Consider the following 288,358-nt stretch of genomic DNA (forward strand, 5'->3'; position numbering starts at 1 on the left):
GCCCCGCAGTGTCTTTTCATTAATTCACACTGCGGGCCTGGGATTCATGGCCTTGCGCAGTAAATATGTTCGCCTCTCACTCATGTCCTTACACCTGCTTCAGACTGTGCGGCGTCAGCTGATCCCTTATCGCATGCCACGGCCATGAAGCCGCACAGTCTGAAGAAGGCGGAAGGAGATGAGTTAGTGGCGAAGATATGCACTGCTCATGCCCATGAATCCCAGCCCCGTAGTGTCTTTTCATTTATTCACACTGCGGGCCTGGGATTCATGGCCTTGCACAGTAAATATGTTCGCCTCTCACTCATGTCCTTACACCTGCTTCAGACTGTGCGGCGTCAGCTGATCCCTTATCGCATGCCACGGCCATGAAGCCGCACAGTCTGAAGAAGGCGGAAGGAGATGAGTGAGAGGCGAAGATATGCACTGCTCATGCCCATCAATCACACCCTCGCTGTCAAAATAAGTAAGACACTGAGGGGCGTTGTGTCGGGCAGGGCGGCCGCACAGGCGCAGCCAGCCTGCCAACCAATGATGTTAGAATACGGGCAGCGCTACCTGCGCATGGCCAAGGTTGAACATAGCAGCGCAGGGTCCGTGGCAGATTCAAACAACGATGATGAGGCGGCACATGGCGCCAAGGGGGTTGCTGCGTGTCATTACAAAGGAAAGTCACACCTCAGGAACGGTTTAATGGTATCAGGGGACACATTTTATACGTGTTGAGTTCGATTTGTGCAAGGAGAATAACTTAATGAGCCACCTTGTTCAAATGCAGCATTACTGCTGTACAAGGTGGCTGTTATACATACAAATGCCTGGGGGGGGGGCAGGTACCCTTTAATTTCAGTTGTGGTGTCTGCGTGGTGTTTGCAGGACACGATGGCGGCTACACAGCAGGGGAACAGCTGGCGTTACTGAACCCCACTGACACAGTGGCTAGTGCTTTTCTCTGTGCAGCCAGCACTTCCGAGCACCAACTGGCGGTGTTAGAGCCCAGGGACAGCAGGAGGAGCAGAGTGTAGGCCGAAGCCTGCACTGGAGGCAGTTTTAGGTCTGTTGTGTCTGGGTGGCGTTTGCAGGACACGTTGCCGGCTACACAGCAGGGGAACAGCTGGCATTACTGAACCCCACTGACACAGTGGCTAGTGTTTTTCTCTGTGCAGCCAGCACTTCCGAGCACCAACTGGCGGTGTTAGAGCCCAGGGACAGCGGGAGGAGCAGAGTATAGGCCGAAGCCTGCACTGGAGGCAGTTTTAGGTCTGTTGTGTCTGCATGGCGTTTGCAGGACATGATGCCGGCTACACAGCAGGAGAACAGCTGGTGTTACTGAACCCCACTGACACAGTGGCTAGTGTTTTTCTCTGTGCAGCCAGCACTTCCGAGCACCAACTGGCAGTGTTAGAGCCCAGGGACAGCAGGAGGAGCCGAGTGTAGACTGAGGCCTACTTGTAGCAAGTTGAAAGGGAACCTTTAACCCCCCCCCCCAGGCGTTTGTAGCTGAAAGAGCCAACTTGTGCATCTCAAATGCTGCAAAAGGAAAAGGTGGCTCTTGTAATTATGCTTCTTGCAAACGCAGAACTAAACACTTATAAAATTTGTCCCCTGATACCGTGAAATCGTCCCGGAGGTGGGACTTTCCTTCGTGGTGGGACGCAGCACTGCCGTTATGCCTACCCCCTTTGCGGCGTGCGCCGCATCCTCAGCGTTGTTGGAATCTGTCACCGAGCCTGCGCTGTTATGTTCAACCTTGGTCATGCGCAGTTAGCGCTGCCCGTCTTCTGACATCACTTGGTGTCAGGCAGGCTGTGCCTGTGCGGTCGCGCTGCCCAGGATCCCACCTCGCTGTGTCGTCTAATGTAATCATACCACGGGCCTGGGATCCATGGGCATGCGCAGTGCATATCTTTGCCTCTCACTCACCTCCTTTCGGCTTCTTCAGACTGTGCGGCGTCACGGCCGTGGCATGCTATTAGGCATCAGCTGACGGCGCACAATCTGAAGAACGCGGAGGGAAATGAGTAAGAGCCTGAGGTGAAGATATGCACTGCGCATGCCCATGGGTCCCAGGCCCACAGTATGATGAAATCAGAAGACACTGCGAGGCGGGATCTCGGGCAGCGCGGCCGCACAGGCCCAGTCCATCTGACACCAAATGATGTCAGAAGACGGGCAGCGCAAACAGCGCATGGCCAAGGTTGAACATAGCAGCGCAGGCTACGGGACAGATGAAAACAACGCTAAGGAGGCGGCGCAAGGCGCCAAGGGGGTAGGAATGATGGCTGTGCTGCGTTCCATTACGAAGGAAAGTCCCACCTCCGGGATGGTTTTACGGTATCAGTGGACACTTTTATAAGTGTTAAGTTCTGCGTGTGCAAGGAGCACAACTAAAAGAACTACCTTTTCCTTGTGCAGCATAACTGATGCACAAGGTGGCTCTTCAGTTACAAACACCTGGGGGGGGGGGGACAGGTTCCCTTAAATTTCAGTTGTTGTGTCAGCGTGGCGTTTGCAGGACACGTTGCCGGCTACACAGCTGGGGAGCAGCTGGCGTTACTGAACCCCAATAACAGAGGAGCGACTGTTGACTGTGCAGACAGCACTTCCGGGCAGCAACTGGCGGTGTTGAAGCCCAGGGATAGCAGGAGGAGCAGGCTGGAGGTATTGCCGCAACACAGCAGGGGAGCAGCTGGCGTTACTGAACCCCAATAACAGAGGAGCGACTGTTGACTGTGCAGACAGCACTTTCGAGCAGCAACTGGCGGTGTTGAAGCCCAGGGACAGCAGGAGGAGCAGGCGGGAGATATTGCCGGCTACACAGCAGGGGAGCAGCTGGCGTTACTTAACCCCAATAACAGAGGAGCGACTGTTGACTGTGCAGACAGCACTTCCAGGCAGCAACTGGCGGTGTTGAAGCCCAGGGACAGCAGGAGGAGCAGAGGAACAGAGTGTAGGCCAAAGCCTGATTGGAGCAAGTTGAAAGGGAACCTTTAACCCACCCCCCCAAGGCGTTTGTAGCTGAAAGAGCCATCTTGTGCAGCACTAAGGATGCAAAAGGAAAAGGTGGCTCTTTTAATTATGCTCCTTGCAAACGCAGAACTAAACACTTATAAAATGTGTCCCCTGATACCGTGAGACCGTCCCGGAGGTGGGACTTTCCTTCGTAATGGGACGCAGCACGGCCGTCATTTCTACCCCCTTGGTGCCGTGCTCCGCCTCCTCAGAATTGTTTGATTCTGTCCCGTTGCCTGCGCTGTTATGTTATCCCTTGGCCATGCGCACTTAGCGCTGCCCGTCCTCTGACATCATTTAGGTGTCAGGCTGGATGCGCCTGTGCGGCTGCGCTGCCCGAGAACCCGCCTCGCAGTGTCGTCTAATGTAATCCCACTGCGGGCCTGGGATCCATAGGCATGCGCAGTGTATATCCTCACCTCTCACTCCCCTCCTTCCGGCTTTTTCAGACTGTGCGGCGTCACGGCCGTGGCATGCTATTAGGGATCAGCTGACGGTGCACAGTCTGAAGAAGGCGGAGGGAGATGAGTGAGAGGCTGAGGTGAAGATATGCACTGCGCATGCCCATGGATCCCAGGCCCGCAGTGTGTTTAAATCAGAAAAGACACTGCAAGGCGGGATCTCGGGCAGCGCGGCCGCACAGGCGCAGCCAGCCTGACACCAAATGATGTCAGAAGACGGGCAGCGCTAAGTGCGCATGGCAAAGGGTAACATAACAGCGCTGGATCCAGGACAGATTCAAACAACGCTGAGGAGGCGGCGCACGTCACCAAGGGGTTAGGAATGACGGCTGTGCTGCGTCCCATTACGAAGGAAAGTCCCACCTCCGGGACGGTCTCACGGTATCAGCGGAAACATTTTATAAGTGTTAAGTTCCGCGTGTGCAAGGAGCTAAACTAAAAGAGCTACCTTTTCCTTGTGCAGCATTACTGCTGCACAAGATGGCTCTTTTAGCCTGGGGGGGGACAGGTTCCCTTAAATTTCAGTTGTTGTGTCAGCGTGGCGGTCACAGGACACATTGCCGGCTACACAGCTGGGGATCAGCTGACGTTACTGAAACCCAATAACACTGGGTCATGTGTTTTGACTGTGCAGCCTGCACTTCTGAGCCTCAACTGGCGGTGTTGGAGCCCAGGGATTACAGTTCAGGTGGTAGAAACATGAATGCACGAGGAGACCTGGATAATGTAGCCAACCAATTATTTAATCTGGAAGAGGAGTGGCAAATTCCTGCAAGATCCAGGCCTTGTTCCTTTTCAGAAAAGTAAGCCGGTCAATGTTATCGGAGGATAGTCGCATGCGACGGTCTGTAACTACACCACCTGCGGCACTAAAGACGCGTTCCGATAATACTCTAGCAGTAGGGCAAGCCAGCACCTCCAATGCATACTGGCTTAGCTCTGGCCATGTATCTAGCTTAGAGACCCAAAACTTGAAAGGAGAAGAGCCGTCTGGGAGTACAGTAAGAGGGCAAGACATGTAGTCTGTCACCATCTGACGGAACCGTTGCCTCCTGCTGACTGGAGCCGCCTGTGATGGTGTAGACATTTGTGGCGGGCACACAAAACTGTGCCACAGTTGGGCCATACTGGTCTTGCCTTGGGCAGAGGCACTGCTTCTGCTCCCTATTTGTGCAGAGCCTCCTCCACTGCCTCGACACACTGAGCTGCTTTGTAAAGCACTAGCAGCACTGCTCTCAGTTGGACTGGAGAAGATGATGGACTGCACCAGTGTGTCTTGGTACTCCCGCCTTTTACGCTCCCGGTTCAACGGTGTAATGAGGCTTTGAAAGTTGTCCCGGTAGCGAGGATCTAGGAGGGTGTACACCCAATAATCAGCCGTGTTGAGAATGTGGGCGATGCGGCGGTAGTTTCTCAGGCACTGCAGCATGAAATCAACCATGTGCTGCAGACTGCCAACGCTGTCGCCTGCTTGAGGCATGAGCTCTGCCTGCTCTGCATCACCCCACCCTTGCTCTACACACTGACTACTGGAGAATTGTGTAACTCTCTCCTCTGGACAGATGTCTTCCTCCTCCACTGACTCCTCCTCATCCTCCTCACAAAGTGTCCCCTGCCTACGCCTTTGTGAGGAACCACGTTGCACTCACTGTCCAGAAGCAGATGGAATTGGTGACTCCTCATCCTCCACCTCTTCCACAACATCATCCCTCAGCGCTTGCAGTGTTCTTTCAAGCAGGCAGATAAGGGGGACAGTCATGCTGACTAGTGCATCATCTGCACTCGCCATCCACGTGGAATCATCGAAGTCACGCAAAACCTGGCAGACGTCCTTCATAGTGGCCCACTCAGTGGTTGTGAAGTCTGAACGGCGCACAGTGCGAATTCTTTGCGCCTGATGCAGCTGGTACTCCATTACTGCTGGCTGCTGCTCACACAACATATGTAACGTGGAATTCCACCTGGTGGGTAGGTCACATATGATGCGATGTTCCGGAAGGCGGAATCGGCGCTGCAGAGCTGAAATGCGCGATCTTGCCATGCTGGAACGCCGCAAGTGAGCACACTCTAGGCGGACCTTGTGCAGCAGTGCATCAAGATCTGGATACTCCCTCAAAAAACTCTGAATGACCAAGTTGAGCACATGTGCCAGACATGGGATGTGAGTGAGTTTGCCTAGGGCCAGAGATGCCACCAGATTTCGGCCATTGTCATACACTACCATGCCTGGCTGGAGATTCGCTGGCACAAACCACACGTCGCTCTCCTGCTTGATGGCATTCCAGAGCTCCTGCGCTCTGTGGCTTCGATTCCCCAAAGAAATTAATTTCAAAACTGCCTGTTGTAGTTTGGCCACGGCTGTGCTCATATCGGTCGTAAGAGGTAAACGTTCACAGGTCCATGTGGAGGTGGACTGTGATGGCTCCTGCAGCGCTGATTCTGAGGAACTGGAGTATGAGGAGGAGTCAATGTGTACAGACTGGATTCCTGCAATCCTTGGAGTTGGCAGAACACGTCCTGTGCCACTCGCATGATCTGTACCCGGCTCCACAACATTTACCCAATGGGCAGTGAGGGAAAGGTATCACCCCTGTCCATGGTGACTGATCCAGGCATCGGTGGTGAGGTGAACCTTGCTACTGATGGCGTTCAGTAGCGCGTGTTCTATGTTTCCCTCCACATGCTTTTGCAGGGCAGACACGACTTGCCTGCTGAAATAAAAGCGGCTGGGCACATTGTATTGTGGGACTGCCAATGCCATCAAGTTACGGAAGGTGTCAGTCTCCACCAACCTGAATGACAGCATTTCAAGGTACAGTAGTTTTGCAATGCCAGCATTCAGAGCCTGTGCTCGGGGGTGGTTTGCAGAGAATGGCCGCCTTTTCTCCCATGCCTGTTCTACCGATGGCTGTAGACTGGGCTGGGAGTGTGAGGATGACTAGGAACGTGATGCTGTGGGTGGAATTACACTGGGTCTCTGGACAACAGTGCCAGAGGTTCTTCCATGGCGATCCTGTGAGGAAGCCGAACCAGCTGTGTGTGAGCTGGAGGAAGAGGCAACAACATGAGCTGAAGAGGTGGTAGGTGCCACTGTAGGTTGGCCTAGGTCTTTAGTGTGTTTGTAACTCCACCGTGTGCTTGGTCCGCACATGTTTCCACATATTTGTGGTATTGAGGTTGCTGACACTTTTCCCTCTTTTGACTTTCTGATGACACACCTTGCATTTGACTAAGCAAATGTCATCTGCAACTGTGTCAAAAAAGGACCAGGCACTGCAAGTCTTGGGAGTTCCCGTTTTGGCTTTTGGAAGAGGCATGCTCCTAACGGGTGCTGAAGTGGAGGCTACAGGCACCACAGTCTTCCCCCTCCCTCTCCCTCTCTGGGCCGTTCGGGGAATCTCTTCCTCAGAGCTGCTCCCACCACCTTCCTGTCCCTCACACCATGATGAGTCAAGGACCTCATCATCTACACTACCCTCTTCCACCAACTGCTTCTCCTGGGTAGTCTCGGCAGCACAGTACGCACCTGAAAGTGGCACCTGAGTCTCATCATCAGATGCGTATTGAGGTGTGCTGACCGGAGGCACTGGCCCACCCATCTCTTCAGAGTCAGAGAGACAAAGCTGTTGGGCATCACTGCATACTGCCTCTTCTTCCATTTCTCCAATGCTGCTTGGCTGGCCCTCTCTTTCCAAGCCAAGAGATTCAGAGAACAGAAGTAGAGATGGCTCCTGTCCTGGGCTCTCTGACTGGGAAATTTGGCAGGTGGTGAAGAGACAGATGGGTGCTCTTCAGTGCTCTGTGCCTGAGAGGATGTGGCACTAATTGAAGTTGATGCATTAGCTGCCATCCATCCAACAACAGCTTCAATTTGTTCGTCCCGCAACAGCGGGGCACGGCGAGCTCCTACAAAGCTGCGCATGAAGGACTGTTCCCTGCTAAAACTGGGGGATGATGAGTCACCGGTGCCCGCAGCAGGCACAGAATCCCCACGTCCTCTCCCTGCTCCACCTCCACGGCCACGTGCCTTACTTCCTGCCTTCTTCATCTTGGTAGACTGATAAAGATAGGCAGAAAAGTATTAAGGGCTTAGTGTGCTTATTCCTGAACAGCTGCTAACAGGTGTAAGGAACACTAATTTTATCAAGTGTGGACTAGACTTTAATATGAGCTAATGTGGCCTACACAACTGTAAAGTGGAGTGTTTGGTGAACTTTAGAAACTTTTTGTTTTTTCGGAAGAACAGACTACAGAGTGAGCTGCACTCACACAGAGACGGCGCAGACAGCTATAAATGGCGCTGCAAGGCCAAAAAAAGCTCCTCTACGTAATCTTATATAGTGTTTTTCCACAATCTAGCAGGATACGGATGGAAATCCACTAATAGGATAAATTTGAAAAAATGTGCAGCAGGCTGCACTAATTAAGAAACTGACAATGGAACGGTATGAGGCAGTGACGCACCCTGAGCTGACTACAACCGGCTGTGGCAGCAGAACAGACTACAGAGTGAGCTGCACTGACACAGAGATCATGCAGACACCGTAAACGGCGCTGCAAGGCCAAAAAAAGCTCCTCTACGTAATCCTATATAGGATAAATTTGAAAAAATGTGCAGCAGGCTGCACTAATTGCAAAAAAGGACAATGGATTGATCAGTATGAGGCAGTGACTCACCCTGAGCTGACTACAACCGGCTGTGGCTGCAGACAGACTACAGACTGAGCTGCACTCACACACACAGAGAACTTGCAGACAGCTGTGAACAGCGCTGCAAGGCAAAAACAAGGTTCTCACACAGCGGTTGCTAAATTAGCCTGGGTAAAGCACAATGAAGCAAATCGCTATCTTTAAACTGGCCCTCAGTTAGAACACAGCGTCCTGTCCCTAACTGAATTCACAGCAGAGTGAGCCCGAAATGGCGGCAGCGATTTTTATAGTGCATCATGACATCATTTCAGCAGCCAATCACAGCTTTGCCAGTAGTTACATGCCCACCATGCAGAAAAGGATGTGCACACACTTGTAATCATTCCTCATTGGCTGAATTAGGCAGTTTGAATTATGGGAACTTCCGATTCCGGTATCCGATATGCGGAAAATATCGATACTCAGTATCGGAATTCTGTGTGTCGAGACAAGCCATGTTTCAGATATCCCTTGGAGATGTTGTGTCTATGTGAGATCATCCTTAAATGTAGAGGCTGTGCGGTGCATCCCATATATTGTTTCCCACAGCAATAATCAATTAGATAAATAACTAAACTGAATTGGCATGTTAATTTAAAATTGATGTCATGTACTCTCTCACTACCATTATTTGAGTGAAAACTATTCACATTATCACTGATCCAAAGGCAACACCAGCATGTGATAGGTCTGGAAACTTTTGAACTGTTTGTCACTGGTGACAATAGGATCCCGGAAATTCAAAAGGATTTCATCATGAGAGGCATGTCCTTCATTTTGAATAACAATTACTTCACGTTCAAGGGGAAAGTTTAATGGGAAATGGGGCATGGCCATGGGCTCGAGGGTGGCACCTATGTATGCAAATTTATTCATGGCCACCTTCGAGTCCTTGCATGTTTTGAATAATACCTTCAGGGATGATATTATCCTCTATAAGCAGCTGATAGACGATATTTTTATAATTTATAATAACCATAGGAACACAGTGTTTGAGATCATCATGTAAAACCTGTAACAACTCTGCTGGCATCACTACATGGCCTCCCATCCCTCACACACCATCTTACTCACTGCTCCATGTCATGTTGTGTTCTGTCTGTTGGTCTGTTGCCAGCTCCATATTCTGTGCCTCTGCTCTCTGCATGCTTCATGGCTGTGTGCATAGGGGGGGCAGTGTCAGAACTCTCTGGTTCTTATAGAATCAGGGTGCACCTGTCTAATGTGTTCCTGAACAATTACCAAGATGCCTCCAGTTTAGGGCAGCTCCACCCTGTGTACTGGGCCTGTGCAATGTGTTAACTCAGTTAGTGTTTTGCTTCTGAGCTGCCAGGCCTTGCTCTGTGTCTTGCCTTCTCTGTAGGCTGTTCTCTTTGCTTTGCCTTGTACCTTTCTCTCTGCCCTCCAGGAGGCTTTATATCCTGGTCCCTGTGTCTTTGTTCCAGTACCTTGTCTCATTCCATTACCTTGTCTGAACTCTGTCCTACACTGTCTCCTTGTCTGTACTTCTTTCCCTATTGTGTCCTTACTTGTGTTCACTCTGAACCACTTTTCTACCTCTGCTTTGCACTTCTACGATTCTGCTCTTGCTGCTGCAGAATTTCTTGCTGCAGCTGCTCTCCGCATACCTTGTGGTTTCGCTCTGCTCTTGCTGCTGCAGAATCTCTTGCTGCAGCTCCTCTCCGCATACCTTGGGGTTTCACTCTGCTCTTGCTGCTGCAGAATCTCTTGCTGCAGCTCCTCTCCGCATACCTTGTGGTTCACCTCCTGTGTGAACAGGTCCCAACCTGTTCCTTCATACTCCATTCCTTCCTGCTAGTTTCCTTACCTGCATCTCCTGTGTGAACAGGTCCCTACCTGTTCCTTCATACACCACACCAACCTGCCCTGTGTCTCTGCCATTCCTGCCAGCCCTGTGTCTCTGTCGTACCTGCCAGCCCTGTGTCTCTGCCATACCTGCCAGCCCTGTGTCTCTGCCGTACCTGCCAGCCCTGTGTCTATGCGGTACCAGCCAGCCCTGTGTCTATGCGGTACCAGCCAGCCCTGTGTCTCTGCCATACCTGCCAGCCCTGTGTCTCTGCCGTACCTGCCAGCCCTGTGTCTCTGCCATCTCTGCCAGCCCTGTACCTCAGCCGTGCCAGCCTACTCATCTGAGTTTCAGCCGTGCTCTTCTGCCAGTCCTGCCTGACGCCCGCACCTGTCCTAGTTTTCCTGTTCTCCAACTGGGATCAGCAGCCACAGCCAGACACCACTCTGGCGTAGCACTTGGCAGCTGCCTGCCACACAAGTCTGACCTCACCATCAGTGGCTCCAGTGAAAACCAAGGCAGCTGTTCTAGTCACGCCCCTTCCAGGGTAGTCTGGTTCATGGCACAGTGGGGCCACAACCCCCCCCGAAATCAGGTCCACCAGGCAGGGCGTGAGCGTGACAGTTTGCACAGGCCATGGCCTCCGCTCTATCCCATGTCCTACCGCTCGCAGAGCATGATAACTTTTTTCCTGCTCTTGTGAGCAACGTGAAAAATTTGTTCCACCAAGGGTGGTTCAGATTGAGGAGACTTTTGACTAGTGTTGAGCGATATCTTCCGATATGCAAAGGTATCGGTATCGGATTGGATCGGCCGATACCCCAAAAATATCGGATATAGCCGACACCGATACTCGATACCAATGCATATCAATGGGACACAAAATATCGGAATGGTTCCCAGGGTCTGAAGGAGAGGAAACTCTCCTTTAGGCCCTGGGACCCATATTCATGTATAAAATAAAGAATAAAAAAAAAAAATATTGATATACTCACCCCTCTGACGGCCCCGGCTCTCACCGGTCCAAGCGTCTGCCTCCGTTCCCTAAGAATGCAGAGTGAAGGACCTTCAATGACGTTGCGGCTTGTGATTGGTCGCGTGACCGCTCATGTGACCGCTCACGCGACCAATCACAAGCCGCGACGTCATCGAAGGTCATTCACTCTCTGCATTCTTAGGAACTGAGGCACCGCTAAGAGCCAGGGTCGCCGGAGGGGTGAGTATATCAATATTTTTAATTTTTATTATTTATTTTTTACATGAGTAAGGATCCCAGGGCCTGAAGGAGAGTCTCCTCTCCTCCAGACCATGGGAACCATACGCACCGCACACTTCCGATTCCGATTTCCGATATCGCAAAAATATCAGAACTCGGTATCGGAATTCCGATGCAGCAAATATCGGCCGATACCCAATACTTGCAGTATCGGAATGCTCAACACTACTTCTGACCCAATCATAGTCTCTAACGCTCTCTACAAGCAACTTCTGGCCTATGAGTAGGAGCACAACCCAGCAGACCCGCCTAGGTTCTATGGGAATCCAGAAGAATGCCAAAGCATCCTGGAACAGTGCTTGCAACACATCCTGCAGAATGCAGCTTGTTTCCCCTCTGACTGGTATAAGGTGGGTTACATTATGTCCTACCCAGCAGGAGATGCTTTATTATGGATTTGTCCTGCAGCGCCCCAGGGTCCTTGTCATTGCAGTAATGTCATTCTTCCACCAGGGGGAGTGATATTACGTCTGAAGGCAATAAAGGAGATCTCTTTACCAGGTATCACAAACCACACAACACACTTCACACTCCAGGCCGCCAGGGGGAGCTATGCTCCTATCTATTATGGCACTCCTCACAATTAGGTATAACTGGTAGTCTGGACAGGAAGTGAGGCAGAAGTGAGCTGGGCTTCACCCAGTAAGCTGCTATCTGAGCTCCTCTCAGGTAGTGGTTCCCTGACAGGGGTGGGATCCTGTCAGAGACCTAGAAAGAAGGCCACGGAGCTGCGCCTGCCCCACGTGCGGCAGCATCCTAAGGAAGAGACATTAGAAGGGATTTGCGTTGCAGAGAGTGAGAAACGAAGTCATAGCACAAGGAGAGGAAACCAGAAGGAGTTCTGCCCTGCAAAAGGCTGCCTCCTTCTGAGGCGCAGGAATCCAGTAGCCAGAACACCGTGGGAGTAAGGATCTCTACACTTTACTTCAGAGACTGGCAGGACAGTTAATTCCACACTAGCTGCCCGACCTTATACCCAGGAGGCACGGTGGCAACTGTGGGGGCCGGGGCGTGATAGAGTCCCTGTAAAATGCCTCAGGCCATCAGTCATATGGGTTTGTCCTATCCTATCCATCAGGGGGACAGAGAGAAAGAGACATAACATCTAGAACACCGACATCAGTTGTGAGGACCTAACCGAGAAGCTCAGCAGGAAGGGACTACAACACTCAGGCGCTAGGGGAAGGCTATTGAATTCCACCTGTATAAGGGGCACTCTGGTCTTGCCTTCAGACCGGCCGGACTCTGTCTACCCTGTGGTCTGTACCCTGGACTGCAGACGTTGAAGCCTTCAGTAAAGGTAAAGAGACTGCAACCTTGTGTCCTCGTTATTCACTGCGCCTTACATCATCCACCATCTACACTCTGGGAAGCCCTGGGAATACACCTCACCGGTGGGAAGGTATAACATCTAGCTGCCATCACATCATCCCCAGCGGACCCCTAAGCAGCGTTGGTCACCCTGACCGAATACCACAGGTGGCATCACGAACACTTTCCCTTTAAAGACCTTTCCCCCATTTATCAATGGATGCCCCTAGGGCCACGGACCAGGTCAGCCACTGTGACATCCCCGCTGAGAACCGAAGGGCCCAGCTCCGAGTACCGCATTGCCCTACTTGGGGGCGCTCCAGTCCCCTCTGGGAAGCAGGGGATCCTATTGTCTTGAGTCTTGAGGCCTTCCTGGTGGCCTTCCGTAGAGTCTTTGACATATCTCGTCCTGCTGCTCCTGTAAAGTCTTCCCCACCTAGATCCGAGAGGCGCTCCAGACGGGCGGAACTCGAGAAGGAACCTCCACGTCAAGCCATGACCATCTGTGACCCTCCAGTTCCTCTACATGTTAAAGCAGCTACTAAGTGAAGCCTAAACAGGTTGAGAGTGGGCTGGCAAAGCAGCAGCCTGAAATCAGCCATAAGAAGGGCATACAATGTCGCTGCTGTTGTGAGGAACACCTGGATGGCCTCTGTCTAGGGGATCTAAAGCTCCAAAACCTCGGGCCAGTAGGAGAGACTGCCCTTGGTGAGAATAACTCCCTTCCGCTAAAGTCTGTGTCTGTTCCGGTGCCTTGTGGGAGCTTCGGTCCTGCAGTTGTGTTCAAGCTGCAAACCAGACAGAGTCTATGTGTGGTTCCTGTTTCACAGCTCCAGAATCCTGTGAAGGTGTTTGGTGAATGCTGAGTCCTACTTATGAACAGTCCAGTGTCAAAGAGACTACTACAGCTCCAAATCGGAGCATTATATTCAAAGAAATTTGTTTTTCACTTGCTGACCAGTTTGCCCATCGGTCGTTCTGAACTGGGTACTCTACTGCCCAGTCTGGTCCAAAGACCCAGCATGGTGCTGCATTTTGAACTACCTAGTCTCCAGAGGTCTCTAGTTCCTATAATGCAAGGTCAATCTACAGTGTTGTCAACTTCTCTACCTGATCTGCTGGTTAAGTCATGGTGTGCTGATGCCACTGAAGAAAAGGAAGCAGTGGCGCCCTCTACACACACCTCCAGCGACAATACCAGTGAGCAGTTCCCAGGAACATTCCTGTCACTTGAAAATTTTTCTCTGAACTATGGGCAGAGGATGCTTCCTATAAATATGCATTCAGATTCCATATGGCAGGTGGATGAAGAAGTTGAAGCAGAAGCTATTGTATCTCTGTTTTTCACCAATCCGGAAGAAGAGGTGGTCCAGTACTGTCAGAGTAACAGGCTGATGGGGCTTCCTAAATGTATGCCTTCTGCTTCCAAGTGGCTACTTGGTGATAATACCAAGACAGAGACTTACTCATCCTCTAATCCAGAAGAGGAGGTCCAGTTTTCTCAGGGTACCAGGCTGAAGATGCTTCCTGTATGTATGCCTCCAGCTTCCATCTGGCTATTGGGTGAAGATCCCAAGACAGAAGTGTGGTCATTTCTGCTTTCCACCATTCTAAAGGAGACTGATTTTGCTGGATTCAAAGAGACTTGGCAACCTGAGATCCCTAATGTCACACCTACCTCATCCTACCCGAGGAATGTTGTGATGGCTCTGACTGTGTGTGCTCCTATCCTTCTTCTACAAGTTATTCTGGCGGGCTTGAAGAGGGGCTGTAAAGGGGGCGTACTGTAACAACTCTGCTGTCATCACTACATGGCCTCCCATCCCTCACACACCATCTTACTCACTGCTCTGTGTCATGTTGTGTTCTGTCTGTTGCCAGCTCCATATTCTGTGCCTCTGCTCTCTGCACGCTTCCTGGCTGTGTGCATAGGGGGGCAGCACCAGAACTCTCTGGTTCTTATAGAATCAGGGTGCACCTGTCTAAAGTGTTCCTGACCAATTACAAAGAGGCCTCCAGTATTTAGGGCAGCTCCACCCTGTGTACTGGGCCTGTGCAATGTGTTAACTCAGTTAGTGTTTTGCTTCTGAGCTGCCAGGCCTTGCTCTGTGTCTTGCCTTCTCTGTAGGCTGTTCTCTTTGCTTTGCCTTGCACCTGTCTATCTGCCCTCCAGGAGGCTGTATATCCTGGTCCCTGTGTGTTTGTTCCAGTACCTTGTCTCATTCCATTACTTTGTCTGAACTCTGTCCTACCACTGTCTCCTTGTCTGTACTTCTTTCCCTACTGTGTCCTTACTTGTGTTCACTCTGAACCACTTTTTTACCTCTGCTTTGCACTTCTACGATTCTGCTCTTGCTGCTGCAGAATCTCTTGCTGCAGCTCCTCTCCGCATACCTTGTGGTTTCGCTCTGCTGTTGCTGCTGCAGAATCTCTTGCTGCAGCTCCTCTCCCCATACCTTGTGGTTTCGCTCTGCTCTTGCTGCTGCAGAATCTCTTGCTGCAGCTCCTCTCCGCATACCTTGTGGTTTCGCTCTGCTCTTGCTGCTGCAGAATTTCTTGCAGCAGCTCCTCTCTGCATACCTTGTGGTTTAGCTCTGCTCTTGCTGCTGCAGAATCTCTTGCTGCAGCTCCTCTCCGCATACCTTGTGGTTTTGCTCTGCTCTTGCTGCTGCAGAATCTCTTCCTGCAGCTCCTCTCCACATACCTTGTGGTTTCGCTCTGCTCTTGCTGCTGCAGAATCTCTTGCTGCAGCTCCTCTCTGCATACCTTGTGGTTTCTCTCTGCTCTTTCTGCTGCAGAATCTCTTGCTGCAGCTCCTCTTCGCATACCTTGTGGTTTCGCTCTGCTCTTGCGGCTGCAGAATCTCTTGCTGCTGCAGAATATCTTGCTGCAGCTCCTCTCTGCATACCTTGCAGTTTCGCTCTTCCCTGCTCTTGCTGCTGCAGAATCTCTTGCTGCAGCTGCTCTCCACATACCTTGCGGTTCACCTCCTGTGTGAACAGGTCCCAACCTGTTCCTTCATGCTCCATTCCTTCCTGCTAGTTTTCTTACCTGCATTCCCTGTGTGAACAGGTCCCTACCTGTTTCTTCATACACCACACCAACCTGCCCTGTGTCTCTGCCGTTCCTGCCAGCTTTGTGTCTCTGCCGTACCTGCCAGCCCTGTGCCTCTGCTGTACCTGTCAGCTTTGTGTCTCTGCCATACCTACCAGCTTTGTGTCTCTGCCATACCTGCCAGCCCTGTGTCTCTGTGGTACCTGCCAGCCCTGTGTCTCTGCTGTACCTGGCAGCCCTGTGTCTCTGCCATTTCTGCTAGCCCTGTGTCTCTGCCATCTCTGCCAGCCCTGTGTCTCTGCTGGACCTGCCAGCCCTGTGTCTCTGCCGTACCTGCCAGCCCTGTGTCTCTGCCGTACCTGCCAGCCCTGTGTCTCTGCCGTACCTGCCAGCCCTGTGTCTCTGCCATCTCTGCCAGCCCTGAGTCTCTGCCGTCTCTGCCAGCCCTGTGTCTCAGCCGTGCCAGCCTACTCGTCTGAGTTTCATCTGCTCATCTGCTAGTCCTGCCTGATGCCCTCACCTGTCCTAGTGTTCCTGTTCTCTAAGTGGGATCAGCAGCCACAGCCATACACCACCCTGGAGTAGCACCTGGCAGCTGCCTGCCGCACAAGTTTGACCTCACCATCAGAGGCTCCAGTGAAAACCAAGGCAGCTGTCCTAGTCACGCCCCTTCCAGGGTAGTCTGGTTCATGGCACAGTGGGTCCACAAACCCCCCGAGCTCACACCCACCAGTAAGGGCGTGAGCGTGACACAACAATTGGGGAATTGAACTAAAACACCTGAGATTAGCAAGATGGAGATCAACTTTTTGGATCTAAAGATAAAACATGATGTTAAAGGTAAAATAATAACAAGGAATTTTTCAAAAAAGTTGACGCCAATAGCTATGTACACTACAAAAGTAACCATTACAACAAATGACTCACAAATGTACCAAAAAATCAGTATCAACAAATAAGGAAAAGTTGTACCTTATTAAAAGATTATAAGGAACAAAGCAAAAGTCTAAGAGAGAAATTTTTAGAGCGTGAATACCCCAAAACACTAATAAAAAAAGCATATTCAGATGCAAAGGGAATTTCACAAAGTAGTTTAATACATGGGACAGAAAATAAAAAGTCTACAGAGGAATTTTATACCACCAATTTCATCACCACCTTCTCTTCCCAAAATAACACCATCAGGAACATAATACAGAAGCATTGGAAGACTCTACTAAATGACCCAGTCTGTCAGAAAGTATTACCAACTAGACCAGTGGCTACCTTTAGGAGGGCGCCATCCTTGAAAAACATTTTAGCCCCCAGCAGAATTAGGAATGGGGTAGTAAAAAAAAGCCCCTTATGCAGGAATCAGCACCTCACAGATGCCTCTAAGAGGTTCCCTCAAATGTAAAAATAAAAAATGGTTGTGTTGCCTTGGGATCATTGATAATGTGAATACTTTTCACTCAAATAATGATAGTGAGAGAGTATTTGACATTAATTTTAAATTAACATGCCAATCCAGTTTTGTTATTTATCTAATTGATTGTTGCTGTGGGAAACAATATGTGGGAAGCACCACACAGCCTCTACATTTAAGGATGAACTCACATAGACACAACATCTCCAAGAGATGTAGGTTTTGCAAGTTGTAGAGCACTGTTTGAGCTGGGGGGGAACACTCTCTCGTGGGCGGCGGTACTGGCCCAGGGCCCCTCATATTACGACGGTGTGTCTGACGTTGGGTGTGCACCACCACCGCCAGAGACACTTCATTGTACTATGAGGGACCCTGTGCCAGTGCCGTCGGCCAAAAGTGGGCAAACCCACCTGTCCAGGCAAACGGCACTCGCACGGGTGCTTGCGCCAAGTGGTGACCACGGCCCCGTGGGGGGAGTCAGCCCATTTAGGGAGGTGTAAAAATGGCCTATGGTGGACATTCAGCAGCTGCAAATGGAGGAATTGGAGCAGTCAGTAAGAGGAGTCCAAAAGCAAGACCTTTTTACAGGAAAGCTACGTGTCAGCAGGGGAAGGTGGGGCAAAATAATTAGAAATCCATGATTAGTTCATTTTAATGAAGGTTAGATCATCAAAATTTTGGGTAGCCAGAAGAGTCCTTTTTTCGGTCAGTATTGAACCAGCAGCACTGAAGACTTTCTGATAGCACACTAGCAGCTGGGCAAGCGAGCTCCTGTAATGCATATTCTGCCAATTCAGGCCAGGTGTCTATTTTAGATGCCCAGTAATCAATGGGGAATGACGTGTGAGGGAGAACATCGATAAGGGAGGAAAAATAGCTCGTATCCATACTGGATAAATGTTGTCTCCTGTCACTTTGAATTGATGCAGCAGTACCTGTCGTGTCTGCGGTCATTGCGAAATCACTCCACAACCTGGTCATAAAACCCCTCTGTCCAACGCCACTTCTGATTTGTGCACCTCTAACACCTCTGCCATGTTGCCCCCTGCAGCTCGTGTGAGAATCATCACCGCCGCTGTGTGCTGGGAATGCCTAAACCAAACGGTCTACAAGAGTTGCTTGTTTGGTAGCCAATATTTGTTCAAGGTTCTCATGTGGCATGATATTTTGCAATTTCCCTTTATAGCGAGGCTCCAGGAGGCAGGCCAACCAGTAATCGTCATCGGTCATCATTTTGATAATGCGTCAAATCACTGCTTGTGCTGGGTTGAGGAGCACTTTCTGGCAAATCAACATCACTTGTCTCCTGCAAAAACCCTGTACCTGACCTTGCAACGCCACCAGTTTCTATTGCCCCCTGAGAAGCTTCCTCCTCCCATAAATATTCATCCCCATCATTCTCCTCCTCTTCGTCTGCCACCTCGTCCAGGAGAGTTCCCTGAGCAGACAATGGCTGACTGTCATCAAGGCTTCCCTCATCCTCGGCTGCAGATACCTGCTCCGTAATGTGCGTCAAACTTTGCATCAGCATTAGTGGGATGCTCATGCTTATGATGGCGTCGTCTGCACTTACCAGCCGTGTGCATTCCTCAAAACACTGAAGGACTTGACAGAGGTCTTGTAGCTTCGACCACTGCACACCTGACAACTCCATGTCTGCCATCCAACTGCCTGCCCGTGTATGTGTATCCTCCCACAAATACATTACAGCACGCCTCTGTTCGCACAGCCTCTGAAGCATGTGCAGTGTGGAGTTCCACCTTGTTGCAACATCGATTATTAGTCGGTGTTGGGGAAGCTTCAGCGATCGCTGATGGTTCTGCATACAGCTGGAGTGTACGGGCGACCGGCGGCTGTGCGAGCAAAGTCTTCGCACCTTCAGGAGCAGGGCTGGTAACCCCGGATAACTTTTCAGGAAGCATTGCACCACCAGGTTCAAGGTGTGAGCCAGGCAAGGTATGTGTTTCAGTTCTGAAAGGGCTATGGCAGCCATAAAATTCCTTCCGTTATCACTGACTACCTTGCCTGCCTCAAGATGTACACTGCCCAGCCAGGACTGAGTTTCTTGCTGCAAGAACTCGGTCAGAACTTCCGTGGTGTGTCTGTTGTCACCCAAATACTTCATTTCCAACACAGCCTGCTGACGCTTACCACTAGCTGTTCCATAATGGGACACCTCGTGTGCAACACCGGCAGCTGCGGATGGAGTGGTTGTGTGACTGCGCTCTGTGTTGTGAATTAGACTTTTTGGCTCCCTCTTGTGGTTACTAGTGATATGACTCTGGGATTGTCTTTCCTCAGTTTGGCACCCACCTGGGTCGTTAGTCCAGGGGTGTTGCTATATAAACTTCCTGGATCCTTAGTCCAGTGCCTGGCATCGTTGTAATCAGATCCTTTCTGTTTGCTCCTGTCTGCTGGTCCTGGTTCGTGCAAAATTAAGCTAAGTCCTGCTTCTTTGTTTTTTGGTTATTTGCTTGCTCTTATTTTTGTCCAGCTTGTACTAAATGTGATTCCTGACCTTGCTGGAAGCTCTAGGGGGCTGGTGTTCTCCCCCCGGGCCGTTAGACGGTTCGGGGGTTCTTGAATATCCAGCGTGGATATTTTGATAGGGTTTTTGCTGACCATATAAGTCATCTTACTATATTCTACTATTAGCTAGTGGGCCTCTCTTTGCTAAATACCTAGCTCATTCTTACGTTTGTCTTTTCCTCTTACCTCACCGCTATTATTTGTTGGGGGCTTGTATCCTACTTTTGGGGTCTTTTCTCTGGAGGCAAGAAAGGTCTTTCTTTTCCCTTCTAGGGTTAGTTAGTTCTCCGGCTGGCGCGAGACGTCTAGAACCAACGTAGGCACGTTCCCCGGCTGCTGCTATTTGTGGTGCTAGGATTAGATATATGGTCAGCTCAGTTACCACTGCCCTATGAGCTGTTTTTTTTGTGTTTGCAGACTTAGTAATTATTTCTGAGACCCTCTGCCATTGGGGTCATAACAGTATGCCAGGCCAACATTGAATGTTTAATGCATTGCAGAAGTGGGATAATAAGAAAGGAAATTCTGAGTTGTTTTTTTTTTTCCTCTCTTCCTCCCCTTTACCTCTGAGTGGCTTGTGCTTGCTGCAGACATGAATGTCCAGACCTTGATTACAAGTGTAGACCAGCTTGCTGCTCGTGTGCAGGGCATACAAGATTTTGTTACCAGTAGTCCAATGTCTGAACCTAAAATACCTATTCCTGAACTGTTTTCTGGAGACCGATTTAAGTTTAGGAATTTCAGGAATAATTGCAAATTGTTTCTATCTCTGAGACCCCGTTCATCTGGAGATTCAGCTCAGCAAGTTAAAATTGTTATCTCTTTTTTACGGGGTGACCCTCAGGATTGGGCTTTCTCGCTAGCGCCAGGAGATCCGGCATTGGCAAATATTGATGCGTTTTTTCTGGCGCTCGGATTGCTTTACGAGGAACCCAATCTTGAAGTTCAGGCAGAAAAAGCCTTGCTGGCTATTTCTCAGGGCCAGGATGAAGCTGAAGTGTATTGCCAAAAATTTCGGAATTGGTCCGTGCTTACTCAGTGGAATGAGTGTGCTCTGGCCGCAAATTTCAGAAATGGCCTTTCTGAAGCCATTAAGAATGTGATGGTGGGTTTCCCCATTCCTACAAGTCTGAACGATTCCATGGCGCTGGCTATTCAAATTGACCGGCGTGTGCGGGAGCGCAAAACCGCTAATCCTCTGGTGGTGTTGTCTGAACAAACACCTGATTTAATGCAATGTGATAGAATTCAGACTAGAAATGAGCGGAAAAATCATAGACGTCAGAATGGGTTGTGTTTTTACTGTGGTGATTCTACACATGTTATATCAGCATGCTCTAATCGCCTAACAAGGGTTGTTAGTCCTGTCACCATTGGTAATTTGCAACCTAAATTTATTTTGTCTGTGACTTTAATTTGCTCATTGTCTTCTTACCCTGTTATGGCGTTTGTGGATTCAGGCGCTGCCCTGAGTCTTATGGATCTGTCATTTGCCAAGCGCTGTGGTTTTGTTCTTGAACCGTTGGTAAATCCTATTCCTCTTAGAGGTATTGATGCTACGCCATTGGCGGAAAATAAACCGCAGTTTTGGACGCAGGTAACCATGTGCATGACTCCTGAACATCGGGAGGTGATTCGTTTTCTTGTTCTGCATAAAATGCATGATTTGGTCGTTTTGGGTCTGCCATGGTTACAGACCCACAATCCAGTCTTGGATTGGAAGGCAATGTCTGTGTCAAGTTGGGGCTGTCAGGGAATTCATGCTGATTCTCCGCCGGTGTCTATTGCTTCCTCTACTCCTTCGGAAGTTCCTGAGTATTTGTCTGATTATCAGGATGTATTCAGCGAGTCCAGGTCCAGTGCTCTGCCTCCTCATAGGGACTGTGACTGCGCCATAGATTTGATTCCAGGTAGTAAATTTCCTAAGGGAAGACTATTTAATCTGTCTGTACCTGAGCATGCCGCAATGCGTTCGTATATCAAGGAGTGTCTGGAGAAGGGGCATATCCGTCCATCCTCTTCCCCTCTTGGTGCGGGATTCTTTTTTGTGGCCAAGAAGGACGGATCTTTGAGACCTTGTATTGACTATCGGCTTCTGAATAAAATCACTGTTAAATTTCAGTATCCTTTGCCTCTGTTGTCGGACTTGTTTGCCCGGATTAAAGGTGCCAAGTGGTTCACCAAGATAGATCTTCGTGGTGCGTACAACCTTGTGCGCATTAAGCAAGGATATGAATGGAAGACTGCATTTAATACGCCCGAAGGTCATTTTGAGTACTTGGTGATGCCTTTTGGGCTCTCTAATGCTCCCTCAGTGTTTCAGTCCTTTATGCATGATTCTTTCCGGAAGTATCTGGATAAATTTATGATTGTTTATCTGGATGATATTCTGGTTTTCTCTGAAGATTGGGACTCACATGTGGAGCAGGTCAGGATGGTGTTTCAGATTTTGCGTGAGAATGCTTTGTTTGTTAAGGGCTCAAAGTGTCTCTTTGGAGTACAGAAGGTTCCCTTTTTGGGGTTTATTTTTTCCCCTTCTGCTGTGGAGATGGACCCAGTCAAGGTCCGAGCTATTCATGATTGGACTCAACCCACGTCAGTTAAGAGTCTTCAGAAGTTCTTGGGTTTTGCTAACTTCTACCGTCGTTTTATCGCTAATTTTTCTAGCGTTGTTAAACCTTTGACGGATATGACCAAGAAAGGTTCTGATGTTGCTAACTGGGCTCCTGCAGCCGTGGAGGCGTTCCAAGAGTTGAAGCGCCGGTTTACTTCGGCGCCTGTTTTGTGCCAGCCTGATGTCTCACTTCCCTTTCAGGTCGAAGTGGATGCTTCTGAGATTGGGGCAGGGGCCGTTTTGTCGCAGAGAGGCCCTGGTTGCTCGGTAATGAGACCATGTGCTTTCTTCTCTAGGAAGTTTTCGCCTGCTGAGCGGAATTATGATGTTGGCAAGCGGGAGTTGCTGGCCATGAAGTGGGCATTTGAGGAGTGGCGTCATTGGCTCGAGGGTGCTAAGCATCGTGTGGTGGTCTTGACTGATCACAAAAATTTGATGTATCTCGAGTCTGCTAAACGCCTGAATCCTAGACAGGCCCGCTGGTCATTGTTTTTCTCCCGTTTTGACTTTGTGGTCTCGTATTTACCAGGTTCAAAGAATGTGAAGGCTGATGCTCTTTCAAGGAGCTTTGTGCCTGACTCTCCTGGAGTCGCAGAACCAGTTGGTATTCTTAAAGAGGGAGTTATCTTGTCAGCCATTTCTCTTGATTTGCGACGTGTGTTGCAGAGATTTCAGGCTGGTAGACCTGACTCTTGTCCACCTGACAGACTGTTTGTTCCTGATAAGTGGACCAGCAGAGTCATTTCCGAGGTTCATTCCTCGGTGTTGGCAGGGCATCCGGGAATTTTTGGCACCAGAGATCTGGTGGCTAGGTCCTTTTGGTGGCCTTCCTTGTCATGGGATGTGCGGTCATTTGTGCAGTCCTATGGGACTTGTGCTCGAGCTAAGCCTTGCTGTTCTCGTGCCAGCGGGTTGCTCTTGCCCTTGCCTGTCCCGAAGAGGCCTTGGACACACATTTCCATGGATTTCATTTCAGATCTCCCGGTGTCTCAGGGCATGTCTGTCATCTGGGTGGTATGTGATCGCTTTTCTAAAATGGTCCATTTGGTGCCTTTGCCTAAGCTGCCTTCCTCTTCCGATCTGGTTCCTGTGTTGTTTCAGAATGTGGTTCGTTTACACGGCTGTTATGACCCCAGTGGACAGGGTCTCAGAGGTACGTGTAAGTCTGCGAGATACAAAAATCCAGCTCATAGGGCAGTGGTAACTGGGTTGACCAAATATCTACTCCTAACGCCAACACTAGAAGTAGCCGGGGATCATGCCTACGGTGATCGCTAGATGACTCGCGCCAGCCGGAGAATCTAACTACCCCTAGGAGAAGAAAACAAAGACCTCTCTTGCCTCCAGAGAAAGGGACCCCAAAGCAAGATACAAGCCCCCCACAAATAATAACGGTGAGGTAAGAGGAAATGACAAACACAGAAATGAACCAGATTCAGCAAAGAGAGGCCAGCTTACTAATAGCAGAATAAAGCAAGATAACTTATTTGGTCAACAAAAACCCTATAAAAATCCATGCTGGAGATTCAAGAACCCCCGAACCGTCTAACGGTCCGGGGGGAGAACACCAGCCCCCTAGAGCTTCCAGCAAAGGTCAGGATACAGATTGGAACAAGCTGGACAAAAATACAAAACAAAACAAAAGCAAAAAGCAAGGAAGAGACTTAGCTTTAACAAGCAGGAACCAGGATCAGTACACAAGAGCACAACAGATTAGCTCTGATTTCAACGATGCCAGGCATTGAACTGAAGGTCCAGAGAGCTTATATAGCAACGCCCCTGAACTAACGGCCCAGGTGAGCATATAGGAGAAGAGAGAAGCTCCAGTGTATAATCACTAATGACCACTAGAGGGAGCAAAACGCAAATTCACAACAGTACCCCCCCCTTAGTGAGGGGTCACCGAACCCTCACCACGACCACCAGGGCGATCAGGATGAGCGGCGTGAAAGGCACGAACTAAATCGGCCGCATGAACATCAGAGGCGACCACCCAGGAATTATCTTCCTGACCATAGCCCTTCCACTTGACCAGGTACTGAAGCCTCCGCCTGGAGAGACGAGAATCCAAGATCTTCTCCACCACGTACTCCAACTCGCCCTCAACCAACACAGGAGCAGGAGGCTCAGCAGAAGGAACTACAGGCACAACGTACCGCCGCAACAAGGACCTATGAAACACGTTGTGGATAGCAAACGACACAGGAAGATCCAGACGAAAGGATACAGGATTAAGGATTTCCAATATCTTGTAAGGACCAATAAAACGAGGTTTAAATTTGGGAGAGGAAACCTTCATAGGAACAAAGCGGGAAGAAAGCCACACCAAATCCCCAACACGTAGTCGGGGACCCACACCGCGGCGGCGGTTGGCAAAGCGCTGAGCCCTCTCCTGTGACAACTTCAAGTTGTCCACCACAAGATTCCAGATCCGCTGCAACCTATCCACCACAGAATCCACCCCAGGACAGTCAGAAGGTTCCACATGACCCGAAGAAAAACGAGGGTGGAAACCAGAGTTGCAGAAAAACGGCGAAACCAAAGTGGCGGAACTAGCCCGATTATTAAGGGCAAACTCAGCCAACGGCAAGAAGGTCACCCAATCGTCCTGATCAGCAGAGACAAAACACCTCAAATAAGCCTCCAAAGTCTGATTAGTTCGCTCCGTCTGTCCATTAGTCTGAGGATGGAAAGCAGACGAAAACGACAAATCAATGCCCATCCTACTACAAAAGGATCGCCAGAATCTGGAAACGAACTGGGATCCTCTGTCTGACACAATATTCTCAGGGATGCCGTGCAAACGAACCACGTTCTGGAAAAACACAGGAACCAGATCAGAAGAGGAAGGCAGCTTAGGCAAAGGAACCAAATGGACCATCTTGGAGAAGCGATCACATATCACCCAGATAACAGACATGCCTTGAGACACCGGAAGATCAGAAATGAAATCCATGGAGATATGTGTCCAAGGTCTCTTAGGGACAGGCAAGGGCAAGAGCAACCCGCTGGCACGAGAACAGCAAGGCTTAGCTCGAGCACAAGTCCCACAGGACTGTACAAATGACCGCACATCCCTTGACAAGGAAGGCCACCAAAAGGATCTGGCCACCAGATCTCTGGTGCCAAAAATTCCTGGGTGACCTGCCAACACCGAGGAATGAACCTCGGAAATTACTCTGCTGGTCCACTTATCAGGCACAAACAGTCGGTCAGGTGGACAAGAATCAGGCCTATCAGCCTGAAATCTCTGCAACACACGTCGCAGATCTGGAGAAATAGCTGACAAGATAACTCCATCCTTAAGAATACCAACAGGTTCAGCGACTCCAGGAGCATCAGGCACAAAGCTCCTGGAAAGAGCATCGGCCTTCACATTCTTTGAACCTGGTAAATACGAGACAACGAAGTCAAAACGGGAGAAAAACAATGACCAGCGGGCCTGTCTAGGATTCAGGCGTTTAGCAGACTCGAGATACATCAGATTTTTGTGATCAGTCAAGACCACCACACGATGCTTAGCACCCTCGAGCCAATGACGCCACTCCTCAAATGCCCATTTCATGGCCAACAACTCCCGATTGCCCACATCATAATTTCGCTCAGCAGGCGAAAACTTCCTAGAGAAAAAGGCGCAACGTCTCATAACAGAGCAACCAGGGCCTCTCTGCGACAAAACGGCCCCTGCTCCAATCTCTGAAGCATCCACCTCAACCTGAAAGGGAAGCAAGACATCAGGCTGGCACAAAACAGGCGCCGAAGTAAACCGACGTTTCAACTCCTGGAAAGCCTCCACGGCAGCAGGAGCCCAATTAGCCACATCGGAGCCCTTCTTGGTCATATCCGTCAAAGGTTTCACAATGCTAGAAAAATTAGCGATAAAACGACGGTAGAAGTTAGCGAAACCTAAGAACTTCTGAAGACTCTTAACTGACGAGGGCTGAGTCCAATCAAGAATAGCTCGGACCTTGACTGGGTCCATCTCCACAGCAGAAGGGGAAAAAATGAACCCCAAAAAGGGAACCTTCTGTACACCAAAAAGACACTTTGAGCCCTTGACAAACAAAGAATTTTCACGCAAAATTTTAAAGACCATCCTGACCTGCTCCACATGCGAGTCCCAATTATCAGAAAAAAACAGAATATCATCCAGATAAATGATCAAAAATTTATCCAGATAGTTCCGAAAAATGTCATGCATAAAGGACTGAAAAACTGAAGGGGCATTAGAGAGCCCAAAAGGCATCACCAAGTACTCAAAATGACCTTCGGGCGTATTGAATGCGGTTTTCCATTCATCACCTTGCTTAATGCGCACAAGGTTGTACGCACCACGAAGGTCTATCTTGGTGAACCACTTGGCACCTTTAATCCGGGCAAACAAGTCAGACAACAGCGGCAAAGGATACTGAAATTTGAAAGTGATCTTATTTAAAAGCCGATAGTCAATACAAGGCCTCAAAGATCCGTCCTTTTTAGCCACAAAAAAGAATCCCGCACCAAGAGGGGAAGAAGACGGACGGATGTGTCCTTTCTCCAGAGACTCCTTGATATATGAACGCATAGCGGTATGTTCAGGTACCGACAGATTAAACAGTCTTCCCTTAGGAAATTTACTGCCTGGAATCAAATCTATTGCACAGTCACATTCCCTATGAGGAGGCAATGTACTGGACCTGGACTCGCTAAAGACATCCTGATAATCAGACAAATACGCCGGAACTTCCAAAGGCGTAGAAGAAGCAATAGACACAGGCAGGGAATCCTCATGAATACCACGACAGCCCCAACTAGACACTGACATAGCCTTCCAGTCCAGGACTGGATTATGGGTCTGTAACCATGGCAGCCCCAAAACAACCAAATCATGCATTTTATGTAGAACGAGAAAACGTATCACCTCGCGGTGTTCAGGAGTCATGCACATGGTTACCTGCGTCCAAAACTGCGGTTTATTTTCTGCTAATGGCGTAGCATCAATACCCCTAAGAGGGATAGGATTTTCTAATGGTTCAAGAATAAAACCACAGCGCTTAGCAAATGAGAGATCCATAAGACTCAGGGCAGCACCTGAATCTACAAACGCCATAACAGGATAAGATGACAGTGAGCAAATCAAAGTTACAGACAGAATAAATTTAGGATGCAAATTACCAACGGTGACAGGACTAACAACCTTAGTTATATGTTTAGAGCATGCTGAGATAACATGTGTAGAATCACCACAGTAGTAGCACAAGCCATTCCGGCGTCTATGAATTTTCCTCTCATTTCTAGTCAGGATTCTATCACATTGCATCAAATCAGGTGTCCGTTCAGACAACACCATGAGGGAATTTGCGGTTTTTCTATCACATTGCATCAAATCAGGTGTCCGTTCAGACAACACCATGAGGGAATTTGCGGTTTTGCGCTCCCGCAACCGCCGGTCAATTTGAATAGCCAGGGTCATGGTATCATTCAGACCTGTGGGAATAGGAAAACCCACCATAACATTCTTAATGGCTTCAGAAAGGCCATTTCTAAAATTAGCGGCCAGTGCACACTCGTTCCAATGTGTCAGCACGGACCATTTCCGAAATTTTTGGCAATACACTTCAGCCTCGTCCTGGCCCTGAGACATAGCCAGCAGGGCTTTTTCTGCCTGAATCTCAAGATTGGGTTCCTCATAAAGTAAACCGAACGCCAGAAAAAACGCATCAATATCAGCCAATGCCGGATCTCCTGGCGCCAACGAAAAAGCCCAATCTTGAGGGTCACCCCGTAAGAATGAAATAACAATTTTTACTTGTTGAGCAGAGTCTCCAGACGAACAGGGTCTCAGGGACAAAAACAATTTACAATTATCCCTGAAATTCCTAAACTTAAATCAGTCTCCTGAAAACGGTTCAGGAATCGGTATCTTGGGTTCAGACCTAGGATTTCTGATAACATAATCTTGTAAACCCTGCACACGAGCAGCAAGCTGGTCCACACTTGTAATCAAGGTCTGGACATTCATGTCTGCAGCAAGCTTAAGCCACTCTGAGGTAAAGGGGAAAAGAAAAAAAAAAATGAGAGAGGAAAAAAAAAAACTTAAAATTTTCTTTCCTATAATCCCACTTCTGCAATGCATCAAACATTCAATACGGTCCTGGCATACTGTTATGACCCCAGTGGACAGGGTCTCAGAGGTACGTGTAAGTCTGCGAGATACAAAAATCCAGCTCATAGGGCAGTGGTAACTGGGTTGACCAAATATCTACTCCTAACGCCAACACTAGAAGTAGCCGGGGATCATGCCTACGGTGATCGCTAGATGACTCGCGCCAGCCGGAGAATCTAACTACCCCTAGGAGAAGAAAACAAAAACCTCTCTTGCCTCCAGAGAAAGGGACCCCAAAGCAAGATACAAGCCCCCCACAAATAATAACGGTGAGGTAAGAGGAAATGACAAACACAGAAATGAACCAGATTCAGCAAAGAGAGGCCAGCTTACTAATAGCAGAATAAAGCAAGATAACTTATTTGGTCAACAAAAACCCTATAAAAATCCATGCTGGAGATTCAAGAACCCCCGAACCGTCTAACGGTCCGGGGGGAGAACACCAGCCCCCTAGAGCTTCCAGCAAAGGTCAGGATACAGATTGGAACAAGCTGGACAAAAATACAAAACAAAACAAAAGCAAAAAGCAAGGAAGAGACTTAGCTTTAACAAGCAGGAACCAGGATCAGTACACAAGAGCACAACAGATTAGCTCTGATTTCAACGATGCCAGGCATTGAACTGAAGGTCCAGAGAGCTTATATAGCAACGCCCCTGAACTAACGGCCCAGGTGAGCATATAGGAGAAGAGAGAAGCTCCAGTGTATAATCACTAATGACCACTAGAGGGAGCAAAACGCAAATTCACAACACACGGCATTCCTGAGAATATTGTGACTGACAGAGGATCCCAGTTTGTTTCCAGGTTCTGGCGATCCTTTTGTGCTAGGATGGGCCTTGATTTGTCGTTTTTGTCTGCCTTTCATCCTCAGACTAATGGACAAACGGAGCGAACTAATCAGACTCTGGAGGCTTATTTGAGGTGTTTTGTTTCGGCAGATCAGGATGATTGGGTGACCTTCTTGCCGTTGGCTGAGTTTGCCCTTAATAATCGGGCTAGTTCCGCTACTTTGGTTTCGCCATTTTTCTGCAACTCTGGTTTCCACCCTCGTTTTTCCTCGGGACATGTGGAGCCTTCTGACTGTCCTGGGGTAGATTATGTGGTTTATAGGTTGCAGCAGATCTGGAATCATGTGGTGGACAACTTAAAGTTGTCACAGGAGAAGGCTCAGCGTTTTGCCAACCGCCGCCGCGGTGTGGGTCCCCGACTTCGTGTTGGGGATTTGGTATGGCTGTCTTCTCGATTTGTTCCTATGAAGGTCTCCTCTCCTAAATTTAAGCCTCGCTTCATCGGTCCTTACAAGATATTGGAAATCCTTAATCCTGTGTCCTTTCGCTTGGATCTTCCGGTGTCGTTTGCCATTCACAACGTGTTCCATAGGTCTTTGTTGCGGCGGTACGTTGTACCTGTGGTTCCTTCTGTTGAGCCTTCTGCTCCGGTGTTGGTTGAGGGCGAGTTGGAGTACGTGGTGGAGAAGATCTTGGATTCTCGTCTCTCCAGACGGAGGCTTCAGTATCTGGTCAAGTGGAAGGGCTATGGTCAGGAGGATAATTCCTGGGTGGTTGCCTCTGATGTGCATGCGGCCGATTTAGTTCGTGCCTTTCACACTGCTCATCCTGATCGCCCTGGTGGTCTTGGTGAGGGTTCGGTGACCCCTCCTTAAGGGGGGGTACTGTTGTGAATTAGACTTTTTGGCTCCCTCTTGTGGTTACTAGTGATATGACTCTGGGATTGTCTTTCCTCAGTTTGGCACCCACCTGGGTCGTTAGTCCAGGGGTGTTGCTATATAAACTTCCTGGATCCTTAGTCCAGTGCCTGGCATCGTTGTAATCAGATCCTTTCTGTTTGCTCCTGTCTGCTGGTCCTGGTTCGTGCAAAATTAAGCTAAGTCCTGCTTCTTTGTTTTTTGGTTATTTGCTTGCTCTTATTTTTGTCCAGCTTGTACTAAATGTGATTCCTGACCTTGCTGGAAGCTCTAGGGGGCTGGTGTTCTCCCCCCGGGCCGTTAGACGGTTCGGGGGTTCTTGAATATCCAGCGTGGATATTTTGATAGGGTTTTTGCTGACCATATAAGTCATCTTACTATATTCTGCTATTAGCTAGTGGGCCTCTCTTTGCTATATACCTAGCTCATTCTTACGTTTGTCTTTTCCTCTTACCTCACCGTTATTATTTGTTGGGGGCTTGTATCCTACTTTTGGGGTCTTTTCTCTGGAGGCAAGAAAGGTCTTTCTTTTCCCTTCTAGGGTTAGTTAGTTCTCCGGCTGGCGCGAGACGTCTAGAACCAACGTAGGCACGTTCCCCGGCTGCTGCTATTTGTGGTGCTAGGATTAGATATATGGTTAGCTCAGTTACCACTGCCCTATGAGCTGGTTTTTTGTGTTTGCAGACTTAGTAATTATTTCTGAGACCCTCTGCCATTGGGGTCATAACAGCACTGTGGACGAGCTTTCGCTTCTGCTGGAGGAGGAGGAGGGGTGGCTAATGCCTACAGCCAACTGTTTCCTAGACCGTGGGCTAGGCAGAACTGTCCCACTATGGCTGTCCCCTGTGGACCCTGCATCCACCACATTAACCCAGTGTGCCGTGATGGACACGTAACGTCCCTGGCCATGCCTACTGGTCCATGCATCTGTTGTGAGGTGCACCTTTCTACTGACTGATTGCCTCAGTGCTTGGAGAATGCGGTCTTTGACATGCTGGTGAAGAGCTGGGATGGCTTTTCTCGCAAAGAAGTGTCGACTGGGTAGGTCATAGCGTGGTACTGCGTAGGCCATCAGGGCTTTGAAAGCTTTGCTTTCAACCAACCGGTAGGGCATCATCTCTAACGAGATTAGTCTAGCAATGTGGGCGTTCAAACCCTGTGTACGCGGATGAGAGGATGAGTACTTCCTTTTCCTAACGAGTGTCTCTTGTAGGGTGAGCTGGACTGGAGAGCTGCATATGGTGGAACTAGCGGGGGTGGTGGTGGACATGGCAGATTGAGAGAGGGTTGGTGAGGGTATTCTTGCTGTTGGCCTACATACAGTGTTTCCTACCAACAACCTGGTGATTCCCTGACTGCTTTGGACTTGCGATGATACCTCCACATTTGCTGCAGGTGGTGTCCTAAACGGTGGGCTTACAGTGAGGGAAGCATTGTAGCTTTGCTGACTACCTTCATTCTGAGCGGGTGCACCTACGTTACGGGACGTTTGGTAGTTAGTCCAGGCTTGCAAGTGCATGCTGGTTAAGTGTCTACGCATGCACGTCGTATTTACATTTTTAACATTCTGCCCTCTTCTAAAGGTCCTTGAGCATTTCTTACAGATAACTTTGCACTGATCATTCGGATCTTGGTTAAAAAATTGCCAGACTGCACTCTTCCTACTATCGAATACCTTTTCAGGCATTGCACGATGTGCTACTTTCACCGGATGACCACGCTGTCCTAAAACTGTTTTTGATTTTGACACATGGTTTGGGCCAGATACGGGCCTGCCAGATGAAAGCTGTTGCAATGTTGATGCCTGCTGCGGCTCATACTCCTCCACTTCAGAGCTACTGCCAGCGGCACCCTGTTCCCCCAATGGCTGCCAATCGGGGTCAACAACTGGGTCATCTATAACCTCCTCTTCAATGTCCTGTGCACCTTCCTCTGTGTCACCGTGTAAGGTGCTATAGCGTTCAGGACGGGGCACCATAGTCTCATCAGGGTCAGATTCTGGCTCAGTACACTGCGAGGGCAATGTTGTGATCTGAGTCAATGGAACAGCATAATAATCTAGCTGTGGCTGTGCATCTGTGCACTCCATGTCCGATTCAGCTTGTAATAGCATGTTAACAATTTCCCTCTCTAACCCAGGCACGGTATGTGTAAAGAGCTCCATGGAGTAACCTGTTGTGTCGCCTGATGCATCCTTCACTGTTGTTCTGGGTGAAGGACACAAGGAAACGACTTGTTCCTGACTGGGAGCATCCACTGACGACTTGCTTTTTTTAAATTCTGAACTTTCCGAAGAGGAGGCGAAAGAGCTAGAGGCTGAGTCAGCAAGGAAAGCCAAAACTTTTTCCTGCTGCTCCGGCTTTAAAAGCGGTTTTCCTACTCCCAGAAAAGGGAGCGTTCGAGGCCTTGTGTAGCCAGACAATGACGCTGGCTCAACAACTCGAGCCTTAGGTGCTATTTTGCTTTTCCCACTACCACCAGATGTTCCACCACCACCACCACCATCATTACCAGCTGGCAATGACCGCCCACGGCCACGACCTCTTCCACCAAACTTCTTCATTCTTGGGAAAATGTAACCAAACTAACAACCATTATATGGTACTGTAAAACAAGGTAGAAGGTGTATGTAAACTTGTTGTGAATTTAAATCTCCCTTTCTATATGTGTGGGAGACTGCTGCAAAAAATCAGGCCCACTGTATTACACTACACAGTGTATGTGGCAGAAAGTGGCTGGCAGATATACGCCAAACAGAACTGACGCAGATGCACTTAGTGGCAATATAAATATCCCTTTTTATGTATGGGACACTGCTTCAAAACTCAGGCCCACTGTATTACACTACACGGTATAAGTGGCAGAAAGTGGCTGGCAGATATATGCCAAACAGAACTGACGCATATGCACTTAGTGACAATATTAATCTCCCTTTTAATGTGTGGGACACTGCAGCAAAAAACAAAACAGGCCCACTGTATTACACTACACGGTATAAGTGGCAGAAAGTGGCTGGCAGATATACGCCAAACTTAACTGACGCAGATGCACTTAGTGGCAATATTAATCTCCCTTTTTATGTGTGGGACACTGCAGCAAAAAACAAAACAGGCCCACTGTATTACACTACACGGTATAAGTGGCAGAAAGTGGCTGGCAGATATACGCCAAACAGAACTGACGCAGATGCACTTAGTGGCAATATTAATCTCCCTTTTTATGTGTGGGACACTGCAGCAAAAGACAAAACAGGCCCACTGTATTACACTACACGGTATAAGTGGCAGAAAGTGGCTGGCAGATTTACGCCAAACAGAACTGACGCAGATGCACTTAGTGGCAATATTAATCTCCCTTTTTATGTGTGGGACACTGCAGCAAAAAACAAAACAGGCCCAATGTATTACACTACACGGTATAAGTGGCAGAAAGTGGCTGGCAGATTTACGCCAAACAGAACTGACGCAGATGCACTTAGTGGCAATATTAATCTCCCTTTTTATGTAAGGACACGCCTGCAAAAAATTCAGGCCCACTGTTTTACACTACACGGTATAAGTGGCAGAAAGTGGCTGGCAGATATATGCCAAATAGAACTGACACAGATGCACTTAGTGGCAATATTAATCTCCCTTTTTACGTGTGGGACACTGCAGCAAAAAACAAAGCAGGCCCACTGTATTACACTACATGGTATAAGTGGCAGAAAGTGGCTGGCAGATATACGCCAAACAGAACTGATGCAGATGCACTTAGTGGCAATATTAATCTCCCTTTTTATGTGTGGGACACTGCTGCAAAATTCAGGCCCACTGTATTACACTACACGGTATAAGTGGCAGAAAGTGGCTGGCAGATATACGCCAAACAGAACTGACGCAGATGCACTTAGTGGCAATATTAATCTCCCTTTTTATGTGTGGGACACTGCAGCAAAAAACAAAACAGGCCCACTGTATTACACTACACGGTTGTTATGACCCCAATGGCGAGGGTCTCAGAGGAACGTGGAAGTCTGCAGAATACAAAAATCCAGCTCATAGGGCAGTGGTAACTGGGTTGACCATATATCTACTCCTAACGCCAACCCTAGAAGTAGCCGGGGATCATTCCTACGATGATTCTAGATGACACGCTCCAGCCGGAGAATCTAACTACCCCTAGTAGAGGAAAACAAAGACCTTTCTTGCCTCCAGAGAAGGGGACCCCAAAGCTGGATAGAAGCCCCCCACAAATAATAACGGTGAGGTAAGAGGAAATGACAAACACAGAAATGAACCAGGTTTAGCACAGAGAGACCCGCTTACTGATAGCAGAATAAAGAAAGGTAACTTATATGGTCAACAAAAACCCTATCAAAATCCACACTGGAAATTCAAGAACCCCCGAACCGTCTAACGGTCCGGGGGGAGAACACCAGCCCCCTAGAGCTTCCAGCAAAGGTCAGGATATAGATTTGGAACAAGCTGGACAAAAATACAAAACCAAAACAAATAGCAAAAAGCAAAAAGCAAACTTAGCTGATATAACCGGAACCAGGATCAGTAGACAAGAGCACAGCAGACTAGCTCTGATAACTACGTTGCCAGGCATTGAACTGAAGGTCCAGGGAGCTTATATAGCAACACCCCTAACTAACGACCCAGGTGCGGATAAAAGGAATGACAGAAAAACCAGAGTCAAAAAACTAGTAACCACTAGGGTTGAGCGACTTTCATTTTTTTAAGATCGAGTAGGGTTTTGGGAAACCCGATTTTGTCCAGAGTCGAGTCGAGTGCAGTCGGCCGATTATCGCTAAAAGTCGGGGATCGACCGAAACACGAAACCCAATGCAAGTCAATGGGGAAGCATAGTCGGCAGTGAGTGGAGGCCAGGAAAACACCTACAGTGCCCATTTTAATGCCAAAAACATCCATTCTTGTTTCTGAAGCTTGCCAATCTTAATTAACTGTATAATAATAGTTGGGCATAGGGAATTGGGGGAAAGTTGTGGGGGGAGTAGGGCTGGCTCAAGTTTTTCGTGGGCCCAGGAAATGCGGACTACGTCACGGCGGTGTTGCAGGGAAAGGTAAGTATTTAAAAGTTGCAAGTGCTGTGATCCTGAGCAAGCAGGGGGGGCCCACTCGTTCGCATTGCCACTGGCACAGGGCCCCTCAAAGTACGGCGGTGTGTTTGCATGGCGGGGGCGCCTCCCACCAGCAGCGACACTTTTGCGTACTCTGAGGGGCCCTGTGCCAGTGACGTCGCCAACGAGTATGCCCCCCCACCTGATGAAGGAACCTGCACTTTCATCTGCACCTTCCTCTTTGTCCCTGTGTAAGGTGGTATAACATGCGGGAAGGGGAACCTTACTTTCAGCAGGGACAGATTCTGGCTGTGTAGAGTACAAGGGGAATGTAGTGGTCTAGGTCAATGTACCAGCAGACTCATTTAGCAGTGGCTGGGCAATGGGCAGGATGAGGAGGAAACAGATATAGGGCCAAAGAATAAAGTAGGCTACATGCAGTTCAAAATTGGTAACAGGACTAAACAGGCGGCATTGCTTTGTTCAGTGGAGTAGCAAACCCAAGAGCAGCAGACACTGTTTCAAGGGCCTAACCACACTAGTAGGCCAAATGCAGTTTAATATCTGATAGTATAGGGCGAAAGCCAGAATGTGGAAGCTCAGCTTTGTTCAGTTGAGGACAACACCAGGGAGGGGCAGACACCTTTAGTAGGCCGGAAAAGCCTATTGCATTTTTTAAAATGGTAATTTGGAGCAGAAGGTTGAAGCTCAGCTTTATTTAGTTGAGGGCAACACCAGGGAGGGGCAGAAGCCGTTAGTAGGCCCTAACCACCATTTTTTTTTTTTTTAAAACCACTTAATGAGAGCCGGAAGGTTGAAGCTCAGCTTTATTTAGTTGAGGACAACACCAGGGAGGGGCAGAAGCCGTTAGTAGGCCCTAACCACCATTTTTTTTTTAAAACCACTTAATGAGAGCCGGAAGGTTGAAGCTCAGCTTTATTTAGTTGAGGACAACACCAGGGAGGGGCAGAAGCCGTTAGTAGGCCCTAACCACCATTTTTTTTTTAAAACCACATAATGAGAGCCGGAAGGTTGAAGCTCAGCTTTATTTAGTTGAGGACAACACCAGGGAGGGGCAGAAGCCGTTAGTAGGCCCTAACCACCATTTTTTTTTTAAAACCACTTAATGAGAGCCGGAAGGTTGAAGCTCAGCTTTATTTAGTTGAGGACAACACCAGGGAGGGGCAGAAGCCGTTAGTAGGCCCTAACCACCATTTTTTTTTTTTTTAAAACCACATAATGAGAGCCGGAAGGTTGAAGCTCAGCTTTATTTAGTTGAGGACAACACCAGGGAGGGGCAGAAGCCGTTAGTAGGCCCTAACCACCATTTTTTTTTTTTAAACCACATAATGAGAGCCGGAAGGTTGAAGCTCAGCTTTATTTAGTTGAGGACAACACCAGGGAGGGGCAGAAGCCGTTAGTAGGCCCTAACCACCAATTTTTTTTTTTTTAAAACCACTTAATGAGAGCCGGAAGGTTGAAGCTCAGCTTTATTTAGTTGAGGACAACACCAGGGAGGGGCAGAAGCCGTTAGTAGGCCCTAACCACCATTTTTTTTTTAAAACCACTTAATGAGAGCCGGAAGGTTGAAGCTCAGCTTTATTTAGTTGAGGACAACACCAGGGAGGGGCAGAAGCCGTTAGTAGGCCCTAACCACCATTTTTTTTTTTTAAACCACATAATGAGAGCCGGAAGGTTGAAGCTCAGCTTTATTTAGTTGAGGGCAACACCAGGGAGGGGCAGAAGCCGTTAGTAGGCCCTAACCAAAGTTGAAGGCCAAATGCAGTTTAATTTCTGATACTATAGGCCGAAAGCCAGAAGGTGGAAGTTCCGATTTAGACAGTGGAGGACAATTTGAATTAGGGACTGCAGACAGACTTAGTAGGCTGTCCCCTGTGGACCATGCATCCACCACATTAACCCATTGCGCCGTAATGGACACGTAATCTTCCGTGGCCATGCCTACAGGTCCATGCGTCTGTTGTCAGGTGCACCTTTGTACTCACAGATTGCCAGAGTGCATGGACAATGCGGTCTTCTACATGCTGGTGGAGGGTTGGGATGGCTTTTCTCGCAAAAGAAGTGTCGACTGGTTAGCTTGTAGCGTGGTACAGCGTAGTCCATCATGGCCTTATTAATAGTAAATAAAATATATAACTAGGCTCTATGAACTTTTAAATAGGTTCCAGGGGTACACGGGCAGCATTGGTGTGGTCAGTGGAGGAGTATTGCAAGTAGGGGCTGCAGACAGGCTATCAAAGGCCTAAAATAACAAACAGTAGGCAGTCATGGCAGTTTTACATCGGTTACATGGATACACAGGCAGGCACTCCAGGCAGCATTGTGCTCAGTGGAGGAGTATTGCAAGTAGGGGCCGCAGACAGGCTATCAAAGGCCTAAAATAACAAACAGTAGGCAGTCATGGCAGTTTTACATCGGTTACATGGATACACAGGCAGGCACTCCAGGCAGCATTGTGGTCAGTGGAGGAGTATTGCAAGTAGGGGCCGCAGACAGGCTATCAAAGGCCTAAAATAACAAACAGTAGGCAGTCATGGCAGTTTTACATCGGTTACATGGATACACAGGCAGCTAGGTGGTGAGTGGAGGAGTATTTAAAGTAAGGACCGCAGACAGGCTATCAAAGGCCTAACATAACAAACAATAGGCTCATGGCAGTTTTACAGCGGTTACATGGATACACGGGCAGGCAGCTTGGTGGTGAGTGGAGGAGTATTTAAAGTATGGACCGCAGACAGGCTTCGAAGGCCTAACACAATAAAATGGGCTGGCTGTAGGCACTTTAAAATTGGTTCCAGGGGTACACGGGCAGCAGTGGTCTGGTCAGTGGAGGACTAGTGGAAGGAGGGAGCGCAGAAAGGCTTCAAAGGCCTAAAATAACAAACAATAGGCTCATGGCAGTTTTACAGCGGTTACATGGATACACGGGCAGGCAGCTTGGTGGTCAGTGGAGGAGTAGGGACCGCAGACAGGCTATCAAAGGCCTAAAATAACAAACAATAGGCTCATGGCAGTTTTACAGCGGTTACATGGATACACGGGCAGGCAGCTTGGTGCTGAGTGGAGGAGTATTTAAAGTATGGACCGCAGACAGGCTTCGAAGGCCTAACACAATAAAATGGGCTGGCTGTAGGCACTTTAAAATTGGTTCCAGGGGTACACGGGCAGCAGTGGTCTGGTCAGTGGAGGCCTAGTGGAAGGAGGGACCGCAGACAGGCTTCGAAGGCCTAACACAATAAAATGGGCTGGCTGTAGGCACTTTAAAATTGGTTCCAGGGGTACACGGGCAGCAGTGGTCTGGTCAGTGGAGGACTAGTGGAAGTATGGACCGCAGACAGGCTTCGAAGGCCTAACACAATAAAATGGGCTGGCTGTAGGCACTTTAAAATTGGTTCCAGGGGTACACGGGCAGCAGTGGTCTGGTCAGTGGAGGCCTAGTGGAAGTATGGACCGCAGACAGGCTTCGAAGGCCTAACACAATAAAATGGGCTGGCTGTAGGCACTTTAAAATTGGTTCCAGGGGTACACGGGCAGCAGTGGTCTGGTCAGTGGAGGCCTAGTGGAAGTATGGACCGCAGACAGGCTTCGAAGGCCTAACACAATAAAATGGGCTGGCTGTAGGCACTTTAAAATTGGTTCCAGGGGTACACGGGCAGCAGTGGTCTGGTCAGTGGAGGCCTAGTGGAAGGAGGGACCGCAGACAGGCTTCGAAGGCCTAACACAATAAAATGGGCTGGCTGTAGGCACTTTAAAATTGGTTCCAGGGGTACACGGGCAGCAGTGGTCTGGTCAGTGGAGGACTAGTGGAAGTATGGACCGCAGACAGGCTTCGAAGGCCTAACACAATAAAATGGGCTGGCTGTAGGCACTTTAAAATTGGTTCCAGGGGTACACGGGCAGCAGTGGTCTGGTCAGTGGAGGCCTAGTGGAAGGAGGGACCGCAGACAGGCTTCGAAGGCCTAACACAATAAAATGGGCTGGCTGTAGGCACTTTAAAATTGGTTCCAGGGGTACACGGGCAGCAGTGGTCTGGTCAGTGGAGGACTAGTGGAAGTATGGACCGCAGACAGGCTTCGAAGGCCTAACACAATAAAATGGGCTGGCTGTAGGCACTTTAAAATTGGTTCCAGGGGTACACGGGCAGCAGTGGTCTGGTCAGTGGAGGCCTAGTGGAAGTATGGACCGCAGACAGGCTTCGAAGGCCTAACACAATAAAATGGGCTGGCTGTAGGCACTTTAAAATTGGTTCCAGGGGTACACGGGCAGCAGTGGTCTGGTCAGTGGAGGCCTAGTGGAAGTATGGACCGCAGACAGGCTTCGAAGGCCTAACACAATAAAATGGGCTGACTGTAGGCACTTTAAAATTGGTTCCAGGGGTACACGGGCAGCAGTGGTCTGGTCAGTGGAGGACTAGTGGAAGTATGGACCGCAGACAGGCTTCGAAGGCCTAACACAATAAAATGGGCTGGCTGTAGGCACTTTAAAATTGGTTCCAGGGGTACACGGGCAGCAGTGGTCTGGTCAGTGGAGGCCTAGTGGAAGTATGGACCGCAGACAGGCTTCGAAGGCCTAACACAATAAAATGGGCTGGCTGTAGGCACTTTAAAATTGGTTCCAGGGGTACACGGGCAGCAGTGGTCTGGTCAGTGGAGGCCTAGTGGAAGTATGGACCGCAGACAGGCTTCGAAGGCCTAACACAATAAAATGGGCTGGCTGTAGGCACTTTAAAATTGGTTCCAGGGGTACACGGGCAGCAGTGGTCTGGTCAGTGGAGGACTAGTGGAAGTATGGACCGCAGACAGGCTTCGAAGGCCTAACACAATAAAATGGGCTGGCTGTAGGCACTTTAAAATTGGTTCCAGGGGTACACGGGCAGCAGTGGTCTGGTCAGTGGAGGCCTAGTGGAAGGAGGGACCGCAGACAGGCTTCGAAGGCCTAACACAATAAAATGGGCTGGCTGTAGGCACTTTAAAATTGGTTCCAGGGGTACACGGGCAGCAGTGGTCTGGTCAGTGGAGGACTAGTGGAAGGAGGGAGCGCAGAAAGGCTTCAAAGGCCTAAAATAACAAACAATAGGCTCATGGCAGTTTTACAGCGGTTACATGGATACACGGGCAGGCAGCTTGGTGGTCAGTGGAGGAGTAGGGACCGCAGACAGGCTATCAAAGGCCTAAAATAACAAACAATAGGCTCATGGCAGTTTTACAGCGGTTACATGGATACACGGGCAGGCAGCTTGGTGCTGAGTGGAGGAGTAGTGCAAGGAGTGTCTGTCCCAGTACTCCCAAAATATAAATAGATGTTAATGTCTCGCAAAACAACCAAAACAAAAAAAAAGATGGCATACTTAGGTACAGGGGTGGGCTCATCTGCTGTGTTTCTGACATAGTAATTTGGCAGTAACTATTTAATGGTGCCAATATAGGACACAGACACAGACTACTTTAAGTTGCATCATAGATGTCTACAAATTTGTATTGTCAGTGCCAGACATTGAATGATGTCAGCGAATAGACTAAAGATTGGTGGAGCTGTGCGACATAATTTTGCACGTAGTAGAGCCCAGTTTGAGCTGGGGTAGGGGGGAACTCTCTTGAGGCCGGCGGGACCGCCCCAGGGCCACTCATGTTACAACGGTGTGTCTGACGTTGGGTGCGCACCACCACCGCCAGAGACACTACATTGTACTATGAGGGACCCAGTAGCAATGCCGTCAACCAAAAGCGAGCACACCCACCTCTTCAGACAAACAGCAGTCTCACGGGTGCTTGCGCCAAGTCGCGATACCACGGCCCCGTGTGGGGAGTTTGGCCATTTAGGGAGGTGTAAACATGTCGTATGCTGTACAATCTGCAGCAGCAAATTAGACATTAGAAAAGTAATTCACAGGCAAGAGCTTTTCATAGGAAAGCTAGGTGTCGGCCGGGCAAGGTGGGGCAAAAGATTTTGAAATCCAGTTGTGGTTCATTTTAATGAATGTTAGATCGTCAACATTTTGGGTAGCCAGACGAGTCCTTTTTTCGGTTAATATTGACCCTGCAGCACTGAATACTCTTTCTGATAGGACACTTGCTGCCGGGCAAGCAAGCTCCTGCAATGCATATTCTGCCAATTCTGGCCAGGTGTCTAATTTGGAGGCCCAGTAATCAAATGGGAATGACGGTTGAGGGAGAACATCGATAAGGGATGAAAAATAGTTAGTAACCATACTGGACAAATGTTGTCTCCTGTCACTTTCAATTGATGCAGCAGTACCTGTCCTGTCTGCGGTCATAGCAAAATCACTCCACAACCTGGTCAGAAAACCCCTCTGTCCAACGCCACTTCTGATGTGTGCACCCCTAACACTCCTAGTCTGCTGCCCCCTGGAGCTCGTGTGAGAACGATCACGTGCGCTGTGTGCTGGGAATGCCTGAAGCAAACGGTCAACAAGAGTTGATTGTTTGGTTGCTAATATTAGTTCCAAGTTCTCATGTGGCATAATATTTTGCAATTTGCCTTTATAGCGTGGATCAAGGAGGCAGGCCAACCAGTAATCGTCATCGTTCATCATTTTCGTAATGCGTGTGTCCCTTTGTAGGATACGTAAGGCATAATCCGCCATGTGGGCCAAAGTTCCACTTGTCAAATCTCCGGTTGTGATTGGTTGAGGGGCAGTTGCAGGCAAATCTACGTCACTTGTGTCCCTCAAAAAACCAGAACCCGGCCGTGACACGCAACCAATTTCCTGTGCCCCCGTGAAAGTTTCCGCATTAAAAATATACTCATCCCCATCATCCTCCTCGTCCTCCACCTCCTCTTCGCCCGCTACCTCGTCCTGTACACTGCCCTGACCAGACAATGGCTGACTGTCATCAAGGCTTCCCTCTTCCTCTGGTGCAGACGCCTGCTCCTTTATGTGCGTCAAACTTTGCATCAGCAGACGCATTAGGGGGATGCTCATGCTTATTACGGCGTTGTCTGCACTAACCAGCCGTGTGCATTCCTCAAAACACTGAAGGACTTGACACATGTCTTGTATCTTCGACCACTGCACACCTGACAACTCCATGTCTGCCATCCTACTGCCTGCCCGTGTATCCTCCCACAAATAAATAACAGCACGCCTCTGTTCGCACAGTCTCTGAAGCATGTGCAGTGTTGAGTTCCACCTTGTTGCAACGTCTATGATTAGGCGATGCTGGGGAAGGTTCAAAGACCGCTGATAGGTCTGCATACGGCTGGCGTGTACAGGCGAACGTCGGATATGTGAGCAAAGTGCACGCACTTTGAGGAGCAGGTCGGAGAACCCAGGATAAGTTTTCAATAAGCACTGCACCACCAGGTTTAAGGTGTGAGCCAGGCAAGGAATGTGTTTCAGTTGGGAAAGGGAGATGGCAGCCATGAAATTCCTTCCGTTATCACTCACTACCTTGCCTGCCTCAAGATCTACTGTGCCCAGCCACGACTGCGTTTCTTGTTGCAAGAACTCGGACAGAACTTCCGCGGTGTGTCTGTTGTCGCCCAAACACTTCATAGCCAATACAGCCTGCTGACGCTTGGCAGTAGCTGGCCCATAATGGGACAACTGGTGTGCAACAGTGTCATCTGCCGATGGAGTGGTTGGCCGACTGCGTTCTGTGGAAGAGCTGTAGCTTCTGCAGGAGGACGAGGAGGAGGAGGAGGGGGTGCGAACGCCTACAGCCAACTGTTTCCTAGACCGTGGGCTAGGCACAACTGTCCCTAAATTGATGTCGCCTGTGGACCCTGCATCCACCACATTCACCCAGTGTGCCGTGATGGACACATAACGTCCCTGGCCATGCCTACTGGTCCATGCATCTGTAGTCAGGTGCACCTTTGTACTCACAGATTGCCTGAGTGCATGGACGATGCGCTGTTTAACATGCTGGTGCAGGGCTGGGATGGCTTTTCTGGAAAAAAAGTGTCGACTGGGTAGCTCGTATCGTGGTTCAGCGTACTCCATCAGGGCTTTGAAAGCTTCGCTTTCAACTAACCGGTAGGGCATCATCTCTAACGAGATTAGTCTAGCTATGTGGGCGTTAAAACCCTGTGTACGCGGATGCGAGGATAAGTACTTCCTTTTTCTAACCAGAGTCTCATGTAGGGTGAGCTGGACTGGAGAGCTGTAGATCGTGGAACTTTCGGGTGTGCCGGTGGACATGGCAGACTGAGAGACGGTTGGAGACGGTATTGTTTCCGCCGGTGCCCTACATGCAATATTTCCTCCTACAAAACTGGTGATTCCCTGACCCTGACTGCTTTTGGCTGGCAAAGAAACCTGCACAGATACTGCCGGTGGTGCGGAAAATGGTGGCCTTACAGTGACGGAAGGGATGTTGCGTTGCTGACTAGCTTCATTGGCCGAGGGTGCTACAACCTTGAGGGACGTTTGGTAGTTAGTCCAGGCTTGAGAATGCATGGTGGTTAAGTGTCTATGCATGCAACTAGTATTTAGACTTTTCAGATTCTGACCTCTGCTTAAGCTAGTTGAACATTTTTGACAGATGACTTTGCGCTGATCAGTTGGATGTTGTTTAAAAAAATGCCAGACTGCACTCTTCCTAGACTCTGATCCCTTTTCAGGGATTGCAGACTGAGCTTTAACCGGATGGCAACGCTGTGCTCCAACAGGTTTTGGCTTTGACACGCGTTTTGGTCCAGATACGGGCCCGGCAGATGGAACCTGTTGCGATGTTGATGCCTGCTGCGGCCCCTCCTCCACCTCCGCTTCTGAACTACTGCCGCCTGCACCCTGTTCCCCCAATGGCTGCCAATCGGGGTCAATAACTGGGTCATCTATTACCTCCTCTTCGAGCTCGTGTGCAACTTCGTCTGTGTCACTGTGTCGGTCGGTGGTATAGCGTTCGTGGCGGGGCAACATAGTCTCATCAGGGTCTGATTGTGGATCTGTACCCTGAGAGGGCAATGTGGTGGTCTGAGTCAAAGGAGCAGCATAGTACTCTGGCTGTGGCTGTGCATCAGTGCACTCCATGTCAGAATATACTTGTAATGGGCATGGCCTGTTAAATGTTTCACTTTCTAAGCCAGGGACGGTATGTGTAAAGAGCTCCATGGAGTGACCCGTTGTGTCGCCTGCTGCATCCTTCTCTCTTGTTGTAGTTTTTGCTGAGGAGGACAAGGAAGCGACTTGTCCCTGACCGTGAACATCCACAAGCGACGCGCTGCTTTTACATTTACCAGTTTCGGAAGAGGAGGCAAAAGAGCTAGAGGCTGAGTCTGCAATGTAAGCCAAAACTTGCTGTTGCTGCTCCGCCTTTAAAAGCGGTTTTCCTACTCCCAGAAAAGAGAGCGTTCGAGGCCTTGTGTAGCCTGACGACGAAACTGGCTCCACAGCTCCAGACTTAGGTGGAATATTTTTATCCCCACGACCACCTGATGCTCCACTACCACTACCATCATTACCAGCTGACAATGAACGCCCACGACGACCTCTTGCACCAGACTTCCTCATTGTTTTAAAATCTTAACCAAAGTAACTTTATTTGTTGCTATCAAACAACTTACACGGTGAGCTATAACTTCAGTATGATTTCAATATCCCTTAACAGGTTGGTGAGACCACAAGGAAAATCAGGCACAATGTTACACACTCTGTTTTCTGTGGCACAAAATCACAGAGATGACACACACGCAGGACTGTCACTCAAGCACTAATGTCAATATTAATCTCCCACCTAATTTATTTATTTTTTTTTCTCAGGGAGACTTTAGAAACCAAATAATATTAAAAAAAAAAAAAAAAAAGGCTTTCTATGGCCCACAATTAGAGAGAGAGAGGTGGCACAACCAGGAGTCAAGACTGGCGCACAAGCTGAAAGGGCAATATTACTCTCCCACTGTTTTTTATGTTTTTTTTGTTTTTTTCAGGGAGACTTTAGAAACCAAATAATATTAAAAAAACCAAAAAAAAAAAAGGCTTTCTATGGCCCACTGAATGAGAGGGAGAGAGGTGGCACACCCAGGAGTCAAGACTGGCACACAAGCTGAAAGGGCAATATTACTCTCCCACTGTTTTTTTATGTATTTTTTGTTTTTTCAGGGAGACTTTAGAAACCCAATAATATTTAAAAAAAAAAATAAATAGGCTTTCTATGGCCCACTGAATGAGAGGGAGAGAGGTGGCACACCCAGGAGTCAAGACTGGCACACAAGCTGAAAGGGCAATATTACTCTCCCACTGTTTTTTTAGGTTTTTTTTTTTTTTTCAGGGAGAATTAGAAACCAAATAATATTAAAAAAAAAAAAAATAGGCTTTCTATGGCCCACTGAATGAAAGGGAGAGAGGTGGCACACCCAGGAGTCAAGACTGGCACACAAGCTGAAAGGGCAATATTACTCTCCCACTGTTTTTTTATGTATTTTTTGTTTTTTCAGGGAGACTTTAGAAACCCAATAATATTTAAAAAAAAAAATAAATAGGCTTTCTATGGCCCACTGAATGAGAGGGAGAGAGGTGGCACACCCAGGAGTCAAGACTGGCACACAAGCTGAAAGGGCAATATTACTCTCCCACTGTTTTTTTAGGTTTTTTTTTTTTTTTCAGGGAGAATTAGAAACCAAATAATATTAAAAAAAAAAAAAAAAGGCTTTCTATGGCCCACTGAATGAAAGGGAGAGAGGTGGCACACCCAGGAGTCAAGACTGGCACACAAGCTGAAAGGGCAATATTACTCTCCCACTGTTTTTTTATGTATTTTTTGTTTTTTCAGGGAGACTTTAGAAACCCAGTAATATTTAAAAAAAAAAATAAATAGGCTTTCTATGGCCCACTGAATGAGAGGGAGAGAGGTGGCACACCCAGGAGTCAAGACTGGCACACAAGCTGAAAGGGCAATATTACTCTCCCACTGTTTTTTTAGGTTTTTTTTTTTTTTTCAGGGAGAATTAGAAACCAAATAATATTAAAAAAAAAAAAAAAAGGCTTTCTATGGCCCACTGAATGAAAGGGAGAGAGGTGGCACACCCAGGAGTCAAGACTGGCACACAAGCTGAAAGGGCAATATTACTCTCCCACTGTTTTTTTATGTATTTTTTGTTTTTTCAGGGAGACTTTAGAAACCCAATAATATTTAAAAAAAAAAATAAATAGGCTTTCTATGGCCCACTGAATGAGAGGGAGAGAGGTGGCACACCCAGGAGTCAAGACTGGCACACAAGCTGAAAGGGCAATATTACTCTCCCACTGTTTTTTTAGGTTTTTTTTTTTTTTCAGGGAGACTTTAGAAACCAAATAATATTAAAAAAAAAAAAAAAAAAAAAAAAATAGGCTTGCTATAGCCCACTGAATGAGAGATAGCACACACAGCAGTGGCACACAAGCCCTTACTGAGGCCAATATTTTTCTCCCACTGATTGATGTAGTGTTTTTGTGTTGAGGTAGAATTTAGAACACAAATCACGGAAAAAATAAATAGGCTTTCTATGGCCCACTGAATGAAAGGGAGAGAGGTGGCACACCCAGGAGTCAAGACTGGCACACAAGCTGAAAGGGCAATATTACTCTCCCACTGTTTTTTTATGTATTTTTTGTTTTTTCAGGGAGACTTTAGAAACCCAATAATATTTAAAAAAAAAAATAAATAGGCTTTCTATGGCCCACTGAATGAGAGGGAGAGAGGTGGCACACCCAGGAGTCAAGACTGGCACACAAGCTGAAAGGGCAATATTACTCTCCCACTGTTTTTTTAGGTTTTTTTTTTTTTTTCAGGGAGAATTAGAAACCAAATAATATTAAAAAAAAAAAAATAGGCTTTCTATGGCCCACTGAATGAAAGGGAGAGAGGTGGCACACCCAGGAGTCAAGACTGGCACACAAGCTGAAAGGGCAATATTACTCTCCCACTGTTTTTTTATGTATTTTTTGTTTTTTCAGGGAGACTTTAGAAACCCAATAATATTTAAAAAAAAAAATAAATAGGCTTTCTATGGCCCACTGAATGAGAGGGAGAGAGGTGGCACACCCAGGAGTCAAGACTGGCACACAAGCTGAAAGGGCAATATTACTCTCCCACTGTTTTTTTAGGTTTTTTTTTTTTTTCAGGGAGACTTTAGAAACCAAATAATATTAAAAAAAAAAAAAAAAAAAAAAAAATAGGCTTGCTATAGCCCACTGAATGAGAGATAGCACACACAGCAGTGGCACACAAGCCCTTACTGAGGCCAATATTTTTCTCCCACTGATTGATGTAGTGTTTTTGTGTTGAGGTAGAATTTAGAACACAAATCACGGAAAAAATAAATAGGCTTTCTATGGCCCACTGAATGAAAGGGAGAGAGGTGGCACACCCAGGAGTCAAGACTGGCACACAAGCTGAAAGGGCAATATTACTCTCCCACTGTTTTTTTATGTATTTTTTGTTTTTTCAGGGAGACTTTAGAAACCCAATAATATTTAAAAAAAAAAATAAATAGGCTTTCTATGGCCCACTGAATGAGAGGGAGAGAGGTGGCACACCCAGGAGTCAAGACTGGCACACAAGCTGAAAGGGCAATATTACTCTCCCACTGTTTTTTTAGGTTTTTTTTTTTTTTTCAGGGAGAATTAGAAACCAAATAATATTAAAAAAAAAAAAATAGGCTTTCTATGGCCCACTGAATGAAAGGGAGAGAGGTGGCACACCCAGGAGTCAAGACTGGCACACAAGCTGAAAGGGCAATATTACTCTCCCACTGTTTTTTTATGTATTTTTTGTTTTTTTCAGGGAGACTTTAGAAACCCAATAATATTTTAAAAAAAAAATAAATAGGCTTTCTATGGCCCACTGAATGAGAGGGAGAGAGGTGGCACACCCAGGAGTCAAGACTGGCACACAAGCTGAAAGGGCAATATTACTCTCCCACTGTTTTTTTAGGTTTTTTTTTTTTTTTCAGGGAGAATTAGAAACCAAATAATATTAAAAAAAAAAAAAAAAGGCTTTCTATGGCCCACTGAATGAAAGGGAGAGAGGTGGCACACCCAGGAGTCAAGACTGGCACACAAGCTGAAAGGGCAATATTACTCTCCCACTGTTTTTTTATGTATTTTTTGTTTTTTCAGGGAGACTTTAGAAACCCAATAATATTTAAAAAAAAAAATAAATAGGCTTTCTATGGCCCACTGAATGAGAGGGAGAGAGGTGGCACACCCAGGAGTCAAGACTGGCACACAAGCTGAAAGGGCAATATTACTCTCCCACTGTTTTTTTAGGTTTTTTTTTTTTTTCAGGGAGACTTTAGAAACCAAATAATATTAAAAAAAAAAAAAAAAAAAAAAAAATAGGCTTGCTATAGCCCACTGAATGAGAGATAGCACACACAGCAGTGGCACACAAGCCCTTACTGAGGCCAATATTTTTCTCCCACTGATTGATGTAGTGTTTTTGTGTTGAGGTAGAATTTAGAACACAAATCACGGAAAAAATAAATAGGCTTTCTATGGCCCACTGAATGAAAGGGAGAGAGGTGGCACACCCAGGAGTCAAGACTGGCACACAAGCTGAAAGGGCAATATTACTCTCCCACTGTTTTTTTATGTATTTTTTGTTTTTTCAGGGAGACTTTAGAAACCCAATAATATTTAAAAAAAAAAATAAATAGGCTTTCTATGGCCCACTGAATGAGAGGGAGAGAGGTGGCACACCCAGGAGTCAAGACTGGCACACAAGCTGAAAGGGCAATATTACTCTCCCACTGTTTTTTTAGGTTTTTTTTTTTTTTTCAGGGAGAATTAGAAACCAAATAATATTAAAAAAAAAAAAATAGGCTTTCTATGGCCCACTGAATGAAAGGGAGAGAGGTGGCACACCCAGGAGTCAAGACTGGCACACAAGCTGAAAGGGCAATATTACTCTCCCACTGTTTTTTTATGTATTTTTTGTTTTTTTCAGGGAGACTTTAGAAACCCAATAATATTTTAAAAAAAAAATAAATAGGCTTTCTATGGCCCACTGAATGAGAGGGAGAGAGGTGGCACACCCAGGAGTCAAGACTGGCACACAAGCTGAAAGGGCAATATTACTCTCCCACTGTTTTTTTAGGTTTTTTTTTTTTTTTCAGGGAGAATTAGAAACCAAATAATATTAAAAAAAAAAAAAAAAGGCTTTCTATGGCCCACTGAATGAAAGGGAGAGAGGTGGCACACCCAGGAGTCAAGACTGGCACACAAGCTGAAAGGGCAATATTACTCTCCCACTGTTTTTTTATGTATTTTTTGTTTTTTCAGGGAGACTTTAGAAACCCAATAATATTTAAAAAAAAAAATAAATAGGCTTTCTATGGCCCACTGAATGAGAGGGAGAGAGGTGGCACACCCAGGAGTCAAGACTGGCACACAAGCTGAAAGGGCAATATTACTCTCCCACTGTTTTTTTAGTTTTTTTTTTTTTTTTCAGGGAGAATTAGAAACCAAATAATATTAAAAAAAAAAAAAAAAGGCTTTCTATGGCCCACTGAATGAAAGGGAGAGAGGTGGCACACCCAGGAGTCAAGACTGGCACACAAGCTGAAAGGGCAATATTACTCTCCCACTGTTTTTTTATGTATTTTTTGTTTTTTCAGGGAGACTTTTGAAACCAAATAATATTAAAAAAAAAAAAAAAAAAAAAATATAGGCTTGCTATAGCCCACTGAATGAGAGATAGCGCACACACAGCAGTGGCACACAAGCCCTGACTGAGGCCAATATTTTTCTCCCACTGATTGATGTAGTGTTTCTGTGTTGAGGTAGATTTTAGAACACAAATCACGGAAAAAATAAATAGGCTTTCTATGGCCCACTCAGTGAGAGATGGCACACACAGGGATGGCACTGTAGCAGAAATGCCAATCTTAATCTCCCACAAAAAAAAAACAAAAAAAAAAAAAAAACTGTCCTACAATTACTATCTCCCTGCAGTAATGTAAGCCAGGTATGGCAGGCAGCAATAGGAGTGGACTGATGCACAAATTAAATAAAAAGTGTGGACAAACAAAAAAGATAGCTGTGCAGAAAGGAAGGAACAAGAGGATATGTGCTTTGAAAAAAGCAGTTGGTTTCCACAGTGGCGTACACACAGCAATACAGCTATCACGGAGCCTTCTAGGGCAGCCCAATGAGCTACAGCGCTGAGGGGAAAAAAAAAAAAAAATAGCTTCCACTGTTCCTGCACACCGAAGGTGGTGTTGGACAGTGGAAATCGCTGCAGCACAAGCGGTTTGGTGGTTAGTGGACCCTGCCTAACGCTCTCCCTGCTTCTGATGAAGCGGCAGCAACCTGTCCCTAAGCTCAGATCAGCAGCAGTAAGATGGCGGTCGGCGGGAACGCCCCTTTATAGCCCCTGTGACGCCGCAGACAGCAAGCCAATCACTGCAATGCCCTTCTCTAAGATGGTGGGGACCAGGATCTATGTCATCACGCTGCCCACACTCTGCGTTCACCTTCATTGGCTGAGAAATGGCGCTTTTCGCGTCATTGAAACGCGACTTTGGCGCGAAAGTCGCGTACCGCATGGCCGACAAGCACAGGGGTCGGATCGGGTTTCATGAGACGCCGACTTAGCCAAAAGTCGGCGACTTTTGAAAATGATCGACCCGTTTCGCTCAACCCTAGTAACCACTAGAGGGAGCAAAAAGCAAATTCACAACAGTACCCCCCCCTTAGTGAGGGGTCACCGAACCCTCACCACGACCACCAGGGCGATCAGGATGAGCGGCATGAAAGGCACGAACTAAATCGGCCGCATGAACATCAGATGCGACCACCCAGGAATTATCCTCCTGACCATAGCCCTTCCACTTGACCAGGTACTGAAGCCTCCGCCTGGAGAGGCGAGAATCCAAGATCTTCTCCACCACGTACTCCAACTCGCCCTCAACCAACACCGGAGCAGGAGGCTCAGCAGAAGGAACTACAGGCACAATGTACCGCCGCAACAAGGACCTATGAAATACATTGTGAATAGCAAACGCCACAGGAAGATCCAGACGAAAAGATACAGGATTAAGGATTTCCAATATCTTGTAAGGCCCAATAAAACGAGGTTTAAATTTGGGAGAGGAGACCTTCATAGGAACAAAGCGGGAAGAAAGCCATACCAAATCCCCAACGCGTAGTCGGGGACCCACACCGCGGCGGCGGTTGGCAAAGCGCTGAGCCCTCTCTTGTGACAACTTCAAGTTGTCCACCACATGACTCCAGATCCGCTGCAACCTATCCACCACAGAATCCACCCCAGGACAGTCAGAAGGCTCCACATGACCCGAAGAAAAGCGAGGATGGAAACCAGAGTTGCAGAAAAAAGGCGAAAACCAAGGTGGCGGAACTAGCCCGATTATTAAGGGCAAACTCAGCCAACGGCAAGAATGTCACCCAATCGTCCTGATCAGCAGAGACAAAACACCTCAAATAAGCCTCCAAAGTCTGATTGGTTCGCTCCGTCTGTCCATTAGTCTGAGGATGGAAAGCAGACGAAAACGACAAATCAATGCCCATCCTACTACAAAAGGATCGCCAGAACCTGGAAACGAACTGGGATCCTCTGTCTGACACAATATTCTCAGGGATGCCGTGCAAACGAACCACGTTCTGGAAAAACACAGGAACCAGATCGGAAGAGGAAGGCAGCTTAGGCAAAGGAACCAAATGGACCATCTTGGAGAAGCGATCACATATCACCCAGATAACGGACATGCCCTGAGATAGCGGAAGATCAGAAATGAAATCCATGGAGATATGTGTCCAAGGTCTCTTCGGGACAGGCAAGGGCAAGAGCAAACCGCTGGCACGAGAACAGCAAGGCTTAGCTCGAGCACAAGTCCCACAGGACTGCACAAATGACCGCACATCCCTTGACAAGGAAGGCCACCAAAAGGACCTGGCCACCAGATCTCTGGTGCCAAAAATTCCCGGGTGACCTGCCAACACCGAGGAATGAACCTCGGAAATGACTCTGCTGGTCCACTTATCCGGGACAAACAGTCTGTCAGGTGGACAAGACTCAGGCCTATCAGCCTGAAATCTCTGCAACACACGTCGCAGATCCGGAGAAATAGCTGACAAGATAACTCCATCTTTAAGAATACCAACAGGATCAGCGACTCCAGGAGCATCAGGCACAAAGCTCCTAGAAAGAGCAACAAAATCAAAGCGGGAGAAAAACAATGACCAGCGGGCCTGTCTCGGATTAAGGCGTTTAGCAGACTCGAGATACATCAGATTTTTGTGATCAGTCAAGACCACCACACGATGCTTAGCACCCTCGAGCCAATGACGCCACTCCTCAAATGCCCATTTCATGGCCAACAACTCCCGATTGCCCACATCATAATTTCGCTCGGCAGGCGAAAACTTCCTAGAGAAAAAGGCACAAGGTTTCATAACAGAGCAACCAGGGCCTCTCTGCGACAAAACGGCCCCTGCTCCAATCTCTGAAGCATCCACCTCAACCTGAAAGGGAAGTGAGACATCGGGCTGGCACAAAACAGGCGCCGAAGTAAACCGGCGTTTCAACTCCTGGAAAGCCTCCACGGCAGCAGGAGCCCAGTTAGCTACATCGGAGCCCTTCTTGGTCATATCCGTCAAAGGTTTCACAATGCTAGAAAAATTAGCGATAAAACGACGGTAGAAGTTAGCGAAACCCAAGAACTTCTGAAGACTCTTAACTGACGAGGGCTGAGTCCAATCAAGAATAGCTCGGACCTTGACTGGGTCCATCTCCACAGCAGAAGGGGAAAAAATGAACCCCAAAAAGGGAACCTTCTGTACACCAAAGAGACACTTTGAGCCCTTGACAAACAAAGAATTTTCACGCAAAATTTTAAAGACCAACCTGACCTGCTCCACATGCGAATCCCAATCATCAGAAAAAACCAAAATATCATCCAGATAAACAATCAAAAATTTATCCAGATACTTCCGGAAAATGTCATGCATAAAGGACTGAAAAACTGAAGGCGCATTGGAGAGCCCAAAAGGCATCACCAAGTACTCAAAATGACCTTCGGGCGTATTGAATGCGGTTTTCCATTCATCACCTTGCTTAATGCGCACAAGGTTGTACGCACCACGAAGGTCTATCTTGGTGAACCACTTGGCACCTTTAATCCGGGCAAACAAGTCAGACAACAGCGGTAAAGGATACTGAAATTTGACAGTGATCTTATTTAAAAGCCGATAATCAATACAAGGTCTCAAAGATCCGTCCTTTTTTGCCACAAAAAAGAATCCCGCACCAAGAGGGGAAGAAGACGGACGAATATGTCCTTTCTCCAGAGACTCCTTGATATATGAACGCATAGCGGTATGTTCAGGTACCGACAGATTAAACAGTCTACCCTTAGGAAATTTACTGCCTGGGATCAAATCTATAGCACAGTCACAGTCCCTATGAGGAGGCAGTGCACTGGACTCAGACTCACTGAAGACATCCTGATAATCAGACAAATACTCCGGAACTTCCGAAGGCGTAGAAGAAGCAATAGACACAGGCAGGGAATCCCCATGAATACCACGACAGCCCCAACTTGACACTGACATAGCCTTCCAGTCCAGGACTGGATTATGGGTCTGTAACCATGGCAGCCCTAAAACAACCAAATCATGCATTTTATGTAAAACCAGGAAACGTATCACCTCGCGGTGTTCAGGAGTCATGCACATGGTAACCTGTGTCCAATACTGCGGTTTATTTGCTGCCAATGGCGTAGCATCAATACCCCTAAGAGGAATAGGATTTTCTAATGGTTCAAGAGTAAAACCACAGTGCTTAGCAAATGACAGATCCATAAGACTCAGGGCAGCACCTGAATCTACAAACGCCATGACAGGATAAGACGACAGTGAGCAAATCAAAGTTACAGACAGAATAAATTTAGGTTGCAAATTACCAACGGTGACAGGACTAACAACCTTAGCTACACGTTTAGAGCATGCTGAGATAACATGTGTAGAATCACCACAGTAGTAGCACAAGCCATTCCGGCGTCTATGAATTTTCCGCTCATTTCTAGTCAGGATTCTATCACATTGCATTAAATCAGGTGTCTGTTCAGACAACACCATGAGGGATTTTGCGGTTTTTCTATCACATTGCACCGAATTAGGTGTCTGTTCAGACAACACCATGAGGGAATTTGCGGTTTTGCGCTCCCGCAACCGCCGGTCAATTTGAATAGCCAGTGCCATAGTATCATTCAGACCTGTGGGAATGGGAAAACCCACCATAACATTCTTAATGGCTTCAGAAAGGCCATTTCTAAAATTAGCGGCCAGTGCACACTCGTTCCAATGTGTCAGCACGGACCATTTCCGAAATTTTTGGCAATACACTTCAGCCTCGTCCTGCCCCTGAGACATAGCCAGCAAGGCCTTTTCTGCCTGAATCTCAAGATTGGGTTCCTCATAAAGTAAACCGAGCGCCAGAAAAAACGCATCAATATCAGCCAATGCCGGATCTCCTGGCGCCAGCGAAAAAGCCCAATCCTGAGGTTCGCCCCGTAAGAACGAAATAACAATTTTACTTGCTGAGCAGAGTCTCCAGATGAACAGGGTCTCAGGGACAAAAACAATTTACAATTATTCAAGAAATTCCTAAACTTAAACCTGTCTCCGGAAAACAGTTCAGGAATCGGTATTTTAGGTTCTGACCTAGGATTTCTGATAACATAGTCTTGTATGCCCTGCACACGAGTAGCCAGCTGGTCCACACTTGTAATCAAGGTCTGGACATTCATGTCTGCAGCAAGCATAGCCACTCTGAGGTAAAGGGGAAGAAGAAAAAAAAACAAAAAAAAACTCAGAATCTTCTTTCTTATAATCCCTCTTCTGCAATGCATTAAACATTTAATACTGGCCTGGCAAACTGTTATGACCCCAATGGCGAGGGTCTCAGAGGAACGTGGAAGTCTGCAGAATACAAAAATCCAGCTCATAGGGCAGTGGTAACTGGGTTGACCATATATCTACTCCTAACGCCAACCCTAGAAGTAGCCGGGGATCATTCCTACGATGATTCTAGATGACACGCTCCAGCCGGAGAATCTAACTACCCCTAGTAGAGGAAAACAAAGACCTTTCTTGCCTCCAGAGAAGGGGACCCCAAAGCTGGATAGAAGCCCCCCACAAATAATAACGGTGAGGTAAGAGGAAATGACAAACACAGAAATGAACCAGGTTTAGCACAGAGAGACCCGCTTACTGATAGCAGAATAAAGAAAGGTAACTTATATGGTCAACAAAAACCCTATCAAAATCCACACTGGAAATTCAAGAACCCCCGAACCGTCTAACGGTCCGGGGGGGAGAACACCAGCCCCCTAGAGCTTCCAGCAAAGGTCAGGATATAGATTTGGAACAAGCTGGACAAAAATACAAAACCAAAACAAATAGCAAAAAGCAAAAAGGCAGACTTAGCTGATATAACTGGAACCAGGATCAGTAGACAAGAGCACAGCAGACTAGCTCTGATAACTACGTTGCCAGACATTGAACTGAAGGTCCAGGGAGCTTATATAGCAACACCCCTAACTAACGACCCAGGTGCGGATAAAAGGAATGACAGAAAAACCAGAGTCAAAAAACTAGTAACCACTAGAGGGAGCAAAAAGCAAATTCACAACACACGGTATAAGTGGCAGAAAGTGGCTGGCAGATTTACGCCAAACAGAACTGACGCAGATGCACTTAGTGGCAATATTAACCTCCCTTTTTATGTAAGGACACGCCTGCAAAATTCAGGCCCACTGTTTTACACTACACGGTATAAGTGGCAGAAAGTGGCTGGCAGATATATGCCAAACAGAACTGACACAGATGTACTTAGTGGCAATATTAATCTCCCTTTTTACGTGTGGGACACTGCAGCAAAAAACAAAGCAGGCCCACTGTATTACACTACATGGTATAAGTGGCAGAAAGTGGCTGGCAGATATACGCCAAACAGAACTGATGCAGATGCACTTAGTGGCAATATTAATCTCCCTTTTTATGTGTGGGACACTGCTGCAAAATTCAGGCCCACTGTATTACACTACACGGTATAAGTGGCAGAAAGTGTCTGGCAGATATACGCCAAACAAAACTGACGCAGATGCACTTAGTCGCAATATTAATCTCCCTTTTTATGTGTGGGACACTGCAGCAAAAAACAAAACAGGCATGAAAATAGGAGAACCCGGAGCATAAAGTAAGAATATAAACAACTTCTCTTTTGATACAAATATTTAAAAGCCACATATCAGCAATACATTTGGTGCATATTTTCCAATGAATAACAAAGATAAGGGGGAAACCCACCCCTCTATGATCCCCATACTAAGTAGTAACCATATAAAAGAGATGGAGCAAGAGGCACTTCCATGTAATATATCTAAGTAGTGTGGCAAGCCGGTCAACAGTAAATATCAGTCCTTGCAGCCAAAGCAAAATGTCAAGAACCAGCTTACCAGCACACAGGGGAGACAGAGGAGGAGGGTCCCGCCGGAAAAAAGACCCCGACGTGCGTTTCGCGGCTTTGCCACACCGCTTCTTTAAGGGAGTACAAGAAAGGGGCAACCAGGACCTGCTGATAACCTTCCTGACCCCAGTCACATGTCCGTAGCCGGCCAATAGAGGTGGCGCCAGCGGCGCATGCGCACGGCGACGGGAAGGTCCTCCATGGAGGCAGGGCGTCAGGCCCAGTGCGCATGCCCCGGGACATCTCCCGGAGCAATCGCACAGAGCGCATAGACGCCCGCCCACATGAAGGAGCCGCCCATCCGCCGGACGATGCGCACGGCCACCAGAAGGGGTAAGTCAAAAAATGATGGACGGCAACAGGACCTCAATAACTCTGCCTGTCATAAGGGAAGTTGAAACCAACGTGGTGAGACGAAATTACACTGGACCTAGACACGGGACTGCCACTAATATATATTATATAAATACACACCCCAGGTACGGCAACTAGATAACAACAACCTTAATAAAGAAAAAGATAACAATATATAGTTACAAACATTATGCAAAGAGAGAAAGTATCTAAAGTTTATATAATATTACACATCAGTGCATGCATGTATAAATACTATCTTACAAATATATGCCGCGACGCAAGACAGGTGGAAAATATATATAATTTTAATTTAGACAGGTCTGTTAATGATATGCAGATAGCAAATAACCGGTTCCTGTCCACAAAGGCTTCCGTGTCTCAAGAAATGGCAGAGGTGATGAGATGTTGAGTCCAAATGACCAGGGGAAGAGGAAAACAGCGATCAATGGAGGGCCCACAGATGAGAATGATTACTGATAATAAAGGAGCAAAAGAACAATAATTAAAAACAAAAAAATTTAAATTAAAAGCAGAAAAATTAATCCGGAAGGTGGATGATGGGTACCACTATGAGCAGAAAACCAAGATGATAAATCACTAGAGATAAGGAGCAAAGCTCAAGGATTCATTAAGACCTCAGGGGGTCATACAATCCAACATGACAATCCATTTTGTTTCAATCTGTGTTAGCCGTTTTTTATTATCTCCACCCCTCATGCCCAGATGAAGTGCATCGATCCCCCGAACAGAAAGCAGTTTTGAGTTACAGTTATGATGTAACCTAAAATGTCGGGGGACCGTTTTTAAGTCAGTCACTGTGGGCACCGTCCTGGCCACGCCAATTTCCCGCACATGCTCTCGTACACGGACTCTAAGTTCACATGTAGTAAGACCCACGTAGATCCTCGGGCACGGGCAGGTAGCATAATATATGACGTTTGTGGTCCCGCAGGAAATACGCTGTCTAATTTGGAAGGTTCTAGAACCATCACTTGATTTAAAATCGGAGCAGCGCAGGACATTGGCGCAGGCAAGACAGTGTCCACATGGAGTGCAGCCCGGGCGAGGGCCAATCGTGCCAAAAGGATTCATTGGAGCAGGGACATAATGGCTCCTGACCAACATATCGCCAAGATTCATGCCCCTTCTCGGGGTCATGAGAGGTAGGTCGCCGAGGGCAGCACGCAGGGAGGGCTCAGTCTTGAAGACAGGCCAGTGTTTTTTGAGAATTGAACGCATACTCTCCCACTCATGATTGAAGGTAGAGATGAATCTGATATGACCATCTCCATCCTCAGCACGACGTCGAGTGTTAGAGTGCAATAGGTCACTTCGTGGTGTTCTGCGAGCATGATCATAGCCGGCTTTGATAGACCTGCGGCTATAGCCGCGGGCCGCAAATCTCTGTTTTAAGTCACTCGCCTGTGATTCAAAGTTCGCCTCAGGGGAGCAAATTCGCCGCATCCTGAGGAACTGTCCGACTGGGACGGCCCTCACAGTGGCTGGATAGTGAGCAGAAGCAGCATGCAGCAGGGAATTAACGGAAGTAGGCTTTCTGAAAACATCCGTCTGGATGCGCCAGTCAACGTCGTCCTCCAGACGGACATCCAGAAAGTCCACCATAACCTCACTAGAGGTATATGTGAGCCGTATATTCTGCATGTTGTTGTTCAAAGTCTTCATAAAATCCTCGAGCTGGTGAGCAGAGCCCCCCCACAAAAACAGAATGTCATCGATATAACGGTACCAGCACAGCACATGGGCTGCGGCAGGTGGGCCCTCGTCCCCAAAAATATCCCTCTCGCAGGTGCCAAGGAAGAGGTTGGCATACGAGGGCGCACAAGCCGCACCCATGGCTGTGCCACATTTCTGTAAATAGAAAATGTCCTTGAAGACAAAGAAATTGTGGGTGAGGATATACTCCACCAGCTCGAGGATAAGCTCACATAAAGGGCCGTCCAGGTCGGAGGCCCCCAGGAAGCGGCGAACAGCGTCCAACCCATGGGAGTGATCTATGCACGTATATAAACCCTCGACGTCGGCTGTGACTAGAATTGTATCCTGATCCACAAGGATGCCATCAACCCTCGACAGGACGTCCGTAGTGTCTTTAATATACGATGGTAAGGTCTCAACAAGTGGTTTGAGGTAAAAGTCAATGAATTGACATATGGGGTCACAAATACCGTCAATACCAGACACAATTGGACGTCCCGGGGTGTCAAGGGCATCCTTGTGGATCTTGGGCAGCAAATAGAATGTTGGGACCCTGGGTGACTTGACAGTCAATCCGTCGAGTACCTGTTTGGTAATAATATCTGCCTCAAAGGCCCCAATCAATATATCTTGTAGTTCCCGTGAGAAGGAGACCATGGGATTGGAGGATAGCTTGAGGTAGGTATTAGAGTCTTTGAGCTGTCAGAAAACTTCCCGCTCATATTTCACACACGGCCAAACCACCACGTTCCCCCCCTTTGTCCGCCGGTTTAAATACCACATCATTCATTTCTTTCAATTGTTTTATAGCATGACGCTGTTGTGACATTAGGTTATCATACGTCCGCCGTGAGGACAGTCTTTTAAAGTTCTCACCCACCAATTTGGTGAAAATTTCTATCGCCGGTGACAAGGACAAGGGGGGGAACCTGGCGGATCTCGGACGAGTGGAAGGTGGAAACTTACTTGAACTGGATACTTGTTGTTCCTCAAGCAAATCCTCCAAGTCACAGAGAGTCTCCCTCTCAATATCACTCATTTCCTCAATGGTGTGTCTGCTAGTATGGAGCTTCTTGAGAATCAACTTGCGTGAAAATAAATGAAGATCCTTTAATGCTGCAAAATAATTAATAGAATTGGTGGGAGAGAATGTCGAACCCCTACTGAGAACATCCACCTGATCTACCGAGAGAATATGTGTGGACAAATTAACCACCTGCAATTGCCCCTGCGTATTTACCTGGGCGGCCCTCCCTCCAGTTGTCTTAGTTTTGGCAAGTTGTCTTGTAGCCATTCTTTTATTATCAGTAGGTCCCACAGAGGTTGGGCCACTGGGTTGGGAGGTGGTAGTTATGTCGTCATCATAGATGGATCTGTTAGAACGTGTAGAGGTGGATCTAGATCTGGATTGATAGTTATTCCTAGATCTAGAACGAGAGCGTCCAAAAGGGTTCTGACATCTATAGACTCGGGAGAGTTGTTTGTCTTGGGCATCTCGCTGGAATTTATTAGTTTTAGTTGACTGGATATGTAGCGCCCCCCACTGTCGCAGGGCCGAGGGGTACCCGATACCGGGCCTCTCTGTCTCGGTTCTGGGATTGTCACGGTGGCTAGGCCCGGTCCGTGACCCTGCTAAGGGGCGTCCAGTAAAAGTTGAGAGTGATGATGTGTGGTGCAGGGTGCGATGAATAACGAGTACACAGGGTTGCAGTCTCTTTACCTCTTTACTGAAGGCTTCAGGATCCTCAGTCCAGAGTATGGTTAACAGGGCTGTCTGAGACCGGCCGGTCCGATGGCACCTCCAGAGTTCCCTTTGCAGGTGGAAATCTGTGCCTTCCTTCTAGCGCTTGTGTGTTGTAGTCCTTCCCTGCTGAGCACCACGGGATAGTCCTCACAACTAGTGTTGAGCATTCCGATACCGCAAGTATTGGGTATCGGCCGATATTTGAGGTATCGGTATTCCGATACCGAGATCCGATACTTTTGTTGTATCGGGAATCGGTATCGGGATCAATATAATGTGTAAAATAAAGAATTAAAATAAAAAATATTGATATACTCACCTCTCCGACGCAGCCTGCACCTTACCGAGGGAACCGGCAGCCTTCTTTGCTTAAAATGCGCGCGTTTAGTGCCTTTCGTGACGTCACGGCTTCTGATTGGTCGCGTTCCGCCCATGTGACCGCGACGCGACCAATCACAAGCCGTGACATAATTCTCAGGTCCTAAATGCCTAGAATTAGACGTCACGGAAGGCACTAAACGCGCGCTGTTGTGAATTCGCTTTTTGCTCCCTCTAGTGGTTACTAGTTTTTTGACTCTGGTTTTTCTGTCATTCCTTTTATCCGCACCTGGGTCGTTAGTTAGGGGTGTTGCTATATAAGCTCCCTGGACCTTCAGTTCAATGCCTGGAAACGTAGTTATCAGAGCTAGTCTGCTGTGCTCTTGTCTACTGATCCTGGTTCCAGTTATATCAGCTAAGTCTGCCTTTTTGCTTTTTGCTATTTGTTTTGGTTTTGTATTTTTGTCCAGCTTGTTCCAAATCTATATCCTGATCTTTGCTGGAAGCTCAAGGGGGCTGGTGTTCTCCCCCCGGACCGTTAGACGGTTCGGGGGTTCTTGAATTTCCAGTGTGGATTTTGATAGGGTTTTTGTTGACCATATAAGTTACCTTTCTTTATTCTGCTATCAGTAAGCGGGCCTCTCTGTGCTAAACCTGGTTCATTTCTGTGTTTGTCATTTCCTCTTACCTCACCGTTATTATTTGTGGGGGGCTTCTATCCAGCTTTGGGGTCCCCTTCTCTGGAGGCAAGAAAGGTCTTTGTTTTTCCTCTACTAGGGGTAGTTAGATTCTCCGGCTGGAGCGTGTCATCTAGAATCATCGTAGGAATGATCCCCGGCTACTTCTAGTGTTGGCGTTAGGAGTAGATATATGGTCAACCCAGTTACCACTGCCCTATGAGCTGGTTTTTTGTATTCTGCAGACTTCCACGTTCCTCTGAGACCCTCGCCATTGGGGTCATAACAGTTTGCCAGGCCTGTATTAAATGTTTAATGCATTGCAGAAGAGGGATTATAAGAAAGAAGATTCTGAGTTTTTTTTTTTTTTTTCTTCTTCCCCTTTACCTCAGAGTGGCTATGCTTGCTGCAGACATGAATGTCCAGACCTTGATTACAAGTGTGGATCAGCTGGCTACTCGTGTGCAGGGCATACAAGACTATGTTATCAGAAATCCTAGGTCAGAACCTAAAATACCGATTCCTGAACTGTTTTCCGGAGACAGGTTTAAGTTTAGGAATTTCGTGAATAATTGTAAATTGTTTTTGTCCCTGAGACCCTGTTCATCTGGAGACTTTGCTCAGCAAGTAAAAATTATTATTTCGTTCTTACGGGGCGACCCTCAGGATTGGGCTTTTTCGCTGGCGCCAGGAGATCCGGCATTGGCTGATATTGATGCGTTTTTTCTGGCGCTCGGTTTACTCTATGAGGAACCCAATCTTGAGATTCAGGCAGAAAAGGCCTTGCTGGCTATGTCTCAGGGACAGGACGAGGCTGAAGTGTATTGCCAAAAATTTCGGAAATGGTCCGTGCTGACACATTGGAACGAGTGTGCTCTGGCCGCTAATTTTAGAAATGGCCTTTCTGAAGCCATTAAGAATGTTATGGTGGGTTTTCCCATTCCCACAGGTCTGAATGATACTATGGCACTGGCTATTCAAATTGACCGGCGGTTGCGGGAGCGCAAAACCGCAAATTCCCTCATGGTGTTGTCTGAACAGACACCTGATTTAATGCAATGTGATAGAATCCTGACTAGAAATGAGCGGAAAATTCATAGACGCCAGAATGGCTTGTGCTACTACTGTGGTGATTCTACACATGTTATCTCAGTATGCTCTAAACGTATAGCTAAGGTTGTTAGTCCTGTCACCGTTGGTAATTTGCAACCTAAATTTATTCTGTCTGTAACTTTGATTTGCTCACTGTCGTCTTATCCTGTCATGGCGTTTGTAGATTCAGGTGCTGCCCTGAGTCTTATGGATCTGTCATTTGCTAAGCGCTGTGGTTTTACTCTTGAACCATTGGAAAATCCTATTCCTCTTAGGGGTATTGATGCTACGCCATTGGCAGCAAATAAACCGCAGTATTGGACACAAGTTACCATGTGCATGACTCCTGAACACCGCGAGGTGATACGTTTCCTGGTTTTACATAAAATGCATGATTTGGTTGTTTTAGGGCTGCCATGGTTACAGACCCATAATCCAGTCCTGGACTGGAAGGCTATGTCAGTCTCAAGTTGGGGCTGTCGTGGTATTCATGGGGATTCCCTGCCTGTGTCTATTGCTTCTTCTACGCCTTCGGAAGTTCCTGAGTATTTGTCTGATTATCAGGATGTCTTCAGTGAGTCTGAGTCCAGTGCACTGCCTCCTCATAGGGACTGTGACTGTGCTATAGATTTTATCCCTGGCAGTAAATTTCCTAAGGGAAGACTGTTTAATCTGTCGGTACCCGAACATACCGCTATGCGTTCATATATCAAGGAGTCTCTGGAGAAAGGACATATTCGTCCGTCTTCTTCCCCTCTTGGTGCGGGATTCTTTTTTGTGGCAAAAAAGGACGGATCTTTGAGGCCTTGTATTGATTATCGGCTTTTAAATAAGATCACTGTCAAATTTCAGTATCCTTTACCGCTGTTGTCTGACTTGTTTGCCCGGATTAAGGGTGCCAAGTGGTTCACCAAGATAGACCTTCGTGGTGCGTACAACCTTGTGCGCATTAAGCAAGGTGATGAATGGAAAACCGCATTCAATACGCCCGAAGGTCATTTTGAGTACTTGGTGATGCCTTTTGGGCTCTCCAATGCGCCTTCAGTTTTTCAGTCCTTTATGCATGACATCTTCCGGAAGTATCTGGATAAATTTTTGATTGTTTATCTGGATGATATTTTGGTTTTTTCTGATAATTGGGATTCACATGTGGAGCAGGTCAGGTTGGTCTTTAAAATTTTGCGTGAAAATTCTTTGTTTGTCAAGGGCTCAAAGTGTCTCTTTGGTGTACAGAAGGTTCCCTTTTTGGGGTTCATTTTTTCCCCTTCTGCTGTGGAGATGGACCCAGTCAAGGTCCGAGCTATTCTTGATTGGACTCAGCCCTCGTCAGTTAAGGGTCTTCAGAAATTCTTGGGTTTCGCTAACTTCTACCGTCGTTTTATCGCTAATTTTTCTAGCATTGTGAAACCTTTGACGGATATGACCAAGAAGGGCTCCGATGTGGCCAACTGGGCTCCTGCTGCCATGGAGGCTTTCCAGGAGTTGAAACGCCGGTTTACTTCGGCGCCTGTTTTGTGCCAGCCCGATGTCTCACTTCCCTTTCAGGTTGAGGTGGATGCTTCAGAGATTGGAGCGAGGGCCGTTTTGTCGCAGAGAGGCCCTGGTTGCTCTGTTATGAAACCTTGTGCCTTTTTCTCTAGGAAGTTTTCGCCTGCCGAGCGAAATTATGATGTGGGCAATCGGGAGTTGTTGGCCATGAAATGGGCATTTGAGGAGTGGCGTCATTGGCTCGAGGGTGCTAAGCATCGTGTGGTGGTCTTGACTGATCACAAAAATCTGATGTATCTCGAGTCTGCTAAACGCCTTAATCCGAGACAGGCCCGCTGGTCATTGTTTTTCTCCCGCTTTGATTTTGTTGTCTCGTATTTGCCAGGTTCAAAGAATGTGAAGGCCGATGCTCTTTCTAGGAGCTTTGTGCCTGATGCTCCTGAAGTCGCTGATCCTGTTGGTATTCTTAAAGATGGAGTTATCTTGTCAGCTATTTCTCCGGATCTGCGACGTGTGTTGCAGAGATTTCAGGCGGATAGGCCTGAGTCTTGTCCACCTGACAGACTGTTTGTCCTGGATAAGTGGACCAGCAGAGTCATTTCCGAGGTTCATTCCTCGGTGTTGGCAGGTCTCCCGGGAATTTTTGGCACCAGAGATCTGGTGGCCAGGTCCTTTTGGTGGCCTTCTTTGTCAAGGGATGTGCGGTCATTTGTGCAGTCCTGTGGGACTTGTGCTCGAGCTAAGCCTTGCTGTTCTCGTGCCAGCGGTTTGCTCTTGCCCTTGCCTGTCCCGAAGAGACCTTGGACACATATCTCCATGGATTTCATTTCTGATCTTCCGCTATCTCAGGGCATGTCCGTTATCTGGGTGATATGTGATCGCTTCTCCAAGATGGTCCATTTGGTTCCTTTGCCTAAGCTGCCTTCCTCTTCCGATCTGGTTCCTGTGTTTTTCCAGAACGTGGTTCGTTTGCACGGCATCCCTGAGAATATTGTGTCAGACAGAGGATCCCAGTTCGTTTCCAGGTTCTGGCGATCCTTTTGTAGTAGGATGGGCATTGATTTGTCGTTTTCGTCTGCTTTCCATCCTCAGACTAATGGACAGACGGAGCGAACCAATCAGACTTTGGAGGCTTATTTGAGGTGTTTTGTCTCTGCTGATCAGGACGATTGGGTGACATTCTTGCCGTTGGCTGAGTTTGCCCTTAATAATCGGGCTAGTTCCGCCACCTTGGTTTCGCCTTTTTTCTGCAACTCTGGTTTCCATCCTCGCTTTTCTTCAGGTCATGTGGAGCCTTCTGACTGTCCTGGGGTGGATTCTGTGGTGGATAGGTTGCAGCGGATCTGGAATCATGTGGTGGACAACTTGAAGTTGTCACAGGAGAGGGCTCAGCGCTTTGCCAACCGCCGCCGCGGTGTGGGTCCCTGACTACGCGTTGGGGATTTGGTATGGCTTTCTTCCCGCTTTGTTCCTATGAAAGTCTCCTCTCCCAAATTTAAACCTCGTTTTATTGGGCCTTACAAGATATTGGAAATCCTTAATCCTGTATCTTTTCGTCTGGATCTTCCTGTGTCGTTTGCTATTCACAATGTATTTCATAGGTCCTTGTTGCGGCGGTACATTGTGCCTGTAGTTCCTTCTGCTGAGCCTCCTGCTCCGGTGTTGGTTGAGGGCGAGTTGGAGTACGTGGTGGAGAAGATCTTGGATTCTCGCCTCTCCAGGCGGAGGCTTCAGTACCTGGTCAAGTGGAAGGGCTATGGTCAGGAGGATAATTCCTGGGTGGTCGCCTCTGATGTTCATGCGGCCGATTTAGTTCGTGCCTTTCATGCCGCTCATCCTGATCGCCCTGGTGGTCGTGGTGAGGGTTCGGTGACCCCTCACTAAGGGGGGGGTACTGTTGTGAATTCGCTTTTTGCTCCCTCTAGTGGTTACTAGTTTTTTGACTCTGGTTTTTCTGTCATTCCTTTTATCCGCACCTGGGTCGTTAGTTAGGGGTGTTGCTATATAAGCTCCCTGGACCTTCAGTTCAATGCCTGGCAACGTAGTTATCAGAGCTAGTCTGCTGTGCTCTTGTCTACTGATCCTGGTTCCAGTTATATCAGCTAAGTCTGCCTTTTTGCTTTTTGCTATTTGTTTTGGTTTTGTATTTTTGTCCAGCTTGTTCCAAATCTATATCCTGATCTTTGCTGGAAGCTCAAGGGGGCTGGTGTTCTCCCCCCGGACCGTTAGACGGTTCGGGGGTTCTTGAATTTCCAGTGTGGATTTTGATAGGGTTTTTGTTGACCATATAAGTTACCTTTCTTTATTCTGCTATCAGTAAGCGGGCCTCTCTGTGCTAAACCTGGTTCATTTCTGTGTTTGTCATTTCCTCTTACCTCACCGTTATTATTTGTGGGGGGCTTCTATCCAGCTTTGGGGTCCCCTTCTCTGGAGGCAAGAAAGGTCTTTGTTTTTCCTCTACTAGGGGTAGTTAGATTCTCCGGCTGGAGCGTGTCATCTAGAATCATCGTAGGAATGATCCCCGGCTACTTCTAGTGTTGGCGTTAGGAGTAGATATATGGTCAACCCAGTTACCACTGCCCTATGAGCTGGTTTTTTGTATTCTGCAGACTTCCACGTTCCTCTGAGACCCTCGCCATTGGGGTCATAACAGCGCGCATTTTAAGCAAAGAAGGCTGCCGGTTCCCTCGGTAAGGTGCAGGCTGCGTCGGAGAGGTGAGTATATCAATATTTTTTATTTTAATTCTTTATTTTACACATTAATATGGATCCCAGGGCCTGAAGGAGAGTTTCCTCTCCTTCAGACCCTGGGAACCATACAGGATACCTTCCAATACTTGAGTCCCATTGACTTGTATTGGTATCGGGTATCGGTATCGGATCAGATCCGATACTTTGCCGGTATCGGCCGATACTTTCCGATACCGATACTTTCAAGTATCGGATGGTATCGCTCAACACTACTCACAACTGTTGTGTCTGTTTCTGATGTTCCCTCACAACTGATTCTGATGTTCTTCTCCATCCCCCAGATGATATGGCTAGGACGCACCCGTATGACGGGTAGGCCTGGAGTTCTTCCGGGACCCTAGAGTCGCCCCTCTCCCACTGTTGCCCCCTATGTCTGCTTAGGTGATTTAGGTGAGACAGCCCGCCTATAACTGACTGTCCTGCCGTTGGTTTGAAGTAAGGCTTGGAGCCAGTACTTCTTCGGCGTTTCCGGCCACCGGCTACGCGCCTCAGTAGGATGTTGCCTCGATCTTACAGCACGACTCCTACTGGTGTTTTCTCCTTGCTGCGTTGATCTCGTTTCTCACTCTTCACAATAAACCTCGCTTCTTGTCCTTTCTTGGGGTACCGCCGCAATGAAGTGCAGGCGCGGTCCCGTAACGTTCTTTCTGTTCGCTAGGCCTCTGTTAGGATCCCACTCCTGACAGGGACCCCCCTGAATCTTCCCCTGCAACACCCTCTGCCACCGGATGTTGCCTGGTTCCAACCCAGTCAGCTTCTGTCTAACTTCCTATCTAACCCCCAGTTTTACCAGACTGTGAGGAGTGGCCTAATACATAGCACCCTTAGCTCCCCCTGGAGGCCAGACTGTGAAGTGTATTGGTGTCTGTGATACCTGGTCAGGTGAACTCCTTCAGTGCCATCAGACGTACCATAGCCCCCCTTAGCGGCGGAGCAACAGTACTGCAACGACCAGGACTCTGGGGCGCTGCAGATATCATTGGCCCATTTCTGGAGCTCAACATCGACCTCATCATTCAATTTTTTGAGGGAATCTCCTGTCAAGTCTTTATGTAAAATGGCCTGTAGACCATCAATCTCAGCCTCCATAAGTTCCAATGATTTCTGGTTCATCTGTTTAAGAAGGATCATAAAGCCCTTTGAGCAATTAAGCAATTATTGGTTAAATCTTCCCATTTCCCCTTGAATTCCTCATTCCGACCATTGCACGCTTTAAGGATCTTTTGCGCAAAAGAACGCGCATTTGGTGGAACCATGAATTTCTCGATAAATACATTCAAAAAGACCTCATCCCAAGGGGACTCCGTATACAGGTTTTCCCCTCATTCCCCATAGAGGATGAGGAATTCAAGTCGAAATGGGAAGATTTAACCAATAATTGCTCAAAGGGCTTTATTCTTGAACAGATGAACCAGAAATCATTGGAACTTATGGAGGCTGAGATTGATGGTCTACAGGCCATTTTACATAAAGATTTGACAGGAGATTCCCTCAAAAAATTGAATGATGAGGTCGATGTTGAGCTCCAGAAATGGGCCAATGATATCCAGTCAACTAAAGCTAAAAAATTCCAGTGAGATGCCCAAGACAAACAACTCTCCCGAGTCTATAGATGGCAGAACTCTTTTGGACGGTCTCCTGCTAGATCTAGGAATAACTATCAATCCAGATCTAGATCCACCTCTACACGTTCTAACAGATCCATCTATGATGACGACATAACTACCACCTCCCAACCCAGTGGCCCAACCACTGTGGGACCTACTGATAATAAAAGAATGGCTACAAGACAACTTGCCAAAACTAAGACAACTGGAGGGAGGGCCGCCCAGGTAAATACGCAGGGGCAATTGCAGGTGGTTAATTTGTCCACACATATTCTCTCGGTAGATCAGGTGGATGTTCTCAGTAGGGGTTTGACATTCTCTCCCACCAATTCTTTTAATTATTTTGCAGCATTAAAGGACCTTCATTTATTTTCACGCAAGTTGATTCTCAAGAAGCTCCATACTAGCAGACACACCATTGAGGAAATGAGTGATATTGAGAGGGAGACTCTCCGTGACTTGGAGGATTTGCTTGAGGAACAACAAGTATCCAGTTCAAGTAAGTTTCCACCTTCCACTCGTCCGAGATCCGCCAGGTTCCCCCCCTTGTCCTTGTCACCGGCGATAGAAATTTTCACCAAATTGGTGGGTGAGGACTTTTAAAAACTGTCCTCACGGCGGACGTATGATAACCTAACGTCACAACAGCGTCATGATATAAAACAATTGAAAGAAATGAACGATGTGGTATTTAAACCGGCGGACAAGGGGGGGAACGTGGTGGTCTGGCCGTGTGTGAAATATGAGCGGGAAGTTTTCCAACAGCTCAAAGACTCTAATACCTACCTCAAGCTATCCTCCAATCCCATGGTCTCCTTCTCACGGGAACTACAAAATATATTGATTGGGGCCTTTGAGGCAGATATTATTACCAAACAGGTACTCGACGGATTGACTGTCAAGTCACCCAGGGTCCCAACATTCTATTTGCTGCCCAAGATCCACAAGGATGCCCTTGACCCCCCGGGACGTCCAATTGTGTCTGGTATTGATGGTATTTGTGACCCCGTATGTCAATTCATTGACTTTTACCTCAAACCACTTGTTGAGACCTTACCATCGTATATTAAAGACACTACGGACGTCCTGTCGAGGGTTGATGGCATCCTTGTGGATCAGGATACAATTCTAGTCACAGCCGACATCGAGGGTTTATATACGTGCATAGATCACTCCCATGGGTTGGACGCTGTTCGCCGCTTCATGGGGGCCTCCGACCTGGACGGCCCTTTATGTGAGCTTATCCTCGAGCTGGTGGAGTATATCCTCACCCACAATTTCTTTGTCTTCAAGGACATTTTCTATTTACAGAAACGCGGCACAGCCATGGGCGCGGCTTGTGTGCCCTCGTATGCCAACCTCTTCCTTGGCGCCTGGGAGAGGGATATTTTTGGGGATGAGGGCCCACCTGCCGCAGCCCATGTGCTGTGCTGGTACCGTTATATCGATGACATTCAGTTTTTGTGGGGGGATCTGCTCACCAGCTCGAGGATTTTATGAAGACTTTGAACAACAACATGCAGAATATACGGCTCACATATACCTCTAGTGAGGTTATGGTGGACTTTCTGGATGTCAGTCTGCAGGTCGACGTTGACCGGCGCATCCAGACGGATGTTTTCAGAAAGCCTACTTCCGTTAATTCCCTGCTGCATGCTGCTTCTGCTCACTATCCAGCCACTGTGAGGGCCGTCCCAGTCGGACAGTTCCTCAGGATGCGGCGAATTTGCTCCTCTGAGGCGAACTTTGAATCACAGGCGAGTGACTTAAAACAGAGATTTGCGGCCCGCGGCTATAGCCGCAGGTCTATCAAAGCCGGCTATGATCGTGCTCGCAGAACCCCACGGAGTGACCTATTGCACTCTACCACTCGACGTCATGCTGAGGGTGGAGATGGTCATATCAGATTCATCTCTGTTGTGAATTCTGCTCTTGGGCTCCCTCCGGTGGTTGTTAGTGGTAGTGCAGTGGTCTCTGGATTGTAAGCCTGGGCAGGTGTTTCTGCTTATTGCAGCTCTATTAGGTATTTAGGGTTGTAGGATCCATCAATCCCTGCCAGTTGTCCATTGTATCTTGGAGGGATTGCATCTCTGTCTGGCTCCACTTGCCCTGCTGTCATTTCAGCTAAGATAAGTTTCTGTTTTTTGTTCTCTGTAGCACGCATGCAGTGTGCTTTTATGTGCAGTGCAATCTATTGTGTTTTTGTCCAGCTTAGACTTTGTTTGGATTTTTCTGTCGTGCTGGATTCTTTGGAGATGCAGATATACATCCTATGTCTTTAGTTAGATGTAATAGATAGTATATTCTGCTGTGGATTTTTCTAGAGTTTTAATACTGACCACTTAGTACTCTGTCCTATCCTTTTCTATTTTAGCTAGAAGTGCCTCTTTTGCTAAACTCTGTCTTTTCTGCCTGTGTACGTTTTTTCCTCTTAAACTCACAGTCAATATTTGTGGGGGGCTGCCTATCCTTTGGGGCTCTGCTCTGAGGCAAGATAGGATTTCCCATTTCCATCTTTAGGGGTATTTAGCCCTCCGGCTGTGTCAAGGTGTCTAGGCCATGTTAGGTACATCCCACGGCTACTTCTAGTTGCGGTGTCAGTATTAGGATTGCGGTCAGTATAGGTACCACCTACTCCAGAGATAGTCACATGCGGCTCCAGGGTCACCGGATCATAACAGTACAACTGGCCCACAATGAGTTAAATGCATCTCAGAAGAAGGGAAGAAAAGTGCTGAGCCATTTTTTTTTCTGTAGTCTGTTTTGTTTTTCCTTCCCTCTTTTCCTCTGGGTGACTGAAGAGCTGTGTGCTAGCATGGATGTTCAGGGATTAGCTTCTCGTGTAGACCAACTGGCTGCTAGGGTACAGGGTATTTCCGATTATATTGTTCAGACTCCAGTTTTAGAGCCTAGGATTCCTACTCCTGATTTATTTTTTGGGGACAGGTCTAACTTTTTGAGTTTTAAAAATAACTGTAAACTGTTTTTTGCTCTGAAACCTCGTTCTTCTGGTGATCCCATTCAGCAGGTTAAAATTGTCACCTCCCTGCTGCGTGGTGATCCTTAGGATTGGGCATTTTCCCTGGAATCTGGGAATCCTGCCTTGCTTAATGTAGAAGCCTTTTTTCAGGCTCTAGGGTTATTGTATCATGAACCAAATTCTGTGGATCATGCTGAGAAGACCTTGTTGACCCTGTTTCAGGGTCAAGAAGCGGCAGAATTGTATTGTCAGAAATTTAGAAAATGGGTTGTGCTGACTAAGTGGAATGAGGATTCTTTGGCGGCAATTTTCAGAAAGGGTCTTTCTGAATCTGTTAAAGATGTTATGGTGGGGTTTCCCACGCCTATTGGTCTGAGCGATTCTATGTCTCTGGCCATTCAGATTGATCGGCACCTGCGTGAGCGCAGAGCTGTGCGCGCTGTGGCGTTGTCCTCAGAGCAGATACCTGAGCCTATGCAGGTCTGTAGGATTCTGTCTGGAGCGGAACAACGGGGATTCAGACGTCAGAATGGGTTATGTTTTTACTGTGGTGATGCTTCTCATGTCATTTCGGTCTGCCCTAAGCGTACTATGAGGATCGCTAGTTCAGTTACCATTGATACTGTACAACCTAAATTTATGTTATCTGTGACATTGATCTGCTCAATGTCGTCATTTTCTGTCATGGCGTTTGTAGATTCTGGCGCCGCTTTGAACTTAATGGACTTTGAATTTGCTAGGCGTTGTGGTTTCCCCTTGCAGTCTTTGGAGAACCCTATTCCTTTAAGGGGCATTGATGCTACACCTTTGGCTAAAAATAAACCCCAGTTTTGGACACAGGTGACCATGTGCATGGCGCCAGCCCATCGGGAGGATTGTTGCTTTCTGGTGTTGCATAATTTGCATGATGCTATTGTGCTGGGTTTTCCATGGTTGCAGGTACATAATCCGGTGTTGGATTGGAAATCTATGTCTGTGACTAGTTGGGGTTGTCAGGGAGTTCATGGTGACGTTCCTTTGATGTCAATCTCCTCTTCCCCCTCTTCTGAAATTCCAGAGTTATTGTCCGATTTTCAGGATGTGTTCGATGAGCCCAAGTCCAGTTCCCTTCCACCGCATAGGGACTGTGATTGTGCTATTGACTTGATTCCAGGTTGTAAGTTTCCTAAGGGCCGACTTTTCAACCTGTCTGTGCCTGAACATACCGCCATGCGGAGTTATATTAAGGAGTCTTTGGAGAAAGGGCATATTCGGCCATCTTCTTCACCATTGGGAGCGGGATTTTTTTTTGTTGCCAAGAAGGATGGCTCCTTGAGACCCTGTATTGATTATCGCCTCTTGAATAAGATCACGGTCAAATTTCAATACCCTTTGCCTTTGCTTTCCGATTTGTTTGCTAGGATTAAGGGGGCTAGGTTTACTAAGATTGACCTTCGAGGGGTATATAATCTTGTTCATATTAAGCAGGGTGACGAATGGAAAACTGCGTTTAATATGCCCGAGGGCCATTTTGAATACCTTGTGATGCCTTTCGGGCTCTCTAATGCTCCATCTGTTTTTCAGTCCTTCATGCATGATATCTTCCGGAATTATCTTGATAAATTCATGATTGTATATTTGGATGACATTTTGATTTTTTCCGATGATTGGGAGTCTCATGTGAAACAGGTCAGGATGGTATTTCAGATCCTTAGTGATAATGCTTTATTTGTGAAAGGGTCTAAGTGTCTCTTTGGAGTGCAGAAGGTTTCTTTTTTGGGCTTTATTTTTTCTCCCTCATCTATAGAGATGGATCCGGTTAAGGTTCAGGCCATTCATGATTGGATTCAGCCCACGTCCGTGAAGAGTCTTCAGAAATTTTTGGGCTTTGCTAATTTTTATCGCCGTTTCATTGCTAACTTCTCCAGTGTGATTAAACCCCTGAATGATTTGACGAAAAAGGGCGCTGATGTGACGAATTGGTCCTCTGCGGCTGTCTCTGCCTTTCAGGAGCTTAAACGCCGATTTACTTCTGCCCCGGTGTTGCGTCAGCCAGATGTTTCTCTTCCATTTCAGGTTGAGGTTGACGCTTCTGAGATTGGGGCAGGGACCGTTTTGTCTCAGAGGAATTCTGATGGTTCCTTGATGAGGCCATGTGCCTTCTTTTCCTAAAAGTTTTTGCCTGCTGAACGTAATTATGATGTCGGCAATCGGGAATTGTTGGCTATGAAGTGGGCGTTCGAGGAATGGCGACATTGGCTTGAGGGAGCCAAGCACCGTATTGTGGTCTTGACCGATCATAAAAATCTGATTTACCTCGAGTCTGCCAAGCGGCTGAATCCTAGACAGGCTCGATGGTCCTTGTTTTTCTCCCGTTTTGATTTCGTGGTCTCGTATCTTCCGGGTTCTAAGAATATTAAGGCTGATGCCCTCTCTAGGAGCTTTTTGCCTGATTCGCCGGAGGTCCTTGAACCAGTCGGCATTCTAAGGGAAGGGGTGGTCCTTTCTGCCATCTTCCCTGATTTGCGACGGGTTCTTCAGGAATTTCAGGCTGACAAACCTGACCGCTGTCCAGTGGGGAAACTGTTTGTTCCTGATAAATGGACTAGTAGAGTGATTTCGGAGGTTCATTGTTCTGTGTTGGCTGGTCAGCCTGGTATTTTTGGTACCAGAGATTTGGTTGGTAGGTCTTTTTGGTGGCCTTCTTTGTCGCGGGATGTGCGTTCTTTTGTGCAGTCCTGTGGGACTTGTGCGCGGGCTAAGCCTTGTTGTTCCCGCGCTAGTGGGTTGCTTTTGCCTTTGCCGGTCCCTGAGAGGCCTTGGATGCATATTTCTATGGATTTTATTTCAGACCTTCCGGTTTCCCAGATGATGTCGGTTATCTGGGTGGTTTGTGACCGGTTTTCTAAGATGGTTCATTTGGTGCCTTTGCCTAAGTTGCCTTCCTCTTCTGATTTGGTTCCATTGTTTTTTCAGCATGTGGTTCGTTTGCATGGTATTCCGGAGAATATTGTTTCCGACAGAGGTTCCCAGTTTGTTTCTAGGTTTTGGCGAGCCTTTTGTGCTAGGCTGGGCATTGATTTGTCTTTTTCTTCCGCATTTCATCCTCAGACAAATGGCCAAACCGAGCGAACTAATCAGACTTTGGAAACTTATTTGAGATGCTTCGTGATCAGGATGATTGGGTGGCTTTCTTGCCATTGGCCGAGTTTGCCCTTAATAATCGGGCTAGTTCGGTTACCTTGGTTTCGCCCTTCTTTTGTAATTTTGGTTTTCATCCTCGTTTTTCTTCAGGGCAGGTTGAGCCTTCTGATTGTCCTGGTGTGGATTCTGTGGTTGACAGGTTGCAGCAAATTTGGGCTCTTGTGGTGGACAATTTGATGTTGTCTCAGGAGGAGGTGCAACGTTTTGCTAATCGTCATCGGTGTGTTGGTTCCCGGCTTCGGGTTGGGGACTTGGTCTGGTTGTCTTCCCGTCATGTTCCTATGAAGGTTTCTTCCCCTAAGTTTAAGCCTCGGTTTATTGGTCCTTATAGGATTTCTGAGATTATCAATCCGGTGTCTTTTCGTTTGGCCCTTCCGGCATCTTTTGCCATCCATAATGTTTTCCATAGATCTTTATTGCGGAAATATGTGACGCCCATTCTTCCCTCTGTTGATCCTCCGGCTCCTGTGTTGGTTGATGGGGAGTTGGAGTATGTGGCTGAGAAGATTTTGGATTCTCGTTTTTCGAGACGGAAGCTTCAGTACCTTGTCAAATGGAAGGGTTACGGCCAGGAGGATAATTCTTGGGTTTTTGCCTCTGATGTCCATGCTGCTGATTTGGTTCGTGCCTTTCATCTGGCTCGTCCTGATCGGCCTGGGGGCTCTGGTGAGGGTTCGGTGACTCCTCTTCAAGGGGGGTGTACTGTTGTGAATTCTGCTCTTGGGCTCCCTCCAGTGGTTGTTCGTGGTAGTGCAGTGGTCTCTGGATTGTAAGCCTGGGCAGGTGTTTCTGCTTATTGCAGCTCTATTAGGTATTTAGGGTTGTAGGATCCATCAATCCCTGCCAGTTGTCCATTGTATCTTGGAGGGATTGCATCTCTGTCTGGCTCCACTTGCCCTGCTGTCATTTCAGCTAAGATAAGTTTCTGTTTTTTGTTCTCTGTAGCACGCATGCAGTGTGCTTTTATGTGCAGTGCAATCTATTGTGTTTTTGTCCAGCTTAGACTTTGTTTGGATTTTTCTGTCATGCTGGATTCTTTGGAGATGCAGATATACATCCTATGTCTTTAGTTAGATGTAGTAGATAGTATATTCTGCTGTGGATTTTTCTAGAGTTTTAATACTGACCGCTTAGTACTCTGTCCTATCCTTTTCTATTTTAGCTAGAAGTGCCTCTTTTGCTAAACTCTGTCTTTTCTGCCTGTGTACGTATTTCCTCTTAAACTCACAGTCAATATTTGTGGGGGCTGCCTATCCTTTGGGGCTCTGCTCTGAGGCAAGATAGGATTTCCCATTTCCATCTTTAGGGGTATGTAGTCCTCCGGCTGTGTCGAGGTGTCTAGGCCATGTTAGGTACATCCCACGGCTACTTCTAGTTGCGGTGTCAGAATTAGGATTGCGGTCAGTACAGGTACCACCTACTCCAGAGATAGTCACATGCGGCTCCAGGGTCACCGGATCATAACACATCTCCACCTTCAATCATGAGTGGAAGAGTATGCGTTCAATTCTCAAAAAACACTGGCCTGTCCTCAAGACTGAGCCCTCCCTGCGTGCTGCCCTGGGTGACCTACCTCTCATGACCCCGAGAAGGGGCATGAATCCTGGCGATATGTTGGTCAGGAGCCATTATGTTCCTGCTCCAATGAATCCTTTTGGCACGATTGGCCCTCGCCCAGGCTGCACTCCATGTGGACACTGTCTTGTCTGCGCCAATGTCTTGCGCTGCTCCGATTTTAAATCAAGTGATGGTTCTAGAACCTTCCAAATTAGACAGCGTATTTCCTGCGGGACCACAAACGTCATATATTATGCTACCTGCCCGTGCCCGAGGATCTACGTGGGTCTTACTACACGTGAACTTAGGGTCCATGTACGGGAGCATGTGCGGGACATTGGCGCGGCCAGGATGGTGCCCACAGTGACTGACTTAAAAACGGTCCCCCGACATTTTAGGTTACATCATAACTGTAACTCAAAACTGCTTTCTGTTCGGGGGATCGATGCACTTCATCTGGGCGTGAGAGGTGGCGATAATAGAAAACGGCTAACACAGATTGAAACAAAATGGATTGTCATGTTGGATTGTATGACCCCCTGAGGTCTTAACGAATCCTTGAGCTTTGCTCCTTATCTCTAGTGATTTATCATCTTGGTTTTCTGCTCATACTGGTACCCATCATCCACCTTCCGGATTAATTATTCTGCTTTTAATTTACATTTTTTTGTTTTTAATTATTGTTCTTTTGCTCCTTTATTATCAGTAATCGTTCTCATCTGTGGGCCCTCCATTGATCGCTGTTTTCCTCTTCCCCTGGTCATTTGGACTCAACATCTCATCACCTCTGCCATTTCTTGAGACACGGATGCCTTTGTGGACAGGAACCGGTTATTTGCTATCTGCATATCATTAACGGACCTGTCTAAATTAAAATTATATATATTTTCCACCTGTCTTGTGTCGCGGCATATATTTGTAAGATAGTATTTATACATGCATGCACTGATGTGTAATATTATATGAACTTTAGATACTTTCTCTCTTTGCATAATGTTTGTAACTATATATTGTTATCTTTTTCTTTATTAGGGTTGTTGTTGTCTAGTTGCCGTACCTGGGGTGTGTATTTATATAATATATATTAGTGGCAGTCCCGTGTCTAGGGTCCAGTGTAATTTCGTCTCACCACGTTGGTTTCAACTTCCCTTATGACAGGCAGAGTTATTGAGGTCCTGTTGCCGTCCATCATTTTTTGACTTACCCCTTCTGGTGGCCGTGCGCATCGTCCGGCGGATGGGCGGCTCCTTCATGTGGGCGGGCGTCTATGCGCTCTGTGCGATTGCTCCAGGAGATGTCCCGGGGCATGCGCACTGGGCCTGACGCCCTGCCTCCATGGAGGACCTTCCAGTCGCCGTGCGCATGCGCCGCTGGCGCCACCTCTATTGGCCGGCTACGGACATGTGACTGGGGTCAGGAAGGTTATCAGCAGGTCCTGGTTGCCCTTTCTTGTACTCCCTTGAAGAAGCGGCGTGGCAAAGCCGCGAAACGCACGTCGGGGTCTTTTTTCCAGCGGGACCCTCCTCCTCTGTCTACCCTGTGTGCTGGTAAGCTGGTTTGTGACATTTTGCTTTGGCTGCAAGGACTGATATTTACTATTGACCGGCTTGCCACACTACTTAGATATATTACATGGAAGTGCCTCTTGCTCCATCTCTTTTATATGGTTACTACTTAGTATGGGGATCATAGAGGGGTGGGTTTCCCCCTTATCTTTGTTATTCATTGGAAAATATGCACCAAATGTATTGCTGATATGTGGCTTTTAAATATTTGTATCAATAAAGAAGTTGTTTATATTCTTACTTTATGCTCCGGGTTCTCCTATTTTCATGCATAGTCTATGGAGCGGATTTGACTTGTCTGGTTACATATAACACACATGTGTTTTCTCCCAGACTATTAATATGATTTGGGGATCTGTAATATTATAAAAAAAAAAACAGGCCCACTGTATTACACTACACGGTATAATTGGCAGAAAGTGTCTGGCAGATATACGCCAAACAGAACTGACGCAGATGCACTTAGTGGCAATATTAATCTCCGTTTTTATGTGTGGGACACTGCCGCAAAAAACAAAACAGGCCCACTGTATTACACTACACAGTATAAGTGGCAGAAAGTGGCTGGCAGATATACGCCAAATAGAACTGACGCAGATGCACTTAGTGGCAATATAAATCTCCCTTTTTATGTGTGGGACACTGCCGCAAAAAACAAAACAGGCCCACTGTATTACACTACACGGTATAAGTGGCAGAAAGTGGCTGGCAGATATACGCCAAACAGAACTGACGCAAATGCACTTAGTGGCAATATTAATCTCCCTTTTTATGTGTGGGACACTGCAGCAAAAAACAAAACAGGCCCACTGTATTACACTACACGGTATAAGTGGCAGAAAGTGGCTGGCGGATACACACCAAACAGAACTGACGCAGATACACTTAGTGGCAATATTAATCTCCCTTTTTATGTGTGGGACACTGCAGCAAAATTCAGGCCCACTGTATTACACTACACAGTATAAGTGGCATAATGTGGCTGGAAATATATATAAAAAAGGGACTGTACTACAATAACAATCTCCCTACAATGATCTCAGGACAAGTATGGCAGCCAGCAATAAAAATGACTGCTGCACACAAAAGTGGGGAAAAATAAACAATAGAACTGTGCAGAAAGGAGCAACAGGACTTTTGATTTTAAAAGAGCAGTTGGTTTGCACAGCGGCGTGCAAACAGCAATGCAGCTATCAGGGAGCCTTATAAGCTACAGAGCTGATGCACAGAAATCTAGCCTCCACTGTCCCTGCAAAGAAAAGGTGGTGTTGGACAGTGGAAATCGCTACAGCACAAGCGGTTTGGGGGTTAATATTTCCTCCCTAACAATATCCCTGTTTCTGACGAAGCTGCAGCAACCTCTCCCTATGCTCAGTTCGGCAGAAGTAAGATGGCGGTCGGCGTGCACGCCCCTTTATAGCCCCTGTGACGCTGCAGAAAGCAAGCCAATCACTGTCCTGCCCTTCTCTAAGATGGTGGGGACCGAGACCTGTGTCATCACGCTGCCCACACTCTGCGTCCACCTTCATTGGCTGAGAAATGGCGCTGAAAGCGTCATACGAAACGCGACTTTGGCGCGAAGATCGCGATTTTTGAAAATGTCCGATCCATTTCGCTCAACCCTACTCGCCACTACTCGGTACTTGCCCGAGTTTCACGGTACTCGGTGTACTCGGTGAGCACCGAGCATTTCTGGGATTATTCGACGGGAGCTCGGGTCTCCGCCTTTAAATGTTGGCGCTTTTTACAGCGCCAATGAGCATGCAGGGATTGTCTGCCAAGCACTGTAATATCACAGCCATCTTTATTGTGGTTTTACAGTGATTGGCTGGACACACAGCGTCATCAGGTATCTAAGAGACCTGACACCGCCCTGCTCGGCACATTCTGCTCCAGACTCAGCTAGTGTAGTAAGAGCTGCTGCTGAGATAGGGTCAAATTCGTTCTTTTATTAGTTAGTGTGGGTCTATTAGGGTTCAATCCACAAATCCTGATAAACCAACAGTTCTTTTTAGGGCTAATTCGGGGGTACATAGATTGCAGTGCTAGGTAGGCAGGGGAGTCTATTTGCGCATATTCACATCAATGCAAGGCATGCAGGCACTCTATGTGAGTACATAGATCTCACTGCATACATCAAAAGGCTCCATTACTGTCTGCTGCTGTGTATTTTATACATACGTAGCTGCAGGTAACCGTGGCTAGGATTTTTTTTTTGCACCTTATACCTGCTAATTTTATTTCAAAGCAATCCATAGCCCCCTTTTTTCTACATTTATTTGCTTGGTCACACTGCAGACTACAGCCAGGTCATTTCAATACTAGAGCGTGAAAATCTAACAATTTAAGACTTTTTTTTGTCACAGGCATCAGATGTGAGTGCGCAGAAAAGTCTGGCCTTTTTTTTGGTACTATAGTATTTTTTGGAGTGTCTTACAACATTTTTGAACACCAACTTGCTGACCAAAAAATCTTTAGCTGGCCCAAAAATATTTAGCTACAGTTCTTATATTTATCACTGTGATTTATATGCCATATGCATAGCATACAATTGCGCTAAATATTTTACAATTTTAGTACTCCAATTTTTTTTTTAGTGTCATAGCCTACTTATTGACACAATTATGGTGGGCCACAAAATATCAAGGCCACATTTTGATCAGTCTGTTATCTCCGTCAGACGCCCGGTCTATCTGTGGTCTCAAAATACTTGCATTTCAGGCATACATTCCCCTTTTTTGTCTGCTACCCTAGGTCTATACAGTATTTTGGGGTTAAATTTGTTAAAAAAAACTCCAGGCCACATATTGAAACAGTCTTTTGTCACCTGGTCTATCTGTCTTGTACAAATACAAGCTTTTCAGGCATACATTCCACGTTTTTGTCTGTCTGCTACAATTGGTCTAAACAGTATTTTTGGGTAAAGTTTTTCAAAAAAACTCCAGGCCACATATTGAAACAGCCTGTTATCTCAGTCAGATGCCTGGTCTATCTGTGGTCTCCAAACACTTGCTTTTCAAGCATACATTCCACTTTTTTGTCTGCTACCCTAGTTCTATACAGTATATTGTGGTTAAAAAATTTTAAAAAACTCCAGGCCACTTATTGAAACAGTCTGTTATCTTTGTCCGATGCCTGGTCTATCTGTGCTGTACAAATACTTGCTTTTCAGGCATACATTCCACTTTTTTGTCTGTCTGCTACCCTTGGTCTATACAGTATTTTTGGGTAAAAAAAATAAAAAAAACCTCAAGGCCACATATTGAAACAGTCTGTTATTTCAGTCAGATGCCCGGTCTATCTGTGGCAGGGGCGGATTATAAGAGGGTCAATCTGGGTGGTAGCCCAGGGCCCAGTGGTGTGGGGGGCCCTGGGCTACCGCACAGATTGCCCGCCACCATCAGGGCATTACTGCCCGAGCCCTGACTGGTGCATCATTTATGGGCCCGGACCCGGTGGGCAGAGAGAGGGGGCCCGCATCAGGCCCTGTCTCATCTGCTCACCGGGCCCATACCGGCACTGCAGCGGTTTCCTATTGATGTGCGGGCGCACGCCCGCATGTCAATAGTTAACAACAGCCGCCAGCCAATTGGAGGCTGGCAGCTGAAGTCAGCCGCAGGCGCAGCTCACACGTCGCCGGAGTCTGACGTCATTGTCAGTCGCCGGCGAGTGTGCGCTGCTGGAGGGAGCTCGCCGCTGGAGTGCCCAGGTCAGGTGAGGAGAACTCTTTTTTTTTTTGTTTTTTTTTGCGAACGGCAATCCGGGGGGCCCGGGGCAATATGCTGGACACACTGGGGCAGATTGCTGGACACACTGGGGCAATGCTGGAGACACTGGGGCAGATTGATGGACACACTGGGGCAATGCTGGAGACACTGGGGCAGATTGATGGACACACTGGGGCAATGTTGGAGACACTGGGGCAGATTGATGGACACACTGGGGCAATGCTGGAGACACGGGCAGATTGCTGGAGACACTGGGGGCAATGCTGGAGACACTGGGGGCAATGCTGGAGACACTGGGGGCAATGCTGGAGGACTGTTGTGAATTCCGTTCTCGAACTCCCTCCTGTGGTCATGAATAGTACTTCGGTGAGTTCTGTCCTTGGACTCCCTCTGGTGGCTGTGAGTGGAGCTGCTGGTTCTGAGAGTCCTTCCCCAGCTGCCCTCGTTTAGGGCTAGGCTAGGATTCTCTATTTAACTCCACTCAGATCGTTACTCCATGCCAGCTGTCAATATTCTAGTACTGGTTCAGATCTCTCCTGGATCTTTCTGAGGACCTGTCTACTCTAGCAAAAGCTAAGTTCCGGCTTGTTCATTTGTTACTTATGGTTTTTCTTGCTAAGTTCTTGTCCAGCTTGCTATCATGAAACTGCCTGGCTAGCTGGAAGCTCTGGGGGTGCAAAGTGGCACCACCGCACCGTGAGTTGGTGCGGGGGTATTTTTTGCACACTCTGCGTGGTTTTTGTAGTTTGTTGTGTTGACCGCAAAGATCCCTTTTCTATCCTCAATCTGTTTAGTTAGACTGGCCTCTTTTTGCTAACGCCTATTTCATCCTGTGTTTGTGATTTCCTCTTAACTCACAGTCAATACTTGTGGGGGGCTGCTTTTACCTTTGGGGAAATTTCTCTGAGGCAAGTGAGGCATTGTTTCCTTTCTTTAGGGGTAGTTAGCCCTTAGGCTGTGAAGAGGCGTCTAGGCAGAGTCAGGCACGCTCCACGCTTCAAGGTCTGTCCTCTAGTGTAGATCAGCTCGCTGCAAGGGTACAAAACATTCAAGATTATGTAGTTCAGAATCCTATGTTGGAGCCTATAATTCCAATTCCTGATTTGTTTTCTGGGGATAGATCTAAATTTCTGAATTTCAAAAACAATTGTAAACTGTTTCTTGCTCTGAAACCCCGCTCTTCTGGTGACCCTATTCAGCAAGTGAGAATCATTATTTCCTTGTTGCGTGGCGACCCTCAAGACTGGGCATTCGCCCTGGCGCCAGGAGATCCTGCATTGCATAATGTAGATGCGTTTTTTCTGGCGCTGGGATTGCTTTATGATGAACCGAATTCTGTGGATCAGGCAGAGAAAATTTTGCTGGCTTTGTGTCAGGGTCAGGATGAAGCGGAGGTATATTGCCAGAAGTTCAGAAAGTGGTCTGTGCTTACTCAGTGGAATGAGTGTGCCCTGGCAGCAATTTTCAGAAAGGGTCTTTCTGAAGCCCTTAAGGATGTTATGGTGGGGTTCCCCACGCCTGCTGTTCTGAATGAATCAATGTCCTTGGCCATACAGATCGATCGGCGCTTACGTGAGCGCAAAACTGTGCACCATTTGGCGGTATCCTCTGAGCAGAGGCCTGAGCCTAAGCAATGTGATAGGACTTTGACCAGAGCTGAACGGCAAGAACATAGACATCAGAATGGGCTGTGTTTTTACTGTGGTGACTCCACTCATGCTATCTCTGATTGTCCTAAGCGCACTAAGCGGTTCGCTAGGTCTGTCACCATTGGTACTGTACAGCCTAAATTTCTTTTGTCCGTTACTCTGATTTGCTCTTTGTCATCCTATTCTGTTATGGCTTTTGTGGATTCAGGCGTTGCCCTGAATTTGATGGACTTAGAGTTTGCCAGGCGCTGTGGTTTTTTCTTGGAGCCCTTGCAGCATCCCATTCCTTTGAGGGGAATTGATGCTACGCCTTTGGCCAAGAATAAGCCTCAGTACTGGACCCAGTTGACCATGTGCATGGCTCCTGCGCATCAGGAGGATATTAGCTTTTTGGTGTTGCATAATCTGCATGATCTAGTCGTGTTGCGTTTGCCATGGCTGCAGGTCCATAATCCAGTATTGGATTGGAAATCAATGTCGGTGTCCAGTTGGGGTTGTCAAGGGGTACATGGGAATGTTTCATTGTTGTCAATTTCTTCCTCCACTCCTTCTGAAGTCCCTGAGTTTTTGTCGGATTACCGGGATGTATTTGATGAGCCCAAGTCTAGTACCCTACCTCTTCATAGGGATTGTGATTGTGCTATTAATTTGATTCCTGGTAGCAAGTTCCCTAAGGGACAACTTTTCAATTTGTCTGTGCCAGAACACGCCGCTATGCGGAGTTATATAAAGGAGTCCTTGGAGAAAGGGCATATCCGCCCGTCGTCGTCACCATTGGGAGCTGGGTTCTTTTTTGTGGCCAAGAAGGATGGTTCTCTGAGACCTTGTATAGATTACCGCCTTCTTAATAAAATCACGGTCAAATTTCAGTACCCTTTGCCTCTACTGTCTGATTTATTTGCTCGGATTAAGGGGGCTAGTTGGTTCACCAAGATAGACCTTCGAGGGGCGTATAATCTCGTGCGTATTAAACAGGGCGATGAATGGAAAACAGCATTTAATACGCCCGAGGGCAATTTTGAGTACCTGGTGATGCCATTCGGCCTTTCTAATGCTCCCTCTGTGTTTCAGTCCTTTATGCATGACATCTTCCGAAAGTATCTGGATAGATTCATGATCGTATATTTGGATGATATTTTGGTCTTTTCGGATGATTGGGAGTCCCATGTGAAGCAGGTCAGAATGGTGTTCCAGGTCCTTCGTGCTAATTCCTTGTTTGTGAAGGGATCTAAGTGTCTCTTTGGAGTTCAGAAGGTTTCCTTTTTGGGCTTCATTTTTTCCCCTTCTACTATCGAGATGGATTCTGTTAAAGTCCAAGCTATTTATGATTGGACTCGGCCTACATCTGTGAAGAGCCTTCAGAAATTTCTGGGCTTTGCCAATTTTTACCGTCGCTTCATCGCTAATTTTTCTAGTGTTGTTAAACCGTTGACTGATTTGACCAAGAAGGGTGCTGATGTGGTGAATTGGTCCTCTGCGGCCGTTGAGGCTTTTCAGGAGTTGAAACGTCATTTCTCTTCGGCTCCTGTGTTGTGTCAGCCAGATGTTTCGCTCCCTTTTCAGGTGGAGGTTGATGCTTCTGAAATTGGAGCAGGGGCTGTTTTGTCTCAGAGAAGTTCTGATTGCTCTGTAATGAAGCCATGCGCTTTCTTTTCGAGAAAGTTTTCGCCTGCTGAGCGTAATTATGATGTTGGCAATCGGGAGTTGTTGGCTATGAAGTGGGCATTCGAGGAGTGGCGACATTGGCTTGAAGGAGCCAAGCATCGCATGGTGGTCTTGACAGATCACAAGAATCTGACTTATCTCGAGTCTGCGAAGCGGTTGAATCCTAGACAAGCTCGTTGGTCGCTGTTTTTCTCCCGTTTCAATTTTGTGGTTTCGTACCTTCCGGGTTCTAAGAATGTGAAGGCTGATGCCCTTTCAAGGAGTTTTGTGCCTGATTCTCCTGGGGTTTCTGGGCCGGCTGGTATTCTCAGAGAGGGGGTAGTTCTGTCTGCCATCTCCCCTGATTTGCGGCGGGTGCTGCAGGAGTTCCAGGCTGATAGACCTGACCGTTGTCCAGCGGAGAAACTGTTTGTCCCTGATAGATGGACTAATAGAGTTATCTCTGAGGTTCATTGTTCGGTATTGGCTGGTCATCCTGGGATTTTTGGTACCAGAGATTTGGTGGCTAGGTCCTTTTGGTGGCCTTCCTTGTCGCGGGATGTGCGTTCTTTTGTGCAGTCTTGTGGGACTTGTGCTCGGGCTAAGCCCTGCTGTTCTCGTGCCAGTGGGTTACTTTTGCCCTTGCCGGTCCCGAAAAGGCCCTGGACGCATGTTTCCATGGATTTTATTTCAGATCTTCCTGTTTCTCAAAGGATGTCGGTCATCTGGGTGGTTTGTGATCGCTTCTCTAAAGTGGTCCATTTGGTACCCTTGCCTAAATTGCCTTCTTCCTCTGATTTGGTTCCATTATTTTTCCAACATGTGGTTCGTTTGCATGGCATTCCGGAGAACATTGTGTCTGACAGAGGTTCCCAGTTTGTTTCAAGGTTTTGGCGGTCCTTTTGTGCTAAGATGGGCATTGATTTGTCTTTTTCTTCGGCTTTCCATCCTCAGACAAATGGCCAAACCGAACGAACCAATCAGACTTTGGAAACTTATCTGAGATGCTTTGTTTCTGTGGATCAGGATGATTGGGTGACCTTCTTGCCATTGGCTGAGTTCGCCCTTAATAATCGGGCCAGTTCGGCTACTTTGGTTTCGCCTTTTTTTTGTAATTCTGGTTTTCATCCTCGTTTTTCTTCAGGGCAGGTTGAGCCTTCGGACTGTCCTGGTGTGGATTCTGTGGTGGACAGGTTGCAACAAATTTGGACTCATGTGGTGGACAATTTGACCTTGTCCCAAGAGAAGGCTCAACGTTTCGCTAACCGCCGTCGCCGTGTTGGTCCCCGACTTCGTGTTGGGGATTTGGTTTGGTTATCATCTCGTTATGTTCCTATGAAGGTTTCTTCTCCTAAGTTTAAGCCTCGTTTCATTGGTCCTTATAAGATTTCTGAAATTCTTAATCCTGTATCATTTCGTTTGGCCCTTCCTGCTTCTTTTGCCATCCATAATGTGTTCCATAGGTCGTTGCTGCAGAGATATGTGGCGCCTATGGTTCCCTCCGTTGATCCTCCTGCTCCGGTGTTGGTTGAGGGGGAGTTGGAGTATGTGGTGAAGAAGATTTTGGATTCTCGTATTTCGAGACGAAAACTTCAGTACTTGGTCAAATGGAAGGGCTATGGTCAGGAGGATAATTCCTGGGTTGTTGCCTCTGATGTCCATGCTGCCGATTTAGTTCGTGCCTTTCATTTGGCTCGTCCTGATCGGCCTGGGGGCTCTGGTGAGGTTTCGGTGACCCCTCCTCAAGTGGGGGGGGTACAGTTGTGAATTCCGTTCTCAAACTCCCTCCTGTGGTCATGAATGGTACTTCGGTGAGTTCTGTCCTTGGACTCCCTCTGGTGGCTGTGAGTGGAGCTGCTGGTTCTGAGAGTCCTTCCCCAGCTGCCCTCGTTTAGGGCTAGGCTAGGATTCTCTATTTAACTCCACTCAGATCGTTACTCCATGCCAGCTGTCAATGTTCTAGTACTGGTTCAGATCTCTCCTGGATCTTTCTGAGGACCTGTCTACTCCAGCAAAAGCTAAGTTCCGGCTTGTTCATTTGTTACTTATGGTTTTTCTTGCTAAGTTCTTGTCCAGCTTGCTATCATGAAACTGCCTGGCTAGCTGGAAGCTCTGGGGGTGCAGAGTGGCACCACCGCACCGTGAGTCGGTGCGGGGGTATTTTTTGCACACTCTGCGTGGTTTTTGTAGTTTGTTGTGTTGACCGCAAAGATCCCTTTTCTATCCTCAATCTGTTTAGTTAGACTGGCCTCTTTTTGCTAAAGCCTATTTCATCCTGTGTTTGTGATTTCCTCTTAACTCACAGTCAATACTTGTGGGGGGCTGCTTTTACCTTTGGGGAAATTTCTCTGAGGCAAGTGAGGCTTTGTTTCCTTTCTTTAGGGGTAGTGTTGTGAATTCCGTTCTCGGGCTCCCTCCTGTGGTCATGAGTGGTATTGTGTGAGTTCTGTTCTTGGGCTCCCTCTGGTGGCCTTTAGTGCTTACTGCGGGTCTGTAGCTGGAATCCAGCTGCCTCGTTTCTGGCCTCTATTTAAAGGGAACCTGTCACCACGTTTTTGGAAGATGGGATAAAAATAGCGTTAAATAGGGGCAGAGGTGGGCGTTACATTAGTGTGTGTGTTATGCGTTTATTACCCACCTAAGTTGCCGAAATAACTTTGCAAAGTCTCCGTTTTCGCCTGTCAATCAGGCTGGTCAGGTCGCATGGGCGTTGTCTTCCCCCAGATTTGGCGTAGTTTTCCGTTGGTGGCGTAGTGGTGTGCGCATGCCCAAAGTCCGGAATCCTCTTCCAGGGGATTTAAAATAGCGCGGTGTTCGTTATTGCATTGGTGATCGGTGGGCGCGGCCATCTTCCTTTGGCCGCGCGTGCGCAGAAGCGGCGCTCTGCTGGCCGCGGCTTCAGGAAAATGGCCGCCGCGATATCCATCTGCGCACGCGCGGCATCCCGCGGCCATTTTCCTGAAGCCGCGGCCAGCAGAGCGCCGCTTCTGCGCACGCGCGGCCAAAGGAAGATGGCCGCGCCCACCGATCACCAATGCAATAACGAACACCGCGCTATTTTAAATCCCCTGGAAGAGGATTCCGGACTTTGGGCATGCGCACACCACTACGCCACCAACGGAAAACTACGCCAAATCTGGGGGAAGACACCACGCCCATGTGACCTGACCAGCCTGATTGACAGGCGAAAACGGAGACTTTGCAAAGTTATTTCGGCAACTTAGGTGGGTAATAAACGCATAACACACACACTAATGTAACGCCCACCTCTGCCCCTATTTAACGCTATTTTTATCCCATCTTCCAAAAACGTGGTGACAGGTTCCCTTTAACTCCACCTGGACCTTCTCTTTTTGCCTGCTGTTGTTGTATTCAGTACTGGTTCTGATCTCTCTGGACTTTCCTTGTGACCTGTCTCCTCCTGAGAAACTAAGTCTTGCTAGTTCATGTTTGTTCATTATTTCCTTGAAAATGTTTCTCTGTATATGATGAGTTCTGTCCAGCTTGCTTATATGTAATATTTTCGCTTGCTGGAAGTTCTGGGGTGCAGAGTTGCGCCCCTCACATCGTGAGTCGGTGTGGGGGTTCTTGTAATCTCTGCGTGGATTATTTTTGATAGCATTTTATACTGACCGCACAGATCCCTTGCTGTCTTCTGACTATTTAGTGTTAGCGGGCCTCATTTGCTAAAAACCTGTTTTCATTTCTATGTTTGTGCTTTCCCCTTAACTCACCGTTATTATTTGTGGGGGGCTGTCTAAAACTTTGGGGTGATTTCTCTGAGGCTAGTGAGGCTTGCTTTCTCTCTAGGGGTAGCTAGTTTCTCAGGCTGTGACGAGGCGTCTAGGATTTTAGATAACGCTCCACGGCTGCCTATAGTGTGTATTGATAGAATCAGGGTTGCGGTCAGTATAGCTCCCACATCCCCAGAGCTTGTCCTAAGGATTTCTGTTACTTAGCAGGTCAGTTTGCGATCCTTGCCACCAGGATCATAACAGGGTAGTTAGCCCTTAGGCTGTGAAGAGGCGTCTAGGCAGAGTCAGGCACGCTCCACTGCTATTTCTAGTTGTGTAGATAGGAGTAGGGTTGCGGTCAGCAGAGTTCCCATTTCCCCAGAGCTCGTCCCGATTCCGTGTTTAACTATCAGGTCATTCCTGGTGAACCTAACCACCAGGTCCATAACAGAGGACACACTGGGGCAGATGATTGCTGGAGACACTGGGGCAATGCTGGAGACACTGGGGCAATGCTGGAGACACTGGTACAGATTGCTGGAGACACTGGGGGCAATACTGGAGGACACTGGGGCAGATGATTGCTGGAGACACTGGGGCAATGCTGGAGACACTGGGGCAATGCTGGAGACACTGGGGTAATGCTGGAGGAACTGGGGCAATGCTGGAGACACTGGGGCAGATTGCTGGAGACACTGGGGGCAATGCTGGAGACACTGGGGCAGATTGCTGGAGACACTGGGGCAGATTGCTGGAGACACTGGGGACAATGCTGGAGGACACTGGGGCAATGCTGGAGGACACTGGGGCAATGCTGGAGACACTGGGGCAATGCTGGAGACACTGGGGGCAATGCTGGAGGACACACTGGGGCAGATGATTGCTGGAGACACTGGGGCAATGTTGGAGACACTGGGGCAATGCTGGAGATACTGGGGGTAATATGCTGGACACACTGGGGGTAATATGCTGGACACACTGGGGGTAATATGCTGGACACACTGGGGATAATATGCTGGACACACTGGGGGTAATATGCTGGACACACTGGGGGTAATATGCTGGACACACTGAGGGTAATATGCTGGACACACTGTCTGGGGGTAATATGCTGGACACACTGTATGGGGGCAATATGCTGGACACTCTGGGGCAATATGCTGGACACACTGGGGCAGATTGCTGGACACACTGTCTGGGGGCAATGCTGGACACTCTGGGGCAATATGCTGGACATACTGGGGCAGATTGTTGAACACACTGTCTGTGGGCAATGCTGGACAATATCCCTTAATTAGCCCCTATGCCGCTGGACTACCTCTTGAATCTCATCAAGAGAATGCCAAGAGTGTGCAAAGCAGTCAGAAAAGCAAAAGGTGGCTACTTTGAAGAACCTAGAATATAAGACCTATTTTCAGTTGTTTCACACTTTTTTGTTAAGTATATAATTCCACATGTGTTAATTCATAGTTTTGATGCCTTCAGTGTGAATGTACAATTTTCATAGTCATAAAAATACAGAAAAATCTTTAAATGAGAAGGTGTGTCCAAACTTTTGGTCTGTACTGTATATATATATATATATATATATATATATATATATATATATATATATATATACTCTCACCTTCCCCTTACTGTTGGGGTTCCTCAAGGATTAGTCCTAGGCCCCCTCCTCTTCTCTTTGTATACTGCCCTTATTGGACAAACAATCAGTAGATTTGGTTTCCAGTACCATCTCTATGCTGACGACACCCAATTATACACCTCTTCTCCTGTTATCATGCCAACCTTTTTAGAAAACACCAGTGATTGTCTTACCGCTGTCTCTAACATCATGTCCTCCCTCTATCTGAAACTGAACCTGTCAAAAACTGGAATCCTCGTGTTCTCTCCCTCTACTAACCTGCCTTTGCCTGACATTGCCATCTCTGTGTGCGGTTCCACCATTACTCCAAAGCAACATGCCCGCTCCCTTGGGGTCATCCTTGATTCCGAGCTTTCATTCACCCCCCACATCAGATCACTGGCTCGCTCTTCCTATCTGCATCTCAAAAACATTTCTAGAATTCGCCCTTTTCTTACTTTCAACTCTGCAAAAACTCTTACTGTTTCACTTATTCATTCCCGTCTGGACTATTGTAACTCTCTACTAATCGGCCTCCCTCTTACCAAACCCTCCCCGCTCCAATCTGTCCTGAATGCTGCAGCCAGGATCATATTCCTCACCATCCGTTACACCGATGCCTCTACCCTGTGCCAGTCATTACATTGGCTACCCATCCACTCCAGAATCCAGTACAAAACTACTACCCTCATCCACAAAGCACTCCATGGCTCAGCACCACCCTACATCTCCTCTCTGGTCTCAGTCTACCACCCTACCCATGCCCTCCGCTCCACTAATGACCTCAGGGTAGCATCCTCAATAATCAGAACCTCCCACTCCAATACTTTACACGTGCTGCGCCGATTCTTTGGAATGCACTACCTAGGTTAATACGATTAATCCCCAATCCCCACAGTTTTAAGCGTGCCCTAAAAACTCATTTGTTCAGATTGGCCTACCGCCTCAATGTATTATCCTAACGATCCCTGTGTGGCCTATCATAAAAAAAAAAAAAACAAAGCAAAAAAAATCCATAATCAGGTTCCTCGTATCATGTTCTCATACACTTTATGCAGTTAATAGCCCTCTGTGTCTGTACTGTTACATACTTAGGCAGTTAACTGGTTTATGGAGCTTTACATGAACACCCGAGCCTTACACTATGGCTGGTCCAAATAACTAAAGCAATTGTTACCATCCACCTCTCGTGTCTCCCCTTTTCCTCATAGTTTGTAAGCTTGCGAGCAGGGCCCTCATTCCTCCTGGTATCTATTTTGAACTGTGATTTCTGTTATGCTGTAATGTCTATTGTCTGAACAAGTCCCCTCTATAATTTGTAAAGCGCTGCGGAATATGTTGGCGCTATATAAATAAAATTAATATATATATATATATATATATATATATATATATATATATATATATATATATATATACAAAAATAATAATACTAAGTATATTTTTTTAAAAGTACATTGAACAGCAAGGTGGATTGCTGCTGAGGGGAAAGAGAAAAAAAAATCTCTTTAAATCTACAGCTTAGTGAGTGTGAACGAGCTGAGTGTGACCTGAGCGTAAGTGCAAACGGCGGTAAGTGTGTGAATTGTGATTCAGTGACTTTGGATTCAGGGAGTTTCCAAGGGAGGAATTACTGAATTGCTGTCTGTGTTTTATTGCTACTTTGCATTTATTTTTTATTTAACTTTTCTGTCTGGTGCAATCCCCATTAGGAAATGTGCTCCACTATTTTTAATGCCATCCAGTGCACATCTTGCCACATGTATGCGGTCCTTGATCAGCCGGTCGAGGGTGCATACTGCTGTGCGAGATGTGAGCACATTGAGCATTTGGAAGCCCAGATTCTGAATCTAAATGTGCAGCAGGCAACACTGAGATCCATTGACAATATGGAAAGGAGTCTTCTGCTCACTGAGCAGACGCTCAATGGGATAGGTGAGGGGGGGATGGTAGGATGGAGCTGCAGGACAATGAAGCAGCAAGCTGGGTGATAGTTAGGAAGCGGGGTAGAGGGAAGGGTGCCAGGGAGGCTAGTCCTGATCTGGCACACCCCAATAAGTTTGCTAAATTGGCAGATGAGGGGGGTGCCAGTATAGGGGTAGCACTGCTGCAGCCAGGCATGTCCTCTGAAAGCCGGAGGAGTGACTGCTACAGTAAGGAGGAAAATAGGAGAGCAGTGCAGGCCAGACAGGTGCTGGTAGTGGGCGACTCAATTATTAGGGGAACAGATTGTCACAAAGACAGGGATAGTCGAACGGTGTGCTGCCTACCTGGCGCTCGAGTCCGACACATCGCTGATCGGGTGGACAGATTACTGGAAGGGGCTGGTGAGGACCCAGCAGTCATGGTGCACATTGGTACAAATGACAAAGTTAGAGGCAGGTGGAAGGTCCTTAAAGATGACTTCAGGGAATTAGGCTTCAAGCTGAAAGCAAGGACCTCCAACGTGGTATTTTCTGAAATACTGCCTGTACTACATGCCACGCCAGAGAGGCAATGGGAGATTAGGGAGGTTAATAAGTGGCTCAAGAATTGGTGTAGGAAGGAGGGGTTTGGGTTCCTGCAGAACTGGGCCGACTTCTCAATTGGCTAAAGGTTCTACGCTAGGGACGGGCTGCACCTCAATGGGGAAGGTGCAGCTGTGCTGGGGGAGAAAATGGCTGGAAGATTGGAGGAGTGATTAAACTAGGGATTGGGGGGAGGGTGAAATCTCTGCATTCCCAGTCTCAGATAGGAAAACTGACCTGCCGATCAAAACACTGAAAGCTCAGCACGCCCAAGCACAGGATAGCATGACAGAAGTGTCAATCACTGAGTCCAAGACACTCTGAGCAGAGGAATCGTGACATATACAGTGATGATCAAAAGAGTAAGTAAGTTATAAACTTTTGACTTTCAGGCTCCATATCTCATTATCCACTACTGCTTCAAACGTGAGACTACCATCATTTTATAGACAATTATCTTGGATATCTCATACTTAAATTTGACTTTCAAATATTTAGCGTATGATTAGTTATGCAGATTTTTGTCATTTCACTGCATTGTTACCGTTTTGCTCGTGTTGGTGGAAAACTATTTTTCCTCTTGAATACTACAAAATACAACCTGTTCTGATGCCAGCAACTGATTTCAGTTTGTAAACAGCGCATGACGTCACTGCCATGCACCCTCACACACCATGGCTATCTGCTGGAATATTCACTGCTCCCCACGCCTGGGACTATGGGCATAGACAGCAGCGAATCTGTCACCTCAAAATTGGCCTATAAACTAAGGCCACCAGCATCAGGGGCTTATTTACAGCATTCTGTAAGAAAGATAAGAAAATCAGGTTATATTATACTCACCCAGGGGCGGTCCCGGTGCTATCCAGTCTGATGGGCGTCACGGTCCGGGTCCAGCGCCTCCCATCTTCGTACGATGTCGTCCTCTTCTTTTCTTCCTGCCGCAGCTCCTGCGCAGGAGTACTTTGTCTGCTCTGTTGAGGGCAGAGCAAAATACTGCAGTGCGCAAGCGCTGAGAAAGGTTAGAGAGGCCCAGCGCCTGTGTACTGCAGTGCTTTGATCTGCCCTCAACAGGGTTGACAAAGAACATCTGCGCAGGAGCCACGGCAGAAGAATAGAAGAGGATGTCATCGTATGAAGATGGGAGGCGCTGGACCCGGACTGCGACACCCATCGGACCGCATCGGGACCGCCCCTGGGTGAGTATAATCTAACCTGTTTTTCTTATATTTCAGGATACATCGGGGGCTTATCTACATCATTACAGAATGCTGTAGATAAGCCCCTGATGCCGGTGGCCTTAGTTTATAGGGTAATTTTGGGGTGACAGATTCCCTTTAATAGTGGACACACTGTTAGCTGCAGCCGCCAGCTTCCTGTTCCCCTAGTAACACCTTTCCGACCTTGGATGTATCCACACGTCCCTGTGACCTGAGAAAATTGTCTTTTTTAAGATTGCAAATTAGATTTTTAATTATGCACATCAACATCTCACATTAGTAGGAGTATTTTATGGTATGGTTACTAAAGGAAAGGTTCACTCTGAGCAATGCACATAAATACATAATTATTGTTTTCAAAAGATTTTTGTTGGTGTTTCTGTTCTTTCTCAATTTTTTTTTTTAATTTATTTTTTGAGTTTTCCACTTATTCCCACTATGGGACTTCAACTTTAATAGAAAGATCTCTGGCACAAAACACTGCAAAACTTATGTATTGCAGTGAGTTAGATCTGAAAGTTTTAGGGCTCGCTCACTCAGACATTTAACTTGGATGACTGGTGTGTGATGTTTTATTGGATGGCACTCAGGCCAATGTTATTCTAAGGTGCGATGCAGAGCTGTGTTTTTTATACAGACAGAATCGGTCTGTGGAAAAAATCGCAGCATGCTGCGAGTGGCCTGCAAATCGGCTCACACGCATCCATTCAAGTCTGTGGGTGGGTGTGAAATATCAGACTGCATTTGCATGTCATCTGAATGCGGTCTTAAGCAGACTCTGTCAGTAGGATGAAGAATCAGATCTCACTAAACAGACACTCTGATCAAACTCAGATACCGATTCTCTTGCATGAGAGAATTACCGCTCATGTGACCGTAGTCTTACACTGACTCATGATCTAATAGACCGTGCTTAGGACAGTGTCTTCAAAGCCACCGAAGCTGGCAGATCAGGAGGGCAATGCCTTGTCTCTAGTCTGCACCAGTCTATCCATCTGGAACAAAATTATTTAGCTTAAATTAGTAATAAGTGGTAAAAAGCACCTATGTGTAATGAAAGAAGCAGCCATTCTGCTATTTTTGGGGGGCTTCTTTTTAGGACATTCAATGTATGATAGCAGTGACGTTAATTTTACTCTATGGATTTGATATATAATGAAAGACTGCACTCACCATTGTATAAGGGTCTAATTATTGTTTCAGAATTTCATTTGGCATACAGATGATTTATTGACGTAAAAAGGTTTTAATATAATCTGTGCTGCCTGGAAAGTTTTTGAATAAACATGTTGCATTATATACATAGTGCGTAGACAGTATATCTTAAGGCTGAAGATGTCCTTCCTGCTCCTCATGAAAATTTCTGGAATGTTGTCATCTACTTAACATGTAAACTGTATTCTATGGTGATTATGATTGCTGCAATACCAATTTTAATATAAAAAGTTTTATCTGCTGTTAATTTTACATTAGAAAATTAACTTTAGCACTATCTAATTTAAAAATGATCAAACATTTAAGTCTAGGTGGACTTACAAATAAATCTATTACATGTTATGCTCTATAAAGTGCTGTAGTTTCCAGGCGCATTGTCATGTAATAGTTACCAAGTATAAAGTTGCACTCTTACAAAATATAATATGGAGGTCCAAAAGAAACCACTAGATGTCAGCCTAGTATTATGCATTGCTATAAAGCTAGTGGGCATTAAAGCAAAGGCTAAAATAATATTGGAATACTAGACAGCTGAAGCAGAAGACTTAACAGACACAATGTCCTAAATAATGAACAATAGTAACAATAAATGTAACGCTGTGTTCATAATTGTTAGGATATTCCATTTGTCTGACAAACATAATTCATTTCTAAAAGTGACCTTTTGTCTGATAGAAAAATATTTAGAATTGAGAGTCCTCAGTGGTTGATACCTTTTAATGGCTAACTGAAAAGATGCTGTAACAAATTGCAAGCTTTCGAGACTACTCAGGTCCATTCATCAGGCAAAGACTAATACAAATTCTGAAGAATCACATATTTATGCACAACACAGCAAAGAAATAATGACATAGATAAGACAGGTGACGTGAAGCAAAACTACCATTATGGGAGAGTGATAAACGGTTATGTCCATAAATATTGGAACAGTTCATAGCTAAGGAGTGTGAATGTTTTATTGTCCTCTGATTGAGGTCTGGTTCTGTGTTGTGATGCCCCCACAAGGTCTGAGGAGCAAAGATATATATCTTTCTTTTGTCTGATACAAACTAAACCAGAGGATCCTCAATGATTATAATCGGGTCCTTCTGGGTTCAGTTATGTGCTCCTTTTTTAGATGAAAAAATAAAATGTTTTGCAGCTTTGTTTCCATTCTAAAAATGGACAAATGGAACTGGGAATGGCCACTGTAGTGCAGTGACTAGAGATGAGCCACCTCCCTAGTGTTCGGGTTCGGTTCGGTTCGTCGAACAGGGACATGTTCGACGAACTGTTCGTCGAACGTTCGACGAACACCGTGGAACCCCATTGAAACCAATGGCAGGCAAACACAAACACATACAAACACATGGAAAACACATAGAAAATACCTTAAAAGGTGTCCAAAAGCTGACAAACTGCTCAGAAGACACAACAAACACATGGAAAAGGCACAACTACATATAGTCATGTGAAAAGAAAAGAGGTGGAGGAGTAAAAGGAGGAGGAAACACAAATATAGGCATGTCATGCCCTTCTAAAATCAAGAAAGGCTGGAGTAAAAATCTAAACTCACTCTACCAACATCCAGACGTCTTGCCAAAAAAAATAAGAAAAGAAATATCTTTAGGTAGAATGGCGGCGGGTCCATTCAGAACACTTTCCTTAGAAGACGTAGTGGTACCCCCGTTGGGAGTTGTGCCAAAAAATGAACCCAATACATTCAGACTAATCCACCATTTGTCATATCCAAGGGGCAGGTCAGTAAACGACAACATTGAAGCGGAACCAAGTACAGTACTATGTACTGTACCTCCTTTGACGAGGCAATCAGGCGGGTCAAGAGGTTGGTAAGGGGCACCCTAATGGCCAAAACAGACATTTAGGGGCCGTTCCGGTTACTACCTGTGCCTCTGAATAGTGTCCTCCCATTGGGCTGCTTCTGTGAAGGAGCATACTACATAGATCGCTGTTTGCCCATGGGGTGCTCCATATCCTGCTCACTATTTGAGGAGTTTAGTTGCTTTCTCGAATGTGTCATCATGGACGTTTGTAAGGCGGAACATATTATCCATTACCTCGATGACTTCTTATGCCTGGGCCCAAAAGATTCGCAACAGTGTGAAAACACGCAGTAGTCCACCTGTGAGAAGGAGAGAGCTGGAGGGAGAGTGGACACCCCAGAGCCGAGGTGTTAGATTGAGAAAGAAAGAAGGTGGTGTAGCTTGCTTCATGGGTGGGGTACGCTGCTGAGTAGCACCAAATTCTACCTAGGCCCAAAAGGATTTCCTGGGCTAGATGCCGTTAAAAAATATTACTTAGGTAAACAGGCGGTGTAGCTTGCTTCATGGGTGGGGTACGCTGCTGAGTAGCACCAAATTCTATTAGGCCCAAAAGGATTTCCTGAGCTAGATGCCGTAAAAAAATAGTAGTTAGGTAAACAGGCGGTGTAGCTTGCTTCATGGGTGGGGTACGCTGCTGAGTAGCACCAAATTCTACTAGGCCCAAAAGGATTTCCTGGGCCAGATGCCGTTAAAAATAGTACTTAGGTAAACAGGCGGTGGGTGGCTGGGCTACTCTGCTGACTAGCAGACACTGAAGCTTTGGAGCAGACCTCTGAATCCCAGGCCATAGTATGAGTAAACAACTCTGCAGACGACCCCACCCACCTGGAATTGATGATGGCAATGTCATGTAAAACTCAGCAAGGGGACTAAATAAAAGAGTCTCAATTTTTTCAAAAAATTCGGCCACAGACACCACTTAAGTGGCATCAATTTCGCCAGAGTTTTTTTTTAAACGGTTGGTGAGGTGATTTTCAAAAATCATCAAGCTTTTAGTCTCCCCAAGATGACACAGGAGTAGAAAAGTCCTTGCGGATCCAGGATTTGTTCATCTTGATGAACGTTAGTCTGTCTACATTGTCACTGGACCTGTCAGCATACCACCAGCAGCGCTGAACACACGTTCAGAGAGAACGCTGGCTGCGGGGCACGACAAGATCTCCAAGGCGTGAGTGGCGAGCTCAGGACATTTTTCAAGATTGGAAGCCCAAAATGAGCAAGGGTCCAGTTATACAGTCATGGCATCGATGTTAACTTGGAGATACTCTTGTACCATCCTCTCTAGGCGTTGGCTGTGCGTCAGACTTCTTGTCTCCTGTGGCCTTGCAAAGGATGGTCTAAAAAAATCTTGAAACGATTGAAAAAAATTGCTGTTACCACCAGATATAATGTTACTGTTACGGTTAGAGTGATGACTCGATAGTCCCACGGTTGGCAAGTTAAAACTCAGAGATTGACTACGTGCACCACTGGTGTTTTGCGGAAAAGCAGATGTTAGATTCTGTAACAGTCTCTGCTGATACTCCTGCATGCGTGAATCCCTTTCTATGGCAGGAATTATTTCACCAAATTTGCTTTTGTACTGGGGATCTAAGAATGTGGTAACCCAGTAGTCGGCATTACTTCGGATTCTAACAATCCGACTGTCATATTACAGGTAGTGCAGCAAGAAGGCACTCATGTGTCTTGCGCATCCAGGGGGACCAAGTCCTTGTTGTCTTGGTGGTGGCGAGATGAGAATCATGCTTCCTTCGTCTGCCCTCTCCCTCCAACCTCGCACAACAGAAATTTGATCAAGGTCTCCCTCATCTGATGAGTCTTCCATGCCCAGCGCCAGTTCACCCTCCACTTCTTCCTCCCCTCCTGCACCTTCCTCAACAGTTTGACTGCTACCATGCGCCCTCGGTAATCCCTCTCCCCCAACATCCAATGCCAGCCACCTTGGTGCTGCTAACCTTCTTGACCTTGGAGATATGATCCCTTCTGCATACGACTCCTCCTGTTCCTCCTCCTCCTCCTCTTGTTCCACCACCTGACTCCGGACACTGTCTAAGGTGTGCTCCAGCATATAAATCACCGGAATGGTCATGCTGATAATGGCATCGTCAGCACTAAACATCTTCGTTGCTATTTCAAAACTGTGCAGAACGGTGCATAGGTCCCTGATCTCAGACCACTCCTGTAGCGTGATTTGCTCCACCTCTTGATCTCGTTGGCCCAGGCTATACGTCATAACGTATTGCTCCAGGTGCCACAGTCACTGCAACATGTGCAGAGTTGAATTCCACCATGTGGGCACATCACATTTCAGCCGGTGAACTGGCAGGCCCAACGACTTCTGTAGAGATGCAAGTCGTCGAGCTGTGGGATGCGAACGGCGGAAGTGAGCACACAGCAACCGTGCCCTCTGCAGAAGCCCATCTAATCTGGGATAGTGGGATAAAAATTGCTGGACAACCAGGTTCAAAACGTGAGCCATACAAGGCATGTGTGTGACATTGCCCTGGTGAAGGTTTGCAGCATTGTCGCACACAGCCTTCCCTGGCTGCAGGTTGAGTGGAGACAACCATTGATGGAACTCGGTCTGCAGAGCTGACCATAACTCCTCAGCTGTGTGACTTACATTTCCCAGACATTTCAATGTAAACATTGCCTGATGCCATTGAGCCCTGGTGACAGCATAGTGAGGAGGTGTGCAGGATTCCTTCTGCGCAGTTACAACGTGGATGGCATTACCAGACAGGCTTTCGGTGCAGGTGAAGGACCGAGAGGAGGTTGAGGAGGCAGAAGCAGTGGAGGAACTTCTAGATGCAGAGGATCGACGAGCCACTCATGGGGATGGCAAGACTTGGACAGCAGCCCTTTCTCCTGATGTCGCTGTAGTTACCCAGTGCCCAGTCACCGACATGTAATCCCCCTGTCCAAGCCTACTCGTCCAAGTGTCTGTGGCGAAATGCACCCTGTCACACACAGAGTTTCTCAAGGAAGCGGTGATGTTGTGTGCGACATGCTGGTGTAGCGCAGGCACAGCTTTCTTTGAGAAGTAGTGGCAACTGGGCATCTAGTACTGGGGCACTGCGAAGGACATAAGGTCTCGAAAATCCTCTTTGTCCACCAGGCGGAAAGGCAGCATTTCTGTAGACAACAGCTTGCAGATGGAGAAATTCAACCTCTTAGCTTTGTCATGGCTAGGAGGAAATGGTCTTTTACTTGTCCACATCTGAGGGACTGAGGGCTAGCTGCCGTGCTTAGATGGAGTTGAGTAGGGTGTCCCCGGCAAACTGCTGGTCTGTGAGGAAGGTGCAGGCGGAGATGTTATGTTGCCTTGATCAAAATGTGGTGTCGATGTCGGAGAGCGCTCAACACCAGCAGGTGTTTCCACTTGCAAATGTCCTGACGACCAGCCAATCACACTGGCAGTTGCGGGTAAAGAGGTGGAAGGTCTGCATCCAAAACCAAGTGCGACTGCTGTCCCCACAGTCACAGAGGATGAAGAGGACACGGATGCACTTGATGGGGCAGACGGTGGTTGACCCGGCCCACTAGGCCGCATTGTAGCACAGTGAGCTTCCCACTGCACCTTATGCCTCATATCCATGTGACGGTTCATGCATGAAGTACTCAAGCTAGTGATTTTTTGGCCTCTACTGAGATTTTGTTGACAAATCTTACAGACAACATGAGTTGGGTTATCCTTTGCGATGTCAAAAAATGCCCAGGCTATGCAAGACTTAGATCCCGTGCGAACTGAAGAGCCACCACAACTTCTGGTCTGAGGCACAGTTGGGGTTGAGGATGCAGTTGATGACATGCTTCCAGTACTCCGTCTCTGTCCAGGAAGGCGTACCCTTACCTCGTCGTCAGACTCGTCACTAGCATCCTCCTCCACCTCCTCTGCTGACCTCATGGACTGGCGGACTGGGGGTTTACAGTAAGTGGGGTCTACGACCTCGTCATCATCATCCTGTGTGTTCTCACACCCGTCGTCCTCAGAGCCAACCTCTTCCTGCCCCGACCGAAAAGTCAAGTTTTCGTTCCAATCAGGTATCTCAGTCTCATCATCATCTTCCTCATTGTGTCCACCAACAGGAGTTACAGTTTGGGAACGAGGGTCTACATTATGCTCAGAACCTTTTTCATCTGGGCCTGGATCCGACACAAAGATTATGGGCATCAGTGCAGATCATTTCCTCATCTGGATTCACAGAAGCTCTGGAGCAGACCTCTGATTCTCAGGCTATAGTATGCGTAAACAGCTCTACAGACTCAACCATGTGTGTTACCTCAGGCTCAGACGGGCAGCTGGAGACTTGGGAGCTGTGAGGAAGCAAGTGCGATTGGGGTGACAACTCTGAGGACTGGAGTAGTTGTGATGTTGAAGTTGACATGGAGGAGAGCCCACTTGAACGAGCACTTGATATCCATTCAGGGCACCTGCTGTTTTTGTGCCTCATCTGGAATTTTTGGCGATGCTTGTAGCGATGGTCGTAAGAAAGGGATCATATCAGATTGTCCACAAAAAGAAGTAGACATCTTACTTTGGCTGGAAGATGGTCTTTCTTCTGCAGATGTTACTGTTGCTTTACCACCTACCCCACGGACACAACCTTTTTTTTCCCTTTCCAACACGCCTATTCCCCATTCCACCACGCCTATTCCCCATTCCACCAGCAGCAGGCCTTTTGCCACTCATTTTAGTGCTTAACTAATTGGCAACTCTGTATCTGTAGTTGTTGGCACAACAACAGATGGATGAAAACCGAGCAGAACTGAGTGGCCAAACTGTGGTACTAGGCCCAAAACTATTAACTGGATTAGATGCAGTGAAAATTGAGATACACAGGCGGTATAGTTTGTTTCACAGGCGGGCTACTCTGCTGACGTGCAGACACTGCTCCCAGGCCCAAAACTATTAAATGGATTAGATGCAGTGAAAATAGAGATACACAGGCGGTGTAGTTAGTTTCACAGGTGGGCTACTCTGCTGACGTGCAGACACTGCTCCTAGGCCCAAAACTATTAACTGGATTAGATGCAGTAAAAATTGAGATACACAGGCGGTATAGTTTGTTTCACAGGCGGGCTACTCTGCAGACGTGCAGACAATGCTCCTAGGCCCAAAACTATTAACTGGATTAGATGCAGTAAAAATAGAGATACACAGGCGGTATAGTTAGTTTCACAGGCAGGCTACTCTGCTGACGTGCAGACACTGCTCCTAGGCCCAAAACTATTAACTGGGTTAGATGCAGTAAAAATTGAGATACACAGGCGGTATAGTTTGTTTCACAGGCGGGCTACTCTGCTGACGTGCAGACACTGCTCCTAGGCCCAAAACTATTAACTGGATTAGATGCAGTAAAAATTGAGATACACAGGTGGTGTAGTTTGTTTCACAGGCGGGCTACTCTGCTAACGTGCAGACACTGCTCCTAGGCCCTAAACTATTAACTGGATTAGATGCAGTGAAAATAGAGATACACAGGCAGTATAGTTTGTTTTACAGGCTGGCTACTCTGCTGACGTGCAGACACTGCTCCCAGGCCCAAAACTATTAACTGGGTTAGATGCAGTAAAAATTGAGATACACAGGCGGTATAGTTTGTTTCACAGGCAGGCTACTCTGCTGACGTGCAGACACTGCTCCTAGGCCCAAAACTATTAACTGGGTTAGATGCAGTAAAAATTGAGATACACAGGCGGTATAGTTTGTTTCACAGGCGGGCTACTCTGCTGACGTGCAGACACTGCTCCTAGGCCCAAAACTATTAACTGGATTAGATGCAGTAAAAATTGAGATACACAGGTGGTGTAGTTTGTTTCACAGGCGGGCTACTCTGCTAACGTGCAGACACTGCTCCTAAGCCCAGAACTATTAACTGGATTAGATGCAGTAAAAATTGAGATACACAGGCGGTATAGTTTGTTTCACAGGCTGGCTACTCTGCTGACGTGCAGACACTGCTCCTAGGCCTAAAACTGTTAACTGGGTTAGATGCAGTAAAAATTGAGATACACAGGCGGTGTAGCTAGCTTCACAGGCGGGCTACTCTGCTGACGTGCAGTCACTGCTACTAAGCCCAAAACCCCAAAACGATTTACTGGGTTAGATGCAGTAAAAATTGAGAAACACAGGTGGCGTAGCTAGCTTCACAGGCGGGCTACTCAGATGACTATCAGACAATGCTACTAGCCCAAAAGGATTGGCTGAGCTAGATTACACCAAATGCTGTGACAAACACTTGCACAGCACTGGCTCAGACCTGCCTGGCAAACAGTGCTATGAACTGCTGTAACCTACCCTGAAAAGAGCTGATATTACAACTAGTCCCGACTCCTCCTGACTCCCTGAACCTATCTCTCTGAGAATTCGCTGCAAAAAAACACTCTTAGTCTGTATAACGCCCACAGCAGCAGCGGTGCCGTCTAACACTAAGCTGCAGCAGTGAGGAAAAGGTAGCGACGGGGCAAATGGCTGGTTCTTATAGGGCAAGGACACGTGACATACACAGCCAATGACACATGTCCTTGCTTGTGTGCATCACATGCACATTGCTGTGTGTGTGTGCACTGCTGATAGGCTGAGAGACTGCACCGCCCCTCTGTAAATGCGGGAAAGAAAAAAAAATGGAGATCGGCGTTATTTCAGCACAGATCTATCCCCGCTCCCCCCCCCCTGCTCACTATACACTGAAACAGTCCATTAACAATGATAAACAGTTTTGTTTTTTTTTGTTTTTAATTCTTTATTTAAGTTTTCAAGTAACATAAACAAAATATCAAAACATATATGCCCACAAATACATCTTTATTATATGTAGATACAAGAGAGACATGGAACACTGAAAGCAACAGGAGTTCAATGCAGATATAGCTTGAAGTAGACAAGTGAGCATAAAAAACATAAATCAAAACTTGTTCAGGCCTGAAAAAAATTGCCTAAAATTGAATTATTAAACATATAGAGTAAATAAAGGCCACAGGGTGTGACGGTAGGAAGTTTTCGCAAGCATCTTATTCATTTCTGGAAGTGAGAAAGGACATGAGGCTCGTATAGAAGGTAAGTCAGTCAAAATGGCAGGACAGCCAAGGTGGTGGGCACGGCCACGGCGTTGCATCATAGAACCCCGGGGGGGGAGAGAGGGAGGGGGGGGAAGAATTCATTCATAGCAATGAATGTCTATTCAAGTAAAGATGGGTTCATGGGGGGGTCATGGGGAGGGGCGGCCAAGTCCGCCCGAATGGGATGAAAATTCAATCCAGGGAAGCCAAGAGTTATGAAACTTCTCGTGTGAACGAGTTTCCCAGCTAGAAAGTTCCTCCAAGCGAAATAAGTCTTGGACCTTTGAAGTCCATTCTTTCAACGTTGGGGAAGCTGATTGCCTCCAATGTGTAGAGATCAAATGTTTGGCAGCTGCAACTAGTATGGGAAGCAGCTCGTGTTTCCCTGGATTAAAAATGTGGAAGGGAGGGAAAGCAATACTTCCTGGGGAGTCAGGTCTCGCGACAGTAGACCCATGTTGTGTAGAGATTTATTGATGTCAGTCCAGAATTGTGATAATCCCGGGCAGAACCAAAAGATATGCAGAAGAGTCCCTGTAGATTGGGAGCATCTCCAGCATAATAGGGAGTCCCTTAGCCCAAAGTGGAAAAGCCGCTCTGGGGTTCTGTACCACCTAGAAAGAATTTTAAACGCGTTCTCTTGTAGTAAAATACATCTAGAAAACCCGTGGGAGTTGGCAAGTACCTGTTTAGTTTCTCGGGGGATAGTGTAATTTTCAATTCTGTCTCCCAGGAAGAGAGATAAAGTGGCTTAAATTGGTTTGGGGATTTTAAGAGATTAGCGTATAACTTAGAGACTAACCTAGCAATTAGCGATTTCAGCCTGATCAGAAATTCTAGCCACAACCAGTCCGGGGGTTGTTTCTCGATTGATTTGAGTTTCGACATGATATGTCGAATATGGTTTTTCTGAAGAAGGTTGGAGGGTTGTTTAGTCGCATTAGATGGCCAATTTTTCGGTGCAATGAATCTGTTTGGACAGAAATTGAGAGATTGTGACATTAGGCAGGGAATCCCAAAGTCCAAAGGCATCTACGTAGTTAGGATCTGTTAGCCAGGGAGCAACTTTGAGCGGAATATTGTCGAGAAAATGGCACAATGGAGGACGGTTTGGGATAAGGGTACGTCTAATAGATAAGGTGTTAAATAGTATGTCGTCAAATTTTTGTTGCGGGGGGATGGTAGATGTCCAGATATACCGATCAGCCCCTTTACCCAAAAGGGCCAATTCGAGTTGCGTGTTTAGGTTATCCGGGTTAGATTTAACTAAGTTTATCCATCTAGCGAGGTGGATTGCTTTGTGGTAGGTGCAAAAATCAGGCAAGCCGAGACCACCCTCGCCTTTGGGTAAAGAGAGGATTTTTAGAGGAAGTCTAGCTTTTTTATATTTCCACACAAACTGAGAGACCAATTGGTTAACTGAAAGAAAGAAAGAATTAGGAAGAGTTATAGGGACCATATTCATGATGTAGAAAATTTTAGGAAAGATGTAGGATTTTATAACATTTATCCTACCTATCCAAGATAGATATGGAAGGTCATACTTTTTTAAGTCTAGTTGTAAGTTGGCTAAGAGGGGAATGTAGTTATACTTATAAAGGGAGGAAGGGTCAGCCGTTAAGTAGATTCCAAGGTATTTATTTTGTCTACAGGCCAGTTAAAGGGGTGTCCTTTTTTAATATTGAGACATCTGTGGTGTTTGCTGAGATATTTAAAGCTTCTGACTTATTCCTATTTATTTTAAAGTTAGAAATCTCACTAAATTCTGCAAATAGTGACATAAGTCTGGGGAAAGATGAACTTGGGTTAGTGGTTAGGAGTAGGAGATCATCAGCAAAAGCAGCCACTTTGACCTCTGTCTCGCCCACCTTAAGGCCTTTAATATCGGTGTCTTGCCTTATCCTTTCCATCAGGGTTTCCATTAGCACTATAAAAAGGGTAGGGGAAAGAGGACAGCCCTGTCTGGTGCCATTACATATTTTAAAGGGCTCCGAGAAGATCCCATTCACTCCGACTCTAGCAGATGGGTCCACATAAAGGGACATAATGGCGTCTATGAAAGGGGGCGGGAAGGCAAATTTTTGTAATGCGCAGACCATATATTGCCAACTGATCCTGTCAAACGCTTTTTCAGCGTCAGTTAACAGGATGGCTAGCGGCGTCCTGGTCATCCTAGCGTAAGAAATAGCATGTAAAACTTTTACAGAATTGTCTTTGCCTTCATGGCCTCTCACGAACCCCACTTGGTCAGGGCGAATAATCCCGCCTAATATTTTATTGATTCTTGAGGCCAATATCTTGGCCCACAGTTTGAGGTCCGTGTTTAGCAACGATATGGGACGGTAATTACTGCAGAGGCTGTCGTCCTTCCCCTCTTTTGGTATGATGGCAATGTAAGCTTCCAGTGCTTGGCGGGGTGGGGTCATCCCTCCTAAAAAGGAGTTAAAAAGATTTACTAGATGGGGTAGGAGGATGTCAGAGAATTTTTTATAGTATCCTACCGGGAACCCGTCAGGGCCGGGGGATTTACCGTTGGGGGTGTCTTTTAAAGTGTCCTCTACCTCTTTTAGGCTGGTTTCACACTTGCGTTTTGATCTGCAGCGTTTTTAAAAAAAACGCATGTGGTGAAAAAACGCATGAAAAAAAAAAAATGCGGCAAAACGCGGCGTTTTGCCGCGTTTACATGCGTTTTTTCCCGCGTTTGCGTTTTTGAAACGCATGCTGAGAAGTGTGTGACAGCTGCCGATCATCAAAATCAACTAGAAAACCCACTATTAATAGAATTAGCTAGGGTTAGGGTTAGGGTTAGGATCCCTAGGGTTAGGGTTAGGGGTAGCTTTTTATTAGAATGTCCTGGTCACCAGGTCACTGATAAGCCACCCCCCACCATCAAGGTGATAAAGGGATCCAAACCCTAACCCTACCCCTAACCCTAACCCTACCCCTAACCCTACCCCTAACCCTAACCCTAACCTTACTCCTAACCCTAACCCTAACCATAACCCTTGGGATCCTAACCCTATCCCTAACCCTACCCCTAACCCTACCCCTAACCCTAATCATAACCCTAGGGATCCTAACCCTAACCCTAAGGGTTAGGATCCTAACCCTAACCCTAAGGGTTAGGATCCCTAGGGCTACGGTTAGGGTTAGGATTCCTAGGGTTACTAGGGATCCTAACCCTAACCATTACCCTAGGGATCCTAACCCTAACCCTAACCCTAAGGGTTAGGATCCTAACCCTAACCCTAAGGGTTAGGGATAGGGTTAGGATCCCTAGGGTTACTAGGGATCCTAACCTTAGGGTTAGGGTTAGGATCCCTAGTAACCCAAGGGTTAGGGTTAGGGTTTTCTTGGTTTTTTTTGTGTTTTCTTGTGTTTTTCTATAGAAACGCATGCGTTTTTAACGCAAGCAAATTCATGTGCTTAAAAACGCATGCGTTTACATAGACAGCAATGCATTTTTTTGCCGTGAATAAACGCATGCGTTTTTTTGCAGCAAAAAAAGCCGCTAGAAATTACTACAGGTTGCATTTCTGCAAATGAATGCACGCGTCAAAAAACGCATGCTTTGCCGAAAACGCATCAAAACGCATCAAAATGCATGCGAAAAAACGCATGCGTTTTTTCATGTTAAGTATAGAAAAAAAACGCATGCGTTTTTTAGCGCTAAAACGCAGCGTCCAAAAACGCAAGTGTGAAACCAGCCTTAGTGTGACTTCAGCAAGAAGTGTATCGCAGTCCCTAGGGGAGATTGTCGGTAGAGAGACAGGGGCCAGGAAGTTTTGAATTTTGGATATGGCCGTTGAGCAGTCTTTCATGTCGTCAGAGGGGGGCAGATTGTAGAGAGATTCATAATATTGGCGGAATGTCTCAGCAATTTCCTTAGAGTCCACAACTCTCTTGTTTGTCTTAGTGAGGATATATTTAATGAATTTCTTTTCTTTTTGCTGTTTAAGCAGCTTTGTAGTGAGTTTGCTACTTCTGTTTCCATGCATGTAGAAGCGATGTCTGCAGTACATGAACAGTTTTGCTGATTTCACGTTTAACAAATCTTTGAGTTTGTTGCGGAGGGAAATAAGTTCTTGAAGAGACTCACTCGATCTAGCAGTTTTATGGGTGCGTTCTGATAAGTTAATTTGATGTAAAAGAGATTGAATCTCTTTATCTCTCTGCTTTTTGATGTATGAACTTAAAGAGATCAGTTCCCCTCTGAGGACGGCCTTATGTGTTTCCCAGATGATGGGAGAAATTTTCCCAGTGTTAATATTTTCATCAAAGAATCGAGAAATGGAGATTTTTAAGCTGCTCACATGTTTTGGATTGTCAAGCAGTGATTCGTTTAGTCGCCAGGTCATGGTAGCTCTAGGTAAGGTGGAGATTAGTATCTCCAGAAAAATAGGTGCGTGGTCCGAAATTGTAATTTCTCCAATACGGGAAGATTTGATTAAATGTAGAGTGCGAGATTGCACAAGTAAATAATCTATACGGTGGTATGAATTATGTGGAGGCGAAAAAAAGGTGTAATCTTTTGTGGTGGGAAAAAAGTAACGCCAAGGATCAACTAACTGAAGAGATCTTAGTTTATTTAGGATTTTTTGTCTCGATTTCTGAGACATGGGGGAGGAACCGCTGGAGGCATCTATACTTGGTTGTAGCGTTAAGGTTAGGTCGCCCCCCACGATCAGAAACCCTTCCTGAAAAAGATTTAGAGTATCTAGAGTTTTAATGAGCCATTGACTTTGGTTGGTGTTGGGTGCGTATAGATTGGCTAGGGTAATTTTCGTGTTGGCCAATAGACCTTTTACAAAAATATATCTGCCCTCTGAATCTGCCAAACTGTCCCCGAATGTAAAGGGAAGTCCCATTTTAAGCGCTATGCTCACACCTTTAGAAGCAGAGGAGGAGCAGCTATTGTACCAAGTGGGGAAAGAAGGGAATGACATATTCGGGGCTCTACCTATTTTAAAGGGTGTTTCTTGTATAAACACTATTTGTGCAGATTGTTTCTTCAGCAATGAAAGGGTTTGATTGTGCTTCGCGGGGGAGTTAAGGCCTTTCACGTTAAAGGATGCCACTGTGACCGAGCCCACATCAGACCCACCTTCAGCCATCAGTCCTGTCCTCAAGGTCCTCCGTCACACCGTAGAGCCTGAAAAAACAATATAACAAGGTAAATAACCAACTTTGTACAGTGTAGTACTCGCCCATCGCAGGGGGGGTATAAAGACCCAAACATGAGCGAGAATTGTTCAAGTGGTGATCTTTAGAAAAAAGATTACTGAAAGATCTAAACAGATAAAGGGGAATTGTTCCCGAAAAACCTGTGAATCAAAAATAAAGAAGAATATAAAACCAAGATAATCAACAGGGGGAGACCTCTCGACTCTATATAAGTCAGTCTCCATTACAAGCGAAAAATGACCTAGTGAAAAATAGTATTAACGGCAATGAGTTGCGCCTATTCAAGGCAGTCTATCAAATATAATCCAACATATTCGCTTTAAAGAGTTCAGGTGGGATGATTTTTTGAGATGGTCTTTTTTGATTTTGGGGAGGCATGCTTCTTCTTGACAATTCACTCCTGTGGTTTTGACAGCTGGGGGAGGCTCCATCCCGTGTCAACTGGCATCCAGGAAGGAATGTCTATTGGAGCAATATCGAGAGCTTTCCAGGCATCCTCCAGGTCTGCCGTGGAACGGATTGTGATCTGACGATTCCCTAATGTAATAGCAAGGCCAAACGGGTAAAGCCACTTATATAACAAGCCTTTCGCTCTCAGTTCCGTCAGGAGGGGTTTGAGAATTCGTCTCTTTGCAAGGGTGGATGGGGCCAAATCTTAAAAGATTTGGAGTTGGGAGCCTTCGTATGAGAGACTGTCTTTCTCTTTAGCATTAGCTAGAATGGCTGCAGTGTCCACAAAACTCAGGAGGCCGCATATGACATCTCTTTGGGGATCATTTTGTTTAGGCCTGGGCTTGAGAGCACGGTGAACTCTTTCAATGACAATTGTGTCAGCCCTCTCTTTACCAAGAAGGTTAGAAAAAATTTCTCTGGAAACCTTGTCCAGGGATTCGCGGGCAAAAGATTCGGGAATACCTCTCATTCTGATATTCTTTCTCCTGCTGCGGTTTTCCTGGTCTTCCGCTGTCAGAAGGGCTGTATTTAGTTGGTGTTGTTGTTGAAGGAGTTGGTCTTGTAGGCAGATTATTGCTTCTGTCGCTTCCACATTAGCCGCTTCCAAGGTCTCCACTCTCTGGCCCATTTGTTGTATGTCTGCTCGCAGGCCCGCTATTTCCTCCAAGAGTGGTTGCATGCTTTGAGCCATCAGTTTCTTCATAAAGGCTCTGGAGATCGGAACAGAATCATCCACTATAGAATCACAATCTGAGCCCTCCCCACTAGAGTCTGTGTCGTCCAAATTGCCTGGGGAAATAGGCCTCTTGGGTGGTTTTTTTGAAGGAGTCTGAGTTGCTTCAGGTCTCTTTTTGAGGTATTTATCAAGGTCGCCATGTGTATTGCGTTTTTGGCTTTCTGTTGAAGCTTTAACTGAACTTTTTTCACGCTCTTTATTTGATTTACCCATTTTTTAAAGCTTCTGATAGCGTGATATGCAATGATCACCACTTGAACATTCAGAGAAGGATCAGTTATTCATTTATTTGTGTGGGGGGGATTCTTTTGAGAGGGATGCCACCCCAATGTTGAGCTTTTTCGGAAGTCTATAAAAACTGAATAGAAATATAGAAAAAAAAATAGAAAGAAAAGGAATAAAAATAAACTGAAAAGATATCTGTTATATTACCACTAGGTGGCAGTGAAGTACCATGTGATGGCTACTATCATTTCAGACCCAGTCCACAGAGGGATTTATATCTTCAAGAAAGGAGTATTCCGCTATATCGCCACTAGATGGCAGCTTGGTACCTATCATTAGCTTTGGGTGTTATAGATCTGTTCAATAGGAGGATTTCATCCTCAATAGTGTGTGAAGCAAAATAATAGTAGTATGAGAAATTGCGTGTCACTTTGTTAATTGTTATAGAGCAATCAAGTGGAACAGCAAAAGCTCTTAGCGCTGTTATTAGTGGTATATTGAAAATATAATTTTGGTGCAACAGGTAAAACCAAAATACTCCAAAGGGAGGTGAAATGTCTGTTCTTGCTGGGTATGGGGCAGCAGGGGGTATAGATCAAATCATAGACAACTTGCTTGTTGTTATTGTGATGGGTATGGGGCAGCAGGAGATTACAAACCTCTCTCACTGGTGAAGCAGGGTCCGACTGTGATATTCTAAGATGGCGGCGTATGGCGGGAAGAGAGGGAGTAGAGAGGAGGAAGGCACTCCCAGGCATCCACTAGGCCGCCACCAGCCAAGGTCCAGCGCCGGGTCCGGGAAAGCGGGACGTACCGCAGCGGCAAGCCGTCATCCAGCACCGGATGCGATCGTGGGTCAGCAGGACCTCCGGGGCCGCGGATGCAGGGACACCGAGCCGGGAAGCAGGAGAGACCGCAGAAGTCGGCGGTGGACGTACCTGCAGGGACCGGGCACCGAAGCGCTCGTCGTGTCTTCAAAGCGCTGTTTATCCAGGCTGGGATGGACGCAGCGGAGGCAGCACTCTGAGGTAAGTTTCCGTGCGGCGACTCCGCTTACCACACGGCAACGTCCAAGATGGTGTCCCTCCGTCTCATCACCCTCCCCACCAGACCAGGTGGCAGCCTCCCGGACGCCGCGGCACACTTAAGGAGGCCCTCGGGGACCAGCGATGCGGGGGGGAAATATCTCCACAACGGGCCGCCCCGACGATGTCTCAGTATAAGCCCCGGGCAGCCAGGCAGTAGATAAAAGCGATCCCTCTGGTAGAGCTGGAGAGCGCAGAGCCGCGCTATGACCCGATCACAGATCTGTGCCGCAAATATGAATAAAGCACTCTCTGGGTGAAGGGCTGTCCGTCAATGTCCTTCCAGATAGTGGATGGGTTGTTAAAATCGATAAATTATTAGGATTGTGGTGGTCAGCAGAGGAGCACAAAGAAACCACATCTTGCTCCTTCAGCTGCTGGCCACACCCCCCCAATGATAAACAGTTTTAATGTGCAAATCAAGCTAGGCTTTTGGTGAATGAACAGTTATCGAACAGAAACTCGAACAGCCAAATTTTAAGTAAATTGTTCGGGTTCGTCGAACGACTTGAACACCGCCCAAAGCAGCTCGAATTTGAAATTGGCGAACAGTTCGACTCGAAAACCGCTCATCTCTAGCAGTGACAGAGCTGGTGTTTTTCGCACTGTCATCCAGATGACAGTGTGGGAAATGCCGAATGTTTGGGCTCCCAGTTCATTTGAATATGGTCTGCGTTCAGGTTCGAGTTCGGATATGGTTCTGGTTGCAGAACCAAACTTTTTTTTGAAAGTCCGACTAAACCCAACAGACTCGAACGTCCATGGGTCCACCCATCCCTACACTGTATATAAACAAAAAGTTTTGGAAAAAAAGCGAAACTAGTACTCACCTCCCCACTTACGGGTCACCTCTCAAGACAACCCTGATCCTCCACTGTACGGTCCTCTTTTTTTCTGATGCAGCACGTTTGAACACCCGGATCTCCTCATTCTAGGACTTCTAGCCCCACAATCTTACCACACACATACCGGATTTTTCAGATTATAAGATGCACTTTTTTCCCCAAAATTTTGGGGTAAAATGGGGGTTCGTCTTAAAATACGGATATACCTTACTGACCATGGTGGAGCAGGGTCTCATGGTCGCTGCTGGAGGAGGCAAGAGTGGAGCATTGCTGCAAGCCGCAGGCTGGGATGAGGGGGTGTTCGTATGTGCGGCGCGCTGCTGTGGGTGTTCGGTGCTGCTGGGGCTCTGCCGACATTTTGTGAAAGCCCAGAGCCCCTGCTCCGCCCTCGACAGCCATTTTCCCAGAGTCCACCGCATAGGAAACCATGTAACTGTGGGGGCTCTGGGCTTTCACAAAATGTTGGCAGAGCCCCCGCAGCACCAAAGTCCCACAGCCGCATGCTGCACATCCGAACACCCCCTCATCCCAGCCTGCAGCTTGGAGCAACGCTCTACTCTTGCCTCTTCCAGCAGCGACCCGGGACCCGTCTTCACCACAGCCACCACCCCCGGTAAGCAATAAGATGCATGGATTATAAGAAGCACCACCATTTTATTAAAAAAAAAAAGTTTTTTTTTCCTATTTTTCTCCTCAAAATATGGGGTGCGTTTTATAATCCGGTGCATCTTATAATCTGCAAAATACGATACTTATAGATTTGGCAGACCTTGACATGAACAGAAGTCCTGTCCTAGAGTGAAGATCACAAGTTCACATGACCTTAAAACATGCAGAGGAATTTTGGGTCTGATCGCAGAAGCCTAGTGTGAAGAAATCTGTCATTTCAGTAAGTGGCAATAGTAATAAGAGACGCTGAGGATTATATGGGGGGACAGCAAGCAGTGAGGTAAGATGGAAAAAATGCATGATCTGTACTTTATTTGATTTTTGGAAAGCTGGGCACAATTTTTCTGCTGATTTAGACTAAAATGGGCATGCTGACTAGTGATGAGCGAATATGTTCGAAAAAAGATTGCCAAACATAAAATTGGCATGAATATGACACATTCGGATTTGTGATCGGAAACACGAGCAAAATTTTATAAAATCGGAAAAAATTGGTAACATCTGGTAGAGTGCAGTAAATTATTTGCGTTGCCAAGTAAAGTATTTTGAGCACTTTGGCTATGATAATTCCAATGTATGATGAGTTTGGGGCATGTGTTTTATGAGGTTAGGGGGCTGGCAGAGCTCAGAGGAGTGGCGTGCTTGTAAACTTTTTTTTCTTCTAATCTTGTGTGCACATTGCGGCTAGCCAATCTGGGCGCAGGAAACCTCCACAGTGTCCTTACACAATGGCTTGTGTCATTGGCTGCTCAAATCATATGTCCATATGTCCCTCTCCATATAAAGAACAGAATCTTGTTTTAGCACTATCTTTACAATGTAATAGCGCAGAGAGGCTGCTCCTCTCTGCACTGTTTGCTGATAGATTTTTAGCTAGTTAGCTAGGCAGTTGTTTTGAAGTCTGATAGTTTAGATAGCTAGTGTCCTGTGTGGCTGTGAAATTGGCCTTCCAGAATTATTTTTGTTCCATTACTGAGGTCCACAGACAAAGCCAGCAGGAGGGCACATGTCGTAGAAATGTGTTTTGCACTGTTTTGGGGGCAGTTGCTACCGTGATTCAGCAAGCCATATTTCACCTTGTCATTTATTGGCGGTGCAATTCAACTGTTTGCATAACGCATTCAGATTAAAAAAAAAATTCTGTTGCTAAATGTGATACAGCCCACCATATCCCACCTTGTAACTTTGTGGCAGTGAAATTGTTCTGTGTGTAGAGCTGTCTCACAGTAAAAAGAAAGAAAATTTCTTGGCTATTGTAAACATGATTCAGCACGCTATATCCTATGTTGTAATTTGGTGGCAGTGAAATTAAGCTGTCTGCAGAGCTCATGCATATTAAAAATATTATGCTTGTAAACATGATACAAGCTACCATATCCCACCTTGTTACTTTGTGGTGATGAAATTGCTCTGTGTGCAAAACCATTGCACAGTAAAAAAAAAATGTATTTTTTTTTGCAAACATGATACAGCAGTCTAGATCCGAATTTGAAATTGTTTAGAGCATATCTTGTAAGTTATACAGGCCTTATCCACACATAAAACAAATTTGTTCTGTTACTAAAGTGATACAGCAGGGGAGATCTCAGTTTGAAATTTTTTGGAGGATCTAGTCTATGTTACACTGGTGTCATCCACACACAAAAAAAGTATTAACGTTCTATAGTAGGAGAAATCTCAGTTTGAAATTGTTTGGAGCTTATCTTCTTTGTCATACAGGCCTCATCCACACTCACACAATTCCTTCTTCTGTTACTAACCTCATACAGTAGGGGAGTTCTCATTTTCAAATAGTTTGGAGCATATCTTCTTTGTCATACAGGCCTCATCCACACTCAAAGAATTCTTTTTTCTGTTACTTACGTCATACAGTAGGGAAGATCTCAGTTTGAAATTGTTTACAGTATCTAGTCAATGTTATATAGGCATCATCCACCCCCCAAAAATTCTTGTGTTACTAACGTTCTACAGTAGTCGAGATCTCAGTTTGAAATTGTTGATACATATCTTCTTTGTCATACAGGCCACATCCACTCTCAAACAATTCTTTATTCTGTGATTAATGCAACTCAGCACGCCATATTTCACCTTGTCATTTAGTGGCACTAAAATTCAGCTGTGTGCAGAGCTGGTTCAGAATCAATAATCTTATTGTTTGCTGATAATAATAAATAATAATCTTTATATAGCGCTAACATATTACGCAGCGCTTTACAGTTTGTACACATTATCATCACTGTCCCCGATGGGGCTCACAATCTACAGTAAATTCCCTATCAGTATGTCTTTGGAATGTGGGCGGAAACCAGAGTGCCTGGAGGAAACCCATGCAAACACAGAGAGAACATACAAACTCTTTGCAGATGTTGTCCAAGGTGGGATTAGAACCCAGGACTCCAGCGCTGCAAGGCTGCTGTGCTAACCACTGCGCCACCGTTGCTGATAATACTGTGCTCTTACCACACTATCTGAGCAACATGACTGGAGAAAAGCAAGGTCTTAATGGAATGGTGATTAGACGTGTTGTTCAAGGGGTACGTTGGGAAGGTGGTAATGTTGGTGAAAGCGCTAGTGAACCAACAATGTTGCAGCTATTACACTACCTTTCATTGGCAGATGCATATCAGTATACCTTATTGATGAGGTCCAGAAAGAGCAGGTGCTCAAGTGAATGGAAAGCACAGCTTCAAGTGGCCTCTCCAATGCCTCCACCTCAACACCAGTCCACAGAGGTGGAACCCCAATTACCGTTGCTTCCCCCTATGTCCCAATTCTCCAAATGCCCAACTAACTGTAGGGAACCACAGATGGGTGAGTCGGCAGAGCTGTTCACACATTCTATGCCATGGGAATCAGAAGTGTACTCAAAAGCTTCACAGAGTCAAGAGGAGGAATTCATCTACACCAATGCCCTAAACAATTTTTAGCTTGGATCTGGGGCAGGACGAAGTAGGGTTCGAGCAGCATCCTGACCCTCGTCAACAGACGTTATCCACTGGCAGGGAGGTGATCTTTATGAGATTCAGATATCTGATGCTCGCGCGGACTGTACTGTGCTATCAGGGCAGGAGATAACATAGAGGATGATGATGAGGTATTAGGCTAGGTTCACATTGCGTTAGTGGGTGATCGCTAACGGACAGCGTTGCACGGCGAAAATGTCGCAATTAACGCCGTGCAACGGGTCCGTTAGCGCACCCATTGACAGCAATGTAAATTTCGCCTGTAGCGCATCACTAGCGCGTGCCTTTTTCGGCTCGCGCTAGCGATGTGCCGTTCTTTTGTAGCGCGCCTCGGACGCTGCTTGCAGCGTCCGCGGCGCGCCCGAGGTCCGTTCCCCGCTCTCGCAGATCGGGGATCTGCGAGAGCGGGGACGTTAGCGCGACCCCTAAATGCGGCCCCTACAAAAACATTGCGTTAGCGCAATCCGCAAGCGCTAGCGCTAAACGGATTGCCCTAACGCAATGTGAACCTAGCCTTAGATCCTAGTTTGTGTGAACACAGAGGCTAGCAGCAGAGAAGGTCATCTGAAGATGTGGAGGAGGAGGAGGAAGATGAGGTTACCGACTTACAGCGAAGACATGTATAGATGCAGCCACGACGAGCAATGCATCCTCAGCCACAACTGTTGCTGTGGCCAACAGCATTTGCGGGTCTGCAGCTAGCAGGGGCGACAAGGGTTGCCTAAGCCTGGGCCTTTTTTTGATACCGCAAAGGATGAGCCAACTCACTTAATCTGCCAACTTTGCAAAAAACAAACCTGAGTAGAGGAAAAAAGTGCAATAATTTGACTACTACATGCATGAACCCTCACATGCGCAATCAACATGCGTTACTCTGGGAATCCCACTGTGCTAAAATGCAGACCAGCGGACCTAAACAACTTCCTTCTACTCTATTACTGTGCCAAGTAATGTGACGCAGATTTCCGACCACAAAACCTCGGGTCCTTTACCCACTCCAGTCAGGCTGTTTTTCACCAATATGAGAGAAGAACCACAACTTTATCAATCCACCATAACATCTCTGCCTGCACCTCAGTCACGGTCAAGCAGTTTGTCCGGATCACCATGCTCCGCTCTCTCTCAGCAATGCAGACAGCTCACGGCCTTGCAGTTGTGGTCACATGAAAGATTGTTTCCTCCTACACATGACAAAGCTAAGAAGTTGAACTCCAATCTGTTGGTAATGGTAATGCTGCCTTTCCACCTGCTAGATACAGATGGTTTCTGAAAAGCTGATGGCCATTGCAGATCCCCCAGTACAAGTTGCCATTGCTTCTCTAAGGCTAGTTTCACACCAGCGTTTTGAGGAGCTGCGGAGGACTGCGGACTTCCTCCGTGAAGCCCCGCCCTTGGCTGCACCTCCGCCGCTAGCTCCGCCTACTTCTGCATGTGGCCGGCATGCGGCCGGTGTACCTATCTTTAACATTAGGTACGCAGGTCATGTCGCTGTATGCGGATGCTTCCGCATGCGTTGTTTTGACGATGCGGTGACCAGCGTAGAACGCAGCTTGTAGCAATTTTTTTTTCTCTGCATCGTCAAAACGATGCATGCGGAAGCATCTGCATACAGCGGCACGACCTGCGTACCTAATGTTAAAGATAAGTACGCAGGCCGCATGCACGCCACATGCAGAAGTAGGTGGAGCTAGCGGCCGAGGGCGGGGCTTCACTGATGAAGTTTGCAGCCCTCCGCAGCTCCTCAAAACGCTAGTGTGAAACTAGCCTAAGAAATCTGTGCCTGCGCTACATCAGCATGTTGCAGACAACATCATTCATTCCTTGACTAAATTTATGTCTGCCAAGGTGCATTTTACTACAGATGCTCAGATGAGTAAGCATAGCCAAAGGTGTTATATCTCGCTAACTGGGCACTGTGTGACTCTGGTGGCTGTGGGGGCAGGTGGAGAAGAGGCTGCTCCACAAGTCTTGTAATCCCCAAGACTTGCAGGATAAACCTCTGTATTTCACACTTCCTCCACTGCTTTTTCCTCCTCCTCTACCTCATCTAGGGCCTCCACCTGCGCCCTCAACCTCTGCCTTAGTGAGACACACATTTCAACAGTGCAGAGCGAATCCCCACCACCTTCATACTGTGCAGCCGGGGCTCACTGTAGTCAGGCAGTGTTACAATTGATATGCCTTGGAGATCACTGTCTTACTGCTGAAAATTTGTGGACAGCTGTCCAGGCCTCTTTTAAGCAATGGCTGTCTCTGCTGAACCTGGATAAAGGAAAACCGTGTCCGATAATGGTGCGATCCTGGTGGCAGCACTACACCGAGACAATTTCACACATGTGCCTTGCATAGCTCACATCCTCAACCTGGTGTACAGCATTTTGTCCACCTCTATGCTGGCCTGGGTGAGCTGCTCCAGAAAGTATAGAAGCGACGTGCTCACTTCTGCCATTCTCACACCTCAGGTTATCGACTTGCATCGATACAGAGGTCTGAACTGAGTCTTTCAATGACTTCTTGACAGTGGCAGCCCCACGGTACTTGATTCCCAGCTGCCACTATTTTTCCCGGTGTGCCATCCCCGCATTACATAAGCCTGTGTTACATAATATCAGCTGGGTTTTGTCCAATGCAGTCACAGGGAAGGTACACCTAACCACAGACAGGTGGACAAGTTCTTGTGGACAGAGACGCTTTATTTCCCTGATGACACACTGGATGAGCCTGGTGGAGTCTGGGAGAGAGTCAGAGGCTGGGACATCACACATCCCACCCACACCAAGAATAGTGAGCCAAACTTCCATCAGAGTTTCCATCAGAAGCTCTGCAGCACTGCCCTGGTGAAGCAGCAGCATGCTCTGCTGAAGCTCATCTGTTTAGGTGATAAAGCTTTCAAAACTGCAGAACTGTTGAAAGGGATAAAAGACTACATCGATCAGTAACTCTCCTCCTTAAACCTCCAACCAGGTCTGATTGTGTGCAATACTGGGCGTAACTTAGTGGCGGCTTTAAAGCTCAGCAACCTGGTACACGTTTCATGCATGGCCTACGTGCTGAACTTGGTTGTACAGCAGTTTTTAAAAAACATACCCTGAATTGCCTGACCTACTTGCCATGGTACATCGTATCAGTGCACATTTCTGAAAGTAATTTCAGGCTTTTGCTGGTCTGGCTTTGCTGCAGCAGCCCTTTTAATTTCCCTCGTCATCGACTGGTGACCTGCCCACATGGTGGAGTTTGATCTTTAATATGTTGGCAATGCTCAGTGAGCAGCAGAGGCTAGTGTCTGAATTCCAGATTCTCAATGTCCATCAGGGTAACATTCAGCCCCCACACATAACAATTGTCGAGTGGGTGTGGATTGCTGACATATGTGAGGTTCTTCATAACTTTGAATACTGCACCAAGATGGTGAGCGCAGATGACGCTATTATCAGTGTAACCATCCAGCTCATCTGTGTATTAAAATGTTTGCTGCAGAATCTCAAAGAGGAATCTTTCAGTGCCGAACAGGTGACTATGGAGCAAGATTTTACAGTGGCTAATACCACACAGCCCAGCCTCACACAATATCCTAGGACCACATTGGGTGATGACAAAGAACAGGAGGAGGAGAAGAAAGAATATGAACAGGAGTTTTTGGTCTGCGCTACAAATGGGACTCCCAATCCCAGCTTCATGCCTGTCTAGCATGGATGGCCCGAAGAGGAGGAAATGACGGTGAGTGTTTGGCCTGGTCGGGATACTGAATGTTTGAATCTTTGTAGTCTGCCACACATGGCACAGTTCATGTCCAGATACCTTTCCCAAGACCCTTGCATGAAAGACATTTTGTCCACCGTGAAATACTAGCTGCGCACCTTTCTTGACCCATGGTACAAGGAGAAATTTCCTTCTCTCATGTTAGAGACAGACGTGCCATGTTCAGTGCATGCATACCAGAGAGCCGTAGTGGAAGACTTGCTGATAAGATTACCCTCAAACAACACTGCTGGCAGAGGTACCGGCTCTTTTCACCCTCAAGGTTTACAGGGAAGGGCCATGCTCACCAGGTGCAACTCGGGAAGGGTGGGAATGTCCACCAACTGGGCAATTTTCATGAAACCGTCACATCAGCAAGGGCTATCTGTGGAAGTAACTATGACGAAGAGGGAGAAGTTGACCAAGATGGTTAAGAAGTACTTAAGTGACCATACCAGTGCCCTTCCTGATTCTTCATTGCCCTATTGGTTGTCCAAGCTGCACACTTGGCCTCACCTCTCCTTGTACACCTTGGAGGTGCTGCCATACCCTGCCACAAGCGTGGTGTCTGAGTGGGTTTTTATTTCGGCTGGTGCAATCATAAAGACAAGCTGACTCATCTAAAATTGAACAAGGACTGGATTTCCTCCAACTTTTGTAAGCCCTAAGGATGACAACCACTCAACGTAAATGCAGTCTAAATGTTCTTTTTTGGAAGTTGTCTTAATGTCCATGCCTTACCATCCAAACCCATTTTGTTCACGAAATCACGTCCTTGGTTAGATTTTGGAAAACTTTGTTCATTGTGCAATGCATTGTGAAATTTGTACTCCCTATCTCTAGCTATTCTAATAACTGCAAAATTTATTGTGAGGTCCCCATCACAGCCTCTTTCCAAGTATATGATGCAGACCCCTTGGGTAATTTTTGGAAAACTTTGTACATTGTGCAATGGTCAAATTTCTACTCTCAATCTCTATACATTTTATAATTATATTTTTTTTATTGTGTTGCCCTTCTCACGGTCACTTTAAGCGTGTCTTTGTGAGCCTGATATTGATTTTTGGGTCTGTACTTGGACATTGTGGAACATCAATGCATTAATATTCTCCACACACTTATTTAGTTTTCAGCCTTACACAGAATAATATGAGTAATGAAACATGCTCTATATATATTCTGCTAGTTTAAAAATTTTACCCACACATCCCTCCATAAAGGGAAATTCGACATAACACCTTTGTTAGCATACGCCATATACGGCTGAGATACGCAGCACCCCAGTAGGTGGGCAGAACAACTGGGTAGAAAATCTATGCCTCAGGGTGGAACCACTGGCCCTTCCCCTGTGTAACCTCCTTCCCAATCTTTTGTCCAGGAAGCAGGCGCTGATGCCTCTTGCCCACAACCTACAGTTGCACATACAGTAAGAATATTCAGCAGCCACGTCCACTTTTTGGTCCCAGTGCAGTGTTCAGTTTTTCCTTGTCAGCATATATGTCTCTTCTCAAATTGTTAGTTAGATATGGCATACATATTCGTTAGCACTTTACATTGTCTGGTACTGGACAAAGACCATTCCTGGTTTTTCCAGGCTCCTAAATGAGACTTGTCTGTTTAATAATCGGTCACTTCCCTTAAATTTTCTAAATTTTGGTAAAAAAAAATGGTGGTGGGGTATTGGCCACAAATTTCAAGCACATCTAAGGCTGGTTTCACATTTGCGGTTGTGTCCGCAGCGTTTTGGATGCATACATCCGCATGCGTCTTGATTTCCTATCTTTTACATTATAGACGCAGGTGCATGTACTGGCATGCGTTTGCTTACACATGCATATTTTCACGGTATGCGGATGGGCGCGGCTAATGCACCATGTTAGATTTTTTGTGGCGGCAAATTTCCGCCGCCATACGCATGGGGACGCTTGCGGAAGGAGTGCGTCAAATAAATACATTACAGTCTATGGGAACGCATACGTATGCAAGGACTTGCATTCGCTTGCATTTGCGTACGCATGTGTTCTTATGAGGAAACATGTCTAGGGACTTGTTTTAAGCCACCCCCCCAAAACAAAGCTTATAAAGGAAGGTGTGGGCAGTGGAAGTCCATTACTCTCAAGACTCTGGAAGCAATACAATCATTGCAGCATATTTTTTGGAAGACTCAGACTATCAAAATGTAAGTATACAAGCTATATGTCTGCCTGTCTGTTTTTCTCCCTGCAGTCTGTAATCATTTCGGTCTCTCTTGCAGCATTCCTCATCATGTCCTCCACTGATGATCAGAGCTCACAGAGTGGACAGGAGATTGAAGTGAGTGCATTTGCTACTGATTGGCAAGTATTCACTGTCACTATTATACACATGTGGCAAAATATTTATTTTTCTTTTTACAGAACCCTTCCAGTACAGATGAGCAGGAGCAGCAGACTCAGGCCCAAGCCCTGGTGGCAAGATGGCGTGTAAGTATTCTTGACTGTTTTTATTTATTCTTGACTGTTGTTGGTACTCTTGACTGTTTTTATTTATTCTTGACTGTTTTTGGGACTCTTGACTGTTTTTTTTCTTTTTGTTTTAAGTGTTTTATCTTGCCATCATTAATGTATTTTTTTCATTTCTAGGTCCCACAACGGGAGGAGGATTTTATAGACAATGACCTCCTCATCACCTTGGTGCAGGAGCGAGTTGCGTTGTGGGACACCCGGGAGCAGCAGCACTTGGATGCTGTGGTGATTCAGCGGCTGAAGAATGAGGTAGCCCAAGCGCTGATGGATGACTGGGACAATGCCACATCACGAGTCAGAAAGGCTTTTTGTAAGTATTGCAGTGTGGTCTGATGCGGCAGTGAACCTGAAAGCCAGGATCACACAACCGTGAGTGATGTGAGAAACTACTGCGAGTTTCTCGCATCACACACGGTTGTGTGATCCTGGCTTAAAGTGCATTGTTAAACAATTTTTTATTTCCCTATTCACAGTGATCAAAGTCAAAACCCGTTGGCGTTCGATGAAGGATCGCTTCAACAAGGACCTGAGACAGAAGATCCAAGTTCGCTGTGGTGGTGCAGCAAGGATAGGGAAATACAAGTACCACTGACTTTCCTGAGGCCTGTCCTTGCTCAGAGAACGTAAGTATTTTTGTGTTATATTCCATTGTGCTGTATTCACTAATCTGAATTTTTCTATTCCACAGGAGTTGGTGGTTTTACAATTGTTATTTTTGTGTAGTAATGATTTACTTTTCTTTTCTTTTCACTGAACCTGTAGTAGCACCCTCGAACCTGGATCGTCCTCTGGAGCGGTCCCTCATCGAACTGCCACGGACCCGTCCCAGCCATCCACCAGCGAAGCAGCAAGTGGGCCGGCGTCACAGGCTGGAGAACAGGAAGTTGGTCCTTCAGGTGTTCCCCTGTCCCAGTCCTCTGCCTCTTTTTTTAGGGGCTCTTCCCGCCAGTGGCAGAAGGCCTCGGATAGGTCACTCATGCCCGAGTTTATTCACTTGAGCTCAGTCTTCCAGAATGGCTTGAAAGCACTGGGAGATAGACTGGAAAGTGGTCTGACCCATATTAACACACTTTTCCAGGATGTCAACTAATGCCTTAACCGTCTGGAGGAGATCAGCACATCATTTTTTTAATAAGATAGAGCAGGGCATGTCGGAACACCTTACGCCTGAACTCCAGCTCAACGTGATGCAGGCCTGCAATGCTGCTTATGTTCAGGTTATGCAGCAGACTCGGTACTTCCACCAGGCACAGGTGGTATTTCCACCTGTGCCACCAATTACACACTTAACATCAATACTGAGTTCTGCTGCATACCACTGTACGGCCACCACCATGCCCAGTGCTGCCGCACACCACTACACCGCCACCACCATGCCAGTTGCTGCTGAAATCCACTCCACCACCACCACCATGCCAAGTCCTGCTCCTGCACGGCTGACCACCGCCACCATCAGTAGGCCGCCTAAAGATCCTGCACGGCTGATCACCGCCACCACCACTAGGCCGCCTGAAGAACCTGCACGACTGACAACCACCACCACCACTAGGCCACCTGAAGAACCTGCACGGCTATCCACCACCACTAGGTTGCCTTAAGAACATGCACGGCTGTCCACTGCCACCACCAGGCCGGGTCCAGTTCATACACGCCCTGCTGACCCCACCACTCCCAACCTCCCAAGGAGACACAAAAAAGTAGGATGTCGCATAAAACTGGCCAGAAAGGCAAAAGGGATAAAGGCAGCAGAAGTGTCGTACTACCTCCACCCTCACCTCCCAATGTGTCTATGTTGTCCAGTTTTTCTCTCCCTTCCAATGTGTCTCTCCAGTCCCATGCTTTCACTCCTAATGTGTTTACTTCCATCCTTGACCTCCCAGACCCCACAAGTTTAGTTACCCCTTCCCCTTTAACCCCTGCACTGTCAACACACGTCACCGTGTACACACACTGTGGTTTTGCCACCTCATAGCTACATGACACACAATTTCCTGCCCCTCTTCTTTATTTGCTTTACACTGCAGCTTTGCTTCTTGTGTGTAATGGAGCTATGAGTTTGCAAAAACACAAAGAGGACTACTGAAAATCCTCAAAAATATATATAAATACAGCAAAAAATGTCAGAGGTCAACAATGCTCACCTGCCCAGGTGTGAGAACTAGTGCACTCAGGATGCAGTTTTTGTTGCATCCTGAGTGCACTAGTTCTGACACACGGGCAGGTGACCAAAGATATGAGGTGGCTTAGCTCCATCATCTCTTCAGTCTGCATTAATATTTATAGAAATATAGATATGCAGACTGAAGACACGATTGAGCTAATCCAATGTCACCTACCATAGCACTGACCTCAGAGAGTACAGGTGTAGTATAAAGCAGAGGTCCCCAACCGCCGGTCCGCGGACCAGTACCGGGCCGTTGGGGTTTTTCAGCCGGTCCGCGGCGCCGCTGACAGGTACTTTAGCGGCTAAACACGCCGGTTGTGCGGCCTCCATTTTGTCACACTCCAGCGCCGCAGCGTTCGTCATTCCCCCTTTGGTGGGCGGCCGTGGAGTTTGGGCGGAAGTCTCCTCCCCCTCATCCGCCACTCCCTCCTCCCATCTCCCGCTGTACGAGCAGGGCGGGCGGCTTCCACAGCCCGCCATGTATTTCCGGAGTCACCATGGGTGAGTCATATCCGGCCTGTGCGGGAACAGCGGGCTGGCCCCTCTGAATGAAGGTATTACCGGCGGTAATTTTGTTGATAGGATTTCATGAAGTGGCCATGAAACTTAATAAATAACAAACTCAGCTCTGCTACATCAGTAAAAAAACAATTGATTAATCATTAATCAATTGGTTTTTTACTGATGTAGCAGAGCTGAGTTTGTTATTTACTGTTTGTTACTCATGTGCTCTCAAGAGAGGTTATCGGTCCACACTGCACTGATAAAAGTACCACAAAGCTTTAGCATGAGGCCAGATGTAGCAGAGAGGAATGTGTCACTTGTAGATTTCATACACAGAGTGATTCATTTGTCGGGTTTATGAAACACTGAACACAGATGTAGCAGAGCTGATGGTGTCACAGCAGAGTACATTCATTAATGATTAATGAATGTACTCTGCTGTGACACCATCAGATCTGCTACATCTGTGTTCAGTGTTTCATAAACCCGACAAATGAATCACTCTGTGTATGAAATCTACAAGTGACACATTCCTCCGTGCCGGAGGAAATGTTATGGAATGATCAGGAAACTGTCAAGGAGCGAAAGAAAAAGAACAAATCCAGCCCTGCTACATCTGAGTTACAATATTATTAGTGAACCATCACACAGCAGAGGGTTCGTCATAATGTATCAGTGCAGGATAGTGGTCTCTGACCTATCGCTTGTGGGACTATAACAACCAGTATGCCTAAATAGAAAGTCAAAAACATTGATTACTGGTAGTATGTGTCGCACAGCGCCACTCTCTGGCGGAGGCTGGTACAGCAGGTGATGATGTCTTCTCTCCTTTTTAGTGTATAAGTATGCACTAAGCTCCATCCCTCCATAACCCCACCCCCATATGACCAAAGCCCCGCCCCTGCCCCACCCCCACCGGGCCATGGAAAACTGGTCTTGCTTAAAGCCGGTCCCTGGTGCAAAAAAGGTTGGGGACCTCTGGTATAAAGCATGGGTTACTGTTGTGAATTTACCTTTTGGCTCCCTCTAGTGGCTACTAGTGATTTTACTCTGGGTATGTCTATCATCCCTTGTATGCTCACCTGGGTCGTTAGGTCAGGGGTGTTGCTATATAAGCTCCCTGGACCTTCAGTTCAATGCCTGGCAACGTTGATATCAGAGCTAATCTGTAGTGCTCTGGTCTACTGATCCTGGTTCCTGCTTGATTAAGCTAAGTCCGCTTTCTTGCTTTTTGCTATTTGTTTTTGTTTGCATTTTTGTCCAGCTTGTTCATAATCTGTATCCTTTCCTTGCTGGAAGCTCTAGGGAGGCTGGAGTTCTCCCCCCGGGCCGTTAGACGGTTCGGGGGTTCTTGAATCTCCAGTGTGGATTTTTGTTAGGGTTTTTGTTGACCGTGTAGGTTATCTTACTACATTCTGCTATTAGTAAGCGGGCCTCTCTTTGCTAAACCTAGTTCATCTCTGTGTTTGTCATTTCCTCTTACCTCACCGTTATTATTTGTGGGGGGCTTGTATCCTACTTTTGGGGTCTATTCTCTGGAGGCAAGAGAGGTCTTTGTTTTCCTCTTCTAGGGGTAGTTAGTCCTCCGGCTGGCGCGAGACATCTAGCGACCAACGTAGGCATGTTCCCCGGCTACTTCTAGTGTTGGCGTTAGGAGTAGATATATGGTCAACCCAGTTACCACTGCCCTATGAGCTGGATTTTTGTACTTCGCAGACTTGCTGATATCTCTGAGACCCTCGCCATTGGGGTCATAACAGTTTGCCAGGCCAGTATTAAATGTTAAATGCATTGCAGAAGCGGGATTATAAGAAAGAAAGTTCTGAGGTTTTTTTTTTTCTTTCTCTCATTTTTTTTTTTTCTTTTCCCCTTTACCTCTGAGTGGCTTGTGTTTGCTGCAGACATGAATGTCCAGACCTTGATTACAAGTGTGGACCAGCTTGCTGCTCGTGTGCAGGGCATACAAGATTATGTTATCAGAAATCCTATGTCAGAACCAGTGGCGTAACTACAAAGTTATGGGCCCCGGTGCGAACTTCCAAATGGGGCCCCCCCCCTACCCCCCCCCACCTTCCCCCGCCCCCACAACCCCCCCACCTTCCCCTGCCCCGCTTCCCCTAGATACGCCTCGGACTGTTGCAGGAATCTCCTGCACTGCAACATGGTGTTGGGTGCCAGCACAGCCCGCACAGTGGTATATCCAGCACAGCCCGCACAGTGGTATATCCAGCACAGCCCGCACAGTGGTATATCCAGCACAGCCCGCACAGTGGTATATCCAGCACAGACCGCACAGTGGTATATCCAGCACAGACCGCACAGTGGTATATCCAGCACAGCCCTCACAGTGGTATATCCAGCACAGCCCGCACAGGGGTATATACAGCACAGCCCGCACAGGGGTATATACAGCACAGCCCGCACAGGGGTATATACAGCACAGCCCGCACAGGGGTATATACAGCACAGCCCGCACAGGGGTATATACAGCACAGCCCGCACAGGGGTATATACAGCACAGCCCGCACAGGGGTATATACAGCACAGCCAGCACAGGGGGTATATACAGCACAGCCCTCACAGTGGTATATACAGCAGAGCCCGCACAGTGGTATATACAGCAGAGCCCGCACAGTGGTATATACAGCACAGCCCGCACAGTGGTATATACAGCACAGCCCGCACAGTGGTATATACAGCACAGCCCGCACAGTGGTATATCCAGCACAGCCCGCACAGTGGTATATACAGCAGAGCCCGCACAGGGATATATAGAGCACAGCCCGCACAGTGGTATATCCAGCAGAGCCCGCACAGTGGTATATACAGCACAGCCCGCACAGTGGTATATACAGCACAGCCCGCACAGTGGTATATACAGCAGAGCCCGCACAGTGGTATATACAGCACAGCCCGCACAGTGGTATATACAGCACAGCCCGCAGTGGTATATAGAGCACAGCCCGCACAGTGGTATATAGAGCACAGCCCGCACAGTGGTATATAGAGCACAGCCCGCACAGTGTTATATACAGCAGAGCCCGCACAGTGGTATATAGAGCACAGCCCGCACAGTGGTATATACAGCACAGCCCGCACAGTGTTATATACAGCAGAGCCCGCACAGTGGTATATAGAGCACAGCCCGCACAGTGGTATATACAGCACAGCCCGCACAGTGTTATATACAGCAGAGCCCGCACAGTGGTATATCCAGCACAGCCCGCACAGTGTTATATACAGCAGAGCCCGCACAGTGGTATATACAGCAGAGCCCGCACAGTGGTATATACAGCAGAGCCCGCACAGGGATATATAGAGCACAGCCCGCACAGTGGTATATCCAGCAGAGCCCGCACAGTGGTATATACAGCACAGCCCGCACAGTGGTATATACAGCACAGCCCGCACAGTGTTATATACAGCAGAGCCCGCACAGTGGTATATACAGCAGAGCCCGCACAGTGGTATATACAGCAGAGCCCGCACAGGGATATATACAGCACAGCCCGCACAGGGATATATAGAGCACAGCCCACATCTCATCCCCCCCCCGATAATGGCCCCACAGTCCGGTTAAAAAGAAAAAAAAAAAAAAACTCTCCTCACCTTTCCTTTTGCCCGCGCTGCTCCTGGCGGCTGCAGTCTGCCCAGGACACTGCAGGTGCGCGATGATATGACGTCATCGCGCACCCGCAGTGTAATGTCAGAGGCAGAGCGGGGAATGATGGGAGAGGAAGCGTCAGGTGACGCTCTCTCCTCCCATCATTGCATTGAACTATACCGGTGTCATAGACGCCGGTATAGTTAAATGCGGCGGCGGCGGCGGCACTGGGGGGGGTTCCGGGGGAGGAACAGTGCAGCGGCCCACTACTGGCATCGGCTCTTCTGGCATTTGCCAGAAGTGCCCGATGGCCAGCCTGGCCCTGCTCAGACCTGCCGGCCCGGGGCCCCTGACCTGCGGGGCCCGGTCGCAATGGCGACCGCTGCGACCGCGGTAGTTACGCCCCTGGACAGAACCTAAGATACCGATTCCTGAACCGTTTTCCGGAGACCGATTTAAATTTAGAAATTTCAGGAATAATTGTAAATTGTTTTTGTCCCTGAGACCCTGTTCATCTGGAGACTCCGCTCAGCAAGTAAAAATTGTTATTTCTTTTTTACGGGGCGACCCTCAGGATTGGGCCTTCTCGCTGGCGCCAGGAGATCCGGCATTGGCTGACATTGATGCGTTTTTTCTGGCGCTCGGTTTGCTTTATGAGGAACCCAATCTTGAGATTCAGGCAGAAAAAGCCTTGCTGGCGATGTCTCAGGGCCAGGACGAGGCTGAAGTGTATTGCCAAAAATTTCGGAAATGGTCCGTGCTGACCCAGTGGAACGAGTGTGCATTGGCTGCAAATTTTAGAAATGGTCTTTCTGAAGCCATTAAGAATGTGATGGTGGGTTTTCCCATTCCCACAGGTCTGAATGATTCTATGGCGCTGGCTATTCAAATCGACCGGCGGTTGCGGGAGCGCAAAACCGCAAATTCTCTCATGGTGTTGTCTGAACAGGCACCTGATTTAATGCAATGTGATAGAATCCTGACTAGAAATGAGCGGAAAATTCATAGACGCCAGAATGGCTTGTGTTACTACTGTGGTGATTCTACACATGTTATCTCAGCATGCTCTAAACGTCTTACTAAGGTTGTTAGTCCGGTCGCCATTGGTAATTTGCAACCTAAATTTATTCTATCTGTAACTTTGATTTGCTCACTGTCATCGTATCCTGTCATGGCGTTTGTGGACTCAGGTGCTGCCCTGAGCCTTATGGATCTGTCATTTGCCAAGCGCTGCGGATTTGTGCTTGAGCCATTGGAAAATCCTATCCCTCTTAGGGGTATTGACTCTACGCCATTGGCAAAAAATAAACCGCAGTTTTGGACACAGGTTACCATGTGCATGACTCCCGAACATCGGGAGGTAATACGTTTTCTTGTTCTGCATAAAATGCATGATTTGGTTGTTTTGGGTTTGCCATGGTTACAGACCCATAATCCAGTCTTGGACTGGAAGGCTATGTCAGTGTCAAGCTGGGGCTGCCATGGAATTCACGGAGATTCCCTGCCCTTGTCTATTGCATCTTCTACGCCTTCGGAAGTTCCGGCGTATTTGTCTGATTATCAGGATGTCTTCAGCGAGTCTAAGTCCAGTGCACTGCCTCCTCATAGGGAATGTGACTGTGCAATAGATTTGATTCCTGGCAGTAAGTTTCCTAAGGGGAGACTGTTTAATCTGTCGGTACCTGAACATACCGCGATGCGTTCATATATCAAGGAGTCTCTTGAGAAGGGGCATATCCGTCCTTCTTCTTCCCCTCTTGGTGCGGGATTCTTTTTTGTGGCCAAAAAGGACGGATCTTTGAGGCCTTGTATTGACTATCGGCTTTTAAATAAGATCACTGTCAAATTTCAGTATCCTTTGCCGCTGTTGTCAGATTTGTTTGCCCGGATTAAAGGTGCCAAGTGGTTCACCAAGATAGACCTTCGTGGTGCGTACAACCTTGTGCGCATTAGGCAGGGCGATGAATGGAAAACCGCATTCAATACGCCCGAAGGTCATTTTGAGTACTTGGTGATGCCATTTAGGCTCTCTAATGCACCTTCAGTTTTTCAGTCCTTCATGCATGACATTTTCCGGAAGTATCTGGATAAATTTTTGATTGTTTATCTGGATGATATTCTGGTTTTTTCTGATGATTGGGACTCGCATGTGGAGCAGGTCAGGATGGTTTTTGAGATTCTGCGTGAAAATTCTTTGTTTGTAAAAGGCTCAAAGTGTCTCTTTGGTGTACAGAAGGTTCCCTTTTTGGGGTTCATTTTTTCCCCTTCTGCTGTGGAGATGGATACAGTCAAGGTCCGAGCTATTCATGATTGGACTCAACCCTCGTCAGTTAAGAGTCTTCAGAAGTTCTTGGGTTTTGCTAACTTCTACCGTCGTTTTATCGCAAATTTTTCTAGCGTTGTTAAACCGCTGACGGATATGACCAAGAAAGGCTCTGATGTAGCTAACTGGGCTCCTGCTGCCGTGGAGGCTTTCCAGGAGTTGAAATGCCGGTTTACTTCGGCGCCTGTTTTGTGCCAGCCTGACGTCTCACTTCCCTTTCAGGTTGAGGTGGATGCTTCGGAGATTGGGGCAGGGGCCGTTTTGTCGCAGAGAGGCCCTGGTTGCTCTACTATGAGACCTTGTGCCTTTTTCTCTAGGAAGTTTTCGCCGGCAGAGCGAAATTATGATGTGGGCAATCGGGAGTTGTTGGCCATGAAGGGGGCATTTGAGGAGTGGCGTCATTGGCTCGAGAGTGCTAAGCATCGTGTGGTGGTCTTGACTGATCACAAAAATTTGATGTATCTCGAGTCTGCTAAACGCCTGAATCCTAGACAGGCCCGCTGGTCATTGTTTTTCTCCCGTTTTGACTTTGTGGTCTCGTATTTACCAGGTTCTAAGAATGTGAAGGCCGATGCTCTGTCTAGGAGCTTTGTGCCTGATGCTCCTGGAGTCACTGAACCTGAGGGTATTCTTAAGGAAGGAGTTATCTTGTCAGCTATTTCTCCAGATCTGCGACGTGTGTTGCAGAGATTTCAGGCTGGTAGGCCTGACTCTTGTCCACCTGACAGATTGTTTGTGCCTGCTAAATGGACCAGCAGAGTCATTTCCGAGGTTCATTCCTCAGTGTTGGCAGGGCACCCGGGAATTTTTGGCACCAGAGATCTGGTGGCCAGGTCCTTTTGGTGGCCTTCCTTGTCAAGGGATGTGCGGTCATTTGTTCAGTCCTGTGGTACTTGTGCTCGAGCTAAGCCTTGCTGTTCTCGTGCCAGCGGGTTGCTCTTGCCCTTGCCTGTCCCGAAGAGACCTTGGACACACATCTCTATGGATTTCATTTCGGATCTTCCGGTGTCTAAGGGCATGTCTGTCATCTGGGTGATATGTGATCGTTTCTCCAAGATGGTCCATCTGGTTCCTTTGCCTAAGCTGCCTTCCTCTTCTGATCTGGTTCCTGTGTTCTTCCAGAACGTGGTTCGTTTGCACGGCATTCCTGAGAATATTGTGTCGGACAGAGGATCCCAGTTTGTTTCCAGGTTCTGGCGATCCTTTTGTGGTAGGATGGGCATTGATTTGTCGTTTTCCTCCGCTTTTCATCCACAGACTAACGGACAAACGGAACGAACTAATCAGACTCTGGAGGCGTATTTGAGGTGTTTTGTCTCTTCTGATCAGGATGATTGGGTGACCTTCTTGCCGTTGGCTGAATTTGCCCTTAATAATCGGGCTAGTTCTGCCACCTTGGTTTCGCCATTTTTCTGCAACTCCGGTTTCCATCCTCGTTTTTCCTCGGGACATGTGGAGCCTTCTGACTGTCCTGGAGTGGATTCTGTGGTGGATAGGTTGCAGCGGATCTGGAATCATGTGGTGGACAACTTAAAGTTGTCACAGGAGAAGGCTCAGCGTTTTGCCAACCGCCGCCGCGGTGTGGGTCCCCGACTTCGTGTTGGGGATTTGGTATGGCTGTCTTCTCGATTTGTTCCTATGAAGGTCTCCTCTCCCAAATTTAAGCCTCGATTCATTGGTCCTTACAGGATATTGGAGATCCTTAATCCTGTGTCCTTTCGCCTGGATCTTCCAGTGTCGTTTGCCATTCACAACGTATTTCATAGGTCCTTGTTGCGGCGGTACGTTGTGCCTGTGGTTCCTTCTGTTGAGCCTCCTGCTCCGGTGTTGGTTGAGGGCGAGTTGGAGTACGTGGTGGAGAAGATCTTAGATTCTCGTCTCTCCAGGCGGAGGCTTCAGTACCTGGTCAAGTGGAAGGGCTATGGTCAGGAGGATAATTCCTGGGTGGTCGCCTCTGATGTGCATGCGGCCGATTTAGTTCGTGCCTTTCACGCCGCTCATCCTGATCGCCCTGGTGGTCTTGGTGAGGGTTCGGTGACCCCTCACTAAGGGGGGGGTACTGTTGTGAATTTACCTTTTGGCTCCCTCTAGTGGCTACTAGTGATTTTACTCTGGGTATGTCTATCATCCCTTGTATGCTCACCTGGGTCGTTAGGTCAGGGGTGTTGCTATATAAGCTCCCTGGACCTTCAGTTCAATGCCTGGCAACGTTGATATCAGAGCTAATCTGTAGTGCTCTGGTCTACTGATCCTGGTTCCTGCTTGATTAAGCTAAGTCCGCTTTCTTGCTTTTTGCTATTTGTTTTTGTTTGCATTTTTGTCCAGCTTGTTCATAATCTGTATCCTTTCCTTGCTGGAAGCTCTAGGGAGGCTGGAGTTCTCCCCCCGGGCCGTTAGACGGTTCGGGGGTTCTTGAATCTCCAGTGTGGATTTTTGTTAGGGTTTTTGTTGACCATATAAGTTATCTTACTACATTCTGCTATTAGTAAGCGGGCCTCTCTTTGCTAAACCTAGTTCATCTCTGTGTTTGTCATTTCCTCTTACCTCACCGTTATTATTTGTGGGGGGCTTGTATCCTACTTTTGGGGTCTATTCTCTGGAGGCAAGAGAGGTCTTTGTTTTCCTCTTCTAGGGGTAGTTAGACCTCCGGCTGGCGCGAGACATCTAGCGACCAACGTAGGCATGTTCCCCGGCTACTTCTAGTGTTGGCGTTAGGAGTAGATATATGGTCAACCCAGTTACCACTGCCCTATGAGCTGGATTTTTGTACTTCGCAGACTTGCTGATATCTCTGAGACCCTCGCCATTGGGGTCATAACAGGTTACATAACTCAATTTGGTAATAATCCAATCCCTGTTTGATGCAATCTGCATGATACAGCAAGTGGATTATATAAAAAATGTAGTTGTGAACCGATGATCACCTTATTAAACGTAAAAAATTTTTTTGTGTAATATAGAAGGCACTTGGAACAGGGGTTTAAATAGAGGTGTTTTATTGTCAGCAAGCATTAAAGTAAATTTTAATAATTACAGGTACATAACATTACATAAAATTACAAGAACACTAAACCATGTCATCTTGCCAGGACAGACGTCCACTCTCAGAAACAAAGTAGGACGCAAATGTATCCCTCATTTGGGCAATTTCAACTGTAGTCCTGAGAGGGTGATGGTAATCTGGCAATGGGTTACAAACAGGTTCATCAAGTTCAATGTTGGGTTGCTCTTTAGCCATTATATAGTTGTGCAGAACCACACACGCCTTGACCACCTCATCGACTGTCTCAATTTTCAGATTAATGGCTGTCCCTAAAATGCGCCATTTTGAGACAAGGATACCAAAAGCACATTCAACATTTCTTCGTGCCCTGGTCAGTCTGTAATTAAAAAGCGGTTGCGTACGAGACGCTGCAGACTCAACCGCAAATGCGAACCTAACCTAAGAGAATAGGTTAATATGCTCCACAAGCATATTAAGGCCGCAGCCTTACACATATTGGAACATGGTCATTCCCACCCTAAGACCTTTACCTGAGCTCTGTAGCACTGCCTGTCACCTGAGTAATACACTCCACAAACCTCGTCACTCTCTTGGACATATCCTGTAGTTACTTCGTTGTTGCTCAAAATCATGCAAAAGATAGATTCTGCCAGGTTGGGTAGTTTCCAGAAGTGTGTTGGCTTGTGCAGATTGGTCAATTTCATTCTTTCCCTTGAGGAGGCTGCTTCCACATAAAATGAGGATTGCACATGTTCCTGACATGGGTTTCAGGCCTGACAGACTGACCACAATACAGGCCCTCACTTGCGTACACTGTATTTAGAATTTAGTTCAAAAGGTTTTGGTGTCTCCAGTATTACATTCACCTTACAGCGGCTACACCTAATATGGCAGTGGCTCCATTGGGATTCGGGGGTCCAAAATAAAATATGGAGCTTGCAAAACACGGGTTTCATGGCATCTGCTGGCCCTCTGAAAATGTCAAGCGAGGGCCGCATAATTATATGAAGCCCTAAATTCAAATGTGCATGTTTTAGCTGGCACTGTAAAGTGATATGGAAAATGTATTCCATTCTCTAGCTAACAATTTTGAGTGAGGGAGGGACCTCTCAAATGTATGAGTGAGACCTCTCCCAAATGTATGATGAAGGGGGACCTGAGCGCCCTTCTCAAACTCAGGTTTCACTGCACCTGCTGGCCCTCTGAAAATGTGTAGCGAGGGCCTCATAATTACATGGCGGTGGACTTGGTGCTGGTGGTGGGCGAAGCCCAAATTTCTAATGGGCATGTTTTAGATGATATTCTAAAGTGCTGGGGAATATGTTTTCCACTATCTAGCAATTTTGAATGTCAGAGTAACCTCCCAAATATAGGAGTGAGATCCCTCATAAAAGTAAAAGGAAAAATTAAAACCAAAATGCTCCATGTGAACATATGCTAAAGGGGAGATATATATTTTTTATACATATAAATGTAATGTAATATACATGTAATTATGAAGGAAAAAAATGTTTGTTAGCATTTTTCCCTGAAAATTAAAGGTTTGGTTTGGTAGGTCTTCTTAAAAAATCAGTAAAACCGGCGCAATAGTCTGACAACATTATTCCCAGATACCATATGCGAGTCTGAAAGGCAATGTTAGGGCTAGCGTAACGCACCAAATAATTAGAGAGATGGTATAAGATGCGTTCGAAGCCCGGGGTCCACCATGCAGAGATGGAACCTGCTGCTGAGTAATGACAGACTATATAGCGGTACAATGAAGATACACACACGGGTTAGCTTCACCCTGTATGAAAGAAGCGAACCCTGTTGCGCTACAGGGCCATGGTACCGCACAAAGAGCGCAAGCAAGGAGTCACAGAACTCAATCCCAAGACTCGGGATTAGTGTTCGTCTAGAACACTTGTGCTCGATACCGCTACTGTCAGAGTATAACTGAAATAGTAATTTTATGCGCAGGAGTGCAAGCAGAGCCGCTCTGGCGGACGCCACTAACCACCCAGACTTGGGTAAGGGAAGCGCTCTAATAGCGCACGGTGCCGCACTGGCAGTCACAGCAATAGATGCTGTATCGTGTGTTTAGTACTGATGCCTCTGTCGGGTGCTAAATAGCAAACATCCACCTCACGCGAGCAGTCATACACAAGGGAGGGGATGATTAATGAGCGACTTTCACACATCAACACACACACACACGTTTTCACTAGCACATTGTCAAGAGGCCATGCGAACCTTTTATAGCGGCAGTGCTACAAGACCTTCCAGATGGACCAATAGGAGCCACAACAGGACATGAGCATGTGACCCCCGACCTCCAATGGGAGGTCGTCCCATGGGCATGCTCAGTATACAAAAAGCAGAACTTAGTCCCAGAACTTAGTCCCAGAAAAACCTGCTCGCCGCTGAACATTGCTGGCTACAAGGACAGAACCTGGAAGGGCAGTAGTAACCAGTCGTCCAGTATCAGCCTGAGCTAGATGCTGGGACTGACGTCTCCGCTGAGCAGACTCCACTACGGCTGAAGAAGAATGGGAGACGGCAGTGGAGATGGTTTGAGATTCCCACTGTGCAGAGGTGGGAACTCGACACCTATCAGGCATGCAGACATCTTCTCCATGCTGGTCCCATTTAGTTTTATCTCTTTCCCATCCAATTCAGCTTTTTACTCAGGCCCCCAGACCTGTTTGTTAGGTCCAGCAGAAAAATATTCAGCTTTCTCATTGACTTGTATTGGATTTGTTATTCGGTACGAATACATGAATATTAGAAATTATTCATGCCGATTTTCCTGAATCCAAATATTTCACTATTCGATCACTAGTCGCTACCCATTATACTTTTACTACTCTGGTGAAATAGATGCCACTTTGATGGTGTCTGCCACTAGATTTTGGAAAAGTGTACACTCCTGGTTGGGTGTCCATCTGCTGGGATGGCTGTAATACTATTATACTATTTTTACCCTCGTGAAATCAATGCCACTTTCTTGGTGTTTGCCTCTAACTTTTGTAAATCTGTCCGCTCCTGGTTGGGTGTCCATTTGCTGGGTTGGCTGTAATGGAAAATGTGTCGGTCCCTATTATATCTACCCTCGTGAAATCGATGCCACTTAGTTGGTGTCTCCAACTAATTTTTCAATGTGTGTACACTCCTGGTTGGGTGTTCATGTGTTGGGTTGGCTGTCGTGGAAGTTGTGTCACTCCCCATTATATTATTTCTACTGTGGTGAAATTGATGCTAATCTGTTGGTGTCTCTAAATAATTATTGGAAATGTATACACTCCTGGTTGGGTGCCCATCTGCTGGGTTGGCTGTAATGGAAGATGTGTCGGTCACTATTATACTCCCTGACAGAAGTTATGTCGCTTATCCATGTTATGTAAATAAAAGCTTATAACGTGACGTTAAATTCATCCATTGGTTGTATAACCTATACTTTGAAAGCTGAAACCCTCCGAAATGTGGTTTAGGTTAAAAAATAAATTGGCATCAATGCAGAAATATTTATCAGTTAATGGACACAGAATGGTCAGATTTTGGCAAGACAAAAGTTTTGTCTCCCACAGAAAGTAATGCGATATTCAAACAAATAATTAACATAAAATACAAATATATGTTGCATAACATTGGTGAATGAAGTTGGGGTGCTATTAGAGTCATATTTAATATTTTGTGCGACTTCCATGAGCTTGAAGGACTGCATCTGTGCGGTTCAATAATGATTCATACAATTTATTAATGAAGTCATCAGGAATAGCAAAGAATGCAGTCTTAGGTGCCTCCCAGAGTTCATCTAGATTCTTTGGTTTTGTCTTCCAAGTTTCCTCTTTCATCCTAACCCAAACATGCTCAATGATGTTCATGTCTGGTGACTGGGCTGGCCAGTCCTTGAGCACGTGATCTTATTTGCCTGGAGGAATTTTGTTGTAGAGATGGATATATGAGATGGAGCACCATTCATCTGCAGAATTTTACCCCTTTTATAATAAACTTTATATAGCACTAACATATTCCGCAGCACTTTACAGTTTGCACAAATCATCACTGTCCCCAATGGGTCTCACAATCTAAATTCCCTATCAGTATGTCTTTGTAATGTGGGAGGAAACCGGAGGAAACCCATGCAAACACAGGGAGAACATACAAACTCATTGCAGATGTTGTCCTTGGTGGGATTCGAACCCAAGACTTCAGCGTTGCAAAGCTGCAGTGCTAACAACTGAGCTACCGTGCTGCCCTTTTATGATTTGGAATATGAGAGGTAGCTAATACTTCTTGATATTTTAGGCTATTGATATTGCTTTCCACCTTGCAAATGTTTTGCACACCTCCATACTGAATGTAACCCCAGACCTTGATCTTTCCACCACCAAATTTAATTGCTTTCTGGGTGTATTTTGGATCCATATGGGCTCCAGTAGGTCTCCTGCAGTATTTGCGGTGGCTGTGGTGTAATTCTACTGAAGATTCAACAGAGAAATCCACCTTCTGCCAGTTTTCCAGCGTCCATCTGTTTAGCAGGCTGTGGGACTTTGCAAATGCCACACGTTTTTTTATTTGCCTTTTGTTTAGTGCTGGCTTATGGGCACTGATTCGACCATGGATGCCATTTTGAGACAGAATCCTACAAACTGTTCTAGTTGACACAGGGACTTGAGGTGTCCAGGCCTGTTGGAGCTCTGCTGCAGTGGAAGAGGGGCTTACTTTGGATTTCCTAACCAACAAACGTTCCTCCTGAGCAGTTGTCTTGCAGGGTCTGCCAGACCTGGGCGGGTCAAACACATCTCCAGTCTCTTCAAATCTTTTTTTAATTCTTTGTACTTGACACTGAGACACATTAAAGGTGCCAGCCACCTCTGCAGTGGATCTGGTCTTAAGCCTCTTGATAATCCAGGCTTTGGTCGCAAGGTGGATTTTTGGCATGTTGTAAGAGCTCAAGTTGCAGTTCAAGTGAAGGTCTGGGGTGCTGGGTTTCTTTTTATACACACATACTAATTAACTGATCATTTACTGAGCACAGGTGAGGATGTAAACTAGGATTGGGTGCATTATATGACCACGCGACAAAACTTATGTCTTGCCAAAATCTGACCATTCTGTGTCCATTAACTGATCAATATTTTTGCGTTGATGCCAATTTATTTTCTTAACCTAAACCACATTTCGGAGGGTTTCAGCTTTCAAAAGAATAATTTATACAACCAATGGATGAATTTAACGTCAGGTTATAAGCTTTTATTTACATAACATGGATAAGCGACATAACTTCTGTCAGGGAGTGTATATTATTTCTACTCTTTTGAAATTGGTGTCACTTTCTTGGTGTCTGCCAGTAATATTTTGAAATGTGTACATCTCTGGTTGGATGTCCATCTGCTGGATTGGCTGTCATGGAAAAGTTGTCCCCATTATGCTATTACTACTCTTGTTAAATTGATGCCACATTATTGTCACTATGCTACTAATTTTTGGAAATGTGCCCACTCCCAGATCGGTGTCCATCTGCTGGGTTGGCTATCGTGGAAGATGTGTTGATCCCTATTATATTATTTCCAATCTCGTGAAATTGATGCCACATTGTTGGTGTCTTCAATTAATTTTTGGATATGTGTACACTCCTGGTTATGTGTCTATTTGTTGATTTGGCTCTCGTGGAAGAGATGTCGTTCCCCAATACGCAATTTCTACTGTGGTGATATTGATGCCACACTATTAGTGGATGCCATTAATATTTGGAAATTAGTTGGGTGGGAGTCAATCTTCTGGGTTGGCTGTAGTGGAAGATATGTCAGTCACTAATGTAATATAATATCTCTACTCTCATGAAATTGATGCCACTTTGTTGGTGTATGCCACTAATTTTTGAAAATGTGTACACTCCTGCTTGGGTGTCCATCTGTGGTTGGATATAGTAGAAGATGTGTTGGTCCCTATTACAATATTTCTACTTTCATGAAAATGATGCCACTTTATTGGTGTCTGCCACTAATTTTTGGAAATGTGTACACTCCCGGTTGGGTGTCCATCTACTTGGTTAGCAGTAGTGGAAGATATGTACATCCCTATTACAATATCTCTACTGTCGTGAAATTGAGGCCACTTGTTGGTGTCTGCCACTAATTTTTTGAAATGTGTACACTCCTTATTGAGTGTCCATCTGCTGGATTGGCTGTTGTAATAATTATAGGGGATAACTCAGGAAACTCTTTGTGTGGAACAAGACAACTACAGGACACAGTTTTATAAGTGGTAAAGTCTATATTATCACACGGTGATTCAAACAGGACTCAAGTCCACAACACTTGGTGCAAATATCAAATGCAGCTCAGCAGTCTATAGGAAACTTCAGAGTAAAATGCAATCATGCAGAAAGTCTATGAAGCACAATTATTCTTGAGGATACTTGACACAAATAAGTCCTTGCTTAGTCCAAAACACAGATAGATATGCTTATAAGGCAGTTCAAATAATATCTTAGCTCAACCAGGGAGGTCTGGGTAATAGTCTCAGGTTCTTGCAAAGCAGAAACAGCTTACATGTCCAGCAAATGCAGATGGAAGTAAACACGAGTAGCAGATGAAGGAGGATTACTGGAACTGGTGTATGCAGCAGGAACTCAGAGCTGAGTAGCAGGATCACCACGCAGGTTCACAGGAGCAGGTATATAGCCAGGGAGTCACCAGAGGTCATGAGCTGGATGCAAGGCAGAATTCTCTAGCACAGACTGAAGGCTGGGGTGGAGTTTTATAGCAGGAAGACACAGTGCACATGAGACCAAAGACGCCATCTTGGAAAAGGGCAGTAATGCACACAAAGGTAATAAAAAATGTTCAGAGTCCTGACAGCTGTAGTGGAATGCGTTGGTCCCTATTATGATATTTCTACTGTCATGAAATTGATGCTACTATGTTAGTGTCTCCAAATAATTTTGGAAATGTGTACACTGCTGGTTGGGGGTCCATCTGCTGGGTTGGCTGTCATGTAAGAGATGTCGCTCTCCATTATGCCATTTCTACTCTGGTTAAATTGATGCCAAGTTAATGGTGTCTGCCACTAATTCTTGGAAATGTGTACACTCTTGGTTTGGTGTCCATTTGCTGGGTTGGCTATAGCGGAAGATGTGTCGGTCACTATTATAATACTTCTAGTCTCATGAAATTGATGCCATTTTGTTGGTATCTCCAACTAATTTTTGGAAATATGTAAACTCCTGGTTGGGTGTCCATCTGCTGGGTTGGCTGCCCTGGAAGAGATGTTGCACCCCATTATACTATTTCTACTGTGGTGAAATTGATGCTACTTTATTGGTGTCTTCCACTAATTTTTGGAAATGTGTACACTCCTGGTTGGATGTGTATCTGCTGGATTGGGTGTAGTGGAGGACCTGTCCATCCCTATTGTACTATTTCTACTGTGGTGAAATTGATGTCACTTTGGTGGTGCAGGCCACTAATATTTGTAAATGTGAACACTCCTGGTTGGGTGTCCATCTGCTAGGTTGGCTGTAGTAGAAGATGTGTCAGTCCCTATTATACTTTTTTTACTCGTGAAAATGATACCACGTTGTTGGTGTTTCCAAATAATTTTTAGAAATGTGTACACTCCTGGTTGCGTGTCTATCTGCTGGGTTTGCTGTAGTGTTACTCCCTATTATACTATTTTTTCTGTGTTGAAATTACTATCCTTACATTTTTCTTACAATAGTAGTGCACAAAAGTGATATTTCTACCACCTCACTGTGGCTGGGCATAAAAGCAGATTGAGTTGTTGCATGTGGTATCAGGGCTCCCAGCACAGCAGTCCTACATCGATGCCTCACCCACCTTGTCTTAATTTGAAGTTCAATTCAAAGCTGTAAATGCTGGCCCATACCCCGATGTGTCATGCATGACTGATTGCTGCCATGCCATTCTAAAATATGTACTGTGCGTCAATTTAAGCCATTTTCATGTTGTCTGCCCCTAATTTTGATGTGTTTTGGCATGTTTTGGGGCCGTTTGAAGGTGTTGTGCATGCGTTTGATTTTGCTTCCCATTGATTCCAATGGTGTTCGGCGAATATTCAACAAATAAATCATTGAATATTGCTATATCTAAGACCGTAATCCAAACCAAACATTGAAATATTTTCTCAGATCTAGTGGAGACTCCAAATTGGTTCTCCATCTGGTGGGTTTGCCTGTAGTGGAAGGAGTATCAGAGTTCCATTATACTATTTCTACTCTGGTGAAATTGATGCCACCTTAGTGGTGTTTGCCCCTAATTTCTATAAATGTTTGGTTTCCAAGTTGGGTCTCATTCATGTGTGTTATTTTTAGCAGTACAGCTCCCAGACCAGCTGGCCTGCGCTTTCTTTCAGTCAACAACCTGTGTTACTATCCTTAAATAATTCTAACAATAGTAGTCTATGAAGCTGATATTTGTGGCACCCGAGTGTGGTTGAGTAGAAAAGCAGTTTGAGCTGTTGCATGAGGTATCCAGCCATGAGGCTTACACCGCTCCCCCACCCACCTTGTCTTAATTTAAATTTAAATTGTAAGCTCTAAATTCTGGCCCACACCTGATACCTCATGCATGGGCCATGGCTTATTGCTGGTGTGCCATTCTAAAATTTCTACTGTGGGTGAATTAGTCAGTCAAGTGGTTCTATCCTTACATTTTTCTAACATTAGTAGTCTACAAAACTGATATTTGTGCCACCTGAGTGTGGCTTAGCAAAAGAACTGAGCTTTTTCCATGCTTCTCAATTATAACATTTGTACTCTAGGTCAATTGATGTCTCTATTTCTGGTGTCTGCCCCTAATTTGAGCTGTTTTGGCAGCTTTTTTGCCCCCCCCGAAGGTGTTGTCTATGCGTTTGGTTTTGCCGCTAATTGAATTCAATGAGGTTCCGGTATGTTATACGAACCGAACCTTGAAAGGTTTGCTTATCTCTAAACGTGGCACACAAATCAAATAGAAACTACATCAGTCTGTCAGCATATGAAGTCACATTACCTTGATAAAGGTCTGTTGACCGAAACGTCGCTACAGGAGGCAGAATAAATGTAAGCTCCTATTTTTTCACCATCCATTGTGGCGCTGTCTTTTTGTTCTTTGTTTTTTGTTCTTTGTGGTTTTTGTTCTTTGTGGTGTCAGCATATGAAGTCACATTACCTGCTCATGTGGAAAAAGTTAACTGACCTGCAAGTTAAGCAATGCTCAAGCCAGCCATCCATCAATCCATCCATAACCTACGATTGTATTATGTATTTATGAGATAGAAGCAATATTTTTAAGGAAGAACAACTACCTTATACCTGCATAACATTTCAGTTTTCTCCCAAAAATATGTAAAATAATTTAATATGATATTGATTGTATTGTAGTCTCAACTAAGTAAGAGACAAAGACATGACAATGTATTTATTATGTTGGTGCTATAAAATCATAAAAAAGTTATTTTTGTTAAATAACGTGTGGGTATTAATTCATAGTCAAGCAACATAATCATGCAGAATTTAAGTTAATAACTAAAATTAAAGAGCATGAAATTGTTCCAGTTTATAAACATATCTACTTTGTGCTGTTATTTAAACCAGCATATCCAATGAATAAACACATTAGCATAACAAAATCTATTACACATTAACATTTTTTTATTCTTTTCTCATGGCTTAGATTTTGATAATTGTGAATTACATCTCATGCGAGAATTTCTTAGAATTTTTTCGGGTGAATTTCCAACTTCAAGAATATATTTCGATTACAGAGGATATTACTTTGCTTTTTTACTCATATATTGAATCACTTCACTTACCAAATGAAATTGATGATTCTGAAGCAATTGTAGAACAGGTGAGTTTATATATGAATACATAAATTTAACGCATTACATTATTTTCTTCAGTTGATAAGAATTTTTCTCAGTATCACATTGATTAGGAAATAACAGTGACCTGCATTATATTCACGCTTATTAAAGGGAACCTGTCACCCCCAAAATGGCTGGTGAGGTAAGCTCACCGGCATCAGGGGCTTATCTACAGCATTCTGTAATGCTGTAGATAAGCCCCCGATGTTACCTGAAAGAGGAGAAAAAGACATTAGATTATACTCACCCAGGGGCGGTCCCGGTGCGGTCAGGTCGGATGGGTGTCTCCGGTCCACTCCGGCTCCTCCCATCTTCATTCCATGACGTCCTCTTCGGGTCTTTATGCCGCGGCTCCGGCGCAGGCATACTTTGTCTGCCCTGTTGAGGGCAGAGCAAAGTACTGCAGTGCGCAGGCGCCGGAAAGGTCAGAGAGGCCCGGTGCCTGCGCACTGCAGTACTTTGCTCTGCCCTGAACAGGGCTCTGCACCATTCATTATGGCCCCATAGATGCTCCATACAAAACTGTGCCATATAGAATGCTCTGCACCGTTCATTATTGCCCCATAGATGCTCCATATAAAGCTGTGCCATATAGAATGCTCTGCACCGTTTATTATGGCCCCATAGATGCTCCACTGTTATGGACCTGGTGGTTAGGTGCACCAGGAATGACCTGATAGTTAAACACGGAATCGGGACGAGCTCTGGGGAAATGGGAACTCTGCTGACTGCAAACTTTACTCCTATCAACACAACTAGAAATAGCCGTGGAGCGTGCCTGACTCTGCCTAGACGCCTCTTCACAGCCTAAGAGCTAACTACCCCTAAAGAAAGGAAACAAAGCCTCACTTGCCTCAGAGAAATTTCCCCAAAGGTAAAAGCAGCCCCCCCACAAGTATTGACTGTGAGTTAAGCGGAAATCACAAACACAGGATGAAATAGGCTTTAGCAAAGAGAGGCCAGTCTAACTAAACAGATTGAGGATAGAAAAGGGATCTCTGCGGTCAACACAACAAACTACAAAAAACACGCAGAGTGTGCAAAAAATACCCCCGCACCGACTCACGGTGCGGTGGTGCCACTCTGCACCCCCAGAGCTTCCAGCTAGCCAGGCAGTTTCATAATAGCAAGCTGGACTAGAACTTAGCAAGAAAAACCATAAGTAACAAATGAACAAGCCGGAACTTAGCTTTTGCTGGAGTAGACAGGTCCTCAGAAAGATCCAGGAGAGATCTGAACCAATACTAGAACATTGACAGCTGGCATGGAGTAACGATCTGAGTGGAGTTAAATAGAGAATCCTAGCCTAGCCCTAAACGAGGGCAGCTGGGGAAGGAATCTCAGAACCAGCAGCTCCACTCACAGCCACCAGAGGGAGTCCAAGGACAGAACTCACCGAAGAACCATTCATGACCACAGGAGGGAGTTCGAGAACGGAATTCACAACTGTACCCCCCCCTTGAGGAGGGGTCACCGAACCCTCACCAGAGCCCCCAGGCCGATCAGGACGAGCCAAATGAAAGGCACGAACTAAATCGGCAGCATGGACATCAGAGGCAACAACCCAGGAATTATCCTCCTGACCATAGCCCTTCCATTTGACCAAGTACTGAAGTTTTCATCTCGAAATACGAGAATCCAAAATCTTCTCCACCACATACTCCAACTCCCCCTCGACCAACACCGGAGCAGGAGGATCAACGGAGGGAACCATAGGCGCCACATATCTCTGCAGCAACGACCTATGGAACACATTATAGATGGCAAAAGAAGCAGGAAGGGCCAAACAAAATGATACAGGATTAAGAATTTCAGAAATCTTATAAGGACCAATGAAACGAGGCTTAAACTTAGGAGAAGAAACATTCATAGGAACATAACGAGATGATAACCAAACCAAATCCCCAACACGAAGTCGGGGACCAACACGGCGATGGCGGTTAGCGAAACGTTGAGCCTTCTCTTGGGACAAGGTCAAATTGTCCACCACATGAGTCCAAATTTGTTGCAACCTGTCCACCACAGAATCCACACCAGGACAGTCCGAAGGCTCAACCTGCCCTGAAGAAAAACGAGGATGAAAACCAGAATTACAAAAAAAAGGCGAAACCAAAGTAGCCGAACTGGCCCGATTATTAAGGGCAATCTCAGCCAATGGCAAGAAGGTCACCCAATCATCCTGATCCGCAGAAACAAAGCATCTCAGATAAGTTTCCAAAGTCTGATTGGTTCGTTCGGTTTGGCCATTTGTCTGAGGATGGAAAGCTGAAGCAAAAGAAAAATCAATGCCCATCTTAGCACAAAAGGACCGCCAAAACCTTGAAACAAACTGGGAACCTCTGTCAGACACGATGTTCTCCGGAATGCCATGCAAAAGAACCACATGTTGGAAAAATAATGGAACCAAATCAGAGGAACAAGGCAATTTAGGCAAGGGTACCAAATGGACCATTTTAGAGAAGCGATCACAAACCACCCAGATGACCGACATCCTTTGAGAAACAGGAAGATCTGAAATAAAATCCATGGAAACATGCGTCCAGGGCCTTTTCAGGACCGGCAAGGGCAAAGTAACCCACTGGCACGAGAACAGCAGGGCTTAGCCCGAGCACAAATCCCACAAGACTGCACAAAAGAACGCACATCCCGCGACAAGGAAGGCCACCAAAAGGACCTAGCCACCAAATCTCTGGTACCAAAAATCCCAGGATGACCAGCCAACACCGAACAATGAACCTCAGAGATAACTCTATTAGTCCATCTATCAGGGACAAACAGTTTCTCCACTGGACAACGGTCAGGTCTATCAGCCTGGAACTCCTGCAGCACCCGCCGAAAATCAGGTGAGATGGTAGACAGAACTACCCCCTCTCTGAGAATACCAGCCGGCCCAGAAACCCCAGGAGAATCAGGCACAAAACTCCTTGAAAGGGCATCAGCCTTCACATTCTTAGAACCCGGAAGGTACGAAACCACAAAATTGAAACGGGAGAAAAACAGCGACCAACGAGCTTGTCTAGGATTCAACCGCTTGGCAGACTCGAGATAAGTCAGATTCTTGTGATCTGTCAAGACCACTACGCGATGCTTGGCTCCTTCAAGCCAATGTCGCCACTCCTCGAATGCCCAATTCATGGCCAACAACTCCCAATTGCCAACATCATAATTACGCTCAGCAGGCGAAAACTTTCTCGAAAAGAAAGCGCATGGCTTCATTACAGAGCAATCAGAACTTCTCTGAGACAAAACAGCCCCTGCTCCAATTTCAGAAGCATCAACCTCGACCTGAAAAGGGAGCGAAACATCTGGCTGACACAACACAGGAGCCGAAGAGAAACGACGTTTCAACTCCTGAAAAGCCTCAACGGCCGCAGAGGACCAATTCACCACATCAGCACCCTTCTTGGTCAAATCAGTGAACGGTTTAACAACACTAGAAAAGTTAGCGATGATGCGACGGTAAAAATTGGCAAAGCCCAGAAATTTCTGAAGGCTCTTCACAGATGTAGGCCGAGTCCAATCATAAATAGCTTGGACTTTAACAGCATCCATCTCGATAGTAGAAGGGGAAAAAATGAAGCCCAAAAAGGAAACCTTCTGAACTCCAAAGAGACACTTAGATCCCTTTACAAACAAGGAATTAGCACGAAGGACCTGGAACACCATTCTGACCTGCTTCACATGGGACTCCCAATCATTCGAAAAGACCAAAATATCATCCAAATATACGATCATGAATCCATCCAGATACTTTCGGAAGATGTCATGCATAAAGGACTGAAACACAGAGGGAGCATTAGAAAGGCCGAATGGCATCACCAGGTACTCAAAATGGCCCTCGGGCGTATTAAATGCTGTTTTCCATTCATCGCCCTGTTTAATACGCACGAGATTATACGCCCCTCGAAGGTCTATCTTGGTGAACCAACTAGCCCCCTTAATCCGAGCAAATAAATCAGACAGTAGAGGCAAAGGGTACTGAAATTTGACCGTGATTTTATTAAGAAGGCGGTAATCTATACAAGGTCTCAGAGAACCATCCTTCTTGGCCACAAAAAAGAACCCTACTCCCAATGGTGACGACGACGGGCGGATATGCCCTTTCTCCAAGGACTCCTTTATATAACTCCGCATAGCGGCGTGTTCTGGCACAGACAAATTGAAAAGTCGTCCCTTAGGGAACTTGCTACCAGGAATCAAATTAATAGCACAATCACAATCCCTATGAGGAGGTAGGGTACTAGACTTGGGCTCATCAAATACATTCCGGTAATCCGACAAAAACTCAGGGACTTCAGAAGGAGTGGAGGAAGAAATTGACAACAATGAAACATCCCCATATACCCCTTGACAACCCCAACTGGACACCGACATTGATTTCCAATCCAATACTGGATTATGGACCTGCAGCCATGGCAAACCCAACACGACCACATCATGCAGATTATGCAACACCAAAAAGCGAATATCCTCCTGATGCGCAGGAGCCATGCACATGGTCAACTGGGTCCAGTACTGAGGCTTATTCTTTGCCAAAGGTGTAGCATCAATTCCCCTCAAAGGAATGGGATGCTGCAAGGGCTCCAAGAAAAAACCACAGCGCCTGGCAAACTCTAAGTCCATCAAATTAAGCGGAAATCACAAACACAGGATGAAATAGGCTTTAGCAAAGAGAGGCCAGTCTAACTAAACAGATTGAGGATAGAAAAAGGATCTTTGTGGTCAACACAACAAACTACAAAAAACACGCAGAGTGTGCAAAAAATACCCCCGCACCGACTCACGGTGCGGTGGTGCCACTCTGCACCCCCAGAGCTTCCAGCTAGCCAGGCAGTTTCATAATAGCAAGCTGGACTAGAACTTAGCAAGAAAAACCATAAGTAACAAATGAACAAGCCGGAACTTAGCTTTTGCTGGAGCAGACAGGTCCTCAGAAAGATCCAGGAGAGATCTGAACCAATACTAGAACATTGACAGCTGGCATGGAGTAACGATCTGAGTGGAGTTAAATAGAGAATCCTAGCCTAGCCCTAAACGAGGGCAGCTGGGGAAGGAATCTCAGGACCAGCAGCTCCACTCACAGCCACCAGAGGGAGTCCAAGGACAGAACTCACCGAAGAACCATTCATGACCACAGGAGGGAGTTCGAGAACGGAATTCACAACACTCCATACAAAACTGTGCCATATAGAATGCTCTGCACCGTTCATTATTGCCCCATAGATGCTCCATATATATAAAGCTGTGCAATATATAATGCTGCTGCTGCAATAAAAAAAAAATGACATACTCACCTCTCTTGCTGCCCGCAGCTCCTCAGCGTCCCGTCTCGGCGTCTCTCCGCACTGACTGTTCAGGCAGAGGGCGGCGCGCAGATTAGTACGTCATCGCGCCCTCTGACCTGAACAGTCAGAGCAAGAGGATGGGAAGACGGAGCGGCGCCCGGCGTGTGGAACGTGGACAGGTGAATATGTAATACTCACCTGCTCCCGGCGTCCCTGGCACCTTATCCCAGACAGATGGTCTCCGGGTGCCGCAGCCTCTTCCTCTGTCAGCGGTCTCCATTACCGCTCATTAGAGAAATGAATATGCAGCTCCACCCCTATGGGAGTGGAGTCCATATTCATAACTTTAATGAGCGGTCCCACGTGACCGCTGAACAGGGGAAGAGCTGCGGCACCCGAAGACCATGGGACAGGCAGGGGGAGTGCCAGGAGCCCCGGAAGCAGGTGAGTACTGTATATGACAGACCTCTCTCCCCCTCACCTGCCGACCGTGACTCAAGTATAAGCCGAGAGGGGCACTTTCAGCCCAAAAATTTGGGCTGAAAATCTCAGCTTATACTCGAGTATATACGGTATATGTATACCCACTGTGGAATGTAAAAGCTTGGGCAACCCTGGTCAAAATAACTGTTATTGTGAACAGTTAGTTGAAGATGTACTGTTCTTTTAAGGGTATGTGCACACGTTGCAGATTTGTCTGCAGAAAACTCCGCTAAAAATCCACGCGTTTTTTATGCTTTTTTTGTGTGGATTTTCATGCATTTTTTCATGCAGGTTTGTCTGCGTTTTTGGAATCTAAATAAAGATCTATTATTTAACAAAACAAAAACAAAATTGTGATGTCATTTATTTGTCCAACCTCTTCATTTACATACTCCATTGAAGAATAATGTTTATATTCATACATAGGCAAACAGATATAGACAGACAGATAGATGATAGATAGATAGATAGATAGATAGATAGATAGATAGATAGATAGATAGATAGGAAGATAGATCAACAGATAGATAGATAATAGATAGATAATATATGGAAACATGATAGATGATAGATAGATAATAGATAGATAATAGATGGATGATAGATACATAGATGATAGATAGATAGATAGATAGATAGATAGATAGATAGATAGATAGATTGATAGATAGATGATAGATAGATAATAGATAGATAAATAGATAATACCAAGGCCGATTTTTAGTAATGAACCTAATAAAATGGTACATAAATAGTTAAATAAAGACACACACAAAAAATCTGCACGTAATAACTTTAATTAAAAAAAAAAAAAGGAAAAAAAATGGTGTGGGCTCCCACTCAATTTTCTGCACCAGAGAGGGAAAGCCAACAGCTGGGGGCCGATGTTTCTTGCCTGGGAATGAGTTAATACCCATGGAGTTTCCCAGGCTATGAATATCAGCCCGCAGCTGACATTTAGCCTTTACTGGCTATTAAAATAGGGGGACCCCCCAAAAAAAATGATGAGGGGTCCCCCTATGATTAATAGCCAGAAAAGGCTTCTCTCATAGCCTAGAGAGGGACCATGGATATTGGCCCCCCAGCTGCAAATACCAGCCCCTAGCCACCCCAGTAATGGCACATCTGTAAGATGCACCAATTCCAGCACTTAGCCTCCCTCTTCCCACTGCCCTGTAGTGGTGGCATATGGGGTAATAAGGGGTTAATGTCACCTTTATTGTAAGGTGACATTAATAATAATAATAATAATAATAATAATAATAATTTTATTTATATAGCGCCAACATATTCCGCAGCGCTTTACAACTTATAGAGGGGACTTATACAGACAATAGACATTACAGCATAACAGAAATCACAGTTCAAAACAGATACCAGTAGGAATGAGGGCCCTGCTCGCAAGCTTACAATCTATGAGGAAAAGGGGAGACACGAGAGGTGGATGGTAACAATTGCTTTAGTTATTTGGACCAGCCATAGTGTAAGGCTTGGGTGTTCATGTAAAGCTGCATGAACCAGTTAACTACCTAAGTATGTAACAGACTACCTAAGTATGTAACATTAAGCCCGGTTAGTAATGCAGAGGCATCAATAAGATACCTATCCATTACTAATCCTACAGTAGTGAAAAAGTTAACCCCTTTCTGACCGCGAACGGGATCGTAAGTCTGAGGTCAAATCCCCTGCTTTGATACGGGCTCCGGCGGTGAGCTCGTATCAAAGCTGGGATATGTCAGCTGTTTTGAACAGCTGATATGTGCCCCCAATAGCGGGCCGGAAATGCGCGCATCGCTGACCCCGTCACATAATCGAGGGTCAGCGATGCGTCGGCATAACAACCAGAGGTCTCCTTGAGACCTCTATGGTTGTTGATGCCGGATTGCTATGAGCGCCACCCTGTGGTCGGCGCTCACAGCAATGCTGCAATTCTACTACATAGGAGCTATCTGATCTTCGCTCCTATGTAGCAGAGGCGATCGAGTTGTGTCAGCTTCTAGCCTCCCATGGAGGCTAATGAAGCATGGCAAAAGTTAAAAAATATATATTTTAAAAAATATGAAAAAAAATAAATACAAAAGTTTAAATCACCCCCCTTTCGCCCAATTCAAAATAAAACAATAAAAAAATTCAAATATACACATTTGGTATCACCAAGTTCAGAATCGCCTGATCTATCAATAAAAAAAAGGATTGACCTGATCGCTAAATGGCGTAGAGAGAAAAAAATTTGAAACACCAGAATTTTTTTTGTCGCCACGACATTGCATTAAAATGCAATAACGGGCGATCAAAAGAACGTATCTGCACAAAGATGGTATAACTGAAATCGTCAGCTCAGCGCACAAAAAATAAGCCCTCACCCGACACCAGATCATGAAAAATGGAGACGCTATGGGTAGCGGAGTACGGCACAATTTTTTTTTTTTAGCAAACTTTGGAATTTTTTTTTACCACTTAGATAAAAAAATATCCTAGACATGGTTGGTGTCTATGAACTCGGAATGACCTGGAGAATCCAAATGGCAGGTCAGTTTTAGAATTTAGTGAAGCTAGCAAAAAAGCCAAACAAAAAACAAGTGTGGGATTCCACTTTTTTTTACAATTTCATCGCACTTGGAATTTTTTTCCCATTTTCTAGTACATGAAATGCTAAAACTAATGGTGTCGTTCAAAAGTACAGCTCGTCCCACAAAAAAATAAGCCCTCACATGGCCATATTGACAGAAAAATAAAAAAGTTATAGCTCTGGGAAGGAGGCGAGTGAAAAGCGAAAACGAAAAAAATGAAAATACCCCTGTCATGAAGGGGTTAAATAAAGACACAGCCAGAAAAAAAGTATTTTAATATTCTTCATTTCACCATACTTACAACCACACCTAATTCCCCAAAGCCATTGATCACCTGCAAAAAAATAAAAAATAATAAACCAACAGTATACTCACTGGTTCGACGCAGTCCAATTAATAACGAGTGTCCCATGACGATCTCCCGTATAGAGCTGTCACATCAGGAGATGTGACAGCTCTATAGGCCTACAGTGACACACTGACAGGAGACAATGGCTCCTGCAATGTTATCACTGAGGGTTCAATATCCTCTCACTTTATGGCCTTTACGGTGCCGCAAGTGACAGTATGAACTCTGCACACACAGCGGCGGAGGGACACAGTGCGGAAGGATACCTTCCGTATTTGTATCACCGGAGCCCCTGGAGAGCAGTCACATCTGCAGATGTAGGAAAACACCGTGTGCACTGCTATATATTCGGTGCAGAGACTAGGTACCCAAATCCTTCTATGAACAGAAAAAGAAGTCTCGCACTCAACTTAAGTATGTTTGTAGATTTATTTGGTGCTGAAGTAGCACTGGAGAAACGTTTCAGCCACCATTAGGCTTTCATCAGTCACTACAACATTCAAAGTAAATATAATTTTAACACAGTGAAAAAATAAACAGCAAAAGAAAAAACAAAGTATATACAGTTTACATACAATTCATCAAGAAAGCCATATTTGTTTACACTTTTTATATCGGAATGACGCCTTTTACGTAATATCCTCGCTCAAAAAAGATAATTTGCATAAATATGCATATTTATATATTCTGTGAGAGTATCAAAAAATAAAAATAAAAACAACACACATACCGTGCTATGTACTACACGCTGTATGATCTTTGATGGTGATCAGGAAATAGATCCTGTGTGATGCCTGAAAATGGCGTGATAAGAGAAGGCATAGGTATGTGGCCATGTGACTGGAACAGGTAAATACAGTATAATTAATAGAATCGTGATACTTACACAGAGTGGTCCCTTTATGGGAGCTTATACTGGTATTAAGAACCGGATACTGTGTGAATAGTGGATCACTGGTGGTGAAAAAATAGAGGGAACAGATAATGGTATAAACCGGTAGTATATTGTGGTATATGTAGTCAAGATAAGAGCTCCCTGAGTGTTGTACCTCAGTTGAACTGGCTCCGGGTGACCTGTGGTCCGTCTGGAAGTTACCAGATACAGAGTCCGAGGCTAAATGAAATATGAGATCTGAGCTTAGTTACACCGGAGATAAGTGCCCAGTTGTTGCGTCCCTTAGTGTGGTGTGTTGCTAGCATACCTGGAGGGGAGCCGCTGTGGAGTAAGTGTGGTCCTCGCCGACGCGGTATCCACCGCTTGTCTGGGATCCTAATACCTGCGGTGTGATTTAAGTATCTTCGTGTGCGTCTAACCGGAAGTGACGTTAATGGTTGCCGTCAGACCGGAAGTCCCTGGCTATGCATGTGGGAGGGATGTATGCGTTCCAGGGTGTGGGCGGTACTGCGTTCCACAGTGTCAGCTAAAACCGTGTAAAGAGAAATAACCTAATAAAGCCCCGGTGACAGGTTATATATGGTGGGGTCCAGATTATGGGCACTAAAGATGGAATTTGTCTTAGAACCTGTTTGAATATAATTGTAATGAAGGGGCGGACCTAGGAGGGAGAGAGGGGGGGGGAGGGGCGTGGCTGGTGTGGGCTGTAAATGGGTTTGGATGGTATGGGCGTGACTGGGGGCGGTTCGGACGTAAGTGTGATGTTATAATGGGTGGACATGATAGAAATAATAATAAGAAAATAATGTCTATACGGCTTAATGATGAGCTGTGAGGTATAGCTGGGCAACTGATCCAGTAAAGAGGACATACTTTAGTATATTAGGTGGACCTTTTTCTGGGATATAGTGATGGTATATCCGAGTGGATGTAATAACACATACATAACCAAAGTGCCAGAATATAAAACAGACATCGGCGTGGTCCGTGGTGAGAGGTGACAGAGTGAACAGTGATCGATCCGGTGAAGTTTCGTGTTTCGTATCAGACATCATTAATATAGTCGATTCTATAAAATGAGAAAAATATGTCAGTAACATAGATTATAACACATATGCAGTATAACATATATTGTAACAGTATCAATCAAGTAACACCTGTTTCAAGTGAATGCCGATAGTTCATATTCTCTGTTAAGTCCTTTTGGAGCCAGAGTGTCAAGAGAATGGATCCAGTATGCTTCACGTTTTTTGAGCATCAGTATCCTATTACCCCCCCTGCGTGGTATGGGTACATGCTCCAGAACCTGGAATTTCAGCTGTGAGATATTGTGTCCTGATGTGTGGAAATGATGGGGTAAGGGTAATAGAAGATTATTGCAGCGTATGGTGGATTTATGTTTTGATATTCGATCTCTGATGGGTTGCGTCGTCTCGCCTACGTACAAAAGTCCGCAGGGGCACTTAATAACATAAACCACGTAGGCCGAGCTGCAGGTGAAGTATCCCCGAATTTTGAACTCCTTGCCGGAGTATGGGTGTCTGACAATGTTCCCTTTTAATATGTTGTTACACTGGACACAATTTAAACAAGGGAAGGTGCCTTCCCTTGGGGTACCTAGAAAACTCTGTCTCATCTTAGTCTTAGTGCCAATGTCTGCTCTAACTAGGTTGTCTCGCAGACTGGGGGCCCTTTTAAAACAGGGGAGGAATGGTTGTTGGAATTCTTTTACCTTGGGAAAAGCATTCGAAAGGATAAACCAATTATTTCGTATCGCCCTGTGCAATTTATACATGTAAGGATGGAATGAATGCACAAAGGGGATTCGTGAGGAGGTGTCCATCCTGGGTCTATTCGTAGTGATTCTTGAGTTTTCTAGTAAGGATGGGGGATAACCTCTAGCCTTAAACTTGGTTGTCATTTCATTGGTGCGTAGTTTTCTGGTATCGCTATTCGATACTATACGGGCTACCCTTTGATATTGTGCTCTGGGAATGGATTTCTTAGTAGATGGGGGATGAAGGCTCTGAAAATGTAGAAGGCTGTTTCTGTCTGTACTTTTAGAGTATAAGTCCGTGCTGAGGAGACCGTTTGGGTCTTTGATCACAAGGGTATCTAGGAAATTCATTTCCCACATGTGGTAGTTGATGGTAAATGTGATACCTGGCCATGAAGTGTTAAGGAAAGATAGAAAGGAGTGGAGGATTTCTTCAGAGCCTCGCCATAGACAGAACACATCGTCTATGTATCTCTTCCAAATCATGACATTGTCTTTAAATAGCGGGTTCTGGTAAATGATACTCTCCTCGAAGTGTACCATATACGCATTAGCGTACGGGGGTGCTGCGTGCGACCCCATCGCGGTACCCCGTTTCTGTAGGTAGAATGTGTCCTCAAATAAGAAGAAATTAGAGGTCAGAATAACCCTCAAAAGATCGATACATAGTGATATGTGGTCTGTGTCATTGTTGGAACTTGTCAATAGATGGTGAACCGAGAGGATACCTTCATCGTGAGGGATAGAAGTGTACAGATCTCTTACGTCTAGGGTCACTAGAAGAGCATCTACTGGTACAAGATTGGTTTCCCTAATTAGTTGTAAAAATGAGCCTGTGTCAAGAAGGAAGGATTTTGACTCCTGTATAAGTGGGGTGAGTATTCGTTCCACGTACTTCGCTAGGGGAGATAGGATCGAATCTGTGGAGGCCACTATGGGTCTCCCCGGTGGATTGTCCAGGTTTTTGTGGACCTTGGGCAGAGTATAAAAAACAGGTGTAATTGGATTGGGGTTCATGAGAAAGCTACAGGTTTTATGGTCTAGGACTCCTAGACTAGTGTATTTATGCAGGATGGTCTCTATGGTGTGGCGGATCTCAAATGAGGGGTCCCTCTCTAGTACCTGGTAAATGGAATTATCGCTTAGTTGTCTCATTATCTCTGCTATGTATTTTGATCTGTCCATGATGACCAGTGCCCCTCCCTTGTCCGCCGGTTTCATAATGATGGACTGATCCCCCTGTAAGTTCTTAAGTGAGTGTCTCTCTTCTACTGTCAAGTTTGGTGGGTAAAATAGATTACCTCTCTCAATGTCACCCCTGAGGGATGTAAATGAATCCTGTATGAATTTGACAAATGTTTCTACCGCATGGGAGTTCTGTGGGGGTCTAAAGTGACTCTTATTTCTGAGACCCAGGCTAGACGAGGTGAGTAATTTCGGGTTGTGGCCAGTGGCGGCAGTGTCTACGACTGGAGGAATAGTAGCGAAATGTGCCTTTAATCTGATAGCACAAAAGAATCTCTGGAGGTCCATGTCCAGTTCAAAGGTGCGACACCGATAGGATGGGCAGAATGATAGTCCCTTTTGTAAAAGGGAATGTTCAGACATACTCAAGGTGCGAGATGAGATGTTAATCACTAAATTGTCCATACCTTCTGTCTGGTGGTCCTGTAGGATTCTTGATTCCTTCTTGTGTCTTCTGCAGATGTGACAGCTCTCCACGGGAGATCGTTGTGGGACACTCTTTATTAAATGGATTATATTGGATCAGGGAGAATACTATTGGTTTATTATTTTTAATTTTTTTCCAGTTGACTAGGACTTTGGGGACTAGGTGATTGGTGAGTATATACTGTATGTTGTATGTACTGTATGTCTATTTGTAGGTACTGTATATGTGTGTATGTGTTTTCTTTTTTTACACTTGAACACAGTAGCTGTATGATGGGACTACTACTGTCCCATCATCTGGCTACCTGGCACTGTAGCAGGCATAGCCGGATGGGACAAGTAGTCCCATCAGATGATGCCTGCCTACACACAGACCAGTACGCACACACACAGCCCCGCACACACACACAGCCCGCAGAGCGCCGCACACCCATGTGCACACACACACACAGATACCTGCGAGCACACACACAGCCCCGCACATCTTCTCTGCAAACACACACAGACACACACAGCCCTGCACATCTTCTCAGCACACACATAGTCTCAGCCCACACACACAGTATCCACCCACACTCTGCCCAAATACTCTCCTCCCTCCCGATCTGCAGCATTTCTTGCAGGCACATCCGCTGCAAATCCACAGATCTTTTTAAACCTGTGGTTTTGCTGAGGATTGGCTTGACACAATGGAAGTCAATAGGTGCAGAAATGCTGAAGATCAGCAAAAAGAATTGACATGCTATGGAAAAAAAAGCTGCGATTCCACGATTTTTTTTCCTGCAGCACGTGCACACCAAATGTCATTGCTTGTGCATTACACTGCGGATTTGATGCAATTCTGCGCGTCCAAAAGCGCTGCGGATCCGCATCTAAATTCACAATGTGTGCACATAGCTAAAGTTTAAAGATTACACAATTATTTTGTGTTTTAGGCAAAAAAATATGTTATCAGTTTTTACATTTTAAGAAGTGCATAAAAAATGGGCAAATGCAAATATTTGGATAAATCCAAATGAAGAGGAAAGCAGCAACACTTCCGTTTTGTGACGAAGAAACCTTAGTCCTTTATTTCCAATATAAATTCATGGACAAGGTAAACAGGGCAGGGACAGTGCAAGTAAAAAGGACGACGGCCGTTTCGCGTTAACCACACTTCCACGGGTCCAGATATGTCAGATAGCATGTCATTTCCTTTTATAGAAGCAGTCATGTGACAACATTTGCATATCATTAAAACATACCATAAAAAATTGAAAATAGATCTAAACATTAACAAATGACACAATTCAAACATATATCTAATTTCGTTGATTGACTTAGTAATACATATTAGCTACAACAAAGGACAAAAAGAAAAAATGTTTTACAAAAAAGTAAAAAACAAAAAAAACGTTTAGAAAAAATTTCCTCCTTACAAAAACCCCTTCTACAAAAAGCATTAATAGTACAGACGTTCATTTAGTCCCAAAGGACTTTGCGCGTTTGTTTTAATTATCCATTTTGCCTCATGCTTTAACAGGATTTTATTATGGTCACCACGACAGGGTGGTAAATTAACCACTACCAAGCCCGCAAAGCGCGAGCAGCGGGAATCGGTATCATGTGCTGTCTAAACGTGCTGTATAAAACGAGGTGAACCTTTGCCAGTGGAGACTGAGTGGAAGTGTTCCCGAAATCTAATATTCATCGATCTAATAGTTTTTCCAATGTAAAGGAAAGAGCAGGGACAAAAGATGATGTAAACAACATATTTTGTCTTGCAAGTGATCAAATCCTTTATTTAATGTTGCAAAGGGCCAATCTGCAGGAAATTCCCTGTTAGATGATACTGGCAAAAACTGCAATCCCCACATTTGAAATTTCCTTTTTTGGTATTCAGAGTTAACCACTTATCATTTCATTGAGAAATATGATTTTTTACTAAAAAATCTGTTAAATTGTGTGTTCTTTTGTAAGCAAAACGGGGAGTTATTTTACCGCATTTATTTAGAGCATTGTCTAATACTAAAACGTGCCAATTCTTACGAATTGACGCATGTATAGCTTTATCCAAAGGCGTATGTTGAAAGCAAAAATTTAAAAACTTTTTTGGCTCAGGTGTGGCCATCTGAGGTAAAGAGGAACGCGGTTTTCTTTTCAAGAGTTCAACTTGCGTTTTATTTTTAACCCACTGTTCAGATTCATTTAACAATGATAAGGGATAACCTCTATCAAAAAAATACTTTTTTAATGCATCTAGCTGCTGCTGAAAACAAGTGTCATCGTTATTAATTTTTCTTAGACTAAGCATTTGGCTATAAGGCAGGCTTTTCTTAGTAAAATAAGGATGAGCTGAATCAAAATGCAGCAGCGAATTAGAAGCTGTGGATTTTCTGTGTACTTTTGTTAGAATGTTGCAATCACAAATACTCATATCGATGGCTAAGAAATTTAAACTATCTTGCCCAAAGCATGATGTGAAGCACATGTTTTCGTTATTAACAGTATTAAGATATGCTACAAATTCGTCAAACTCAACTTTATTTCCATCCCAGATGATAAAAATATCGTCCACATAACGTATATAACTTTGTATGTGTTTTAAAAAGGGATTTTTTTCACTAGTAATACATTTTTCTTCAAAAGCTGGGAGAAAAAGGTTGGTGAAAATGCAAGCGATGGGCGTGCCCATGGTGGTCCCGACCACTTGTAAATACCACTGATTGAGAAATTTGAACGCATTATGAGTTAATACAAAATCTAAACCTTCTAAAATGAAGGTGATAAACTCAGGTGATTTATGCGAATTCCGTAAAAAAATTTTAACTGCCAAAATTCACAGATTGTGAGGGATTTTGGTGTAAAGACTTTCTATATCAATTGATGTTAAGGCAAAACTTGGTTGCCACTCAATAGAACGTAACACTCTGAGAAAGTCGCCAGAATCCCTCACAAAAGAAGGAATTTGTGGTAAAAGTGGTTTTAAGCACCAGTCGAGGTATTGTGACAAAGGCTCTGTACCTGAGTTTAAACCAGATACAATTGGTCTTCCGGGTGGTTGGGAGATTGACTTGTGTATTTTAGGTAACGTATACCAGTGATAGGTTGAAGAGATGGGTTAGGGTTGGGATGAAGACTGTGGCGAGGTTTGGGATGAAGTGGGATGGGATCGGGTCAAGTGCACAGGTGATGAGATGCGATCTTGAGAGTAGAGTGGGGAGTCTGTCTTCTGTAATGGTGAAGAAGTTGGTTTTGGAGGTGGAGGGCTGGGTAGTTGGGAGGAAGGGTTCTGGGGATTGTTTACTAAAACTGTCTCTGTTGTTCTCAATCTTCTGCTTGAAATATGAGGCAAAGTCTTCAGCTGAGATGAGTGGGGAGGGAGGAGGTGCTGGGGGGCGGAGGAGAGAATTGAAGGTGTTGAATAACTGTTTGGGGTTGTGAGACAGGGAGGATATGAGAGATGAGAAGTAGGTTTGTTTTGCTGTGGAGAGTGTGGTCTTGAAAGTAGCGAGGGACTGTTTGAATGCGATGAAGTGCTCGTTGGAGTGGGATCTTTTCTATCTGCGCTCAGCAGCCCTGGAAGCTCGACTCAGTTCTTTGGTCAGGCGGGTGTGCCAGGGCTGTCTGCTGATTTTGCGAGCTTTGGTATGTGTGAGAGGGGCAAGAGATTCCAAAGCTGCAGCTATTGTGGTGTTATATAGAGCGGCAGCGTCATCCGCATTGTGTAGGGAGCTTATGTCTGTGAGAGGGAGGAGGGATTCAGAGAGTGAGTGTAGATCAAGGTGTTTAAGATTTCTGCGAGGGTGTGGACGTTTGTGGGGTGGGGATTGTAGACATGGAGTGGAGAGGGAGAGAATGTGAGTAGGTTGTGGTCAGAAAGAGGAAGAGGTGAGTTAGAGAGGTTAGATACGGAGCAGAGGCGGGTGAAGGTGAGGTCCAGTGTGTGACCGTCTTTGTGAGTGGCTGTAGAAGACCATTGGGCAAGGTCAAAGGAGGAAGTGAGAGATAGAAGTTTAGTGGCAGCTGAGAGGGAAGTGTCAATGGGGATGTTGAAGTCGCCCATGATGATAGTGGGGATATCAGCGGTGAGGAAATGGAGTAGCCAGGTGGTGAAGTGGTCAAAGAAGGTGGTGGCTGGCCCTGGGGGATGGTAGATGACAGCCAGTTGGAGGTTAGAGGGGGAGTAGATGCGCACGGAGTGCACCTCAAAGGAAGGGAGGGTAACAGAGGGTGGAAGTGGGATTGGGGTGAAGGAGCAGTTATCTGACAGGATTAAACCAACTCCTCCGCCATGCTTGCTGCTGGGGCAAGGGGTGTGAGAGAGGTGGAATCCACTATAGGAAAGCGCGGCTGGAGAGGCTGAGTCAGAGGGGGTGAGCCAGGTTTCAGTGATGCCGAGGAAGAAGAGTTTGTTATTGATTAAGAGGTCGTGGATAAATGACAGTTTATTGCAGACAGAGCGTGCATTCCATAGTGCTCCAGATAGGGAAATTGGGGGAGTGGGGGCTGGATGAATGGGTATGAGGTTACTGTGGTTGCGAAGATGTGTAGAGGACCGTGGCAGGGGAGTAGAAATGAGTGTGGGGATGTGATGAGGAGGGCCAGGATTTTGGGATATGTTGCCAGCAATGAGGAGCAGCAGACTGAGTGTTAGAAGGTGTGAGCTGCATAGGTCATGATGTGGCCGTGTGTGCCTGGAGAGAAAGGATTGTATGTGGAGGAATAGTTCTGTGGAGGAGGTGAGGTGGCTGGGGAGGATGGAGGAAGAAATAACTAGTTCCTTACTGGGTGGAGGGATTACAGGAGATAGGAAGAAATAAAGTAGTATGGGGGTGAATGTTAAAAGAAACCGAAACATTATAGTGGTTTTCTATTCCTTTAACTTCCAGTCAATTCCAGTCCAATTCTAGTCTAATTCATAGCAATTAAAAATCTGCAATTTAAAATATGGAATTTCAAAGATGGTCAGACATGCCTGGTCAGACTCATGGCTTTGAATTTATGTGCACCTAAGGGCTCACAGCTGAGAGAGGATGTGGGCGTGTGTGTCCAGAGCACATGTTCACAGTTAAGCCAGGTCATAAAGAGGGGGTGGAGTAGATTGGCCACTCAGGTATGCAAGGGAGAAGCAAGAGGAGTGAAGTACATATGGATAGAAAATAATGGGTAAGCAAAGCATACCAGGTGGGAATTATATGCACTTCGTATAGAAAGACATAGCAGGAAAAGCTGAGTGGATGAGCAGCATACCTGTGGGTAGACAAAACAACTCGATTAGATGATACAGGTGGTGATGAGGATGATGAAAGTACAGCAGTGATGAATAGGTAAATGCTTCATGGAATTCTAGTCTAATTCATAGCAATTAAAAATCTGCAATTTAAAAGATGGAAATTCAAAGATGGTCAGATGGGAATGACGTGTGAGGGAGAACATCGATAAGGGAGGAAAAATAGTTCGTAACCATACTGGACAAATGTTGTCTCCTGTCACTTTGAATTGATGCTGCAGTACCTGTCGTGTCTGCGGTCATTGCGAAATCACTCCACAACCTGGTGATAAAACCCCTCTGTCCAACGCCACTTCTGATTTGTGCACCTCTAACACCTCTGCCATGTTGCCCCCTGCAGCTCGTGTGAGAACCATCACCGCCGCTGTGTGCTGGGAATGCCTGAACCAAACGGTCTACAAGAGTTGCTTGTTTGGTAGCCAATATTTGCTCAAGGTTCTCATGTGGCATGATATTTTGCAATTTCCCTTTATAGCGTGGATCCAGGAGGCAGGCCAACCCGTAATCGTCATCGGTCATTATTTTGATAATGCGGGTGTCCCTTTTTAGGATACGCAAGGCATAATCTGCCATGTGGGCCAATGTTCCAGGTGTCAATTCACTGCTTGTGCTGGGTTGAGGAGCACTTTCTGGCAAATCAACATCACTTGTCTCCCTCAAAAACCCTGTACCTGACCTTGCAACGCCACCAGTTTCTATTGCCCCCTGAGAAGCTTCCTACTCCCATAAATATTCATCCCCATCATCCTCCTCGTCCTCCTCCTCTTCGTCCGCCACCTCGTCCAGGAGAGTTCCCTGAGCAGACAATGGCTGACTGTCATCAAGGCTTCCCTCGTCCTCGGCTGCAGACGCCTGCTCCTTTATGTGCGTCAAACTTTGCATCAGCAGACGCATTAGGGGGATGCTCATGCTTATGATGGCGTCGTCTGCATTCCTCAAAACACTGAAGGACTTGACACAGGTCTTGTAGCTTCGACCACTGCACACCTGACAACTCCATGTCTGCCATCCAACTGCCTGCCCCTGTATGTGTATCCTCCCACAAATACATAACAGCACGCCTCTGTTCACACAGCCTCTGAAGCATGTGCAGTGTGGAGTTCCACCTTGTTGCAACGTCGATTATTAAGCGGTGCTGGGGAAGCTGCAAAGATCGCTGATGGTTCTGCATACGGCTGGAGTGTACGGGCGAACGGCGGATGTGCGAGCAAAGTCTTTGCACCTTCAGGAGCAGGGCGGGTAACCCTGGATAACTTTTCAGGAAGCACTGCACCACCAGGTTCAAGGTGTGAGCCAGGCAAGGAATGTGTTTCAGTTGTGAAAGGGCTATGGCAGCCATAAAATTCCTTCCGTTATCACTCACTACCTTGCCTGCCTCAAGATGTACACTGCCCAGCCATGACTGAGTTTCTTGATGCAAGAACTCGGACAGAACTTCCGCGGTGTGTCTGTTGTCACCCAAACACTTCATTTCCAACACAGCCTGCTGACGCTTACCACTAGCTGTTCCATAATGGGACACCTCGTGTGCAACACTGGCAGCTGCAGATGGAGTGGTAGTGCGACTGCGGTCTGTGGACGAGCTCTCGCTTCTGCTGGAGGATGAGGAGGAGGAGGAGGGGTGGTGAACGCCTACAGCCAACTGTTTCCTAGACCGTGGGCTAGGCAGAACTGTCCCAATATGGCTGTCCCCTGTGGACCCTGCATCCACCACAATTACCCAGTGTGCCGTGATGGACACGTAACGTCCCTGGCCATGCCTACTGGTCCTGGTCTGTTGTGAGGTGCACCTTTCTACTGACAGATTGCCTGAGTGCATGGACAATGTGGTCTTTGACATGCTGGTGGAGGGCTGGGATGGCTTTTCTCGCAAAGAAGTGTCGACTGGGTAGGTCATAGCGTGGTGCTGCATAGGCCATCAGGGCTTTGAAAGCTTCACTTTCAACCAACCGGTAGGGCATCATCTCTATCGAGATTAGTCTAGCAATGTGGGAGTTCAAACCCTGTGTACGCGGATGAGAGGACAAGTACTTCCTTTTCCTAACGAGAGTCTCTTGTAGGGTGAGCAGGACTGGAGAGATGCATATGGTGGAACTAGCGGGGGTGGTGGTGGACATGGCAGACTGAGAGAGGGTTGGTGATGGTATTCTTGCTGTTGGCCTACATACAGTGTTTCCTACCAAGAACCTGGTGATTGCCTGACTGCTTTGGCCTTGCGACGATACCTCCACATTTTCTGCAGGTGGTGTCATAAACGATGGGCTTACATTAAGGGAAGCAATGTATCGTTGCTGACTACCTTCATTCTGAGCGGGTGCACCAACGTTACGGGACGTTTGGTAGGTATTCCAGGCTTGCAAGTGCATGCTGGTTAAATGTCTATTGTTATGGTTCTCAATGGCAAGAGAACATAGCCCAGCAAACATAAGAACTAGCTCTTGGAAGGATGGAAACTAAACTGACCATGAACTAAACCTGCCGCACAACTAACAGTAGCCGGGTAGCGTTTGCCTACGTTTTATCCCTAGACGCCCAGCGCCGGCCGGAGGACTAACTAATCCTGGCAGAGGAAAATATAGTCCTGGCTCACCTCTAGAGAAATTTCCCCGAAAGGCAGACAGAGGCCCCCCACATATATTGGCGGTGATTTTAGATGAAAATGACAAACGTAGTATGAAAATAGGTTTAGCAAAATTGAGGTCCGCTTACTAGATAGCAGGAAGACAGAAAGGGCACTTTCATGGTCAGCTGAAAACCCTATCAAAACATCATCCTGAAATTACTTTAAGACTCTAGTATTAACTCATAACATCAGAGTGGCAATTTCAGATCACAAGAGCTTTCCAGACACAGAAACGAAACTACAGCTGTGAACTGGAACAAAATGCAAAAACAAACGAGGACAAAAGTCCAACTTAGCTGGAAGTTGTCTAGCAGCAGGAACATGCACAGAAAGGCTTCTGATTACAATGTTGACCGGCATGGAAGTGACAGAGGAGGAAGGTTAAATAGCGACTCCCACATCCTGATGGGAACAGGTGAACAGAGGGGATGATGCACACAAGTTCAATTCCACCAGTGGCCACCGGGGGAGCCCAAAATCCAATTTCACAACAGTACCCCCCCCTCAAGGAGGGGGCACCGAACCCTCACCAGAACCACCAGGGCGATCAGGATGAGCCCTATGAAAGGCACGGACCAGATCGGAGGCATGAACATCAGAGGCAGTCACCCAAGAATTATCCTCCTGACCGTATCCCTTCCATTTGACCAGATACTGGAGTTTCCGTCTGGAAACACGGGAGTCCAAGATCTTTTCCACAACGTACTCCAACTCGCCCTCAACCAACACCGGAGCAGGAGGCTCAACGGAAGGCACAACCGGTACCTCATACCTGCGCAATAATGACCGATGAAAAACATTATGAATAGAAAAAGATGCAGGGAGGTCCAAACGGAAGGACACAGGGTTAAGAATCTCCAATATCTTGTACGGGCCGATGAACCGAGGCTTAAACTTAGGAGAAGAAACCCTCATAGGGACAAAACGAGAAGACAACCACACCAAGTCCCCAACACAAAGCCGAGGACCAACCCGACACCGGCGGTTGGCAAAAAGCTGAGTCTTCTCCTGGGACAACTTCAAATTGTCCACTACCTGCCCCCAAATCTGATGCAACCTCTCCACCACAGCATCCACTCCAGGACAATCCGAAGATTCCACCTGACCAGAAGAAAATCGAGGATGAAACCCCGAATTACAGAAAAAAGGAGACACCAAGGTGGCAGAGCTGGCCCGATTATTGAGGGCAAACTCCGCTAAAGGCAAAAAAGCAACCCAATCATCCTGATCTGCAGACACAAAACACCTCAAATATGTCTCCAAGGTCTGATTCGTCCGCTCGGTCTGGCCATTAGTCTGAGGATGGAAAGCAGACGAGAAAGACAAATCTATGCCCATCCTAGCACAGAATGCTCGCCAAAATCTAGACACGAATTGGGTTCCTCTGTCAGAAACGATATTCTCCGGAATACCATGCAAACGGACCACATTTTGAAAAAACAGAGGAACCAACTCGGAAGAAGAAGGCAACTTAGGCAGGGGGACCAAATGGACCATCTTAGAGAAACGGTCACACACCACCCAGATGACAGACATCTTCTGAGAAACAGGAAGATCCGAAATAAAATCCATCGAGATGTGCATCCAGGGCCTCTTCGGGATAGGCAAGGGCAACAACAATCCACTAGCCCGAGAACAACAAGGCTTGGCCCGAGCACAAACGTCACAAGACTGCACAAAGCCTCGCACATCTCGAGACAGGGAAGGCCACCAGAAGGACCTTGCCACCAAATCCCTGGTACCAAAGATTCCAGGATGACCTGCCAACGCAGAAGAATGAACCTCAGAAATGACTTTACTGGTCCAATCATCAGGAACAAACAGTCTACCAGGTGGGCAACGATCAGGTCTATCCGCCTGAAACTCCTGCAAGGCCCGCCGCAGGTCTGGAGAAACGGCAGACAATATCACTCCATCCTTAAGGATACCTGTAGGTTCAGAATTACCAGGGGAGTCAGGCTCAAAACTCCTAGAAAGGGCATCCGCCTTAACATTCTTAGAACCCGGCAGGTAGGACACCACAAAATTAAACCGAGAGAAAAACAACGACCAGCGCGCCTGTCTAGGATTCAGGCGTCTGGCGGACTCAAGATAAATTAGATTTTTGTGGTCAGTCAATACCACCACCTGATGTCTAGCCCCCTCAAGCCAATGACGCCACTCCTCAAAAGCCCACTTCATGGCCAAAAGCTCCCGATTCCCAACATCATAATTCCGCTCGGCGGGCGAAAATTTACGCGAGAAAAAAGCACAAGGTCTCATCACGGAGCAATCGGAACTTCTCTGCAACAAAACCGCCCCAGCTCCGATTTCAGAAGCGTCGACCTCAACCTGAAAAGGAAGAGCAACATCAGGCTGACGCAACACAGGGGCGGAAGAAAAGCGGCGCTTAAGCTCCCGAAAGGCCTCCACAGCAGCAGGGGACCAATCAGCAACATCAGCACCCTTCTTAGTCAAATCAGTCAATGGTTTAACAACATCAGAAAAACCAGCAATAAATCGACGATAAAAGTTAGCAAAGCCCAAAAATTTCTGAAGACTCTTAAGAGAAGAGGGTTGCGTCCAATCACCAATAGCCTGAACCTTGACAGGATCCATCTCGATGGAAGAGGGGGAAAAAATGTATCCCAAGAAAGAAATCTTTTGAACCCCAAAAACACACTTAGAACCCTTCACACACAAGAAATTAGACCGCAAAACCTGAAAAACCCTCCTGACCTGCTGGACATGAGAGTCCCAGTCATCCGAAAAAATCAAAATATCATCCAGATACACAATCATAAATTTATCCAAATAATCACGGAAAATGTCATGCATAAAGGACTGAAAGACTGAAGGGGCATTTGAAAGACCAAAAGGCATCACCAAATACTCAAAGTGGCCCTCGGGCGTATTAAATGCGGTTTTCCACTCATCCCCCTGCTTAATTCGCACCAAATTATACGCCCCACGGAGATCTATCTTAGAGAACCACTTGGCCCCCTTTATGCGAGCAAACAAATCAGTCAGCAGTGGCAACGGATATTGATATTTAACCGTGATTTTATTCAAAAGCCGATAATCAATACACGGCCTCAAAGAGCCATCTTTCTTAGCCACAAAGAAAAAACCGGCTCCTAAGGGAGATGACGAAGGACGAATATGTCCCTTTTCCAAGGACTCCTTTATATATTCTCGCATAGCAGCATGTTCAGGCACAGACAGATTAAATAAACGACCCTTAGGGTATTTACTACCCGGAATCAAATCTATGGCACAATCGCACTCCCGGTGCGGAGGTAATGAACCAAGCTTAGGTTCTTCAAAAACGTCACGATATTCAGTCAAGAATTCAGGAATCTCAGAGGGAATAGATGATGAAATGGAAACCACAGGTACGTCCCCATGCGTCCCCTTACATCCCCAGCTTAACACAGACATAGCTTTCCAGTCAAGGACTGGGTTATGAGATTGCAGCCATGGCAATCCAAGCACCAACACATCATGTAGGTTATATAGCACAAGAAAGCGAATAATCTCCTGGTGATCCGGATTAATCCGCATAGTTACTTGTGTCCAGTATTGAGGTTTATTGCTAGCCAATGGGGTGGAGTCAATCCCCTTCAGGGGTATAGGAGTTTCAAGAGGCTCCAAATCATACCCACAGCGTTTGGCAAAGGACCAATCCATAAGACTCAAAGCGGCGCCAGAGTCGACATAGGCATCCGCGGTAATAGATGATAAAGAACAAATCAGGGTCACAGATAGAATAAACTTAGACTGTAAAGTGCCAATTGAAATAGACTTATCAAGCTTCTTAGTACGCTTAGAGCATGCTGATATAACATGAGTTGAATCACCGCAATAGAAGCACAACCCATTTTTTCGTCTAAAATTCTGCCGTTCACTTCTGGACAGAATTCTATCACATTGCATATTCTCTGGCGTCTTCTCGGTAGACACCGCCAAATGGTGCACAGGTTTGCACTCCCGCAGACGCCTATCGATCTGGATAGCCATTGTCATGGACTCATCCAGACCCGCAGGCACAGGGAACCCCACCATAACATCCTTAATGGCATCAGAGAGACCCTCTCTGAAATTCGCCGCCAGGGCGCACTCATTCCACTGAGTAAGCACAGCCCATTTACGGAATTTCTGGCAGTATATTTCAGCTTCGTCTTGCCCCTGAGATAGGGACATCAAGGTCTTTTCCGCCTGAAGCTCTAACTGAGGTTCCTCATAAAGCAACCCCAAGGCCAGAAAAAACGCATCCACATTGAGCAACGCAGGATCCCCTGGAGCCAATGCAAAAGCCCAATCCTGAGGGTCGCCCCGGAGCAAGGAAATCACAATCCTGACCTGCTGAGCAGGATCTCCAGCAGAGCGAGATTTCAGGGACAAAAACAACTTGCAATTATTTTTGAAATTTTGAAAGCAAGATCTATTCCCCGAGAAAAATTCAGGCAAAGGAATTCTAGGTTCAGATATAGGAACATGAACAACAAAATCTTGTAAATTTTGAACTTTCGTGGTGAGATTATTCAAACCTGCAGCTAAACTCTGAATATCCATTTTAAACAGGTGAACACAGAGCCATTCCAGGATTAGAAGGAGAGAGAGAGAGAAAGGCTGCAATATAGGCAGACTTGCAAGAGATTCAATTACAAGCACACTCAGAACTGAAGGGAAAAAAAAAAAAAAAAAATAATAATCTTCAGCAGACTTCTCTTTTCTCTCCTTTCTCTGTCAATTAATTTAACCCTTTTTAGGCCGGTCAAACTGTTATGGTTCTCAATGGCAAGAGAACATAGCCCAGCAAACATAAGAACTAGCTCTTGGAAGGATGGAAACTAAACTGACCATGAACTAAACCTGCCGCACAACTAACAGTAGCCGGGTAGCGTTTGCCTACGTTTTATCCCTAGACGCCCAGCGCCGGCCGGAGGACTAACTAATCCTGGCAGAGGAAAATATAGTCCTGGCTCACCTCTAGAGAAATTTCCCCGAAAGGCAGACAGAGGCCCCCCACATATATTGGCGGTGATTTTAGATGAAAATGACAAACGTAGTATGAAAATAGGTTTAGCAAAATTGAGGTCCGCTTACTAGATAGCAGGAAGACAGAAAGGGCACTTTCATGGTCAGCTGAAAACCCTATCAAAACATCATCCTGAAATTACTTTAAGACTCTAGTATTAACTCATAACATCAGAGTGGCAATTTCAGATCACAAGAGCTTTCCAGACACAGAAACGAAACTACAGCTGTGAACTGGAACAAAATGCAAAAACAAACGAGGACAAAAGTCCAACTTAGCTGGAAGTTGTCTAGCAGCAGGAACATGCACAGAAAGGCTTCTGATTACAATGTTGACCGGCATGGAAGTGACAGAGGAGGAAGGTTAAATAGCGACTCCCACATCCTGATGGGAACAGGTGAACAGAGGGGATGATGCACACAAGTTCAATTCCACCAGTGGCCACCGGGGGAGCCCAAAATCCAATTTCACAACAGTCTATGCATGCAAGTTGTGTTTAAATTTTTGAAATTCTGACCTCTGCTAAAGGTCCTTGAGCATTTCTTACAGATTACTTTGCACTGATCATTCGGATCTTGGTTAAAAAATTGCCAGACTGCACTCTTCCTACTATCGAATACCTTTTCAGGCATTGCACACTGTGCTACTTTAAGCAGATGGTCACGCTGTCCTACAACTGTTTTTGGTTTTGACACACGTTTTTGGCCAGATACGGGCCTGCCAGATGAAAGCTGTTGCGATGTTGATGCCTGCTGCGGCTCCTCCCCTCCGCTTCAGAGCTACTGCCAGTGGCACCCTGTTCCCCCAATGGCTGCCAATCGGGGTCAACAACTGGGTCATCTATCACCTCCTCTTCTATGTCCTGTGCACCTTCCTCTGTGTCACCGTGTAAGCCGGTGCTATAGCGTTCGGGACGGGGCACCATAGTCTCATCAGGGTCAGATTCTGGCTCAGTACACTGAGAGGGCAATGTTGTGATCTGAGTCAATGGAACAGCATAATAATTTAGCTGTGGCTGTGCATCTGTGCACTCCATGTCCGATTCATCTTGTAATGGCAATGGCCTGTTAACAATTTCCCTTTCTAACCCAGGCACGGTATGTGTAAAGAGCTCCATGGAGTAACCTCTTGTGTCGCCTGATGCATCCCTCACTGTTGTTCTGGGTGAAGGACACAAGGAAGCGACTTGTTCCTGACCGGGAGCATCCACTGACGATGCGCTGCTTTTAAATTTTGCACTTTCCGAAGAGGAGGCGAAAGAGCTAGAGGCAGAGTCAGCAAGGAAAGCCAAAACTTTTTCCTGCTGCTCCAGCTTTAAAAGCGGTTTTCCTACTCCCAGAAAAGGGAGCGTTTGAGGCCTTGTGTAGCCAGACAATGACGCTGGCTCAACAACTCAAGACTTAGGTGCTATTTTGCTTTTCCCACGACCACCTGATGCTCCACCACCACTACCATCATTACCAGCTGGCAATGACTGCCCACGGCCACGACCTCTTCCACCAGACTTCCTCATTCTTGGAAAAATGTAACCAAACTAACAACCATTATATGGTACTGTAAAACCAGGTAGAAGGTGTACGTAAACTTGTTGTGAATTTAAATCTCCCTTTATAGGTGTGGGAGACTGCTAGGATAATCAGGCCCACTGTATTACACTACACAGTTTCAGTGTCAGAAAGTGGCTGACAGATATGCCACAAACAGGACTGACGCAGATGCACTCAGTGGAATTATAAATCTCCCTTTTTATGTGTGGGAGACAGCAGAAAAATCAGGCCTACTGTATTACACTACACAGTTTGAGTGGCAAAAAGTGGCTGGTAGATATGCCACAAACAGGACTGACGCAGATGCACTCAGTGGCAATATAAATCTCCCTTTTTATGTGTGGGAGACAGCAGAAAAATCAGGTCCACTGTATTACACTACACAGTTTGAGTGGCAGAAAGTGGCTGGCAGATATGCCACAAACAGGACTGACGCAGTTGCACTTAGTGGTGCTAGAAATTTCCCTTTATAGGTGTGGGAGAATGCAGAAAGAAATCAGGTCCACTGTATTACACTACACAGTTTGAGTGGCAGAAAGTGGCTGGCAGATATGCCACAAACAGGATTGACGCAGATGCATTCAGTGGCAATATAAATCTCCCTTTTTATGTGTGGGAGAATGCAGAAAGAAATCAGGCCCACTGTATTACACTACACAGTTTGAGTGGCAGAAAGTGGCTGGAAGATATGCCACAAACAGGACTGACGCAGATGCACTCAGTGGCAATATAAATCTCCCTTTTTATGTGTGGGAGACAGCAGAAAAATCAGGCCCACTGTATAACACTACACAGTTTGAGTGGCAAAAAGTGGCTGGTAGATATGCCACAAACAGGACTGACGCAGATGCACTCAGTGGCAATATAAATCTCCCTTTTTATGTGTGGGAGACAGCAGAAAGAAATCAGGCCCACTGTATTACACTACACAGCTTGAGTGGCAGAAAGTGGCTGGCAGATATGCCACAAACAGGACTAACGCAGATGCACTCATTGGCAATAGAAATTTCCCTTTATAGGTGTGGGAGACTGCTGGGAAAATCAGGCCCACTGTATTACACTACACAGTTTCAGTGTCAGAAAGTGGCTGACAGATATGCCACAAACAGGACTGACGCAGATGCACTTAGTGGCAATAGAAATTTCCCTTTTTATGTGTGGGAGAATGCAGAAAAATCAGGCCCACTGTATTACACTACACAGTTTGAGTGGCAGAAAGTGGCTGGCAGATATGCCACAAACAGGACTGACGCAGATGCACTCAGTGGTAATATAAATCTCCCTTTTTATGTGTGGGAGAATGCAGTAAAAAATCAGGCCCACTGTATTACACTACACAGTTTGATTGGCAGAAAGTGGCTGGCAGATATATAAAAAAATACAAGGGCTGTAGTAGAATTTCAATCTCCCTACAATGATCAAAGGACAAGTATGGCAGCAATGAAAAGGACTGCTGCACACAAGAGTGTAGACAAACAAGCAAGAGAACTGTGCAGAAAGAAGCAACAGGATTTTTGCTTTGAAAAAAGCAGTTGGTTTGCACAGCGGCGTGCAAACAGCAATGCAGCTATCAGGGAGCCTTATAAGCTACAGAGCGGATGCACAGAAATCTAGCCTTTACTGTCCCTGCAAAGAAAAGGTGGTGTTGGACAGTGGAAATCGCTACAGCACAAACGGTTTGGGGGTTAATCTTTCCTCCCTAAAAATATCCCTGCTTCTGACGAAGCTGCAGCAACCTCTTCCTATGCTACGATCGGCAGAAGTAAGTTGGTGGTCAGCATGCACGCCCCTTTATAGCCCCTGTGACGCCGCTGAAAGCAAGCCAATCACTGTAATGCCCTTCTCTAAGATGGTGGGGACCGAGACCTATGTCATCACGCTGCCCACACTCTGCATCCATCTTCATTGGCTGAGAAATGGCGCTGAACGCGTCATATGAAACGCGACTATGGCGCGAAGATCGCCGACCGCATGGCCGATCCCACACTGGGATCGGCTCGGGTTTCACGAAACCCGACTTTGCCGAAAGTCGGCGATTTATGAAATTGACCAATCCGTTTCGCTCAACCCTAGTGGTGGCTTCTAAATGTGCGCATGGAGGTGGTGCAAAGGGGGGTGGAGGGGGGTAAATAGAGGGTTAAAAGGAAGGGGGATGGGGGATTGGGGTGGATGAAGAGAGAAAAGAGTGAAAGAATACTACTGTGAGGCACAGTGCAAACTCAGAAGGGAAGAGGAGCGATATTGTAGTTCAGATTTTGCTAAAATGGTTTGAGGGTGCCATGTCACATTCACAGAGTCCCCTAGATGCAAGTCAACAAAAACCCCTACACATGTGAGCTCATGTTATAAACTACACTCCCCAATGAATTTCATCTTGGGGGGCAGTGATCATATTGACATCACCTGTCCCTCGCATAATTTTATACAATTGAGTGATGAAGAAAGAATAAATTACCTTTATAATTAGTGTAATTTTTCTAAGGGCTAATAGTACATTTTTTTTTACAACAAATTGAGATCCATTTTTTCCTGGGTGCACCAATACCTTTCATGTAATTGGATAACATTTTTCATGCACAGTGCAAAGCTCAGAAGAAAAGGAGCACCATACTAGGAGTGCCATACTATAGTGTATATTTTAATGTTATGGTTTGTGGGTGCCATGATCCACTGTGAAAGCCCATGAGTGGCCAGAGCAGCAGAATCCCTCATATATGACCCTATTTTACAAACAACACAACTCAACAAATTCATTTAGGAGTGCAGTGATTATATTGACACAGGTGTGTCACAGAATTTTATACCATTGAGCAGTGAAGAAAAAATAGCTACATTTTTACTATCAAACTTTTGTTTTGGCCCCAGATATTACATTTTTGCACATGAAGTGGGTAAAAACTTTTTTTGATGGTCGAAGAGCCATTTCGCTTTTCCAGAGCCATTGTATACCAGTTATGTGTAAGCACCCTATATTTCTGTTAACAGATAGAAGACCGCTTTTATTGGGAACATTTTACATAACATTCGGGATCACATTTATCCTGTGCTTTACGTTGTGCACTTACTCTAGTGTTTTCATGTAAATCTCCGAGTGATGTGATTCAGATGAAACCCCCTAGGGATCCATTCACTATAATGAGGCAGTAGAGTTAAGCTGGACTACATCTGGCCTTTGTTCAGCAGTGTCCTTCTTTTCAGAAGTACACAAAACTGTTGCCTATGACAATTTTATGCAATCCTAAAAAGACAGACATCACGGGATCACAGGTGCTATGCCATCCACAGTGCCTCCATCTGGCTCATTATAGGGAATCTTCCACCTGGAGTTCCATCTAAATCACGTATTTTGGAGATTTACACAGAAACCCCGGTATAAGCGCTCAGTGTAGAGCTCAGGATAAATGTGCTCTGGGCCTTACTGTGATCTTTGGGAGGCAGAATGAACAAAACAGTAGGAGAAGAATTGGTTTTATATTTTTACTTACGCCATTCTCCATCCAGTATAAGTCATTAGACAACTTTATTCTTCGGGTCGGAGCGATTACAGTGATATCAGATTTATATCGGGTTCTTATGTATTGCTGTTGTCACACATTAAAAAACTCTTATTGCAATAACTAATTTTGAGAGCTATATTTTTTCCATATTTTGGCAGACAGATTCATGTGAGGGCTTGTTTTTTGGGGGATGAATTGATGTTTTTATTGGTACCATTTTCATACACATAACATTTTTTCATCGCTTTCTATTCCGATTTTTGGGATTCAGAATGAACAAAAACCAGCAATTCATGATTTTTTGGGGGGTAAAATTGATAAGGCAGTTTTATTGTTTGTGTCAGTATGATTACAGCGATACTACAGTTATATCATTTTTTATGTTTTGGCGCTTTAACACAATAAAAACTATTTTATAGAAAAAATAATTATTTTTGCATCGCTTTATTCTGAGAGCTATAACTTTTATATTATACGGCTGATAGAGAAGTATTATGGCTTATTTTTGCTGGACAAGATGACCTTTTCAGTGGTACCATTTTTATTTATATTTGTCTTTCTGAATGTGTTTTATTTCACTTTATGTTCGGCGGTATGAAGATAAAGCATTGTTTACTTACATTTTTTTATAGTGTTCAATAAAAAGGTTAACTAATGGGAAAGTTTAATAGGTCGGGTCAGTTTGGACATTGAGATACCAAATATGTGTACTTTTATTGTTTTTTTTCATTAAATTATTAATTCATGGGTACATTATATTTAGATTTTTTTTTTATTATTTTTTTTAAAACATTTTTTTCATTTTTTTAACTTCTTTTTAACTTTGTTTCACTTTTTTTTAGTTTGTCCCACTATGGGACTATTATTTTTTGCAGGATGACCTACCCGACTGCTCTCCTCGCTCCACCTCCCACTTCCCCCTCTCCCTCCCACTCCCTGCTACTTTATCACTATTGTTATTGTTATGGAAAATCACGGGTTCTGTATGTTCATCCGTTATGTCACAATGCTATATCATGAAATGTTGATATTGCTTCTCTATTTTGTATGAGGACTTGTATTTTGCTTTATTTATTTTTGTCCTTAATTGTTTTATGTTTAACTGCAGACTGATGAAGGTCTAAATAAGACTGAAACGTTTACAGACTGCAAAAATAATAATAAAAATCCTTTTGCAATGACATACTAAGTTGAGTGCCAAGTTCTTTATTTTACTGCACATTGGTTTTGGTAACCTACTTGAGCACCTCACGGTAGTGCCACGCTATACTTCACGGTCAGGGGGACCGACACTGCTTAAAGGGGTCCTCTGGGGTGATGTTACTGCAGCATAGATGGTGACTCTTCTCACAGGTGAAGCGAGGTCCCCAGGGCTCCCAGTGGAGTTGGCAAGGATGGTGGGTTGCCGGTAAATAAACAGAGAAATAGATAAGGTAGCACACTGCAGCGCTAAGACTTGCAAACATGAAACATGAACATTAAACTGCATTACTGCACTAGAAATATGAAAAATTAGAGCTTTTAGTGCACAAATTGGCCAATTCATGTGTACCTGGTAGCCACTTTACGGCATCTCTCGTATACCAAGTCCTACACTTGCCTTTCCTCACTGAGAATAAACATCTTCATTTGAATGGGAACCTACTGTGAATCCTCTTCTTAGACTAAATTTCTCTCTCTCTCTATGGAGGGGTAATGCAGCAGGTCCGTTACCCCTCCATAGATAGAGAGAAATTTAGTCTAAGAAGAGGATTCACAGTAGGCTCCCATTCAGATGAAGATGTTTATTCTCAGTGAGGAAAGGCAAGTGTAGGACCTGGTATACAAGAGATGCCGTAAAGTGGCTACCAGGTACACATGAATTGGCCAATTTGTGCGTTAAAAGCTCTCATTTTTCATATTTCTAGTGCAGTAAAGCAGTTCAATTTTCATGTTTCATGCTTGCAAGTCTTAGCTCCGCAGTGTGCTGCCTTATCTATTTGACTGTTTACGAGTTGGTGACTCTAGGTTCAGCACCTGTTCACACTTGGTTAATGCTTGGATGTGACGGTCAGTTTTTTAGATTTGTATCCATTAGCCTTCTGACTGAGCACTCCGCCTCTTAGCCACAGGTGTTTTAATTGCAGCAGGTGCATTACCACTCCATAGAGAGAGAAATTTAGTCTAAGAAGAAGATTCACAGTAGGTTCCCATTCAGATGAAGACGTTTATTCTCAGTGAGGAAAGGCAAGTGTAGGACCTGGTATACGAGAGATACCATAATGTGGCTACCAGGTACACATGAATTGGCCAATTTGTGTGCTAATAGCTCTCATTTTTCATATTTCTAGTGCAGTAATGCAGTTCAATTTTCATGTTTCATGTTTGCAAGTCTTAGCGCCGCAGTGTGCTGCCTTATCTATTTGACTGTTTACGAGTTGGTGACACTAGGTTCAGCACCTGTTCACACTTGGTTCATGCTTGGATGTGACGGTCAGTTTTTTAGATTTGTATCCATTAGCCTTCTGACTGAGCACACTGCCTCTTAGCCACATGTGTTTTAATCGCAGCAGGTCCGTTACCCCTCCATAGAGAGAGAGAAACTTAGTCTAAGAAGAGGATTCACAGTAGGTTCCCATTCAGATGAAGATGTTTATTCTCAGTGAGGAAAGGCAGGTGTAGGACCTGGTATACGAGACATGCCGTAAAGTGGCTACCAGGTACACATGAATTGGCCAATTTGTGTGCTAATAGCTCTCATTTTTCATATTTCTAGTGCAGTAATGCAGTTCAATTTTCATGTTTCATGTTTGCAAGTCTTAGCGCCGCAGTGTGCTGCCTTATCTATTTGACTGTTTACGAGTTGGTGACACTAGGTTCAGCACCTGTTCGCACTTGGTTCATGCTTGGATGTGACAGTCAGTTTTTTAGATTGGTAAATAAACAGAGGACACAGGGTTGCAGTCTTTACCTGGTTTACTGATGGTAGCAGGCCACAGTCCAGGGTACTGGCAACAGGTGTAGATGGAGTCCAGGCAGCCTTAAGACAGGTGGAAACCCCCTTGGCAAGCCAGGTTGGGAGCCTTCCTCTTTGAGCTGACTATTAGTCCCTTGCTGCCTGAAGTGTCCTAACAAGGTTCTCGTTCTCTCCTGTCTTGGGACAGTACCTGTATAGTAGGCAACTTGAGCCGTTCCTCTGGGGTCTCTGTATATGGTGACTCTGACCTCTGGAATGCTGCTGTACCTCATGTTTAAGGTGGGCAGGTTACTTTCAGCTCTCTATCCTCTGGTTCTGCTGTGGGACCTGCAGTTGCCAACAACCTCGGGCTCCCAATGCCCGGCCTCTGCACTCTACTTAGAGGGGCCCAGTCACAGCCCTCCTCAAGCTCCTGATCACTCCTCTGCTCTTTCCCTGTCTCTTGTCTGCACCAGACTGTCTAACTCCTCCTCCAGACCAGGATGTATATCAGGGAAGTTCCCCTAAAACAGGGTTTACAGCTCCCCTCTGGAGTCAGAATGTGTTGAATGTGAGATTACCTGACAAAAGGGAATCCTCCTGTCTCCAGGCATTGCATTACCCTCTCAGAGAGGAAGGTAGCACCACTGTAGTACCCAAACTCCTTGGGTGCCACACACTCCTTGTGAGAGTACCCCGCGTCTCAGGGCATGTGTGAGGGAAGGGTCTGAGAAAACTCTCCCAGAACTTTGCCAGTGTTTACCTGCCTCTGTGGAATTGGAGTTCTGTCTCTCTCACCTGTACTCCATGGTTTTCAAACGAACTGTGACCTCTGCTGCCAGCGCTTTCAGATGGATTTTTTTTAATAATTCCGCAACAAGGGCCCTCTGGTACTTTCCCATTTTAGTAGACCTGTCCGCCTTGGGAATAAGAGATAGAAAGTTCTCCTTGTAGCGTGGGTCTAGAAGTGTCACCAATCAGTAATGACTGTCACCCAAAATTTTGAGAATGTGAGGGTCATGGGAAAGGCAGTTTAACATAAACTCAGCCATGCGTGCCAGACTGCTAACAGGCAAGACTTCCATGTCCTCACCAAGAGGATGACTGACCATGCTCTCCTCCTCATCCCTGTCCTCAGGCCATTCACGCTGAACAGACAGTGTTGTGAATTAGAATTTTTGGCTCCCTCTTGTGGTCACTAGTGATATGACTCTGGGATTGTCTTTCTTCAGTTTGGCACTCACCTGGGTCGTTAGTCCAGGGATGTCGCTATATAAACTTCCTGGATCCTTAGTCCAGTGCCTGGCATCATTGTTGTCAGATCCTTCTGTTGCTCCTGTCTGCTGGTCCTGGCTCTTGCAAAAATTAGGCTAAGTCCTGCATCTTTGTTTTTTGAGTTACTTGCTTTGCTTCTATTTTTGTCCAGCTTGTACTAAATGTGATTTCTGACTTTGCTGGAAGCTCTAGGGGGCTGGTGTTCTCCCCCCGGCCGTTAGACGGTTCGGGGGTTCTTGAATATCCAGCGTGGATATTTTAATAGGGTTTTTGCTGACCATAAAAGTCATCTTACTATATTCTGCTATTAGCTAGTGGGCCTCTCTTTGCTAAATATCTAGCTCATTCTTATGTTTGTCTTTTCCTCTTACCTCACCGTTATTATTTGTTGGGGGCTTGTATCCAACTTTTGGGGTCTTTTCTCTGGAGGCAAGAAAGGTCTTTCTTTTCCCTTCTAGGGTTAGTTAGTTCTCCGGCTGGCGCGAGACGTCTAGAACCAACGTAGGCAGGTTCCTGGGCTACTTCTATTTGTGGTGCTAGGATTAGATATATGGTCAGCCCAGTTACCACTGCCCTATGAGCTGGTGTTTTGTGTTTGCAGACTTGGTATTTATTCCTGAGACCCTCTGCCATTGGGGTCATAACAGTATGCCAGGCCAACATTGAATGTTTAATGCATTGCAGAAGTGGGATAATAAGAAAGGAAATTCTGAGTTTTTTTTTTTTTTTTTTTTCCCTCTCTTCCTCCCCTTTACCTCTGAGTGGCTTGAGCTTGCTGCAGACATGAATGTCCAGACCTTGATTACAAGTGTGGACCAGCTTGCTGCTCGTGTGCAAAGCATACAAGATTTTGTTACCAGTAGTTCTATGTCTGAACCTAAAATACCTATTCCTGAACTGTTTTCTGGAGACCGATTTAAGTTTAGGAATTTCAGGGATAATTGTAAATTGTTTCTATCTCTGAGACCCCGTTCATCTGGAGACTCAGCTCAGCAAGTTAAAATTGTTATCTCTTTTTTATGGGGCGACCCCCAGGATTGGGCTTTCTCGCTAGCGCCAGGAGATCCGGCATTGGCAAATATTGATGCGTTTTTTCTGGCACTCGGATTGCTTTACGAGGAACCCAATCTTGAGGTTCAGGCAGAAAAAGCCTTGCTGGCTATTTCTCAGGGCCAGGATGAAGCTGAAGTGTATTGCCAAAAATTTCGGAAATGGTCCGTGCTTACTCAGTGGAATGAGTGTGCTCTGGCCGCAAATTTCAGAAATGGCCTTTCTGAAGCCATTAAGAATGTGATGGTGGGTTTCTCCATTCCTACAAGTCTGAATGATTCCATGGCGCTGGCTATTCAAATTGACCGGCGTTTGCGGGAGCGCAAAACCGCTAATCCTCTGGTGGTGTTGTCTGAACAAGCACCTGATTTTATGCAATGTGATAGAATTCAGACCAGAAATGAGCGGAAAAATCATAGACGTCAGAATGGGTTGTGTTTTTACTGTGGTGATTCTACACATGTTATATCAGCATGCTCTAAACGCCTAACAAGGGTTGTTAGTCCTGTCGCCATTGGTAATTTGCAACCTAAATTTATTTTGTCTGTGACTTTAATTTGCTCATTGTCCTCTTACCCTGTTATGGCGTTTGTGGATTCAGGTGCTGCCCTGAGTCTTATGGATCTGTCATTTGCCAAGCGCTGTGGTTTTGTTCTTGAGCCGTTGGTTAATCCTATCCCTCTGAGGGGTATTGATGCTACGCCATTGGCGGAAAATAAACCGCAGTTTTGGACACAGGTAACCATGTGCATGACTCCTGAACATCGGGAGGTGATTCGTTTTCTTGTTCTGCATAAAATGCATGATTTGGTCGTTTTGGGTTTGCCATGGTTACAGACTCATAATCCAGTCTTGGATTGGAAGGCAATGTCTGTGTCAAGTTGGGGCTGTCAGGGTATTCATGGTGATTCCCCGCCGGTGTCTATTGCTTCCTCTACTCCTTCGGAAGTTCCTGAGTATTTGTCTGATTATCAGGATGTGTTCAGCGAGTCCAGGTCCAGTGCTCTGCCTCCTCATAGGGACTGTGACTGTGCCATAGATTTGATTCCAGGTAGCAAATTTCCTAAGGGAAGACTATTTAATCTGTCTGTACCTGAGCATACCGCAATGCGTTCGTATATCAAGGAATCTCTGGAGAAGGGGCATATCCGTCCTTCCTCTTCCCCTCTTGGTGCGGGATTCTTTTTTGTGGCCAAGAAGGACGGATCTTTGAGACCTTGTATTGACTATCGGCTTTTGAATAAAATCACTGTTAAATTTCAGTATCCTTTGCCTCTGTTGTCAGACTTGTTTGCCCGAATTAAAGGTGCCAAGTGGTTCACCAAGATAGATCTTCGTGGTGCGTACAACCTTGTGCGCATTAAGCGAGGAGATGAATGGAAAACCGCATTTAATACGCCCGAAGGTCATTTTGAGTACTTGGTGATGCCTTTTGGGCTCTCTAATGCTCCTTCAGTGTTTCAGTCCTTTATGCATGATATTTTCCGGAAGTATCTGGATAAATTTATGATCGTTTATCTGGATGATATTCTGTTTTTTTCTGATGACTGGGACTCGCATGTAGAGCAGGTCAGGATGGTGTTTCAGGTTTTGCGTGAGAATGTTTTATTTGTTAAGGGCTCAAAGTGTCTCTTTGGAGTACAGAAGGTTCCCTTTTTGGGGTTTATTTTTTCCCCTTCTGCGGTGGAGATGGACCCAGTCAAGGTCCGAGCTATTCATGATTGGACTCAACCCACGTCAGTTAAGAGTCTTCAGAAGTTCTTGGGTTTTGCTAACTTCTACCGTCGTTTTATTGCTAATTTTTCTAGCATTGTTAAACCTTTGACGGATATGACCAAGAAAGGTTCTGATGTTGCTAACTGGGCTCCTGCAGCCGTGGAGGCTTTCCAGGAGTTGAAGCGCCGGTTTACTTCGGCGCCTGTTTTGTGCCAGCCTGATGTCTCACTTCCCTTTCAGGTTGAAGTGGATGCTTCTGAGATTGGGGCAGGGGCCGTTTTGTCGCAGAGAGGCCCTGGTTGTCCTGTGATGAGACCTTGTGCCTTTTTCTCGAGGAAGTTTTCGCCTGCTGAGCGGAATTATGATGTTGGCAATCGGGAGTTGTTGGCCATGAAGTGGGCATTTGAGGAGTGGCGTCATTGGCTCGAGGGTGCTAAGCATCGTGTGGTGGTCTTGACTGATCACAAAAATTTGATGTATCTCGAGTCTGCTAAACGCCTGAATCCTAGACAGGCCCGCTGGTCATTGTTTTTCTCCCGTTTTGACTTTGTGGTCTCGTATTTACCAGGTTCAAAGAATGTGAAGGCTGATGCTCTTTCAAGGAGCTTTGTGCCTGACTCTCCGGGAGTCGCAGAGCCGGTTGGTATTCTTAAAGAGGGAGTTATCTTGTCAGCCATTTCTCCGAATTTGCGACGTGTGTTGCAGAGATTTCAGGCTGGTAGACCTGACTCTTGTCCACCTGACAGACTGTTTGTTCCTGATAAGTGGACCAGCAGAGTCATTTCCGAGGTTCATTCCTCGGTGTTGGCAGGGCATCCGGGAATTTTTGGCACCAGAGATCTGGTGGCTAGGTCCTTTTGGTGGCCTTCCTTGTCACGGGATGTGCGGTCGTTTGTGCAGTCCTGTGGGACTTGTGCTCGAGCTAAGCCTTGCTGTTCTCGTGCCAGCGGGTTGCTCTTGCCCTTGCCTGTCCCGAAGAGGCCTTGGACACACATTTCCATGGATTTCATTTCAGATCTCCCGGTGTCTCAGGGCATGTCTGTCATCTGGGTGGTATGTGATCGCTTTTCTAAGATGGTCCATTTGGTGCCTTTGCCTAAGCTGCCTTCCTCTTCCGATCTGGTTCCTGTGTTCTTTCAGAATGTGGTTCGTTTACACGGCATTCCTGAGAATATTGTGTCTGACAGAGGATCCCAGTTTGTTTCCAGGTTCTGGCGATCCTTTTGTGCTAGGATGGGCATTGAGTTGTCGTTTTCGTCGGCCTTTCATCCTCAGACTAATGGACAAACGGAGCAAACTAATCAGACTCTGGAGGCTTATTTGAGGTGTTTTGTTTCTGCGGATCAGGATGATTGGGTGACCTTCTTGCCGTTGGCTGAGTTTGCCCTTAATAATCGGGCTAGTTCCGCTACATTGGTTTCGCCATTTTTCTGCAACTCTGGTTTCCATCCTCGTTTTTCCTCGGGACATGTGGAGCCTTCTGACTGTCCTGGGGTAGATTCTGTGGTGGATAGGTTGCAGCAGATCTGGAATCATGTGGTGGACAACTTAAAGTTGTCACAAGAGAAGGCTCAGCGTTTTGCCAAACGCCGCCGCGGTGTGGGTCCCCGACTTCGTGTTGGGGATTTGGTATGGCTGTCTTCTCGATTTGTTCCTATGAAGGTCTCCTCTCCTAAATTTAAGCCTCACTTCATCGGTCCTTACAAGATATTGGAAATCCTTAATGGAGCGCCCCCACACCGCCACAGGGCCGAGGGGTACCCGGAGCCGGGCCTCTGGGATCTCAGTCCTGGGGTTGTCACGGTGGCTGGACCCGGTCCGTGGCCCTGTCTGTCAGTGGGGGACGTCCGGTGCAATAAGTGGTATTGTAACGGTGGTGTAGCGGTGCAGTTGTGGGGTGCAGGTCGCGGTAAATAACGAGGACACCAGGTTGCAGTCTCTTTACCTCTTTACTGGAGATCTCTCAGTCCGCAGTCCAGAATCCGGTTCACCAGGCTGCGCAAGTCCGGCCGGTCCGATGGCACTTCCAGAGTTCTCCTCACAGGTGGAAATCAGTGCCCTCCTTCTAGCGCTGTGTGTTGTAGTCCTTCCCTGCTGTGCTCACGGAAAGTACCCCACAACTGTTGTGTCTGTTTCTTAAGTTCCCTCACAACTCGATTAACTGATGTTCTTCTCGTATTCCATCCCTCCCTGTTATTCAGGTTGGAACGGCACCCGTTTGTCAGGTAGGCCTGGAGTTCTTCCGGGACCCTAGAGACGCCCCTCTCCCGCAATTGCCCCCCAAGACTTCATAGGTGATATGTGGTAGACAGCCTGCCTTAAACTGACTGCCCTGCCGCTGTTTGGAGTATGGCTTGAAGCTGTATGCTATTCCACTCCCTCGGCGTTCCGGCCACCGGTAATGCGCCTCAGTAGGATGTTGCTCCGGTCCTACAGCATGACCCCTACTGGTATTCTCCTCTTTGCTTGATCTCGTTTCTCACTCAGCACAATCTATCTCGCTTCTAGTCCTTTCTTGGGCACCGCCGCTATGCTGAGCAGGCACGGTCCCGTTACGTTCTTTCCAATGCCAAGCCTCTGTCAGGATCCCACCCCTGACAGAGACCCTACTGTCTCTTCCTCCACAACACCCTCTGCCACAAGGTGTTGCTTCATTCAATCCAGTCAGCTTTCTCTTCTAACTTCCTGCCTGACCCCCAGTTTACCCACTATGGTGGGGAGTGGCCTAATGAATAGCACCCTTAGCTCCCCCCGGAGGCCCTGCTGTGAAACATATTGGTGTCTGTGATACCTGGTCAGATGAACTCCTTCAGTGCCATCGAACGCACCATGGCTCCCCATAGTGGCGGATCCACAGTACTGCAACGACCAGGACTCTGGGGCGCTGCACTTAATCCTGTGTCCTTTCGCTTGGATCTTCCGGTGTCGTTTGCCATTCACAACGTGTTCCATAGGTCTTTGTTGCGGCGGTACGTTGTACCTGTGGTTCCTTCTGTTGAGCCTCCTGCTCCGGTGTTGGTTGAGGGCGAGTTGGAGTACGTGGTGGAGAAGATCTTGGATTCTCGTCTCTCCAGGCGGAGGCTTCAGTATCTGGTCAAGTGGAAGGGCTATGGTCAGGAGGATAATTCCTGGGTGGTTGCCTCTGATGTGCATGCGGCCGATTTAGTTCGTGCCTTTCACGCTGCTCATCCTGATCGTCCTGGTGGTCTTGGTGAGGGTTCGGTGACCCCTCCTTAAGGGGGGGGGTACTGTTGTGAATTAGACTTTTTGGCTCCCTCTTGTGGTCACTAGTGATATGACTCTGGGATTGTCTTTCTTCAGTTTGGCACTCACCTGGGTCGTTAGTCCAGGGGTGTCGCTATATAAACTTCCTGGATCCTTAGTCCAGTGCCTGGCATCGTTGTTATCAGATCCTTCTGTTGCTCCTGTCTGCTGGTCCTGGCTCTTGCAAAAACTAAGCTAAGTCCTGCTTCTTTGTTTTTTGAGTTACTTGCTTTGCTTCTATTTTTGTCCAGCTTGTACTAAATGTGATTTCTGACTTTGCTGGAAGCTCTAGGGGGCTGGTGTTCTCCCCCCGGCCGTTAGACGGTTCGGGGGTTCTTGAATATCCAGCGTGGATATTTTAATAGGGTTTTTGCTGACCATATAAGTCATCTTACTATATTCTGCTATTAGCTAGTGGGCCTCTCTTTGCTAAATATCTAGCTCATTCTTATGTTTGTCTTTTCCTCTTACCTCACCGTTATTATTTGTTGGGGGCTTGTATCCAACTTTTGGGGTCTTTTCTCTGGAGGCAAGAAAGGTCTTTCTTTTCCCTTCTAGGGTTAGTTAGTTATCCGGCTGGCGCGAGACGTCTAGAACCAACGTAGGCACGTTCCCCGGCTACTTCTATTTGTGGTGCTAGGATTAGATATATGGTCAGCCCAGTTACCACTGCCCTATGAGCTGGTTTTTTGTGTTTGCAGACTTGGTATTTATTCCTGAGACCCTCTGCCATTGGGGTCATAACAAGACAGTATGACAGTTGTGCAGGTAGCACCATCTATAGCGCATAAAACTAGCTCCTGTTATTCCTCCTCCACCTCTTGGATGGTACATATGTCTATGTCTGACATCCATGTCCACTCCTTATGTGTGGAGTCTGGACAGAATATTGACAGCCTTGTTGATGCTGGTGGTCAACAACTGCCCTCTTCTGCTCACAAATCCTTTCCAACATCTGCAGTGTAGAGTTCACATGGGGAAATCACACACCAGTCGGTGAGCAAGAAACTGCAAACGCTGCTGAAGCATGGCAAGGGCAACGGGAGCTGTGCTGACTTTGTAAAATGGGCACACAAGCAGCGTACTTTGACAAGCAGATCCGGCAGATCCCGGTAGGTTTTGAGAAACTGCTGAACCACAAGTCTGAGGACATGGGCCAGGCATGGTACATGTGTGAGCTCACCTTGCCTCAGAGCAGCCACCAGATTCCAGCCATTGTCACACGTGACCATGCCTGGCTGTAGGTTCAGCGGCGGTGTCAGCCACAGATCTGCCTGCTCTTTCAGAGCTGTCCACAACTCTTCAGCATTGTGCGGTTTGTCACCTAAGCATATTAGCTTCAGCACAGTCGTTGTTGCTTGGTTGAGGCAGTGCTACAGTGCTTGTGACTAATGTGGTCATTTTGGAGGTAGAAACTTAAGAGGAGGAGGTGCAGGAGCTGTAGACTGTGGGGGAAACCCTGATTGACCTAGGGCCCACAATCTTCAGCGTCTGGAGGACGTGTTCCATCCCAAGGCCTGACTGGATCCTGGCTTCCACTATAGTAATCCAGTGTGCAAGATGTACCATCCTTGCCCACAAGCACTTTTATACATGTCCATTGTTAGGTGTACTTTCCCAGTAAATGCATTGTTGAGGGCACGGCTAATGCTGTGGGACACATGCTTGTATTATGCAGGGATGGCACACAGGGAGAAACAGTGGCGACTGGGGACTGAGTACCGAGGGATGGCCACCGCCATCAGGTTGCAGAAAGCTTCCATCTCCATGATCCTAAAAGGTAACATTTTGAGCACAAGCAGTTGTGAAAGGGTTATCTGCAGTCTTTAAAAATAACCAGACTCGGAAAGATTTAACAGTTGGACTGGCAACTTCTGTTGTGTTGGTGTTAAGGGGAACGGTTGCCCGCCTTCTGTCTGTGGCCACCACACTGCTTCTTCCTTCCTGTTGGGGTGCTACACCTTCCTCCCCCTGTGTGCTGCTGTCCTTGATCTGTATATCCTCTTGCCAGCTTGGGTCAGATACTATATCATCCACCACCTCGTCTTCCACTTCTGCACTCAGGCACCCTGGTCCTCCTCCTGACTTTGTGGCAATTGTTATACCCATAGTCCAAATTAATACCAGCTAAGGTCACTTCAACAAGGATAAATGCATATTCTGATATGGAGCACCATACGAGAAAAAGAAGTGATAAAGGAGTTTTATATTAAAAAAATAAATTTTATTACATGAAATAATTATATATACATGGAACAATGAAATACAATAGAAAAAACAGGGGGAGTCAAAACCTCCGGACTACAGTGGGAAATAGCACCGGCACATGGAAACTCCAAAAAGTAAATAAATGGGACAAAACAGACCAGAGAATACAACCTAGGTTGTTAATGAGCTGGTAAGTGAATACACTAAGTGTGCCCAGAGATGCCTACAAAGGAGGAAAAGCTTAACATCATGGGGTTAATTACCTGTAATGCCGATGGGCACGGGAACCTTGCACTGGCACTCCAAATCAGGCACAGCCTTTTCTCTTGATCCATATTGGCATTACAGATAATTAACCCCATGATGTTAAGCTTTTCCTCCTTTGTAGGCATCTCTGGGCACACTTAGTGTATTCACTTACCAGCTCATTAACAACCTAGGTTGTAATCTCTGGTCTGTTTTGTCCCATTTTTTGTCTTCATTCCTAGGATTTTTTGCTTTGGGGAATATTAACCCTTGTCCTGTAAATGAGTATATACATCTAAGGCTGTACCGTTAAGTGCTTGTTATATATACAGCCCTCACTGTTACATAGCATTGTTGAGGGCTGCTTGCATTTATTTATTTTTGGAGTTTCCATGTGCCGGTGCTATTTCCCGCTGTAGTCCGGTGGTTTTTACTCCCCCTGTTTTTTCTATTGTATTTCATTGTTCCATGTATATATAATTATTTCATGTAATAAAATTTATTTTTTTTAATATAAAACTCCTTTATCACTTCTTTTTCTCGTATGGTACTCCATATCAGAATATGCATTTATATTTGTGGCAATTGTGTCTCATCATCATCCACCTCTTGTGACACTTTCCCACCATCGCCTTCATGTGACTGTGGCTGCTCATATATTTTGGCATACCTATATGCGATCTCCTCTTGCCCCGCTTGAAGTGGACCAGGCGAGAGGCCCAAATCTATAAATGGAAAAATGAACTGCTCTTTGGAGCGTCCAAGTGTGGGATCAGTTGTCTCCACGCACCCAGCATGGTAGGAGGAAGGACGATCAGGGTGAGGAATATGCAGTCCAGACTCACGGCTACTGAGACTTGACCATGTGGATGACAGGGTGGTGGTGGCAAATTGCCTGGAAGCATTATCTGCTATCCAATCAACAACCATTTGACACTGTTCTGGGTTCAATAGTGGTGTGCTGCTGTCCCCTAGTAATTGGGATAGGAAGGTTGTGCGAGAGGATGTGAGTGTTTGTTGTGGCACAATTTCAGCTGGCCCATGGCCATGGCCTCGGCCTCTGCATGCACCATCACCATCACGTCCAGTTCCCCGTATCTTGCCACTCGCCTTGCCCATTTTAAATGGAGGACAATATTTTCCACATTCACTTCAAATGGCTGAATTTGGAGGAAACTTATATGTGATCCGTGAGATGGACAAACCACTGTTGTAAATAGCTGGCCTGTAGGTAACTATTTTTTCCAGCAAACTGGTGTGAAGAACTACGCTAACACACTGTTAATGCTGGCGGAACACACTGAGTAAATAAAGAGATGATATTTGGTGCGTTCGCAGCCCGGGGTCCACCGTGCAGGAAATAACCTGCTGCTGGCAAATGGCGGCACAATATGGTGGTAGAAGCGAACTCTGTTACTTCATAGAGTCGCTATAAAGAACGCACTGTGTCCTGCTTAGCTCACAGGTGTACACAGTAACTGCCGAGCAGATAGCAGCTTGTGGCCACGCAGTCAAAGAGACATACATACATACATACATACATACAATCTCCTCACTGGAGGAGCTGGTATTCTATTGGCTTATTTCAGCCGAGGCCCTGAAACCATACACACAATCTCCTCACCGGAGGTGCCGGTATTCTAGTGGCTTATTTAAGCTGGGTCCCTGAATACACACAAGAGTGACCACATTGGCGCAAAACTCATTACATGAATTGAAACTAGCGCATGGCCGTGCGGTCATGCGCACCTTTTATAGCTGCAGCAAGTACAGGACCTTCCCAGAAGGACCAATGGGAGGCTGCCACAGACGTTTGAGCACCTTCAGGATCTTCCTAGAGGACCAATGGGTTTTGCTGCAGTATCTAACCATGTGACCCTTGATCTCCAATGAGAGATCTTACCCTGGGCATGCTCAGAAGAGGAAAAGTGGGACTTAGTCCCAAAAAGGTCTGCTCGCCGCTGCCCAGTACTGGCCACAATGGCAGAAGCTGGAAAGGCAGCAGCAACCCTCTGCACAGAGTCAGACTGAGCAAGATGCTGGGACCAACGCCTCCGCTGAGCAGGCTCCACTGTGGCAGGAGAGGAATGGGAGACCGCAGCGGAGATGGCTCGAGATTCCCCCTGTGAAGAGGCGGGAACTCGACCCCTAACACACACTGCAATAAAATTTAAATGGAGGCCAGAAATGGCAGAATTTTGAGCGCAATTTTTATCTCTGATCCGTGTGACAGATAAACTACAGTTGTAAATAGCTGGTCTGTAGGTAACCATTTTTACCAGCAAACTGGTGTCAAGAACTTTGCTAACACACTACAACTAAATTTAAAGGGAGACCAGAAATGTCAGAATTTTGAATGCAATTTTTATCTAAGATCCGTGTGATGGACAAACCACAGTTGTAAATAGCTGGCCTGTAGGTAAGTATTTTTACCAGCAAATTGCTGTCAAAACCTTCGCTAACACACTGCAACAAAATTTAAAGGGAAACCGGAAATGGCAGAATTTTGAGCTCAATTTTTATCTCTGATCCGTGTGATGGACAAACCACTGTTGTAAATAGCTGGCTTGTAAAAAAAAAATTCCTGGCCCCTGATACATGTGGGTATATCTTTTAAATATCTTTAATAGCACCAGCAGAAGATAGACCTGAAATGGTCCCCCTTGCTATATACATTACAGTCTGCCACATATATTACCTTCCTGCCTAGCACTGATGTCTGTGCAGCTTTATTAGTCCTAACAAGGACTGTTAGTTGAGATGGATATGTGTATTACATATGGTATGCCCACACTAAGCAAGAACCAAGCAATTCTATCCCTAGCTCAGCAGCAACTCTCCTTACACTGCCTGATTTCGCAGCAGACTGTGACGAGCATGGCGGAATCAGGTCTGATATATACCTGATGATGCTTTGCTTCCAGCCAATCACTGTAATGCCACAACCTACATGACTGTGGCATTTCAGTGCATGACAGACAATCCCTGCAAGTTCATTGGCTGTCTAAAGAGTGCCAAACATGCAGGGCAGGGGCCAGAGCTCTCGGCGAGCTCCGAGCATCTCGAGCAGTGAGATGCTAAGGCAAGTAACGAGTAGTGGTGAGAATGCTTGTTCATCACTAAGTTTTATCACAAACTATTTAGAGTAGCTAACTGGGCCTCGTGGCTGCATCCCAATTCTACATCTAACAATTTTTAAGTGGAAATCAGGCCTCGGGTCACCATGGTAAGAATTGAGATCCTGTGTGACATTGCGGGGTCTCCCATCCAAGGGCAGATGGACTGCCATCCTTCTGCCATCTCCTGCAATGCTGTAATCAAGTTCAATCACAGCATTAAGGGGGTTAAAGTGCTGGGAGCGGTTTGGGACCACTCCTGACATTTAGTGCCGGGTGTCAGATGTAAGACACCTCTATTCTTGATAACCAGCATTGCTAATGCTGACAGCTGAGGGCTGCAGCCCCCAGCTGTGTGTTTTGCCTGGCTGGTCATCAAAAATATGTGGGGACCCACACCATTTTTTTTTACATTATTTATTTATAGCGCAGGCGCTGTCTGGTGAATACTCCCATCAGTCGCCATCTGCTCTTGCTGTTATTAGTGGCAGCAGGTGTAGGCTACTGCAGAAGTCCCATCATCCAACACCAGTGACTTTTGGTAAACTTTTTACCTCTGATCACAGGTGCATGCTCACTCTGTCATTTGACAGCGTGGGAACTCAAAGTTGGGTCTTCAAGCTGGGTCTCCATCTGGTGAGTTGCATGTAGTATAAGATGTGTCAGAAGCCTGTTACATTGTTTCTACTCTATGGAAATTGATGCCACTTTAGTGGTGTGTGATAATAACTTTTTGAAATGTGGAGACTCCAAGTTGGGTATCCAACTGGTGGGTTGCCTGTAGTAGAAGGTATGTCAGAGGCCTATTATACTCAGGTGAGTTACTTGTGTTAGTAAGGATCAAAGATAGGCAGGTCTGCACTCACATTCCGTCCACTACCTGTGTTACTTTTCTTACCATTTGTACCAATACTACTGTATGAAACTGATGTTTGTGTCATCTGAATGTGGCTGGAAAAAAAAGGTGTTGCATGAGGTATCTGGGCTCCCAGCAAAGAAGGCTTGCACTACTTCCTTAGCCACCACGTCATAATTGAAACTTCAATTCCTATCTCTATATGCTAGCATTGATACAACATGCATGGCCTAATGCTGACGGCTGCTGTGCCATTCTAAAATGTTCTACTGTGGGTCAATTGATCAGCCAACTACCTTACTATCCTTACATTTTTCTACGAATAGTGGTCTATGAAACTGATGTTTGTGTCACCTGAGTGTGGCTGGGAAACTAAAAAAAATTAAGTTGTTTCATGAGGTATCTGGGCTAACAGCAAAGAAGGCTTACACCACTCCCTTAGCCACCACATCTTATTTGAAACCTTAATTCCAAGCTGTAAATGCTGTCCCAGACCCTGATACCTCATACATGGCACATGGCTGACTGCTTTTGTGCCATTATAAAATGTTCTACTGTGGGTCAATTGATCACTCAACTACCTGTGTTTACAATCCTTACATTTTTCTTTCAATTGTAGTCTATGAATTTGATGTTAGTGCAACCTGAGTGTGGCTGGGAAACTTAAAGCGACTCTGTCACCTGAATTTGGAGGGAACAATTTTCAGCCATAGGGGCGGGGTTTTCGGTGTTTGATTCACCCTTTCCTTACCCGCTGGCTGCATGCTGTTTGCAATATTGGATTGAAGTTCATTCTCTGTCCTCCGTAGTACATGCCTGCACAAGGCAATCTTGCCTTACGCCGGCGTGTACTATGGAGGACAGAGAATGAACTTCAAAGGGTGAATCAAACACCCGAAAACCCCGCCCCTATGGCTGAAAATTGTTCCCTCCAAATTCAGGTGACAGAGTCCCTTTAAACAAAAATGAGCTGTTGCAAGAGGTATCTGGCTCCCAGCAAAGAAGGTTGACACTGCTCGCTTAACCACCAAGTCCTCACTAACATTTAAATTCCAAGCTGTAAATGGGGGCCAGACCCTAATACCTCTTGCTTGGCCCATAGCTGACTGCTGCAGTGCCATTTGCAAATTTCTACTGTGGGTCAATTGATTCCACTTTTCATGGTGTCTGCCCCTAATTCTGTTTGGAAGCTTTTTGTCACTCATTAAGGTGTTGTGTATATGCTTGGTGTAGCCTCCCATTAAGTCTAATGGAGTTCGGGTACGGTTTTCAAGCTGTTCAGTGAATATGTTTGGCAAATGTCTAAACGTTTAGCAAACCGGACTGAACAAAACTTTGAAAGGTTCACTCATCTCTAGTTATGTGCCGATGCCATGCAGCTGCAGTGTGTTCAAATATTGAGGACAGAGACAGAGTCAGTGCTGGAGAAGTAGGTGCAAGTAACTCCAAGGCCGGTGTCACACTTGCATGTGTAATGCACAAATCTCTCGCATCAATACCCGGCACTGACGCCGGCACTCGGGACCAGAGCAAGCTGCAGCATAGAAATACATGTAGCCGAACACTCCGGTCCTGAGTGCCGGAGCAGTGTCAGGTATTGATGCCGGAGAGTCGCGCACGTTTCTCGCATTGCACATGCAATTGTTACCCCGGCCTAATTAAAATTCTGTATACAACAGACAAGCATTCCTAAAAACTAGACACTTATATGAAAGCAAATCTGAAATTGATATAGCCAACTGAAATTATGAAACAACACTCTTTTACTTTTCCAACAAGAATTAAACATATCTTGTTTACACGGTTATTAGTTATGTAAATTTCATCAATGCCTGTTGAAGATTAAACGAGTGGCATACAAATTAATTAATTACACAGGCATTGATGGTAAGACTATTACCCCTTAGGATATTACAAAATAAATTGTAGCTTGACTCTTAAAAGAAATAAACTTCTAATATTAACCTTTCAGTGTCTACATATTTTCAGTTATCTAATTTACTTTGCATTATGTTTTCATTTCTGATATTTACATGCATATTTTGTGCATGTATTCTTTTGTTAGAATTAATATGTTTAAAGAGAGTATGTCACCAGATTTTGGTGATATATATTAGAGCAGAATAAAGAAGGGACAGGAACATTGAATCTAAAACTACAGTCACACATTCATGCAAAATAAATTGATAGTTTTTTCCCCAGGCGTTATCCTAGCTGCATCCTGCTTGTTTCCTGGTTGATTCCTAGATGCATCAGTTTTCTTCTATTTTTTTTTTTTTCACTGAAGCGAGCAGACTATTGACTTTTAAAAATCTATCAGTTTTTAAAAGAAAAAATATACAGACATTACATATTTGTAACATCATGCATCTTATTAAAAGTGCAGTGAATAGAGATGAGCGGTGTTCGAGTCGAACTGTTCGCCAATTTCAAATTCGAGCTGTCTTGGGCACTGTTCGAGTCGTTCGACGAACCCGAACAATTTGCTTAAAATTCGGCTGTTCGAGTTTCTGTTCGATAACTGTTCGTTCACCAAAAGCCTAGCCTGATTTGCATATTAAAACTGTTTATCATTGTTAATGGTCTGTTTCAATGTATAGTGGGCGGGGGGGATAGATCTGTGCAGAACTAACGCCGATCTCCATTTTTTTTTTCTTTCCCGCATTTACAGAGGGGCGGTGCAGTCTCTCAGCCTATCAGCAGTGCGCACACACACAGCAATGTGCATGTGATGCACACAAGCAAGGGCATGTGTCATTGGCTGTGTATGTCACATGCCCTTGCCCTATAAGAACCAGCCATGTGCCCCGTCGCCACCATTTCCTCACTGCTGCAGCTTAGTGTTAGACGGCACCGCTGCTGCTGTGGGCGCTATACAGACTAAGAGTGTTTTTTTGGAGCGAATTGTCAGAGAGATAGGTTTAGGGAGTCGGGACTAGTTGTAATATCAGCCCTTTTCAGGGTAGGTTACAGCAGTTCATAGAACTGTTTGCCAGGCAGGTCTGAGCCAGTGCTGTGCAAGTGTTAGTCACAGCATTTGGTGCAATGTAGCTCAGCCAATCATTTTGTGCTAGTAGCATTGTCTGATAGTCATCAGAGTAGCCCGCCTGTGAAGCTAGCTACACCGCCTGTGTATCTCAATTTTTACTGCATCTAACCCAGTAAATTGTTTTGGGGTTTTGGGCTTAGTAGCAGTGTCTGCACGTCAGCAGAGTAGCCCGCCTGTGAACCAAACTATACCGCCTGTGTATCTCAATTTTTACTGCATCTAATCCAGTTAATAGTTTTGGGCCTAGGACATACCTCCCAACTTTTGAAGATGGGAAAGAGGGACAAAGTTTGCGGCGCGGCAAATTTTAGGCCACGCCTCTGACCACACCCATTCATAATTAGTCACACCCATATCCACGTCCCAACCACACCCATTTAGCACTGCTGATCACACTGTTTCATATACAATAATTATAAACAAAAATATGGCCACACAGTGCTCCATACTGTATAATGGCTGTTATGACCCCAATGGCAGAGGGTCTCAGAAATAAATACCAAGTCTGCAAACACAAAAAACCAGCTCATAGGGCAGTGGTAACTGGGCTGACCGTATATCTAATCCTAGCACCACAAATAGCAGCAGCCGGGGAACGTGCCTGCGTTGGTTCTAGACGTCTCGCGCCAGCCGGAGAACTAACTAACCCTAGAAGGGAAAAGATAGACCTTTCTTGCCTCCAGAGAAAAGACCCCAAAAGTTGGATACAAGCCCCCAACAAATAATAATGGTGAGGTAAGGAGAAAAGACAAACGTAAGAATGAACTAGGTATTTAGCAAAGAGAGGCCCACTGACTAGTAGCAGAATATAGTAAGATGACTAATACGGTCAGCAAAAACCCTATCAAAATTTCCACGCTGGATATTCAAGAACCCCCGAACCGTCTAATGGCCCGGGGGGAGAATACCAGCCCCCTAGAGCTTCCAGCAAAATCAGGAATCACATTTAGTACAAGCTGGACAAAAAATAAGAGCAATGCAAATAACCAAAAAACAAGGAAGCAGGACTTAGCTTAATTTTGCAAGAACCAGGACCAGCAAACAGGAGCAAACAGAAAGGACTGATTACAACGATGCCAGGCACCAGACTGAGAATTCAGGAAGTTTATATAGCAACACCCCTGGACTAACGACCCAGGTGGGTGCCAAACAGAGGAAAGACAATCCCAGAGTCATATCACTAGTGACCACAAGAGGGAGCCAAAAAAGTCTAATTCACAACAAATGGCCACACATGATGCTCCATACTGTATGATGACCATATATGATGCTCCATGCTGTATAATGGCCACACATGATGCTCCATACTGTATAATGACCGCACATGATGCTCCATACTGTATAATGACTGCACATGATGCTCCATACTGTATATTGGCTGCACATGAAGCTCCATACTGTATAATGGCCCCACATGATGCTCCACACTGTATAATGACTGTACATGATGCTCCATACTGTATAATGACCGCACATGATGCTCCTTACTGTATAATGACCCCACATGATGCTCAATACTGTATAATGACCGCACATGATGCTCCATACTGTATAATGGCCCCACATGATGCTCCATTCTGTATAATGAGCACACATGATGCTCCATACTGTATAATGACCGCACATGATGCTCCATACTGTATATTGGCCGCTGTCAGGACTCTGAACATTTTTTACCTTTTATGCATTACTGCCCTTTTCCAAGATGGCGTCTTTGGTCTCATGTGCACTGTGTCTTCCTGCTATAAAATTCCACCCCAGCCTTCAGTCTGTGCTAGAGTATTCTGCCTTGCATCCAGCTCCTGACCTCTGATGACTCCCTGGCTATACATCTGCTCCTGTGAACCTGTGTGGTGATCCTGCTACTCAGCTCTGAGTTCCTGCTGCATACACAAGTTTCCAGTAATCCTCCTTCATCTGCTGTTCGTGTTTACTTCCATCTGCATTTGCTGGACATGTAAGCTGTTTCTGCTTTGCAATAACCTGAGACTATTAACCAGGCCTCCCTGGTTGAGCTAAGATATGATTTGAACTGCCTAATAAGCATATCTATCTGTGCCTGGACTAAGACAAGGATTTATTCGTGTCAAGTATCCTCAAGAATAACTGTGCTTCATAGACTTTCTGCATGATTGCATTTTCCTCTGAAGTTTCCTATAGACTGCTGAGCTGCATTTGATATTTGCACCAAGTGTTGTGGACTTGAGTTTCTCTCTGCACCTGTTTGAATCACCGTGTGGTAATATAGACTTTACCACTTATAAAACTGTGTCCTGTAGTTGTCTTGTTCCACGCAAAGAGTCTCCTGAGTTATCCCCTATAATTATTACAGCCGCACATGATACTTCGTACCATATAATGGCCACACATAGCTACTCCTACACACGCGGCTGTGCTCCGCACACTTTGCACACACGGCTCTGCTCCGCACACACGGCTCTGCTCCGTACACACGCGCTCCGCTCCGTACACCTCATACACACACAGCTCTGCTCCATACACCTCATACACACACGGCTCTGCTCCATACACCTCGTACACATTCAGCTCCACTCCATATACCTCGTACACATTTAGCTCCGCTCCATACACCTCATACACACACGGCTCTGCTCCATACACCTCATACACACACGGCTCTGCTCCATACACCTCGTACACATTCAGCTCCACTCCATACACCTCGTACACATTCAGCTCCACTCCATACACCTCGTACACATTTAGCTCCGCTCCATTCACCTCATACACACACGGCTCTGCTCCATACACCTCATACACACACAGCTCTGCTCCATACACCTTGTACACATTTAGCTCTGCTCCATACACCTCATACACACGGCTCTGCTCCATACACCTCATACACACACGGCTCGGCTCCATACACCTCGTACACATTTATCTCCGCTCCATACACTTCATACACACACGGCTCTGCTCCATACACCTCATACACACACGGCTCAGCTCCATACACCTCGTACACATTTAGCTCTGCTCCATACACCTCATACACACACGGCTCTGCTCCATACACCTCATACACGGCTCTGCTCCATACACCTCGTACACATTCAGCTCCACTCCATACACCTCGTACACATTTAGCTCCGCTCCATACACCTCATACACAGATGGCTCTGCTCCATACACCTCATCCACACACGGCTCTGCTCCATACACCTTGTACACATTTAGCTCCGCTCCATACACCTCATACACACACGGCTCTACTCCATACACCTCATACACACACGGCTCTGCTCCATACACCTCGTACACATTCAGCTCCACTCCATACACCTCGTACACATTTAGCTCTGCTCCATACACCTCGCACACACACGGCTCCGCTCCATACACGTCATACACACACGGCTCCGCTCCATACACCTCATACACACATGGCTCCGCTCCATACACCTCATACACACACGGCTCCGCTCCATACACCTCATACACACACGGCTCCACTCCATACACCTCATACACACACGGCTCTGCTCCATACACGTCATACACACACGGCTCCGCTCCATACACCTCGCACACACGGCTCCGCTCCATACACCTCATACAACACCTCATACACACATGGTACTGCTACATCCACACTGTACACCTCCTGACCCCACAAAAGGCATTACTTACCTCATCCTGCTGCACCATGTGGCAAGTTGGCAACCAGCACAGCCGAGTCCTGCAATCCACGGAGGTCCCGATCATGTGACCCCCCAGACTCCTCCTCTCCTGTGACCTCATCACAGGTCCTGTGCACAGAAAGCAAGCAGCCATACGGAAGGGTAAGGGCCCGGGGCATGGCTTAACACAAGGGAGCGTGTTGGCTGCTTCTCCTGCTGTCTGTGGGAAGCAGAGCGTCCCGTGCTGGACAGTGGGGCAAAGGCTCAAAACCGGGACAGTCCTGCACAATGAGGGACGGTTGGGAGCTATGCTAGGAGCAGTGTCTGCATGTCAGCAGAGTAGCCCACCTGTGAAACTAACTATACCGCCTGTGTATCTCTATTTTTACTGCATCTAATCCAGTTATTATTAACACCTAACAAATGTCCCAGAAATGAACAAAAAAGGACAAAAAACTCCAAGAAGTATAGCCACAACAAAACATCGGTGTCTAAAAGACCACAGACGAGTATAATCCTTCAATTAGTGTTAACTACATATATGATATTCACAAAGAAATTTCTCTTAAATAGCAAGAGTAAAAGGAGAACTACTGGAAACCAATACACAAAGGACACAATATGACCAGCCCACTTTGCCAGTGCTATTAATATAGTAACTATAAGTTAATGACTCTCATATCGTATATAAATAGAAAATGGACAACAAGTGTCCGAAGGTGCAAATATAAATTTAGCTATGATTTTACATATATATACATAAAGTGCATAGTGCATAAAGGTCGAAGCCGACCATAACATACGAAATCAGGCTAATGATAGAGAGACAAAATATACTCACTAAGTGTAAGCTGGCTTGGCGCTGGAAGCAAAAGGTCCCCGCTTCCCCAACGCACGTTTCGTCGAGACTTCCTCAGGAGACGTGCATTGGGGAGGGGGCTCTGGCTATTTATATAAAGTCTGGCCAATGGAAATGCAATTGCGGGCATTAGTTAGTTCACAACATCCGCTCGTATGGAAGTATATAACGCGCAATTGCACAAGAGTCTAACGCATATCCGGGATTATCGGCACATGCGCTGCAACCAGAGGGCCATAGCAAGAGCGGCCGTGGAGCGCAAACCCACAGAGCCGTCATGGAGACGGAGTCTGCGTGCCGCACGCCTGGCGCTGCCCACACCAAGACCCGGAGTCGGGGATGCCGCGTATGCGCACTCCGGACCAGAAAAGACAAGTGATTTGAAGCGGTGCAAAAAGGACTGTGTGCTAACATGACAATATAGGCATGGTGACAGGACCGAAGTATGAGAAAAATGTACAGCATAGACTATAATAAAAACTTTCACAGGAATATAGTCACCATATTTAAAATGGCCACATACAAAATGTTTAACAATAGAAAATATAACAGACAGGGATATTTAAACATACCCAAACTAATAAATGGAACAATATGGTGAGTGTAAAGTGCAAAAACATAATAAACATAGAATAAAGACACACACAAAAATATATGCCAGTAAAAATATACCGAGTAGGCATGCATAAAAAATAATTATAAAAGTATAGCCTAACTGGTTGATTGACATAATAAAACAGCTGGGGAATATAAAGTGCAAGATATAGTGCAAATATTACATAAGTCCTAATTAGGGTTGAGCGACTTTGACTTTTTTAGGGTCGAGTCGGGTTTCGCGGAACTCGACTATCTCAAAAGTCGGGTCGAGTGAAATCGGCCGATTATCTCATAAAGTCGGGATCGGCCGAAACACGAAACCCAATGCAAGTCAATGGGGCAGCATATTTGGCAGTGAGTGGGGGCCAGGAAAACACCTAGAGTGGCCATTTTAATGCCAAAAACATCCATTCTTGTTAATGAAGCTTGTCAATCTTAATTTCCCTTATAATAATAGTTAGGCATTGGAAATTGGGGGTCATTTGGCTAAAGTTGTTGGGGGTAGGGCTGGTTCAAGTATTTTGTGGGCCCAGGAAATCTGGACCACGTCACGGCAGTGGCGCAGGGAGAGGTAAGTATTTCAACTTTGCAAGTGCTGTGATCCTGAGCAAGCAGGGGGGGCCCACTCTTTGCTATTGGCACTGGCACAGGGCCCCTCAAAGTACGGCGGTGTGTTTGCACGGCGGGGGCGCCTCCCACCGGCAGCGACACTTTTGCGTACTATGAGGGGCCCTGTGCCAGTGACGTCGCCAACGAGTATTCCCCCCCACCTGATGAAGGTACCAGCACTTTCATCTGCACCTTCCTCTTTGTCCCCGTGTAAGGTGGTATAGTATGCGGGAAGGGGAACCTGACTTTCATCAGGGACACATTCTGGCTGTGTAGCATGCAAGGGGAATGTAGTGGTCTGGGTCAATGTACCAGCAGACTCATCTAGCAGTGGCTGGGCAATGGGCAGGATGAGGAGGAAACACAGATATAGGGCCAAAGAATAAAGTAGGCTAAATGCAGAATTGCAACAATTGGTAACAGGACTAAACAGGCGGCATTGCTTTGTTCAGTGGAGGAGCAAACCCAGGAGCAGCAGACACAGTTTTAAGGGCCCAACCACACTAGTAGGCCAAATGCAGTTTAATATCTGCTGCTATAGGCTGAAAGCCTAAAGACTGAAGCTCAGCTTTATACAGTGGAGGACAACACCAGGGAGCAGCACACACCGTTAGTAGGGCCCAACCAAAGTTGAAGGCCAAATGCAGTTTAATATCTGAAACTATAGGCCGAAAGCCTAAAGACTGAAGCTTAGCTTTATATAATGGAGGACAACACCAGGGAGCGGCACACACCGTTACTAGGCCCCAACCAAAGTAGTAGGGCAACTGCAGTGTGACATTAAAAAATACTTAATGAGAGCCTGAAGGTTGAAGCTCAGACAAGGAAACCTGGAGGAGAACACCAAGGAGGAGGAGAACACCAAGGAGCGGCAGACACCGTTACTAGGCCCCAACCCAGGTAGCAGGGCAACTGCAGTGTTACATTTAAAAATACTTAATGAGAGCCTGAAGGTTGAAGCTCAGACAAGGAAACCTGGAGGAGAACACCAAGGAGCGGGAGACACCGTTACTAGGCCCCAACCCAGGTAGCAGGGCAACTGCAGTGTTACATTTAAAAATACTTTATGAGAGCCTGAAGGTTGAAGCTCAGACAAGGAAACCTGGGGGAGAACACCAAGGAGGAGGAGAACACCAAGGAGCGGCAGACACCCTTACTAGGCCCCAACCCAGGTAGCAGGGCAACTGCAGTGTTACATTTAAAAATATTTAATGAGAGCCTGAAGGTTGAAGCTCAGACAAGGAAACCAGGAGGAGAACACCAAGGAGGAGGAGAACACCAAGGAGCGGCAGACACCGTTACTAGGCCCCAACCCAGGTAGCAGGGCAACTGCAGTGTTACATTTAAAAATACTTAATGAGAGCCTGAAGGTTGAAGCTCAGACAAGGAAACCAGGAGGAGAACACCAAGGAGGAGGAGAACACCAAGGAGTGGCAGACACCGTTACTAGGCCCCAACCCAGGTAGCAGGGCAACTGCAGTGTTACATTTAAAAATACTTTATGAGAGCCTGAAGGTTGAAGCTCAGACAAGGAAACCTGGAGGAGAACACCAAGGAGCGGCAGACACCGTTACTAGGCCCCAACCAAAGTAGTAGGGCAACTGCAGTGTGACATTAAAAAATACTCAATGAGAGCCTGAAGGTTGAAGCTCAGCATTTTCAGTGGAGGACAACACCAGGGAGCGGCAGACACTGTTACTAGGCCCCAATCCGGGTAGCAGGGCAACTGCAGTGTTACATTTAAAAATACTTAATGAGAGCCTGAAGGTTGAAGCTCAGCTTTTTCAGTGGAGGACAACACCAGGGAGCGGCAGACACCGTTACTAGGCCCCAACCCAGGTAGCAGGGCAACTGCAGTGTTACATTTAAAAATACTTAATGAGAGCCTGAAGTTTGAAGCTCAGACAAGGAAACCAGGAGGAGAACACCAAGGAGGAGGAGAACACCAAGGAGTGGCAGACACCGTTACTAGGCCCCAACCCAGGTAGCAGGGCAACTGCAGTGTTACATTTAAAAATACTTAATGAGAGCCTGAAGGTCGAAGCTCAGACAAGGAAACCAGGAGGAGAACACCAAGGAGGAGGAGAACACCAAGGAGCGGCAGACACCGTTACTAGGCCCCAACCCAGGTAGCAGGGCAACTGCAGTGTTACATTTAAAAATACTTTATGAGAGCCTGAAGGTTGAAGCTCAGACAAGGAAACCAGGAGTAGAACACCAAGGAGGAGGAGAACACCAAGGAGCGGCAGACACCGTTACTAGGCCCCAACCCAGGTTGCAGGGCAACTGCAGTGTTACATTTAAAAATACTTAATGAGAGCCTGAAGGTTGAAGCTCAGACAAGGAAACCAGGAGTAGAACACCAAGGAGGAGGAGAACACCAAGGAGCATCAGACACCGTTACTAGGCCCCAACCCAGGTAGCAGGGCAACTGCAGTGTTACATTTAAAAATACTTTATGAGAGCCTGAAGGTTGAAGCTCAGACAAGGAAACCTGGAGGAGAACACCAAGGAGCGGCAGACACCGTTACTAGGCCCCAACCAAAGTAGCAGGGCAACTGCAGTGTGACATTAAAAAATACTCAATGAGAGCCTGAAGGTTGAAGCTCAGCTTTTTCAGTGGAGGACAACACCAGGGAGCGGCAGACACCGTTACTAGGCCCCAACCCAGGTAGCAGGGCAACTGTAGTGTTACATTTAAAAATACTTAATGAGAGCCTGAAGGTTGAAGCTCAGAAAAGGAAACCTGGAGGAGAACACCAAGGAGGAGGAGAACACCCAGGAGGAGGAGAACACCCAGGAGCGGCAGACATCACTAGTAGGCCCCAACCAAACTAGTAGCCCAAATGCCGTTTCCTAATTTTTAAAAAAGCCCGAAAACCTGAATTGAGGACAATTTGAATTAGGGACTGCAGACAGACTTAGTAGGCTGTCTCCTGTGGACCATGCATCCACCACATTAACCCATTGCACTGTAATGGACACGTAACCTTCCATGGCCATGCCTACAGGTCCATGCGTCTGTTGTCAGGTGCACCTTTGTACTCACAGATTGCCAGAGTGCATGGACAATGCAGTCTTTTACATGCAGGTGGAGGGTTGGGATGGCTTTTCTCGCAAAAGAAGTGTCGACTGGGTAGCTCGTAGCGTGGTACAGCGTAGTCCATCATGGCTTTATTAATATTAAATAAAATTAAAAAATAGGCTCTATGCACTTTAAAATAGGTTCCAGGGGTACACGGGCAGCATTTTCTGTGGTCAGCGGAGGACGATTGCAAGGAGGGACCGCAGACAGACTTACTAGGCCTAAAATAAATAAAAATAGGCTCAAGGCACTTAGACTTATCTCGCAGGGGTACACAGGCAGCATTGGTGTGGTCAGCGGAGGACGATTGCAAGGAGGGACCGCAGACAGACTTACTAGGCCTAAAATAAATAAAAATAGGCTCAAGGCACTTAGAGTTATCTCGCAGGGGTACACAGGCAGCATTGGTGTGGTCAGCGGAGGACGATTGCAAGGAGGGACCGCAGACAGACTTACTAGGCCTAAAATAAAAAAGCAGGCTCTATGCAGTTTTAAATAGGTTGCATGGGTACACAGGCACCATTGGTGTGGTCAGCAGAGGACGATTGGAAGGAGTGTCTGACACAGTTAGTACTCCCAAAAATAAATAGATGTTAATGTCTCGCAAAACAACAAAACAAAAAACAAAAGTGTGGCATACTTAGGTACAGGGGTGGGCTCCTCTGCTGAGTTTCAGACATAGTAATTTGGCACTAAGTATTTACTGGTGTCAATATAGGACACTGACCCTGACTATTTTAACTAGCATCATACATGTCAACAAATTGGTATTGTCAGTGCCAGGCAGTGAAGGATGTCAGCGCATAGACTAAACATTGTTGGAGCTGTGAGAGATAATTTTGCACGTGGTAGAGCACAGTTTGAGCTGGGGGGGGAACTCTCTTGTGGCCGGCGGTACAGGCCCAGGGCCCCTCATGTTACAACGGTGTGTCTGACGTTGGTTGCGCGCCACCACCGCCAGAGACACTTTATTGTACTATGAGGGACCCAGTGGCAGTGCCATCGACCAAAAGCGGGCACACCCACGTCTTCAGACAAACGGCACTCTAACGGGTGCTTGCGCCAAGTGGCGAGACCACGGCCCCGTGGGGGGAGTTTTCCCATTTAGGGAGGTGTAAACATGTCGTATGCTGGACAAACAGCTGCTGCAAATTAAGAGATTGGAACACTCAGTAAGACCAGTCCACAAGCAAGACATTTTTATAGGAAAGCTAGGTGTCAGCCGGGAAAGGTGGGGCAAAATAATTCGAAATCCAGGAGTGGTTCATTTTAATGAAGGTTAGATCATCAACATTTTGGGTAGCCTGACGAGTCCTTTTCGGGGTTAACTAATATTACAGGCACGAGCTGCGATAAACCACTCGCGCGTACCTGTAATCTCCGGGTGCTGAAAGGAAAGCTGGATCTGTACTTACATTGAGTCGCGGTGAGGCGCCCTCTGGTGGATGTTCTCATGAACTGCAGCCTGGGAACTTTTTCCCACGCTCCAGGTCATATGAGGACATCCACCAGGGGGCGCATCACCGCGACTGAAGGAAATGTAGGTCAATGACCTACATTTCATTCATTCGCCGGGGAATTACAAGCACGAGCACACCGCTGCATTTAGCAGGGCTCCTGCCTGTAATATTAGTTACGGTAACCCCTTCAGATGGATTACTTCGTGGGACGAGACGGTTCACCAGAAGGTATGTATCTTGTGCGTTTATTATTTTTCCAAGCGAGGGTGTTCCTGATGGATTGAGAGAACAATAAATTATTACAACAACCGCTGTGTTTATTTCATTAAACTACTTTTAAATCATGTGTGTGTGTGTTTTTTAACCCTTTCCAACAATTGGATTAATAATGGATAGGTGTCATAATTGACGCCTCTCCATTATTAATCTGGCTTAATGTCACCTTACAATAGCAAGGTGACATTAACCCTTCATTACCCCATATCCCACCGCTACAGGGAGTGGGAAGAGAGTGGCCAAGTGCCAGAATAGGCGCATCTTCCAGATGTGCCTTTTCTGGGGTGGCTGGGGGCAGATGTTTGTAGCCAGGGGGGGGGCCAATAACCATGGACCCTCTCCTGGCTATTAATATCTGCCCTCAGTCACTGGCTTTACCATTCTGGCGGAGAAAATTGCGCGGGAGCCCACGCCAATTTTTTCCGCCATTTAACCCTTTATTTCAGCAGCTACAGAGCTGAAATTTTGCACATACACACTACTAACATTAGTAGTGTGGAATATGCAAAAAAAAAGGGGATATGAGATGGTTTACTGTATGTAAACCATGTCTCATATCCTGTCGGGTTTGTGCAGGAGAAATGAAAAGCCGGCAATTGAATTACCGACTTTTCACTAACAGCGCTGCGTATTTCTCGCAAGTCACACTGCAGGTCCGTGTGGAATCCGTATTTCTCTCGCCCCCATAGACTTTCATTAGCGATTTTTTTGCGCAATACGCTGACAAACGCAGCATGCTGCGATTTTGTACGGCTGTAGAAAGCCGTATAATACTGAACCGTAATATACAGGTAATAGGAGCAGCCCCATTGAGAATAATTGTGCCGTATGTAATGCGAGTTTTACGGACGTAGTTTCTGCGCTCTTACGTCCGTAAAACTCTCTAGTGTGAGGCCGGCCTTACAGTGAGGGAAGGGATGTAGCGTTGCTGACTAGCTTCATTGGCCGAGGGTGCTGCAACCTTTAGGGACGTTTGGTAGTTAGTCCAGGCTTGCAAATGCATGGTGGTTAAATGTCTATGCATGCAACTTGTATTTAGACTTTTAAGATTCTGACCTCTGCTTAAGGTAGTTGAACATTTTTGACAGATGACTTTGCGCTGATCATTTGGATGTTGTTTAAAAAAATGCCAGAATGCACTCTTTCTACTATCGGATACCTTTTCAGGCATTGCAGACTGAGCTTCTTTAACCGGATGGCCATGCTGTCCTCCAACTGGTTTTGGTTTTGCCACGCGTTTTTGGCCAGATACGGGCCCGGCAGATGGAACCTGTTGTGATGTTGATGCCTGCTGCGGCTCCTCCTCCTCCACTTCAGAACTACTGCTGCCTGCACCCTGTTCCCCCAATGGCTGCCAATCGGGGTCAACAACTGGGTCATCTATGACCTCCTCTTCTATCTCATGTGCAACTTTGTCTGCGTCACCGTGTAAGCCGGCGGTATAGCGGTCGTGATGGGGCACCATAGTCTCAGCTGGGTTTGATTCTGGCTCAGTACACTGCAAGGGCAATGTTCTGGTCTGAGTCAAAGGAACAGCATAGTAATCTGGCTGTGGCTGTGCAACTGTGCACTCCATGTCCGATTCAACTTCTAATGGGCATGGCCTGTTAACTGTTTCACTGTCTAACCCAGGAACGTTATGTGTAAAGAGCTCCATGGAGTACCCCGTTGTGTCGCCTGACGCATCCTTCTCTCTTGTTCTGGGTGAAGAAGACAAGGAATCGACTTGTCCCTGACCGTGAACATCCACTAACGACGCGCTGCTTTTACATTTAGCACTTTCAGAAGAAGAGGCAAAAGAGCTAGAGGCTGAGTCAGCAAGGAAAGCCAAAACTTGTTCTTGCTGCTCCGGCTTTAAAAGCAGTTTTCCAACTCCCAGAAAAGGGAGCGTTCGAGGCCTTGTGTAGACAGACGATGAACCTGGCTCAACAACTCGAGACTTAGGTGCTGTATTGCTTTTACCATGACCACCTGATGCTCCACCGCCACTACCATCATTACCAGCTGACAATGACCGCCCACGGCCACGACCTCTTCCACCAGACTTCCTCATTGTTTGCAAAACGTAACCAAAGTAACGGTATTTGTTACTGTAAAACAACTTATAAGGTGAACTCAAACTTCTCTAGGATTTATATATACCTTTATAGGTGGCTGACACTGAAAGGAAAATCAGGCCCAATGTTACACACTAGGTTTTCTGTGCCCCAATAATTTGAGACAGATGGCACACATAGGACCGGCACTCAAGCAGAAATGCCAATCTTAATCTCCCACTATTTTTTTTGTTTTCAGGGAGAATTTAAAAAAAAAATAATAATTCCCAGTATGACACACTAGGTTTTCTGTGCCCCAATAATTTGAGACAGATGGCACACACATGACCGGCACTCAAGCAGAAATGCCAATCTTAATCTCCCACTATTTTTTTTGTTTTCAGGGAGAATTTAAAAAAAAAAAAAAAATTACCAGTATGACACACTAGGTTTTCTGTGCCCCAATAATTTGAGACAGATGGCACACACAGGACCGGCACTCAAGCAGAAATGCCAATCTTAATCTCCCACTATTTTTTTTGTTTTCAGGGAGAATTAAAAAAAAAAAAAAAATCCCAGTATGACACACTAGGTTTTCTGTGCCCCAATAATTTGAGACAGATGGCACCCACAGGACTGGCACTCAAGCAGAAATGCCAATCTTAATCTCCCACTATTTTTTTTGTTTTCAGGGAGAATTTAAAAAAAAAAAAAAATTCCCAGTATGACACACTAGGTTTTCTGTGCCCCAATAATTTGAGACAGATGGCACACACAGGACCAGCACTCAAGCAGAAATGCCAATCTTAATCTCCCACTATTTTTTTTGTTTTCAGGGAGAATAAAAAAAAAAAAAACACAAATCCCAGTATGACACACTAGGTTTTCTGTGCCCCAATAATTTGAGACAGATGGCACACACAGGACCGGCACTCAAGCTGAAATGCCAATCTTAATCTCCCACTATTTTTTTTGTTTTCAGGGAGAATTAAAAAAAAAAAATTCCCAGTATGACACACTAGGTTTTCTGTGCCCCAATAATTTGAGACAGATGGCACACACAGGACCGGCACTCAAGCTGAAATGCCAATCTTAATCTCCCACTATTTTTTTGTTTTCAGGGAGAATTAAAAAAAAAAAAAAATCCCAGTATGACACACTAAATTTTCTGTGCCCCAATAATTTGAGACAGATGGCACACACAGGACCGGCACTCAAGCTGAAATGCCAATCTTAATCTCCCACTATTTTTTTTGTTTTCAGGGAGAATTTAAAAAAAAAAAAAAAAATTCCCAGTATGACACACTAGGTTTTCTGTGCCCCAATAATTTGAGACAGATGGCACCCACAGGACCGGCACTCAAGCTGAAATGCCAATCTTAATCTCCCAGTATTTTTTTTGTTTTCAGGGAGAATTTAAAAAAAAAAAAAAATTACCAGTATGACACACTAGGTTTTCTGTGCCCCAATAATTTGAGACAGATGGCACACACAGCACCGGCACTCAAGCAGAAATGCCAATCTTAATCTCCCACTATTTTTTTTGTTTTCAGGGAGAATTTAAAAAAAAAAAAAATCCCAGTATGACACACTAGGTTTTCTGTGCCACAATAATTTGAGACAGATGGCACACACAGGACCGGCACTCAAGCAGAAATACCAATCTTAATCTCCCACTATTTTTTTTGTTTTCAGGGAGAATTTAAAAAAAAAAAATTCCCAGTATGACACACTAGGTTTTCTGTGCCCCAATAATTTGAGACAGATGGCACCCACAGGACCGGCACTCAAGCAGAAATGCCAATCTTAATCTCCCACTATTTTTTTTTTCAGGGAGAATTTAAAAAAAAAAAAAAAAATTCCCAGTATGACACACTAGGTTTTCTGTGCCCCAATAATTTGAGACAGATGGCACACACAGGACCGGCACTCAAGCAGAAATGCCAATCTTAATCTCCCACTATTTTTTTTGTTTTCAGTGAGAATTTAAAAAAAAAAAAAAAAATCCCAGTATGACACACTAGGTTTTCTGTACCCCAATAATTTGAGACAGATGGCACACAGGACCGGCACTCAAGCTGAAATGCCAATCTTAATCTCCCACTATTTTTTTTGTTTTCAGGGAGAATTTAAAAAAAAAAATTCCCAGTATGACACACTAGGTTTTCTGTGCCCCAATAATTTGAGACAGATGGCACACACAGGACCGGCACTCAAGCTGAAATGCCAATCTTAATCTCCCACTATTTTTTTTGTTTTCAGGGAGAATTAAAAAAAAAAAAAAAAAATTCCCAGTATGACACACTAGGTTTTCTGTGCCCCAATAATTTGAGACAGATGGCACCCACAGGACCGGCACTCAAGCTGAAATGCCAATCTTAATCTCCCACTATTTTTTTTGGTTTTCAGGGAGAATTTAAAAAAAAAAAGAAAAAAGGGACTGTCCTACAATTACTATCTCCCTGCAGTAATCTCAGCAAGGTATGGCAGGCAGCAATAACAAGCAGTGGACAGCTGCACAAAAAAAACCAAAAGTGTGGACAAACAAACAAGATAGCTGTGCAGAAAGGAAGGAACAACAGGATTTGTGCTTTGAAAAAAGCAGTTGGTTTGCACAGCGGCGTACACACACAGCAACGCAGCTATCAGGGAGCCTTCTAGGGCAGCCCAATGAGCTACAGCGCTGAGGAAAAAAAATGTAGCTTCCACTGTCCCTGCAAACAAAAGGTGGTGTTGGACAGTGGAAATCGCTACAGCACAAGCGGTTTGGGGGTGAATGTACCCTGCCTAACACTATCCCTGCTTCTGATGAAGCGGCACCTCTCCCTACGCTCAGATCAGCAGCAGTAAGATGGCGGCCGGCGGGAACGCCCCTTTATAGCCCCTGTGACGCCGCAGAAAGCAAGCCAATCACTGCAATGCCCTTCTCTAAGATGGTGGGGACTGAGATCCATGTCATCACGCTGCCCACACTCTGCGTCCACCTTCATTGGCTGAGAAATGGCCCTTTTAGCGTCATTGAAACGCGACTTTGGCGCGAAAGTCGCGTACCGCGTGGCGACCCCACACAGGGATTGGGTCGGGTTTTATGAAACCCGACTTTTCAAAAAGTCGGCGACTTATGAAAATGACCGATCCGTTTCGCTCAACCCTAGTCCTAATATTAAGGACTTAAAAATACAAAATAAAGAATTAGAAAAAAGGAGACAACAAACATTCTTATAATGAACTATGTAATGAATACAAAAATATGTACATTCAAATATAGGTGGAAACTTCTCGTTGGTGTCCATTAGAAGATAATCTCAATGAAGAAAACTGTAGTTCAATGCGTGAAGCAGATGCGCATCATTCAGGCGTGCATATACCAAAAGGCCAAGACTAGAATATTAAAGAGAAATTATTAGAATAAACAGCAACAATTAAGAATAGACATATAAAAATAAAATTGACCAAAACCCCAACCCCCCTAAAAAACATGTATGATGTCATTATAAGAAAGACCCGAAACCAAAACCCTCATTAAGGCCATATGGAGTAACTGTATTGAGTCTATAGATCCAACGGCTCTCAACCCTAGCTAGGGCTTTAAAAAGATCACCACCCCGTGGACCCAGAGACACCTGATCAATAGCTTTGATTTTAAGTTTGCTGGCATTGCAATCATGGTGCAAGAAGAAATGGCGAGGAAGGGTTTTCAATGACTCAACATCCTTAGCCATTTTTGCCTTCTCTATGTCACGTACGTGTTCTCTAGTTCTTATCTTAAGTTCGCGGGTAGTCATCCCAATATATACTTTATTGCATGGACATTGGGAATGATAGATTACCCCTTTTGAGGCACATGTGAGTCTGTGGCAAATATTGAAAATGCGACTTCCCTGAGGATTAGAAAAATCTTTGCTCTTAGCGTTGTTCAGACACCCCTTACAAAAAGTACACGGAAAAAAGCCATGTGTAAGATCACTTCATCCTTTAATTTTTTTGCCATTTCGAGAGTAATGACTCTGAACAAGTAAGTCACGAAGATTATCCGATCTCTTGGCAGTGATCATTGGTTTATCTGGAAGAATATTTTTCAAAATGGGGTCCGAACGTAAAATACCCCAATGTTTAGTTACAATTTCCACAAGAGCCTTCCATTGACAGTTGAAGGGGGTAGTCAGTCTCACCTGTGCATGTTCATTATTTCTGGATGAAGTTTGATAGAGGAGTTCATTACGAGAAGTCTGGCATGCTCTTTTATAGCCCCGACGAATTAGTCGGTGGCTATAACCACTTTCTGTAAAGCGAAATTCTAACTAAACATTGGGGTATTTTACGTTCGGACCCCATTTTGAAAAATATTCTTCTAGATAAACCAATGATCACTGCCAAGAGATCGGATAATCTTTGTGACTTACTTGTTCGGAGTCATTACTCTCCAAATGGCAAAAAAATGAAAGGATCAAGTGATCTTACACATGGCTTTTTTCTGTGTACTTTTTGTAAGGGGTGTCTGAACCACGTAAAGAGCAAAGATTTTTCTAATCCTCAGGGAAGTCGCATTTTCAATATTCGCCACAGACTCACATGTGCCTCAAAAGGGGTAATCTATCATGCCCAATGTCCATGCAATAAAGTATATATTGCCATTTCTTCTTGCACCATGATTTCAATGCCAGCAAATAGGGTTGAGCGACTTTCATTTTTTTAAGATCGAGTAGGGTTTTGGGAAACCCGATTTTGTCCAGAGTCGAGTCGAGTGCAGTCGGCCGATTATCGCTAAAAGTCGGGGATCGACCGAAACACGAAACCCAATGCAAGTCAATGGGGAAGCATAGTCGGCAGTGAGTGGAGGCCAGGAAAACACCTACAGTGCCCATTTTAATGCCAAAAACATCCATTCTTGTTTCTGAAGCTTGCCAATCTTAATTAACTGTATAATAATAGTTGGGCATAGGGAATTGGGGGTCATTTGGCAAAAGTTGTGGGGGGAGTAGGGCTGGCTCAAGTTTTTCGTGGGCCCAGGAAATGCGGACTACGTCACGGCGGTGTTGCAGGGAAAGGTAAGTATTTAAACGTTGCAAGTGCTGTGATCCTGAGCAAGCAGGGGGGGGCACACTCGTTCGCATTGGCACTGGCACAGGGCCCCTCAAAGTACGGCGGTGTGTTTGCATGGCGGGGGCGCCTCCCACCAGCAGCGACACTTTTGCGTACTCTGAGGGGCCCTGTGCCAGTGACGTCGCCAACGAGTATGCCCCCCCACCTGATGAAGGAACCTGCACTTTCATCTGCACCTTCCTCTTTGTCCCTGTGTAAGGTGGTATAACATGCGGGAAGGAGAACCTTACTTTCAGCAGGGTCAGATTCTGGCTGTGTAGAGTACAAGGGGAATGTAGTGGTCTAGGTCAATGTACCAGCAGACTCATTTAGCAGTGGCTGGGCAATGGGCAGGATGAGGAGGAAACAGATATAGGGCCAAAGAATAAAGTAGGCTAAATGCAGTTCAAAATTGGTAACAGGACTAAACAGGCGGCATTGCTTTGTTCAGTGGAGTAGCAAACCCAAGAGCAGCAGACACTGTTTCAAGGGCCTAACCACACTAGTAGGCCAAATGCAGTTTAATATCTGATAGTATAGGGCGAAAGCCAGAATGTGGAAGCTCAGCTTTGTTCAGTTGAGGACAACACCAGGCAGGGGCACACAGACAGACACCTTTAGTAGGCCGGAAAAGCCTATTGCATTTTTTTAAATGGTAATTTGGAGCAGAAGGTTGAAGCTCAGCTTTATTTAGTTGAGGGCAACACCAGGCAGGGGCACACAGACAGACACCTTTAGTAGGCCGGAAAAGCCTATTGCATTTTTTAAAATGGTAATTTGGAGCAGAAGGTTGAAGCTCAGCTTTATTTAGTTGAGGGCAACACCAGGGAGGGGCAGAAGCCGTTAGTAGGCCCTAACCACCATTTTGTTTTTTACAAACCAATTAATGAGAGCCGGAAGGTTGAAGCTCAGCTTTATTCAGTTGAGGACAACACCAGGCAGGGGCACACAGACAGACACCTTTAGTAGGCCGGAAAAGCCTATTGCATTTTTTAAAATGGTAATTTGGAGCAGAAGGTTGAAGCTCAGCTTTATTTAGTTGAGGGCAACACCAGGCAGGGGCACACAGACAGACACCTTTAGTAGGCCGGAAAAGCCTATTGCATTTTTTAAAATGGTAATTTGGAGCAGAAGGTTGAAGCTCAGCTTTATTTAGTTGAGGGCAACACCAGGGAGGGGCAGAAGCCGTTAGTAGGCCCTAACCACCATTTTGTTTTTTACAAACCAATTAATGAGAGCCGGAAGGTTGAAGCTCAGCTTTATTCAGTTGAGGACAACACCAGGCAGGGGCACACAGACAGACACCTTTAGTAGGCCGGAAAAGCCTATTGCATTTTTTAAAATGGTAATTTGGAGCAGAAGGTTGAAGCTCAGCTTTATTTAGTTGAGGGCAACACCAGGCAGGGGCACACAGACAGACACCTTTAGTAGGCCGGAAAAGCCTATTGCATTTTTTAAAATGGTAATTTGGAGCAGAAGGTTGAAGCTCAGCTTTATTTAGTTGAGGGCAACACCAGGGAGGGGCAGAAGCCGTTAGTAGGCCCTAACCACCATTTTGTTTTTTACAAACCAATTAATGAGAGCCGGAAGGTTGAAGCTCAGCTTTATTCAGTTGAGGACAACACCAGGCAGGGGCACACAGACAGACACCTTTAGTAGGCCGGAAAAGCCTATTGCATTTTTTAAAATGGTAATTTGGAGCAGAAGGTTGAAGCTCAGCTTTATTTAGTTGAGGGCAACACCAGGCAGGGGCACACAGACAGACACCTTTAGTAGGCCGGAAAAGCCTATTGCATTTTTTAAAATGGTAATTTGGAGCAGAAGGTTGAAGCTCAGCTTTATTTAGTTGAGGGCAACACCAGGGAGGGGCAGAAGCCGTTAGTAGGCCCTAACCACCATTTTGTTTTTTACAAACCAATTAATGAGAGCCGGAAGGTTGAAGCTCAGCTTTATTCAGTTGAGGACAACACCAGGCAGGGGCACACAGACAGACACCTTTAGTAGGCCGGAAAAGCCTATTGCATTTTTTAAAATGGTAATTTGGAGCAGAAGGTTGAAGCTCAGCTTTATTTAGTTGAGGGCAACACCAGGCAGGGGCACACAGACAGACACCTTTAGTAGGCCGGAAAAGCCTATTGCATTTTTTAAAATGGTAATTTGGAGCAGAAGGTTGAAGCTCAGCTTTATTTAGTTGAGGGCAACACCAGGGAGGGGCAGAAGCCGTTAGTAGGCCCTAACCACCATTTTGTTTTTTACAAACCAATTAATGAGAGCCGGAAGGTTGAAGCTCAGCTTTATTCAGTTGAGGACAACACCAGGCAGGGGCACACAGACAGACACCTTTAGTAGGCCGGAAAAGCCTATTGCATTTTTTAAAATGGTAATTTGGAGCAGAAGGTTGAAGCTCAGCTTTATTTAGTTGAGGGCAACACCAGGGAGGGGCAGAAGCCGTTAGTAGGCCCTAACCACCATTTTGTTTTTTACAAACCAATTAATGAGAGCCGGAAGGTTGAAGCTCAGCTTTATTCAGTTGAGGACAACACCAGGCAGGGGCACACAGACAGACACCTTTAGTAGGCCGGAAAAGCCTATTGCATTTTTTAAAATGGTAATTTGGAGCAGAAGGTTGAAGCTCAGCTTTATTTAGTTGAGGGCAACACCAGGCAGGGGCACACAGACAGACACCTTTAGTAGGCCGGAAAAGCCTATTGCATTTTTTAAAATGGTAATTTGGAGCAGAAGGTTGAAGCTCAGCTTTATTTAGTTGAGGGCAACACCAGGGAGGGGCAGAAGCCGTTAGTAGGCCCTAACCACCATTTTGTTTTTTACAAACCAATTAATGAGAGCCGGAAGGTTGAAGCTCAGCTTTATTCAGTTGAGGACAACACCAGGCAGGGGCACACAGACAGACACCTTTAGTAGGCCGGAAAAGCCTATTGCATTTTTTAAAATGGTAATTTGGAGCAGAAGGTTGAAGCTCAGCTTTATTTAGTTGAGGGCAACACCAGGCAGGGGCACACAGACAGACACCTTTAGTAGGCCGGAAAAGCCTATTGCATTTTTTAAAATGGTAATTTGGAGCAGAAGGTTGAAGCTCAGCTTTATTTAGTTGAGGGCAACACCAGGGAGGGGCAGAAGCCGTTAGTAGGCCCTAACCACCATTTTGTTTTTTACAAACCAATTAATGAGAGCCGGAAGGTTGAAGCTCAGCTTTATTCAGTTGAGGACAACACCAGGCAGGGGCACACAGACAGACACCTTTAGTAGGCCGGAAAAGCCTATTGCATTTTTTAAAATGGTAATTTGGAGCAGAAGGTTGAAGCTCAGCTTTATTTAGTTGAGGGCAACACCAGGCAGGGGCACACAGACAGACACCTTTAGTAGGCCGGAAAAGCCTATTGCATTTTTTAAAATGGTAATTTGGAGCAGAAGGTTGAAGCTCAGCTTTATTTAGTTGAGGGCAACACCAGGGAGGGGCAGAAGCCGTTAGTAGGCCCTAACCACCATTTTGTTTTTTACAAACCAATTAATGAGAGCCGGAAGGTTGAAGCTCAGCTTTATTCAGTTGAGGACAACACCAGGCAGGGGCACACAGACAGACACCTTTAGTAGGCCGGAAAAGCCTATTGCATTTTTTAAAATGGTAATTTGGAGCAGAAGGTTGAAGCTCAGCTTTATTTAGTTGAGGGCAACACCAGGCAGGGGCACACAGACAGACACCTTTAGTAGGCCGGAAAAGCCTATTGCATTTTTTAAAATGGTAATTTGGAGCAGAAGGTTGAAGCTCAGCTTTATTTAGTTGAGGGCAACACCAGGGAGGGGCAGAAGCCGTTAGTAGGCCCTAACCACCATTTTGTTTTTTACAAACCAATTAATGAGAGCCGGAAGGTTGAAGCTCAGCTTTATTCAGTTGAGGACAACACCAGGCAGGGGCACACAGACAGACACCTTTAGTAGGCCGGAAAAGCCTATTGCATTTTTTAAAATGGTAATTTGGAGCAGAAGGTTGAAGCTCAGCTTTATTTAGTTGAGGGCAACACCAGGGAGGGGCAGAAGCCGTTAGTAGGCCCTAACCACCATTTTGTTTTTTACAAACCAATTAATGAGAGCCGGAAGGTTGAAGCTCAGCTTTATTCAGTTGAGGACAACACCAGGCAGGGGCACACAGACAGACACCTTTAGTAGGCCGGAAAAGCCTATTGCATTTTTTAAAATGGTAATTTGGAGCAGAAGGTTGAAGCTCAGCTTTATTTAGTTGAGGGCAACACCAGGCAGGGGCACACAGACAGACACCTTTAGTAGGCCGGAAAAGCCTATTGCATTTTTTAAAATGGTAATTTGGAGCAGAAGGTTGAAGCTCAGCTTTATTTAGTTGAGGGCAACACCAGGGAGGGGCAGAAGCCGTTAGTAGGCCCTAACCACCATTTTGTTTTTTACAAACCAATTAATGAGAGCCGGAAGGTTGAAGCTCAGCTTTATTCAGTTGAGGACAACACCAGGCAGGGGCACACAGACAGACACCTTTAGTAGGCCGGAAAAGCCTATTGCATTTTTTAAAATGGTAATTTGGAGCAGAAGGTTGAAGCTCAGCTTTATTTAGTTGAGGGCAACACCAGGCAGGGGCACACAGACAGACACCTTTAGTAGGCCGGAAAAGCCTATTGCATTTTTTAAAATGGTAATTTGGAGCAGAAGGTTGAAGCTCAGCTTTATTTAGTTGAGGGCAACACCAGGGAGGGGCAGAAGCCGTTAGTAGGCCCTAACCACCATTTTGTTTTTTACAAACCAATTAATGAGAGCCGGAAGGTTGAAGCTCAGCTTTATTCAGTTGAGGACAACACCAGGCAGGGGCACACAGACAGACACCTTTAGTAGGCCGGAAAAGCCTATTGCATTTTTTAAAATGGTAATTTGGAGCAGAAGGTTGAAGCTCAGCTTTATTTAGTTGAGGGCAACACCAGGGAGGGGCAGAAGCCGTTAGTAGGCCCTAACCACCATTTTGTTTTTAACAAACCAATTAATGAGAGCCGGAAGGTTGAAGCTCAGCTTTATTCAGTTGAGGACAACACCAGGCAGGGGCACACAGCCGTTAGTAGGCCCTAACCACCATTTTGTTTTTTACAAACCAATTAATGAGAGCCGGAAGGTTGAAGCTCAGCTTTATTCAGTTGAGGACAACACCAGGCAGGGGCATAAGCCGTTAGTAGGCCCTAACCAAAGTTGAAGGCCAAATGCAGTTTAATTTCTGATACTATAGGCCGAAAGCCAGAAGGTGGAAGCTCCGATTTAGACAGTGGAGGACAATTTGAATTAGGGACTGCAGACAGACTTAGTAGGCTGTCCCCTGTGGACCATGCATCCAACACATTAACCCATTGCGCCGTAATGGACACGTAATCTTCCGTGGCCATGCCTACAGGTCCATGCGTCTGTTGTCAGGTGCACCTTTGTACTCACAGATTGCCAGAGTGCATGGACAATGCGGTCTTCTACATGCTGGTGGAGGGTTGGGATGGCTTTTCTCGCAAAAGAAGTGTCGACTGGTTAGCTTGTAGCGTGGTACAGCGTAGTCCATCATGGCCTTATTAATAGTAAATAAAATATATAACTAGGCTCTATGAACTTTTAAATAGGTTCCAGGGGTACACGGGCAGCATTGGTGTGGTCAGTGGAGGAGTATTGCAAGTAGGGGCTGCAGACAGGCTATCAAAGGCCTAAAATAACAAACAGTAGGCAGTCATGGCAGTTTTACATCGGTTACATGGATACACAGGCAGGCAGCATTGTGGTCAGTGGAGGAGTATTGCAAGTAGGGGCCGCAGACAGGCTATCAAAGGCCTAAAATAACAAACAGTAGGCAGTCATGGCAGTTTTACATCGGTTACATGGATACACAGGCAGGCAGCATTGTGGTCAGTGGAGGAGTATTGCAAGTAGGGGCCGCAGACAGGCTATCAAAGGCCTAAAATAACAAACAGTAGGCAGTCATGGCAGTTTTACATCGGTTACATGGATACACAGGCAGGCAGCATTGTGGTCAGTGGAGGAGTATTGCAAGTAGGGGCCGCAGACAGGCTATCAAAGGCCTAAAATAACAAACAGTAGGCAGTCATGGCAGTTTTACATCGGTTACATGGATACACGGGCAGGCAGCTTGGTGGTGAGTGGAGGAGTATTTAAAGTAGGGACCGCAGACAGGCTTCAAAGGCCTAACATAAAAAAATGGGCTGTCTGTAGGCACTTTATAATTGGTTCCAGGGGTACACGGGCAGCAGTGGTCTGGTCAGTGGAGGCCTAGTGGAAGGAGGGACCGCAGACAGGCTTCGAAGGCCTAAAATAACAAACAATAGGCTCATGGCAGTTTTACAGCGGTTACATGGATACACAGGCAGCTTGGTGGTGAGTGGAGGAGTATTTAAAGTAGGGACCGCAGACAGGCTATCAAAGGCCTAAAATAACAAACAATAGGCTCATGGCAGTTTTACAGCGGTTACATGGATACACGGGCAGGCAGCTGGTGATGAGTGGAGGAGTATTTAAAGTAGGGACCGCAGACAGGCTATCAAAGGCCTAAAATAACAAACAATAGGCTCATGGCAGTTTTACAGCGGTTACATGGATACACGGGCAGGCAGCTGGTGATGAGTGGAGGAGTATTTAAAGTAGGGACCGCAGACAGGCTATCAAAGGCCTAAAATAACAAACAATAGGCTCATGGCAGTTTTACAGCGGTTACATGGATACACGGGCAGGCAGCTGGTGATGAGTGGAGGAGTATTTAAAGTAGGGACCGCAGACAGGCTATCAAAGGCCTAAAATAACAAACAATAGGCTCATGGCAGTTTTACAGCGGTTACATGGATACACGGGCAGGCAGCTGGTGATGAGTGGAGGAGTATTTAAAGTAGGGACCACAGACAGGCTATCAAAGGCCTAAAATAACAAACAATAGGCTCATGGCAGTTTTACAGCGGTTACATGGATACACAGGCAGCTTGGTGGTGAGTGGAGGAGTAGTGCAAGGAGTGTCTGTCCCAGTACTCCCAAAATATAAATAGATGTTAATGTCTCGCAAAACAACCAAAACAAAAAAAAAGGTGGCATACTTAGGTACAGGGGTGGGCTCATCTACTGAGTTTCTGACATAGTAATTTGGCAGTAACTATTTAATGGTGCCAATATAGGACACAGACACAGACTACTTTAAGTTGCATCATAGATGTCTACAAATTTGTATTGTCAGTGCCAGACATTGAATGATGTCAGCGAATAGACTAAAGATTGGTGGAGCTGTGCGACATAATTTTGCACGTGGTAGAGCACATTTTGAGCTGGGGTAGGGGGGAACTCTCTTGAGGCCGGCGGGACCGCCCCAGGGCCCCTCATGTTACAACGGTGTGTCTGACGTTGGGTGCGCACCACCACCGCCAGAGACACTACATTGTACTATGAGGGACCCAGTAGCAATGCCGTCAACCAAAAGCGAGCACACCCACCTCTTCAGACAAACAGCAGTCTCACGGGTGCTTGCGCCAAGTCGCGATACCACGGCCCCGTGTGGGGAGTTTGGCCATTTAGGGAGGTGTAAACATGTCGTATGCTGTACAATCAGCTGCAGCAAATTAGACATTAGAAAAGTAATTCACAGGCAAGAGCTTTTCATAGGAAAGCTAGGTGTCGGCCGGGCAAGGTGGGGCAAAAGATTTCGAAATCCAGTTGTGGTTCATTTTAATGAATGTTAGATCGTCAACATTTTGGGTAGCCAGACGAGTCCTTTTTTCGGTTAATATTGAACCTGCAGCACTGAATACTCTTTCTGATAGGACACTTGCTGCCGGGCAAGCAAGCTCCTGCAATGCATATTCTGCCAATTCTGGCCAGGTGTCTAATTTGGAGGCCCAGTAATCAAATGGGAATGACGGTTGAGGGAGAACATCGATAAGGGATGAAAAATAGTTAGTAACCATACTGGACAAATGTTGTCTCCTGTCACTTTCAATTGATGCAGCAGTACCTGTCCTGTCTGTGGTCATAGCAAAATCACTCCACAACCTGGTCAGAAAACCCCTCTGTCCAACGCCACTTCTGATGTGTGCACCCCTAACACTCCTAGTCTGCTGCCCCCTGGAGCTCGTGTGAGAACGATCACATGCGCTGTGTGCTGGGAATGCCTGAAGCAAACGGTCAACAAGAGTTGATTGTTTGGTTGCTAATATTAGTTCCAAGTTCTCATGTGGCATAATATTTTGCAATTTGCCTTTATAGCGTGGATCAAGGAGGCAGGCCAACCAGTAATCGTCATCGTTCATCATTTTCATAATGCGTGTGTCCCTTTTTAGGATACGTAAGGCATAATCCGCCATGTGGGCCAAAGTTCCAGTTGTCAAATCTCCGGTTGTGATTGGTTGAGGGGCAGTTGCAGGCAAATCTACGTCACTTGTGTCCCTCCAAAAACCAGAACCCGGCCGTGACACGCAACCAATTTCCTGTGCCCCCGGGAAAGGTTCCGCATTAAAAATATACTCATCCCCATCATCCTCCTCGTCCTCCACCTCCTCTTCGCCCGCTACCTCGTCCTGTACACTGCCCTGACCAGACAATGGCTGACTGTCATCAAGGCTTTCCTCTTCCTCTGGTGCAGACGCCTGCTCCTTTATGTGCGTCAAACTTTGCATCAGCAGACGCATTAGGGGGATGCTCATGCTTATTACGGCGTTGTCTGCACTAACCAGCCGTGTGCATTCCTCAAAACACTGAAGGACTTGACACATGTCTTGTATCTTAGACCACTGCACACCTGACAACTCCATGTCTGCCATCCTACTGCCTGCCCGTGTATCCTCCCACAAATAAATAACAGCACGCCTCTGTTCGCACAGTCTCTGAAGCATGTGCAGTGTTGAGTTCCACCTTGTTGCAACGTCTATGATTAGGCGATGCTGGGGAAGGTTCAAAGACCGCTGATAGGTCTGCATACGGCTGGCGTGTACAGGCGAACGTCGGATATGTGAGCAAAGTGCACGCACTTTGAGGAGCAGGTCGGAGAACCCAGGATAAGTTTTCAATAAGCACTGCACCACCAGGTTTAAGGTGTGAGCCAGGCAAGGAATGTGTTTCAGTTGGGAAAGGGAGATGGCAGCCATGAAATTCCTTCCGTTATCACTCACTACCTTGCCTGCCTCAAGATCTACTGTGCCCAGCCACGACTGCGTTTCTTGTTGCAAGAACTCGGACAGAACTTCCGCGGTGTGTCTGTTGTCGCCCAAACACTTCATAGCCAATACAGCCTGCTGACGCTTGGCAGTAGCTGGCCCATAATGGGACAACTGGTGTGCAACAGTGTCATCTGCCGATGGAGTGGTTGGCAGACTGCGTTCTGTGGAAGAGCTGTAGCTTCTGCAGGAGGACGAGGAGGAGGAGGAGGAGGGGGTGCGAACGCCTACAGCCAACTGTTTCCTAGACCGTGGGCTAGGCACAACTGTCCCTAAATTGATGTCGCCTGTGGACCCTGCATCCACCACATTCACCCAGTGTGCCGTGATGGACACATAACGTCCCTGGCCATGCCTACTGGTCCATGCATCTGTAGTCAGGTGCACCTTTGTACTCACAGATTGCCTGAGTGCATGGACGATGCGCTGTTTAACATGCTGGTGCAGGGCTGGGATGGCTTTTCTGGAAAAAAAGTGTCGACTGGGTAGCTCGTATCGTGGTTCAGCGTACTCCATCAGGGCTTTGAAAGCTTCGCTTTCAACTAACCGGTAGGGCATCATCTCTAACGAGATTAGTCTAGCTATGTGGGCGTTAAAACCCTGTGTACGCGGATGCGAGGATAAGTACTTCCTTTTTCTAACCAGAGTCTCATGTAGGGTGAGCTGGACTGGAGAGCTGGAGATCGTGGAACTCGGGTGTGCCGGTGTACATGGCAGACTGAGAGACGGTTGGAGACGGTATTGTTTCCGCCGGTGCCCTAGATGCAATATTTCCTCCTACAAAACTGGTGATTCCCTGACCCTGACTGCTTTTGGCTGGCAAAGAAACCTGCACAGATACTGCCGGTGGTGCGGAAAATGGTGGCCTTACAGTGACGGAAGGGATGTTGCGTTGCTGACTAGCTTCATTGGCCGAGGGTGCTACAACCTTAAGGGACGTTTGGTAGTTAGTCCAGGCTTGAAAATGCATGGTGGTTAAGTGTCTATGCATGCAACTAGTATTTAGACTTTTCAGATTCTGACCTCTGCTTAAGCTAGTTGAACATTTTTGACAGATGACTTTGCGCTGATCAGTTGGATGTTGTTTAAAAAAATGCCAGACTGCACTCTTCCTAGACTCGGATCCCTTTTCAGGGATTGCAGACTGAGCTTTAACCGGATGGCCACGCTGTCCTCCAACAGGTTTTGGCTTTGACACGCGTTTTGGGCCAGATACGGGCCCGGCAGATGGAACCTGTTGCGATGTTGATGCCTGCTGCGGCACCTCCTCCACCTCCGCTTCTGAACTACTGCCGCCTGCACCCTGTTCCCCCAATGGCTGCCAATCGGGGTCAATAACTGGGTCATCTATTACCTCCTCTTCGAGCTCGTGTGCAACTTCGTCTGTGTCACTGTGTCGGTCGGTGGTATAGCGTTCGTGGCGGGGCAACATAGTCTCATCAGGGTCTGATTGTGGATCTGTACCCTGAGAGGGCAATGTGGTGGTCTGAGTCAAAGGAGCAGCATAGTACTCTGGCTGTGGCTGTGCATCAGTGCACTCCATGTCAGAATCTACTTGTAATGGGCATGGCCTGTTAAATGTTTCACTTTCTAAGCCAGGGACGGTATGTGTAAAGAGCTCCATGGAGTGACCCGTTGTGTCGCCTGCTGCATCCTTCTCTCTTGTTGTAGTTTTTGCTGAGGAGGACAAGGAAGCGACTTGTCCCTGACCGTGAACCTCCACAAGCGACGCGCTGCTTTTACATTTACCAGTTTCTGAAGAGGAGGCAAAAGAGCTAGAGGCTGAGTCTGCAATGTAAGCCAAAACTTGCTGTTGCTGCTCCGCCTTTAAAAGCGGTTTTCCTACTCCCCAGAAAAGAGAGCGTTCGAGGCCTTGTGTAGCCTGACGACGAAACTGCCTCCACAGCTCCAGACTTAGGTGGAATATTTTTATCCCCACGACCACCTGATGCTCCACTACCACTACCATCATTACCAGCTGACAATGAACGCCCACGACGACCTCTTGCACCAGACTTCCTCATTGTTTTAAAATCTTAACCAAAGTAACTTTATTTGTTGCTGTCAAACAACTTACACGGTGAGCTATAACTTCAGTATGATTTCTATATCCCTTAACAGGTTGGTGAGACCACAACGAAAATCAGGCACAATGTTACACACTCTGTTTTCTGTGGCACCAAATCACAGAGATGACACACACGCAGGACTGTCACTCAAGCACTATTGTCAATATTAATCTCCCACCTAATTAATTTTTTTTTTTTTCTCAGGGAGACTTTAGAAACCCAAGAATATTTAAAAAAAAAAAAAAAAAAAAAAACCTTTCTATGGCCCACTGAATGAGAGATGGCACGCACAGGAGTGGCACACAAGCCCTGACAGAGGCCAATATTTTTCTCCCACTGACTGATGTAGTGTTTTTGTGTTGAGGTAGATTTTAAAACACAAATGAAGGAAAAAAATTTAAAGGCTTTCTATGGCCCACAATTAGAGAGAGAGGTGGCACACCCAGGAGTCAAGACTGGCACACAAGCTGAAAGGGCAATATTACTCTCCCACTGTTTTTTTATGTATTTTTTGTTTTTTAAGGGAGACTTTAGAAACCCAATAATATTTAAAAAAAAAAAAAAATAGGCTTTCTATGGCCCACTGAATGAGAGGGAGAGAGGTGGCACACCCAGGAGTCAAGACTGGCACACAAGCTGAAAGGGCAATATTAGTCTCCCACTGTTTTTTTATGTATTTTTTGTTTTTTAAGGGAGACTTTAGAAACCCAATAATATTTAAAAAAAAAAAAAAATAGGCTTTCTATGGCCCACTGAATGAGAGGGAGAGAGGTGGCACACCCAGGAGTCAAGACTGGCACACAAGCTGAAAGGGCAATATTACTCTCCCACTGTTTTTTTATGTATTTTTTGTTTTTTAAGGGAGACTTTAGAAACCCAATAATATTTAAAAAAATAAATAAATAGGCTTTCTATGGCCCACTGAATGAGAGGGAGAGAGGTGGCACACCCAGGAGTCAAGACTGGCACACAAGCTGAAAGGGCAATATTACTCTCCCACTGTTTTTTTAGGTTTTTTTTTTTTTTTCAGGGAGACTTTAGAAACCCAATAATATTTAAAAAAAAAAAAAAAATAGGCTTTCTATGGCCCACTGAATGAGAGGGAGAGAGGTGGCACACCCAGGAGTCAAGACTGGCACACAAGCTGAAAGGGCAATATTACTCTCCCACTGTTTTTTTATGTATTTTTTGTTTTTTAAGGGAGACTTTAGAAACCCAATAATATTTAAAAAAAAAAATAAATAGGCTTTCTATGGCCCACTGAATGAGAGGGAGAGAGGTGGCACACCCAGGAGTCAAGACTGGCACACAAGCTGAAAGGGCAATATTACTCTCCCACTGTTTTTTTATGTATTTTTTGTTTTTTAAGGGAGACTTTAGAAACCCAATAACATTTAAAAAAATAAATAAATAGGCTTTCTATGGCCCACTGAATGAGAGGGAGAGAGGTGGCACACCCAGGAGTCAAGACTGGCACACAAGCTGAAAGGGCAATATTACTCTCCCACTGTTTTTTTAGGTTTTTTTTTTTTTTTCAGGGAGACTTTAGAAACCAAATAATATTAAAAAAAATAAAAAATAAATAGGCTTTCTATAGCCCACTGAATGAGAGATAGCACACACAGCAGTGGCACACAAGCCCTGACTGAGGCCAATATTTTTCTCCCACTGATTGATGTAGTGTTTTTGTGTTGAGGTAGAATTTAGAACACAAATCACGGAAAAAATAAATAGGCTTTCTATGGCCCACTCAGTGAGAGATGGCACACACAGGGATGGCACTGTAGCAGAAATGCCAATCTTAATCTCCCACAAAAAAAGCAAAAAGAAAACAGGGACTGTCCTACAATTACTATCTCCCTGCAGTAATCTAAGCCAGGTATGGCAGGCAGCAATAGGAGTGGACTGATGCACAAATTAAATAAAAAGTGTGGACAAACAGAAAAGATAGCTGTGCAGAAAGGAACAAGAGGATATGTGCTTTGAAAAAAGCAGTTGGTTTCCACAGTGGCGTACACACAGCAATACAGCTATCACGGAGCCTTCTAGGGCAGCCCAATGAGCTACAGCGCTGAGGGAAAAAAAAAAAAAAATAGCTTCCACAGTCCCTGCACACCGAAGGTGGTGTTGGACAGTGGAAATCGCTGCAGCACAAGCGGTTTGGTGATTAGTGGACCCTGCCTAACGCTCTCCCTGCTTCTGACGAAGCGGCAGCAACCTCTCCCTAAGCTCAGATCAGCAGCAGTAAGATGGCGGTCGGCGGGAACGCCCCTTTATAGCCCCTGTGACGCCGCAGACAGCAAGCCAATCACTGCAATGCCCTTCTCTAAGATGGTGGGGACCAGGATCTATGTCATCACGCTGCCCACACTCTGCGTTCACCTTCATTGGCTGAGAAATGGCGCTTTTCGCGTCATTGAAACGCGACTTTGGCGCGAAAGTCGCGTACCGCATGGCCGACAAGCACAGGGGTCGGATCGGGTTTCATGAGACGCCGACTTAGCCAAAAGTCGGCGACTTTTGAAAATGATCGACCCGTTTCGCTCAACCCTACCAGCAAACTTAAAATCAAAGCTATTGATCGGGTGTCTCTGGGTCCATGGGGTGGTGATCTTTTTAATGCCCTAGCTAGGGTTGAGAGCCGTTGGATCTATAGACTCAATACAGTTACCCCATATGGCCTTAATGAGGGTTTTGGTTTCGGGTCTTTCTTATAATGACATCATACACGTTTTTTAGGGGGGTTGGGGTTTTGGTCAATTTTATTTTTATATGCCTATTCTTAATTGTTGCTGTTTATTCTAATCATTTCTCTTTAATATTCTAGTCTTGGCCTTTTGGTATGTGCACGCCTGAATGACGCGCATCTGCTTCACGCATTGAACTACAGTTTTCTTCATTGAGATTATCTTCTAATGGACACCAACGAGAAGTTTCCACCTATATTTGAATGTACATATTTTTGTAACCATTACATAGTTCATTATAAGAATGTTTGTTGTCCCCTTTTTTCTAATTCTTTATTTTGTATTTTTAAGTCCTTAATATTAGGACTTATGTAATATTTGCACTATATCTTGCACTTTATATTCCCCAGCTGTTTTATTATGTCAATCAACCAGTTAGGCTATACTTTTATAGTTATTTTTTATGCATGCCTACTCGGTATATTTTTACTGGCATATATTTTTGTGTGTGTCTTTATTCTATGTTTATTATTGTATGTTTTTGCACTTTACACTCACCATATTGTTCCATTTATTAGTTTGGGCATGTTTTCATATCCCTGTGTGTTATATTTTCTATTGTTAAGCATTTTGTATGTGGCCCTTTTAAATATGGCGACTATATTCCTGTGAAAGTTTTGTATTAGAGTCTATGCTGTATACTTTTCTCATACTTAGGTCCTGTCACCATGCCTATATTGTCATGTTAGCACACAGTCCTTTTTGCACCGCTTCAAATCACTTGTCTTTTCCGGTCCGGAGTGCGCATGCGCGGCTTCCCCGGCTCCGGGTCTTGGTGTGGGTAGCGCCAGGCGCGCTGCACGCAGACTCCATCTCCATGACGGCTCTGTGTTTGCGCTCCACGGCCGCTCTCGTTATGACCCTCTGGTTGCCGCGGCAGCAGCACATGCGCCGATAAACCCGGATATGCATTAGACTCTTGTGCGATTGCGCGTTATATACTTCCATACGAGCGGATGTTGTGAACTAACTAATGCCCGCAATTGCATTTCCATTGGCCAGACTTTACATAAATAGCCAGAGCCCCCTCCCCAATGCACGTCTCCTGAGGAAGTCTCGACGAAACGTGCGTTGGGGCGGCGGGGACCTTTTGCTTCCAGCACCAAGCCAGCTTACACTTAGTGAGTATATTTTGTCTCTCTATCATTAGCCTGATTTCGTATGTTATGGTCGGCTTCGACCTTTACGCACTATGCACTTTATGTATGCAGCGCCCCAGAGTCCTGATCGTTGCAGTATTGTCGCTCTGCCGCTAAGGGGAGTGATGGTACGTCTGATGGCACTAAAGGAGTTCACCTGACCAGGTATCACAGTCACACATTACACTTCACACTCTGGCCACCAGGGGGAGCAAAAGGTTCTATGTATTAGGCCACTCCTCACACTCTGGTAAAACTGGGGGTTGGATAGGAAGTTAGGCAGAAGCTGACTGGGTTTTGCCCAGGTAACATCTAGTGAGAGAGAGGATCCTGGCAGTGGCCTAGCACAAGACAGATTGTTACGGAGCTGCGCCTGCACTTCATTGCTGCAGCATCTTAAGAAAGGACACGAAGCGAAGTATATTGTGGAGAAGTGAGAACCGAGATTGCAGCACAAAGGCGATAGAACCAGAAGGAGTCGTGCCCCAAGATCGGCAACATCCTTCTGAGGCGCGTAGCCGGCGGCCGGAACGCAGAGGAAGTAATAGACTCTACGCATTACTTTGAATGACGGCAGGGCAGTTAACTCTAGGTTGGCTGTCTCACCTTTACACCTAATGAAGACAACAGAGGCAATTGTGGGAGAGGAGCGTCTCTAGGGTCCCTATAAAATAACTCCAGGCCTACCCCGTCATACGGGTGCGTCCTATTCATATCATATGGGGGACGGAGAGAGAGAACAGAAACATACACGACAGTTGTGAGGACTATCCCGTGGTGCTCAGCAGGGAGGTACTACAACACCCAGGTGCTGGTAGGAAGGCTACTGATTTCCACCTGCAAAGGGAACTCTGGATGTGCCTTCAGACCGGCCGGTCTCAGCCAGCCCTGTTAGCAGTGCTCTGGATTGTGGATGCCGAAGCCTTCAGTAAAAGGTAAAGAGACTGCATCCTGTGTCCTCGTCATTTACTGCAACATACACCGTCACTTACATCTTTAATTGGGCGCCCCTTAGCAGGTCCACGGACCGGGTCAGGCCACCGTGACATCCCCAGAACCGAGGGACCCAGTACCGAGTACCCCGCTGCCCTGCGTTTGGGGGCTGCTCCATGTATATATATGTAAAATCATAGCTAAATTTATATTTGCACCTTTGGACACTTGTTGTCCATTTTCTATTTATATACGATATGAGAGTCATTAACTTATAGTTACTATATTCATAGCACTGGCAAAGTGGGCTCGTCATATTGTGTCCTTTGTGTATTGGTTTCCAGTAGTTCTCCTTTTACTGTTGCTATTTAAGATAAATTTCCTTGTGAATATCATATATGTAATAGACACTAATTGAAGGATTGTACTCGTCTGTGGTCTTTTAGACACCGATGTTCTGTTGTGGATCTAATCCAGTTGATAGTTTTGGGCCTAGGAGCAGTGTCTGCACGTCAGCAGAGTAGCCAACCTGTGAAACAAACTATACCGCCTGTGTATTTCTATTTTCACTGCATCTAATCCAGTTAATAGTTTAGGCCCTAGGAGCAGTGTCTGCACGTCAGCAGAGTAGCCCATCTATGAAACAAACTATACCGCCTGTGTATCTCTATTTTTACTGCATCTAATCCAGTTAATAGTTTTGGACCTAGGAGCAGTGTCTGCACGTCAGCAGAGTAGCCCACCTCTGAAACTAACTATACAGCCTGTGTATCTCTATTTTTACTGCATCTAATCCAGTTACTAGTTTTGGGCCTAGGAGCAGTGTCTGCACGTCAGCAGAGTAGCCCGCCTGTGAAACAAACTATATCGCGTGTGTATCTCAATTTTTACTGCATCTAATCCAGTTAATAGTTTTGGGCCTAGGAGCAGTGTCTGCACTGTCCGACGAGCCCTGGTGCAATACGTTATGACGTATAGCCTGGGCCAACGAGCTCAAGAGGTGGGGCAAATCACGCTGCAGGAGTGGTCTCAGATCAGGGACCTATGCACCCTTCTGCACAGTTTTGAAATAGCAACGAAGATGTTTAGTGCTGACGATGCCATTATCAGCATGACCATTCCGGTGATTTACATGCTGGAGCACACCTTACACATTGTTCGGAGTCAGGTGGTGGAACAAGAGGAGGAGGAGGAACAGGAGGAGTCATATGCGGAAGGGATCATATCTCCAAGGTCAAGAAGGTTGGCAGCACCAAGGCGGATGGCATTGGAGGCTGGGGGAGAGGGATTACCGAGGGTGCATGGTAGCAGCCAAACTGTTGAGGAAGGTGCAGGAGGCGAGGAAGAAGTAGACGATGAACTGGCGCTGGGCATGGAAGACTCATCAGATGAGGGAGACCTTGATCAAATTTCTGTTGTGCGAGGTTGGGGGGAGAGGGCAGACGAAGGAAGCATGATTCTCACCTCGCCACCACCAAGACAACGATGACTTGGTCCTCCTGGATGCGCAAGACACATAAGTGCCTTCTTGCTGCACTACCTGCAACATGACCCTCGGATTGTCAGAATCCGAAGTAATGCCGACTACTGGGTTGCCACACTCTTAGACTCCAGGTACAAAAGCAAATTTGGCAAAATAATTCTTGCCATAGAAAGGGATTCAATGCATGCAGGAGTATCAGCAGAGACTGTTACAGAATCTAACATCTGCTTTTCCACAAAACACCAGTGGTGCACGTAGTCAATCTCTGAGTTCTAACTTGCCAACCGTGGGACTATCAAGTCATTACTCTAACCGTAACAGTAACATCGTATCTGGTGGTAACAGCAATTTTTTCCAATCGTTTCAAGATGTTTTAGACCATCCTTTGCAAGGCCACAGGAGGCAAGAAGTCTGATGCACAGCCAATGCCTAGAGAGGATGGTACAAGAGTATCTCCAAGTTAACATTGATGCCATGACTGTGGAACTGGACCCTTGCTCATTTTGGGCTTCCAATCTTGAAAAATGGCCTGAGCTCGCCACTCACACCTTGGAGATCTTGTCATGCCCCGCAGCCAGCGTTCAATCTGAACGTGTGTTCAGCGCTGCTGGTGGTGTGCTGACAGGTCCAGTGACAATGTAGACAGACTAACGTTCATCAAGATGAACAAATCCTGGATCCGCAAGGACTTTTCTACCCCTGTGTCATCATGGGGAGACTAAAAGCTTGATGATTTTTGAAAATCACCTTACCAACCATTTTAAAAAACTCTGGCGAAATTGATGCCACTTAAGTGGTGTCTGTGGCCGAATTTTTTGAAAAAATGGAGACTCTTTTATTTAGTCCCCTTGCTGAGTTTTACATGACATTGCCATTGTCAATTCCAGGTGGGTGGGGTCGTCTGCAGAGTTGTTTACTCATACTATGGCCTGGGATTCAGAAGTCTGCTCCAAAGCTTCAGTGTCTGCTAGTCAGCAGAGTAGCCCAGCCACCCACCGCCTGTTTACCTAAGTACTAATTTTAACGGCATCTGGCCCAGGAAATCCTTTTGGGCCAAGTAGAATTTGGTGCTACTCAGCAGCGTATCCCACCCATGAAGCAAGCTACCCCGCCTGTTTACCTAACTACTATTTTGTAGCAGCATCTAGCCCAGGAAATCCTTTTGGGCCTAGTAGAATTTGGTGCTACTCTGCAGCGTACCCCACCCATGAAGCAAGCTACACTGCCTGTTTACCTAACTACTATTTTGCAATGGCATCTAGCCCAGGTAATCCTTTTGGGCCTAGTAGAATTTGGTGCTACTCAGCAGCGTACCCCACCCATGAAGCAAGCTACACCACCTGTTTGCCTAACTACTCTTTTGTAATGACATTTAGCATGGGAAATCCTTTTGGGCCTAGTAGAATTTAGTGCTACTCAGCAGCGTACCCCACCCATGAAGCAAGCTATACTGCTTGTTTACCTAACTACTATTTTGTAACGGCATCTGGCCCAGGATATTCTTTTGGGCCTAGTAGAATTTGGTGCTACTCAGCAGCATACCCCACCCATGAAGCAAGCTACACCACCTGTTTACCTAATTACTATTTTTTAACGGCATCTGACCCAGGAAATCCTTTTGGGCCTAATAGAATTTGGTGCTACTCAGCAGCGTACCCCACCCATGAAGCAAGCTACACCGCCTGTTTACCTAAATACTATTTTGTAATGGCATTTAGCCTGGGAAATAATTTTGGGCCTAGTAGAATTTGGTGCGACTCAGCAGCGTACCCCACCCATGAAGCAAGCTACACCACCTGTTTACCTAAGTATTATTTGTAACGGCATCTGCCCCAGGAAATCCTTTTGTGCCTAATAGCAATTTCTCCTACACAGCAGAGTACCCCACCCATGAAGCAAGCTACACCGCCTTCTTTCTTTCTCTATCTAACCCCTCGGCTCTGGGGTGTCCACTCTCCCTCCAGCTCTCTCCTTTTCACAGGTGGACTACCGCGTGTTTTCACACTGTGGCGAATCTTTTGGGCCCAGGCATAAGAAGTCGTTGAGGTAATGGATAATATGTGCCGCCTTACAAACATCCATGACGACACATTCGAGGAAGCAACTAAACGCCTCAAATAGTGAGCAGGATATGGAACACCCCATGGGCAAACAGCGATCTATGTAGTATGCTCCTTCACAGAAGCAGCCTAATGGGAGGACACTATTCGGAGGCACAGGTAGTAACCGGAACGCCCCCTCAATGTCTGTTTTGGCCATTAGGGTGCCCCTTACCAACCTCTTGACCCGCCTGATTGCCTCGTCAAAGGAGGTACAGTACTATGTACTGTACTTGGTTCCGCGTCAATGTTGTTGTTTACTGACCTGCCCCTTGGATATGACAAATGGTGGATTAGTCTGAATGTATTGGGTTCATTTTTTGGCACAACTCCCAACGGGGGTACCACTACGTCTTCTAAGGAAAGTGTTCTGAATGGACCCGCCGCCATTCTACCTAAAGATATTTATTTATTTTTTATTTTTTGTCAAACGTCTGGGTGTTGGTAGAGTGAGTTTAGATTTTAACTCCAGCCTTTCTTGATTTTAGAAGGGCATGACATGCCTATATCTGTGTCTCCTCCTCCTTTTACTCCTCCACCTCTTTTCTTTTCGCATGACTATATGTAGTTGTGACTTTTCCATGTGTTTGTTGTGTCTTCTGAGCAATTTGTCAACTTTTGGACACCTTTTAAGGTGTTTTCTATGTGTTTTCCATGTGTTTGTATGTGTTTGCCTGCCATTGGTTTCAATGGGGTTTGACGGTGTTCGTCGAACGTTCGACGAACAGTTCGTCGAACACGTCCCGGTTCGACGAAACGAACCGAACCTGAACACTAGGGAGGTGGCTCATCTCTAGCAGTGAACACTGAAAGAAAAAAAAAAAAAAAGTCAGTGTTTTTCTTTAAATCTCCTACCAGAAAAAAAAATAATGAAAAGGAATAAAATACAGGTGCGTAAGTTAAAAAAAAAAAAAAAGTTATGGCTCTTGGAAGGCATGGAAGCAAAAGTGAAATCATAAAAATGTCTGTGGTGGGATAGGGTTTATTTGGGAGAAGAAAAATATCAGTGAGAAATGGATTAAACTAGAAAGGATCTCTGAAGTACAAAGAATGTCTTCCTGATTTCATTCGTCTCACGGATCCTCATAGACTTTAATCGCTGAGTTGATTTAGCAAATCTTTTTAGAATGCTCTGAGTATTGCAGACCAGAAATTTGATCCATTTTTTATACTGATGTATGTGTGGGTCAATGAAGCTCTATAGATGGTTCTACTGTCCAAAAAAATGCATACAGCACATGGATGGGTCATTTGCTGAGCTGCTTGCTGTAATTTTCATAAAATACTGTATCTGCTGCAGCTCTTCTAGTCTTCATTGCTGAGCTGCTTGCTGTAATTTTCATAAAATACTGTATCTGCTGCAGCTCTTCTAGTCTTCTCAATGAGGAAATTCTGCTAAACAGTTCTAAATATTCATGAGCTCAGGTTATCCACACCACCCACTACTGAGTTGCAGCGTTATGACTATACACAGTGTAGGCAGAAATCTGTTATTCAATGGTGTGGGTGTAGTTTAATGGAACACAATATGAAATTTGTCACCACATTCATGCTGCTAGAATTTCATATTACATGGATCAGATATGGGGAAGGGAAAAAACAGCTGCTGACGTACATAGCATTAGTCAGTTGAGAAACATAGACCTCAACTGGCTTTACGAAGGTCAGCAACATGGATCTGATGACAAGTTCTCTTTTCATATATTTATTTCCAAAATGCAGCATGGTTATAATGCATTAAGGATTTTCCCTTAGGCTTTTAGATAGGTAGAATATCATCAGAAAAAAATGTAAAATGTAGCTGGTCATTAAAAATAGGTGGACCCCAGATAATCTTTTTTGGGGGGTCTCCCCATTTTTGATAATCAGCAAAGCAGACAGCTGGGAGTGGATATTAATAGGCTGGGAAGGTTGTTTGATATTGGCCCCTTCCCAGCATAATAAAACCAGCTCACAGATGTCTGATTTTCTTTGGCTGAATATTAAAAATACAGGGTACCCCAATTCATTTTTTCTTTAAATTATTTATTTATTTATTTTGCACTGGCCCTATGGTAATGAGAGCAGAATGGCGACTAGCTGTGATGGCTCCAGAAGTGCCCGCGGCCTAGAAGCTTGTTGACTAGCTGTGCTGTAGCTTTTCAACAAACTTTTTTCACCACCGAACCCCAAACAGTAAGGCCGGGGTCACACTAGAGAGAAATACGGACGAGGGAGAGGCGCAAAAGCAACGCATTGCACACGAACCAATGTTTCTCTATGGGGCAGCTTCCATCAGCCGTATATTTCTTGGCCGTATTTTACGGGCTGAGAAAATTGCAGCATGCTGCGATTGTCAGCGTATTGCGCAAAAAATCTGCCAATGAAAGTCTATGGGTGCGAGAAAAATACGGATTACATACAGACCATGCGTGTGACTTGCGAGAAATACGCAAGACTTTTCCAGGTGACAGGAAATGTGCCAAGCCTTAATCAGGATGCTTAGACATGCTAATTATCTCAAAAAGTGAGCCACACATCCTGGAAGAACGCCTCCACGGAGTCCTGCAGCATGGTTTCTGTGATTAAGGTGGAAATGCTTCTGGTCCTGGTCCAAGAAAGGCCAGAAATCTGGGACCAGAGGGATGCCCACTATTCCAACCAGGCCAGAAAAGAGGTGGCATGGAAGAGTATATGTGCCCTTCTTTTTCAGGATTTTGCACAGCGGCCACGTGAGGGATAGCAGCAACTAAGTTCACTCATGTTTTTAAAATAATATTCTAAACTGCATTAAATAACATGTTTTCACACTATCCCTTTAATTCCTAGTCTCGTGTTTGTAATCAAATTATTATGATTGAAGATAATGTTTAAAAAATCCAGCTTACTAGGCCACATGACTATGTAAAATCTCTGTAATATTGTTGTACTACTGAGAGCAATGCCATTATACATTATTTTATTGTCTGTCATTGCAGTGGAAGATTGTGATGAGGGAACAGCTGCCATCTTTGATATGGGGCATAATGATGGCCTCTTATCTGAGATTGGCCTGACGCCATTTTGTCTCCTATCAGAATTCCCCTTGTCACATGTCTTCAGGGACAGGAGCACTCCTAGCCCCCACCTTTTTCCTACCTGAATGAAGACCCTTTAGTATGGTAATGGACTAGGCCAGTGTAGCGGGCAGATGGCACTTCAAAGATTGAATGCGGAAGCCACGCTAGCAGGGAGCAAGGAGATGCCTGAGGGCTCAATTAAGGTATACATATCAGGTGGCTACAGGATACATGTCTATTGTCTTCCCAGCCGGACCGTCTACCACATGAAATTATGAATTATGGACAGATCGTCCGAGGTACAGGCTCATAAAAAATATCTTCATAGCCCTGAAGAAATTGCGCATCTGACAGTGCAACTCCCGAGTCCGTGAGAGTTCTGGAACCTGAGATATAGAGATCAGCCTCCCACAGCACTTGAGTGGGTCCAGGTTTGATCCCTGTACAACTGGCAGAACAAACCATATGTACTGGTCCCGCCCTGAGAGAAATTATTCCATTTATTAGATATTGGGAATAGATTCTGCAGGGAAGCTGGAGGGTGGGGATTGTTAGCCCACCCAGGTACAGGGGGGAGGGACACAGAAGGATTAAGAGCTGAGGACAAATGGAGAATGCAGACACACATGAGAAGACGATGAAATAAGGAACAGGGCATGCCAGCCAGAGGGGAGCAAGCACATGCTTTCTGGGGGCTGCCCGGCACTAGAAGTCTTGTACCTGTGAAATGCAGAGCTCCCTGGCCTCCAGAAGCGACTTTCAACCTGGTAAATTGACCTTCAGCTTTATACCTCTAAGCCTTGTACTATTATAGTTATATTTTACTCTGACTGTAACTCTTGGTATATTTTTTCTTTATAGTTCTTGTAATTATCTAGTGAGCCCTTAAAGAAATTAAACCATAAATTAATTTTGGGCTGATCCTTTTATTCTGATTGCGAATCTTAGAATACCCAGCGTGGGTAACAGGGCAGTCTCCCCGGTAGCCATTTGCTCTAGGTGTAGTTCCCTTATTGGCCTGAGAGACAAAGGGGGTGCCGGAGAGCTGTGCCTGTGTAGTTGTCATGTCGGACGCTGTTCAGACAGCTCAGGTCAGGTCGTCCGACAGACAGCGGTAATTCCGCTTTTGACCACTATTTGCTCATTGGCATCTGCTAGATTTTATCTAACTGTTCCGGGGTTAATTTACCTAATCCTCGGATTGGAAGCTGGGCCATTCCCATGGCCTTTAAATAGTTCTCCTGTTCATTGGGCGTCGCCGATTATAGCTTCTGTCTTGTGCGTTGTTATCTCGGTCTGGAGTGGAGAGCTGGTTGTTGGAGATTTGTTGCTGGTGGTGTATTTTCCTTAGTCTTATTTACTCCTTCCTATATTTGTATTTATTTTGCCCTGCAAATTTATAGTGTATTCCTGAGTGACTGCGGCGTGGTGTATATTTTCCTTTATCCTTGTCTGTGCTAACTGTAGGTATTGGAATATTACCTCTTCACTGGGTGGAGGGCGGAGGTATCAGCCTAGGGTTAAAACAGGATTTAGGGTGAGGTTCGAGGCCTGGACATGCACACCATCAGTGTAAACTCCAAGTAGAGGGTCAGTCAGGATTTCCCTAGTCTGAGGGAAACTGCAGGGGCCTGGGTTTTTAGCTTTCGCTCACCTAGTCTCCCCGTGACATTATAATCGGCCCAACAACAAAACAAAAAAGGGGTTTCTTTTTTTTGTTTGGTCATGGATCCCATGACTTCCATAACCCACCAGTTGGAGGCGCTGTCCCTACAGGTCACTGAGTTGAGGGGGGCAGTGCAGCAACAGGGACTAGCAGTATCTAATGTGCAGGCTGAAGCGACAGGAAGAGTTGCTGAGCCTAAATTTCCTTTGCCTGAAAGATTTACTGGGGAACGCAGTAAATTTGTTTCTTGCAAACTATATTTTCGCATGCGCCCGATCTCCTCGGGTAATGAGGCTCAGCGTGTGGGTCTGGTGTTGTCATTGTTAAGCGGGGATCCCCAAGCATGGGCGTTTTCTTTGCCATCTGATTCTGTTGCATTTGACTCTGTGGAGAGTTTTTTTTCTTCTCTTGGGAAAATCTACGATGAACCTGACAGAATGGCTCTAGCAGAATCTAAGATACGCACTATTCGCCAGGGGGAGCAAGTTGCAGAGGATTACTGTTCTGAATTTCGTAGCTGGGCGATCGATACACAATGGAATGATCCAGCATTGCGGAGTCAGTTTATACATGGGATTTCTGGAAGGGTTAAAAAAGCCCTTCTGATGTACGAGACTCCTGCTTCTCTAGATTCCGCCATGAGTCTGGTTGTCCACATTGATCGTCGTTTGCGTCAGGGGGAGAATGAGACGCCGCCTGTGGGAGAAGGTTTAGGTTCACGTGAGGTTGCTGCAGGTGAGCCCACGGAACCTATGCAAATCACAGGGGTGTCACATGTCAAGCATCAAGCCCCTGAGCTCAGGAAGCAGGGAGCCTGTTTTTACTGTGGTAAAACTGGTCATTTTATTAACATCTGTCCTCTGCTGTCTAAGAAAAACGCAACGGCGGAAAACTTCTAAGCTCAGAGGGTGTGGAGGAGACCAATCTGAGGTTATGTATATCCTCCATGATGGTTTCTCAATGCATGCTCCCTGCTAAAGTGTTAATTGCTGGCAGTGAGTTGCCAATTACTGTTTTTGTGGATAGTGGTTCAGCCACAAATCTCATTGATGAGGAGTTTGCGCGCACAGCAGGTTTTAGGATTGAAAAACTGTCTCATCCTATCCGCGTGGTCACTATCAATGCTGCTCCTCTCTCTCAGGGGGAGATTACTGAATTTGTGGCTGAGGTGAAACTCCACATAGGAGTTCTACATTCCGAGCGGGTTACATGTAAGATGCTCAGGAATCTTCCTGCTCATGTGGTTTTGGGTTTTCCTTGGTTGTCTATGCACAACCCGGTAATTGACTGGAAAACTCAGGACATAATTCGGTGGAGCGAGTTCTGCCAGGAGAATTGCCTGGCCACATGTGTGGCTGCGGTGACTTCAAGCGTTCCGGAGTCACTTCTGGATTTTGTGGATGTGTTCTCAGAGAAGGGTTGTTCAGAGTTGCCGCCACATCGTCCTAATGACTGTTCTATCAGGTTTAAACCAGGGGCCAAATTGCCTAAAGCAAGGATGTTTAACATCTCCGGTCCGGAGAGACAAGCGTTAAAAGATTACATTGCTGAAAGCTTGAGCAAAGGGCACATCAGGCCGTCATCCTTGCTGGTGGTAGCAGGGTTCTTCTTCGTGAAGAAGAAAGATGGCGGATTACGCCCGTGTTTGGATTTCAGGGAGTTGAACCAGATTACGATTCGTGATCCATACCCTATGCCTCTGATACCAGATTTGTTCAACCAGGTGGCAGGTGCTAAGTGGTTTACCAAGCTTGACCTCAGGGGGGCGTACTGTTATGACCCCAATGGCGAGGGTCTCAGAGGAACGTGGAAGTCTGCAGAATACAAAAATCCAGCTCATAGGGCAGTGGTAACTGGGTTGACCATATATCTACTCCTAACGCCAACACTAGAAGTAGCCGGGGATCATTCCTACGTTGATTCTAGATGACACGCGCCAGCCGGAGAATCTAGCTACCCCTAGTAGAGGAAAACAAAGACCTTTCTTGCCTCCAGAGAAGGGGACCCCAAAGCTGGATAGAAGCCCCCCACAAATAATGACGGTGAGGTAAGAGGAAATGACAAACACAGAAATGAACCAGGTTAAGCACAGAGAGGCCCGCTTACTGATAGCAGAATAAAGAAAGGTAACTTATATGGTCAACAAAAACCCTATCAAAATCCACACTGGAAATTCAAGAACCCCCGAACCGTCTAACGGTCCGGGGGGAGAACACCAGCTCCCTAGAGCTTCCAGCAAAGGTCAGGATATAGATTAGGAACAAGCTGGACAAAAATACAAAACCAAAATAAATAGCAAAAAGCAAAAGGCAGACTTAGCTGATATAACTGGAACCAGGATAGTAGACAAGAGCACAGCAGACTAGCTCTGATAACTACGTTGCCAGGCATTGAACTGAAGGTCCAGGGAGCTTATATAGCAACACCCCTAACTAACGACCCAGGTGCGGATAAAAGGAATGACAGAAAAACCAGAGTCAAAAAACTAGTAACCACTAGAGGGAGCAAAAAGCGAATTCACAACAGTACCCCCCCCTTAGTGAGGGGTCACCGAACCCTCACCACGACCACCAGGGCGATCAGGATGAGCGGCATGAAAGGCACGAACTAAATCGGCCGCATGAACATCAGAGGCGACCACCCAGGAATTATCCTCCTGACCATAGCCCTTCCACTTGACCAGGTACTGAAGCCTCCGCCTGGAGAGGCGAGAATCCAAGATCTTCTCCACCACGTACTCCAACTCGCCCTCAACCAACACCGGAGCAGGAGGCTCAGCAGAAGGAACTACAGGCACAATGTACCGCCGCAACAAGGACCTATGAAATACATTGTGAATAGCAAACGACACAGGAAGATCCAGACGAAAAGATACAGGATTAAGGATTTCCAATATCTTGTAAGGCCCAATAAAACGAGGTTTAAATTTGGGAGAGGAGACCTTCATAGGAACAAAGCGGGAAGAAAGCCATACCAAATCCCCAACGCGTAGTCGGGGACCCACACCGCGGCGGCGGTTGGCAAAGCGCTGAGCCTTCTCCTGTGACAACTTCAAGTTGTCCACCACATGATTCCAGATCTGCTGCAACCTATCCACCACAGAATCCACCCCAGGACAGTCAGAAGGGTCCACATGACCCGAAGAAAAGCGAGGATGGAAACCAGAGTTGCAGAAAAAAGGCGAAACCAAGGTGGCGGAACTAGCCCGATTATTAAGGGCAAACTCAGCCAACGGCAAGAATGTCACCCAATCGTCCTGATCAGCAGAGACAAAACACCTCAAATAAGCCTCCAAAGTCTGATTGGTTCGCTCCGTCTGTCCATTAGTCTGAGGATGGAAAGCAGACGAAAACGACAAATCAATGCCCATCCTACTACAAAAGGATCGCCAGAACCTGGAAACGAACTGGGATCCTCTGTCTGACACAATATTCTCAGGGATGCCGTGCAAACGAACCACGTTCTGGAAAAACACAGGAACCAGATCGGAAGAGGAAGGCAGCTTAGGCAAAGGAACCAAATGGACCATCTTGGAGAAGCGATCACATATCACCCAGATAACGGACATGCCCTGAGATAGCGGAAGATCAGAAATGAAATCCATGGAGATATGTGTCCAAGGTCTCTTCGGGACAGGCAAGGGCAAGAGCAACCCGCTGGCACGAGAACAGCAAGGCTTAGCTCGAGCACAAGTCCCACAGGACTGCACAAATGACCGCACATCCCTTGACAAGGAAGGCCACCAAAAGGACCTGGCCACCAGATCTCTGGTGCCAAAAATTCCCGGGTGACCTGCCAACACCGAGGAATGAACCTCGGAAATGACTCTGCTGGTCCACTTATCCGGGACAAACAGTCTGTCAGGTGGACAAGACTCAGGCCTATCAGCCTGAAATCTCTGCAACACACGTCGCAGATCCGGAGAAATAGCTGACAAGATAACTCCATCTTTAAGAATACCAACAGGATCCGCGACTCCAGGAGCATCAGGCACAAAGCTCCTAGAAAGAGCATCGGCCTTCACATTCTTTGAACCTGGTAAATACGAGACAACAAAATCAAAGCGGGAGAAAAACAATGACCAGCGGGCCTGTCTCGGATTAAGGCGTTTAGCAGACTCGAGATACATCAGATTTTTGTGATCAGTCAAGACCACCACACGATGCTTAGCACCCTCGAGCCAATGACGCCACTCCTCAAATGCCCATTTCATGGCCAACAACTCCCGATTGCCCACATCATAATTTCGCTCGGCAGGCGAAAACTTCCTAGAGAAAAAGGCACAAGGTTTCATAACAGAGCAACCAGGGCCTCTCTGCGACAAAACGGCCCCTGCCCCAATCTCCGAAGCATCCACCTCAACCTGAAAGGGAAGTGAGACGTCAGGCTGGCACAAAACAGGCGCCGAAGTAAACCGGCGTTTCAACTCCTGGAAAGCCTCCACGGCAGCAGGAGCCCAGTTAGCTACATCGGAGCCCTTCTTGGTCATATCCGTCAAAGGTTTCACAATGCTAGAAAAATTAGCGATAAAACGACGGTAGAAGTTAGCGAAGCCCAAGAACTTCTGAAGACTCTTAACTGACGAGGGCTGAGTCCAATCAAGAATAGCTCGGACCTTGACTGGGTCCATCTCCACAGCAGAAGGGGAAAAAATGAACCCCAAAAAGGGAACCTTCTGTACACCAAAGAGACACTTTGAGCCCTTGACAAACAAAGAATTTTCACGCAAAATTTTAAAGACCAACCTGACCTGCTCCACATGCGAATCCCAATTATCAGAAAAAACCAAAATATCATCCAGATAAACAATCAAAAATTTATCCAGATACTTCCGGAAAATGTCATGCATAAAGGACTGAAAAACTGAAGGCGCATTGGAGAGCCCAAAAGGCATCACCAAGTACTCAAAATGACCTTCGGGCGTATTGAATGCGGTTTTCCATTCATCACCTTGCTTAATGCGCACAAGGTTGTACGCACCACGAAGGTCTATCTTGGTGAACCACTTGGCACCCTTAATCCGGGCAAACAAGTCAGACAACAGCGGTAAAGGATACTGAAATTTGACAGTGATCTTATTCAAAAGCCGATAATCAATACAAGGTCTCAAAGATCCGTCCTTTTTTGCCACAAAAAAGAATCCCGCACCAAGAGGGGAAGAAGACGGACGAATATGTCCTTTCTCCAGAGACTCCTTGATATATGAACGCATAGCGGTATGTTCAGGTACCGACAGATTAAACAGTCTTCCCTTAGGAAATTTACTGCCTGGGATCAAATCTATAGCACAGTCACAGTCCCTATGAGGAGGCAGTGCACTGGACTCAGACTCACTGAAGACGTCCTGATAATCAGACAAATACTCCGGAACTTCCGAAGGCGTAGAAGAAGCAATAGACACAGGCAGGGAATCCCCATGAATACCACGACAGCCCCAACTTGAGACTGACATAGCCTTCCAGTCCAGGACTGGATTATGGGTCTGTAACCATGGCAGCCCTAAAACAACCAAATCATGCATCTTATGTAAAACCAGGAAACGTATCACCTCGCGGTGTTCAGGAGTCATGCACATGGTAACCTGTGTCCAATACTGCGGTTTATTTGCTGCCAATGGTGTAGCATCAATACCCCTAAGAGGAATAGGATTTTCTAATGGTTCAAGAGTAAAACCACAGCGCTTAGCAAATGAGAGATCCATGAGACTCAGGGCAGCACCTGAATCTACAAACGCCATGACAGGATAAGATGACAGTGAGCAAATCAAAGTTACAGACAGAATAAATTTAGGTTGCAAATTACCAACGGTGACAGGACTAACAACCTTAGCTATACGTTTAGAGCATGCTGAGATAACATGTGTAGAATCACCACAGTAGTAGCACAAGCCATTCCGGCGTCTATGAATTTTCCGCTCATTTCTAGTCAGGATTCTATCACATTGCATTAAATCAGGTGTCTGTTCAGACAACACCATGAGGGAATTTGCGGTTTTTCTATCACATTGCACCGAATTAGGTGTCTGTTCAGACAACACCATGAGGGAATTTGCGGTTTTGCGCTCCCGCAACCGCCGGTCAATTTGAATAGCCAGTGCCATAGTATCATTCAGACCTGTGGGAATGGGAAAACCCACCATAACATTCTTAATGGCTTCAGAAAGGCCATTTCTAAAATTAGCGGACAGTGCACACTCGTTCCAATGTGTCAGCACGGACCATTTCCGAAATTTTTGGCAATACACTTCAGCCTCGTCCTGCCCCTGAGACATAGCCAGCAAGGCCTTTTCTGCCTGAATCTCAAGATTGGGTTCCTCATAAAGTAAACCGAGCGCCAGAAAAAACGCATCAATATCAGCCAATGTCGGATCTCCTGGCGCCAGCGAAAAAGCCCAATCCTGAGGGTCGCCCCGTAAGAACGAAATAACAATTTTTACTTGCTGAGCAGAGTCTCCAGATGAACAGGGTCTCAGGGACAAAAACAATTTACAATTATTCCTGAAATTCCTAAACTTAATCCTGTCTCCGGAAAACAGTTCAGGAATCGGTATTTTAGGTTCTGACCTAGGATTTCTGATAACATAGTCTTGTATGCCCTGCACACGAGTAGCCAGCTGGTCCACACTTGTAATTAAGGTCTGGACATTCATGTCTGCAGCAAGCATAGCCACTCTGAGGTAAAGGGGAAGAAGAAAAAAAAAACTCAGAATCTTCTTTCTTATAATCCCTCTTCTGCAATGCATTAAACATTTAATACTGGCCTGGCAAACTGTTATGACCCCAATGGCGAGGGTCTCAGAGGAACGTGGAAGTCTGCAGAATACAAAAATCCAGCTCATAGGGCAGTGGTAACTGGGTTGACCATATATCTACTCCTAACGCCAACACTAGAAGTAGCCGGGGATCATTCCTACGTTGATTCTAGATGACACGCGCCAGCCGGAGAATCTAGCTACCCCTAGTAGAGGAAAACAAAGACCTTTCTTGCCTCCAGAGAAGGGGACCCCAAAGCTGGATAGAAGCCCCCCACAAATAATGACGGTGAGGTAAGAGGAAATGACAAACACAGAAATGAACCAGGTTTAGCACAGAGAGGCCCGCTTACTGATAGCAGAATAAAGAAAGGTAACTTATATGGTCAACAAAAATCCTATCAAAATCCACACTGGAAATTCAAGAACCCCCGAACCGTCTAACGGTCCGGGGGGAGAACACCAGCTCCCTAGAGCTTCCAGCAAAGGTCAGGATATAGATTAGGAACAAGCTGGACAAAAATACAAAACCAAAACAAATAGCAAAAAGCAAAAGGCAGACTTAGCTGATATAACTGGAACCAGGATAGTAGACAAGAGCACAGCAGACTAGCTCTGATAACTACGTTGCCAGGCATTGAACTGAAGGTCCAGGGAGCTTATATAGCAACACCCCTAACTAACGACCCAGGTGCGGATAAAAGGAATGACAGAAAAACCAGAGTCAAAAAACTAGTAACCACTAGAGGGAGCAAAAAGCAAATTCACAACAGCGTGTTACAACCTCATAAGAGTCCGTCAAGGTGATGAGTGGAAGACGGCTTTTAATACCCCTGAGGGTCATTTTGAAAATTTGGTGATGCCGTTTGGGTTGACTAACGCACCTGCAGTGTTCCAACATTTCATCAATGATGTGCTCTTGCATGTTTTGGGGAAATTCGTTATCGTGTATCTAGATGACATTCTCATATATTCTTGCGACCGTGATGCTCATTTAGATCATGTCAGGCAGGTGTTACAGCTTCTCAGAGAGAGTAAGCTGTATGCTAAACTTGAGAAATGTGTATTTTCTGTTCAAGAGTTGCCTTTCTTGGGTTATATTGTGTCTGCTTCTGGGTTTAAAATGGACGCCGCTAAGGTGCAGGCGGTGCTGCATTGGGAACGTCCTGATAACCTGAAAGCACTTCAGCGGTTCCTTGGGTTTTCTAACTACTATAGGAAGTTTATCAAGGATTTTTCCATCATTGCTAAACCGCTAACTGACATGACTAAAAAGGGTACCAATTTCTCCGTTTGGCCTGAGGCTGCTGTGCGCGCATTTGAATTTCTTAAGAACAGTTTTGTTTCAGCCCCCATTCTTGTGCAGCCAGACGTATCTAAACCCTTTGTTGTGGAAGTCGATGCGTCTGAGGTTGGTGTGGGGGCGGTACTATCTCAAGGCTCATCTTTGAGTGGTTTACGTCCGTGCGCCTATTTCTCCAAGAAACTGTCGTCCGCCGAACGTAACTACGATATCGGCAACAGGGAGTTGTTGGCAATTAAGTTGGCCTTTGAGGAATGGCGACACTTCTTGGAGGGGTCAGTACATCAGGTTACTGTTATTACCGATCATAAGAATCTGCTGTATTTGGAGTCAGCCAAGCGTCTGTCCCCCAGGCAGGCTCGCTGGGCATTGTTTTTCACGCGGTTCAATTTTGTGGTCACTTACAGACTGGGGTCTAAAAACACTAAGGCGGATGCTCTGTCCAGGTGTTTTCTGGGGGGAGAACCTCGGGAGTATCCAGTACCTATCCTCCAAAAGGGTGTTGTGGTTTCGGCTCTCACTACCGAGGTAGAGGCTGAGATTGCTGAGGCTCAGGAGGAGGTACCATCTGAGCTTCCCGTCAACAAGTCTTTTGTACCGCTTCATCTCCGCCTAAAGTTTTTGGCGGAGCATCATGATGCTGTCCTGGCTGGCCACCCAGGGGTTAGAGGTACCTTGGAGTTGGTGTCACGTCGGTTTTGGTGGCCCAAGATCCGACAGGACGTGGTCTCATACGTGTCAGCTTGTACCACGTGCGCTAGGGCTAAGACGCCTCGCTCCCGTCCTGTTGGCACACTATTTCCTCTTGAGGTACCTAGTAAGCCTTGGACGGAAATCTCCATGGATTTCATCACTGATTTGCCCTCATCAGCTGGGAACATGGTCATCTTGGTGATTGTTGATCGGTTTTCTAAAATGTCGCACTTTGTGTCTTTGCCTTCGTTGCCTAACACTAAGACTCTGGCTCAGGTATTTGTGCAGGAGGTGGTCAGACTTCATGGGTTCCGTCTGACATCGTGTCTGATCGGGGGTCTCAGTTTGTGGCAAAATTTTGGAGAGCATTTTGCTCACGGCTGGGGATCAAGTTGTCTCATTCTTCGGCGCTTCATCCTCAGTCAAATGGTCAGACTGAGCGTATGAACCAAAATTTGGAACAGTACTTACGCTGTTTTGTCTCTGATAACCAGGAGGAGTGGTCTACCTTTCTTCCTTTGGCTGAGTTTGCCATCAATAATCACCGCCAGGAGTCGTCTGGGGAGTCTCCGTTTTTTTGTGTTTACGGGCTACATCCTCAATTTTGTACCTTGAGTCAGAGGGGCTCTTCCGGCGTTCCGGAGGAGGACACAATTTTTCCATCATCCATTTGTGTGCTGACTGCAAGTGTGAACAGATCCATATTTAGCAAGCTTTGCTCAGGGTAATTTTCCCATCGCTCCTGTGTTTTTTTTTCTCTGCTTTTGGTCTCTGATTCAAAGTGTTCAAAGTTATGTTTTTTTTTTCCCACTGTTTTATGGTCTCGCTCCGCATTGGTTGTTTACCCTGCATAGTAATGCCTGCTCTGGCCTTATGCTAATTGGTTAATTGCTGATTGTGGCCATTTGGTTTCTGATGCTAGCAGTCATTTAATTTCATATATATTTAGTCTGGCTGGGATAGACCGCGTGCGGGGTCGCTTGTGCAACAGTTTTAAGTGCTTGGCAGTTAGACAATGGCAGTTGGACAAGGCAGGAGATAGGTAAGGTGCATAGCATATCATACAATCATGCTTCTTGGTCAGTCATACTACATTATGCGTTGATCATATCAATCTGCTTCTTATTTGTTTTTACTTCTGCTTTCTCACAACTCACCCGCTCTTTAACACATTCTGGTCACTCACTCTATATCCACCCCTCCCTTCTCCCCTCACCCATGTATAACTCTGAGGCTCTACTGACATTTCTTACCCACTCCAAACCAGCCACTACCGCCATGCAGCACTCAAAACGTTCATACAAATCATCCCACCACCAGCTCTTTCTGTTTTTTCTCCTTCTACTAGTTGCAGGTGACATCTCCCCGAACCCTAGCCCCCCCTCCACCAGCATACATTACTCTCCTCCAGCTGCATATAGAAACCCTGCTAATCTTATTAACATTCAGTGTATGCCTTCTCCTATCGCTTTCCACTGTGCTCTCTGGAATGCACAGTCTGTGTGTAACAAACTAACTTACATTCACAAACTTTTCCTCTCTAATTCGCTTAACCTTCTGGCTATTACAGAAACCTGGATCCAGCATTCAGACACCGCCGCTGCTGCCGCTCTCTCGTTTGGTGGGCTGAAATTTTCACATACCACCAGACCTGAAAACAGACAGGGTGGGGGTGTTGGTTTGCTCCTTTCATCACAATGTGCTTTCCAGGTCATCCCCCTGGTTCCCTCACTTACATTTCCTTCCTTTGAAGTCCACACCGTCAGACTCTTTAAGCCCTTCTCCTTGCGGGTGGTGGTTGTTTACCGCCCTCCAGGCTCCTCCCGCCTGTTTCTAGACCACTTTGCCACCTGGCTTACTCACTTTCTACCCTGACATCCCCACCCTCATCATGGGAGACTTTAACATCCCCATCAATGATCCCCTCTCCCAATCTGCCTCTCATCTTCTCTCTCTAACTTCTTCATTTGGCATCTCACAGTTTACTAATTCTCCTACGCATGAGGACGGGAATACTCTGGACCTGGTTTTCTCCCATCCTGGATCACTGCACAACTTTACTAACTCCCCTCTCCCACTTTTGGACCACAACCTTCTTTCCTTCTCTGTCAAGAATTGTCTCCTCACTCAGGACCCCCCACTTACCACACTTATCGGAATGCATGTTCCATTAATACCCAGCAGCTTATGGACAATCTCCACTAGTGTTGAGCTTTCCGATACTGCAAGTATCCGGTTTCGGCCGATATTTGCTGTATCGGAATTCCGATACCGAGTTCCGATATTTTTGCGATATCAGAATTGGAGGTGTGCGGTGCGTATGGTTCCCAGGGTCTGGAGGAGAGGAGACTCTCCTTCAGGCCCTGGGATCCATATTCATGTAAAAAATAAATAATACAAATAAAAAATATTGATATACTCACCCCTCCGGCGGACCCTGGCGCTTAGCGGTGCCTCCGTTCCTAAGAATGCAGGGAGTGAATGACCTTCGATGACGTCGCGGCTTGTGATTGGTCGCGTGAGCGGTCACATGAGCGGTCATGCGACCAATCACAAGCCGCGACGTCATCGAAGGTCCTTCACTCTGCATTCTTAGGGAACGGAGGCAGATGCTTGGACCGGTGAGAGCCGGGGCCGTCAGAGGGGTGAGTATATCAATATTTTTTATTTTTATTCTTTATTTTATACATGAATATGGATCCCAGGGCCTGAAGGAGAGTTTCCTCTCCTTCAGACCCTGGGAACCATTCCGACATTTTGTGTCCCATTGATATGCATTGGTATCGGGTATCGGTATCGGCGATATCCGATATTTTTTGGGTATCGGCCGATCCAATCCGATACCGATACCTTTGCATATCGGAAGGTATCGCTCGACACTAATCTCCACACTTCTTTAGCCCCCATTTCCTCCCTCTCCTGTCCAGACTTAGCATTGTCACACTTCAATAATACACTGAAGAATGCCCTAGATGAAGCAGCACCTTCTACATGCAGAAAGACCCGACACAGACAACGGCAGCCCTGGCACACTATGCAAACACGCTTTCTTCAGCGTTGTTCAAGGTGTGCAGAGCGGCAGTGGAGAAAGTCTCTCTTAGCAGAAGACTTCATCCACTATAAGTTCATGCTCAAAACCTATAACACTGCCCTTTATCTGGCCAAGCAATCCTACTTCACCACCCTCATCACCTCACTATCCAACAACCCAAAACGACTTTTTGAAACCTTAAACTCCCTCCTGAAACCTAAAGTACAGGCCCCCATCACCAATCTGTGGTGAGGATCTGGCCACTTATTTCCTAGAAAAAATCAACCACATCCATCAGGATATCTCAGCCAATCTCCTCAGTGCCTGGATCCCCTTCCCTGTACCTCAAGCTCACTAGACATCTTTGAGCCTGTCTCAGAAGAAGAAGTTTCCAAGCTCCTCGCTTCTGCTCTGCCTACAACCTGCAACAGTGACCCCATTCCTTCACCTCTCCTGCCGTCTCTCTCTCCAGTGGTCACCACTCACCTGACTAAAGGGAAGACCCTCACTTCGGTTGCGACACACTATTTAGAGACGCACAGTGCCCAGTGGAAAGGAACTACAATAATGGGACTTGAAGGGATTCGGACCAACATCAGAGGCGGGGACATTTCCTCTGAGCTTCTAAGGCGAGAATCCAAGTGGATCTACAAATTAAATTGTGTGACTCCTTTGGGACTTAATGAGGACTTGCTCTTTACGGGCTTTTATAAACAGCTGTAAAATTTGCAAATGGTCAGGTTTTTTCACCTATGTGCCTATATGGACATCACTAGGATACCATGGGTTTTTCGAAGGACCTCATTTATATTGTATGGAGAAAGAGCACTTATATCTTACTGTTATCTCTTATGTATACCTACAATATTTGTGCGGGCATACGGACGTAACATTGGCAGGGGCGTTGAGTTCTCTCAGATATGTAGGCAAGGTCAGGACTCATTTAATCTTACAATTTTTATAATAAACGAGCATGAGCGAGGCATTTGTAATATGGGCTACCTTTTTTTGATCGTGGTCATCACTTTACAATTTACTTATACAACACTAGTATGACATATTAAGGTATTCGGCCCTTTGGTGGCATATTTCTGTTAGGCCAGCTGCCGGTAATATATGGCTTGGTCGCATAGTTTATTTCTGGATGTTTTATATGGGTCAGTTCTATCACATGTCTTTGATGGGACTGGTCTATTGCTTACACATCTTTCCGGCCTTAATACGCTCAATGTTTTGTGCCTCCTGATCACAGGTGGTATATTGCACTCTTAGTGTTATTGTCCATCTACGTCTATGGGCTACTTCCAGACCATTTGGCAGGAATAGTCCAGATATGATGTTCACACCTGGTGCAAGCCCGTGAAGAGAGCATTGCTATACATGACCAAATCTAGCAATATTCTCTGGTGTCCATAACACCACCTTGTCTTTATGTTTATGGGTCATTTTGAGCTTCGCCGTATTGAGTGCATAATTGGGACAGCCCTCTCTTTCTATAGGTGTTACGTGTACTCATCCTTATAGGGGTTTTCCCCTTCTTCTGTATTCAATTGGTGTTATCGCACCATTGTTTGGTGCAATTATTCCTCTTATTGTGCACTTTTTGTCCCAAGTACATAGTGATTCATCGTCTTTTAATTATTTAGTGTGCTTTGGCATTTTTTTGCCCCGCAGTTTGTGGGCGTTTCTTTTTCTTTTTCCATATTTGTGGTACTGTCATATTTACAGGTGCAGCACCGATTTGATACACTTTGTTGAGACAGGCGTTTTGTTACGTCTGCGATATTGTGTCTATCTCAGCAGATTTTCCACCTGATCTTCTTTCACTGCACAAGCGCGGCCTTGTTCGGTTATGCGGCGCTGCCATGATAACCATAGAATACCTATAAAATATAGTGAGTCATCATGTATTTTGTGTGTTTCCTTATCTCTTATTATGGGCTGATGCGGTGTTTACATGGTTAACCCATAGGAGACAGGCGCGCCGCACGTGTGTGCTTATTATAGCTACGGCCGATTTGACTTTATCTCTATGCGCAGGCGCCGCTTTGTTGTGTTTATGGCGCTGCCTTAGTAACCCTGTACAGGCAGCATCCACGCCTGCGCACTTTGGTTCACACCAGGAAGTGATTCACAGGGCCAGTAGCGCCGATTTTATATACTTTGGTAAGACGGGCGCTTTGTTACGTCTGCGATATTGCAATTATCTCAGCAGACTTTCCATCTGACTTTTTCTCACTGCGCAAGTACCGTCCTGTTCGGTCATGCGGCGCTATCATAGAGTGTCTATAAATTACAGTTATTTATCATGTATTTAGTGCGTCTCTTTATCCCTTATTATGGGTTTATGCGGCGTTCATATGGTTAACCCATAGGAGACAGGCGCGCCGCATTTGTGTACTTACTTTAGCTATGGCCGATCTGACTTCTTTTCTATGCGCAGGCGCCGCTCTGTTATGTTTACGGCGTTGCCTTGGTAACCCTGTACAGGCAGCATCCACGCCTGCGCACTCTGGCTCACAACAGGAAGTGATTCACAGGGCCACACACGCGGCAATCGGCGCACAGCTGCTATTGGGGAAATCAACTGTGGAACTTGTATATAAGGTAAAACAAGCTTAGCGGACATTACCCCTGACGAAGCCACCTCTGTGTGGCGACACGCGTTGGGTTTCCGCTCCACCTGCGCCTATGTTATTTGCTGTCATCTTTTTGCCATCAGGCTGTGCACGGCTAGGGATGGGCTCCTGGTATAGCATGTGAGCGGTTGTATACAGGGCTCTTTACATCTGGGCTTATTATTTTTTAGCCCATGTGGGGGAAGTGATTTGGGCTAAAACATTTTTGTATATATGTACCCAGGTTTTCTTGCTATTTACTGTGTTTATCAAAGTGTATATTGGTGCTTACCATGCTTGGGTCAGGCAGGATGGCTGTCTACTGTATTTTTGCCCTTCCACAATGACAACTTATGGATCTGTCCCTGTATACTATAATTCCTTAGTGCATGCTTAGTGGTGTCCATACAGGCACCCGCTCACACAGATCTGCCTGTGTGTTTTGGCGCAGGTGTTAAGTCTTATTGTAGGCTTTGTTTTAAAGGAACAAGAATGTTACCTTTTTTAATTGCTTTTAAATGTGCGTGTTTTTCTTAAATGCATGTTTCATATTGGTGATTAGTTATTAATAAAGCTGTGTTCACACATTTTTTTCAAATCCATTGCGTGGTGATCCCCATTTATGACCTTCCTTCTCTGTTTTCTTTTACCTGACTAAAATATTTAACCTCTCTTTCTTCAGGTATCTTTCCCTCCTCATTTAAACATGCCATCATAACCCCTTTACTTAAAAAGCCATCAAAGGACCAGAACTGCACGGCTAACTACAGACCTGTATCTAACCTTTCCTTCATCTCTAAACTCCTGGAACGCTTGGTCCACTCCCGTCTAATCCGCTATCTCTTGGATAACTCTCTTCTCGACCCCTTACAATCTGGTTTCCGCTCTTTACACTCCACTGAAACTGTCCTCCCTAAAGTCTCTAATGATCTAATAACAGCTAAATCCAAAGGTCATTGCTCTCTGCTGACTCTCCTGGATCTCTCTGCCGCATTTGATACTGTGGATCACCAGCTCTTTCTCACTATGCTCCGCTCCATAGGCCTCAGGGACACAGCCCTCTCCTGGTTCTCCTCCTACCTCTCTGTCCGCTCCTTCACTGTATCCTTTGCCTGCTCCTCTTCCTCTCCTCGTCCCCTTACTATCGGGGTTCCGCAGGGCTCAGTCCTAGGCCCCCTCCTCTTCTCTCTATACACGGCCCCTATTGGACAAACAATCAGCAGATTTGGGTTCCAGTATCATCTCTATGCTGATGACACCCAATTATACACTTCTTCCCCTGTCATCACCCCTACCTTAATTCAAAATACCAAGGATTGTCTGTCTGCTGTCTCTAACATCATGTCCTCCCTCTATCTGAAACTAAATCTCTCCAAAATGGAACTTCTTGTGTTTCTCCCTTCTACTAACCTCACTCTTCCCAACATCAAAATTACTCTGGAGGGTTCAACCATAACTCCCAAGCAGCATGCCCACTGTCTTGGGGTCATATTCGACTCCGAACTTTCCTTTACTCCCTATATCTGATCACTCACTCGCTCTTGTCACCTGCATCTTAAAAACATCTCCAGAATCCGACCTTTTCTCACCTTTGAAACAGCTAAGACTCTTACTGTCGCTCTTATTCATTCTCGTCTGGACTACTGTAACTCTCTTCTGATCGGTCTCTCTCTTACCAAACTTTCTCCTCTCCAATCCATCTTGAATGCGGCAGCCAGGGTCATATTTCTGTCCAACCGCTTCACCGATGCCTCCATCTTGTGCCAGTCATTACACTGGCTACCCATTCGCTACAGGGTCCAGTATAAACTCATCTCTCTCACCCACAAAGCTCTCCACAGTTCTGCACCGCCTTATATCTCCTCTCTCATCTCTGTCTATCGCCCTACACGTGCCCTCCATTCTACAAAAGACCTAAGGCTAACATCCCCCGTAATCTGAACCTCACACCTCTGTCTCCAAGACTTCTCTCGTGCTGCGCCAGCTCTCTGGAATGCACTTCCCCAGACGATCAGACTGATATCTAGCCCCGACCTATTCAAGTGCGCTCTAAAAACCCATCTCTTCAAACAAACCTCCCACATCAACTACTCAGTAAACTAACTTTGCCCTGTTCCCTCCTTCCAAATATTACTCTAAATCTGCACCCTACTTTTCATCTGTCTCCACACCCTCCATGCTCATGATAACTGCACTTGATACTTGACTATTGCACTTAAACACACGGGCTGATGACCGGATCATGCAGCTTTATATGAAAATCCCTATTTATTATAATTGCCAGACCTGAAATAACAAGCACTTTTCACCTATTGTGTCCCCCCCCATTTCCTTGTAGATTGTAAGCTTGTGAGCAGGGACCTCACTCCTAATGTCACTGTTTAAATTGTCTTAACTTGTATTGAATTTGTCTGTATATGTCCCCGCTTAATTGTAAAGTGCTGCGGAATATGTTGGCACTATATAAATAAAGATTATTATTATTATTATTAAGGCCTCATCTGCCACAAGGACATATGGCACAGCTTCTACAGTGGAGCTTGAAAGTTGACGTGGTGGTGGTAGGTCCAACTGGTTATCGCGCAGCCGCTGACCCATAATGAAAGAATTGAAGACACTAGAGTTTCCATTTCTCCCGTAGGCCCCAATATCTACAATTATAAACCTGTAGTGAGTGTCAATCACAGCTAACAACACTACCAAAAAATACTGTTTATAATTATAGAATTGGGACCCTGAGTTCGGCGGCTTACGCACACGGATGTGCTTCCCATCAAGGCCTCCAATGCAATTTAGGAATTGACAATGCTGATGAAAGCCACACGCAATCCGCATACAGCCTTCCATCTTGGGCACAGGCATGACCAGTTCATGTAGTCTGGACCAGATTTCCACACACGTAGCCTGGACTATGCTGGAGATAGTTGACCTCCCGATTAAAAATTCAATATGTAGGGCAGCATAAGAAAGGCCAGTTGTCAGGAAGCTGAAAGCAGACAAAAATCACAATTAAGGCTACTTTCACATTAGCGTTTGAATCTGCAGCGTTTAATCCGCAAACGCAAGGACACGAAAAACGCATGAAAACGCGTGTAAACGCAGCGTTTTTAAAACGCTTACGGTTACCGCATGCGTCATTAAAACGCAGCGTTTACATGCTTTTGCTTGCGTTTTCTCAGGGCCGGTTTTAGACAATGTGGGGCCCTAGGCAAAAGTTTAAAATGAGGCCCCCAATGCTCACATATTGCACCATGACTCTCAAACATTTTGGTTGTATTGACATGAGCTGAGTTCAGGCCGTTCAATGCGTGTGATCTACAATATTGAAGCCGTTTGGCTCTTGTTTCTCGGCCTCTTTACACCGGCTAATGAAGAACGATGGGGACAGAACACTAGTAGATCACTCTGTCCCCATATAGTTTCATGTTATAAGCAGCAGGGCTGGAGAGTCGGAGTCAGTGTCCATTTTGGTGTAGTTGGTATCAAATGGACAGACTCTGTCTCCTTAAATACATTATATAATACATTGGGTACAGGGTGTGCTGTAATTTTTTCATAATAATGTGGGAAAGTTATGAAATGTCCTATAAATGAGCATTTTGCTCATTTGTTGCACGATTGCCAACATGTATATATATATATATATATATATATATATATATATATATATATATATATATATATATATATATGAACTCTCGTCTGTTCTTCAGCCAGTATTTAAAAATGTGCATGACACACAAACACACACACACCACACTCACACGCTATCACTGTGTGTCTATACCCAGCCATCTACATATACTAACATATATTCAAGTTAGAGTAATGCAAAAAATGTATATATATATACACACACACACCTACACGGCACATGCTTATACACACATACATACATGTACAAGGCACATGCTTATACACACACACATGGCACGCACTTATACACACATACACATACATGGCACACTTATACGCACACGCCATTCACTTGTATACACACACACATACATGGCATGTACTTATACACAAACACGCATGGCACATACATACATGTAAATGGCACGCACTTATACACATACATGGCATGCATTTATTCACACACATACATACAAACATGGCACACATTTATACATACATACATACATACATACATACATGACATGCACGTATATACACACATGGCACGCACTTATATACATACACATGGTACGCACTTACAGTATATACACACACGGCACGCACTTATATACACACACATGGCACGCACTTACAGTATATACACACACATGGCACGCACTTACAGTATAGACACACATGGCACGCACTTACAGTATATACACACACATGGCACGCACTTACAGTATATACACACACATGGCACGCACTTACAGTATATACACACACATGGCACGCACTTACAGTATATACACACACATGGCACGCACTTACAGTATATACACACACATGGCACGCACTTACAGTATATACACACACATGGCACGCACTTACAGTATATACACACACATGGCATGCACTTATATACACACACATGGCACGCACTTACAGTATATACACACACATGGCACGCACTTATATACACACACATGGCACGCACTTACAGTATATACACACACATGGCACGCACTTACAGTATATACACACACATGGCACGCACTTATATACACACACATGGCACGCACTTACAGTATATACACACACATGGCACGCACTTATATACACACACATGGCACGCACTTACAGTATATACCCACACATGGCACGCACTTATATACACACACATGGCACGCACTTACAGTATATACCCACACATGGCACGCACTTATATACACACACATGGCACGCACTTACAGTATATACACACACATGGCACGCACTTACAGTATATACACACACATGGCATGCACTTATATACACACACATGGCACGCACTTACAGTATATACACACACATGGCACGCACTTATATACACACACATGGCACGCACTTACAGTATATACACACACATGGCACGCACTTACAGTATATACACACACATGGCACGCACTTATATACACACACATGGCACGCACTTACAGTATATACACACACATGGCACGCACTTATATACACACACATGGCACGCACTTACAGTATATACCCACACATGGCACGCACTTATATACACACACATGGCACGCACTTACAGTATATACCCACACATGGCACGCACTTATATACACACACATGGCACGCACTTACAGTATATACCCACACATGGCACGCACTTATATACACACATATGGCACGCACTTACAGTATATACACACACATGGCACGCACTTACAGTATATACACACACATGGCACGCACTTATATACATACACGGCACACACTTATATACACACATACACACAGATGCTGCACAACAAATGCTCATTTGATACATGTGATTCACATAAACACACACACATAGCTCACAGACAGCACACACTATACAATGCACACACCTCAGATACATGCTTTATGCTGGAGGGAATGAGATGTTCCACACTATCAGCTGCAGCTCCTCCTGCTCCCAGCAGCACTGTCCCAGCAGACACCTCCCTGCCCTCTCCTCTGCTGGGACTGCCAACAAGAGCAGGAGGAGCTGACAGCAGGACAGGAGCCATCATCACCAGGAGCAGCACACACAGTGGGACGGTGCTCTTCTACTTATCTGCCAGCTCAGGTTGGTAGCTGCCATCTCTAGCTCCCCCTCAGAGGCTCCGTGCAGGAGGAGCTGACAGAAGGACAGGAGCAGCTCACACAGTGCTGCACTGCTTACCTCACAGCTCAGGTTGGTGGCTGCCATCTCTAGCTCTCTCTTCCCTCAGAGGCTCGTGCAGGAGGACAGGAGCACTGGCCAATGAGCGCTTCTATCACTCTGATGGGGAGGTTCAGTGGCCGCTGCTCCTGTGCTTCACTGCAGGCTCCTTTTTCACTGCAGAAACATCCAGACAGTCCCTGAGTACATGGCCTGTGGTGACATCACGGTCACATGGCAGGTCACCTGATCGTGATGTCACTACAGGTCCTTAACCAGTCTCTACATCGGAAGCTTAACTGATAATGCTATTATCAGTGAAGCGTCTGCTGTAGATGCTGGGGGCCCCCAAGGGAGTGGGGGCCCCAGGCAGCTGCCTAGTCTGCCTGGCCCTAACGCCGGCCCTGCGTTTTCTATGCGTTTGAGTTTTTTGTGCGCATGGCGCAAAATTTCACCAGAGAAAAATTCTAGATGCAAGAACCAGCCAATGGGACTACAGAGGGCGTGTATTATGTGAAATCTATATATAGACCCTAGGACAGCTGAAATCTTCAGATTTTGCTCCTGTGTCCTGTGAGAAGATGGATCTTCACATGGATAGCTATTACTTTAAACTGGATCTGAGCATCAAGATTTTTCTGGCATGTGCGTTTGCTTGGGAGCAACACCGAAACCGGGAAAGACAGAGAAGGACAAGGCGTAGGCGGTTTTGGCAACACCCCATTGTAGAACTGCGGGAGAGCCGTGGTACATATCACACCCTGTATGGCGAGCTCAATGAGAACCCAGAAAAATTCCCAGAATATACCAGGATGTCACAAGACTCTTTCCGGGATTTGCTTGATCGTGTCCAAGGAGCCATCCGGAGACAGGACACACAGCTCCGTAGAGCCATTCCACCAGCGGAACGTCTCCTGGTTACCTTAAGGTACGTAATAATTCTAAACAAAAGCTAACCAAAATTTTTTGCAGGTCTGATGTTTTTTTGCCTATTTTGTAAATTATTTATTCTTACTACAGATTTCTTGCAACTGGAGAGAGCTTGTCATCCCTTCATTTCCAGTACCGCCTTGGGATTTCCACGCTGTCCGGAATTGTTTTTGAAACCTGCCGGGCTTTATGGACCATTCTCCGTGAGGAATTTATACCCATACCCACGGAGGACATGTGGAAAGAAATTGCTGACAAATTTTGGACTGTTTGTGATTTTCCCAACTGTTTGGGTGCGGTGGATGGGAAGCACATCCGGATTACCAAACCAGCCAGAACGGGATCACAGTTCTTCAACTACAAAAAATATTTTTCTGTAGTTCTTATGGCAATAGCCGATGCGGACTGTCGCTTCATTGCTGTGGACATTGGTGCTTTTGGCCGTGGCAACGATTCACAGACTTTTAAAACCTCTGATATGGGCCGACGTGTTTATGGCAAAAATTTTAATTTCCCACAGCCACGACCACTCCCCTACACTCAAGGCCCACCGCTGCCATTTGTAATGGTTGGGGATGAGGCCTTTCAGATGAGTGAAAATCTCCTGAAGCCCTATTCACCTATTCAAGTCGGGACTTGAACCGCACAAAACGGATCTACAACTACAGACTAACCAGGGCACGCAGAACAGTAGAGTGTGCCTTTGGGATTATGGTGTCCAAATGGCGCATTCTAGCAACTGCAATAAATCTAAAAATGGACACAGTGGATGAGGTAGTTAAAGCCTGTGTGGTTCTCCACAATTTCATTCTGGCTAAGGAGCGACCCACCATAGAACTTGATGAACCTGTTGCCAACCCTTTGCCTGATTACCGTCATCATCTGCTGCGGTCAACAGTTGAAGTAGGCCACATGCGGGACCAATTTGCAGCGTTTTTTGATTCTGACATTGGACGTGTGCCATGGCAGGACAATATGGTGTAAAATGTACTGCTGGTTTCGGGTCTGCAAATTTATGTTTGGAATGTTAATGTTTTTTCAAATAAAATAATTGTGATTTACTTTCTTCACCATGTCTCCTATCTATTTCCTTAACAAACCACTTTGGGTTTTTGGGCTTAGGTTGTTGACGTGAGTCCTGTCTTGGTTCACCATTAGCTTTTTGCCGCAGACTGTATAGACGATGTCCGTTATTGTCGCAGTATTTGTCCAGTACTTAACATCAGTATTTGTAAGCCTAAACCAGGAGCGGTAGTTAAATGCTTTTAGTGGTGCATATCTGTTTAATGTACTTTTCCTCACATAGTTCCACTCCAGGTTTAGGCTTACAAATAGTGCTGTAAAATACAGAGCGAATACTGACAGTGTGATGGCAGCCTACACCAGAGATCTATAGTCATCAAGTCACGTGTCTGAACTAATGAATTCATGATGCTATTTGCTCTTGAATTCATTTTTCCTGACACTTGTCCGGGTGAGTATAGATATGCCATGTACATTGTTCCTTCACTTTGTGTGAAATATATGTATATGTACCAATAAGATAAAATGGAGGTAATACAATGCATTTCTAAAATCAGCAGGTCAGGGGTCATAAATAATGTTTCGGATAAGAAAGGACCTGTTGAGTATAGTTGTGCTGTGTATTACCACCATTTTGTCTTCTGTGTGCGACCAAAAGTCACGGAGTAAACAGAAAGAACTGTTTTTGGAGAAAATACAAGTGTTATTTTTGGGGGCAACCTCATATCTCTCAACCAAACACACTAAGCTTCAGTGTTCTGCTAAGTAGGTACTGGAGGTTGGAGGTGGCCCCCAAAAATGTGTTTGACGCATAATTTGTTATTGGCGCAGGCTGTGTGGTGACGGTGGCGAAATACACAATTAACCAAACCTTATTGGGGCAAAAAACACAGGTTTATTAAACACACACAAACCAAAAAATTAACTGCGCCTGCTTGGGGTTGAGTGCCGATATTGTGGGGTGTTGAGTAGTGAGGTCTGGCTTATTACTGTAGCCGACATAGGGGTGGCAGGAGAAGGCGCTATGAAACTACTGGGGTCAGGATATTCAGGGATAGGGCTAGACACATGAGAGGGTTGAGACACACTGGAAGGGTGAGACAAACCAGACATTACAGACACATTGGGAGGTGAGGGGGGAGGGATAGCTATGTTTTTTTGTTTTTTTTTGCCTTTCCCCTTCCTTGTTTTGCGCGGGCACGTTGTCGTGGTGCCAGAGAACGCCAGGGCAGGGTCCGGCAACGGCAGTCTGGTAGTGGTGGTGCCAGAGAACGCCAGGGCAGGGTCCGGCAACGGCAGTCTGGTAGTGGTGGTGCCAGAGAACGCCAGGGCAGGGTCCGGCAACGGCAGTCTGGTAGTGGTGGTGCCAGAGAACGCCAGGGCAGGGTCCGGCAACGGCAGTCTGGTAGTGGTGGTGCCAGAGAACGCCAGGGCAGGGTCCGGCAACGGCAGTCTGGTAGTGGTGGTGCCAGAGAACGCCAGGGCAGGGTCCGGCAACGGCAGTCTGGTAGTGGTGGTGCCAGAGAACGCCAGGGCAGGGTCCGGCAACGGCAGTCTGGTAGTGGTGGTGCCAGAGAACGCCAGGGCAGGGTCCGGCAACGGCAGTCTGGTAGTGGTGGTGCCAGAGAACGCCAGGGCAGGGTCCGGCAACGGCAGTCTGGTAGTGGTGGTGCCAGAGAACGCCAGGGCAGGGTCCGGCGGCGGCAGTCTGGTAGTGGTGGTGCCAGGAAACACCAGGGCAGGGTCCGGCGGCGGCAGCATGCTGGTGGCAGTGGAGGAGGCCCAAGCAGGAGCAGCAGTTGTCATGGTGGTGGCGGTGGGCTGACCCACTGCACTGGGCATGGTGGTGGTGCTATAATACGGTCCGGAAGTGTTTGGAATGGAGGTGGCCGTGCAGTGGTATGCAGCAGATGTCGGCATTGATGTAAAGCGTGACAGTGTGGGCACTGTTGGAAATGCCCCCACTGTCTGCTGAAAATACCGACTCTGCTGCATAGCCTGCACGTAAGCAGCATTGCAGGCCTGCATAATAGTAATCTGGAGCTCAGGACTAAGGTGTTCCGACATGCCCTGTTCTATCTGATTAAAAAAATGATGTGCTGGCCTCTGGAGGTCGGCTTTCACTTGGGCAAGGGCTGTGGTTACCTCCTGGATACATGTGCTCATATGACGAATGGCAGTATCCAGTCGGTCACCCATCGCCTTGAGTCCCTCATGGAAGACCGAGCTCAAGTGCAAAAACTCGGGCATGAGTGACCTGTCCGCGGCCCTCTGCCGCTGCCGGGAGGAGCCCATAAAAAATTGGCTAGAGGCAGAGGACTGGGGAAGGGGAACATCTGATGGACCAGCTTCCTGGTCTCCAGGTTGTGTGGCAGGCCCACTTGCTGCAGCGCTGGAGGATGGCTGGGACGGGTCCGTGGCTGACTGATGAAGGACCGCTCCAGAACCTGGGCCAACAGTGGAGCTCCAAGTGCTGCGGAAAAAAAAAAAAATATATTACAAAACATTTACAAAAAGATAACTGAACAGTTAGATACACATTCAGATAGGGAAAGGTCACACTACTATTTGTAGTGAATTTTACATCAGAATTTGCAAGCCAGGAGTTCAACAGTAGGAATAAAAGTTTCATAAAACAACATGCTATACTTCTGCATGCATCGACCAGTCCTTGGGGATTACAAAAACTGATGTAAACTATGAAGAGACGATGGAGGCAATACAAGCCATATCTCTATACAAGGTATTGGTAAGCCAAAACCTGGAGAGGAACTATGTGAGGGAAAGTATTCAAAGAACACGTACCCCACTGCTGCATCTATCAATCAATCAAGGTTTCGGATTACAAATACTGATGGGAAATACGAATTGACGACAGAGGACATACAAGCCACCTGTATACTCACCAGGACAAGTGTCAGGAAAAATGAATTGAGGAGCCATTGGCATCCTGAATTCATTATTTCTGACACCTAACTTGCTGAGTATAGATCTGTTGTGCAGGCTGCCATCACACTCTCAGTATTTGATCAGTATTTCAAATCAGTATTGGTATGCCAAAACCTGGAGAGGAACTATGTGAGGGAAAGTATTCAAAGAACACGTACCCCACTGCTGCATCTATCAATCAATCAAGGTTTCGGATTACAAATACTGATGGGAAATACGAATTGACGACAGAGGACATACAAGCCACCTGTATACTCACCAGGACAAGTGTCAGGAAAAATGAATTGAGGAGCCATTGGCATCCTGAATTCATTATTTCTGACACCTAACTTGCTGAGTATAGATCTGTTGTGCAGGCTGCCATCACACTCTCAGTATTTGATCAGTATTTCAAATCAGTATTGGTATGCCAAAACCTGGAGAGGAACTATGTGAGGGAAAGTATTCAAAGAACACGTACCCCACTGCTGCATCTATCAATCAATCAAGGTTTCGGATTACAAATACTGATGGGAAATACGAATTGACGACAGAGGACATACAAGCCACCTGTATACTCACCAGGACAAGTGTCAGGAAAAATGAATTGAGGAGCCATTGGCATCCTGAATTCATTATTTCTGACACCTAACTTGCTGAGTATAGATCTGTTGTGCAGGCTGCCATCACACTCTCAGTATTTGATCAGTATTTCAAATCAGTATTGGTATGCCAAAACCTGGAGAGGAACTATGTGAGGGAAAGTATTCAAAGAACACGTACCCCACTGCTGCATCTATCAATCAATCAAGGTTTCGGATTACAAATACTGATGGGAAATACGAATTGACGACAGAGGACATACAAGCCACCTGTATACTCACCAGGACAAGTGTCAGGAAAAATGAATTGAGGAGCCATTGGCATCCTGAATTCATTATTTCTGACACCTAACTTGCTGAGTATAGATCTGTTGTGCAGGCTGCCATCACACTCTCAGTATTTGATCAGTATTTCAAATCAGTATTGGTATGCCAAAACCTGGAGAGGAACTATGTGAGGGAAAGTATTCAAAGAACACGTACCCCACTGCTGCATCTATCAATCAATCAAGGTTTCGGATTACAAATACTGATGGGAAATAATGACCAACAACAAATTGCATTATACACCATTTTTTTTTCTTTTTTAACCAATATACTTACGTTCTTCGTGCAAGGACTGGTCTCAAAAACGCAAGGATGCGGTGGTACTTGTATTTGCGTATCCTTGCTGCAGAACCACTTGGAAGCCGGCTCTCTTGGCGCAGGTCCTTGTTGAAGCGGTCCTTCATCGATCTCCAACGTGTTTTCACTTTTGACACTGTTGGCAAAACAAAACATAATAGTTAGGACAATGGTCTTTTGACCATGGTCACACAACTGTATGTGCTGTGAAAAAGTAATGACTTTCTGACATCATACACAGTTGTGTGAGCATGGCCAAGGTATTGACTACATCACACTGCATTGCGATACTTACCAAATGCAGAACGGACCCGAGCCGGGGCATTGGCCCAGCCATCCCACAACGCTGCGGCCACCTCATTCCAAAGCCTCCGGATCGTCACATTGTTGGCGTGCAGTGGATCCCTGGTGTCCCACAATGCGACTCGCTCGTGAACCAGGGAGATGAGGTGTTCATTCTCAATTAGGTCCTCATCCTCCTCTGGAACCTAACAACAAAAAGGACATTAATATTGGAGGCATTCACATACGGAAGACAGAAAACAGAATCAGAGGAATGGCATGAATATTGAAATAAAAAAAAACACTGGTGCTGAAGCCAAAGGGAAAGAAAGAGAGAAGTAGAAAGAAATGAAGATTCCAGAATTATAAAGTGAGGATACAATACACATTCAGCCAGCTATACTTACACGATGCCGCCGTGTTGCCCGGCCGTGACTACGCTGCTCCTGCCCAGTCTCCTGCTCAGTGTCTTCCGCTGTAGAAGAAGTGGTCTGAAAAAGGGAAAATATACATTGTCATATGTGTAGATGTGACAGTGAATACTTACCAATCTGAGGAGGTGAATACTCACTTCGCTGACATGTTCCCCTTGTGCAGGCCCAGGCGTTTCCTCATCAGAAGCAGAAGACATTCTGATGTGTGCAGAAAGAAAGGAATGACAGAAATTAGGGCACATAGACACAGATTATAGAAAAGAAATGCTTTGGATAGGATATACTCACATAGTTCTGAGGCTTGTTTGCTGATCCAAGGGGCTGTGGGGCGTCTCGTCTGCAAGGCAGTCTGCTGACTAGTGACCTGCAAATGTCCACTACCTCCCTTTATCACCTTCTATGTGGGGGGTGGCTTATCAGTGTCTAGACATGTTTTTCTCAATTGAGACGCATGCGTCGGCAAACGCAAGCAAACGCATGTACTGGAAAACGCATGCGTTTACATAGACTACAATGCGTTTTTTGGGCGCAAACCTTGCGCAATCAGCCGCATCCGTTTCCAGGCGGCAAATTGACGCCTCTAAAAATTACTACATGTTGCATTTCCGCGCCAAGACGCAGACGGCTAGACGACGCATGCGTCGTCAAACGTGGCAAAACGCGAACATAGAAAAACGCATGCGTCGATAATGTTAAAGATAGGAATACACAACGCATGCAGATATTTGCGGAAGAAACGCTGCGGACACAACCGCAAATGTGAAAGCGGCCTAACAAGGTTTGAATGGTTTTGAAAATTCCTATACAACACAAGTAATGTGTGGAAATAGCAAGGCAGGTTAGTAGTATCTTCAAAAATTAACACTGGCTATGTGAATGTAACATTAACTACATATTCTAATGAATATTTTAGTTTAGTTTGTACATATATTAATACTCAATTTACATAAGCTGCTAAGCAAAACTAAATAACACATTTATTAGAAAAACATCATCAACATAGAGTATGTGAGGATGAGGAATACATACCGTAAAGTAAGGAGAAGATGCTCCTCTGCAGATTTACATTTCCGCATCCTGGTGTTCTAAAATGTTATTCCAGGTCGCATTGTCTCCAACAAAATATCAAAGGTCGCAATACTCATGCGACAATACTGGAAAAATTTGTCGGGATGTGTCCGCAGAGATGCATATCGCCTGTGGAAATGGCCTTTAGTGAGGCGTTGCCTCAAAAGCGGATCGACCCACAGTCTTCTCCTCTTCCTCGGATCCACTATCACTGGGTATGGCTGCCCAAAGCGACATGACAACACCCAGTTATATAGCACATGCTCATAATGTTGGAATGAAATGCAGTAGGTCTGACATGTTGCCAAAAAACCACCAACACACCAACAGAAGCACAGCAACAAAATGGCCAGATTGGAGGCTGCCACCTGTTGTAGAGGCAATAAATAGGGTTGCTGATGACTATTTAAATTAATTTCAGACCTCAAAACCATTAAATGTCCATTTTGGAAGATTGCGAGAAAAAAACGCAGTATGGGTGCCATACGGATTACATACGGAGGATGACATGCGTAAAATACGCTGCCACACCATGCCAACAGATTACAAAATGGAACACTGTTCAGGGAACATTTCTGCGTATCTCAGCCATAAAAAACGGACCATATTTTTATACGTTAGGTGTGACGCCGGCCTAAAACAGACTTCTGGGAGAAAGTCAGTGTTCGGAGTTCGGTACCAGACACTAGGTGCCTGGTACGAACCAATTTTCTCATCCCTATTTATTAATCTACCATTGATGGCTTAAACATTGTTCCAGAAGATCTAACTGTCAATTGCATTATTGTCACTGGTTTACTGTGACAGAGAAGAGCCAGAAGACCGCATTTCTCCTACTCCTGCACTGATTAGAAGCACTTAATTTCATATTAAACAGTGCAGGTTTCTTTTAGCAGTGCAGGGGTTCATCTGCTCTGTTGAAAGCTATTGGGAGCTTTTCTGCATTAAGGCTCTCAGCTGTTCACCGCTAGCCACTCCCATCTTCTATATAATCTGGGCCCTGGCCAGCACTCATTGCCAGAGCAGCTTATGCTGCATGGTTGGAGATAGTGGTTGTTGTTTGAGAAGGCATTTGGTGGATTTATCTGAGACTATTGTGAGGTTTTGGGAGTGTGTTAACCCCTTCACCCCGAAGCCTGTTTTCACCTAACTGACACGGCCAATTTTTACAATTCTGACCACTGTCACTTTATGAGGTCATAACTCTGAAACGCTTCAACGGATCCTGGTGATTCTGAGATTGTTTTCTCGTGACATATTGTACTTTATGATAGTTGTAAAACTTCTTCTATATGACTTGCATTTATTTGTGAAAAAAACAGAAATTTGTCGAAAATTATGAAAATTTCGCAATTTTCAAATGTTTCATTTTTATGCCCTTAAATTAGAGAGTTATATCACATAATATAGTTAATAAACAACATTTCCCACATGTCTGCTTTACATCAGCACAATTTTGGAAACATAATTTTTTTTGTTAGGGAGTTATAAGGGTTAAAAGTTGAAAAGCGATTTCTCATTTTTGCAACAAAATTTGCAAAACCATTTTTTTTACGGACCACCTCACACTTGAAGTGACTTTGAGGGGTCTATATGACAGAAAATGCCCAAAAGTGACCCCATTCTAAAAACTGCACCCCTCAAGGTACTCAAAACCACATTCAAAAAGTTTATTAACCCTTCAGGTGCTTCACAGGAATTTTTGGAATGTTTAAAAAAAATTGAACATTTAACTTTTTTTTCACAAAATTTTTACTTCAGATCCAATTTGTTTTATTTTACCAAGGGTAACAGGAGAAATTGGACCAAAAAAGTCATTGTACAATTTGTCCTGAGTACGCCAATACCCCACATGTTGGGGTAAACCATTGATTGGGCACATGGCAGAGCTCGGAAGGGAAGGAGCGCCATTTGACTTTTCAATGCAAAATTGGCTGGAATTGAGATCAGAACCCATGTCGTGTTTGGAGAGCCCCTGACGTGCCTAAACAGTGGAAACCCCCACAAGTGACACCATTTTGGAAAGTAGACCCTCTAAGGAACTAATCTAGATGTGTGGTGAGCACTTTGAACCTCCAAGTGCTTCACAGAAGTTTATAATGTAGAGCCGTAAAAAAAAATTCATATTAATTTTCACAAAAAATGATCTTTTTGCCCCAAATTTTTTATTTTCCCAAGGGTAGCAGGATAAATTGGACCCCAAAAGTTGTTGTGCAATTTGTCCTGAGTACGCTGATACTTCATATATGGGGATAAACTACTGTTTGGGCGCATGGCAGAGCTCGGAAGGGAAGGAGCGCCATTTGACTTTTCAATGCAAAATTGGCTGGAATTGAGATTGGAACCCATGTCATGTTTGGAGAGCCCCTGACGTGCCTAAACAGTGGAAACCCCCACAAGTGACACCATTTTGGAAAGAAGACCCTCTAAGGAACTAATCTAGATGTGTGGTGAGCACTTTGAACCTCCAAGTGCTTCACAGAAGTTTATAATGTAGAGCCGTAAAAAAAAATAATATTAATTTTCACAAAAAATGATATTTTTGCCCCAAATTTTTTATTTTCCCAAGGGTAGCAGGATAAATTGGACCCCAAAAGTTGTTGTGCAATTTGTCCTGAGTACGCTGATACTTCATATATGGGGATAAACCACTGTTTGGGTGCATGGCAGAGCTCGGAAGGGAAGGAGCGCCATTTGACTTTTCAATGCAAAATTGGCTGGAATTGAGATCGGAACCCATGTCGTGTTTGGAGAGCCCCTGACGTGCCTAAACAGTGGAAACCCCCACAAGTGACACCATTTTGGAAAGTAGACCCTATAAGGAACTAATCTAGATGTGTGGTGAGCACTTTGAACCTCCAAGTGCTTCACAGAAGTTTATAATGTAGAGCCGTAAAAAAAAATAATATTAATTTTCACAAAAAATGATCTTTTTGCCCCAAATTTTTTATTTTCCCAAGGATAGCAGGATAAATTGGACCCCAAAAGTTGTTGTGCAATTTGTATTGAGTACGCTGATACTTCATATATGGGGATAAACCACTGTTTGGGCGCATGGCAGAGCTCGGTAGGGAAGGAGCACCATTTGACTTTTCAATGCAAAATTGTCTGGAATTGAGATCGGAACCCATGTCCTGTTTGGAGAGCCCCTGACGTGCCTAAACAGTGGAAACCCCCACAAGTGACACCATTTTGGAAAGTAGACCCTCTAAGGAACTAATCTAGATGTGTGGTGTGCACTTTGAACCTCCAAGTGCTTCACAGAAGTTTATAATGTAGAGCCGTAAAAAAAAATTCATATTAATTTTCACAAAAAATGATCTTTTTGCCCCAAATTTTTTATTTTCCCAAGGGTAGCAGGATAAATTGGACCCCAAAAGTTGTTGTGCAATTTGTCTTGAGTACGCTGATACTTCATATATGGGGATAAACCACTGTTTGGGCGCATGGCAGAGCTCGGAAGGGAAGGAGCGCCATTTGACTTTTCAATGCAAAATTGGCTGGAATTGAGATCGGAACCCATGTCGTGTTTGGAGAGCCCCTGACGTGCCTAAACAGTGGAAACCCCCACAAGTGACACCATTTTGGAAAGAAGACCCCCTAAGGAACTTATCTAGATGTGTGGTGAGCACTTTTAACCCCCAATTGTTTCACTAAAGTTTAGAATGTAGCGCTATGAAAATTAAAAAATCATTTTTTCTTTCCACTAAATGATGTTTTAGCCCGCAATTTTTTTTCCCCAAGGGTATCAGGAGAAATTGGACCACAAAAGTTATTGTCCAATTTGTCCTGAGTACGCTGATACCCCATACATTGGGGGGAACCACTGTTTGGGCGCACGGCAGAGCTCGGAAGGGAAGGAGTGCCGTTTGAAATGCAGACAGATGGATTGGTCTGCAGGTGTCATGTTGCATTTGCAGAGCCCCTGATGTACCTAAACAGTAGAAACCCCCCACAAGTGACCCCAAATTTGGAAACTAGACCCCCACGGAACTTATCTAGATGTGTTGTGAGAACTTTGAACCAACAAGTGTTTCACTACAGTTTATCACGCAGAGCCATGAAAATAAAAAATATTTTTTTTTCCACGAAAATTATATTTTAGCCCCCACGTTTTTATTTTCCCAAGGGTAACAGGAGAAATTGGACAACAAAAGTTGTTGTCCAATTTTTCCTGAGTATGCTGATACCCCATATATGGGGGGAACCACTGTTTGTGCGCACGGCAGAGCTCGGAAGGGAAGGAGCGCCGTTTGAAATGCAGACTTAGATGGATTGGTCTGCAGGTGTCATGTTGCATTTGCAGAGCCCCTGATGTACCTAAACAGTAGAAACCCCCCACAAGTGACCCCATATTGGAAACTAGACCCCCCACGGAACTTATCTAGATGTGTTGTGAGAACTTTGAACCCCCAAGTGTTTCACTACAGTTTATAACGCAGAGCCGCAAAAATAAAAAATATATTTTTTTCCACGAAAATTATATTTTAGCCCCCACGTTTTTATTTTCCCAAGGGTAAGGCTGGTTTCACACTTGCGTTTTTATCTGCATGCGTTTTTTTAAAAAACGCATGTGTGAAAAAACGCATGTAAACGCGGTAAAACGCATGCGTTTTTTAGACGCATGCGTTTTTATAGAAAAACACAAGAAAACGAGAAAAAACCAAAAAACCCTAACCCTACCCCTAACCCTAACCTGAAATACGTGGCACTGAAATACGTGGCACTGAAATACGTTTATATACGTATATACGTATATAAGTGCCACGATATTTCAGTGGCCACGTATTTAAGTGCCACGTAGATTAGTGCCACGTATATAAGTGCCACGTATATAAGTGCCACGTATATAAGTGCCACGTATTTCACATAAATGCCACGATATTTCAGTGCCACGTATTTCACTGAAATATTGTGGCACTTAAATACGTGGCATTGAAATATCGTGGCACTGAAAGACGTGGCACTGAAATACGTGGCACTGAAATATTGTGGCACTGAAATACGTGGCACTGAAAGACGTGGCACTGAAATACTGTGGCACTGAAATATCGTGGCACTATGACTGTCAGAAAATGTTCATTAAACGGTTAGGGGTGAGTTTAGGGGTAGGGTTAGGGTTAGGGTTTGGATCCCTTTATCACCTTGATGGTGGTGGGTGACTTTTCAGTGTGTGTTCTGGTTTTTTCTATAAAAACGCATGCGTTTTTAACGCAAACGCGTTGAGATCAGATGCCATGTCGCGTTTGGAGAGCCCCTGATGTGCCTAAACAGTGAAAACTCCCCAATTCTAACTGAAACCCTAACCCCAACCCTAACCCCAGCCCTAACTCTAGCCCTAACCCCAACCCTAACCCTAGCCCTAACCCTAGTCCTAACCCTAGCGCTACTTTCACACTAGCGTTTTTTTGCATACGTCGCAATGCATCGTTTTGGCGAAAAAACGCATCCTGCAAAGTCATCTGCAGGATGCGTTTTTTCCCCATAGACTAACATTAGCGACATATTGACACACGTCGCAAGCGTCGTGCGACGGTTGCGTCGTGTTGTGGCGGACCACCGGCAGCAAAAAACGTTACATGTAACTTTTTTTGTGCCGACGGTCCACCATTTCCGACCGCGCATTCGCGGCTGGAACTCCGCCCCCACCTCCCCACACCTCACAATGGGGCAGTGGATGCGTGGAAAAACAGCATCCGCTGCCCCCGTTGTGCGGCGCTTGCACAGTATGCGTCGGTATGTCGGGCTGACGCAGCGCGACGGCCCCGTACCGACGCTAGTGTGAAAGTAGCCTAACGGGAAAATGGAAATAAATATATTTTTTTAAATTGTATTATTTTTCCCTAACTAAGGGGGTGATGAAGGGGGATTTGATTTACTTTTATAGCGTTTTTTGGGCGAATTTTTATGGTTGGCAGCCATCACACACTAAAAGACGCTTTTTATTGCAAAAAATAGTTTTTGCATCACCACATTTTGAGAGCTATAATTTTTTCATATTTTGGTCCACAGAGTCATGTGAGATCTTGTTTTTTGCGGGACGAGTTGACGTTTTTATTGGTACCATTTTCGGGTACATGACATTTTTTGATCGCTTTTTATTCCGATTTTTGGGAGGCGGAATGAACAAAAATCAGCAATTCCTGAAATTCTTTTAGGGGGGGCGTTTATACCGTTCCGCGTTTGGTAAAAAGGATAAAGCAGTTTTATTCTTCGGGTCAGTACGATTACAGCGATACCTCATTTATGTAATTTTTTTATGTTTTGGCGCTTACACAATAAAAACTATTTAATATAAAAAAATAATTGTTTTTGCATCGCTTTATTCTGAGAGCTATAACTTTTTTATTTTTCTGCTGATGATGCTGTATGGCGGCTTTTTTTTTGCGGGACAAGATGACGTTTTTATCGGTACCATGTTTATTTATATCCGTCTTTTTGATCGCGTGTTATTCCACTTTTTGTTTGGCGGTATGAGAATAAAGCGTTGTTTTTTGCCTCGTTTTTTTTTTTTTTTACGGTGTTCACTGAAGGGGTTAACTATTGATATAGTTTTATAGGTGGGGTCGTTACGGACGCGGCGATACTAAATATGTGTACTTTTATTGTGTGATATATTTTTATTTAGATAAAGAAATGTATTTATGGGAATTTTTTTTTTTTTTCTTTATTTAGGAATTTTTTTTTTTTTTTTTTTACACATGTGGAAAATTTTTTTTTTTACTTTTTTACTTTGTCCCAGGAGGGGACATGACAGATCGGTGATCTGACAGTGTGCACAGCACTCTGTCAGATCATCGATCTGACAGGCACATTGCAGAGGCTTGCCGGCGCCTGCTATGAGGAATTCTCAGCAGACGCCGGCAAGCAGGGTCATCTCATGACCCGGAAGGAGTCCCGCGGCCATCTTGGATCCGGGGACTCCTTCCAGGTCACCGGAGCAGCGCGATCTCATCGCGTTCCTCCGGTGGGAGAGCGCAGGGAGCCCCTGTCCCTGCGCGATCCCCCTCTATGCCGCTGTCACTATTGACAGCGGCATCAGAGGGGTTAAATGCCCGCGATCAGCGATAGCGCCGATCGTGGGCATTGCTGCGGGGTGTCAGCTGTCATATACAGCTGACACCCGCACCCGATCACCGCGGCGCTCAGCGCGAGACCGCGGTGATCGGGGCGCCGTACTAGTACTGCGGCTGTCAGTAATGCAGTGCCGGCAGCGCAGTACTAGTACGGCGCATGTCGGGAAGGGGTTAATCCCCTTCTTTTCCTACTTTTGTTTTTCCCCATCCTCCACTCCCCGTTGTATACCTCTGTTGTGAGTATATTTGTATGATTGGTATTTTCCTTTATCCCTGTTTGTATTAACTTGTTAATTTGGTTGGTGTATTATGGTATATTACTACTACTTCAATCTTCCCTGTGTGGGGGGTACAGACTGAGGGCAGATTCAGGGCAAGATACGTTGCCAAGGTGGCTTCATCATCAGAAGGGATCTGAGGAACAGGGCAAGCTAGGGCACCCCTAACTTTAGGGACAGGGAAGGAGCCCTTGGTCCTGGAATACCTAGCAACAGAGTTATGACATTAGCTCAGGCCGTAAACGTTTTTGATCCAATATGGATCCAATTACTGCTTTGACAGGGTAACTCAGCCTGGAGGTGGCAAATCTAAGTATTGTTGTTTTTCAGCACCCTAACACATCAGGTTTGGGGACCGTGACTCCCAAGCAACCCCTACTGAAGCTCAAGATCCCTTTGCCTAACAGGTTCTCTGGGGGGGGCATGACAAGCTTGTTGTTTTCATTAAGGCCTGTAACCTATACTTTAATGAAAAACAAAACACAGAATAGGCCATACAAACTGGGGATCACCAAAACGCAAACATTGGACCAAAGAAACACAGCTTTATTACAATGTAACACAGGACATGAACATTTAAAAACATTTTAAACATTTAAATACACAAAGCCTGTAATAAGGCAAGCACCTGTGCTAGACAAATGGGGAAGGTAATTTAGATGTTATAGGCTTCTATATGGACAGCAAACTCATAATGTGCAAAGAAATAGCAAAGTCCCATATATATAAGCCTTGCAAATATGGCCACAAGTACAATGTAGATGTAAGTACTAGAATAGAGAACAGATGTAAACTGGATATGTGCAACAGACTCTGTGGGCAGAAGACCACGTAGCCTCTAATACAGCAACTAGGTCCCTGGCAAAGCAATAAAATAGTATAGAGTTGGGACAACTATATCAAGTCATACAATTAGTGCTAAATTGCACAAAAGAAAGATATTAGTCTATGCACCCATATTTGTTGACCACAAAATGTGCACAGAACAAAACAACCAATAGTCACCTAACACTTAAATATGCAAATAAACAATGAACAGAGTCATGATATTAACATATGTCAATATCTTTTAGACCAGACAAATGCACCCAATACGCCAGCCTTTACGTTACCCCAGGGATGTTATGCATAATAACCCAATACTAGCAAGACCAGGCACTAAGAAAGCGGATGCCCAACGCATGTCGCCACGCAGCGGTGGCTTTGTCAGGGTTGGTGTTCCGCCAGGAATGCCTGTGTATAAATACCTTTGTACATAATTGAACATGTAATGCAGCTGTGCTGCTTACCTTAACCACATGGAACACATGAGGGGTGAAGCGCCATCGCACCAGAAACATCGGTACATGCGCATGCGCCGGCGTCCATGTACCGGAAGTGACTCGCGCCTAGCAACACGTGTAAACATAGGGGCACAGGAACGGCGCCTGGGCGTAAACCAGAAGCCAGATAGCCTCAGTGAGCACGTTTACAAAGACGCAAAGGATCAGTCAACAATAATTAGGCACATACTGCAGCTGTGCTGCTACCCTTTTTGATCACATAAAAAATACATAGAGAGTGTGGTACCATCGCACCTGAAGCCTCAGAAAGTGCGCATGCGCCGATATCAACATATAGGAAGTATGACTCACACCTAGCAACAAGCTAAGCGTCAAGGCAAAACCAACGGCGGCTGTGCAAAGGCCAAGTTGCCACGTAAGAGAAATATGCACAGACGCAAGTACAATAATAGAATAAACTTATCTATAAGGTGCAGGCAAATGACCATACAAATACCCTGGTATTAAATCATTTCCAAAACCAGATGTAAGCTGTATGTATGGAGAGATTTAACCAAACACTTATCATCACTTAAGGCAATATTGAGATCTAAGGTACGTATATACAGTACATATTGTAGCATTTCACCCGCTACGGGTCTAGGGGACACTCGCGGCGGATGACACTCAGGAGACACGTTTCCTGAAAAGTTCACAGGGTTTATTGCTCCATAAACCATATTGCAACAGGAACAACAGGTAAACAGTCTTACGTCAGACAGGTGATTCCCCAATTTCCATAGTAGAGCTCCACTGTCTCACGTCTGTGGGCTCACAGATCGTGCTATGTCCAGCACGTAGGCTCTCCAGCCTAAAGATGGTCTCTGTGTGTTGTTCAGGATGTCTGTCCCCACGTGGAACCGTCCAACACACAGGCCACTCTGCAGGGTCCAGCCAGGACACCTGGAAGTGTGTCCACCCTGACACACACCCACACACTCACACCATGTGCTACACACACCTCCTTTACATAGGTGTAACCACACCCAGGTACCTGTCACATGGCCAGTCAGGTGAGCGTGACATCACCACAGGTCCTTACACTCAAAACCATCTTACGTGTTCAAACACGCATCCTTGGGTGGGTTTGTAGGTGACTGAACCCACCCATCTCTCCAATCACCTGGAAGCCTCCCAACGTAAACAAATCCCTCAGCAGTAGATTTGCTTGAGCAAAACATACCCAGGCTTCCATCACAGGGCCACCCACCTCTGCGATACATACCGTCCATCAATCACATGACCAGTCGCTATGCCACATATTCCCCCCCTCTGCCTAAAGCCGTGGGGCTTGGCACTTTCTATTACCCGACTAAAGATCCTTCTCTGTCGTCCCTGACAGTCAAACCATCTGTCAAAGTCAGGGCCTGTTACTGAACCCTTTCGTTGGCATTCGTCAACCATTTCCATCACACCCTTTGATAAAGATGACCCCTTGTCATCTCGTGTCAGTCGGATTTGGGCAACATGGTCAATCTGGCGTCGCAATCCCCTTGCACCCATACAACCTGTCTGGACTGACTCTTTGTCAACACGTCCGCTACCGAGTCTCCGACGCAAGTCACTCAGGGTAGCTACCCTCTTAGCTGTGACATAAGCTGTGGACAGCATCACCGACTGATTAGTCTCTGGGGACCAATTCACCTTACATGCCCCCACAGCCTTCTTGAACTCTTCATGCATAGACTCCCTGGCACAGGCCTCTCTCAGGTCTTCAGGTACGTCTAGCATACATTTGAACAACGAACTCTACTTCTCTTCAGCTGTCATTAGACACCCATCTTGTTCAGCTTTCAGAGCCAACTTCCTCTGAACATCACCAGCTTCCAGACGTTTGGCCAGGATCGACACCTGCCGCTCCACCTTTTCCCAGGCTGCTTTATACATTGACTGGCTTTCTTTCAGGTGACCTCTGAGCTCCACCACCTCTTTCTCTAAGGCAATCACACGACACTCAGCGGCCTGTCTCCGAAGCTCCTTTTGCTTCAAACGGGTATCCACAGCCTCTTGGACCATGCTTAGCTCGCTCCCTCCATCCTCTGGATTGGCTGAGCTTTCATCACGTGAGGTGGTACCTACTTCAGGCCCCACTCCATTGGTGGCCTCTTCTTTACTGTACTCCCTTTTCCTTAGAGTCACAGTCACTCGCATAATCTGTGTCACACCTCATAGAATGGCGAACCCCAAAGTAACACTCTTTCCGGGAGTCAGCTCTACACATTCTATCCATCACACCACTAACAGTCATATTGTGGCACACATCAGGTGATGTCATGTCTGTAAGTTGGGACCGTCCACCATCTTCCTTGGTCACGCCTAACTTAGGACTGTCAACTATAGGGGGTGCATTCTCTGCATTAACTTTCACACACAATAATTCATTTGCGCGGGACAACAGTCTGACTGAATCACGCTTTTGGGATGCTCTGCCCCCTTTTGGGAAACCACCATCCCGCGGGACTCCACCCCCTTTTGGGCAACAACCCCTTTCTGGGCAACTACTCCCTTTTGGGTTACCGCCCCCATTTGGGACTCCGTCCCTTTTTTGGAAACCACCATTCGGCGGAACTCCACCCCTTTTTGGACACTGGCGTTCCCCGGGCTACCGCCCCCTTTAGGGACACCACCCCCTTTAGGGTTACCACCCCTTTTTGGGCAATTACTCCCTTTTGGGATACCACCCCCTTTTGGGACTCCGCCCCCTTTTTTGGCAACCATCCCCGTTTGGGTCACTGCCCACTTTTATGGACACCACCCCTTTTAGGGACACCCCTCGTGGACTCCCCCACAGCACTCACAAGCCCCAACAGCTCCACAGTATATATCTCTTTAGGTCGGCACTGGCCCTTTAAGAGTCTGCACGACCTGGAGCACAAATTTTTTTTTTCAACCTTCACCAGCTCTTGCTGGCACTGCTACAGCTCCTGCTGCAGACACAAATCTCTGACACCTCCGGGTGCCGATCACAAGCTGCTGCCACCGCCACTGCAGCTCCTGCCGCTGCGGAACCCCTCGCTGCAACCACGCTGCACGGCTCAACCGCAGACTTCATGGACCCACTGATCCACAGCAAGCCACTTGTGTTGTGATTCGGTTCGTGGGCTCCCCCGGTGGTCTCTTGTGGTACTGGTGTCCTGCAAGCTTTGCCTTCTCAGTTCACCTGTTCCTATCAGGATGTGGGAGTATCCTATTTAACCTTGCTCCTCAGTCATTCTAATGCTGGCCATCAATGTATCCAGAGTGATTCTGTTGCATGTTCCTGCTCCCAGTTTTCTGCTCAGCTAAGTTGGACACTTTAGTCCTTAAGTCTATTTTTGTATGTTTTGTCCAGTTTGCACTTATGTGAATCTCTGCAGCTGGAAGCTCTTGTTGGGCTGAAATTACCACTCCAGTGGCATGAGTTGTCACATGAGTTAAGGTAATTTCAGGATGGTGTTTTGAAGGGTTTTGCAGCTGACCGCGAAGTCCTCTGTTGTATCTTTCTGCTATTTGGTTAGTGGGCCTCTCTGTGCTAAATCTGCTTTCATACTACGTGTGTCTTTTCATCTGCTCTCACCGTTATTATATGTGGGGGGCTGCTATCTCCTGTGGGGACATTCTCTGGAGGCAAGCCAGGACTGCGTTTTCTTCTACCAGGGGTAGTTAGTTCTCCGGCTGGCGCGCGGCATCTAGAGACAACGCAGGAATGCCCCCTGGCTACTTCTAGTGTGGTGTGTAGGTTTAGCATCGCGGTCAGCTCTAGTTTCCATCACCCGAGAGCTTGTCCGTTTATTCTATGCTTCTGATGTTTCCTTGCCATTGGAAACCATAACAGTATGGCCAGCCCAAATGTTTAATCTATAGGCTGAAGCAGGAGAGAAAAGGAACTGTGTGAAACCTTTTTTTTTTTTTTTTTTTCCCTTCCTCTGAAGTTGCACTCCAGCTCTAATTGCAGTCTCCTGTTTTCCTCTCCTCTTAACCCCTGAATGGCTCAGACTTTATCTGTTGAAATATGGATCCCCAGAGTCTGGCTACCAATTTGAATAATCTTGCCTCTAAAGTTCAGAATATACAAGATTTTTTGTTACATGCTCCTCGGTCTGAACCTAAAATTCCTATACCGGAGTTTTTTTCTGGAGATCGATCTTGTTTTCTAAATTTTAAATACAATTGTAAATTGTTTCTTTCGCTGAGATCTCATTCTGCTGGAGATCCTGCCCAGCAAGTAAAAATTGTTATTTCTTTACTGCGGGGTGACCCCCAAAATTGGGCATTTTCATTGGCACCAGGGGATCCTGCGTTGCTCAATGTGGATGCGTTTTTTCTGGCTTTGGGGTTGCTTTATGAGGAACCAAATTTGGAGATTCAGGCTGAGAAAGCCCTAATAGCCCTCTCTCAGGGGCAAGATGAAGCCGAAATATATTGCCAAAAATTTCGAAAATGGTCTGTGCTTACTCAGTGGAATGAGTGCGCTCTGGCGGCAATTTTCAGAGAAGGTCTCTCTGATGCTGTAAAAGACGTCATGGTGGGGTTTCCTGCGCCTACGGGTCTGAATGAGTCCATGACAATGGCAATTCAGATTGATCGGCGTTTACGGGAACGCAAACCTGTGCACCAGTTGGCGGTGTCTTCTGAAGAGGCACCACAGAGTATGCAATGTGATAGCTTTCTGTCCAGAAGCGAACGACAGATTTATAGGCGCAAAAATCATTTGTGCTTCTATTGTGGAAATTCTACTCATGTTATATCAGCATGCTATAAACGAACAAAGAAAGTTGATAAATCCTCTGCTATTGGCACTTTGCAGTCCAAGTTTATTTTGTCTGTAACTCTAATTTGTTCGTTATCTTCTATTGTTGCGGATGCGTATGTGGATTCTGGCGCCGCTTTGAGTCTTATGGATTGGTCCTTTGCCAGGCGCTGTGGGTTTGATCTAGAGCCTCTGGAAGTTCCTATACCTTTAAAGGGTATTAATTCTACACCATTGGCTAGTAATAAACCACAATACTGGACACAAGTGACTATGCGTATGACTCCAGACCATCAAGAGGTGATTCGATTCCTTGTACTGTATAATCTACATGATGTGTTGGTGCTGGGATTGCCATGGTTGCAAACTCATAACCCAGTCCTTGACTGGAAAACAATGTCTGTACTAAGCTGGGGATGTCAGGGAAATCATGGGGACACATCTTTGGTCTCCATTGCTTCATCTATTCCCTCTGAAATTCCTGAGTTTTTGTCTGATTATCGTGAGGTTTTTGAGGAATCTACTCTTAATTCTCTTCCTCCTCACAGAGATTGCGATTGCGCCATAGATTTGATCCCTGGCAGTAAATTTCCTAAGGGTCGTCTATTCAATCTGTCTGTACCTGAACATGCTGCCATGCGAGAGTATATTAGGGAGTCCTTGGAAAAGGGACATATTCGTCCTTCTTCGTCTCCTCTTGGAGCGGGGTTCTTTTTCGTAGCTAAAAGCGATGGTTCTTTGAGACCTTGTATTGATTATAGACTCTTGAATAAGATCACAGTCAAGTATCAGTATCCTTTGCCATTGCTGACAGATTTATTTGCTCGCATTGAGGGGGCGAAGTGGTTCTCTAAGATTGATCTTCGCGGTGCGTATAATTTGGTGCGAATTAAGCAGGGGGATGAGTGGAAAACCGCATTTAATACGCCCGAGGGCCATTTTGAGTATTTGGTGATGCCTTTTGGTCTGTCAAATGCCCCTTCGGTCTTTCAGTCTTTTATGCACAATATTTTCCGTGAATATCTGGATAAATTTATGATTGTGTATTTGGACGATATCTTGATTTTTTCGGATGACTGGGAATCTCATGTTCAACAAGTTAGGAGGGTTTTTCAGGTTTTGCGGACCAATTCTCTGTTTGTTAAAGGTTCAAAGTGTGTTTTTGGGGTTCAGAAGATTTCTTTTTTGGGGTACATTTTTTCCCCCTCTTCTATTGAGATGGATCCTGTGAAGGTTCGGGCTATTTGTGACTGGACGCAACCGACTTCTCTTAAGGGCCTTCAGAAATTTTTGGGCTTTGCTAACTTTTATCGTCGATTCATAACTGGTTTTTCTAGCGTTGTCAGGCCTTTGACTGATTTGACTAAAAAGGGTGCTGATGTTGCAGATTGGTCTCCTGCTGCTGTGGAGGCCTTTCGGGAGCTTAAGCGCCGTTTTTCTTCTGCTCCGGTGTTGTGCCAGCCTGATGTTTCTCTTCCTTTTCAGGTGGAAGTTGATGCTTCCGAGATCGGAGCGGGGGCGGTTTTGTCGCAGAAAAGTTCAGATTGTTCAGTGATGAGACCTTGTGCGTTCTTTTCTCGAAAATTTTCGCCCGCCGAGCGAAATTATGACGTCGGTAATCGGGAGCTTTTGGCGATGAAGTGGGCATTCGAGGAGTGGCGTCATTGGCTTGAGGGTGCTAAACATCAGGTGGTGGTCTTGACTGATCACAAAAATTTGATTTATCTTGAGTCGGCCAGACGTCTGAATCCTAGACAGGCGCGCTGGTCGTTGTTTTTCTCCCGGTTTAATTTTGTGGTTTCGTATCTGCCAGGTACTAAGAATGTGAAGGCGGATGCCCTTTCTAGGAGTTTTGAACCTGATTTCCCTGGTGATTCTAAACCTACGGGTATACTTAAGGATGGGGTGATATTGTCTGCTGTCTTCCCAGACCTGCGACGTGCTTTACAAGAGTTTCAGGCGGATCGGCCTGATCGTTGTCCGCCTGGTAGATTGTTTGTGCCGGATGAGTGGACCAATAGAGTCATCTCGGAGGTTCATTCTTCTGCGTTGGCAGGTCATCCGGGAATTTTTGGTACCAGAGATTTGGTGGCTAGGTCCTTCTGGTGGCCTTCCCTGTCTCGGGACGTGCGTAATTTTGTGCAGTCTTGCGATGTTTGTGCTCGGGCCAAGCCTTGTTGTTCTCGGGCTAGTGGGTTGTTGTTGCCCTTGCCTGTTCCTAAGAGGCCTTGGACACACATCTCTATGGATTTTATTTCTGATCTCCCTGTTTCTCAGAAGATGTCCGTCATTTGGGTGGTGTGTGACCGCTTTTCTAAGATGGTTCATTTGGTGCCCTTGCCCAAGCTGCCTTCCTCATCTGAGTTGGTGCCCCTGTTTTTTCAGAATGTGGTTCGGCTGCATGGTATTCCGGAGAATATCGTTTCCGACAGGGGATCCCAGTTTGTGTCCAGATTTTGGCGGGCGTTTTGTGCCAGGATGGGCATTGATTTGTCTTTTTCGTCTGCATTTCATCCCCAGACAAATGGCCAGACGGAACGTACTAATCAGACCTTGGAGACTTATTTGAGGTGTTTCGTGTCTGCTGATCAGGATGACTGGGTCTCCTTTTTGCCGTTGGCTGAGTTTGCCCTTAATAATCGGGCCAGTTCTGCCACTTTGGTCTCCCCTTTCTTTTGCAATTCAGGGTTCCATCCTCGTTTTTCATCTGGTCAGGTGGAGTCTTCGGATTGTCCTGGAGTGGATACCATGGTGGATAGGTTGCATCGTATTTGGGGGCAGGTGGTGGACAATTTGGAGTTGTCCCAGGAGAAGACTCAACGTTTTGCTAATCGCCATCGTCGTGTTGGTCCTCGTCTTCGTGTTGGGGACTTGGTGTGGTTGTCCTCCCGTTTTGTCCCTATGAGGGTCTCTTCTCCTAAGTTTAAGCCTCGGTTCATCGGTCCTTATAAGATTTTGGAAATTCTTAACCCTGTGTCTTTTCGTTTGGACCTCCCAGCATCCTTTGCTATCCATAATGTCTTCCATCGGTCATTATTGCGGAGGTATGAGGTACCACTTGTGCCTTCTGTTGAGCCTCCTGCTCCTGTGCTGGTTGAGGGTGAATTGGAGTACGTGGTGGAGAAAATCTTGGACTCCCGTGTTTCCAGACGGAGACTTCAATATCTGGTGAAATGGAAGGGCTACGGTCAAGAGGATAATTCTTGGGTTACAGCTTCTGATGTTCATGCTTCTGATTTGGTCCGTGCCTTTCATAGGGCTCATCCAGATCGCCCTGGTGGTTCTTGTGAGGGTTCGGTGCCCCCTCCTTAAGGGGGGGGTACTGTTGTGATTCGGTTTGTGGGCTCCCCCGGTGGTCTCTTGTGGTACTGGTGTCCTGCAAGCTTTGCCTTCTCAGTTCACCTGTTCCTATCAGGATGTGGGAGTATCCTATTTAACCTTGCTCCTCAGTCATTCTAATGCTGGCCATCAATGTATCCAGAGTGATTCTGTTGCATGTTCCTGCTCCCAGTTTTCTGCTCAGCTAAGTTGGACACTTTAGTCCTTAAGTCTATTTTTGTATGTTTTGTCCAGTTTGCACTTATGTGAATCTCTGCAGCTGGAAGCTCTTGTTGGGCTGAAATTACCACTCCAGTGGCATGAGTTGTCACATGAGTTAAGGTAATTTCAGGATGGTGTTTTGAAGGGTTTTGCAGCTGACCGCGAAGTCCTCTGTTGTATCTTTCTGCTATTTAGTTAGCGGGCCTCTCTGTGCTAAATCTGCTTTCATACTACGTGTGTCTTTTCATCTGCTCTCACCGTTATTATATGTGGGGGGCTGCTATCTCCTGTGGGGACATTCTCTGGAGGCAAGCCAGGACTGCGTTTTCTTCTACCAGGGGTAGTTAGTTCTCCGGCTGGCGCGCGGCATCTAGAGACAACGCAGGAATGCCCCCTGGCTACTTCTAGTGTGGTGTGTAGGTTTAGCATCGCGGTCAGCTCTAGTTTCCATCACCCGAGAGCTTGTCCGTTTATTCTATGCTTCTGATGTTTCCTTGCCATTGGAAACCATAACACACTTGTCACCTTCGTGGACCCGTCGATCCACAGCAAACTTCGTAACCCCGCCGAGTTACCGCTAGACGCCTTCAGTCTTCGTGGCCCTGCCGAGCCACAGCAAGTTTATCAAAGAAGAAAAAAAAAGAAATACATGGACTCGCCGGTCCACAGCAAGCACCTGCACACATGCTTTATAGAAAAACACAGTCTCTCACTGACCCCGGTCAGAACAACACAGACTCCGGTTTGTTACACACCCGGCTTTACAGCCCAAACACAATTTCTCACTGATCCCGACCAGCATAATACATGGTTTTCAGACCATTACCCATTGGCAACGTTTTCAGGTTCCTGGACACCCCTAGGCCTCAGAGGTGCCCAGACGCAATGTCTCTTTTCCTTCCAATCTGACCCCGGTCAGTACACCACGCATCTCCATCGTCACCTGTCATTGCTACACAGGTTCCCGGATCCCTCTTCTCCTCAGAGGTATCCCATAAACAGCAGTTCTCACTGACCCCGGTCAGTATTTACTCACGGTTGTCAAGACCGTCCACTCTTCTGGCTCAGACCAGCCAGTGCTGCAACATGTGCTCCTTGGATCGTTGCCCACACTCGAAACACCAATTGCAGCATTTCACCCGCTACGGGTCTAGGGGACACTCGCTTAGGTGCGGCGGATGACACTCAGGAGACACGTTTCCTTAAAAGTTCACAGGGTTTATTGCTCCATAAACCATATTGCAACAGGAACAACAGGTAAACAGTCTTACGTCAGACAGGTGATTCCCCAATGTCCATAGTAGAGCTCCGCTCTCTCACGTCTGTGGGCTCACAGACCGTGCTATGTCCAGCATGTAGGCTCTCCAGCCTAAAGATGGTCTTTGTGTGTTGTTCAGGATGTCTGTCCCCACGTGGAATGTCCAACACACAGGCCACTCTGCAGTGTCCAGCCAGGACACCTGGAAGTGTGTCCACCCTGACACACACCCACACACTCACACCATGTGCTACACACACCTCCTTTACGTAGGTGTAACCACACCCAGGTACCTGTCACATGGCCAGTCAGGTGAGCGTGACATCACCACAGGTCCTTACACTCAAAACCATCTTACGTGTTCAAACACGCATCCTTGGGTGGGTTTGTAGGTGACTGAACCCACCCATCTCTCCAATCACCTGGAAGCCTCCCAACGTAAACAAATCCCTCAGCAGTAGATCTGCTTGAGCAAAACATACCCAGGCTTCCATCACAGGGCCACCCACCTCTGCGATACATACCGTCCATCAATCACATGACCAGTCGCTATGCCACAATATATACATTGATATGTTCCCAGTATTGTACACAAACTAGGGCAAAACAATCCATGCGGACCTATATATTTCACCGTATCTTTCTGTACAAGTAAAAGGTCCAGGCAAAGAAATTCACAGGGCACAGGAAAGTTGCACAAATGCGCAATTTAACAAGACCCAAGCGTGCACCCTAAGTGTGGAGGGATTCAACCACCACTTACCATTGCTCATTGCACAATCAAGAGCACAGGCTGATGTTCGTATATGCATTGATCTAAGTGTGGAGGGATACATTGCCTCACACATCACCAGACCAAGGGGCTAATATTGGTACATGGATAAACATCCTCCTCATGAAATAAACAGCCTGAAAAAAGAATCTTATACCAACATCTTTATGTATTATAAAAATTGTTATACCCCAGTCTCATGTAAGTAGATAAACCCTAAAAACACAATACTTTTTCTCTCCTCTCTTTTTCAAGCAAAAATGTGGACCTCAAACCCAAGAAAAGAACTGAAGGGCCCCAAACAGGACATTAATGAATACAAAAAAAACAATTGCTGGCCAAGATGTAATAAGGTCCCTGGAAACTAAAATACACATATGATGTCCATATAGAAAGAATAAAAAAGAGTAACCAGACTAAATGGAAATATGATGGAAACTCATTCTATAAATATGATTATGGTGTACATATAGATGAAAAAGAAGGAAGCTGGGTAGCCAAAGGAAACATGTGGAATGATATACAGCCATAGACCAAAATGTTGTTGACCATGGGACACATCACATACATTTGTAAAACCCAGTAAATAACAAGTCCTCATTGAGGCCAGATGGAGCTACACAGTTCAATTCAAAAATCCCTTTGGATTCCCGTCTCAACAGTTCAGCAGTGATTTTGCCCCCTCTGATGTTAATTGGAACACTCTCCAGTCCCAAGATCTTGGCCCCACTCCAGAGTGAATTATGTTCCACCAAGTAATTTGAGGCGACAGGCGTGAAGGTCTTCCCTTTCACCTTGTCCTTCTTAGCCGTTGTGATGTTAGAGAAATGTTGCTGAATTCTCCTCCTTGTAGTAATTATAGGGGATAACTCAGGAGACTCTTTGCGTGGAACAAGACAACTACAGGACACAGTTTTATAAGTGGTAAAGTCTATATTATCACACGGTGATTCAAACAGGTGCAGAGAGAAACTCAAGTCGTACAAAACACTTGGTGCAAATATCAAATGCAGCTCAGCAGTCTATAGGAAACTTCAGAGGAAAATGCAATCATGCAGAAAGTCTATGAAGCACAATTATTCTTGAGGATACTTGACACGAATAATTCCTTGCTTAGTCCAAAACACAGATAGATATGCTTATAAGGCAGTTCAAATAATATCTTAGCTCAACCAGGGAGGTCAGGTTCTTGCAAAGCAGAAACAGCTTACATGTCCAGCAAAAGCAGATGGAAGTAAACACAAGCAGCAGATGAAGGAGGATTACTGGAACTGGTGTGTGCAGCAGGAACTCAGAGCAGAGTAGCAGGATCACCACACAGGTTCACAGGAGCAGGTATATAGCCAGGGAGTCACCAGAGGTCAGGACCTGGATGCAAGGCAGAATACTCTAGCACAGACTGAAGGCTGGGGTGGAGTTTTATAGCAGGAAGACACAGTGCACATGAGACCAAAGACGCCATCTTGGAAAAGGGCAGTAATGCACAAAAGGTAATAAAAATGTTCAGAGTCCTGACATTACTCCCTCCTTAGAAGCGGCCTCAGGACGATCCTGGACCTGGTTTCTCAGGGAATCTCTGATGAAAACAAGAAATCTTCTGTTGGGCATTGATGTTTTCCACAGGTTCCCAAGAGTCTTCCTCAGGGGGATATCCCTGCCATCTTATCAGATATTGGAGCCAATTCCTGGAATCCTGGAATCAACAATTTCCTCCACCACAAATTGTTCTTGCCCATCAATCACCACAGGCTGTGGAGGTGGCACAACACGTCCCTGGAAGGTATTAGGAGATACAGGCTTTAGTAGTAGTGTAGCAGAGGTATTACTCGTCAAACTCAATTTGACAGGTGGACACGCCCCTATCAAAGTGTATCAAAGTGTGTAACCCCGCCCCTCTCCTTGTCTTCTAACAGCAGCTGTGTGGCAGCTCCCCCTCCCTTTTTATATAGTTTAATATTATTATCAGTGTATTTGATACAGTGAATGTTATCCCCGTAATTGATTTATATTAGAGTTTTATGTTTATATGTGATTTATAATGCGCACATTATGTATGTGGGCATGTTACTATATAGTTTAATATTATTATCGCTGTATTTGATACAGTGAATGTTATCCCCGTAATTGTTTTATATTAGAGTTTTATATCTCATTTATATGTGATTTATAATGCGCACATTATGTATGTGGGCATGTTACTATATAGTTTAATATTATTATCGCTGTATTTGATACAGTGAATGTTATCCCCGTAATTGTTTTATATTAGAGTTTTATGTTTATATGTGATTTATAATGCGCACATTATGTATGTGGACCTGTTACTATATAGTTTAATATTATTATCGCTGTATTTGATACAGTGAATGTTATCCCCGTAATTGTTTTATATTAGAGTTTTATATCTCATTTATATGTGATTTATAATGCGCACATTATGTATGTGGGCATGTTACTATATAGTTTAATATTATTATCGCTGTATTTGATACAGTGAATGTTATCCCCGTAATTGTTTTATATTAGAGTTTTATATCTCATTTATATGTGATTTATAATGCGCACATTATGTATGTGGGCATGTTACTATATAGTTTAATATTATTATCGCTGTATTTGATACAGTGAATGTTATCCCCGTAATTGATTTATATTAGAGTTTTATATCTCATTTATATGTGTTTTATAATGGCCGCATTATGTGTGCGACCATATTACAACAAGCGCAGGTATGAATCGTGGTGTTTTATACGTTTATAAAAAAGCAAAAGACAGGGTATTGTAAAAGTAAAAGATATTTATTGTAAAATAAGCACAACTCAGAGACATTTCAATGATTCTTGCAGGGTATAAAAGCAGTCACATTAAATAGCACGATGATTAGATGTCTATGTAACACACTATCACCACTTTCTGAACACTTGTAAAATCAGTGGTGCTATAACTTGTTAAACTCAGAAACTTTGGCTCGAATGTATGTCATGCAGACACACACCTGTTTTGTGTGAGTGATCGCAGGGCTTGGGAAATGTTTGCATATGCTTCACACCGATGTTTGTGGGGCTCCCCGCAGCTGTTTCTCTGGTACCCCAAATAACAGCGCAAGCAGAGGATGGCTAAAAATAGTTTACTGTGTGAAGTAAAGCATGGTAGAATTCCCACTAGCTGACCAAACACAGAATTTGCTAGCAGCTGTCGCCCTTGAACGTCCTCTAAGAATTTAAACAATTATTTAGACCAGTGAAGACAAGTGTAGTTTTGATTAAATTGATAATTACAATTAGAACGAGTTAAATTTTAAAATGTTGACGAAATAAAAGCTGTTACTCTATTCTGGGTGAGTCTGTGTACAGACTGCAGGGGCTGCAGTCAGAAAAGTGTGTACCCCACCCCTCCCTGTCAGCCAGCTGTCCTCCATGTCTGGCTCTCCCTTTTTGATATAGTTTAATTTGTTAATACAGTGAATATTATCCCAGTAATTGTTTTATATTAGATGTTTATATGATATATTAAGATTAGTCTTGTTTGATAATCCACGGATAGGGAGAGTGAGGCTGTGTTTCTACAGTATTATTCTGCTGTGAGCTTGAAGGATTCTAGTACTATAATAGCTAACAGATGCTAAGAGTTTCTGTGATGCAGATACAAACACTCCACTAGTCCCAATAATATTTATTTGGCCTGCAGATAATTAATTAAAAACGGATAAAATGTGTTAAATAGACATCATAGCGAGTATAAAATGTATTAAATTGGTTACTGATACTCTTCCAACAAATTGATAATAATATCAAAAGTGTACCAATAATATTTATTCTCTTTTTATTGACATTTTCATAAACCTATAGCGCCAATAATATTTATTTGACCACCAGATAATTAATTAAAATCGCATAAAACGTGTTAAATAGACATTACACCAAAATCATAGCGGATCAAATTGTATTAAATTGATTACTGATACGCTTCCAACAAGTTGATAATAATATCAAAAGTGTACCAATAATATTTATTCTCTTTTTATTGACATTTTCATAAACCTATAGCGCCAATAATATTTATTTGACCACCAGATAATTAATTAAAATCGCATAAAGCGTGTTAAATAGACATTACACCAAAATCATAGCGGATCAAATTGTATTAAATTGATTACTGATACGCTCCCAACAAGTTGATAATAATATCAAAAGTATACCAATAATATTTATTCTCTTTTTATTGACATTTTCATAAACCTATAGCGCCAATAATATTTATTTGACCACCAGATAATTAATTAAAATCGCATAAAGCGTGTTAAATAGACATTACACCAAAAGCATAGCGAATCAAAATGTATTAAATTGATTACTGATACGCTTCCAACAAATTGATAATAATATCAAAAGTGTACCAACAATATTTATTCTCTTTTATTGACATCGGATATCGTAGTGACTGTGCCGTCTATTTACACACAACCATTTTGAATCCATGTTTTGCTGACCTTAAACATTTTGTATAACAGATGTGTTTCTCCTGATTTTTCTAGCGCAGCTCGCTGAGCGTTACCACTGCACTAATTTCTCTTTGCTGCTTCTGAATGTACACTATTCTCACCCATAGACAGCTTTCCTTTAAAAAATACGAATATTATTGAATATAATGTTTTACATATGTTACAGTATTTTATTTTTCCTGGTGTTACTTTAATAATAATAATGATAATAATAATAATAATAATCATACACCGCAAAATTGTGTCAATATTGGACGACTATGAAATTTTCCATAAAAATCTTCTTGGTTAACCCAAGACATGTAAGAAACAAATGCATGACTTTTAGCACCGCCACAGACACGTATATTATTCCATCTTTCTTTAATTCAACATTATTTTACCACATATTAATTTCACAGATGTCTGTGCCGGCTATTTGCACACAA

The sequence above is a fragment of the Ranitomeya variabilis genome, chromosome 6, assembly GCF_051348905.1.
Source record: "Ranitomeya variabilis isolate aRanVar5 chromosome 6, aRanVar5.hap1, whole genome shotgun sequence".
NCBI classification, from domain to species: Eukaryota; Metazoa; Chordata; class Amphibia; order Anura; family Dendrobatidae; genus Ranitomeya; species Ranitomeya variabilis.